The following is a 267,808-nucleotide window of genomic DNA, read 5'->3' as shown; positions in this document are numbered from 1 at the left end:
GCCGCATACTAAAGGCACGCAGTACTGCTCAACCTCCAACACCTGGAATGTTTCAAGTGCCATTGATAGATTTCAATGCTTCTACATATATTGATTTAATAAATTGGCAGGAAAACTTAACCGAACCACCGATTTTAAAAAACTTATCGGACCAGGAAATTCAGAATATCGTGGAATCTGGTGGCGAAAGCGAACTATTGTTTATAAGGCTTCCCTGCCATACTCAAGCTGTTGAAAGAGATGTAAAGAATACGACAGAAGCTTCCATTTCTCAGTGCACAAGAAAGTCGCGACTAGGTGCCATAAATGCCAAGCTGGAATCGCGGAACATAATGCCTAAATTTGAAACTAAAAAGGATTTTAAACCTCAATAATAAATGTATAATTTTTCATGTTTGTTTCAAATTTCAAGAGCTGTAAAGACTACGACAGAAGCTTCCATTTCTCAGTGTACAAGAAAGTCGCGGCTAGGTGATGCCAGGCTGGAATCGCGGAACAAAATACCTAAATTTTAAACTAAAAAAGGTTTTTAAACCTAAATAATAAATGTATAATTATGTTTCATTTTTTTTTTTAGAGCGATGCATTAATAAACATCTTAATATATATTGTTTATCATTTAACACCTACTTACCACTAAATTAATCATAATGTATCGCCTTATAAACTTTTAACTTTTTTACCCTAATTTTCAATTTTTGGGGTCACTGCGGAGGCAGAAGATCTTAATTAAATGAAATGAAAAATCCCACGTATTTTTATTTTAACATAAGGCACAAATCCCCCCCTCTTAGAACTCTGAATCATAAAAAAAAAAAAATTTCATACATCCGTGCTCCAGGCTAATGTACACCCGCAGGGCCTGCTCTTAGCCAAACGGCGCAGCCGGGCCTTAGCATATACCTAAAAAGCCTTGGACTTTTGTATCAATGGCATTGAAGCCAAATCTATGGTGAGGGGAAATTCAATGGACCTGGTTCATGGGAAATTGCCTGGCAGCCATCTTGTGTGACAAACGTCTGAAATGAATTATATGCAAAGTGCGAAAACAATTAGAAGCCGCGGGTGAGGGGCAAGATGTAGATATGGAATATGCCAAATCAGTTTTTTTATATATTTTTATTTCTTGTTAGAGCAACCCAATTAGTTACAAAACTCATTGTAGGACGAGAGGAACTTAGAATACGTAGATGGGAGTTTATATGTACAATTTTACATTGGTATTTTGATATCAAAATTATTTATTAAAGTTTCGCATACGAAACAGTACAAAATTAGAAAAATGGAGGTTAAGTAGAACAAAAAAGAATACACATAAGTATAAGTCAAAGGTAAGAATTTAAAATGTAATTAGTTACTAATTCACTGGTAAAAATAGATTATGCTTGATTAAAAATGCAGGGGATAGTAAAAGAGATATAATTGATCAAGACAAAATACAACACGACGAGAATTAAGTATTTCCTAGTGTTCCAAAGAAATATTCTTTTTAAGCATTACTTTGAATTTTTGAAGTTAGTCATACAAGATGGCTGCCAGGAAATTTCTCTTCACTCTAGATTTGGCTTCAATGCCATTCTTACAAAATTGCACTAATGCTCTGTCCAGGGCTTTTTAGGTCCATGCCACCAACAAACAAAGGTGTTTTTTACTAATATATTTAATTACAGCCATGTTTGAACGCGAAGATTATAAAATAGGGTTTAGTTTCCTCAATGCTTATATTAATAAAGTTCCAAAAATAACTACTTGTAAATAACTACTTTTAAACTTCAAACGAAATAAGACTAACTTACCAGAACTGAGCCAATATGCGCCAGAACATTGATGATATGTATTCATGTTCTGAATCTTTGAATTATTAACGATACATTTTAATTTCTATTATATACAAAAACAATTTTAAGTTTTACTTGACAGTTTTAAGCTCCATTTGACGCCAAAAATTCAGAGAGAAAACCACCGATTACACTTATTATTCAAATTCACAACCACCCATAATAATGCTACGGACATCATTAAATATATTAATTTTCTTAGTGTTTGTTTTAAGTTCAATCATTTTTATCATAAATTCGTCCTGTTTTCCTCTTGGGGTTAAATATAATAGAGAATTTCCACAACCCCTTTACAATAAGGTAAGTAGGTGCTGGCGGTACGGAAAGGCTGTATGTAACTGTTGTGGTAAGCACTTTGTTACCGGTTAACGGTTAGGGTTGTTGTTAGGGGTTGGGAAGGAGATGGGAAAGGAGAAGGGGTAATGGCGATCAGTAACCGGTTAACAGACATTGAGAGATGATTGCCCTGTCCGGACCATCCCTTATTATATCCAGGGGTGGAACATGCAGTTAGCTTATAAACAACTAAATTATCCCGTAGGAATTACATCTTACATAAACAGAAATTCCAAATGTTTTAATTAATTTAGTGATTGATACGTTGGATAATATGTCACTAACGTCCTTGTAATCACTACCCAAAATTCTGTATATGTCGAACGGGAGTTTGCAATTGTGAATCCCTGCAGGAGTTGTCGCAATAATACGGAATAAAATTGTCAGATAATGTCTCGATGTTGGTTTGCGAGGTATTTCGAAAGAAATCAAGTGTAATCGTTCAGGGCCATCAATAATGATTAATTTTATATCTTGTATTATATTATATACAACTGGTTTTATAATTGATAAAATTCGCGCCATACATGCTTCTAGGTAATAAATTTTTCCTTACTAAAACCTGTTTTATCAGACTAAATATTTATACTACCGACTTAGGAGTGATCTTATTCGATTCAGCACGAATGAAAAAAGACAATACCTCAATAAATACAATTTGTAAACATGTATTTTTCAAAATCACCCCCACAAATAATAATAATAATAAAAATGTTGATAGTTTGTTTAGCGCCGTTTTTGTGCAAAATTACCTCAAGGGTTCTGTATATATCAAGGCTGCCCAACCCCAGGCCCGCGGGCCACAATGTGGCCCGCGAATGTATTATAGGTGGCCCGCGTGAACCATTTTCAAAAAACCCGCCAATCCGCCAAAATCTAACCTGTTGAAATTACTTTTTAAACAAAAATACACCGGTTTTTGATATGCGTCCGAAATGGAATCTTGTAGCTACCCCCCCCCCCCCCCATGGAATTCGAAAAATTGTTGTGGGGAATCACATATGATGTTTTTGGGTGCGCGGAATTTTTTCTCAGCGAAGTTCCGTAACAACCCCCCCCCCCCCATGGAGATTTCAAATATTTTGTGGTGAGCACTCATTTTGAATTTTGTGGGGAATTATGTTTTATAGAAATTCTCTAACAACCCCCCCCCCCCATGGAAATAGGAACCGTCAGGTATTCAGTGGCCCGCCAGTGATTCAAAATCGTCAATTTCGCCCAACTGTTAAAAAGGTTGGGCAGCCTTGGTATATATATACAGGTTTTCCAATACAAGGTGTTATTTTAATATTCAATCGTAAAAGATCAATGGTTTCGTTGCTCGCGTGGTACCATCCAATTCCGGCCATAAAAAAATCATTAATCATCTCTCGATAGCGCAATCCATTCACCGTAACTGTTGCTCCAGCCTCATTTTCGAAAAAGTAAGGCCCAATGACTCCGCCGGACCATAAGCCGCACCAAACAGTCACACGTTGAGTATAGAGAGGCTTTTCAACAATAACTCTTGGGTTTTCCGAGCCGCAAATGCGACAATTTTGCTTGTTGACGAAGCCACCGAGGTGGAAATGGGCCTCATCACTCAAGATGATTTGTATTTGATTCACTCAAGTGAATTTTAATAATTTCAATGCGTTGTTGAAGCGTGTATCTTCCATTTTTGCCATTCGCTGCTGCAAATGAAAGCTTCAAAAGTAACATCTACCGAAATAGCCGGCTATTCAAAATAACACCTCTTATTGGAAAACCCTGTATAATACATTTCTACAAATATACATATGTTATTATTCTTTTTTATTTATATTTTGTAGATAATATACAGTACCACACTTACCTGGTAGGTCACATAGATTAAAAATGTTTATTGTTTATTAGAGAAATTTAGATACGGCTCGCGCGCACAGGACATAATTGGAAAATTGGACATAATCCGCTATTCATTGTAATAATATTATCAACTTATGGCTAACAAATTGAATCCACTGGTTCGTCGATCACTAATTTATAACTATATGTATATTGTTCAATGCATTTAACCAACGAACGTGATGTACATTTATTATTATTTATTTATATTTTGTGGAGATAGACAATAAACAGGACCTCACGTACCAGGGAGGTCATTTGTGATTAACACTGTTTTTGTTTATTAGAGAAATTTAGATACATTTTGATCGCAGAGGACATAACTGGAACACATAAATGGAAATGCCATTATTATTTCTGGGATTTATTTTAAGATAACATATTTATGTTGTATTTAATTTTATTTTAGACGGTATAGCAGTACAAGGATTTGATTAGAATTTATCTTTCTATTTATCTTTCCCTCGGTATGAGACAGATTTAGGAGTAAGGCTTCGAATAATGTAAATCCAATAAGAACCAGAGGGGTGTTCGTTCACACCACTTTTTAAGCGGACCTTATACCGCCAAGATCAAAGCAAAATTTAAACAGTGCACGAATTTTGTAATTTATTTTGTGCATTTTGTTATTTTTTACCTGTTGCTGATCCCGTAAATGTGTGGCTTAAGGAATTGGGAAGGGAAGGAGATGGGGAAGAGTAGGGTGGGGGAGAGTACCTGGCTATTAAGATCTGGTCACCAAAAGCCATTTCATTTCTGAATGGTGGTCTTACACCAGGGCGATACTGAGAGTATCTTTAAACCTACGGGTATAATAATAATATATAATTAGATATCTCAACACAGCACGTGTGAGATTCCACCCTGCCAGCCAGGGTAACAGCCAGGGCAGTAGAAGAGGCGAGGAGAGCGGGGAGGTGTGTAATTAGGGAAGTTAATTGCCCCGCGTAACGAAGATTCGCTCCAACGCTGTTCCCTTTTGTTCCTGCAGAATTCCATCAACAGACAGTTAAGATAGCTTTTCGTTTTTTGGCTGCGCATTTTTTACGATAGACTGCCAACTAATTATGTTAAGGTAATGATGTTTTTCGCTTCCCTTGTGCGGAGAATTATGGACAAGATTGAATGATGTTGAAGAATAGTTACGGCAAATCTTAAGAACACTCAAATGTCTTAGTATTTTCTCAAGACCTAAATAATAATAATAATTGGATGACTTGTATAGCGCCGTTTTTGTGCAAAATCACGTCAAGGGCGCTGTACAAACTTATAATACATCTCTACAGTGATCTATGTTATTACTTAACTATTTATGGAGATAATATACAGTACAATACTTACCTGGTAGGTCACTTGAGATTAACACTTAATTAACATTATATAATTGTTTATTAGCGAAATTTAGATACAGGATTTAGGACATAATTGGAAAATTGAATATAACTGGACTTTCTCTTAGGAATGGTATATTTAATTTAAGGATACGACAGCTTAAAAAGGTAAGTTTTTAGTTGAGACCTAAATTCTGTTGGACTTGTTATGGATCTTAGTTCTGGAGGAAGTTTATTCCAAGCCTTCGACCCAAATACACCGAAAGCGCGATCACCAAACTTAGTATTTGGCTTGCGCATAGGTTCTATCAGTCTGCCTACAGCTGATGATGTAGCTGATCTAAGAGTTGACTGCCTCAGACCAGTATTTTCCGGGACGCATAGTTCAGAGATGTAGTGTGGGGCTATTTCATTGATGGATTTAAACACCATCCAGCACAGTTTGTACTGGACTGGATTCTTTCAGGGCACTTGAGCCAGTGAAGGTTACGAAGGTGTTCTGAAATGTGCGAATATTTTGAAACCCCGGTTATGAGCCTTGCTGCTGCATTAAACACTGATTGAAGTTTGTCAATTTGATATTTTGGAAGGCTGGCATAAATGCCGTTGCAGTAATCGAGACGTGAGACTACGTAAGAGTTGATAAGTAGTTTTGTTGATTCTGTAGGAAGATTTCTTCGGACAGACTTGAGTTGTCTTAGGTGAAAAAAAACCGGTGCTTACAATCCTATTTATTTGACTTTTAAACGAAAAGTCTGAATCTAAACTATACACTATATATATATTGCACGTCTTAAGCTGCCGTTGTAGAAATCAGATTGAGACAGTAATTTTCATCTTATTTTGACGATCAAGTGTACTCTAAAGAATTATCAAAACTCTGTTTGAAGGTATGAGAAAAATGGTAGGGGTGGTTTTTATAATCTTATCTAGACAGTAAACTTCCTCCTACTTTAAAGATCAAGTTAAGTTTTTTTTCAGTCACAACGGTAGATTTGTCTAAAAACCAACCGACAAACAAAATATTTTATGGATCCATCATGTTTCAGTTCATAATTTCGATTCTAATGATCAATTCACTATATTGACTATTGTTTGTGTTATTTTTGTCAGTTTTACATTGATTATGTCATTTTGTGAATATAGTTTCAAGCTTGGATTTCAGACATTTCATTTTTAATCGACTGTTACCGCGTGAATTTTATGAGAAATTCATGAAAAAGTGATCATTTAATAATGTATGAGAATAGATTTTTTTTTAAATCTACGTTTATACTGGGCCAAAATGTAAGTGTATTTTTGTTATTCTCTGGGCATTATCATTATAATTTTTAATTGTATCAACGAGATAAAAAGAGAGATGATAATTTTCTTGAAAATATTTAAAATAAGACGATTATAATTTTGGCATATTTAATTGTATAAAATTTTTCGATGCTTTAATTAAATAACGTTTGTGTTAAGCTTTATTTAAATTTTTCATGCTTGAAATTAGAATTTTATATTTTGGAAATATTAATGTATATTTAAAATATAAAAATCTTATATTATTATTTCAAGTTTATACGACAGATAAACAACCTTCTTTGGCTGGATAAGCAATGTATATTATAAAGTGGTTTTCTGAGTTTAGTTTTGGTGCAGCCGTCAATTATCGGATACCAAGAACTACTGAGCTTAGCTCCTTCGTCCCTATTAATATTTACGGGATTTTTATGAATTTCCATTGCCTCCGTAATTAGCCGTGCTCTTTATGTTTGTTGTCTCCCCAGGACTTCAGAAACAAATCCAAAGTAATGTCCGGTTTCAATTAAATGCTCGGCAGTTGCCGATTTGTCAGGGTGGCCGAGTTTACATGTGAGTTCAGATATCCTTTTGGAGATTGTCCGTTCCAAAAACAAATCACTATAATAATTTTGTGTCATAAATAAAAATTTCATTAAATTTTTTAGTAAGGCCGTTTAGTATATTATATTAAAATAACTATGAACGAAAATTTACAAGACTTCCACTTCTTAATTTCTTAAGTAGGATAAAAGGAAAATTGGACATTAAAACAAGGATATTGGTTTACAATACCACTGTAGCATCCCATCTGAATTATTGTACAAGTGTAATATTTCTAAGTAACAAAACCCAAATTAAGAGAATGAAAGTAATCCAGAACAGAGGCATGAGGTCAATACCGTGTTGTAGCAGGTACACCAGAATAAAAACCATGCAACGTCAACTGAATCTTTTAAGTGTGTGGCAACGATTAGTTTATAATACCTTAGTGTTTATTTATAAGTTAAAAAATAAAATGTTACCTGACTACATGCCAAAGAATGTTAGAATTAATAGTACAGTTCATTTATATCCTACGAGAAACTGCAACAATTTTAGGCTTACTAAAACACATTTATCGGGAACACAAAACAATATTTATTATAAAGATTTTAAAATGTTCAATGAACTCCCGGTAATTGTTAAGGAAGCTAAAAGTTTTGCAGTTTTTCGTGGATTATGTCTCAATGTTGTGAAGTCCAAATTTTAGTATGTAAGTAGTAAATGATATTGTAGTAGTCATAGAAAATATTATATTAGGTATAAGATTTAAAATTTTATAACTAAATAAAAAAAAAATTTAAAAATAAAAAAAAATCAGTCTTCCTGAAATTGTTTCAGGAATGTGACTATTGGTTTTACAGCTTTCACAATAATATTTCAGGTGCACTTTTGCAAGTTAAAGAATGCGGAAAGTTCTACCATATAATCTTCCACTCGGTAGCACGCTATCACTCTAATTTATGAAAATAATTTTGGAAATTTTGTATTTCGTGAAGAAGTTTCAAAAAGTTTTTTGATACTAAAGGGACATATTAAGAAAAACAATAAAATTTTGTTTCTTAGAAAGTGTACAATATTAAAAGATTTTTTAGAATACCCAGTAAATTTTTTCGTGTCGGTCTGCATTTCGGAACCAATATTTATCAATCCATTTCTCTGCATGCCTTTTTAAGTGAGCCATCAATAGGTACGTACCTACCTATGATCAAAAAATTACATTTGATTATAATTTTTCTTTCTGTATTTGCGAGGTGTGTATAGGTACCGCGCACCGGTGGTTCAGTAGGTTTGGTGACTTAGCAGGGGTGCTAGGGTTCATGGGCTCAGGATTGTGTAGGATAAGGGAGATCTCCAGCAGGACTCTCTCGACCGATCGCCTTGCACCGCAGCGGGGGGATGAATTAAAGGATCATCACCCCTGGACAAATTGATTCTTACCAACCCCTTAAATTTTTTTCCCAGATCTTTCTCTCCTTCCTCTCCTTAAAACGAATAATTTGACCAGATTTTTAGTAAATTAACAGTATTTCATGTCAGTAAGTTTTCTCCGTGTATTATCAAATATTTTATAAATACTTTCAACTTCAAACACCCTACAATAATTATAATATTCCATAATTTTTCACGGGTCTGCTTTAAAATTATTAATGATTTTACAAAATTTAAGTGTTTTTCACAATTTATTTTATGGCTCCATATGTTTACTCCCCTCGCCTAATATTTTACGAGCGCCTCGCAATGTTACGTAAATACCAAAGACCTAATAATTTAAAAGTTGCCCCGACAACTTTGGGTGCCTGAGTAACTGTTGCAGTGTAAAGTCACAATAATAATAACATACAATAGCACTAGAGCCTGTTGTTCTGTCTGTTACCCAACTCACACACTTACATACTCACTCAAATGTATGTGAGGAAACCATTGTCATTATAAAGGATGATCGTTAAATAATTTACTTTCAGTTTGTGTGTTTGGTCGGCGTAGCTCCGGCTATTCCTAAACATCTTACGGCCGTGTACAACTTTTCAAACAATCAATCTCTGGCTCTGATCAGCCAAGTGATTTGTTCAATAACGTTTCATCGACTGTTTCCAAACATCTTCACCGTTGATTATCTTAAGTGGCCCAGCCCACTTTCATAGACAATAAAATGACATTAAAGTAAAAACTTTCAATGTTAAATTAATATTGACGAATTAGTTATTGTAGTAATTATTAATGCTCATAATTATTTTAAAAAAAACTTTAAAACATAAACAGATATTTTTTAACAAATTTATGTAATATGTTAAAATATATAATAATAAGTGTAAGCTTAACTTTAATGCCACCGTGTCTTGGCGTCGCAAATATTTTTCACTCTGCCGGCATTTTTTATAAATAGTCATTTACTGGGGCAAGCTTAATCCAGTACTTTGACTTTCTTAAATTTGTTGATCGCTATGTTGTCACTTTTGCGTTGAAAAGAGCGTAGTTGCGCGTTTGAGCAGTATTGAGCCAAAATTTCGGCTCAACAGTTGATCAGTAGGATTGGGAACAACGGCCGTTAGACTTCTTCCCACCAATGCTAAATACTGGCGATTTTTCTTCCTCTTCACCCGATACAACTCTAGTAGTAATTGGTGCATTCTTAGCAGAAAGCTACCAGAAACTGAATTTGAGTTTGGGAATTCTAGTGTACCTGAAAACTGGGAGCATTTTTTAAGTGGAAATAATATATGTATAGAGATGAAAAAAGTTAACTTTTTAAACAATTGGTTTCACTTGATCGTGCCGTATCTTCCTCGGACGTCCTCGACTTATTCGACCATTTACTTCTTCGTTATACATTCTCCTTACATCACTTTCTTCATTCATCACATTTGTCACATTTTACCATACCTAAGTATTTGATTAATTTGATCGTGCCATGTCTTCCTCGGGCGTCTTGGACTTCTTTTACTATTCAAACCAAGCTCTAAACACTTTTGGCACAAATAACACACATGTAAAATGAACAACGACACGGAAAAAAGAAGCATTTTCGTCAAGTTCAATATTATTGCAATCTTATATTGATTAATTTATCGAAGTTATCTGAAAGGCAAATAATATTATGTATATATATCTACTTTTATTGTATAAAATTTTTAATTCAAGATTTGACTGCCCTTACCCTATGTGTTTGCTGTCATTTCATGTACCTACGAAGAATACTAGATGAAATATATTATTTCACAAACAATATAGTGTTCGATTCTGTTATGGAGAGGGTATACAGACTTCGCAATGAATTAATAGACGTTGTAGATATTTTCGTTTTAAATTTTGACACTTTCAAAACCAAATTAGTTCAGCACTTTTAAGTAGATGTTGGTGGCGCCAATACGCATTATACACACATCTCATGCATACATATGTACATACATGCAACCACTGTACTGAAAGAATATTATTGTTCTACCTTTGTCCTACCTTCATATTCTATTCCTACACCTTTCTGTGCACATTGCAGTCAGTCTGTTACAATAACCCGCATAGCTCACTATAAAACCGCATCCGCGCGAGATATTACCTCGCTTATTTTATTACATAGTTACATCCGCGCCGATATCGTGCAAAACCGTTACGTGTTCAGTGCCACCGCTATGATCCCTGATGAGGATAAACAGGAAGAAAACGAGTACCCTTTTTCCTCATGGTGAGTCTTTTCTTCCATACAACATATTATTGTCTTATGTGCAGTGGTAATTACACTAACTTTCAAGGTCCTTCGATAAACATTTTTTATACTCCTGTGAATGGTAGCAGAAGTCGGGGACGCCCGAGGAAGACATGGCACGATCAAGTGAATCAGATACTCGAGTCGGGCCATGTCAAGAGTCAGAATAATAGAAGAGTATGTATGAGACGATGTATGAATGTGAATGAGGCAAGGAGTGTGTGCCAAGACCGAGTTGTTTGGCGGTCCGTCCTCTCTGCCTACCCCTGCGGGGAAACGGCGTGATGGTTAGTTAGTTAGTTAAAACGACATAACATAACACCTTTTACATACCAGATGTAAATAACCTTTTTTTAAAAATTTATGCATATGCTTAAGCAGCTTAAGTATTTTCAATATGTTTTTTAAATTTTAAATTTCTATTAGATACTCTATATAAATCTCAAGTTAGTGTGATAATAACTTATCAAGTATAATATTTATGCTTAAATTTTACACCCCTTTTTATATATGTTTTACTCTTGTTTTCAGATTAATTTATAATATTCTGTAAAAGCACAAAAGGGCGATAATAAATAAAATAAATAATGATTATTTAGTGGAAAGCTTAATTTTCTAACGATGAAGTCTAAAAATCTCAAGAAGTTTAGTGAAAGCGAGAAAATATAATGAGAGAAATTCGTTACAATCTGCCCGAAATTCAATTAAACCAAGAAACACCATGCATTTACATAACAGGTTAACACAAATTGGTGGAGGTTGGTTGCTTGGCTCTTAAGGGTGGGAGGTTGTTTGTTGGAAGTGCACGGTATGATATAAATGTGTGTATTTTAATTTTATTAGGAACATTAGCCTTATCAGCGTGGGGTGGCCCTGGGAATAATTTCCAGCGAGCTTTATTCACCCCCGGCGTTCATAAAAACTATCGAGACACTTGTGTAATATCTATAAACAGGGAAATTTTAAATAAATACTACATTTTGTGGTGTGAAAATACTATAAATGTTATACAGTATCTAATATATGGTGTCAAAACTTTGGACATTGTACTTTTAATGTGAATAACTCACAAGAGTCCCGAATGCTCTCTACCGTCTGGAGCCAGTGAGATGATGACATCCTCAATTGGAGAAGGTTATAAGAATGATGTAGTGGGAGGGAAATTAGACGAGGCAGAGGAAGGTGGGGAAGTTCCTGGATATTCAAAACTTGTCACTAAATATGGCTAAAGCTATTTCAAGAAACGTTTCGATTCTGAATGGGGTGGTCTTACAACAGGGCGATACTGAAAGTATCTGCAGCTCTGGAACGTGCCGCAAAAATACGATTTATAATTTTAAATGAATAAATTGTGAAATAACACAAATCAAACGAATACTGTGTACTTTGATTAGAACCAGCGTGCGCAAGGGTCTACTTCAAATTTATGTGTTCCCCGTATTATCTTTTTTTATTTGTGTCAATAGTCTTCGGGCTTAATCATCTGTGGGCAAAAGACGTTTATATTTCCTGGATCTCAATCAATATACTTTATCAGGATGCCGCACAAGAGTCCTAAATCTTTAGGGTCAGTGAGACTATCGGCCGTTGTACCCAACATTTCGAACGATCAATCTCAGGGTCCGATCAGCCAAGTGATTTATTCAGTAACATTCATTCGCCTGTTTCCAAACATCTTTACTGTTGATTATCTTAAGTGGCCATGCCCACTTTCATAGACAATAAAATGACATCAAAGTTAAAACTTACAATGCTAAATTAACATTGAAGAATTAATTATTTTATTTATTATTAATGCATATATATCTTTAAGTATTGTAATACGTAAACCGATATTTAATATTTAAGCGTATGAAATATGTTAAAAATAAAGTATTCGCTTGACTTTAATGCCACCGTGCCTTGGCCTCGCAAATATTTTTCACTATGTTGACACTTTTTATAAGTAGTCATTTACTGAGGCAAGCTTAATCCAGTAGTTTGGCTTCCTTAAATTGGTTGATCACTCAGTTGTCACTTTTTCGTTGGAAAGAGCATAGTTGTGCGTTTGAGCAGTGTTGAGCCAAAATTTCGGCTCAGTAGTTGATCAGTAGGATTGGGAAGAACGGCCGTAAGACACCCAATCTAATTGAGGTATGTTGTGAGACTGAAGGAAGTGGAGAAGGGAAGTATACAGGGAAGAGGAAGGTTTTGGGAAGTAGGTACTACCTACCTGTTATGGGTGGTAATAAAAAAGTGGATATTTGAGGTTTTACTTCTGGACGTTATTTATAATAAATACATAAATATGATAAACTAAATCACAAAAAAATCACCGAATAGTCTGAATTCTTGATACACCAGTTTCTATTTAAAAAAATGACATTAAAATAAGTTTATGTTAAATATATACTGTAAGTATCACTTGTCTGAAATCTTCACACAATCAGTTCCAATTTAGTAGATGACACTTTAATTAAAAACAATTTGACGATCATTGAACCAGAGTTACACTCCAAAGCTGATAAATTTAGTACGTTTTATGACAATACATGGATAAAAATGGGTGTTACTTATTTGTCCTTGAGGTGATTTTTCTTGAAGTAATTATTAGTATTAAGAATCTTTTCAAATTATTCTTAATCCGGTTAAAAACGGGATTGCAGGCAGTTTCCTGATAAACTTTTGGTTAATTAGTAATATATCGGAACACGTGTTCGTGCACCTGCATTTTCCTTGATAATAGATTCGTATTTTACTGAAAGTGTACCAGGAAACCTATCAATTCATTCGTTAAGGGCCTGCAATCCCTTTTCTAACCGGATTACGAATAATTTGAAGCGATTCTTAATAAATTAGCAATTCTCATATTTCTCCGTGTATATTGTAAACACGTATAGTATAATGATTAAATAACAATTACATATTATTATTATTTATTTTTTTTATTATTTAATTAATGTTTACAAGTTACATTTTTAGACATTTTTTTTAACTACCATACTAGGCTAATGCCCGTGTTGTGGTAGTTATACATTAAATAATAACTAGCAGATAAAAACCCGCTCCGCGGGTTTTTTGATGCTAGGCCCTGCGGGCGGCAATTGGTTGGGCTTCGCCCAGTTTAAGTGATACTAACAACAGTTACATTTAATAGGTAGATATTAGGTCATTCACAGAGAGTGGGTGAGTATATATTGTTAAAACACGGAACAGGAAGGAGTTTAGGGATAATAAGAATGACAGTTGTTCGGGTAAAACTTTACCTTTCCCGAATAATTTCCTAAATGGCTAAAGGTAAATTAATAAACGTAAATATTCGGAATCGCTGGACACGGAAAATACGAAATATTTTTAAATAATACCTTCTGATTTACCTTAATTACTATAAAAGGAATCGAACAGCATTTGGGAAATTTTTAATTTTAGCTTTTTAATTTTTAATTACGTAAAATGAATTCGCTTTCGCTGTATGGGATGACAGCCTGAATAATTTCTGTTGATAACATTTTCTTTTGTCGGTATTCCTGAAATGAGCGGCTAGATACAATTGAAAAACGTAAATTAATAAAATATAATGTTATACAATATTTCGGCAAAATAGTGCCTACGTAAAAAGCACAAATGATTTATTTGGCTATTATTATCATTATTATTTTATTTAACCTCACCTATAATAACCTAACCTAACCTATAATAATCCAGCCTAACCTATAATAATCCAACCTAACCTATGTCCTAACCTAACCTATAATAATCCAACCTAACCTATATCCTATCCTAACCAATAATAATCTTACCTGACCTAACCTAACCTCACCTATAATAATCCAACCTAACATATATCCTAACTTAATCCAATAATTAATTCCTATAATAATCCAATCTAACCTAACCTAACCCAACCTAACCTAACCGAACCAATCCTAACCTAACCTATCCTAATCTAACCTAACCTATAAAAATCCAACCTAACCTATAATAACCCAACCTAACCTAACCCATAATAACCCAAACTAACGTTACCTAACCTAACATAACCTGACTTATCCTAACCTATAATAATCCAACTTAATCTAACCTAACCTATAAACTAACTTGAACTATACTAATCCAACCTAACCTAACCTAACCTAGCATAACCCAACCTAACCTATCCTAACCTATAATAACCTTTTTTTATAAATATTTTCTTACTTGTAAAAGAAACCAAAATACCTTTATTTTATTTTTCGAGCTTGGCTAAAATAGTACCACCTACCTAGTATTTGCATAGAGTAAATGGTAAAAATTCTAGCCACTCATATCAGGAATACCAAAAAAAGAAAATTTCATCAATAGAGATTATTCCGGCTGCCATCCAATACAACGAAAGCGAATTTTAATTTTACGTAATTAAAAATTAAAATGCTAAAATTAAAAAATTCCCAAATGCATTCAGATTCCTTTTATAATTAAGTAAGTATAATTAATTAAGATAAATCCGAAGGTTTTATTTCAAAATATTTCGTATTATCCTTGTCCAGCGATTCCGAATAATACCTTAATATATATTATATACCTGGCAAAATGATTGTTTTATTATACATATAAGTTCATGTCAGATTAGAGATTTGTTGGCTAATTTTACAATCAACGAAGCGTTTCTATCTTCCGATTGTCTTTCATGTCATTTTATTGGGTTAGCAGTGCCCATACTTCCTACAAACGCGTATTATGCGTTACTTCATATCGGTGTTCTGTCAAAATAGCGCGAGATTATTATTTACGTAAATAATATTATATATCAATATTTTTCAAAATCGTACATGCAAAGAGTTGTTGTTTATTGTCATAAAGTTGATTCAAATGTTTGTTTTATTTGTAAATGCGTATTGAAACAGTAATTGTACGTATTTGTATATCGCTCTCATCCGCTCTGTCGGCCAGTAAGGAAACTACTCCAGCGGCCGGTAAAGGAGGGATTGACATTTTTAAGGAACCTTGGAATGTTTGATTCTTGACAGACGTCAAATATATAAAACGTAGTTGTGGATAATTTTTACTGTAATGTAATTAATCCAATGGATTGTGAACTTTCTAAAACATATTTTCTTCGATATTATCCAAAAATTATATGATCAGAAATGATGCTTTTGAAGAAATCTGGTGATCCTATTTTAGTATGAAATCGGGTCTTAATTTTCAAGTTAGCGGAATTTAACCGAAACAAACAATTTAAATTTGACCAATCAGAGGGCCTACATCGTCCAGACGCAAGCGTATTAATATTATCAGATAACAATGACATAAAAGAACTAAAAAATACTTATAGTAACATAAGTATGTAAGTATAAATCATAATGAAGTAATAATAAAAATAACTTTACTATTTTATAGAAACATAAGAAAGAATTAGAGAAAAAAAAAAAAAAAACAAATTTAATGATAAATAAAACTAAAAACAAGTATATTAAAATTAACAGTAAACTGAAAAACAAAGAAAAAGTATATGTATATTAAAAAGATACAAATAAAAATTAAAAATATTAAACATTAAGATTAAAATATAAACATAATTAATATAGATTGTTTAATGCATATTATTGTTTGTGTGCAAGTTTATTTATCTTAGGTATTATCTATAAGGGCCCGTTCCCACTTCCGTTTTCAAATCGGAGGCGGGTCCCGTTTTAAAAACGGATTCCCTAGTGGCTGTAGTGGATGTATGGAGCTGTTCACACTTGTCCGACACGATTTGAAAACGGATCCGACATTTTTTGTCGGATGGCTCGCCTACGCAGCGCGTCCGTTTTCAAATCGTGTCGGAACACGCTCGCTCATAGTGTTGTATGGAGCTGTTCACACTTGTCGTCCAGTCGTTCCGGCAGAGTCTCCGCCAAACCCCGACCCCTCCCCGTCCGCTCCCTGTCGAAGGAAGCAGGTACGCTGGGTGCTTGTATTTGGTTATTTTGTTAAGTAAATAAATCAAAACTACAATAATGGATAAGGAAATAAATCCCGAAAATTTAATACCACTGGTCGAAGAAAGAGTATGGTAATATTTCATCTTTAACTAAATAAAAACAAAACACTCGGTGTATACAACTTTTGTACATCAAAATTTTTATTTTTATTTTTTTAAGTTTACTTTTTTAAAATTTAAAATCTTTAATGAGATGCACGGAAGAGCGTATTAGTTTAATAAACACATAATAAAAAATATTTGAGTTGTTATTGTTTTTAATTTTTTTTTTTGTGTTAGGAACTCATATAATCTTTAAAGAAAGGTCGTCCCCTTTCAAATATCCATTGATGTACACGAGCAGTAAATATGGATATAGAATTATTTGACTTTAAGTCGGTACTCAATGCATTGTATATTTTAGGCGCGATGAACCAGAATTGCCGTTGAGCGAAAGAGGTTTTAGTTTGAGGAACCACGCAACCCAGGTTTGATGAAAAGCGGGTGTGAGCTTGGTGTTGTGGAGCCAACAGTAGGTTATTTTTTCGTATGTAACAAATGCTTACCTTAGTAAATAACTGTCGTATATCTAAGACCCTGATTTTAGCAAAGAGTTCATTAGAGGGATGGGTAGGTTGGCATTTAAATATAATTCTCAAAATTAGTTTTTGAACTGTAATAATAGGATTAATAATGGATTCAGCACAACCACCCCATCCCACTATACCATACGTTGCTATAGATTGGAAAAGGGCAAAATATACGCTTCTTAAAGTCTGTAAATCAAGGATGGACCTAAGGGAGCAGAATACATGGAATGTAGTAAATTGGTAGCTACTCTCAGTAACACCCTAGTAAACTACTACTATTCGGAATCGACACATAGACAATAGTGGCCAGATTTGAATAGTCAGTAACTTCTCAATATTCCACTTTTCCATTTATTTCCTATCCTGCTCCCTTCGCCTTACAACTAACCCTAATGTGGGATGCTATAGTATCCAGTGTTGCCAAATTAGCATATTATATGCTAAATTTGGCATAATTACTCCATGTTTAGCATAACTATTATGCTTTTAGCATACAGCATATTTATTTGGCTTATTTTTACGGAAAATAATAATAAAATAATAATAAAAACCAATTTTTTAACTAAAAAAAAATTATATCGATTGAAAAACTGGTGTCTCAATGGAGAAACATAGTTCACATTAAATGGGAATCCTTGACTTCCACTGTAGACTTTTGGAATGAAGTCATGCAATATAAAGATGCAGGTAATAATAACCCCTTCGGTGATTTATGTCAGTTTGCAATGTCTATTTTAACATTGCCGCATTCAAATGCGGACATTGAACGTCTATTTAGCCAAATGAGTCTGGTCAAAAAAAAACTCCGAAATCGTTTGGCGGTGAGAACCTTGAATGCCATTTTGTACGTGAGATTTGGCCTAAAGAGAGCAGGAAAGTGCTGTTATTCTTACACTGTTCCTGATGAAGTACTACGCTGCATCGGGACCAAATAAAGTTACGACTCCGTCTCTCAGCCTTCCACATCAGCTGCTGTTAATGAAGAAGAAGAAGATGAAGATATTGATATTTTATTTCACTGATTTTATTTCTTAGTTAAATTTATGTTAGCTTTTTTTGTCATTTTTTAAAGTAATTTAGCATTTTTCTGGCATATTTTTCCCATCACTCTATTTCTCAACAAATACTAAGTTAAATTTATGTTGGCTTTTTTTTGGCATTTTTTAAAGGAATTAAGCATATTTCTGGCATATTTTTCCCATCACTCTAGCATATTTTGAAGTAGTTGAGTTGGCAACACTGATAGTATCACTGGTTCTGGGCAGTTGAGACTGTTATATATGCCATGCAATGAAATAAAACGTATCGATCTAACACTTACAATAAATAACCTGGAGTGATTCGTTTCTGTTCGCCCTTATATAAAAGCTAACATTTATACGATCTTATCTTTCCATTAAGTATTTTCTGCAGGGGTAGTTGAAATAGGGGTGATTGTGACAAGTATTCATTCAAACTTTTAAACATAACACAATAATTCATAAAATTTTGAACCAAAATCATATTCATTTTATTATGATATTTTTTAATAAATGTTTTATTTATTCTTGCACCTAGTCTACCCATATTTAGGTCTCATCGTTCTATGCCTTAAACGATGGCTACCCATATATAGGTCTCATTGTTCTAGACCTTGAGCGATGACTACCCATACTTAAGTCTCATCGTTCTAGGCCTTGAGCGATTGCTACCCATATATAGTTCTCATCGTTCTAGGCCTAAAGCGATGGCTACTCATATTTAGGTCTTATCGTTCTAGGCCTTGAGCGATGGCTACCCATATTTTGATCTCATAGTTCTAGTCCTTGAGCAATAGTTAATTCAAATATCTAGGTAAACGATCTTTTCAAATTGATTTCCATTTATTTTTAAATTTCCGCTCAATTATAAAACCTATAACTTTGGGATATACACTGAGATATAGGAAAAATCATTATTTTTAAACTACAGTAAGCAGTTTCTATGTGTCTTAAATCCTAAACCGAAAACCCGGTATTCTTCATCGTTCATTTATTTTGTAATATTACTGCTAATTAATACCACTAATTTTTTTTTCTTCTTTTTTTGCCCAGTAGAAGATCTTGTGCTAAGGGGAACTAGGTTTTAGATGGAGGGTTTTCGTGGTTTTCACTTCTATGGTGCAACTCCATGGATTTGGTAAAGTTTTTTCTGTTATTAAATACTATTCAATTAGGGAGACGGGTATGGGTACCGCCGCCCAAGGAACCATTTATTGGAAAACCAAAACCTCTGCCATAGATCACCGCAAGTGATTCGCTACTTTTAGTGACTTAACACGGGTGCCTGGATACATGGGGTGAGGTTTTTTTAGGTCTTGCTGGAGGATAAATCTGCCTACTTACTGCGTGGTGAGCTAGATCATGAGATACTGGTTGAGGGAGACCATTTGACCTCTCTCCAGCCATCGCCTCTCACCGCCGTGGGAGGGATCTTCTCTTTTGGACACCTTGACCCTCACCTTTCATACCTTTTCCCTTAACATAACCACCTTGGCTACCTTTCCTTGAAAAGACCCTCCACACATCATCCCCAAAGAAGACAAAGGCTATGAGAGAAATTACGTCAAAGTCCGTTCATTTTCCGATGATTCACCCAAGATTTGATTAACTTAAGGGAGTTTATTACAACTTTATTACAACGTTACAGTTAAAAATTCAGAGCTTGTTTATCCAAAGAATGAAAATCTTCAATTTGTAAACTTCACCCGCCATAGCAACTAATAACAAAATGTGTACATGTAAATTTTCTTTGAAAAAAATGATATTATGATGATAATATTGAAGACTCCGTTGGTATACAAGAACTAAGAACTTAATCAGAACACGCTACAATGATTAAGGATGCTATTGTGAATATCGTCTATTCTGGCTGAGAGTTGAGATGAGAGAACGATACTAACCAAACACAATTACTCATTTACTATGAACTTTTTTTATCTCACTCTACTACTGCTGGAGTCATGTAAGTCTTTTGTTAATCACACACAAAGCTAATATTAACTCTGGCCTGAACAGCAAATAATCATATCGTTGATCTACGAGAATGTATGAACTATGAATTAATGGATAAAAACCCCTTAGGTTAGCTCTACAAAAAACATACTCGTTAAGGCTTCCACGCAAATTTTCCCCATTTCCTGCTAATAATAATAACATTTCCCACCCCCCTCAAAAGTCGGACACTTAAATGTTACAAGCATTTTCGTGTTCATAAGAATTAATTTAATATTCATTACGCTCACGAATAATTGATGTGGTCGTTTCAAAACGAAGGTTTTTATGCGTCGAAATACCTTAATTCTTTTAACTCCCCGTTTGCCCGTTTCGAAAACTAATCTGTATGGTGTAGTTGCAAACATTATTTTTATAAGCATCCATTATTTATCTACGTAACAAAGTTGTAATTAGCCCTTTGTACTAGAAATTATTTTTTATATGGTATACCAGCTACTCCATGGAGTGTAATGTAAAAATATGAAGAAAAATTACGATATTTTTAGAAAATTAGAAAAAAGTATTTTGTGGTATGGCAGTAAATAAAATGACATAGTTATGTTAAGAAATATATATTTATTATCATATAAGATTGTTAATTAAAGAAAAAAATGCATATTCTAATCTTTACAATTTTTTTAACGTGTGGTATTTTAGAAAGCAGTCGCCCAAATGCATACGTGGCTTGTTAAGACACGTGTCACAGTACTCACTGGTTTCCCGTCTGCCACCTTTTACTGCCCCTTTCGAGCAGACCACACAGTCTCCCTTGGTACCTTTTCTTAAAATATGGAATTTTATTATGAGCCTGGTCGCTGATAAATATTCAAATAAAATGTATGCGTAGTTATTGTTATATATGAAAAACAGATCAAAAAGCACAACCAATCGTAAGTGGGTACTGTATAACAAAATCATGTATATATCTGTAAAAAGACCCTTTTATTTTTAAACAATAAAATTTTTATTTTTATTTTTTATTTATTTATGTCTATTCTTGAATACACATTTTACAAATGATTACAGTGGTTTATGTTCTAGTACAGAGAAAAAAGTACAGAAAAAAGGTATAAAAAATAAAGAACATAGGTTGATATAGGTAAAACTGTGTGTGGGTGATATTGTTATGTTACGTGAACACCTCACTAGGAGAACCTGTGCTGAGGTGTTAACGTGTTTGTGATTAAGTGTGACAGGTATTTATGTGTTGTAAGAAAGTTTTTTTTTTTTTTTTTTTTTTTTCACAGACATATATTGAAACATGAAAACACACATTTATATGTGTGTGTATGTATTTTTGGGTAATTCTTGAAGAACGTGTATAATATTTAATTTTATTTATCATATTTTGGTTATGTTTGGTTTGGAATTATAATCTTTTGAATAAAGTGAATATCTTGATTTTTTATCCAGGCTACGATATGTTTTTTGAGATAGTTTGTAGATGTATTTGTAGTCATTAGTTGTTTCAAAGTAATGGGCATACTGTTAAAAAGTTTGGTTGCGTAGTATTGAAAGTGTCTTTGTCCGTGTGTGGTGTGTGTTATCGGAATGTTCAGTGTTTTATTTGTTGATGACCTGGTTTTTATTATGGCTTTTGGTTGATTTGTAATATGAAGATTATTATGGATGAGATGTAGGAGAGCAGTTTTGGCGTAAAGTTGTCTTATTGACATGACGTCTAGAGTTTTGAAGATTTTGATTGAGTCTGTGTAGAATGGTACTTGCAGTATGAGTTTTATTATTGCCTTTTGAACTTTTTGGATTGGGTCAATTGTTGTGTTTGTAGCGCTTCCCCAAGCTAATATACCATAAGTGGCAATGGATTGACACAGTGCAAAATATATTGATCTGAGTATTTTTAGTGGAAAAATGTTTTTGATGGATTTTATTAGGTGCAAGACTCGTTTTAGTTTATTAGTGATAAAATTAATGTGTTCAGTCCATTGTAAGTGTGAATCAATAATAACTCCTAGGTATTTTATTTGTTTTACCCTTTCGATGTGTTCGCATTGGCAATAGGATGATGTTTGTTTACAGTCATGCAAAAACAAGTTCAAGTTAGAAGGAGGTTGACCTCTTTGTGTAATACTATGTGTGATGTATTTTGTTTTGACTGTGTTAACGGTAAGAGTATTTCTGTTTAGCCATTTTATGACAATTGACAAACTTTTTTCAGCTGTTGTGAATAAATCTTTCCATGTGGCTGCTTGACACAGAAGGACTGTGTCAAGCAGCCAATGTATACCCATTGTTTATGTCGCCGCTGCTGCGCCATCGGAATTGTTCGAATGTTTCCTATGTCGCCGTGGCGGCGACAACGGAGTACAAAGAGTTAAAAGTTTGTTGTGTCTCTTTAATACAAGCAGATCTTTTGCCATAAATTGATGTTCATTCTAAGGACGGGTTGTTTCGGAAAAATTTGAACAATTTATCAAATTTCAACGTTCATTTACAAGTTCTGTGAAAGATTTTTCAAGTTCTGTTTTTATTTCAGTTCTGTCAAGCAACTAGTTTATAATGATTTAATAACAGAACTTGAATAGGACTTTCACAGAACCCGAAAACGAATGTTGAAAATTGATGAATTTTTCAAATTCTAAGAGTAGGAATGTACTTAGCAAGATTATAGTTTAATTTGAATAACTTTTCAACCATCGTCTAAATCTTAAATCTCCAACACAAAGAATTTTATTTTTAAGATGATTAATTTTATTTCTTCACTAATTTCCATAATCCCTAAATACCCTCAGTTCTGAAAAGGTTAACAACACATTGGGGCATTATTTTACGTTTCTGGCCAGAAATTAAGATCAATAATTAAGATAAGCTTGTCAAACTAGGCAGATTTTAATTTCATTACGATTTCTGGTTAAGTACAAGGCGATTAGGGGAAATTTTAACGTACGCCGTTAAATAAATGTATAAATTAAATTTAATATTAAGGAATTTCGAATGTAGGTCGTGTGGGCTGGTTTTTGAAATTTAGAACGAAAATTGTTTTATTATGAAATTAAATTATTATTATTTCTATTGTTTTACTAATTTTTCTTTATTGTTGTGTTTTTTCAAATGTTTATACAATACAAGATAAACTTCCCGGAGCCAGTAGGATTATGCCATACCAAATATTTGGTACTTTTGTGTCTATGTAACGTATTTTAATTATCTTCATTATCATAGGCGCTAAAACTTTTTTAGAAAGACCGAGCATTCCGAAGATAATTTAATATTCATTTTACTATTGAAGATAATTTATATAAATCTGAAGAGATGAAAAAGAATTCCCCGATAGAAAAAAATCGCATAGAATGCTCAGAAAATTATATAAAAACACATCTGGTTGTGTTATTTGACATGTTACAAATATAAAAAATAATCACAGTGTTTATTTAAATGCTACCACCTTTGTTGAGAGATTTTTACATTATTTATTTCGTCGTGTTTAATTGAATATTTCGCCTTAAATTTAATATTAGTGCGCTCTTCTAACATTCGTATTTATATATCTCCCTTTCAAACCATCTTCTTCTTCTATCTGAACGCTTACTACGGAGACTTCTTTTTTTGTCTTCTGCTGACTGCGTCCAGTTCCTAATGTTCTACCTTATGTGGTCGATTTTCCATCATTCTGCCGATTGGAGTCGTACCAGTTTTATGATTTTTATAATAATTGACGATTTCTATATGTATGTGGGTAATCTACAAATATAAAAAAAATATGCATTCAATTTTTATTTGTGTGTTCCAAATGGAAAATAAAAAACAGTGTGTGGCAAGCCTACGCACGACGGAAGTGAAACTTTTAGTATTCTTCTCTCTCTCTCTCTTTTCATTTCATTATTCTTGTGCCACGAATGTTTTTCTCACTTCTATCTCGTCACTACTCATTTTTGACACTAAAACTCTGTTCCAAATCGAATGAACCACAATCAATTACGTATTACACTCACCGCGCAGTACACGAAGCAAGCAGCTGATGCCTGGCGTGGCGTCGTTGGCTAGAGAGAGAGGAAAAGAGAGAAGAGAGAGAGAACGTTCGTCAGTGGCTCCCTCACCTCAGTAAGCGACTACGGTGAGAGAGCGACAGTGAACGGTGAGCGGTGGTGGGGGTCCCGTACCCCCACCAACAAATGATCAGTGTTTTTCGTGACGGTCATGAGTCGGTTTTACTCCGGTCCTCGAAAATGCATGACGCGCGTAAAGAAGTTTCACTTCAATATTTTCATTGGCTTTCAAAAGGGCCCCCAAACTTAGTATGCACATTGCACATGGGCCCTGTTCATAACCCCGAGTGACGCCGGGTGCATGTCAGCTTTTATATAAATATTTCTAGTTTATTCTGACTACTTCCTTGTTCCTTCTCTGTAAGCTCTATAATTTTTTTTCTATAAAGCTGGCGACCTCGACTCCCATGGACCAAGCCACGAAAATATATCGTGGTCTGTCAGGCATAAATACTACACCATTTTACAGCTGAAGTTGATACTAATTAAACATTCCGCATGACTATGGTCGTTCGATATGCGTACGTTCTTCGTTTCATCCGCATTCGATCGGCTGGACCGACATTTGTTCCGCGTATTAACTGCATATATGTTCGCTCACTCCTGTGTTTGTGATTGCTACCAAAAGTTGATAGAATCTATCTGCCGAGTGTCAGCTCGATCGGATTTCAAGATTTACTTATTCATTACCAAAAACAAAAGTAAAATTTATATAGACGTATTTAAAAATGTCGCCAAGATTTTTGAAAATGATAGATTAGAAAAAATCGTAGTAACGTGTTATTGACATTTAATCTTCTCAAATTGGCACACATAAACAAAGCTATATCGCATTGTTATATTCGTCAACAAAACATACAATACTCCGCTAACGAAACGGGTAATTTCTTAGATCCAAAATTGATTAACGCGATTAAAAAAAAAAACAATAACCTAATGAAATGGCCGCTATTATTCTTTCTTAACAAAACATCGCAGTTCGTACACGATTCGGACGTGTGTAATTACGATTAATTCCACAGTAATTCTATTTACACAATTTGATTGTGGATATTATTGGGTCTGCGCACGCGATTTCCACAAACAATTCCACAGTTTCGTTCCACGGAATCGGTTGCAGGAAATATGTAGCCGGTACCACTGTTTTATGGCAAGCCTCAAATTCCATAGTTATTGTAGCAATTTGTAGGGAAGTTAATTTCCAGGCGATCGGACGTGATTGCGTTGAGTTTTATTATCATATAATATTTATTTTATCAGGGCCAGTTTACTAATTAACGTGGAAAGTATGAACGAAAATAAAATAACGTAATCACCACAGACTCTATAAAATACTAGAGTAGAATTTTCTGAAATAAATTGCTCACACTCTGTACCTATCCTTTTGGTAGTCCACTCTGCTTCTAAATATCTCTGTAACCAAACATTAAACTTATGATTGATTATTTTTCAAGCAGGAGTAGGCAGACATGATGGAAAGCCACACAATTCCTCCATCTATATTACAGGTTTTTTGGGATTTTAGTTTGTTCATAATAAAAAAAAATACAACAGATCCGTCTTGGAGTACACTCTTTGTTTCAAGCAAATTTATATTTCTGTTACTATCTATTATTCTGGCTTTTGACATCACCTGATTAAAATATATCATTCACACAACCGTACCATGTCTTCTTAAGGCGAAGCTTAATGCCAAATCACTGTTTTGATTAATCTTTGTAACGAATTGGGGTAAATTATGAATACCAAAAAATATGCTTTAGATAAATTTAAAGTTTTCCTATCGCTTCGCTTGAGTGGAATACAAATAAAAAATAAATTTCTTACTAAAAAATATAAATGCATACTACTAAATTTTTTTTTTCAATAGAAATGTATGAACGCATAAAGGAAACAACTTTTAAAAAGTACAGTATTATAGCTAAGATTATCTGTGACAGTTTCACTTGATTGACTTTTTTGCTTTCTTATAAAATTATTTACAAAATAAATAAAAACCAGTTTTTTGCTTGAAATCGAACGTTTCTAGACTCTGTCAAGCGATATTAATGCCTATTACCTTCGATATAAGGTATACCAAGAATATTCACACTTTTGGCTTGTAGCTACCTCTTAAAGCGTCCCCGACTTCTCCATCAGTTGATGCTTCTTTTTCCATTCTTCGGCTTTACATGTCTAAACCACCACACTGTGCGTTATTGTTTTAATCTTGCTTTTTAAGGCTTACTTTGACCCTGCATTCTTTTCGTATCTCCTCTTTCTGATTACAGTCAAACGTTGCCTTATACACATACGCCCCAGTGATTTCATGTATACTGCATTCAGTTTACATCCTTCCTCCCTTACTTTCAGTTTCATGCCTCGCTAACATATACATCAACCACAAATAACTTCATTCTATTGACTTTTTTAATATCGAATACTTCATCCAGTTCTCCTTAAATAAGTTATATATCCTTAATCAAGTAAATATTTCAATACTTCTCAAGTACACAAAATCATCACCTGCGTCAAGGATTTGCCGGAGTCTGCGTTAACCTTTGACTTTTGAAGCATGTCACAAAATAGTCAAACTTTTCCCATGACCTTCTCATAGTTTGCTCTATTCATCAACCTTTTCTAGTAGTAAATACAACGTAACATAACACAATAACATCACCTCTTGCATATTCACTTGGGTTATATGACACATAAACAAAATTAAAATTCAACATATCGTTAAAAATTTTAACCTGTAAATCTAATTATAACCATATTATTTTCAATCAAAAATTATTAACTCGAAACACCTATAAAAATAAAATAAAATCTTCCGAGAAGAAATACATGCCGCCGACGGGAATTGAACCCACATCCTTCTGATTGCCAGTTAGGTGCTCTACCAATTGCGCTCTGTAGGCTTTTTCAAAACTCGTCAAATTATCCAAAATGTACTGGTATTTTTCATTCAACAATTATTATTGCTTATTAGAGTTTTTTTCACTAGAAAATAACCAACTTTATTAGGAAGGACATTGATAAAGCTAAATATCCTACTAGATGGCGATTATCAAGATACATTATATCTTTATTTATTGGCAAAATATTTTTGTATTTTTTCTATTTACATAGATGATTCAGGATAAAAAATATAGCTCTAAAATAATATGTTATACGCATAAGAACCTTGGTTATCATTAAAAAAAAGTTTAATCTAGTTTTTGTTTCATCATTTTTTAAGGGTCTGTTGAATAAGTAGATACTTGTCTTTAGTTATCCAGTTCCCGTTTATTTGATATTATAAGTATTTTCTTTGGCAAGTCTCATTTACTACTTGTTACTGTATATGTTTTACCATTTCTCGTTTACTGTACCTTTATGTGTTCTGTATTGTAATCTCTGTGGGTCTGTTGGTGTACAACTGTTTTATGGTGTCTATGAAAAATAAATTAATTAATTACGACTAACAGTGGCAACACAACGTAAAATTTCGTTGTATACTCTCGAAAAGTCGTAAATAACTTTTTTTAAATTGTTGATTATTTCGATTTAATCGAATATTAGAGTCATTAGTTTATATACTGGCAGAAGGCAAAATACAGTAGGTATGAGGTAGATGGTACTGTTACTTGATTAAATAATGCAATGGAAATACTCGAAAGTAATCGAGAGTAGAGTGGAGAGATAAAAAGCAATAAAATGCTAATCATTGTTTAACTACCAACACACTTGCAGCTTTCTCTACATCTCCCCTTCCCAAACTGGTTTCCAAACTGTGTAATCCTTTAACTCTATTTGTTTTTTTTTTAAAGTTACTACTTTGCTTTGGAAAAACATGAAAACTGACGTATTATTTATTTGAATAAATAGTTTTTTTCCGTACAAAACTCAATACGTTCAAGACAGGCAAACAAATACAATATTGCATCAGTGATTCAAACCTATATTGAACGTGTATACCTTTATTGAAAGAATTGAGTTTTTATACGTACAAAACTATGTATTCGTATTCAAATTGCTTAGTACGGACGCAAAACTTGGCAATTCTAAAACTCATGGGTTAGGTATATTTCAAATACGCAAATTTATCATATTTTTGAGTTTGATGTAAATTAATTTTAGAAAAATGTTTCACAGTTTTGTTTCATACAAAATTTAAATTGCCGTGACTTCTTTGCCACATTTTGAAAGATTGCGTCTCCTCTCTAAATATATATATGATTTTTTTGGTTTTGAAGGGTGTTGTAATATCCTTGATATAAGTATACGAGCTCACTCTTAGATTGGTTTAGATTAGTTTATTGGGTTAACCATAGATGGCGTTAGCTGTCGATAGTAATCGGACAGTAAATTTGGTGGCAACCTCAAGGTTGGGGTCCAGATTATTCCAACCGCCTGCTAATTAAGATATCAGAGGACATTGTTATTGTAATAAAGTCCAGTGTTTCGTTGAAGCCGGAGTTTTATTGACTAACAGCCTGGTGTGAATATTACGCGGTGCAAGTCGTAACAGCGAATAACTTGACTTATTAGCACAGCGTTTGTTTGGTTAAAACGGTCTTAAATCAGGCTCAAGGTCGGCTTTACCACACTGGCGTGTAAATTTCTAATTAGTAATAGTTGGTGAAAAATCTCGGAGATTCAATAGATATCAGCAACAACCGCATAGAACACTTCTGCAAAAGCTACATGTGTGTTCAGCTAAAATCTATGTTTCAGAGCAGTTTTTTTTTCCTTATGCTTATTATTTTTTTCAGATTTTAGGACTGATTTCGCTTTGTACCATGATTTTAGCCACGAATCCACAATTTCAGCCCGTTTGGTACCATAGAGCCTGAAAAAATGGCTTTTAAAGTCCGAACCCAAGTCTCGCAATAGTGCCAATTAGATTGATGATTTTTCCAGAAATGCAACCTTTTTGCTGATTTTTTACTTATTTTGCTTTGGACCAGAATTCTTGTCACGAACCCAAAATTTCAGCCCGTTTGGTACCATAGAGCCTGAATAAATAGTTTTTAATGTCCTAACCCAAGTTTTGCGTGTTAAAACTCCCTGTCCTCCATTGCAGTAAGATCAAAATAATAACATATAAGACGTAAGTTTTATGATCGTTCGATTAATTGATATCTATGTTACTAAATATAAGCGTCTCTCATCTGTACGCTAAATCAACTCTCCAAACTCTATTAAACACAGTATTGCATTATTTCACCCCTTCTATTGAACAGTACTTCTTCCACCCTCCCTCTATTTCTACACCCCATTCTCCCCCTTCACACGGATCAACGACTTTTTCAATTACCACCAAACTTTGGGAGAAAGAAGAAACAACGTGATTAAGGGTAGAAAGATAATGGTAGAAAGACAGAGAGAAGTGTAACCATGTAACAAGTTAGTAAAATTTATTGGTGGCAATGAGAAAGTGTCCAATGATTATCATTTTTCCTTTATCTCTTGTTATGTTCATGGCAAAATAGGTATTGTGACAACAAACCCAATCCTGTTGCAAATGAATAATTTCTTCATTAAATTGTATCATCACTTTGTGGCATCATTTTAAATTATTATCCTAGTCTAAACCACTGTTATCACATGTTTCAGAACCAGAGGCTCCATCATCAGGATCCAGGATAGAAAGTAAAAATTATGAAATAGTAATATACAAATAAGCATAGACAAAAAACAAATACATTTTTTTTTAAAAAGGGGGCAAAAAAACGAATACAATTATTTTCTTTTAAATAAGTCATTATTACAATGCCGCTTTTGGAACTGACTGATTAGATAAACTACCTCAATGAATCCTTTTTTACGCTTTATTGTATATAGTTATAGGTTGTTCGAAAGTTTTATGTTATTTTCAACCTTTTTTCGTTTTTTTTTAAGTGAAACTTCTTTACGCGCGTTATGCAATTTCGAGGACCGGAGTAAAACCAACTCATGACCGTCATCAAAAACCGTGATCATTTCGCTATAGGAGCCTAGCCAATATTATATACTTAGTTTAGGTCACTCTCCAAATTTAGCTTCGCGGTCTAGAGGCAAAGCGCCTGATTGTCGTCGTGAAGAACCGAGGTTCGATCCCCGCTTTAACTATTTTTTTTCTTTTTGTGATTTTTTTAATAATAATTTTTTTAAAAGTGATAAAATGCTCTCGTGCTGCGAATTTTCTTTTTGTGATTTTTTTAATACGAGGAAAAGTGATAAAATTAATGCTCTCGTGCTGCGACTTTAAGATATTTTGACTATATGATATTTTGGTCGAATACGTAATAACCGTGGTCTAGAGGCAGAGCGTTCGACACTCGTTATGCAGGACCCGGGTTCGAATCCCATAATTTTATAACTTTTAATTTTTTTTTATCACATGCTACTTATAAATATGTCAATAGACAGAAAAAAAGAGAGAATTAAATGAAAAGAGAGAGAGAAGAATACTAAAAGTTTCACTTCCGTCGTGCGAAGGCTTGCCACACACTATATTTTTTTTGTAATCGAATAACATATTTGAAACTTACTGTATACGAGCAATGCATCTGTGTGATTACTTCGTTCGAATCAACACTCACTCCGATCCTTATAATTCTGCCTTTATTACTTCTTCTTTATTTAACTATCTTTCAGTAACTTTTTTTTCTTAAATTTTTTCATCCGCCTCACTAGACAAAGTCTATTTCGAGACGGGTAATTTCCATAATTATATTTAAGATATTCCTAGGCAGAGTGAGTACAGTTGTCAAGGTTAGTTAAGGAAAAATTTTCAATTTATAAGTAGGTAAGTACAGCATAGTAAACATTACGGAAAGGGGGAAATTTATATATTTTTATATTACATGATTGCATTAGAAAATGAATGTACCTACATGAGTAGTGTTGGAAAATATTTTTTCACAGAATTTGAACAATTATAATTTCAAAGTAATTTTTTCAAGTTCTGTGAACGTTCTATTCAAGTTCTGTTATTATTTCGGTGACCTGATAAATCATCACAATGATAATTCATCACATCTTTAAAAAGTTATATAAAGTCATGGATAGTTATGAAACAAAAACTTTATTAACTGGGTTAAGTAGGTGAGGTTAGATTGGGTTAGGTTAGGTTAAAAAAAAATCATCGTTTTTAATGACTTTATATCACTTTTTAAAAGTGTGTTGAATTGTCACTGTGTTGAGTTATCATGGAACCATTATTTCAGTTCTGTGAAGCAACTGGCCTAAAATGATAGATAACATAACTTGAATTGGACTTTCACAGAACATGCAAAATTTAAACAACCCTTCCTTAGTTCTTCAGAATACTTCGAATGTCTATTCCTTTTTCCAGTCAACCACGTTATGAATCTTTTGAACAGTCAATAAAGATACATTTAGTCAATGATTTAAAGACGTAAGAATGTTCTTATATTAAATGGTTTATGTTTTCATGAAGCCATTTTATGCAGCCCTCTACAACAATGTTTTCCCTTTCGTCCAAAGTAAATATATTAGCCTCTTCAAAGATAAACCGAAATTGAATTTTTCGTAAAATTCAATTTGGTTTGAATCACTGCTAAAAATTGGCTTGATGGTATCAATAATCTAATATCGCTATCTGATTCTGTGATTGGTATTTCCTCCGCCCCTGACATCTATCGACGGCCACTCAAAGCACAACTGATTTGTATGTGATCCAATAATGCAGCTTATTTCTGGAGTTTTTAAAACGCGTAGTGAAATTATCTGCCTGAGGCGAAAGTGATTCAGTGAAATTTTGATTAGGTAGTTTGGAGTTACACCATGTATCAAGTGTATATTTTTTTTTAAGTACCTACTTAATATGATATATTAAATTACCTACCGTTTAATGACTACCGTCGAAAATCGAAATTTTGCTATAAATGGCTTTAGCTATGCTGAGATGATATTGGTTCCTACATCTGTCTAATTGAATTGTTCAGATATGGAATGAAATCGAAGAGTGCAAGGCTGATGTAAGCGTAATGAGTAAGATCAATAAAGGGATGCTTAGATGGTTTGGGCATGTAGAGCGAATGAACGAAGAAAGGAGTATAAGGAGAATATATGATACAAATGTGAATGATAGCAGGAGTCGGGGACGCCTGATGAAGACATGGCACGACCAAGTGAATCAGATACATCAGTGGGGCTAAGGATTTCCTAATTGGGGTATGTTGTGACGTACGAGTATATTTCCATGCCTTAAAAGCATTCAACACTAAATGTAAAATGTCAAAAATTAATCTTAGTATCCAACTACTAAACGCTTGGGGGAGATTGGCTCGCGTGATGGTTAGCGTATAACGGCCTAGGGGAAGAAGGGGGCACATGAAAATGCAGCTATATAGCCAATTTGAGTCTCAAATAATCACTTTCACATTAAGTGTCACTCATTTCATTATAAAACTGTCACTTTAAAGGGTGAATGTGATTTAAAGAAAATTCAATTGAATGTTTTTAAGGGTGTCTTAAATTGGACGTGAAATAGGAACGTACAACCTACCGTCAAACGAAGGTTTATGTTTTATTTTATCTTTACGTAAATAAAGAATAATCATATTAAAATATAAAGGTACGTGTCTATATCAGAGGTTCCCGAACTTTTCCAGCAACGGATTGGTAGTCGAAAATAATTCCACGAACACGGTAAAATCAATAATGCTGTTGATTGTTGATTGCGGGCATTTTTTTCTAAGCACCTACAAGGTTGAAAATGGATGACTGCGGTTGATTTTTTCTAAGAACCTACAAGGTTGAATGGATGACTGCGGTTGATTTTTTCTAAGAACCTACAAGGTTGAATGGATGACTGCGGTTGATTTTTTCTAAGAACCTACAAGGTTGAATGGATGACTGCGGTTGATTTTTTCTAAGAACCTACAAGGTTGAATGGATGACTGCGGTTGATTTTTTCTAAGAACCTACAAGGTTGAATGGATGACTGCGGTTGATTTTTTCTAAGAACCTACAAGGTTGAATGGATGACTGCGGTTGATTTTTTCTAAGAACCTACAAGGTTGAATGGATGACTGCGGTTGATTTTTTCTAAGAACCTACAAGGTTGAATGGATGACTGCGGTTGATTTTTTCTAAGAACCTACAAGGTTGAATGGATGACTGCGGTTGATTTTTTCTAAGAACCTACAAGGTTGAATGGATGACTGCGGTTGATTTTTTCTAAGAACCTACAAGGTTGAATGGATGACTGCGGTTGATTTTTTCTAAGAACCTACAAGGTTGAATGGATGACTGCGGTTGATTTTTTCTAAGAACCTACAAGGTTGAATGGATGACTGCGGTTGATTTTTTCTAAGAACCTACAAGGTTGAATGGATGACTGCGGTTGATTTTTTCTAAGAACCTACAAGGTTGAATGGATGACTGCGGTTGATTTTTTCTAAGAACCTACAAGGTTGAATGGATGACTGCGGTTGATTTTTTCTAAGAACCTACAAGGTTGAATGGATGACTGCGGTTGATTTTTTCTAAGAACCTACAAGGTTGAATGGATGACTGCGGTTGATTTTTTCAAGCAACTACAAGGTCGAATTGCCAACTGCTGTTGATGTTTTCATTTCTAGATTTTTTTACATAAGCTCCACGGAGGAGGCCCAGAGGAAAATAATTTCCCTCAGAGCCTATGTCATCTTTGGGGATACTGTGTAAAAGGTTTTTTTAAGGAAAGGAAGGAGAGGATGATCTGGGAATTAAAAAAAAATATACCAAAAACCACAGATACGTTGACGTTTATGTTGCACTAAAATTAAAGTACACGTAAGAAGGTTAATTTTTGTTGGCTGATTGAAAATATTAGACTGACCAAATTTTATCTCGCAACGTTTTCGTATTTAAAAAAATTATTTTAATTAATTTTCATCATGGAAACCAGAGATTATTTTTTTAAGCATTAACTTCATGCAGAAGGCCATGAAAAAAATAATTTTCTTCAGCGCCTATGTCATCATTGAAGTAGGTATGAGGGGTAAGTGGGAATCTGTGAATCAGCGTGTCTACGAGTGACAGCCGTAACTCAAGAGAGTTCAGCTAGAGAGATGAAAGGGTCTCCCTTAACCAGCGTTTTCAAATTTGCCCCGCCACTCATTTAGTGGGCAGAGGCATCCGCCACCAAGGCCTAGACAAACCTCACCCCAAGACCCCGGCACCCCTGTTAAGTCACCAAACGCAGCGAACCACTTGGGGTGACCTGTGACAGGTGTTATCTGATGAATAGTTCCCGAGGTGGCATTACCCATAGCCGCCACCCGAAATGTAAACTTCTGTTACTTGAGTTTCGAACAAATTTGTAAAATAATTTGCTAAGTCAAGAAGGATCTAAATCAGTATTTTTCAAAGTGGGCGATAACGCCCCCTTGTGGACAATGGAAGTATTCAGGGGGACAGTATAAGGCTCGAAGAAAATTGGGGGGCGTTAAGGAAATCTAGAGGGGCGACCGCACACAAATTCTATCGCGTTATACATCTTCTATCTTTGTTTAATGTCATAGCGGTGCTGCCAAGGTCTGGTATCTATGTGAGGATATGGTGTCAGCGCTTTATTAGCAGCAGACACATACCTGGATGGATGACGAACCTCGTGTTGGCACTGTTGGTGGACTATCTTGCTGCAGCAGCTGGTCCAGTTTCTTCACCACATTCTTGCTGCAGAGTCTCCATCTTCTATATTCATGTCACATATCCCTGTTCTTCATTTTACTTAACGTAACTTCACTTTATTTCTGTAATATTTATATTTTTCGTAATACCTGCATCAACTGTAAAGCGCCCCTGAGGTGATAGCTCACAAAAGCGGCGCTATAAAAATTGTACAATATTATTATTATAACTGACAAAAAACAAAGAATTAAAAATTAAATTTAAGAATTGCTACGAAGATTTCGACTGCAGAAGCGAAATATTTCAACTGTACCCTGGGTTATAGTCGGTTGTTCAACGATTTCTTATAGCAATCCCACCGTCATATTTGTGTGAAAGTGGATTTAGTACTGTAGCAAGGTTTCTAACTAAAAAGAAAAATTGGTTGCAAGTTACTGAACGGCTGTTTTTAAGTAAATTCGAGCCTGAAAACAAACAAACTCGTCGAAAGGCGTCAGATTCATCCTTCACATTAGACAAGTTTTAAATTGAAGGCCATCTTTTAATATTAATAAAAATACTTCTAAACATACGTTTTATTTCCTTTCTTTGAAACATTCTTTGATCTCAGAAATAGAATATGGGTCACACCTTATCTATCCTATCCATATAATAATGCAGGTTTTATTAAATTATATTTGCTTTAACTTTTTTTAAGATACGCAACACAGAAAATGCCTTGAAAATGCCAGAAAATGAAAAAACCCAATGCAAGGGTCCTGGGTTCGAGACCTAGATGTGACCGTATCCTTTTCTGATTTTCTGTTTCAGATTTTCGTTCAGAAATCGCTAATATTATCTTTAATAATTAAATATTACAATTTGAGGTTTTACTCAATAAAGTTATTCCGAAAAATAAATATTTTTTTTAATAATTTTTACGTGTATAAAATGTCCCGGACTTATTTATCTGCCAAATTATTTATGCTTTGTTTGAGAGTGATTTGTAGGAATATATACCATTATATACTACTGCCAATATATTTCTTATACTTTTAAGCTATACTTCGTAAAAGCCAAAGGGCGTTAATGACTCAAATAAATACTTACATAAGAGGTAGATCGGTTTCGCTTCGGTTCTTCTACACGAAGGGCAGGCAGCACAGCTTATGTATCCTTTTCAACTACTGAAGCGACGTCTTTAAGTCCAACCCAGAAATCGTTTAGTGACACTTAGTCAAATTTCTGTTTTATACAGATTTTCCTACTGACACTTATTAATCAAAAGTGTTTATGAAGTTTAAGTAAAAAAGGCTTTTCAACGTTTTTTTCTAGTATTGCTAATCAATTTTTATGAAACACGTAATAAATCTGAATGTATGCTTTTCAAAAAAAATAAATTGTAATTTTCAACATCATGATATGTACAGCTATCTCTGTTTATTTAAATTTTATTTCTTATTGTTTATTTAAACATACATCGATTATATCTCTTCTTAACTATCTAACTAACCATCACGCCGTTTCTCCGCAGGGGAAGGCAGAGAGGACGGACCGCCAAACAACTCGGTCTCTTGCACATACTCCTTGCCTCATCCACATTCATACATCGTCTTATAAATAATATTCTATTATTCTGACTCTTGACATGGCCCGACTCAAGTGTATGATTCACTTGATCGTGCCATGTCTTCCTTGGACGTCCCCTACTTTTGCTCCCATTCACATATGCGTAATATATTCTCCTTTCAACCCTTTCTTCGCTCATTCGCTTCACATGCCAAAACCATCTAAGCGTCCCTTTCTTAATCTAACTTATTATTCTTACATCGAATTTGCACTATTTGTGGATCTTCACATTTCTCTCACGATCATACATGGTTTTACTGCACATACGCCTCAGGAATCTCATTTATACAACATTCAGTCTACTTTCATCCTTTCTCTGCCAGTTCCATGCCTCACTTCCATACATCAGGGTAGGTACCAACACTCCAATGTGGACTGCTAACTTCGCTTCTTTGCAGAATTTTTTTTAGCGCCAACTGCGTTCAGTCCTCCATTAATGGAGTTTCCTTCATTTACCCTTCTTTCAATATCTCTGTCAGCCTTCCCATCTCTCGTAAACATACTTCCTAAATACGCAAACTCATCCACCTGCTCCAAGTATTCCTCTTTCGTCTTTCATTTTCATCTCGCCGCCCTGGGAAATTGGCATGCTATAATTTTTTTGGCAGGACAAATATTGGTAATGCTTAAATTGGGGTATCAAAAATGGATCAGTTATCAGATCTCAGAAGTTCAATGGTTATAGTGTTGTCCCCGTAAGACAAAGGTCCTGGGTTCGATCCCCAGTTGCGACCGTTTCCTTTTTATTTTCCATGTCATTTTCTGTTTTATGTTTCGGCTACATTTATAAATATTTGTCTTCTTAGTCAATGACAAAATATTTGTGTGTTAGTCGGATATACAAAATAACAACATATTTTATTCACTTAGTATTTTTTTTATTTTTCAACATTAATTAACATCAGTACGATTTTTATAAATAAGTACCTAAATACAGCATCTAATTATTAATTTACATTGAGGGAATGTTAACCATTACATGTTTCTATCTTAATTTCATATTTACAAAATAATAAATAATAATTTATGATTTGATCTCCACATATATTTACAAGAGTAGTATTTAGTAATATCATTAAGATTTATCCATTAAAAGAATAAATTATTATATAGTTGAAAAAATTATGACTTTTTGGTAATTTTGGATGGAAAAATTCAAATTTACGACGAGAAATTGGATACATTTATTACACTTTTAAATAATTCGACTTGCACCAATCTGGTGTTTATAAAAAAAATATCATATTTACTTAACCACGTATACAAGAATTCTAATCAAGTATGGAATATGTGTGATTGAATTGCATTAAAATTGTATGAAAGATGTTGAAATATAGTGTTTTTTTTTTAAATTACATATTTAGTTTTAAGTCTCTCAACCAATCAATGCTCTCAACAGATGTCATTGGGATATATAGTTTTATCTAGTTTAAAGGTGTCTCCATAGGTGTCGGTAGTAGTACCATACGATATAAACAATTGTCAGACGTTTGGGTTTAATACCCGAACAGTTACGAAGATGGCCGATGTTAGCCGAACTCCAGGCGAGCATCTTCAGCGAGGGATTCCTGTACTTCAACTTAAGAGTATCCTGTAGAACGGATGTCAGTCAAGTAAGAAAATCATTGTAAATACGAGACGATTATAAACAGACCCATAATCTCAGAATGAACCGAAATTCAAGAGTATTGCTAATGAAAAGAAAATAAGAGTACACCACATTGACATAATTTTAGGAAACTTTTTCAACGGTTCTTTGAACAGGAAAAATACATTTTTTTTTTTAAATAGTTGTAATTGTGACGTAAACATAAGTAAACAGATAGATTTTTATTTTTCTTAGATTCCGATTGGCCACTTTCACCAAAGAAACTGAGCAACCCTCATTTAAGCTAGTTTCGAAAACAATATGTTATACGTTTCTCAAGAGCGTTGAGCATAATCTTTGCTTGGCTATAAACGAAATTAAACAAGCAATTGCTATGTAATAAATCAAAATATCTTTATTCTTTATTGAACTCAGTCTCTCAGTCGCTCAAACAAGACAAGTTGGAGAAATAGTTTTGACTAAACCTTCTATCGCGCTCCGCTCAGTTTTAATTGGTGTCAGATGCCATCAACTAATTATTTTGAATTCCAAAAATGTACAATTTTATGTTAATATTTACAAATATTAAAGTTATAATACCTAGTTCTTTCTATTTATACAAACTTGTTTCTCGTGATGTAGAAATAATTGCTTATGATAAAACAACAAATATGGCGTCAGTTTCAATGGCCTCACGATACAGAATTAAATATACCCAAACAAAAAAAATTGTGTTCCACAATCAAAAATCACCAGTGCTTTTAATTATTAAAACAAGCAAGGACCTGTAAAAAATTACGGGATATGGTAATTAAAATTTTGAAAAAGATAATTAAAATCATTTTTTTGGTATTAAGTTATAGGTAGGTACCCATTTTACAGCGCAGACTGAATTCTTGACCAAACAGTTCCATTTTTAAAAACAAAGTGGGTACCTACCTATAACTTAATACTTAAATCATTTTTTTAGTATTAAGTTATAGGTAGGTAATCATTTTACAGCGCATACTGAATTCTTGACAAAACAGTTCCATTTTTTAAAACGCCAATTGAACTTATTTTCTGAACAAATTATATTATCTGTATACATTCTATTGCTATGCTTACAAATTTTAAAATGAAACCTAAATTCAATACAAATTTGGTGTTCGTCGAACCAGATTTCTAACAACCGAAATTAGTATTTTTGATAATACAGATATGTTGTTTATAAAATCTTCTTAACGTGGTTTTTATTCAGAGTTTTTGAGCAGTTTATGCGGATAGGATTTCATGAAAGATAACAGATTTGAATTATTTATTGGTTTTTATATAAAGAGTAAAAACCATGCAATAGACTCTAGGTCAGCGAGTACATAAATTTCTTATCCTGGGAAACTACTTTTGAAAATGATGGAAATGTGGTGGTGACGTAAAAAAAGAAGAAGAAAATGGTTTTATAGTTGGTACCTAGCTGTTATATATGACAAGGCGTCTCAATGAGAGCGTTACTGAACTATTTCAATCACAAATAATGCATTAAACCACAAGTATTTTTTTAAATTATTATTCAAATTAAGATATCACATCACGAGAGTTTTATTTGCACTTTGTTGGGATTTGAGCACGCGACCCCTTGGTCAACTTTAAGCATCATACATGATATCTGCCATGGAGGTCATTTCTAATTACATTAACCTAATTATCATAATATTATAGTCACATGGATTGTATTTACATTGAAATTCATTTTGAAACACAGACAAATGTTTCATGAACGAATTCTCACATTTCAACACGACATTCTTACAACTTACAACATTACAAATTTAATTCTAGACCATTTGCAATCCTTTACTAATACTCTCCACGTGTTCCTTCGCCTTCATCCTCAGCGCTGCTATGGATGAACTCCTCGGATCCTGTCCATCGTTCCTGGCCTGGTGATGACTGAGCTGGTGGTTCAACTGATCTCTCATCTGCTGTTGTTGTGTGTTGGGACTTGGTGGTCTTTCGACAAGGGCTGGCGCCAGGTAGCTAGGATATCCGGTCTGAGGGTGGCTGAGGAAGCCGGGAAGGGCTGAGAGCATTGGAGGGGACAGCCAGGGGTCCACTGGAAGTTGGAGTCCCTGACCTGAACAGGCCATGCGGGATAAAGAGCTGACTGCGTGATATTCGCTCAAACCTAGTCTGGCGGCTTCCATTTTTTCTTGCCGACGCCATTTTGCGCGGCGGTTTTGAAACCACACCTGGAACAATAGAAAATAAAATAAATTAGTATTGCGTTGAAAGTATTGCTGGTCAAGGGATTGACCGGTTGACGGCCGAGCGATCCACGTGTCACGGGTCAAACCTCGTTTAGCAAAGGTCTTCTATATTACAGAATCTATGCCATAGGCCCAAAATACCTCATAAACCTATTAGAATCTGTTCTATAGCCCCAATATACCTCATAAACCTATTAGAATCTGTTCTATAGCCCCAAAATACTTCATAAACCTATTAGAATCTGTGCTATGGCCCCAAAATACCTCATAAACCTATTTGATCCTGTGCAAATGGGGGCGATTCGTCTAATTGACAATCCGTTGTTTACAGATCGATTGCCAACTCTAAATACACAGACGTAATGTGGAAATTGTACGCTATTCTCGACGGACAAGTTCAGAACACTAGTTCACAGTTCATGTTGGCTTCATGAGAACGGGTCGTTTTTTCAACCAGTTTTGGTGTAAATCAGCTCGCTTGTAACGAGCTACCGACATCTGTTTCACTTTCTTAATATCATCGGTCCTCTTCAAAACCTACATTAATAAATCCGATCGTACAGCCCCCAACTTAACCTGCCTCACAACCTTGTTCAACCGAGTGGCGATGTAGTTCCCATGTATTTTAACTGTGCAGACAGAGGCGCATGAGAACACGTAAACATGAAAAATGGCATTTATATAAATATCAAATTAGTTTTACCTTCAATGTAATTTAATATAATATTTAAGCAATAAAATTCAAAGGCGCTTCAAGATTAGAGATTATACGTTCATATTTCACAGAAGTCGTGTCACTCTACAAACAATTCACCACCCTTGTTATTATTTATTGCCCCGTGAGTCTCCCGTGACACCCTGTATTAGCTCTGAAGCGAGGCGCTTTTACTAAGGCGGTCACGAACCTGCGGTACAGGGTAGCCCAACACGAAGGCAAATGATGAATTGTTGTTACTGAAGATTTGATAAAATTAATATATCAAATGGGATTTAACGGTAATATTTCAAATTAACAGTTGAGAAACTGCTTAATTTTAGCTCAATAAATAGAAAATCAACTGGGCCAATCAGTCAGTTGTGCGACGACTTTCGTGAAGTCTGTGTTTCATTAGCAAATTTTTACCCAAGGTACCCCCAAAGAGGAAGCTGGCATTTATAGTCAATGTCACTGGAGTGAGTGTCCAGTAGAATGGTTCTGAACAACTAATTTCATTACGTATTTGTAGTTTTAAGACAGGTACTAAATTACTTATATGACTTTAACTAACTAATCATCATACCGTTTCCCTGCAGGGGTAGGTAGAGAAGACTTGGCACACGCTCCTTGCCTCATTTACATTTATACATACTCTTCTGTAATCCGACTCTTGAATGCCCCCACTAAAATATCTGGTTCATTTAAACGTGCGATGTCTTCCTCGGACGTCTCTGACTTCCTTTTCCCTTTGCTCAGAATTAATCATCTACGCGTCAGAGGTAATATGAACATTTCTATCTTCCTGATGGTTATCTTTATCACCGACAACATAGACTTTTTTATCTTCCTGCCTGCAGGACTAACTTGCCAATGGTCATGCCGGTGGGGAGAGCTATCTTGTTGTTAATTGGATATTGATATATTTAACATCAACGAAGCAGAATTAACACGGCAAGCTTTTTTGCTGCCGGTATAAAATCTGTTTTATCATATTTAACCAATTACTAAATCAGCGTGTTTTGGATTTCGCACGACTAATAAACGACCATTCATAATGCATTAAGGCGATGCACTACGTCGTTTAATATTTTAAATTGAGCCGCTATCAATAACAACCCTTACGTAGATGGCGATAAGGTATAAATTCCCGCTTAACACCATCCGCCTGTTTTGATTTATGCAGGAAAAAAACATGGCCAAAAAGTGCTTTTATTTTATTTTGTGGATGTTCAGGCATAAATATTTAATTTTTAAAATAACTTAATTTTCCCCATTATACAACAAAATCATTACCGTAAATGGGTTTGTAAGTAGAAGATTTTGAACTTTAAAGCAGTTTTCATAGGCCTTTACATTATTTTTTCTGGGCTTATAAAAAGACTAATCTAAAAAATACTCGATTATTTCAAAGGCCAAGATGTATTCTACTCGCTGTATTTAATTAAAGCATCTAAAACATTTCTAGGCGACCAAATTTTCAAACCAAAAACACATGATTTTGCATTACTACGTATGGCATCGCGGTTGTTTGTCAGTTGTCTGGGGTTTGAGAAACGTTTATTAGTAATGCCCTTTAAAAACGAATTGAAATTACATCTTGTAATGTTCTTAAAACGAATAAAGTGATTGAATAGAAAAAAAATAAATATATTTTATGGTAAATTTAGACATAGTTTCTGTCACGTTTTAACCATGTTAAGCCCCTTTTCAGGTGATGCGATACAAAAATTGCACTACATAAATTATCCTTGCATTATTATTATGATAGTATTCAATCCTCTCATTTCACCTCTGCAGAAAATTTTCTCAATTACTTTCATTTGAAGTATCTACTATTTAAGAAAAGCATTATGGTTCTATCTTCATAACATTCGACGGTCGTAATATCGTCGTACCTGAGTACGTTGTAATATTTAACTACTCAGGTGTCTACCCGTGCCTGGTTTCGGACCAATTTATATGGGTTAGTATTTATAGAAGGCACCACCAACACTACGTCTAAGGTTGGCTAACACATTCATGTTGGCGTTCGGGTTATATGGTTAACACGTTCAATCTGACGATGGAAAGCTAACGATATCTTGTAGCTACCGATGGGTTAAAAAAAATACGTTTTTTTTCATTAATATTTAATTATGTTTCATTTTTTTAATCTGTTAAGCAGTGTTCACTTTGGCAAAATAATTATATTTAATTAGGTAGGTGAGTTTTTTTTTAATTTTCAGTAGTTTTTCTCAATGTTTGAATTTGTTCGATTTTTAAGAAGTGCTCAATAAAAGTGAGTTTTAAAAAATTAAATATTTTAGAAGGAAAATATTAATTTGTATCTATTTATAGAAGATTGTCTGTGGCAGGCGGGCGGCGTTTGTTTGATTTTTATACAAATACAGTTTTATTCGCAGATTGATGGAATTGTGCACATTTAAAACATGAAGAAGGTCACTGTCTAAGTCTGATTTCTAAACATATTTGTTGAAAGCCCGGGTAACGCCGGGGCCCTCATCTATACCACAACGTTGCTGCTAAACAACCACATTACATCGTCTTTAATTTGACTCCTTATCTCATTTCGTTCCAGAGATATTTCCCCGACTCCTTCTACCATACAAAACCACTCTCTAAACACTCCTGGCACTAATAAGAACAAACTTTGAAACTTTGAGCGATATCGGTAGACTACTTTTCGAGTTTTGCGAGCACAACCATACGCAAGCTGAATTTTTATATATTAAGATATATTATTTACTAGCTGTACCCCGCCACGCATTGCTGTAGCTCAGTCTGTCTGTGCAAATAGAGAAACAATAGCTTATGTTGCTTTTACGTCCAACAGATGGCGCTGTTTAAAAAAAAAGCAAATTTGTATCTGTCATAGGTAACATCTATATAATATAGGTACATATAATCACACACGAAAACGAATGCAACTTTGTGTCAAAATTTCAAAGCAATCGGTGAAGAAATTTCGGTGATTTAAGATTTAGTCAGAAAAAAAAAAGTTTTATATAATACAATAGATAATCCATACAGAAAATCTGCACAAATTCCGTAACACCAGAGCTCACCGTTCGTGTTTTTTTGATGTGTCTGTCTAAAGTTATTATTAACTGTACCTACTTATAATAAATATTTTTGTTCTGAATGATGATGACATATATTTCATACCCGACTCTATAGTCGCCTAACGTCACTCGTGAAAATATAAAATTCAACACACATCACGTGACTTAACACATTCGTGACAAGCTAATTGAATTAATTATTATTGTAATAGCAAACATGGTTACCTAGTGGAAGTCGGTTAACAAAACTAAGTGTACTTTGGTTCGTTATTTGGAAAAAGTTACCGTTAGTAAAAGTTATGGAATTAATGATAAAAAATTTATAATTTAAGTGTTAATCCGCCAACCAATATTTGATACTACTTTATATTAAAAAAAGTTTTTTTTGTGATAGTTATTATTTTTCATGGATTAAAAATGTTTTTATTTTTTTAATCTTCATAAAACTGAGTTAATACTCAAACTAATTAGCTGAACGATCAAATTTATAACAATATCGGATCGATAGGCCTAACTGCCGACGATTATACATCAATATCCCGAACACGGTTCGCTGTCGATACCCAAACGTATATTGATAAGGAAAAAAAACGTTATACAGTGGCAACACTTTGGTAATGTGAAATTGAAATACCAACTTAAATATGAATTAGCCGCACATTATTCTTTTCGATACTAAAAATGGAGTTAATTAGTTAATGAGGTCTTTATCCACAACTTGATATATTTAAACAACTTTCGTTTCTCTAAGCCCTAACTAATGTACCTAATGCCATTGACTAGAATGGATTCAATCACCGCGTGTATACCTAACCAATGTAATGTCATTGGCCAGAATGGATTCAAATCACCGCGTGTATTCCTAACATAACCTAACCAATGTAATGTCATTGGTCATAACGTATAAAAATCACCGAGTATATACCTAATCTAACCTAACCAATGTAATGATATTGGCCATAACGTATACAAATCACCGCGTGTATACCTAACCTAACCAATGTATTGACAATGTATTTATGTAATGACATTAGCCTTAACGGATTCAAATCATTGCGTGTATACCTAACCTAACTAATGTAATATCATTGGCCAGAGCGGATTCAAATCATTGCGTGTAAACCTAACCTAAGCAATGTAATATCATTGGCCAGAACGGATTCAAATCACCGCGTGTATACGGCTTATATATAACCGAAGCTTATTTATCTGACACTGGGGGCCGCGCTAAAACTTGTCTATCTTATTATCAACTTTATTTCTTAACAATATTATTGACAGTTCTCGCAAATATCGCTAACTGACTATAGATGATGGATTAAGGACAAATTGATATTAGTTTTTATCAATCAACCTTGCTAGATATCCAGGCTAACTTAATCACGCGCAGACTACAACTGAAATAAGTAATAACGAAAAAACCTTATCAACCTGTATTGATATGATTTATTGATTAAAAAAACGTATAAAACTCTTAACATTTAGGTATATGTGAATATATTTATCTAAAAGGTGAATTATCAAAATCCTGTAAAAAAACATAAGCATTTCATATAATAAATTAAAGTTGCTATTAGCAAGCGGCCACTTAAGCCGAAGATTGAGAAGCAACCCCTAACTGGTGGTTTAATTACACCCTTAATTTACTAGTGTGCGGTTTACACAACCAAATGGTTATTTTTTAACGCAGTAATTTTTTAATGCGGTTAAATTCTACGTAACATGCTCATTCTCCATTATGAAATTTGTTGGATTTGTTTATCGTGTTACAAAATCTTGTCACGAGAACGAGCCCTGAGCACATTTATGGGTAATTTTCGGAATTAATAAATATATAATATAAGTGCTCTTAGCTCAGAATTAGCGTGATTAATTTTTAGTGTTTCAGCGGATTAAATTAATCTACAGACGTTGATTAGAAGCCAGTTAGGACAAGGGAAAAATGATTTTAAAATAGGTTAATGAAAATTATATAAGCTCATTTATAAAAGGGAGCACAAATTCATGTCGGGAGACTTTAGACGCGTCATTTGAGTTCTAGAAGATTTTTGCTGTACGCTCTTCACGCATCTTCAGGGTATCAAATGAAACTAATTAATTTTATACCCTAAAGATTTTCGTACTAGCCGTATTTTTGAGTAGGTATATATTGAGGTGATTGTACTGAGAGTATTTTTGAGTAGATGTATCTTGATGTGATTGTACCAAGCGTATTTTTGATTAGGTATCTTGAGGTGATTTTTGTCGGGATTGATGTCGGAAGATATAGACGCGTCATGTGAGTTCTAGAAGATTTTTGCTGTACGCATCTTCAGGGTGTAAAATGAAACTGATTAATTTTATTCCTTGAAGATTCTCGTACTAGCCGTATTTTTGAGTAGGTATATATTGAGATGATTGTACTAAAAGTATTTTTAAGCAGATGTATCTTGAGGTGATTGTACCAAGAGTATTTTTGAGTAGATGTATCTTGAGTTGATTGTACTAAGAGTATTTTTGAGTAGATGTATCTTGAGGTGATTGTACTAAGAGTATTTTTGAGTAGATGTATCTTGATGTGATTGTACTAAGAGTATTCTTGAGTAGATGTATCTTGAGGTGATTGTACTAAGAGTATTTTTGAGTAGATGTATCTTGATGTGATTGTACTAAGAGTATTTTTGAGTAGATGTAGCTTGATGTGATTGTACTAAGCGTGTTTTTGATTAGGTATATCTTGAGGTGATTTTTCACATTAACAAATCTTCGAAATAATTTTATTATTTATTATTATCATATCTCGGTTATATAATACTTTTGCCCATGAAAATCTCAAATTAATTTAAGTTCATTGAAATCAAATTTTGAAGAATTCATACAAGCGATAAAGTACCCATTTGTCAAACCTACCTGTGACTTGTCAAAATACTAATTTTGGTTGTCTGTGCGTCCTGCGTAATTCAGGTTCAATGAACACAAAACGCTTTGAATTTAAGTGTAATTTTCGAAATTTGAACACATTGTGTGAATACTTCAAATAAGCGATAAAGTACTTACCTACCTATTAATATACCTAATATATTTCTAACGTATTTTAATTGTCTTTTTCAAATTTGAAATTGATTTATAAAGAATTCAGTTTTCACGGTTTTGCAATTTTATAAATATTTTTTATTAAAAACGCCTTCATGTAATTTCGTTCATTTTTTTTTCCAACAAACGGCCCTGAAATCAAATTATAATATTAGTACAAGTGCCTACTTGAATAATTTAAATTTTCTATTAGTGGCTTTTTTAGTTTCGTGTTTTCCTAGGGATTAATGTTACCTAATCTAACGTCAGCAATCACTTAGGCCACAGTAATAACAAAACCTAACACAAATCGGCATTATGTCTGGCATTCGTTGTTATTAGGCAAACTAACTTGGCCGCCGAAATATCGTTCTTTTAGATTAATAGCTACATTTTTTTAATTGGAATTACCCAAGTTTCGTAGAAAATGTATTATACATATATTTTCTATGAACCTTGGAAATTTTCTAGATAATTAATAAAGTAGTATTCGTATTTAGTAATTCGATTGCAATTTCTCAAAGTTTTGTCGTGTCAAATGCACAACAAACATATGCGAACAATGCACTATTGATTTATCGATTTATTATTTATTTATTCATTTTTGAGAAATCGACAGTTTACATTCAGTCATCTGTTTGTGCATAAGTATTATATGGTAAAATAAAACCAATTATTATGGATTTCCTCCTTGTGACTTTAACTGAGACAGCATAATATGGAATAAGTTATTTAAATTTGTGAGAAAGGAATATGAATTTAAAAAATGCATACAAAACAAAGGATTATATAAAACGAAAAATTTACAAAACAATACATTTATAGCCATGGAGAGAGGTTGTAGGTATAAATCAAATCATAATAGAAATATAAACAATATAGAGACATAAACATTATTCACAAACCATCAGAGAAAAGTTATTTTATGGACCTCTTGTATTTGGTAAGTTCGCAACTGAAAATATCAACCTTGGATAATATTGTAATTATTGCATAGTCTGTTCAGGCAAGAATTCTGCTTAGAGTTCGTTTTGCTTTGATCAACCCTGAACAGGACACAAGAGAGTGTTGAACGTGCAGGTACATTATTGGAACAAATTTTTATTACTTTTGAAAGTTATTCCCATAAATGTAATATATTATTGAAGAAGAAGATAATACCAATAAATCTAAACGAAACATGAAACAGAACAAAACACAGAAAAATAATGAAGATAACGGTCTCAACTGGGAATTGAAATGAGTTTCATTAGACTCATTGTTTTTATTTTATTTGAATACCGTACGAGATTCCAACCGTCTGGAGCCAGTGAGACTATGGCATTCCCAACTCGGATATGTTGTTATTAGTACCTTGCTATTTTGATCTTGTCACCAAACACGACTGAAGCCATTTCAAGAAACGTTTCAATTCTGAATGGTTGTCTTACACCAGGGCGATACTGAGAGTATCATCCACTCTGGAACGTGCCGCAAGTATACAATATATTATTTATTTTTAAATTAATCAATCAAATAAAAATGAGATTCGAGACCGCAACCTTCGGCTTGCTAGTCGAAAGCCTTACCCCTCTACCATGGAGGAATGTATTTTAAATATTATTGTCATTATTTTGTTATACATTATCCCCTAAGTAAATAAAAAAATGGAGAACTACAAATTAAACTTGATGACAATTAATATCTCTTTTCGTTTGTTTTCTTATTTATTCTTTATTAAATTACATTAATAAGCAAATAAATACTTCGTAGATAGACATCATCGCGTGTTCTCTTTAGCATTATGGCAGAACCGTGCCGCGAGCAATAATATTTTTTATAGTGTATGACAGCTCATTGTTGGGGCAATAAAAGTGTCCAAGTCACATCAATCACGGATACTTTCACACGACATCGTACTTGGCACCTTTTACCAGAGTATCGATTTCGGTCGCTTCACGGCTAGAATGGCGTTTTGTGATACGATTATAAAACCGGAGTCATTTTATATAATACACCTGATATTTTGTTGAATTTCAGAAGAAAATTTTATAGAATTGCACGAGTTACAAGAAACATTGAATCATTTCATTAAACCTTTGATGGTCGTGCTGGGGTCGCGGGTTCAAATCCCGTCGTGCGCAAAGTTTATTTTTATTTTTTTACAAAGAAAAAAACATTCTATGGTTACTAATAACCGGACAATATTTAAAAATCTCCTACTACCACCACAGTAAGCGGAATATGTTGCTTGTGTTGTGATGGAGGACTTAGCCAGCCCAAACGCGATGTCATCTCAACTACTGACCGGTCCAAAGATATTAAAAGAACGAGATATGCTATGTTGGCCGCCGGACCGTAGGCGGAGTACTACCTAATTAGGGTACTTTGAATACTATCGGGACGTGTACGCACAGAAATCTGTTCTGTGTATTAGTGCGGATACCTTAGCGTAAGCGAAGGTGTGCAGTAGTATTGGTGAACAAAACCGGCGACACTGGGCAAAACAATTCCGCACAGTATGAACTGCTCATAGCACATCTCGTTCTTCTAATATCTTTTGACCGGTCAAATATAGTGTTAATTTGTGTTATTTCATAATTTAATCACTTAAAATAAAATACAGTATATTTGCGGCACGTTCCAGAGTGGAAGATACTCTCAGTATCGCCCTGGTGTATGGCCACCATTAAGTATTGAAACGATGCTTGAAATGGCTTTGACCGTGTTTGGTGACCAGAGCTGAAGAGCCACAAACTCCCCCACCTTCCTCTTTTGCATCTCCTTGACGAACCCACAATATTCAGCCTCACAACATATCCAAATTCATAAATCCCAAATTGGGTATGCCGTATACGGATAAAACTTTAGCAATATTTTATATCGGTATATTTATTATATACCTACTATGTTTGTATTTTTATATTTGTATATCTGTATATTTATTAACAACTGAAGGTCTTAAATGCCGAGTGAATTGACAGGTTTCCTAAAAAACTGTCGTTAAAAAACGAATATGTTATGAGGATGAAGGAATACGTGTTCATAAAAATTCTAATATTGTAACATTTTTCAATAAGTGTTCCGATTTTTTTTTTTTTTTTACCTATTAAAAGTTTGATAAGGACCTCAAAAGCCGAAACAGCTGTCACATTAAAAACTGTAGAAATAACAGAAATACTTGCAGAACTTAATACTTATTATAACATTATTAAATTTGATTTATTTTAAATTTATTTCTTCTTCTTTATGTGCCGTATCAGGTCCCCCCGACGTTGGCGATCACTCTTGAAAATGTCTCTTTGTCTTGCGCTGCCCGTAATAGCTCCTCCACACTTCTAATGCCGGTCCACTCTCGTATGTTTCGCAGCCAAGACATTTGTCTCCTACCAGGCCCTCTGCGACCCTCTATCTTGCCTTTCAAAATTAACTGGAGCAAGTGATACTTCTCCCCTCGAAGTACATGACCCAGATATGAAATTTTCCTGATTTTTATTAATCTAAGCAGTTCTCTCTCTGCTCTAGCCCGCCTGAGAATTTCTGTGTTGGTGATCATGTCGGTCCATGGTACTTTGAGTATTCTCCGGTGAAGCCACATTTCAAAAGCCTCTAACCTGTTCATGGTATTTACTTTCAAGGTCCATGTTTCACATCCATACAACAAGACCGACCACACATAACATTTTAGCATTCTCTGCCTTAGTTTTAAGCTGATATTATCATTGCAGAAGAGGGATTTCATTTTAATGAACGCAGTTCTTGCTGCTTCAATTCTGCACCTAACCTCTACATCTGGGTCAAGAGTCTCCGTGAGAATACTGCCGAGGTATCTAAATCTTTCGACCTTTTCGACATTGCAACCATTTAACTGTATTATTTATTGTTTTTGTGTTTAATTCGTAGAACTCCATTTAATTTTTTTATAAATTTAATTTAGATTAAATTTGATAATATTATTATTAAGTTCTGCAAGTGTTTTAGTTTTTTATTATTGTGACAGCTGTTTCGGCTTACAAGGCCATTTTCAAACTGTGGTTAGTCCACATTGAGACGACGTTGAGACACAGTTTGAAAATGGCCTTGTAAGCCGAAACAGCTGTCACAATAATAAAAAACTAAAACACTTGCAGAACTTAATAATAATATTATCAAATTTAATCTAAATTAAATTTATAAAAAAATTTAACTGTATCACTGATTCAGAGTGATCTAGTCGTCCAAAAGTCATCCATTTTGTTTTATTGACGTTGATTGTTAGGCCCAGTTGCTCACCAGCATTATTAACAAGATTTAATAGGTCTTGGAGGTCATCGATACAGTCAGCTAGTAATGACAACTCCGTTGATCTTAAGACCCTTCTCAGTATTACTTAGGGCTCTTTTAAAGACATAGTTGGAATAGAGATTAAACAATAGTAGCGACAGGATACAGCCTTGTCGTACTCCACGCTGAATGGCAATTGCATTAGATCTCTCATTCCCATGTCTTATTTCTGCTGTTTGGAACCAATACAGGTTTTTTATGAAATTCTGGTCTTTGGTGTCAACGTTACAATCCGCAAGCATTTTCATTAGGTCAGCATGTTTTACCCTGTCAAATGCCTTTTCGTAGTCAATAAAACAGGCAAAAACTTCCTTTCTTTGGTCACGACACTTTTGCAATAGTACATCGATAGACAATAATGCCTCACGCGTCCCAAACGCATTTCTGAAGCCAAACTGGGTGTCATCCAAGTCCTGCTCGCACTTATTGCGTATCCTGGCATGTATTATTTTGAGGAATAATTTAAGGACATGACTCATCAGGCTTATTAATCGATAGTCACTGCACTTCTTAGGGTATTGTTTTTTAGGCAATGTCACGAAGGTGGATTTTAGCCAATCTTGGGGTATATTCCCTGTGTCGTATATAGAATTAAATAACCTCAACAGGTAGTCAACACTTTCATCATTAAAGAGCTTCAACACCTCAACTGGAATATCGTCTGGTCCGCACGCTTTTCTATTGTCTGAAGTCTTTATCGCACCAAGAATTTCTGATTTTAAAATCGATGGTCCATGCAATTGATCATTGGGAATATTAATGTCAGGTCTAATATCTTTGAATGTATCATGAATATACTTTTCCCATGTTTGTAAAATATCTTTTTCATCCAATATTAATTTATTGGAATCGTCAACTAAACATGATGGAGTAATTCTTCTAGAAGTGCCTGTAATTTCCTTTAATTTTTTGTGAAGTTTGAATGCATTGTGACTACGACTGTACGATTCTAGTTCTTCACACTGTGACTTCATCCATTTTTCTTTGGCTTTTTTAATTTCACGTCTAATCGTTCTTTGTAAGTTTTTATATTAAAAAAATTAAATGGAGTTCTACGAATTAAACACCAAAACAATAAACAAGTGTTCCGATGTATTCTGAATAGAAGAATATTTTATTAGGAGATTAATTGCGTTTCCTGTTGCGTCCTGTTAAAAACACGTTTTGAACAGAACAATAAATCAGCCACACTCATTTTTCTCCGTGTAGTCTCACTGGCTGTTGAGCAGTTGAGTCTCTTGCGCTGTATGCACATAAAAAAACGGTCAGTCTCTAGGTTGATGTTTATTATGACAAAAATAAAGAAATTCGATTATTACGTATAGCCAACTGATAATAATTATGACAAATGGGTTTTCAAATTAATCACGTTTACGATAATTATTTTCATCTGCATGATATTAAATTGATGTATGTAATAGTTTTTATGAGCTCCGCTTTGTATGGAGTCGTGAATAAAGCACCCTCAGCATAAGTGTATTTAATTAGTGCTTACTAAGGGTGGTTTTTAGGGCAACCATAATCCAAGTATATTATTCTGGATACAAACTAAAGCCTTCGATGTTTTTTTCTAGTACACAAAGAATAAGAATGGGGTAGGCACAATATATTAAATATAGGTATTTGTATGTACACAAATATGTTTAATTATGACGAATACAACGCACCACGCTCAGGGATGAATATAAAATACAGAATAAATTTTAGGTATTTAAAAAAAAATAATTAAGATTAAAGAAATATTTCTACATATTTAATTTTCTTAACTTAGGCACAGATAAAAATATCTATTTTTCTTAACAAAATATTCTTATGTAAGTACATTTCTATAATCTTGAATAACATTTTTTTCTTAAGGCAATGCACTTCGTAGTACCTAATGCAAAATCATATGTTTTTGGTTTTTAAAATTTGGTCGCCTTGAAATGTATCAGATGCTTTAATTAAATACTGCGAGTAGAATACATCTTGGCTTTTGAAATAATCGAGTATTTTTTAGATATGTCTTTTTATAAGCCCAGAAAAAAATAATGTATAAGGCCTATGAAAACTGATTAAAGTTCAAAATTTCCTACTTACGAACCCATTTTCGGTTATGGTTTTATTGTATAATGTGGAAAATTAAGTTATTTAACATCCACAAAATAAAATAAAAGGCACTTTTTGGTCATGTTTTCTTCTTGGATAAATCAAAACAGGTGAATGGTGTTAAGCGGAAATTTAAGCGTTATCGCCATCTACGTAAGGAGTGTTACTGATAGAGACTCGATTCAAAATATTACACGACGTAGTGCATCGCCTTAAATGTGATGTATTATCTGTTTTTTTGAAGGAGATTGTATATGTGTACACCTTCATGGCTTATGTTTCTTTTACGTCTTTCAGTCATTACTGAATATGTGTGCAATTTATTATGGTGTGTAGTGTTCATGTACTTGTGATGTTTTTATGCATGTTGCGGTCTTGTGTATAAAACCGTTTTGAATGTTGTAGACCAATAATGATATGTTTTATTTGGATATTTTTCTGATTTACAGTAAGTTTGTATCTTGGTATACTCTTTTGGTGGTGGTATCTGGCTTAGAGCAAATAAGATTTTTGTTACTTCATTCTGTATTATTTGTAAGTTGATTAATTATATTCCCCATATTTCTCTTGGATAGTTTAGATGTAACTGCATTAAACTAAAGTATAACTCCCTCTTTACTTGTGCTGATAGTAAATGAGCTATTCAAACAATTGAACAATTGGTTAATTGAAAATATATAAGCAATTTATATAGGGTATTCAGCGTAAAGTTAAGAAGCTCCATAGCTCACTATGAAAATAACGTTCGAGAAGAAAAACAAAAAATGCTAATTTAGTGACTCTGGACACTTCTGAGCTGCTGGTGAGTTTTCCAGTTTCCTTAGAACCATTTGTCTAAATTGTTGGAAACTTATCTTTCGCTAATTGAAGGAATTTTGTTTTCATACGTTGCCGTGTAAATTACATGGATAAAAAATACTAAACATAATCTCTAAATACCTCTACCCGTTTCCGAACAAGAATATTAATTTGCATTTGAAAAAGTTACGGTTCGTGTAAAATTGTAATTTTTTATTTCATTATTTATTTAACTTTTAAATCATCCGCATACAATAAAAAAATATAAAAAATTCGTGCCGTAAGATAACTTATGAATACATTAAAGAGTAGTGATCCTAAATGCGATCCTTGTGAAACACCGGATGTAACTTGTTTGGGAGTGGACCCATAACTAATAACTGGTACGTATATTGCTTATATGAAAACGTATTTTATTTAGTTTTTATCAGAAGAAAATGAAATTCATAACAAGGAATGAGTTTCAAAGGTCGTATAATATATAGGTACCGTTAGTCGCCTCATTTGAAGTACAATTTGGTCACCCCACATCATAAAATTGAATTCAACACACGTTAATAGCATACAAATGACTTAGGGCCAACTCATATAGAATAAGTTTATGCTTCGTAAAAAACACAACAGATGTCCAACATTGTTATGAATTCATTCGATTGTGTGTTTTCGACGATTTCCACTTGCAATCAGCACCCTTGGCAGCCCGGTCCGTATTATTATTGTATACAATACAATTGGATGCGAATTGTAACAATTCAATTCGACTTTTGATGACACAATATAAATCGACTTTGATCACACAATTCAAATTGTTACTTGATGGGGCAGTAATTCGATTTGTTGCTTCGTGTTGTTTCGTTATTTGATTTTGTATTTTAAAAGCATGTTAAGTAATAAAATCGTTTGACCATTTTCATTTTATTACGGAAATAGTTTGATTAAATGATAAATACGTAACAACGATGAAGTATTTTAGATTTGTTTTGATTTTATTTTAGTCCCAACTGCTTCTAACCGTCTGGAGCCAGTGAGACTACGGCATCCCCAATTGAACAATTGTCACTCAGATCAAATTGTTTGAAAATAAAAAAAAAACCTTATAATTTATGCATTTATGAGTGGGCATAGCGCTTGGGTCTCACCCGAGCGTCGCGTGTTCGATTCCTCGGCTGGCTAAGTCCTCCATCACAACACAAGCAACATTTTCGGCTTTCTGTGGTGGTAGTAGGAGATTTTCAAACATTGTTGGGTTATTCGTGACCCGGGAATGTTTGTCTTTCTTTTTAAAATTAAAGGAAAAAAAATATATTTGAGTTTTTATTTTGGTTTTGAGATATTACGAGATAGTTAGAGCCATTACGATGTTATTAAAAAAAGTAACTTATCAGGAATAGAAATATTAAAAATGATAACAATCGTGGGACAAGTTCCCTTTTTAAAAAGAAGCGAGATTAAAATATCGAAATCAGTTTATTATTTTGTTTTTTTTTTTGCCTTTTCTCTTTCTGTAGTTTACCAGCTTACGATGCTAAAATATAAATTTTGGTGGTTTTCGTTTAATTTAACTAACTAACCATCACACAGTTTCCCCACAGGGGTAGGCAGAGAGGCCAAACATCTCGGTATTGACACGGTAACCGGATCACAATGAAAATTCATCACATCTTTAAAAATTTATATAAAGTCATGGAAAGTGATGAAACAAAAACCTTTTTAACTGAGTTAAGTAGGTTAAGTTAGGTTAAGTTAGGTTAGGTTAGGTTTAATTTTAAAACGCGACTTGTCCAGGACATGTACCATTATAAAACTAAAGCTAAATTCTACATCCGTGGTTGAAGTAGATGAAATATTCCAACAAAATAGTGGGTAGGGGAAGGAGATGGGAAAGATGAAGGTACATGGGTAGGGAGTACATGCTTATTCAGATCTTTTTATGGCTAAAGCCGCTTCAAGCGACGTTTCAATTCTGAATTGTGGTCTAATACCAGGGTGATACTGAGAGTATCTTTCACTCTGTAACGTGCTGCAAGCTTATGAAATATAATATTTTAAATGAATAAATTGTGAAATAATACAAATTCATAAAATAAAAATAATTTGCGCACGCCAGGATTTGAACCCGCGATTTTATATCAATTCTGGAGCCTTACCTTTCGAAGGCGGAGGCCATTGGCATTTATACAAAAAAAAAACTCTTCAACCGTCTACAATGCGTAGATCAACGCAATTGTTAAATTTGTATCATTGACAATATAATATATCATTAATATTTTCACAACATGTACCTCCGTATACACGGTGCCCGGAAATTCGTAGTACAAGCTGAAAACTCGTGAATTTGCATCACATTATAAGTTTTTGCAACTGTTTATAGTCCTAAAATGCGTCAAAACATAGACCAGCTCCAAATATTTTTTAACCCTTTAGTTGCCAAGAGAATGTAAAAGTTTAAAAAAAATCGAATATCACATATGGGAAAAAAATGTGAGGATTCCGTGGATAATAGGAACTCAATTTAAAACAAAACAAAAATTTGTGAATGGACCAAACTCTTTATAAAATAATGTGAACGAGAGAATTAAAGTAAGTCCCTTACAGAGTGATGTCTGGGTTAATCGGATGACATAAAATCGCATTGGGAATGAAGAGATAGGAGAAGATCTTTTCAAAATCAAAAATAATTGGATTGGTTTGGTCTTATATCCGATCCAATTATTCTGTGTTTCTTCAAAAGTGCTTAGTTTTCTTATACTTTATCAACCGGAACAATTGGTTATTAAATTAATGCAATGTTTTAAACCACTAAAGTGAAAACTAAGTTAGATCGTTTTTTTTATTATCACTGGTCAAATTGTGTGTATATTTTCAAATATCGGAATTCTTTCTTTAACGTATTGTAACCAATTATTTGGCCTGGTTAATTTTGATCTGGATCTTTTCTTGGGATTATCATATTTCTTGGGTTGTCATAAACCGAGGTTGGTACAGTTGATGTGAAAATGGAGTGTGGAAATAATATATTTCAGATATATTTTTTGGTACTGTGATTTGTTATTGTATTATCATGCACCAACTATATGATAAAATATTGTTATTAAAGACATGTGTGCTTAAGAAAGACTTTTACGGTCTTTTGACCAGGCTAGATTAGACTTGTCGTAATCCAATACTCTTTAAAATGGATTTCCAGCGCAGACACTTAACTTAACAAAGTTTTTTTATCCTTTACTATTTACAGAATGATATTATGATTTGAGATTCGATGTGCCCTGATGTGTAGTGTGTAGGGAAAATCTACGATCGATGATGGACAGTGGACACCGTAACGCTGGCCAAATAGTAGAAGTGCAAACACACGAGGCGCAACGGTATGATAACCCAAAAATAATCATGATAAGGAATCTTTTAATTTTATATTTTAGATTATTCAATCCGGAGCGTCGTTCCGGTTAGCTCCGGTGAAATCTAAGCACGAGAAGAAACGTCAGTAAGGAAGATGCTTCATATTCCTGAAATATTATGTTTATGATAAAATCAACTTGAAAGTATGACTTAAATCTGGTAATTTGAAGAAAGCGTACAATTGTTTGGGGAAGAGTAAAATATAATTCCAGGAAAATTGGCTTATGCCAACAAAAACATTTTATTGATTTTATGTGCTTAAAAAAATGTGAATTCTTTCTTTATGTCGTGAATATTTCTAATTAGATCTAGCCATAGAGCTACAATTAGAGTCGCTACTGCATACTAATATCTGGTCGAGACTTATTCCACTATTAGGACGCGATAAGCGGTGCGCATAGACCGGATTTGGTAGTTTTAGTGAGAGCGTTGGTATAGTTGGAGGTCAGTTGGAGGTGAAAAATCGGAACCTATTTTTTTGCTTCACGTCTAATCTGGATCTAGCTTATGAAAAAGGAATCTTTATTTAATGGATGGTAGAAAATACTTGTCAGTGATAGAGTATGTGTATTATAATATGATAAAAACAATTTACTCGTAAATACCCAACTTTAGATTAGGATAGGTTAGATTAGGTTAGGTAAGGATAGGTAAGGTTAATATCGGAAGTGTTTAAGTACTTACCTATTTGTTTTAAATGGATTTATAAAAATGTGCGTTTATAATTTATTTTTGAAATGAATGACTCATTTTTTAAATTTATCTGAATAATCATGTGTCTATTAATGAAAGGTACTTTTATACTTAGTGTATTAAGAAACTTCTTTTCATACAAAATCGGTTTTATAAAAAGACCCATTAGCAAAAATACACAAGTAATCGAATTATTCCATTACGAAAATCTGATAAAAAACACTCGGGAAAAATTTTCAAAGAATTTTCTCAGTTCTTTACAATTTAACATCGGTCTTTTTTTAATGAAAAAATGATGACTTGAGAAATATTGTAATATTATAAAAATACGTTTTCTTCACCGCAGAAAAAAAATCGGTTTACAGCGTAAATTAAATGGTAAAAAATGAAGTGTTATATTTTTTCTTGCAGTTCCTACCTACCCATCTCGCTGCTTAACATAATTTAATTTAAAAACCTTTAAACGAATTATTTATAAATTGATTTGGTGGTTGTAATTTTTTTGTCGGTTTCTTGGCGTGTGTTTGATAAATATTAACCTAACTCAAATTAGGGTTTTGTTATGGAAGAAAATATGAAGATTTAAGATAATTTTAAGATATTTAACACAATACAAAATATATCAAATTTCACATACAAGTTGTGAAAGGGACATCAATGCTTTATAATTTTCTATATACAAACAAAAATAAGTACGTTTTCGACTTTTCGATGACTTAACAAAAAAAGACACAAAACTCTAATCATATGGGTTTGCTCTTGACTCACATTTTAACTAATTCTGACGAATGAAATATTTTTTTCTTAGACAAATAACCACGGATGTAAGTTATGTAAATTTAAGATTTATGAAAACTGTATATAAACATTTGAAAGTTTTTCAACTATATAATTCGAGATGAACACCAGATTTTATTTTTCTATACGACAAATTAGTAATTTATCGAAGTATTCATTTGTAAACATAAGAGATTTGAGTAATAAGTTTATCAGAATTTATTAAAATAAACCCCGCGGAAATATTAATTTTCTAGGCCTGTTAAGGCAAATTCTACTGTAGATCCGTCCAAGACACAAGGGCCGCGCGTCGCATATGTTTGTAAACGTCTTCTTCACTTACGTCGTTAAGATTCCGACATTATTGGGACCAAAGATATTAGAAGAACGAGATGTGCTATGAGCAGTTCATACTGTGGGAAATTGTTTTTCCCAGTGTCGCCGGTTTTGTTCCTCAATACTACTGCACACTTTCGCTTACGCCTTACATAGAACAGATTTCTGTGCGTACACGTCCCGATAGTATTCAAAGTACCCTAATTAGGTAGTACTCCGCCTACGGTCCGGCGGCCAACATAGCATATCTCGTTCTTCTAATATCTTTGATTGGGACTGAAACCTTGTGTTTAGTTTAGTGATTTTATCACTAAACGAGGATTCACGAAAACTGATCATTAAAATATATATTCAGGTCACCTACGTACCGTTTTTATTTTATTTATTTATAAGTATACGTTACATGATTAATACATTTATTTAGAGCACCATACTAGGCAGCTGCCTGTTTCATGGTGCCCAATGGAGGAATGGTTATTTTGAATTTAAGTTTAGTGAAAACATATTTTGATAGAATATTTAAAAAAAATTTGAAACTTGTTAAAAAAATGTTTTCAATAACTCACAAAGTTTTCTATAAAATAAACACAAATATATAAAGTAGTTCACATATGTGCATACATACATGCACACGTATACATATAAATACATATATTTACATCGGTCTTATCACATTGTATCTTATTCCTCACACATGTAAACAATATATACACCTCTATCTGAGTACGAGAAGCAGGTTACCGACACTATCCCACTCACTCATTAAGAAATCCCCAAGCCTCAATATAAACTGTTCTTAAAAAAGCCTTAATGCATCATGTTTCAACTTTGTTTTAAATGCTAAAAAAATTTTGAGAGCATTTGATCCAAACGTTTGAAGTCAGTGAAACTTTGGCATACTGAATAATTGTTGCATGTTTTGAGGCTGGAGGAAGGGAAAGAAGTGGGTAAGAGAAAGGTGGGAAAGTATCTGCCTATTTAAAAATGGGCAGCAAACACGGTTAAAGCAATTTCAAGCGCCGTTTCGATCTGAATGGTGGTCTTTCAAAAAACGCTAGTTAACAATGCTGGTTAACTACTGGTAACTATCTACTCTAGTGTATTTATGAAAGTATTTGTTGCAAAAATAACACACTCTGTCAGAAACTAACTTCAATTACCTAATTTTTTTTATAATATGTTATATGAAAGAGTAATTTATTTTATAATAAACAATAAAATGAAAGAGTTTGAGAACCACCGGCCACAAAGTGAATGGCGCCAAGTCCTTAAGCAATAATTAATTAGCCTTTGAAGACTTTAATTAAAATCATTTTTATAGGCCGAGCTGGAAAATTGCTAATTTGCCATTATTTCTTTCGCTTTTCCCAATTTAGAACTCAACAATTTACTTCGTTTTAACTTCTGATGAAAGAATAATTATTTAAGAGACAGAAATATTAAACGAGAAGAATCAAATGTGATTAATCAAATATAATTTTTTGTGGAAATGAATTAAATATTTCTCAGATATGTTTGGAAATATAATATATTAGGTTTAGCACGTTTTCGTTTTGTTAAATTTGGGTGAGAATATTTAATACATATAGCGATGGAACATGATTCATTTTATTAAGAGCGAGAGTCACAGTGCCAGCTCAATCTTTTTGTATGACTCAAAGAGTAGACTCAATTGAACGACGGCTCAATTGAACGGTAGCCGTGAGCTCCCCACCCCCAGAGTAAGAGTATGAATGATTATACGACTCCTGACACAAGTACGCCGCATTACCAAGAGAAAAATAAGATGTTATGAAGGTAGGTTAGTCCTAATTCATATGTAATAACAAATAATTCTGGGATAATTTTAATGGCGCTATTTGTCTAAAACACCTCCTGAAAAAAAGAGTCATCGTTCAATTGATCCGCGGTACGGTTTACCGGGAGTCGTACAAATTCGGCTAATCAAAAAGAGCTATCTCAATTGTGCGGCTCGTTCATGAATGACTCATCGTTAAATCTATCAATCAATATTGTACTGAACACCTACGCCAGTGAAATCGACTGTAAAATGCCGGTTTCCTCTCGGGGGTACCTTGGGTAAGTATTTGCAATGAAACATAACTTCGCGAATGTCGTCGGACAACTGACTTGTTGGGCCAGTTGTTTGCTTACTTATTGGGTTAAAATACTGTTACTACACGTGTTAATGTGGAGCAATTATTCTTATATCTAAACAGAAATATTATAAGGCGTCATAGCGACGAGAATTAATAACTAAGGTCCCACAGTTTTGTCGTGCGAGTAATTCATCCTTGAACTGGCGATATGACACGTTTACGGTGATTTAAAATCTTATCGTGCGAAATAAGCCTCAAAAGAGTCGGCATCGTAAAATGTGTGATATCAGAATATTCATTTTCTTAATTATTTAGGTACATCCATCTGCTGTCCGGTACAAATATGAATAAAAATGTAATTGTTCGTTTGTTCAAAATCATAAAACTCCAAAAGTTCTCCACCGATTTCTTTGAAAATTTGACAAAAGTTGCAATCAAATAAATACGCTTATGTTTTTATATACCTTTATTATTTAGAAATCACCTGTGTCAGGTAAAAGCATGTTTTTTTAAACAGTGTCATCTGTTGGACGTAAAAGAAACACGCGCTATTTTTTCTCTATCTGCACAGATAGACTGAGTCACAGCAACGGCTGGGTACAGTTAGCAGATAATATACGTTTCTTTGTAATTAATATTGGGTACCTATATGGCGTAGGTTAGATAACAAGGATTTTATTTAAATAGAAATGCCTTTGTATTCTAAAGTACGTCAATTTTCTGTCTTTTATCAAACTTATATTTAATTTAAGATACTTGACAATGTTTTGAGTTTAAATACAATAGGTTGCTTACGTTTTAGTTTGTGTTTCGTGAATCGTGAAAGAAATGCATTTTCATAAAATAAATTACGCAGATTTTCCTTTGATTGATTTTATTTCATCATTTTATGCGTCTTGTATGAGGCTAGCAGGTTCTTCAATAGTAACTAGCTGTTAACTCTATACAAATCTCAAGTTTGACCGATAATTGAATTCGAGAGCCACCTCTGGGCTGGAGCCCCACAATACTAGATAAACCTTCTTGATTTTGTGCAACAGAGTGCGGTAAGACTGATTGACAATCCATTGTTAACAGATAAATTGCCATATCTAATGCACAGAATTGTGGGTATGCTGAGTCTGTTCTACAGGTATTTTAATGGATCCTGCTCTAGGGAGCTAGCAGCATTGATCCCCGGTGCACTAACACACATGCGACCATGTAAACTCGACGAACACAAGCGGAACACTCGTTCATACTTGATATTGGCTTCATGAGAACGGGCCGCTTCTTCAACACGTTTTTGTATAAGACGACTCGTATGTGGAACGAGCTACCGGCATTTGATTTTCCCCCTTCACATAAGTTGGGCCTCTTCAAGACCCGAATTAACAAATCCCTTCATATAGCCACTACCTTAACCCGCCTCGCAACGCTGTACAACCGGGGAGTGACATAGCTCTCTTGCCTTTACACTGAACAGACAAGGGTTCTCTTGTGAGATTTCAAAGAAAAAATAATCAATACGTATTTTATGTTATTCGGTTTTACTAGCTCAAATCAATCAATCGAATTAATACGAAACAATATTAGTAAAACATGTAACAGCAACATAAATATGTATTAACAGTAACATAAAGGTACATATTAACCAAATATGTATTAACAGTAATATAAAGGTATATATTAACCAAATATGTATTAACAGTAACATAAAGGTATATACCAACCAAATATGTATTAACAGTAACATAAAGGTATATATTGACCTAATATGTATTAACAGTAACATAAAGGTATATACTAACCAAATCTGTATTAACAGTAACATAAAAGTTATATATTAAATAAATATGTATTAACAGTAACATAAAGGTTTGTATTAAATAAAATATGTATTAACTGTAACATAAAGGCAAATATTAACTTTGTATAAAATTCTGCGGAGGAGGTTTTAAAGAACTGGTTCATCGTTGTTCCAATACCTCTTCTGTTATACAATCTGAGATTACTATTTTTGTCACTAATGAAGGACGCTTTTTATTTGTTTTCTTTTCTCAGTCAATTTTGCTTTTAATTAAATTTTACCTCTCCTTTGAAACACTTTGCGCTAATTGTTAATATTTATTTCACTAAAGATGGCGCTCGCTCGCTTTTGGAAATGGGTACAACCAATGTAGTTATATCAATAAGGGCCAATGAAGCGTATTATGATTGTGTTCATAATAATAACATTTTAGTTTGTTTACTCTTAATACTTATTTCTAAATATTAAATAATAAATGGACTTGAAAGAGGTATTATAAATTAATGGAGTTCAAAGAAGGTTTCTTAATTTTTGGAAGAAGGTCGGGTAGTACCTGGATATTGAGATCTGGTCACCAAACACGGCTTAAGCCATTTTGAATGGTGGTTTTACACTATTTAAATATCCAAATGTGGAGTATATAATGCTATAGATCTTTTCTGCAGTCATTAAATAGTACCTAACTGTGGAGTAAATAGCGCCGTAGATATTTACTGCAATAATAGTATCTAACTGTGGAGTAAATAGCGCCATAGATATTTACTGCAGTAATTAAATAGTACTTAACTGTGGAGTAAATAGCGCCGTAGATATTTACTGCAATAATAGTCATTAAATAGTATCTAACTGTGGAGTAAATAGCGCCATAGATATTTACTGCAGTAATTAAATAGTACCTAACTGTGGAGTAAATAGCGCCATAGATCTTTACTGCAGTCATTAAATAGTACTTATCAATAGTAATGTAGAGTAAATAGCACCATAGAACTTAATTAAAACCAAATAAAATTGCATTTAAATTGTTAACCTAATTAAATAAACCTTGCAAAACGTATGTTAAAATAGTATGAACAGCTTGATGAATGAATATGAATGCTTAACACGATAAGAATTAAAAATTGAAGAGTGGATGAACATTTACAAACAGGTTGAATGAACTTTCTCAATCTTAAAAAAAAAAACGGAAAACTTCGAGAAAAACGACCCCTCGAGGGGAAGAAAGAGATGACGCAATTCTCTTTACATCCCCCTCTGATACCTGCCAAAACTACCCCCAAAACTAAAGATCAAGCTTCAGAGGGGAGGATCGCGCAGGGCGAACTCTCCCCACCCCTAACTGAGACTCCATCTTGGATTCTGGACCGGTACCAAAAGTTGTACAATAAATAATGCTCACCCCAGGAATTGCGAAGAGAATGTGAGGGATGTCTTAATAGAACAGGGTGACCACCCTTTTTTAAATATGAAGCTTTGACGGAGGCCGCTGAAATTGTGCAGGTCAAGGGTGCCTGTAGGCGCCTTGTCAAGGCGATGGAATACCAACCCAAATAGGACAAGTGGAAGAAGATGAAAATGATGAGAGTGAAGTTTATTGTGTTTTACAGAACAAACACCATGCTTTCATTTAGCATAACTGTTATTATTCTGCTAGTATTTGATGTTATTTCAATTCATCTGCCGTTTTATGTACTTATTATAATTTGAGGTAAAATACGTTAACTTACTTATCGAATATATTTAATTGGTTAAGAATGTGTATAGGTAATGTTAAAATAAAGATCTTGTATTTACGGGTGAATGATTTCCATAATATAATTATATCATAATCTCTCTCTGCATCTCTTTAAAAACTTACGAATTGTGAGTACTGGTTTGATTAAATATGCATAGTTTTTTTTTCTATCTTAAACTTCTAGTTTTCCGCAACTCAATTCAGGTAACAAAATTCCTTTAGTCACGGGATATGAATCTCAATAATGAATTACTATTACCAGAAATAACGCCATGTTCTATAGAGTTATTCAATTGAGTGTTGTGAATCTCACGCAAAGCAACATAAGTATTTTTAACAAAAAACGGGAAGTTCCTAAAAATAATAAATTATGCACACCCTGTTTCGATTAGGCTAACCCTCTTCAAGAATAATAATAATATAACTTGCCCACTTGCCAAACTCAACCCTCCGACAGTTTGCGCAAAATACACTTAAGAAGTGTAAATAATAATGGTACATAGGTACCCGAGGCTCCCCTATTTTTGAGCAGTCCGTCACTTTCACTCTCCAGGCATCTGCCATAAGTGTGTCCCTCTCTAAAGAAAGAAAATAAGAAAGCTTAGCCTGTTAAGGGTGGTGGATAAGAATAGAGGAGAGGTGGAGACAAATAAACATTGAAATTTATACAGTTTTTATGCTGGGTTTATTATATAATTTTGCAGAAGAGATGAAAAATTATTGTATGCATTTAAATTCTTGTGAAAGCAATTACGTATAAAATTCATCAATTTATTGATTAGCATAGTAAACATCTTGAGTTAGGACAGTAATTTTTTATTTTGTTATTGTTGTGTTCCCACAAACAGTTCTCCAATTCGTCGTGGAAGGAGATTTTAGAGAATAAGTTATTTATATTAAATCAGGGATTTATTCAATACTGCGCGTATTACAATAGTGACTTCGATGGTTGACCTAACTAGGAGCTGGCTAAATGAGATCTGCAAACACCAAGTTTATCTGGAAGCAGCCTAACTGGCCCTAGCGACTATTGACTACTAGCTCAATATACATACTATGACGGCCGGCATAGTCCAGTGGAAACGCATTGGACTGCCATTCCGAAGGTCGCGGGTTCGAACCCGGCGTGCGCAAATAAATTTTATTGGATTAATTTGTGTTATTTCACAATTAATTAATTAAAATAATATATAGTATATTTGCGGCACGTTCCAGAGTGGAAGATACTACCAGTATCGCCCTGGTGTAAGACCACCATTCAGAATTGAAACGTTGCTCCAAATGGCTTTAGCCGTGTTTAGTAACTAGATCTGAATAGCCAGGTACTTCCCCACCTTCCTCTTTCCCTTCCCCACTTACCTTCAGCCTCACAACATCCCCCAATTGGGGATGCCATAGTCTCACTGGCTCCAGACGGGAGCAGTTGGGACTCTTGTGAGGTATTCACTATAAAAAAAAAAAAAAAAAAAAGCTGCCATCTTGCGGACATCCAAGCAAGCTCTTTGCACTGCCCTCTATGAGTGCATCTGTGAAGCTCTTAGCTAAAACTTTTTGTGAATTTCAACGTTTTAAAGTAGTTTTTAGGTTAAACAAGGTAAATTGTTTGTATGGAAAATAAATATTCTTCTATGGAAAAATATTTTCGGATCGGAAAAAAAAAGTTGGAATTTCGAAGAAAGTTAGTTGTCTTTTTCACTTCTACCATCTTGTAGAATCACCTCCCGAAGTTATCGCACTTTACCCCCGGACGCCCTGTATTATGCTCCCAGTATCTCTCTCGTAAGAAATCTGCGTGAATTAAATTGATTTCCATCCAAATATATTAATAATTATTACTATCAAAGTATCATCCTAAACACGAAGTTACTATTCTAATCTATGATTTGTTTATTTTTTATGTTGACGTATAAATTCTCTAGCCGATTAAAATTTCACCATTTTATATTTTGGCAAGACGACATGTTCTATTTTATTCTTGAATTCGGCGGCTTTGACATCACACCGGGCGATGTTGGTCGACGGCTGTATTGTAAGATATTAACGGTTTCTACGTCATAATTATGCTGTACCCCGTTGGAATCGTTTTGAATTGTGTGGTTTTAGATCGTTTTTGGAATCGATAGATATGGAAAAAAATGTACAGTAATCATAAAAATAAACTTTAAATCTACAACACATTTGAACGGTATTTCCCTATTCTCAACAAGCATATCCACTTTACCCACATCAATTCGGACAAGAAAATTACACACATTTCAATTATAAAGTGCTTAATCTCCTTTGTAACATTATGCAAGCATAAAGAGCCATTGCAATTCCACATCTTAAAGTCAAAGCTCCTCGTAATAAGGCCAGTTCATAGTGCCTTAACCGTATGTACCCCAAGGTGGTATTGAAGGCTGCTGCAGGGAAAGTAGGTACCCGAATAAAGGCTGTCAGATACAGCCTGAGGGAGGGTTGACAGTTAAGGTTGAGAGGGGGCTTGAAAGAGGGGTTGAGAAGAAAGAAAGAATGCGGGCTGTTTTTACTGTTTATTCTTTGCATCTAAAGGTTAAATGTTACGGAAAATGCGATTTTATACGAATTAAATAAGAATTTAATATCAAGTTTTCCAAAGCAGGTAGGTACAACTACGCCAAGCCAAAATAATGCATTATTCTATTGGGTTTGCATCGTAGGTATATCATTAGCATATTTTAATATTGTAGCTTAAAAACGGAATCACCTTGAAAACTATGAAATTTTTTTAAATATTTGATTAGTGAAATTTGAGTAAATTTCTTCAGTTTTGCCAGTTCTTGGCGACTATCAATACCTGATCGGGATTTGGCCCAGTTGTTAACCCGGATGATTCTAGTCCCTAGGGAGGAAGGGACAATCCTCAGCCAAGCATTTTTTTTTTAATTACATACATTAACAAAAATCGACGTATTATAGCAAAAAAAAATGTTTAATAATGACTGATTTTTTTTAAACTTAACGATTCCTTACAGGTAACATCATATGGGATATATGAGGAATTGCCTTGCAATCGGATTGCAATCTTTAGAGTAAGGCGTCAGGCAGGTATGCTGCCATTGTTCTACCGGTATTACAGTGGAAGATGCTCCGAGCAAATTGCGTTATTGATCCCTTCAGCACCGGTGCATAGTCGAGAAACGCGCGCCCAGCATACGAACACGGTTGACATTTGTCACATGAGAACGGTTCGCTTTCACTTATTCTTATATTCAACAGCTCGGCTGTTGAACGATTTGCCGGCCTTTAAGTTTCCTCACTCCTACAACATGGATCTCCTTCAAAAATCGTGTTAACTCTTTTCTAATTCTGAAAAGACCCTCCCCAAAGAGGACAATAAATTATTTTCTTCCAGGCCTTCTGTGTGTAGTTAATGTAAAAAAATAAAGATATAGATAAAAATTGCGTAGAAAGCACTTAAATTTGTTTGTGTATTTCATTTAGGTGGATCTGTACCCATCACCGCTGCTTGCACTTACGTCGTTTTGACCCACGAGAGTTTATACCAAAATAATTGTTTTCTAATTATACAATTCATAATGCTTTGCTGAAAAGGTTAAGCATTGCGGTTATTTCCAATTAGACCTGGACGTATGCGGTTCTTAACTAACTTTCCCAAAGCTGTACGAGTTGAAACATTTTCTGAACAGGGCGAACACGAAGTGGATGTGTGTTATGTACTAACTACAAGTTGGGAAAGCGGTTAATTGCTGAAGGATGTTTTTAATTCAACGCCGAGGTGAATTTAACCGCATTAATTTCATCAAAACAATTTAACTTTAGAGTTTATACTCACACGATTCGGTTAATTTTTTTGGTTATTTAATTGAATAACGTTATTGTTATAATAACCTACCCACGTTTTACATCACAAAATATGTAGTAGGTACTCAACGACAGCATTCAATAAAAGGTCGAAAATAATAGAATCCAATAATATAGACCTAAAACTGAGAATACTCCTCATCAAGACCTATGTATGGAGTATCTTGATGTACGGCTGCGAAACATGGTGCCTATCCGAAAGAGATAAACGGAGACTAGAGGCTTTTGAGATGTGGTCCTATAGAAGACTGTTAGGAATTTCCTGGAGAGACCATGTTACAAATGAGGAGGTTCTCCAAAGAATCGAAGGAGGAAGGCACCTGCTCAGGACCTTGTCCGAAAGGCGTGCAAGATGGATCGGCCATGTTATACGACAAGAAGGCCTCTTGCATGTCATAATGGAGGGTATGACCGAGGGGACCAACTCTAGGGGACGCCCACGCCGAGAGTACCTGGAGGACCTGCTGGTGGACGTGCGCTGCTCATCATATGCACAAGTCAAAAGAGCCGCACAAGACAGGGAAGAATGGAAGAGGAGATTAGATAAAATTGCTGCAAACCAATCCCAGGATTGAAACCAGAGAGAGAGACTCAACGACAATACCTATATAATATATTTTTTATAATTTTCTTGTAGCGAACAATGTATATTGATAAATCCTTCCAAAGACAAGAAAAAATGACATTTAAAATAATTACACAGCCTACCTTTTATAAGTAACACAAAAAATATTATTTTTTAATATAAAAAACGTATTAATAAAAATACGGTTCGTTGAATAGCATAACTTGGATTTGCTATGAATTCATTTCAAAATTGGAACTGTTTATTCTAATTAATTAATAATTGCACACTTTAAATATGTGTCTCTTTTGTTTGGATTTTTGACAGAATTTTTACTTAAGTTAACTTTCTGATCGTCTCTAAAATTGACAATCTTTGGTTTTGAAAGTAAATGATCCCGAGAATAATATTTTTTAATAAATATTTTCAGCATAAAATAATTTTTTTTCTGTGTTATACATAATAAGAATGTAATGAACTTATTTTTTTTACAAACAAAATTACAAACATCTCAATCCATGAGATCTCTGAGGCGTACGTGTAGTAAAACCGTGTGTGATCGTGTGAGAAATGTGGAGATCCGCGAATAATGCAAGATTGATTTAAACGTAATGAGTAAGATTAAGAAAGGGACGCGCAAATGGTTTGGGCATAATCAACAAAGAAAAGAGTTTAAGAAGAATATATCACGAAATTTGATGTATAAGATGTAGAAGAAGTCAGGGAGAATACATGACACGATCAAGTGAATTAGATACTAGAGTCAGCCCATGTCAAGAGTCAGAATAATAGATAGGACGTGTGAGACGATTAATGAATGTGAATGAGGCAAGGAGTGTGTTCCAAGACAGAGTTGTTTGGCGGTCCGTCCTCTCTGCCTGCAATGAAACGGCCTGATGGTCTGTTAGTTATATATTGATCTCCACAAACAAACGATGATTGCTTGAAATGTGAGTCAGTGCAATTTCCGGGTTCAATTCCCTTCGCAGTATAAGAATGCGTGTACATTGTTTTCGTTTATCACCAAAAGAGACGGGGAGTAATGCTGTTGATGGTTAAGTTTTTTCGACTTTATAAAAATGGCTTAGTAAAGATTTTAAATGAAAGTTTTTTTCTGTATATTGTTGGATAATAGATACCAATAATAATAACTTATTCGGGAATCGCCTGTCGGGCCTTGAGGCCCCAGAGCCTTGGCTCTCGGCAGGAAGGTATATTATAATTTGTTCTAGCCGATACTAAACGAAAGGACATTAATAAGCCCTTTGAAGATCAAAAAACAAAGTTGACAGTAAATAAACCCCGCAGAGTTACAGAAGAGTGAGACTACCCTAAAACGATGCTTCTCAAATATTTTATTTCGGAGTCTGCTTTACCTTGCTTTCTGTCATCAGGAGAGTTCCATGATAACTCAACACAGTGACAATTCAACATACTTTTTGAAAGTGATATAAAGTCATTAGAAAGGATGAAAATTTTATTTTTTAACCTTACCTAACCTAACCTACATAACCCAGTTAATAAAGTTTTTGTTTCATCACTTTTCATGAATTTATATATATTTTTAAAGATGTGATGAATTATCATTGTGATGATTTATCCGGTTACCCATCAGGAGATTTTAATCAATATTTGCAAAATTATTTCAGAACTGTACCATTCTTACGAATGTTATCTATTGTAATGAGAAATTTAATTAACTTGTTGCGATTTTTTAAACAATATTTTTCTGATATTTATGAGTAGGAATCTGGTGGTCAGTGTGTCCAAGGCGTTTAGTCGCGAGAATTTGGCAAGAGTGATGGAAGGGTCTTCCTTAACCGGCCTCTCCCCATCTCCCTTTTGTTGTGAATCATTTGTGTTACGTATGACAGAGATATTTCTAATCCAATGATTGATTCCCGGGACGAAGGTATCCGTACCAGCCTCCCAAATATTATTACATCTAAGACAAGTCGGAGCAAAAACTGTTGGACCGACTTTTTGAGCTTTGGCATTAAGAAAATTAGCTTAGAATTTTTATTGGAGCTCTTACGTCAGCGGCATTTTTTTTATCTAGAACAATTATTTTTATCATGAGCTACGGAGCTTTGAAAGATCAATTTAATAAACTAAACGTAATAAAATACACCGTATTTTTTTAATATATTTTGCAACCAGTGCATCATTTACTCTTTCTACAGGGGAAGAGGAATAATTTCTTTGCAAACTTCCAACAATTTAATTGAAATCTCTTACATGTATCATATGTTTTTCTTAGCACAATATTTTTTATGGTTATTTCGAATCCGTGACTGAAGCCCGATTATGTCACCTTTCTCTAGGAATATACTAGATTTACTAAAATTTCCTCTCCAAAAATACATCACGTTTAAAAGAAAGTATTTTTAGTTCTGTTTTTAACATTTCGAGTACCTAATCATTATTACACATTTTGGGTTTGCGAAACTCTGTATCAAACGCAATAGGGGGCTTAAACGATTTTTAATAAAGTTCCCCAACCAAATACCTAACGGGCCCAGGGTTAATCTGGCGAGGGGTCTTACCCACCCTACTGAGGACTCGAGGGTTGGAACTGGGGGTGAAAACCTCCCCCAACAGTCATTGTATTTCTGCACTATTTGTTTTGTTTTATTTTGACTCGGGGTATAAAAAGCGGCGCATTTAGAAAGTCTCATTTTAATAGATTGGTTCATTTGAGGGTTACGTTTTATTTTTAATGTAAGTATATTATGACAATACCTAATCTCAGATTTTAATGCCGTACGCACAGAAAGCAAGAAATTTGCAAGAATTTGTATGTCTGATATTTCTATCAAGAGCTTTGAAGTATCCGAAGCTGTCGAAAATTCGTTTATGGTTTCTAACATATATTCGATTAGAAAAATAGTATTGATGTTGACTAATACTGAAATCGTATTAATGGCGAAACCGGGTAGCATAGCTTTTAAAAGATTTGAAACCGCACAAGAGTCTGAACTGCTTCCAACCCTCTGGAACCAGTGCAACTATAGCATCTCTAATTGGGGTATGTTTTTAGGCTGTATGTAGTAGGTAGGGGAAAGAGATGGGGAAGAGGTAGGCCCCACCTTGTACCAGTAAGAAATTAGAAACCCGGGATATACACCAGAGCGTTACTGAGATTATCTTCTCTTTAGAAAGTGCCGCAAGTATAATATGTATTTTTTCAATGAGTAAATTGTGAAAAACAAATATTAATCAAATACAATTTAATTGCTCAAGACGGGTTTTGAACCCGCGACCTCCGGCTTGCTAGTCGAGAGTCGTACCTATAATTTAAGTGTTGAAAGTTTAATCAATTTTACTATATTTAAACATTAAAATATTGGATTACTTTATTCATTAGGTTTCGTTTATCGTAAAAAAAATCAGTATAAAACTTATTTTTACACCATAATCAAAGTGCATACAGGAATGAAATGTATTTCAATAATGACTGCAGTTACATTATTAAACACGACATATCTGTCAAATAAACCCACCGTAATTAAATCTCCCCAATTGGCCGAAGGGTTGTAGCCTTCAAATAATAATCACATACGCAGTGACAGGGCGACGGTGACGGCCTGACACTGTGACAGTGTGACAGTGGAAAGCAGTGTTATTTTTTGTTTGCTCTGCACAAAAGAAGACTGCAATTAGCCTTCGGAGCGGGTCCCTAACAAACTGTTACAAGTAGCAGTGGATAAGGATTGGCTGCGATTTATGCGTTTGAAATAGGGGTAGGTTTCTTTTTTTGCACGGTTTTAAGGGATGAACATAAACGGCGCGAATAGTGAAATCCTTATAACGAATTTATTTTTGAAATTATTGTAAAAAATTCTGATAACTCACAATAAAGTAAAAAATCAGAAAGTCAAGAAATTTCTTACGACGCACCTTTTTTCAAGTATTAAGAATGTTTTTATCATGAGCATGCCTTTTATCACCGACCTCTCTGGGGCCGAGTACCCGAAATAAGTTTTGTTCAAAAGGTATTTTTGTACACACTTCTATAGATTTTTTGTACAGTGTGTAACATACGCAAATATACTACTGTCGCAGGGAACCGTGGTGATACATCATTGACTGAGTTTAAAAAAGAAAAAAATTGACGAAATATATTTTTTTTAATTGAGCAGTAAAAAACATTTTTTTTTAAATAATGCATTAATTTTAAAATGTCTTTTAAACATTTTTGTATTACTCAGTGTTGAACCTTCTTACCCAGAACTGCAGTCGACAATGCTACCAAATGCAGATTGGATAGGACCGACATTTATTTCGTATGGTAATTGCTGTAAAGTCATCCGATTTCAGCAAAATTTTGCATTGTCATCGACAGACGAGTCTATCTACAGAGTTCTAGCTCTATCGGATAACGGGAAGTGGGGTAATTTCCACTTTCAAGATTGCATTCATTCATTTATTACCACAAACAAAAGTGAAATTTAAATAGATGTATTTAAAAAGCATGTTTCTGAGATTGATTTAAATCGAGGGATTCTTATTCTAGTTACCACCCCATTATTTACCGGTGCCAGTGATCCGCGCCACCACGCCACGCCACGTGGATGCCACGTGATCGCCACGTGGTCCACGCGTGGCCACGGCTGCCCGGGGCCATTTTACAAGCACGACAAGGCACTGCTTACTACTTAGTAACTTTATAGTTTTACTAATCATTAGTCGGGTAGAGCGTGGCGGAGTGTAGAATGTTGGGGGAGTCAATATTATAAGGGATTTTATGAGAATGGTTGTTGACTTTTAGATAAATTGAAATCGTATCGGAGTTAAGGGTTATTTTTTTAATGGTCAGTGAAAATCGTGCAGGTTCCTAACGTAGGGTCTTAAATTTGAATTTTCTATACTTATATGGTCGCGGCTTCAAGGTCTATCGAAAAACAATTGCAAACCAAAAAATAATATAAAAGCTTTCAACCGTGTAAAACTTGAAATTAAAATTGAGGAAAATAAAAATAAATTCACACACAAAATTACAAAATGGATTAAAGAACGAAAAAGACAATATTACCAAAATGTCATAGCATAAAATAAAAATAAAACCTACACGTAACACACAAAACCAATATAAACACACATCACTCACAAACACACAAGATTATTTTCAATGTGTTATTTTTTAATTTTAAATATATTATTATGTATTATGTATTTTTAATTTTAAATGCATTATTTTCTCTTTACATGTATTATGTAGATTATATTTTCATATTATAAAATGAAGGCCTCAGCACGGGCAAGCCACACAGTGAGGCCAACATTAATGAAAAACTTGAAATTTAAAAAATATTGTTCAAATAAAATAAAATAAATATTGGAATTAAAATAAAGCATATATATTTTTGGTGCCTACCTATCTACGTCAGTATTTGATCAAATGGTTGATATTATAGTAAATTTACATGAAGAAGAGTCTTTGTGGCAGGTGGCATGTATTTCATTTAAAACGAATCCATAGTTTTATTTTGAGATTGATGAAATTTAGCACACTTGGCCTTCAAAAAAAATGAAAGGTCACTGACTGTATTGTTTGTATATATATTTACTATATTGTTTAATTAATATCTTTCCTCAATATTTTAATATCAAAAAAGCCGATTAATCCACCTAGATTTCATCATTTATCACATTCCATAAATTTGGCACATTATGGCAATCGATCGCTCAAAACGTGTTTGCATACATGCCATAATATGCCAAAAATCGCTCGAGTGGATATAAGATTTCAGAAAACAACCCCATCTCTTTTGCCCACCCTTTAAACAAAATTTCGATAATGATGAAATTTTGCACACTTGACGTTCAAAATAAGAGGAAAATTATCATTTACATATGATTTAGAAAAGCTTCTTGATTCTTTGAAAATAAAATAACTAGTGGTTAAGTTGTAATGCATTTTTAATTAAAAATTTGAACAAACAAAAAATAAGGTCTACTGTCTTACTTTTTAACATTTTTATGGTCCATAGCTCACAGTGGAAATGTCTGTACAGATGGAAACGTTAAGTGGAAAAATAATTCCAAATAAAATTTGATTCAACTATGTCGAAAAAGCAGAAAAAACAAAAAGTTATCAATACATTATCTAAGTACGGGTTGTTTCAGAGAATTTGAACAGTTCATCAAATTTCAAAATTAAATTCCAAGTTCTGTTAAAGTACTATTGAAGTTCTGTTATTATATCAACATGGGCCAGTTGCTTCACACAACTATATAATAATAGAACTTTCACAGTCCTTGGAAATTAACTGTGAAATTTGATGAATCGACCAAATTTTCCGAAACAACCCGCCCTGAGTAGTTCACAGCTAAGAAATAACACGATTTTACTTTTAAATCACCCAACAATATAGTAACAGGTAATTTGTTTGATTTCATTTGCGTGACTTATTGCGCAAGTGAATCAAATATGAACTACCGCGAATATTAATCTTTTCAATTTATTCGGAGTGTCAAGTAAAGCAAGTGACTAAATGAAATTGAATGCAATCACGTATACAATTAACTAGGCATGAAGTTTGCAAGACTTTGTTTGCGGGTAGGTAAGTTAATCTTAATATATAGGGATTAACACTGCGTAAGACATTAAAACTTCGGTAAATTTTCTATATAAACGCACGCTAACTACTTAAGGCGAAGCTTAATGCCAAATCACTATTTTGTTTCATCTTTATAACGAATTGGTGTACATTATGAATACAAAAAAATATGTTTTAGATAAATTGAAGGTTTTCCCATCGTTTCGCTTGAGTAGAATAGAAATAAATATATAAATTACTCAGTAAAAAATATAAATGCAAACTACTAAAAAAAAATTTTTTTTCAATTGAAATGTATGAACGCGTAAAGAAAACAACTTTTTTAAAATACAGTATTATAGCTAAGATTATCTGGGATAGTTTTACTTGATTAACTTTTTTGCTTTCTTATAAAATTATTTACGAAATAAATAAAAACCAGTTATTTGCTTGAAATCGAACGTTTCTAGACTCCTTTTGTCAATCGATTTTAATGCCTATTACCTACGATATAAGGTATATCAAGAATATACACATTTTTGGCTTGTAGCTTCCTCTTACCAAAAGATAAACGGAAGTTTTGGCAGTTGTAATTTAGTATTCATCGAGACGCTGAGGCGGTACACAACACACCATTGATGAATTGGTACATAAAGTGTTAAAAAAAAACAAAATGTAATGAAAAACACGGTGTGATGGAGGAGTACCAGTATTGAAACATTCTCGGCACAAAATCTTCGCTAAAGAGACGTGTTGTTGTCATTTGGTCATCTCGAGAGGTTGAGGCGGCAGAGTGCCGGCTGCCGCTGACTCAGCACAATCCCCAAAAGTATTTCTGAAATGTCGTCTAGAGTGTGTGTCCTTACATAAGAAGGTATTTATTTAGCGAATGTGTGATAAAGCCACAAGAATTAATCTAAATCCTGGCGTAAAACACGGCGTGACGGCGGAGTTACCGCACGCCCGACCAATCTCTTTGAAGGCTCCAAATTAGAATTAATACTGAAAATACAGACCTTAATTAAGTTTATATCCAAAACGACGATTTAATTAATTTACTTGTTTGCCGGAGTTAACCCCCTAACAGGGGCGGAGCCGAAAACGAGAAACATTTATATATCGTAAATAGTACGATGGGTTGGCATGTGGAATGAATACAAACATATAAAGAATTATCTAGAGCAAAATGGGGAGGTTTGATGACTGCAAAATAATGGCAAGTGATTGTAGTCGGTGGGGGACATTTTTTAGGAGGCCAAATTCCTATCTAGAATCTGGTTCTGATGATGATAGGTAGGTACCATTTACTTTATTATTTGTTTATTTGTCTTAAGTTGTACCACATCTCTCAAAGCGAATTTGTTTGATGTTTTTCACAAAAAATCATAGCATTGCAACTGAAATTGTTTTTTAAGTCTTGGAGTCGAGAATAGTACAGTAAATTATAATAAGTTTCCTATTCAAAACAAAAAAGTAAAATAAAAATTATAAATATTTGAAAATAATGTTACGCCCTCTCATGTGAATTTGACAGCTACCGTGGTCACACTGTAGTCAGCTGTCAAGGTGACAGATTCCGTAAAAATAAATGATATTCCGTTCTCTCACACTCGTCCCCCCTTAGCACATGCTAGAGGGGGATAGGAAGAGTATGGCTTCCGTGTGACACTACACATATAATCTGTGTAGACCACGCCCAATAAACGCCATGAGAGTATAGCATCGTGTGACACAACCATCAGACATGCGGAAATATTAATTTTAAGCGCCCTTGAGGTGTGAGCTCAAGGGTTAACACAGAGGGAAAAAGTACCCAAGATGCCATTGCAAAAATTTCATCTAGTATTCAGAGTGCCCTGGACAAATCAAATAAATGTATAGGAATTTTTATTGATTTAAAGAAAGCATTTGACAGCATTTCCCATGAAAGACTTATATTAAAATAAAAAGAAAATGGCATTGACCACTTAGCTCTTAAATGGATAGAAAGCTACTTAACAGAGAGACCTCAAATTGTAAAATTAAACCAAACCTTTAGTACACCACTAACAAGTACATTTGGCATTCCTCAAGGCACGGTCCTCGGACCATTACTATTTCTAATGTATGTAAATGACATTTTCCAACAGAAAATCAAAGGTGAATTAATCTCTTATGCTGATGATACTGTCTTATTAATAAAAGGTCAAACATGGGAACTAGTTAACAAACTTGCAAATGAATGTATTAATATCTTAAAATCATGGTTTGATAATAACCTACTCACACTTAATGCCAAAAAAACAACATATGTATTATTTTCACTACAAAAAATACCTAAACACAAAGTAAATATCATAATCCATAATGAAAATTGTGACAATGTCAACTGTAAACTACTTAATCCTATTTGTACTGTAATCAACTCTTCTTCTGAAATTAAATATCTTGGTGTGATCATCGATGAAAATTTGAAATGGAAAAGCCATATTACGGAGTTAGTAAAGAGAATAAGGAAATGTATATATATATTTGTTAGGTTAAGAAATATTTTAAATGTGAAAATACTAAAAAATGTATATTATGCTCTTGTCCACTCCCTGCTTATTTACGGAATCATAGGTTGGGGAGGATCTTATAAAAACAACCTACACTCAGTAAAAGTCTCACAAAAAATTATTATAAAGGTAATACTTAAAAAAAACTCTACTTTCCCAACAAAATTGCTTTTTAAATTGTTTCCAGTACCAAATATTGATGATATATTTAAGCAAACTTCAATTATAAAAATGTGTAAAGAAAAAAATAACACAGAATATCAAGAATTTTACAAACTGATGAGAAATGGAAATCAATTTATTACGCCAATCTTTAAAACAACTCAAATGCAAAACCATTATATTTACCAAGCCATAAAAAACTACAATAATCTCCCTTCCGAATTGCGCTGTATTACGAACCAACAAGAACAAATAAATAAAATCAAACTTTTTTTCCAAAAAAACTTATATTAAAAAAAATATGTATATATATGTATATATATATATAATATTTATATTTTACACATAACATTGAATCTAAGTAAGAATCGTGGCTCCCTTATCAGGCACAAGAGCTCCTCTTTTCTGATAAGGTATACATGACCAACTATGTACCTAAATATGATATATTGCAAAATATGTATGATTTAATGTAACTATGATCTATATTAAAATAATAAAAAAAAAAAAAAAAAAATATTACGCTGACGTTGAAGTTCTGAGAAAATGAAAAAGAAATGATTTCTCTTCTTAAAAACGACTTTCTTTACCATAAGGCAAAACTGACAAGAACAAATTTCATTTTGTTAAGTGTCAAGTGTCAAATTTCATTTGTCAAGTGGACGCGTTCACAGTTGGACAAAGTACGGTACTTAAGATTATTTTTTAACAGAGTACAGAGATTACGTTGCGTGCTTTTCTAGTTGCGAGCTGTGACGTAACAAAAAGATCAAGCTAATACATGAGCTTTTATAGGTACTACCATAACATATCCAACTCGGGATTTCAGACGAAATTTTCATTTTGATTTATTGAATGAGAGATAATTAGATACATTCTTTTTGGATAAAATGTCTTCTCACAGAACTACTACTTAATCAACATAATACTGAATAAAATACGAATTTACTTATTGAACGTCCGTAGGGCTTTTGATAAAACAAAATTTGTACAATATAATATATGAGTAGGTACATACAATAAATATCATAAGGTACATTATTGCTTTGTAGTTAATTTATCATCAGATAAATGGAGTCCGCCCCTGTAGCGGGGTGGGGATAGGTTAAAGCCAGTTTAAACTGTGACGCCATTGGCTGGTTGGAAAAGTTAGCTAAGTGACTTATTCCCTGTTTGCTGTTTGCACAGTGACTGAGCTCGTAATTGGCGAATAAAGTATTGCCAATTAGACGGCTTTGTTTACTATTCAGATTTTAGTAAAGACAGCCTCACTCCTTTTACTTACTTACTTCATCTTTACATTAACATTTCTAGTGGAATATATTTTATTATATCGTTATAGGGTCTTGTTTTCTGACACGCCTAGTTACAAAAATGTTTGGAAGTAAAAGCTTCATAGATGCACGCACAGGTGGCAGTGCATAGAGCTTGCGTGGAAGTCCGCAAGATGGAGCCAATGGTCAGTAGTCGCCAGGGCCAGTGGTAAGGCTCTCAGAGAAACTTACTGTTTCAGATTCCAATTAGCAAGCATTTCGTTAGGTCGACTATCGAGTCACCATTATAATACGTGGAGTATTAATAAATCCCTGATTAATCTTAAATAACCATTTTATTATAAACTCCTTCCAAGACGAGTTGGAGACCTGTTTGTACGAACATAACAGCTGCAGCAGCAAATTCAAAATCAACCTTGTTCTTCATCCCTTCAATAATATTTGCCAAAATTTTAGCATCGGACTCACTGACTTGAAAGAACATCATGTCAGTGATATAATTTATTCATCTCTTTCACTCACACGTTTTTATTTATTTATCAACGCCCTATTGAGCTTTTACATAAAGATTATAAAATAAATTGGAAATATAGTACAACATGAGTAAAAAAGATTTAAAATTCTTGTTAAATTATCATCTCGCTATGTATAAATTATGATGAAATGTCGACAAATTTGGCTTTGAATGTGTAAAAATTGATGAAATCAACGACATTTATTAGTTCATTGCCCAGTCTACGTATTGTCTCCATAACAGAATTAAACACGAAGTTATTGTTGTGAAATAAAAAATTTCATCTAGGCTTCAAACATACATGTGACGACAGCAAAAATATTTAGCATCTGGGCAGTCAAATCTTGAATTTACAATTTTATACACTAAATAGTTTCGGGAAAAGCGAAATTCTTTTTCTGGGCAAAATAAACAATATTTTAAACTAACGTAGTATTGCAGTAATCAGTTTCGATTTTGTAATTGGCAATTAAATACATTTTCGGTTCAAAATATTATTTTGTAATTTTATGTACTTTGATGTTTGTCTTAATTATTCAACAGTCAGTTAACAACGTTAAAAATAAGTCTTAAATTAAAAAAAAATTTGAGTTCATTGAACTAGATTTCACTCGGGAATAACTGAAAACAGTATGTTTAATTCAATGACGCACAATATGGAATGTCTCTTATAGATGCATTTTGAAAACCAGTAAAGGTTTTTTAGAATTTTTGTTATTATTTTTAAGTAATTACTTGTGTAGGTGACTTTAAGTGATCATTCACAAAATACGTATTACGAAATTATATAATATTATTATAATGTCGACGCAAATTATGGAAACAATTCTTGATAACTTTTCATGCCAACACCAGACAAAACATGACTTCTGCGTCGGACAGAGGAAGTTTATTGAAATTAGTTTTCTTAAGACGAGATAATACCCTAAAATAATGCCAGAATCTTAACGACGTAAGTAATGAAGTCGTGAAAAGAAATATTCGGCGCGCGGCCCGGCGCAATGAATGGACCAACGGTCGACTTTGCCTTAGCAGGCCTAGAAAATCGATCTTTCCGTGGGGTTTATTAAAATCATTTCTGATGAAAATATAACTAAAATCTAGAATATTACTAGAGAGATCTCTTGGGAAGTTACTAAATCATCGTCAGAAAAATAAAATCTGGTGCTTACCGCTAATTTTATAGTTAAAAAACGTTTTATAAAATTATCAAACCGTTATAAATGAAATATTTTGATGGTAAGATCCTCACTCTAGTGAATGTCGTAAAGGTAAGAATAATAATGGTCTACCAAGCTAAGTAAGAATAATAAGATAACTAAGTAAGAATACTAATGGTCTACCAAGCTAAGTAAGAATAATAAGATAACTAAGTAAGAATAATAATGGTCTACCAAGCTAAGTAAGAATAATAAGATAACTAAGTAAGAATACTAATGGTCTACCAAGCTAAGTAAGAATAATAAGATAACTAAGTAAGAATACTAATGGTCTACCAAGCTAAGTAAGAATAATAAGATAACTAAGTAAGAATAATAATGGTCTACCAAGCTAAGTAAGTATAATAAGACAACTAAGTAAGAATAATAAGATAACTAAATAAGAATAATAATGGTCTACCAAGCTAAAAATGATCAATTTTAAGATACTAAAATATTTATAAAATTAGGTACTTCATTTCAAATAGTATCTCTCCGAACTTATGCGTTAATTAAATAAACAATATGAAGTTAATTTAATAATTATAACATTTTCATTAAGCACACTTGTTTCAAATTGAGCTGGAAGTTTTCATTTCCTGGGATAAACTCGGCAACTCTAAATTGGAAAATTCAATCGGGAAAATTTGCATCGCTTGGAATTATATTAAAATAAATTAACTCAGCGGAGCTTGGCGCGTATAGCTGCCTTTTAAGGTGATTTTTTTATTATTTTTCATTGAATCAATTTGGCATTAGACTTGAACGTTTTCGTTTCATTAATGTTGTTTAATTAGTAAAATAATAAATAATTTTTTTTAATTTACGTTCATAAGTTTTCTGGCGTCCAATTTTGAATATACATGTCCTTCAAATGTCTAGTTTTATATACTAATTCTTGACGGTTGTCACCCATCCGACAATATATTTATTTTACTAAAAATACTAATTTCAGTTATGACTCTGTCTGTCTGTAACTCCGATCAATGAACTCTACAATATGCTTTGAGTTTACGCGACATCATTTTCAAAATTGTAAGAATTTGCTTGGAGCAATCATTTCCAACAGAAAATTATTTTATATGCCATTTTCAAAATATTAACTAATTACCTTCAGCCTTACAACATACCCCAATTAGGGATGCCATAGTCTCACTGGCTCCGGACGGGATTGGGAGCAATTGGGACTCTTGTGCGGTTTCACACAAAAAAATGGAAATATTTAATTATCCTTTAAAAAACTGGAAGTGGATAATAAATCTGTCGTACAGTAAATAAATCAAAATAATATTAATCTTTTTTCAAAACAATTTACCTAAACATAATTTCAGATTAAATGGGAGCAAGGTGAAGTTTATCTTTACGTGATGAAAGAAAAGTACCTAATTATTAAATTTTGTAATTCTAAGACATAATTTGATTTAAGATGTTTATTTTTTGTAAGCACCCGATCGATGTTAAATAGCTATTAATAGTTTAAGGATCTCCGCCCATCGTCGAATTACGACTATTCTTAAGTTGTTCGTACCTATTCCTAAAGAACCGTCTTTACAAAAACTGGGATAATACAAGGATTAGCGTGAGAGATCCAAATTCGGAATAAGTAATCATACTCTTAGAATATTGCCAAATAAACGCAGAATCTCAAACTGTACTATAATACACGAAATGTTATATTGGTCTTTATTCGGAAGCATGAAACTTATCCGTTTGAGGTTCGGCACAATATGCAATTACTTAAGGCAACAAGTATCCTAAAAAAATATTCTTAAGGCGATGCACTACGTCGTGTAATATTTTAAATCGAGCCGCTATCAATAACACCCCTTACGTAGATGGCAATAAGGTTTAAATTCCCGTTTAACACCATCCGCCTAATTTGATTTATGCAAGAAAAAAACATGACCAAAAAGTGCCTTTTATTTTATTTTGTGGATGTTCAGGCATAAACATGTAATTTTTTTCCAATCATTTTATAAATAACTTAATTTGCAACATTATAAAATAAAATTATAACCGAAAATGGGTTCGTAAGTATGAGATTTTGAACTTTAAAGCAGTTTTCATAGGCCTTATACATTATTTTTGTCTGGGCTTATAAAAAGATTTATCTAAAAAATACTCGATTATTTCAAAGGCCAAAATGTATTCTACTCGCAGTATTTAATTAAAGCATCTGAAACATTTCTAGGCGACCAAATGTTTAAACCAAAAACACATGATTTTGCATTACTATTGCATCGCCTTAATAATTATCTTTCGAAATGTCAAGAATGTAAAAATAATAAATCATGTACCATTTGGATTGATAATCTGTCATACAATGATAAAAATAAAGACATTGTTAAAAAGGGTTTAACTTAGGTTTTTAAATAGGGGTTTAAAATTTGGAGCACTGGGTTAACGAATGGTAAAAAATATTTTAAAGTGTATATTGTTTTTTTTATGTGAATCCGCACAAGATTCCCAACTGCTCGCGATCGTTTGGAAAAAATTGTCATTTTATTTATTTCGTATTTTGTAACTTCTTAGGGTTATTATAATAATGATAATAATTATTGGAATATTTGTATAGCGCCGTTTTTGTGAGAAAATCACCCCAAGGGCGCTTGAGGCGCAACTTAGTTTATACATTTAATGTATTCCTATGACTTAGACTTATAACTTATTACTTTTGGCTTATAACTAAGTTTAATAGCTATTGACTTATAACTAGTGGCTTTTAAGTAAGATTAATGTCTAGTGATTTACAACTATGGCTTTTAACTAGTTACTTAAAACTATACTCGTATACGTAAAGGTACAGTAGGTACGTTGTAATATTTAGTTTTTATTATCACGTAGATATTAGCAGTAATACTAACAGTATTGCCGTGGTGTTTAAGGTTAGTGCGTGGATGCTAGGTATATTGATAGTGTTATTTGTTAACTCCTTACTGGGAATTCCTGTTTCAACGTTGGTAAGTTAATTGATAAGTGATAATTCATAATTTTTAATAATATCTTCATCTTCATAATTGCAAACTTCATTTCATGTTAATTGATTTCCTCATCTTCAGTTTATTGATTTCTTCATCTTCATATTTTTAACTGTGTTTGTTGGTTTCCCATCTTCGTGTTTGTTGGCTGTAGGTTGTTATTTTATATTTTTTAAGATTTCCTCATCTTCATTAATTACCACAATTGCCATACATTGATATTTTTTTTTTTTTATCTTAATGGTATTTAAAATTTAATTTGGAAGGGAATTTATGTCTTTTAATTATTGTTTTATATTTCATGATAAACCACGATTTTATTGACTGGGACACTTTTTGCAATATTAATATTTCGCCTCATATTTTGAGAACCATTCGAGGCGGTCCTTTGATACCATAAAATGTCCTTTGATGCAATTGGCCAGGTAATTCGGGCCCTATCATCTTACACGTCGCACAATAGGGCCCTTATTTGGGACGGCCGCGCGGGCATAAGTGCCCTGATAACTGCACAAAGGGGCAAGCAGAGAAAGGGAAATTGTAGTGACCGATATTTATGTCAAAGCGATTGCGAAAATACCGCTCAGAATGGCATTAAATTTTATGAAAAAAAATAGTTAGGTAATTATTTGTAACTTTTCAAACCTCTTTTAATCCAACAAGCAAAATTATTTTTAACACTTTATATATATGTTAAGTATGTAGGTATCTTTGTATTATATTTTTATTAACAAGGCCACTATTAAACTCCATGTGCTGACTAGGAATACAAGACAAAATATAACATTCTTCTGCAATACATAAACGACCAACTATCAGACACACTCACTGACTTATAGGATGCATGATCTGGGCAACAAGTATGGGGGTGTTATTGATGTATTTATTGAATTCATTTATAGAATTAGGCATAATCTATAGCAACACTTCGTCGAATCCTACAAATTAGAGTAGCGTTGGTAAATTAGTTTTAATGATTTGTCTTATATTATGTAGTGTTGTTGTAATTTCTTTTTTAGTTTATGTTACTCTTACGTTTTAATAATATTGCTTCATATTTAGTTTTTTTTTTTTAATTTAGTTTTCTTTTTTTTTTAATCAATTCTTAATATTTTCTCTTTATACTTGTAATCACAATTTTACAAGTGTGTAATTTTTTTTTTTTTTTTTTATAGTGAATACCTCACAAGAGTCCCAACTGCTCCCGTCTGGAGCCAGTGAGACTATGGCATCCCCAATTGGGGGATGTTGTGAGGCTGAAGGTAAGTGGGGAAGGGAAAGAGGAAGGTGGGGAAGTACCTGGCTATTCAGATCTAGTCACTAAACACGGCTAAAGCCATTTGGAGCAACGTTTCAATTCTGAATGGTGGTCTTACACCAGGGCGATACTGGTAGTATCTTCCACTCTGGAACGTGCCGCAAATATACTATATATTATTTTAATTAATTAATTGTGAAATAACACAAATTAATCAAATAAAATTTATTTGCGCACGCCGGGTTCGAACCCGCGACCTTCGGAATGGCAGTCCAATGCGTTACCACTGGACTATGCCGGCCGTCAAATTTGTACCTACTTTTCAATGGATTACATCTATTTACTGTCAGTATCTCCTGTGTAATACAGATATTTTCCTATGTACACTGCTTCATGAATCACTTTTATTGGATTTATTGCAAGTTGAAAATTTCTTCTAACAACCGAGATTATTAGTGAGGATAATAATATAAGAGATATATCACTTTCGCGTTAATTACAAATATTTAAATATGATTTTGATTATGTTAAATTAAATCAATCTCGATGATGTAATTTAAAAAACTATCCCTAAAGAAACAGTAATTAGGTACCTACGCATGATCTAAAATTGTATATTGAATGTTTTTTATCCTCAGTCTTTAGTTCCAAGAATATTACATAAGTACCTACATTACACAATATACAAATTGTTCATATTTCAGAATAAACGAGAAGCTTGGTATTTTCTAAGTGTTCTTAGATGTCGTTAATTAATTTATTTTATGATTGTATGCTTTTCGCAAAGTATTCCTTTACAGTATTAAGATAAATTATTTGTTGGCACCCGTACACACGCAATATTAACATGAATAAACAGTTTTTTTCGTAAAAGAACTCAATCAAACTTAAATTATATCAAGAAAGGCATACAGATACAATATTGGATTGAATCATCGGTACAATATTCTATTTGTATGCCTTTCTCTAAGAAATTGCGTTTTAAACGAACGAACTTCTTTTTATTGTTTAAATTATAATATTGTTACAGTAATAAACATAATATATGGCAAAAACAAAATAGTGAAATACATTTACAAGGATTCTACACCAATTAAGAGAGCTAGCTCTTGAGCTTGGTGTAGGAGTTTTTTCATAATTTTACTACATTTTAGTGTACAATGATACTATAAAATAGTGTACAGTAAATATAATCACACTAGGATGTTGTAACGTTAAAATTTTAGAATATGACATGAAATGAAGTGATTGGTGATGTTATGGTTGTTAATTTTTTTATATATAATTTGATATTTTTTTTAAATGATACCAAATCTGTTATTTTTTTATTTCTTCGGGAAGACTATTGAAATATTTTATGCCTTTGTAAAAATAATTATTGTGCATTTGTTGTGTTGAAAATAGAAGAATTTGGATGTTATGCTTATGCCTTAATGATGAGTCAAGTTTAAATTTTTTATTACATTTTCTTTGAAAATTTGTAATTTTGAACCTTTTTTATAAAGGTCTTCAATTTTTGGTTCTTTAAAAATATTGAACTATTTCATATTGTTACTTAATCTGTTTAATGTATATATTTTTTTAATATTGTTAAGCAATAATTTGCATTAAGCGTATTTTAATAAAATAAATAAATTAGCGCCATCTATGAATACGTAGAATATAACGAGCGTCGCGTTTAACCTTAACGTATTTTTGTCCAATTGCTCATGCTCAATAGGAATGAGGCAATAAGATGATGCTGTAACAGGATATCGGGAGATGTAACCTGAGCATGCTCACAGATACCTCCGCCGAAACGTCGGAACACTTTGTAAGACGGTCTTTTCCTTTGGTATAATAAGAGTTGGTTTTAAGAAAAAAAATTCTAACATAGTTAAAAAACTATGTTCGAATTAATAATTATTATATTTATATTTACCCGAGACACTATCTAGGTTACAAACCAATTTCATTAGAAACTTCGTAATTAATTATTTTTGATAAGAATTAATAATTCTTATCAAAAAATATTCTCATATCTCGGTCCTAAAATATATAATTGAATCCCCTCTCAGCTAAAACTGTGTGAATTGTCATCCTTCGGTCCAAGAGTAACAAAATGGTTGTTGGATGTAGGCAGGGCTGATTCCGAAATGATACTAAAAAATGTAATTTGAAATCACGAACTCCTCTATGTATCTTTTTTATGTAACTTTTTTGTGTATATCTTTTTATGTATCTTCGTTTTAGCATACTTATTTTAGTTAGTCTTAAATCCTGTATTCGTCTAGGATAACTTGAAACTTGTAAATTTGACTGTCCTGAAACGGGAATCCTTCCTAGTTGGACAGTCAAAATCATAAAATGTAATCAATATTATATTATAAAAAAAAATATAGTATGAACATGAAAATACAATTGAAATATATTTAACGTGATAACAAAATAAATTTAAAGCAAATCCGAGTTCATTGAACCAGAATTACGCACGATAGACACAAGCAAAATAAATATTTTTGATGATTTAAACATATTTATAATGATTAAAGCAGAAGATAATACTAATAAATCTAAACGATTCAAGATAAATAAAAATATAACGGTCACAACTAGGAATTGAACCCAGGATTTCTTCTCTTACCTGGACAGGCGTCGTGCACCACTCGACATCATATTTCAAATTCAGAAGTAACAATATCATCTTCAAATAATTTTTGCTCATATTTTTGGCATCTACCTTTTTAAATGGAAAAGAAGTTTCTAATGAAATTGGTTTGTAACCTTGATAGTGTCTCGGGTAAATATATCCGATTTTTATATATTTATTTTGTATTTATGAAACCTTGTTGTGTACAACCTTATTGAATGACCTTCAAAATAATAAAAAAAGTGAAAATTAATAATTTTCTTTTTTGATCCAACGTGTAAAATTTCTCTATTTATTACTCGTTTTAACAGAATGTGCGAGGAAGGTACCTACCTAACTACATAACTACTTATACAAATATGAGTTTTTTTCATAATTAGATTAATATAACTCGGCCGCCTTGTTTAATTCGATCCAATTCCTTTCATTAGCACGAATTATAAAGCGCATTGAAATGCCCCGAACAATGGCAGTGGCATGAAAACGAAACGTCGAGTTACCTTTGACGAGAATCCGGTATCGCACAATGGGCCCAACCCACTTTGATATGATATCCATCATAACTGAAAAAAATGTTTTACTTTTGTCGAGAAGGGCTGCCAAAAATATGAAAGAAAAAAAACATTTTTTTATAACGAATGGAAATGATGATAATATCTTGTTTCCTTTTTTTTTGATGAAATTGTGTTATGTTTGCAAAAGTTAACATAATTTATTCGGTATTTTCTTGTTTACAAAAATGTTATGCAAAGAAACTACATATTTACCATCTATATTAAGGCGATGCCATACATAGTAATGCAAAATCATGTGTTTTTGGTTTGAAAATTTGGTCGCCTAGAAATGTTTCAGATGCTTTAATTAAATACTGCGAGTAGAATACATCTTGGCCTTTGAAATAATCGAGTATTTTATAGATAAGTCTTTTTATAAGCCCAGAAAAAAATAATGTATAAGGCCTATGAAAACTTCTTTAAAGTTCAAAATCTCTTATTTACGAACCCATTTTCGGTTATGATTTTATTGTATAATGTGGCAAATTAAGTTATTTATAAAATGATTGGAAAAAAATTAATATTTATCCCTGAACATCCACAAAATAATATAAAAGGCACTTTTTGGCCATGTTTTTTTCTTGCATAAATCAAAACGGGCGGATGGTGTTAAGCGGGAATTTAAACCTTATCGCCATCTACGTAAGGGTTGTTATTGATAGCGGCTCAATTTAAAATATTACATGACGTAGTGCATTGCCTTAAGCATTAAAAATAATTGTCTTTGTTTGTTTAAATAAGATTTAGTGTCTAGTTTTTTATTTGCAATAGAAGAAGAGATAAAACTTGATATATATATACTCGTATATAACTTTCAAGGATTATTAAAAAAAACTGAATATTCATTTACACTTTTAGAAAAAGTCAATAGATGTCTAACTAAATAACTATCACGCCATTTCCCCGCAGGGGTAAGCAGAGAGGCGGAACGCCAACCAACTCGGTCTTGGCACACACTTCTTGCATCATTCACAAAATAGGTGTTCAATGTGAATAAAAATCGTATATGTTAATTTGAAATATGAGATCGACAAAAACGACGTCAAATAATTAGGTCCCAATGGCTGAGTAGTTAGAAGCGTTGTCCCGGTAAGACAGAGATCTTAGGTTTGATTCCCCGTTGAAACCGTATTTTTTATGTGTCTTGTTCTGTTTCATGTACAGTTTAGATTTCGTAGTATTATTTTCTTCTTCAATGGTACTATATTAAAGATTTACTTCTAGGAGGTTTTTTTATTTTCGACAATATTTCTTCCTTGTTTACGAAAAAAGATATTTCATATATTAATTTACTATTTAACCCGTTACAATTTTGGCGCAACCCTATTTCAAAACACACTACAATCAAAAAAATTGTTCCGTTCCTCTCTATAATTGAACCAAACAAATCTGATTAAAGCAGTGTTGGGGAATTATAGGTTATTGGATGTCAAGCCGAGGGAACATTGATATATTGAGATAAAAGAGTGAGTAAAAGGAAGTATTGAATAGAATATGTACCGCTTTTAAAACTAATAAGAGAAAAATTTCACCCCTAAATTTTAAATTTTAAGATCCCACTGATTTAGTTAAACACCTAAATTTATACTTTAAATATAATTATTTTTGTTTTTGAAACATACACGATCGAATGCTGAGCGAAGACTTTTCGAGGGTTCTTTTGCTATTCTTGTCAGGTTGGATTTTGGTAACTAGAAAGTAGCTTGAAAATATTTTTCTAAGATAGTCATTTATATAAGTTAATTTTATATGCTGGCGTTTTCACTTTTTTTTCAGTGTATATACAAACCATTTTGGTGTAGATTTCAGTCATTTGAAAAATGATTTTTTTTTTAATATGATGCCAATTCGGAATACCGCTGGCGATAATTCTTCCTACATTATAGGTTAATCTATAATGCTAAGTATACATCCGCGAGCCGAACTGCCGAACTTAACATGGTAAAGAAACGAAGCAACCGCAAATAGCGCGAAACGCCGATTGCAGTTGATTCGTTCCTTTCCCGTAATTCGTGTTACGGTTCGCGTGTTCGTTCGCAATTCGATGTATATCGTTGTATACGTACCCTTAGATGCTGTTTTTTTAAGCCTGAAAATTTCTAAGATCACATAAATTATGGAACATATTTTAAAACAATGCAGTCATTGTTGATTCCTCTGTGTCATTTCAAAACATAAATAAAATTGTTGAATATTTTATTATTTAATCAGAAATTCTACCGATGTCTATTAACTGAGAAACATCCAAAAAACGATGTCTGTTTTAATCGTCAGGAAAGACAGTTTAAAAAAAAACAGTTTTTTTTTAACCGAGTTAATTTAAAATTTTTACCTACGTAAAGAATAAATGCTAAAAACGCGCCGCAGGCGAAATTATTTCGTTCATTTCATGTGAAACTACAATTTTAGAGGCTTAAAAATGTTGGCTAGCCATCTAGCAAGCTACCGAACACAAAAAATACAAATATTAGTTGGCGGCCTTAAAAACCATGAATGACGATAAAGTTACAGAACACTTTTTTCGAGGTACTCGTCGATAGGCAAATGATGATTAAATTCAATATTAGAATTCGATTTCGCCCAAAGACAGATCGCTCAGTTAATTTTGCAAATTGATGTCTGTTTTTCTTTTTACTTTATTTCGCGATCTATCCGCTGCATATCCGGTGTCGTCTGAGACACTTCCGGCCGGATGTCGATGCCTTCAAAGGCGAAATTCGTTCGATACCTTTTTTGGTTGTTTCCAGAAGCTTGGAGGACCAAAAAATGGGTTTGAACACAGCTGAATTCAACCTGCTTACTCGAAAGAGTTAGACACAACTTAACATATTTATCACATCTCTTACAGGTATACATAATTAAAATATCGAACAATATATGTAACTAAGCATAACTTAATGTTAATAATAGCCCTACCCCCTTGCTTAAAAACGCTGTGTAAATATAATGGTACGTATACATTTGCGAACCGAGCCACGAATCACGGGAAAGGAAAGAAGCAACTGCAAGCGGCGTTTAATAAGTTTAGGTTCAGTTGAAAAAAATTGACTTTTTACCATGGCATTTGTTTGATTAAACCGGTCATAAACCAGGCTCAAGGCCGGCTTTACCATATCAACGTTGAACCGTCGTGTAAGAATATAATTAGTTAGATGGCTATTCTTTAAAGTAAACATGTTGTGTTAATCCAAAAAAGCTTTTTCAATAATGTTAATTTTCTTTTTAAACATATATTTTTTAACAACTGAGCTTCTGTTTTACTATAGAGAATCACTAAAATAATAATAGTATTACATTGTGTGTAGAAATTCTTCAATATTTATAACACGTACATTAAGCAAAAATAAATAAACCAATTTATCATAATGTCGTACTCTCAAGTCAGAAGGTTCGCTTTGCCATTCAAATAAATGGAATATTTCTGAACGCATCTGAAAACTATTTTTAAATGTGATGAAATACTCTTTCAAGTTTTATTATTTGAAATATACATTTAATTTTTGAAATATTTAAATTTCTAACGAAAACCAAAAAAAGTTTTACAAACGGCTCACCTTACGTAAAACACAAGTTTTATTAAACAAATAATGTATTATAAACATAACTGTCAAAATAAAATAATAAAACACCATAAAGATAAAATTTTTAACCATTTCAGTTAGGGAGACAATTTATATAAGGAAAACCTGTTCCCAAAAGCGAACAAATTAAAAAAAGAATCAATTGATGATAACTACATTATAATTATATAAATATACAAGAATTTTTTTTTTGTTAAGTATTACAAAATGGAGTTTTGTAAGACTTACTTACATAAAATAAAATACAAAATCCAGATGCAGTGAAGTAACTGTATTTAATGTGTGGGTAGGTATTCCATATATCAACGCATAATAATTTTTTTTTTAACATGTGTTTGCATTCTCTGAATTATTTATGTCACGGGGAAGCCCTGGTAATAATTGATGTAGATATTACATTATTATTGTGCTGAACATTAGATAATACATTATAGCACCCTATATCATTATCCTGTAATCCCGCTAAACCGTTAAATCGTTATTGTAACGATAGCTTTATCGCCGTTTTCATCCCATCATTACACTTCACTTTCTCCCCGCTTTTACCTCCCATTTAGAACGATGAAGAACTATGGAAGATATGTTACAATGATAACATAAAAAATAAAATCAACGAAATGTTGAACGAGTTAAAATGTAAAGTAATTAAATGTATTTATTGAAATTTAAACGAATTATTAAGTACTTGAATACTTTATTTTAATCTAAAATATAATTACTAGCTATACATCTATTGAATATCAGAAGAATTGAAGACATGCATCACAAATACAGAAAAAAGGTTTTTTGGGTTCACTTTTTATATTTTTTAAATAAATAAATTATGTACACTTATTATCATTTCAAATAAAACGATTTCACCACTGTATATAAACAAAACTCCACACTTAGAATACCATCAGTCTAATGGTAGGTTCTTCCCTCCAAAAGAGGGTGCAGGGAGGAAAAGGGGAGGAGAAGGAAATAGTAGAGGAAAGGTTTCTGACACAAAGTATTTCACGGGTCGCTTCACACAGACGGACACTCGGTGGTTCGCACGGTGGATATAATGCCTTCAAACCAACTTACATAGCTTAACACTTTTCCTAAAATAGAATTTTAATATTATTTATACTAATAAAGAGTGATCCGCGTGCAACATTTAAAATTGATTCTTATGTGAATACTGGACAAGAGTCCCAACTAGTTACAATTGTCTAGAGCCAATCGGATTATGGCGTACTCAATTTAAGAGAAAGGCGTGAAGTGTCTGTCTATTCAAATCTGGTTTTTAAACCCGTCTAAAGACATTTGAAGAAATGGGGCCGCGTAATGGAACGCATTGGTAGATATTCAAAAAATCAAGTGTTCGCCATATTAACTCTTGACAGGCCAAGATGCCAAACAAAACGTCTGTAACCAAGTGGATCTTCCGACGACCCCATGCATTGTTCTGTTTTATGGGATTTAAACTATAGAAATCCCAATTATTCAGTCAATTATTAATGGTAACTTATGTATTTGCGCAGTAATACGTAAAATACATAAATGATATGTCAAGTATTTAAGCTAATATAAGGAGTATAGTAATTTTGGTTACTACCTACTCCTCAACTTGGCTGCGGGGTAGTTATTTTTTTATTTTTTTTTATTTATTATAAATTTTTTAAAGATACAAGATTTATGCAGTCCCACAAAGCTGTCACACATGACGGCTTGTCTGTAGGTTCTACAAATAATATATATAAACATTTTTAATACATGTATGACACAAAATTATACAATAAACAATTTCACAAAATAATATATATCAAAGTACCTACCTATATACAAATTATTTAGGCAGGTACGTTGAGATGTTCAGGAATACATCAATAATAAAGTTCAGAGATACATTGATTCGTCGCTTATTAGCCAATGCTTAGTGTTTTTGGGGCAGGGTCTCTCATTATTCTGAGGTTTAAAAGAATTATTAAATTTATTGAAAATCTCTGGTATTAAATATTTAATCGTTCGGCTTCCATACTTATTTGTTACTCTTGGAATAATGAGGCCCTTATTTTCAGTGAATCTTGTCGTGTGATTATGCACCGGTTGCTTTTTATATTTGCTATCTCCCTCATTATCCATTATAATAATGTACCAAAGAAGACCCTTTATTGGAAGTAGTTAAAAAAAGAATACAAGTTTTAGGACGGGTTGTTTTACAGAATTTGAAAAATTCATCAAATTTCAAAGTTGACTGTTCTTTGAAGGTTCTACACAAATTCTGTTTTCATTTCAGTTTCGTGAAACAACTGACCAATAATGATACACTTCCGATTTCGAAAATGAAACGTAAATTCGTAACAAAAGTTATAGATATCATTGAACTGGGGTTACAAACAGAGGCACAACCGGAATCAGATTGTTTTATTTAATAATAATGATAATAATTTCACACCCTCCGTAAAGATCGATTATTCGTTGCAAAAGCATAACCAAGGCAAACTCATCCTTACGTATAACGCATTTAGTATGACGTAATTATTGGTACATAATAATGGATAAACTCAATTTCGCGCGATTTAATTGGTGCAGTAATCGGATTTGCTCCGAGATTGAGGTCTGAGGACTCACCCGGCGTTGCTAGCGAAAGTTAATAATTGTTTTACGACGAACAGAGTGTGTAAAGTAATTAATATTACAAGGAAATTGTTGGAATTAGTTTTGGAAACTGCCATTTTGTATGATGGGGTATTAAATTGAAATGATTTTCAAATTGGATCAATTTACCCTGAAATTATTTTCCACTTCTTTTCAAGCTCTTTTTAAACTAAACGAAACCTTTTGCATAGATTGAAGCAGTTTTTAATGAATTTGAAAAGAAACGGTATAGTATATTTTTTGAACACAATTCAGGAATCCCTACTCTGTAAATATGATGAAACGATCGCGATCGGTTAGATGATAGATGCTCAAGTAGTTAAAAAAAAGTGAAAAATCATAAAACAACGACACACAAAAGTTATATGAGATTATAGCACAAAAGTCCCAACTGCTCCCAACCGTCTGGAGCCAGTGATACTATGATATCCCAAATCGGAGTATATTAGGAATCTGATGGCAGTAGAGACGGGAAAGAGATGGAGAAAACCAAGGTGGGGAATTAACTGGCTATTCAGATTTAGTCACCTAACACGATTAAAGCCATTTCAAGCCACGTTTCGATTCTGAAAAGTGTTCTTTCACAAAGGCGAGAGTGAAAGAATCTAAAACTTTGGAACGTGCCACCATTACAATGAAGGTTATTTTTTAATTATTGAAGACAATATTAGCGATTCCTAATCGAAAATCTGAAACAGAAAAATCAAAATAAGATACGGTCATTCAATAATTAAATATTATAATTTGAGGTTTTACTAAGTTATTCCAAAACATAGGGTTATTTTTAATGAATTAATTCCGTTTGCCGGGAATTCAACTTTGAACCCGCGACCTCCGGAATCGTAGCCAAGGATCGTACCCACACAACCACGGAGTCCGTCAGTGTTAAAATATTGTTAGCTTATTTATAACTTGCGAATGTCTGACTGTAAAAAAAAACTTTAAAACTTAATTATTTTAAAATACCAATTACGAACTGTAATTTCGGTCTCGTTGGGTTATAAATTGATCGCGTTGTAAAATAATTCCATTTTATAACGGAATATTCAAAACATTTGTTTAAAATATTCTCAATAATGAAATGTGCTAATTATTTCATGCTCTCCATAGTTGACAAAATAATCACTCATCGTTGGCCGTTTCTATGAAAATTGTAGTTAAGCTCAATTTATAAGGCCTTATCGGGGTGACGTTGCATGCTGAATTAATCGCTGCAAACTTCACTCCGATCGGTCTAACTGCTTAACCACACGGGGAACTGTTGAAGGTTAACTTGGGTAGACTGAAAAGTTAGTAACTAATCGGCTAGTAGTTTGAACACGGAGAAAATGTGTATTGGTTGTATTGCTAATTTATTAAAAATCTCCTCAAATTATAAATTTAATTGCTGAATTGGAGAGACTGGTTGAGGGAGATATTTTTCTCCGTCTCTCCTGGACACACTGACCCACAGATTCCTATCCATCCCTCATACCTTTTCTTTCCCAGATCTTATTCCTTATTTTATTAAAAAAAAACAACCGACACAGCATCCCCAAAGATAACATAGCCCATTGTTAAGAAAATATTTGGATCAGGGAGATAATGCTTTTTTTTCAAAATATATTATTTTCAAAATGCTTGGAGAAAAATGAGTATTTCCGATTTGTTAAAAATCTCTTCAAACTATGTGTAATCTGGTTAAAACAGGACTGTAGGCCGCTTCATGATAAACTTTTAGTGAATTCGTAAAAGCGCGCTCTACACTCGCGGCGCGAACGGCCGCGAAGGCCGCGAAACGCGTGTGTGGATCTTGTTCACGCCTTCGCAATCTTCGCATTCGCGCTTCGCGCCATTCCCCGATTTTTGTCGGTTTTTTGGCCCGCGACAAAGGGTTTGCGGTTTAAAGTCGCGAACAAGACTGAAGCTTTGCGAGTGTGGATGGACACAGTTCACGCGCGGATCGAGGCGTATATTCATGGCGTGAATTCACGGCGCGACTTCGCGCGCGAGTGTAGAACCAGCTTATCAATATCGGAACGCGTGTGTGACCTGCGTTTGTTTTAATAGTATATAATAACGAAATGCGAAAATGTTAGAATTTTTCTGAACACTTACGACATCGTGATAATATATTCGCAATTTACTAAAAGTTTATCAGGAATCCTGTTAAATCATTCGTAAGGCCTGCAATCCCGTTTAATCGGAGCAACCAATAATTTAAAGATATAACATTTTTCTCCATAGATCATCTTTACATGAACGCGAATATCGTGTGTGTGTATGTGTGGATGTATGTATGTGTCGGGTGAGTAGTTTACGAGTGGTAGTTAAACCCCATGTAGTAAGTCAATACCACTCCCAGTCTAGGCGGTTAATCGAGTTAACTGTAAACTCCAGTTAGTTTAAACTCGATCAGTAGTTAGGAAACTTTGGCAACTCAGTTAACAGTTAACTAAAGGTTGTTGTTTCGCCTCGGCGCATTCCGCAATGGGTTTGTTTCGTTAACGAAGTTGTGCGGTTTATTATTTCAACGTCGGTAAGAGGTTAAGGTAATAACATATTAAAATATACAAATTCGATCTGCTGTAATGACAATGACAAATGACAAAATGCGAAAATATTAGAATTTTTATGAACACGTTCCGACGTGGCTAGAACACATTCGTGTTTTTAGAGGTAGTCAGATTACAGAGTCCAAATAGAGTAAACAGAGTTGTCACAGTAGTTGATGACGATGAACATAGGTATCGATATATTCAGTAGTCGATGTAAATCATTATGGTATGGGATGAGCACTTGAACGAGACTGATTGACTGAGTACTAAAGACTGGCTAGGTACCACGATGTGGAATTTATATGGTAGTCACACGCGCCTAGAAAAGTAGGTAGGCTGGCTTTGCTATTATTCTGGATAGGTAGATGCAGCGTACATTCGCCGTTCTACTCGTAGGTTCCAATGTGATGCGCGTTGCATGTATTAATGCTCTAGAATCTAGTAGCTGCCGCTACACATTCGTTAAAGGCCTTCATTCCCGTTTTAACAGGAAAACAAATAATTTGTTCTTTTTAGTAAATTACCAAAAGTTTATAAGTTTTTTTTGTGTACGCTCAGACTGGCCAATGAAATTGAACTACTGTTTAAAAAATAATTTCTTTGATAAAGTGTGAGGTTTTATCCATTTCATTTAATTGGAATTAAATTTATAAAAAATAAATGATCAATAGAAGTATTTTCTACTCTCAACGTCATTTCAGTTGTGCGCTATGAAGTTTTTAAACAGCATGGTGGCTTACTACCTACACGATTAATTAACATTTTATTTGACAATAATAATTATTTGACAACACAAATTATTTGACAATAATTAAGAATGAACTATTTTAAACAATCGTTTTTGTGTGATATTTATGATTTGGTAAGTAACTATTGTTTTACCCTATAAATATATATATATATGTATTCCCTCACATGCCAAAATGAAAACAATTGTGAAAATTCAAAACATTACCATCCAAAATGGCTGCCGGCCACCAGACGTTTCCCGCCGCTGAAACGTCAGATTTAATGAAAGCTGATTGGTTCGTAATTGCAATCACTAACATAGTCAACCAATGAGCGAAGGCCAGGCGATATGGAAGACACTGCGCTGTTAATAATTATTACTGCCGCTAGAGTTGCTCGTCTATGCATTATGCATCTATTTATAGACAACTTCTATGGTTATTGATTTTGTTTTCAAATATAATGCGGACCTAGGTAGAAATCTATGTTAAAGTTTATGTTCCGTTTTAAATTTTGTGAACTTCCACTTAGTTCTGCTTCAATATTTTTTTTTAATATGGCTAGTAGATAATTATCATTTGTGCAATATGTAATTTGGTTTTACGCCCAGCTGGGATTTTACATGGATTAAAAAAAAAAAAACAAAATATACCTAGTGAGCTATTGAAAACTTACATATTTTTTTGGAATAACATTATATTGATAAACTAAATATGAAACAATATTACTACACATATAAGACAAATCACTAAAACTAAATTATCAACGCCACTGTAATTTGTAGAAGTGCTGGTATAGATTACGCTTATTTCTATAAATGGAGTCAGTAAATATATCAATAGTACCCCCAAACTTGTTGCCCAGATCATGCATCCTATTGGTTAGTGAGTGTGTCTGATAGTTGGTTGTGTACGTATTGCAGAAAAATGTTACATTTTGTCTCATGATCCTAATCGGTAAATGGAATTTAATAGTGGCAACGATGGCAGGGCTGTCAATTAAGTTGTTAATGACTCCGTGTAATACGACCAGGTATGTATACTATGCATGTATTTAAAGGTATCGTTTATGGCTATTTATTTTGAATTCCGTAACATTTTTTTATGCTGCCAATCTCATGTAATTACTCTCCACGGTTATTGATTATTTTTTCAAACTTTTATTGTAAATATTGCAGGAAGTTTGCTTAGGTAGAAATTACTCATTCTTATATTAGTATTAAAAAAGATTTTTTTCAACGGAAATGCATACATGAGAAACAAAGGTTGGTGTGTTACATGTCACCGAGTTACCACTAAAACGCCGACTCTCGGCCCGTTGAGGCTTTTCATCAAATTGTGATCAGCTCTCAACCATAAAGATTACACTGTAAGCATTAAAAATAATGAAATTTATGCAATATTTTAATACCTTTAAGACGTAAAAAAAATTACATTCTTTCGAAAACTTCTTTTAAAATATAAATATTTACCTAATATTTGAAGCCACGTTAAGAAAAGGATCTTATTCAAACTGTAACTAACAAAATATGTTCATTCTTATGACCGAGATATTTTTACTTATTGGAAATAAAATACAAAGCAAACCCATTTTTTGCTCCCCTTTGGAAAAAAGCTTGAACCCTAATAAACTAAATAGCCAAGTGCACAATTCTCACGCGAGTTTTTCTTCCTTTCACAATCCAATGCCTTCAATAGGGGTTAATTTAGCGTGGCGAACATAATCCCGTAACCAATTTAACGGTTAGGGAAATGTTTTCCTTTTTTCGAGTGCTTAATTTAATGGGCGCTTTGTACTCTTCTTATATTCAAATATTTCTGTAAGTAAGAACATATGTATTTTATAATTTATTTCTTTATAATGTAACAAGTTTTTAGTGTAATAAAACCCGCGGGAGATCCGTTGTAAGTCATAGTAAAGGTCTCACAATAATGAGAGTTGAGGCGTCTAAGAAAATCAGGATTGTGATTGTTGTGCTGAATTTAGTAGGGGGGAGGATACGATAAGAGGATGGTTAGAAATTATCTGGCTACCAAACTCAGCTAAAGCCATTTCAAACAACGTGCCGCAAATATACCTAATAGGTATTATTCTAACGATTAAATTGTATTAAAACACAAATAACTTTGTTTAGATCACTTTAATATATTTTATTTTTATAAACCCTCTTTTAAATATGTTTCCACTAAACTGGTCTTCCCGTCTCACTCTTCCCCACTCCTTCCAATGTTCAATTGTAATCTATAATTACTTTTTGACTTTAGTATATACTTACTCCTGATGAGGTGAACTTTGTTCATGAAACATGTAGAGGTTATATACATATTAAAGTGATGTAAACAAAGTTATTCGTGTTTAAATAAAATTTATAATGTCATAACAAAGTGATAAGCTTTCAGAAGAAATTTACTTCAAAAAAAAATTGATTAAATTGTGAAATAGTACAAATAATTCCAAACACAAAATCAGTTAAAAAATGGCAATAGAATAATACAGAGATCATTAACGTGATATGTTTGATATTAATGTAAGAGCTCACCCATATATGGCACTCGTAGTAGTCTATTAGGTTACCCATAGATGATGTTAGCTGCTTATAATAATAGGTTAGTAAATAATATGCGAACCTCAAGGTCAGGGTCCAGATTATTCCAACCGCCTGCTAATTATGTAAGATATCTGTTCCGTCACGCCGATTTGCTTTTGACAGGCCGTGTGCTGACCAATGGTATGGTCAGAGTTTGAACTGTACAGTTTGAATTCACACACGTCAACTATAATCACGGAGTGCCGTGAGCCGTACAATCGCATCGAAACGTTCGTCTTGTCAAAACCAATGTGTGTATTATCGCCAGTTATTCATCGGAATAATCCCTTAAACGTATTTTATCGCAATTATCGCAATCCAATTCAACATAACGAGTGCTGACGTACAACGATCACCGTTCCAGTGCTGACAGATGATTCTCGAGATGCAGATTTTGTTCGCCACCCGGTAAGCTGACTGTGAATTAACCTTACAAATTGTGTTATCGCATTCGCCTGTCATAAGCCATAGGCTTCATCCATGCTTTATCTCTGTGGAGTAGCCCTTTAGAATACGGCTTTCCCAACCCTTGTTCGTTCCTCGAACAATATCAGAGGCATTATCAATCTATCACAATAAAAGTGCAAGTGTTTTGCTGAAGCCGGAGTTTCGTTTGTTAAGATAGTTTGTGAGAAAACCCCTGAGATACGAGCGACTAATGTCTAAAATTAAATAAACAACTTAATAATTATCTCTAAAGTACGTTGTAGTAACTAATTGATGATGTTGTATTAGTGTCCAGGGGGTTAATCCCTTGAGTTTAGCCTTCCTCCGCGCGAGTAAATTATCTCATTACGTCGAGTTAACCCTTCGCTGTCACGCGCTGAGTGATGGCTGGACAGTATTATTTAACCACTTCACGCTGGGCTTAGTGCTAATCGTAGCTTCCATTAGAAACTACTTCATACATGCTTTTATGCGTGCAATTTGAAAGTGGTAATGATGTAGGAACAACAAAAAGTACATAGATCAGAGTATAAATTGTATTGTTATATGGTTTATCTTAAAAATCTTTGTTTTATCATGAAAACTAACAGGGTCGGAATCAGGGTGGGGCCAACTGGGCACCAGCACGGGGCGCTGTTTCTGAGGGGTTCCAAAATCAGTCGCCAAAACGTGATTGTTGGAAAGACGAAATTAAAAGCAAACTTAAATTTTAAGGATAACATGGGTGCGTGGAAAACTTACCAGGTTCCAAAAGTTTATAGAAAAGAAGTGTTACGTTATTTTAAGGTTTTGTAAAGACAAAACAAAATAATAATAAAAATTATACTATTGTTGTTAATACGTTTATTTTGTCACCCCTTCATTCTTCAACATAATATCTGTCCTCAAAAATGAATACGCTATAGTGCCAATGCGAGCAACAGGAACTCTTGAGCGATGTTACTTCAAAAAGATATCGTACACTTTCAGTTATTGCAAACATCAAAAATACACGTGACCCCAAGCCTCCAATTATTACTTTTCTTACATAAAGATAGTTGCTAATAAAAATGAAGACAATGTTGGTAGTTCTTATTGGATTCCATTAGCTCAGTTGGTAGATCGATGCCCCGCCAAGGTAAGGTTCCTGGGTTTGAGTCCTAGATGTGACCGTATCCTTTTATGATTTTGATGTTTCAGATTTTCGTTTAGGAATCGCTAATATTGTCTTCAATAATTAAATATTACAATAAGGTTTTACTTACTAAGTTATTCCAAAAAATAAATACTACTTTTCCGCTGACATTCTATCGTATATTTAATATTACATAAGTGCTAGAAATTTATTCCAGAACAAATCGCAAGTGCGCACCATTTTTTAATAAGGAAGCCACCTCTGGTGTGGGTCCTAAAAAACCCTCCACCGTCTGTTCGAAATATTCACCTGTCTTAAAAATTACATAGTCAGTACATAGTCAAGAAATAAAATAAACGCGCCCAACATTTTGACACATTTGACGACTCACGACTCGTTCGTGAGTTAAATAGTTCGGCTGTAGAAACGATTTTGTGTTTCCTACACTTCAAACCCTTCCTTTCCTCAAAAATAAAAATTCAACACCCAGGATCCCCAAAGATGGTATGGGCTTTTGAGAAAATAATTTTCCTCATTGCCTGCTGTGTGATATATGTGTGATGTAGAAAACAAAAACACCAGCAACCATAAGCTAATGCTTCTCTGGAAGAGTAGTATTAAATAATGTCATTGTAAATTGTAAACCTTATAACTTATATGTACTTTTTCCTTTAATAAATAAAAAAAAATATGTATACATATATATACATATATTCCTAAACATTTGAAAAAGCATTGAACAGAGATTCAAATACTATTACATTGTTGAGAACATACCTGAACTCTGACTTCCGGAAGATTCACCTTCATCGCCAACTCTTCTCTAGAATACACATCAGGATAGTGACTCTTCTCGAAAGCCCTCTCCAACTCGTGTAGCTGATATGTTGTAAAAGTTGTCCGGTTCCTCCTGTGTTTTTTCTTGGAGTCCTGGCTGCTGGTACCGTTATTGGCACCGTTGTTGTTGTTATTGTTGAGGCTGTTGTTGGAGTTGTTAGGGTTGTTGGGGGTGGTTTGGTGGCGCGGAGAGCCGCCGCCGTCGGAACTGTCGTCCAAACGGGCGTCGGTGGCGTCGGCGCTATGGCAGGAACCTTCACCTAGAATTTACAGATTGATATTTAAGAACGTAAAATGGAAGAAAAAAATGGCGAACCGATTTTGAAAGAAAGACAAATAATCTCGGATATAAGCGTTGTCGGTTGTACAACGATAGATGACTAATGCTAGACACTGTTAAAAATATGTAAATTATATTTCTGAAGGTTATTCTAAAAATGTAAAGTTTTATAATTTTATATTATTTTTATTTTATTTTTTATTTTGGAACAATATTTTTTACATTTCAGAGTTATGTTGGCCTCACTGGGTGTCTTTCAATACTCAGATAATATTGATTATAAAAATGATCTAAAATCGTACCTTCATCTATGTAAGTAAGGCTATTAAATTTTATATTTTTACGGTGCCTGTCTCATTAGGAATATCCTGTTTTCAGGACTACTCGCAAACCTTGGCCGGCGTGACGCGACTGGTACTAATGATAGTAACTGAGTAACTGGTGACTTTAAGATTGTTCCAGTTGATTGAAATAGCACATTGATTCTATATTTCTTTCTGGCCCCACGATTTGTAATTATAAATTAATTAAGCAATTCATCAACAAGACATTTTTTCACAACGTATAAATGCTGATGCTATTATATAACAAACGTCTTAAGTGTATTGGAGAAAAATTCAATAATTTGGTCCACACACGAAATAACGTACATTTTGTGCATTGAAAGAGTCCACAACATTTTTATTTTTGCGTCTCTATGGATATTACCCCTTGCTATACCCATCTATTTACATCTCGGGTATGGCAAATTACCACTGACAGAGACATCAAGAGGAATATATTGCCCTAATTAAATATTTTTAACTTGTCATAAATCTAACAATGAGATTCTGGCTCAAATAAATTTCTTTGTACCAGAGTCTCACTCTCGAGGACGACGCCGTAACCTTTTTTATTGTAGAGCGAGCCGCACCAATTTGTTCATGAACTCACCCGTGGGGAGAGAGCTACGAACTTCTTAGTGTAGTTGATCAAAAGATCGATATATTTTTCATATCCTACAACGCACTTACAAGGTTTTTGTCACTGCAAATAAATTGAATAAAAGGTACAATTGTAATGACCTAGACTTTAATCTCTCATGTTTTAAAAAAAATGTACAAATTAAATTGAATTGAATTCAATTTGAGTCGGTATATTGTAAGGTTGAAGGGAATGGCATTAGGTTAGGTTTGGTAAGTGGAGATGAAGATTGGAGAGTACTTGCCGTTTGAAACAAGTTTCTATCCCGTGTGTGATACTTTACCAGGACTCTACTTTAGAGTATCTACGACTCTGGAACGTGCCAAACATACAAGTATACTACCCATTTAACGTCATACTAATTAGATTCTTACACACCCATTGAACGTTGGGCTTGAGCGTGCTTTAAGACCTTTTAAACCAAACAAACGCCACAGTAATAAGTCAAGTTTTTCACTCCTCTCACCTTACGCGCCGCGTAATATTTACACCGTGTTTATAAGTAGCGGGGTCAATATGAAAAAACACACACAAATTAAAGAAACAAGTTGAGGAAAGTTTGTAAATCACAAATCATGTAATATTTGTATGTATTTGAGCTCTGAAACATGGCGTGCAAAGGGGTTATGATACTTATACTTCACAGCCTACCTCTGCGTGTAGATCCCAACAGGTAAGCGGTGGCGTGATGCCGTAATAAGCCATGGCTAATTCTGCCGGTGAAATGGTTAATACAAGTTATTGTTTCAAAAAGTTCTACATTAACTACTGACTAATTAATATACCTACAAGCCGCTGTATTGTTATGGGTGGTGTGCTTGGTTGGTGATATGACTGTGATATAGCGATATTGCCTTACGGTAACGAAGATCAAGAGAGATTTACAAAAGTTGCATTAGTTGCCCCTATAAAAATCTTTTAATCTGATTTATTTATGTTGAATAACAAGATAAAGATTTTTTCTTGAATTGAGTTTGGCAACGGAGTGAGGTGAGTTCTTAGATGATAGCTACATCGGACGTGAGAGATATTATAATATTTTGTATTGATTTTTCAAATACATCTGAACACCACCTATCCCCGAAGTCATGTGTTTGTTTTGCTAAATAATTTCTAAGATTCCTACTATGATCTTTGATAAAATATTTATCACCGTGCGTTTGTGGGACCAATGCAATCAATTTTAATGAATGAACTACGATATCTCATACATTCCTATAACGAGATAAGAATAATCACTCTCTGTTGTAAGAAGTTCCTGCCACCTTTACAAGCTGAACTCTACCTGAAGAACTTTTGGGATCAAGGTGTTAGCCGATGTTAGCCGGTGCCCTGTGAAATATGTGTGTTGTTGCATTAAAACGAGGATAAAAAATTGTAATAAACAAATGAAAGTTTGTGTAGTACCTACTTTGATATAAAGACAGAATTTAAATAAATTAAAGAAAAAACTTAAGCTTGTGTAATCTGCCAATGCAAACCCGTGAGAGACCACTGTTCAGTACGAATGATCCGTTGCGCATCGCTTTAGATGGACATAAAAATGTTTATAGAAACCAAATTTGAGTAGCTAGATATTTCTTGATGACTTATGCCGTTTTCACATCCTTAAAACTTGCCCTAATAATTATATACCTATGTATAATTCCAACAGTTTCAGCCAAGTGGAAATCTTTCATACTATCGATATTACGATAGTAGTCAACAACACGACCTTTCCTACGTATACCATCGTATCTTTAAAATCCCGTTTGCTGAGAGCAGTACAAAGTTTATTTCAATCGCTACAAATTATAAAATAAAATATTAAATATAAAATACAGATTAACGTCAAATTTTCTACAAATATTTTATAATATTTATTAGTTTTATATTTTCCATTGTGAAAAAATCTGAACTTTACCAATTTGTAAGACCATAAATAAATAGTCCAATTGAGGGATTTTCGTCACAAAACGCGTGCTCGGATTTATTTATTAGTAATTTTATTTGGTATAAAAACAAAATTCTTATACATACTTCTGGTAGATAATTTATTGATTGTTTATACTGTATTATTATATCATTTGAAATATTTGTTGTATAATACAAATTCACCTTTTAAAATGCAACAAATCTGCGCATCGTCCAACGGTAACACTTTATTATGATATGAAAATAATATTATTTTTCAAAATTTAACATCTTACTTTACTAGATAAAATAACGATTTTTCGAAATCAATTTGTGTTTTATTTACTCTGGGGTTCATTGGATATGTTTTATTGTGTGTATTAGATATCATAATTTACGTGGGGTTTGCGCAAATATTTTTTTTTATCGTATGTGTCACATATCTTTTGGGAAGTAAAAATAGTTTTTAATCGTAATTTTTTTTATATCAATTAAAAGTATGTAAATACATGAAAAACTCAAAATACAATTTTATGGTTAAGGATAGTTTACCTAGGAGTGGTCAAACTAAATTACCACTGTACCGTTTCTTAGTATGTAATGGTCTGCAAGACATATCCCTCTTTGCACACACATCTTGCCACAATTACATTCTTACATCGTCCAGATAATAATTGGTATAGTCAGAATATTATACAATATATAACGAATGTGAACAGCAAAAGGGTGTCATTTTTCCGTGAAAAGAACGGAAGAAGTTTCGTCTGGTCTATTGAGGTTTTTCCATACAACTTTCGATTAGATACCCACAAACTCCACCCTTATATAAATGTATCTCGCAGGCTTCACGGCAGATTTATGCGTTTTGCCAAAAGGCATTATTACTGGGGTCTAATAACCGGAAACCGAAGCAGTTATGAATCTTGATACTTTCCGCTTCTACAGTTTGAAAGCCTCTTTACGCTAACTTCCTACGTTTCACCATCATTTTGGTTATAATTTATCGAAAAAGCGAAATAAAATAACAATTCTATACCTGGGAGACCAAGTCCTACGTAGGTGTATAATACGTCACCGGATTTACTTTACCTCATTGAATTTCATATGCCTACGGGTGCTACTCGTTCCAAAATCGTGTCTAAATATTACAACACAAAGACTGAGAATTTCAAACACTGGCTTGTACATAAATAACATGAAGTAAATAATAGCCCGTCATCCCACGGATCGGTAAGCAATCGATATAAACCGAATACTGCAAGACCATGTGCAGAAAAGTTCCACACCGAACTGCGCTGTGCTGTCCCCTTATTATAGCAAATTTAATTTTCTACGCAGGGTCTTGCAGCATTCGCTTTGTGTCGATTGCTTACCGACTCGTGGAACGATGGGAATAAATACGCAGATGTAGCGGATCCATTTAACTGCACGGAATGCAGATACAAGAAGGCTATAATATCATATATTATTAATTAATTTTAATTTTACCTCAACCTATTTATAAGTTTTGCATGTACTTGTGTAACTTACATTTCCTTCTAGAGTTTCTGTTCATTTTATACTTTCTGATATCATTGTATATGATTCATTGTTTATTTTATATTAATACCGTTAATATTAAATAAATACATTTTTTCTATTGGTGCCCTTTTTTACTCATTTAAAGTACGCTCTAGCGTGTTTAAAACGCACTTTATGGAACGCGCGTTTTTTAAAGTTACCATGGCAACATCAACAAATCAACAAAATGTGAAGTCTAAATATCAACTTTAACTATAAATCTGACAGGAATATTTTAAACGTCAAATGTTTGTGTTTTTCATTTCCATGACAACAAGATATTGTGATGTCACATCACGAATTCATTAATATTTCTTATTTCCAAATTTTTAATAATAATATCAATATTTATGTTTTCAAAGTGTACCAATAAAAAAAAATAGCGTAAAGTATTCGTGGATAACTGGTCTTTAAAACACTTGCTTTATTTCGAGCACTCGGCTACGCCGTCGTGCTCGAAAAATCGCGCGTGTTTTAAAGACCTGTTTATCCACTTATACTTTAATATACTATTTTTACCCATAAAATGGTTTAAGTCCAATTTCAAATATTAACGAAAAATGATCCGATATAATGTATTGAATTAGTATTGGGAATCTACCAAATTTTAGTAGAATCGAAATGGAGAACTATTAGCTAGGGTATTCCACAAGGAAGCATTATTGGGTCTCTTCTTTTCCATATTTACATTTTTTTCCATGAGTGGTATGTGTCATGAGTGGTAGATACTTTCAGTATCGCCCTGGTGAAAGACCACAATTCAGAATTGAAACGAGGCTTCAAATGGCTTTAGCCCTGTTTGGATATGATATTGATAATATGATACTATCTGTATAGGGACGTGATTCCCCATCTTCCTCTTCTAAATATCCTTTCTCTCCCCACAAACTTCATGCCATAGTCTCACTGTTTCCAGACGGAAGCAGTTGGAACTCTTGTGTGATACTCACGCGAAAAAAATACACAAACTCTTCCTATTTATTGTGTCTCAGGGTTTTCTCACAAACTCTCGTATTAAATAAAAAATCTGGCACAACTAAACACTTATTAATGTGATTGATTGACAACGGGCTGTGATATCTTATTAAGGCGAGCTTAGTGCCAAATCACTATTTTGATTAATCTTTATAACGAATTGGTGTACATTATGAATACCAAAAAATATTCTTTAGATAAGATGAAGGTTTTCCTATCGTTTCGCTTGAGTAGAATACGAATAAAAAAATGAGTTTCTCAAAAAAAAATATAAATGTAAACAACTAAAAAAAAATGTTTTTCATTAGAAATGAATGAATGCATAAAGGAAACAACTTTTAAAAAATACAGTATTATAGCTAAGATTATCTCTGACAGTTTCACTTGATTAACTTTTTTGATTTCTTATAAAATTATTTACAAAATAAATAAAAACCGATTTTGTGCTTGATACCGAACGTTTCTAGACTCCGTTTGTCAAGCGATTTTATTTCCTATTACCTACAATATAAGGTATTCCAAGAATATACACATTTTTGACTTGTAGCTTCCTCTTAAGCAGCCTGTTGGAATAATGTGGACTCCGACCTTGAGGCTCCCATCTTATTTATTGTACCTTCGATCCCTAAGTTAGCTATCGACTAAACGCCATCTATGGGTAACGTAATAGTCTAATATCTAGGGCAATCTATTGGTGAGCGCTTACACTATTGCACTATTATTTCTTTCACAGAATCTTTAATGTTTGTTTCAAGTTTCCCAAAATCACAAAAAACCCAGTTAAAAATTACCCTTGAATAATCATGTTCCTTAGGTACTTTCCAATCCCAAAGAAAGTTCGTTAATAATTTTAAACTTGCAAACTTTTCGCATATACTAATTCATGTCTGTACTTAAAAACTTTGCTTATAACGATCATAATTTCTACCCTTTATTAATTTATAATCGTATTTCAAAAATCACCCTCGGCTACCAAGTACAAACCACCCTCCGATGCGGGGTGTGATAAGGCTAAGTTATGCCGACGTTTTAAAATGTTACCTACTCAAACATATTATTTATGTAAATTGACATAATTTCAGAATTAAGTCAGTATGATGTCCGCGATGCTATCTCACCATAATTAATATGCCAAGTTCTTAGTATTAAGCAAACGACTCTTAAGTGGGTTTCATTGCTTAAGGATGGCAGAAACTTAATAAGGAGTGCTAATTAATCAACTTGTCTACATTTTTGTAATAGAAAGGCTGTTAACAAAATAAATAGAACCAGGGCTGGCCCTATGCGGGCCCAATTGGAGCCGTCAGCTCTGTGCGCCGAAATGAAAAGGCGATATGGCGCAGTTTTTGTTCATGGCCCTTGAGATTATTTTTCACAAAAATGGCTCTAGACAAAAACACAAATCTGCATAATATTATTGAATACACACGGAGAAAACGAGTATTGCTAATTTATTTAAAATCTCTTCAAATAAGGTAGATTTGAGATTTTCACGGTCAAAAGTATTATAGCGATTTGTTTTTGGGGTATTATGCCGTATTGCGTTATCTCCTTCTTTAACCAAAGTTTCGGACAGCATTGCAGTGTCCATCATCATTGGTTAAACATCTTATTGATTACACATCTGCCCGGATGATAGACACTGTAATGCTGTCCGAAACGTTGGCTAAAGAAGGAGGTAGCTCAACACGGCATAATACCCCAATAACAAATCACTATGATCTCTTCAAATTTTTGATAATCCGATTAAAAATGGGATTGCAGGCCTTAACAAATGAATTAATAGGTTTCCCGATAAACTTATGTACATTACGAATATAATAATTACGAAATACGTGTTCGTAAGAATTCGAATATTTTCGCATTTCGTCGTGATATACTATTGAAATGCACGTGCACTTGCCTTGAGAATATATCATGGCGAAATGCGAAAATATTCAGATATTCATCAACACGTGTTCCGAGTTCTGACATCGTATTAATATATTAGTGATTTATTAAAAAATTATCAGGAATCCTGTAAATTCATTCGTTAAGGCCTGCAATCCCATTTTAACCGGATTACTAATTATTTGAAGAGAATCTTTATAAATTATCAATATTATTTTTTTCTGTGCAGTGATCTCCGACTAAGGCATCTACAGATTTAGATAGTGGGCATCAAAATTGTACTCGTGCCAGTCGCCGTTTGAGTAAGGGCCGCCTCGAATAGAACCTAACTAGGTAGTTTTGTTTAAATTTTAACACAATTAGAAAGAAATAATGCTGGTACGAAGCAGAAAAAACTTTTGAACAGTGAGCGTTATGAAACTTGGATGTGTTGTCAAGGATTTCAAAATCAACGTAATTTCAAGTTTTTTAAAAATGATATTTATTTTTTGTTTGTTTTATAATATTAATGTTAATTAAAAACGATATTTATTGTTTGTTTGTTTTATAATATTAATGTTAATTGTATAATGTGAAAAAAAAATGATTTCGTAAATATAGGGTTTTCCAATAAGAGGTGTTATTTTGATATTTAATCGTAAAAGATCAATGTTAGCACGAAGCGCCGTGTGGTTAAAATTAAACGTTGTCGAAATCAATACCATCCAATTCCGATCATAAAAAAATCATTAATCATCTCTCGATAGCGCAATCCATTCACCGTAACTGTTGCTCCATCCTCATTTTCGAAAAAGTAAGGTCCAATGACTCCGCAGGACCATAAACCGCACCAAACAGTCACACGTTGCAAATAGAAAGGCTTTTCAACAATAACTCTTAGGTTTTCCGAGCCCCAAATGCGGCAATTTTGCTTGTTGACGAAGCCACCGAGGTGGAAATGGACCTCATCACTAAAGATGATTTGCATTTGATTCACTCAAGTGAATTTTAATAATTTTAATGCGTTGTTGAAGCGTGTATCGTTCCATTTTTATTAATGGCGTAGTTTCAAGTAAAACTTGGCAAATGTCAAAAAATGATAGCTTTCAAAAGTTACATCTACTGAAATAGCGGGCTATTCAAAATAACACCTCTTATTGGAAAACCCTTTAGGTGTAGTATTGAAATCTTCTCACTTTTAAAGTAAAAGCGTTACAGTAAAATAAGTTACTTAGTTAAGGCAGTTGTTTTGATTCCAAAAACCATAGTCATGGTGACAGTTTGCAACATGAAAACTAATGTATACAATGGCAAAAAATAATTGATTTAAAAATGCACAAAATTGAAGCGGTTACTTTTCCAAGCACCGACTTCAGTATAGGTTAAAAGCGAGTGTTTCATGAGGTTTGTCGTCATGATAGTTATAAGGAAAATAACTATTGTTTTCGATATATTCTGAATGACTAATATTTTATCAGGAAATCGGCATGCTTTTACACTTTGCACTTGTTAAACAAGATCATTTTTCTCCGAGCGACTATTGAAAATACAAACACTAAAACAATAACCCTTAATTTCGATAAATTTCAACCCCTTGGCTCCAAAGTACGGTTAAATATATATAACCTGAAATGATTTAGTACTACTGCTAAGGGTGGTGGCATAGGTAACTAGTTAACTGCCCCCATACAATGAAGCCTTAGCAGTTGATTCAGCTGATAGTGTAGAGGAAAATTAATTTTCCGTGCGAGAGACCCCTAATTACGCGTTTATTAGAAACGTCTTGCTTTACTGAGGGTTCGATAAATCACGTCAAGTTGTTTGTTTTTTGCATCAATTTTTTTACTGTAGGTTATTATTTGTGCTTTATAGATCATTTCAAAGATTTATTAGTATCATTGTGGTTCACTTCTACCCGGCTTTGCCCGAGTCTCAACACTCTTTTATTCTTATTGTTTATTCGTAAAGGTAACCGCATAGCCCAACATGATGACAATTCAACAGACCTTCAAAAGTGATGAAGAGTCAGGAAAAATTATAAAAAAATACTAGGATAAATTGGTTAGATTTTTTCATCGCTCTTAATTACTTTATATCACTTTTTAAATGCGTATTGAAATGTCTTTTGAGTTATCATGGATCTATTCGCAAAACATTGAAACAACCATATTTAATAATTTAAAAAATTAAATGGTTTCACCCTGGTGAAAGCCCATTAAGAATGGAAAAGTTACTTGAAATAGCTTTAGCCATGTTCATTAATCAGATTTACAAACCAAATTCTGCCAAGCCTTAATCTTCCCCATCTTATTCACATCATCTCAGCATAGTTGACACTTATAAAAAAAGATGTTTTCATCTCTTTACAATAAATCTTATATTAGTACTCTATATAAGAACTATTTTGTTTCTTTTTTATTTATTTCAACTAAATATCTTCAGCATTACTTAAAAACGTGGCGTAAATTTGACGCGGCGCGTAAGTTCGGAACAATGTAAAACTTGACGTATGGCGTTTGTTTGGTTAAAACGGTACCAGGCTCAAGGCCGGCTTTACCACACAAACGTTAAGCCTGTGTAAAAATCTAATTAGTAAAACGGTTTATGTATTTTCGAATGTCCTCCAATGGATAAATTTATTAATTTGATAGGAAGACTAAAATTGATATTTTTTTAAGACAGGTAAAAACAATTAAACGAATTCCAAGACAAATAAAATGTATTTTAGTAAATTTGGAGAAACAATTAGAAATATCGGATTTTATTTATTTTTCCCCTTCAAATTAAAATACCAGTTTTACAAATGTCGTTTATTTTGATATTAAGTAAAACTATCCTGAAATTCGTCTTCCATTGTATTGATCTTACAGATTGCTGCATAAACCTTTGCTATTTGATGTAAAGTTTTGTTTGGAAACATTCTTTAAGAATTGATAAAAAATCAATGTAAAATAAAAGATTTATATCAGTCAAGGAATAAAGAGATAAGTGAACCGGGATGAGTAAATGAAATTAGTTCAGGTAAAAAATGTGACGATGAATTGCCTTTTCCGTTAAAAGCTCTCTTCCAAACTCCTATACAATTATAAAAGCACACATACTTCGTATATAAAGGCTCTCAAAATGATGAAGCAGATTATCTTTTCACTGTGTTTCTCAAAGTGTTAATTATTTTTAAATTTTTATTTAAATTACGACATTTGTAGTTTTTATGTATATTTATATACATGACACTCTTACTCCCAGATTGCCATCCAACTTTTACATCTCTTTCTTTCATAGAACTTACTATCTTTCTTTTCCTTAAAAACGCTTCCACACAACATCCTCAAATATGACATAGGCCCCGAGGAGAATTAATTATCTTGGGGCTCAGGTGGGGAGCAAATTTTCAAAAAAAGAAAGTTGATAAAAGTTTAAACAACATTCATTGTTTAAGATGTTTAAGGATGTACATTTTGCATAAGGGACGTAAGCAAAATGTACATCCCTGTTCTTTTACCGAGCAAATGCAAATTTACTGATGATTTTTACAAAATACGCAGAAATGGACGATATTGTAGTTTTTCTATAACGTTTTTCAATCAGCAATGTTATCTGAATTTTTTTTATTTTGACATGAACAATTTGAAGATCTCAAATATCAAAGCACACATATTTTTAAAAAGTATCTAAATACTGAGTTTAACATACAATTAATAAAAATATCTGTTAACTTTTTGATGGAATATGTTGTGTATTAACCGGTTATTAATTAATTATTTTGACCGGTCGGTGGCTGAGTTGATATCGCGTTTGGGTCCCACCCAGGCGTAGTGTGTTCAATTCCTCGGCTGGCTAAGTCCTCCATCACAATACAAGCAACATTTTCAGCTTACTGTGATGGTAGTAGGAGATTTTCAAATATTGTCAGGTTATTCGTAACCCTGGAATGTTTGTCTTTATTAAAAAGGAAAAATTACTAAAAGAAACAAATGTTCGGGAAGATTTTTTGGATATTCAATTACAGGCCTCAGCACGGGCAAGCCACCCAGTGAGGCCAACATTACTGGAAAACTTTGAAATGTAAAAAAATATTGTACCAAATAAAAAAAATAAAAAATAAATCACTTTGTGTAAACCATTCGTAAATCAAAATAATCGTTTTCGAAATAAATGGTTTAAACGTATGATGAAAATTAATAAATAATAATTGACAAACAAGTATAGAAAAACAAGTACCGATAAACAAAAATATCAAAATGATTGGTTTATTAATAAGTTATCATTAAAAAAAACAATCATTTGAAATAGGCAAGTTTTTGTATTTATGTATTCATCAAAGACTTAAAAGAATTAACACAACAAAATTTATTATAAAGTTTGAGAACGGCTGGTCAACTTAATTTTTAAAGTATTATTGTTACCCAATTCAATCTACGGTATCTTCAAGACACTTAAAGACACAAAAACACTAAACACCACCTCCATTGATAAACACATTAGTGAAGTTGTTTTTGTTTTTTTGTTTTCTTCCATCTTTTGTGTTTTTTGTGTAGTATATGTTTTAGGCACTTAGTTCAGGTAAAAACCAAATACTTCCAGTTAAGGCTTCTTTATCGTGAATTGGGCATATTATAATGTTGATTTTTGAATAATTGGCTAATTTTCAGGGTTAATTATCATGTGATGATATATAATCGTATATACGTACATAAAAATGAATGTTTCTTAGTTTGTCCCTTACATATTATCTAGCGATTCCGTTCATTCAATTTTTCTATTGACTTGCCTACCAATGGACAATGGACAATATCAGAGGGAACATAACAAGTCAATCGGTTTAATTGTTGGCAGATGAATCACCTAAATACGTTTAAGATTGACGATTGATTTTATTCATTAATTTCATTCATTTAACATATATATCCAGCTAACAATAAAAACGCCCTAATATAATGGAACTTCCTTCTTCTGGCGTTAGTAAGATTAGATTGTTAATATTAATTTTAGTTGTAAGTTGCTAAATATGTAAATACTCGTATATATGTCGTTAAGATAGTAGTTATAGGCCTTAGTCGTAAGTCACTAGATATAAGTCTTAGAGATAAGTCAGTAGTTCTAGTATTAACTATTTAAGAAATATGTTTGTACAGCGCCCTTGAGGTGATTTCTCACGAAAACGGCGCTATATAAATTAGCCAAATATTATTATTATTATACGCGTTCCTATAGCATTCATCCGATTTTGCTTTGTTCTTATTAGTTCAAGGGATGTTCAAGGATAGAATGGTTTGGATGGTAAAAAAAGTCAGGGAAGCTTGAGAAAGACTCATCGCATTATCTTTGTACTGGAATGAGACAAGGGGTCGAATTATAGTCGATGTAATTTAGTTTTTTTAGCAGTAACAATGTGGGTTTCAATATACTGCCAGGAAGGAGTCTGAAAGGGTCGAGAGGATGCACTAGGTGGCATGAAAGGCTGGGAGGTGACTGGAGAGACTAGGGTAGACTAGGATGAGGTGACTTTGCACAGCGGTGCTGCCAAGGTCTTTTATCTATGTGAGGATGTTGTGTCGGCGCTCTCTATTGGCAGCAGACACATTTCAGCGCTATATTAGCGGCGGACACATGCCTGAACGGATGACGAGCCTCGTGCTGGCACAGTTGGTGGACGGGGTAGTCTCTCTCCCTGCAGCAGCTGGTACAGTTCCTTCGCTACCTAAGACTCTTGCAGCAGAGTCTCCATCTTCTGTCTTTGTCGAGCGTCACAGCGGTGCTGCCAAGGTTTGTTGTCTATGTGAGGATGTTGTGTCGGCGCTCTTTATTGGCAGCAGACACATGTCAGCGCTATATTGGCGGCAGACACATGCCTGAACGGATGACGAACCTCGTGCTGGCACAGTTGGTCTAAATAACAAATTTAATGTAGATCCTAGGAAATAAATTGTACAGCGCCCTTGAGGTGATTTTTCACAAAAACGGCGCTCTACAAATTATCAAATTATTATTATTATACTGAAATGTATGCTTGAGTGTATGAAGACAAGAATCAAATAATTATTTGTGATAAAATTAGGCGTACGTGATGAACGAAAAATGTATGTATGACTCGCAAGTGAATGGTTGTAGAAATCAAGGACGTCCGAGGAAGATATGGTACGATAAAGTTAAAAATACAATATTAATATTATTTCCACCTTAAAAATGCACCCAGTTATCAGATATCTAAACTAGAACGCACAATCCCAAAACCTTACCCTAAACCATACATAAGTCCCCGAGAAACGCCGGGTACATGTCCGCTAAAATCATATAAAAGTTAAGGACGAGTTGTTTCAGAAAGTTTGATTTACTTCAATTAATTTTTAAGTTCTGTGAAAGATTTTTTAAAAGTTTGGTTATTATTTCAGTTCTGACAAGCAACTAGCCTATAATGATATAATAACAGAACTAGAACCCGAAAACGAACGTTTAAATTTGATGAATTATTACTTAGATTCTGTAATACATTTTTTGAATAGTTTTGGAATGATTTTTGTTTTTGTAAGTCTTTGATATTTGTAATTATGATTAAAACTTCCGTGGTCAAGTAAAATAAGTTAATTGTAAAATAATTAGAGGAAGCCTGAAGAAGACATGGCATGATCAAGTGAATGAAATACTTGAGTAGGGTCAAGAATCAGAATAATCAGAGTATGAGAGTACATGTGACGATGTATTTATGAATGACGCAGAGTAGTGTGATGGTTAATTGGTTAGTTTTCATTACATTTATCGACTTTGCACCGAACTAAGTATGTACATACTGGGTTTTCCAATAAGAGGTGTTATTTTGAATAGCCCGCTATTTCGGTAGATGTTACTTTTAAAGCTGTCATTTTTTACATTTTACAAGTAGAAATTACGAAATTAATAAAAATGGAACGATTCACGCTTCAACAATGCATTGAAATTATTAAAATTCACTTGAGTGAATCAAATGCAAATCATCTTGAGTGATGAGGCCCATTTCCACCTCGGTGGCTTCGTCAACAAGCAAAATTGTCGCATTTAGGGCTCGGAAAACCCAAGGGTTTTTGTTGAAAAACCTCTTTATTTTCAACGTGTGACTGTTTGGTGTGGTTGATGGTCCTGTGGAGTCATTGGACCTTACTTTTTCGAAAATGAGGCTGGAGCAACAGTTACGGTGAATGGATTGCGCTATGATTTTTTATGGCCGGAATTGGATTGTGTTGATCTGGACAACGTTTAATTTCAACAAGACGACGCTACGTGCCACACTAGCAACGAAACCATTGATCTTTTTCAATTGAATATCAAAATAACGCCTCTTATTGGAAAACCCTGTAGATATGCTAGAATAAACCAGAAACAAAATAGGAACATCTATATGCGATTATCTATTGATGATTAATATAGCTTATATATGCCCCAAAGCTTCACCACGACTTGTTCAAGACACCACATGGCAGAACAGATGTCTTAGCACTAATACATTAATTTTATTACATACTATTAAAATATCATTATTTTTTTATGTCGGTAGGTCCTATCTTCGCAAATGTTAAGAATTTGGTTAAAACAATAAATCTTGTAGGTGCTGTAAATTAATTATTAATCCATGGTACAATTTTTTTTATTTAAATGCTACGTGATCTGTGGAGATTCTGTAGAGTGTCTTTGATTAAAAGAAGATGAGTGAATCTCGGTGAAAGAGATCCATTCAATTAAAGGAGAAAACACGAAAGCCAGCAATGATCGTTAACCAGTCTCATCTCGTCCTCAATTGGAAAATTCCAATTGTATTTAAGATTTTCATATTCATTTAACTTACAATAGCGTATTAGCGTATTATCCAAGGTTGATATTTTCAGTTGTGAACTTAAACGAAATACAAGAGGTCCATAAAAGAATATTTCTCTGATGGTTTGTGAATAATGTTTATGTCTCTATTGTTTATATCTCTATTATGATTTGATTTATATCTACAACCTCTCTCCATAGCTATAAATGTATTGTTTTGTGAATTTTTCATTTTATATAATCTTTTGTTATGTATAATTTTGTTAATTCATATTCCTTTCCACAAATTTAAATAACTTTTTCCATATTATGCTGTCTCAGTTAGTCACAAGGAGGAAATCCATAATTGGTTTTATTTTACTATTTAATACTTATGTACAAACTGAAATAAATGTAAACTGTCGAAATCCCGAAAATTAATAAATAAATAAGTAACTTTCGATGGTTGTAGTTTATTGTTGGTTTTAATTAAAATTAATAAATGATTGTTATAAAAAGATTTAAAACGGTGGCCAACAACAAATTAACTATTAATGCAATAATAATTGACGAATCAAACCAAATAGAAATGGTTTAAGTGTTACCATTATGAGCAATTATTTTGAATGAGGTTTTTTCTCAATTACATTATTTAAAAGCCTTTTTGATTGTATAATTAGCTTTGGGCAGTATCGACAAAAACGTTAATAACGTACCTATCGGTTATTATCGATAACATTTAAATTGTAATAAAAAATGAATAATTAATTCATTTTGAGATATTTGATTAGCATGCATAATTATTGTAACGTTTTATTAAGTGGTTATGAGCAGGGCCGAATTGGAGCAAATAAATAATATCAATTATATTTATGAATGTAACTATAACTTTGTGGTTATCAATTATAAAAAATGAAAAATATTACTTTGGATATGATTTGAGATTGTCACGGCCAAAAGAATTATAGTTATTTATTTTGGGGATATTATGCCATCTTGCGCTACCTCTTCCTTTAGCCAACGTATCGGTCAGCATTACAGTGTTCATCATCAGAGCAGATGTGTGATCTGTAAAGCTGTCCAAAACGTTGGCTAAAGAATGAGGTAGAAAGAATTCTAATGTCTATACGCAGTTTAAGGCGATGCAGTACGTAGAAATTTAAAATCATGTGTTTTTGGTTTGAAAATTTGGTCGCCTAGAAATCTTTAAAATAATCGAGTATTTTTTAGATAAGTTTTTTTATAAGCCCAGAAAAAAATAATGTACAGGTATGAAAACTGCTTTAAAGTTCAAAATCTCCTACTTACGAACCCATTTTACGAACATTTAAATATTTGTGCCTGAACATAAAAATAAAATAAAAGGCACTTTTTGGCCATGTTTTTTTCTTGCATAAATCAAAACAGGTGGATGGTGTGAAGCGGGAATTTAAGCCTTATCGCTATCTACGTAAGGTGTGTTATTTATAAGGGCTTGATTCAAAATATTACACGACGTAGTGCATCGCCTTAAGATGGAACTGTAAGAAAATATTTTTTGTTTATTGAAAATAGTCTCATTTTTATCAAAATGTTTCTTAATTTATAAGTATTTTCCTTTATTATTGAATAATTATCTCTTTATTTTTGTCAAACTTAAATAATTTACGATTATCGAAAACCTACCATTGTCAAATTCATATCCATATAAATGTTGAATATTTAAAAAAAAACGCATAAAAAATGATTAGTGAAACATTACCAAGTACAGCCCTGTTATTTATGTTGTGATACCCTGTCTAATTCGACACGTTTTGTCCGTGCAACATCCAACATCTTAATTCAGCAGAGTAGGTAACTACCTCCTGCCTAAAGATACCTAGAAGTAGGTACCTACCACACCTACCGATGTATTTCTGGATATAATCGTGATTACTACAACACTAATAAGAACATTAGGACTTGAGTGATTAATTTGAATTTGACAGGTGTTTTCAAGCAAGGAAATAATTTAATAAATTTAATCTCAATACAAATTTAATCCCTGTAAAAATAATTGACTTTAACTCGATAGGTAAGTACCTACCTACTTACTTATGAAAGTACTTAAAAATACTTTGATTAAAACTAACATACATTATACCTACCATGATTAATTTTTCTTATTTTTTACTTCGTTACCTTATTTTAAAATAAAACATTTTTTTTTTTTTAATTTGATTTGTTCTCAAAATACAATAATTATTTTTTAATTTTGTTGTGACATTATATATTCAATGAGAAAACATACTTTGCAATATACCACTTTTTGTATTGAATTAATAAATGACAGACAACCAGATTTCGTTTATCTCATCCAGATATTTTTAAAGTTTTAAGTATCTATTTCTGTCTTCAATAAGATGACTTCTTCTTTAGTCTATTTCTCTCAATGTATTTTCTTATGTATTATAGGTGTTTATATTCACTGAGAATACTCCTCATCAAGACCTATGTATGGAGTATCTTGATGTACGGCTGCGAAACATGGTGCCTATCCGAAAGAGATAAACGGAGACTAGAGGCTTTTGTGATGCGGTCCTATAGAAGACTGTTAGGAATTTCCTGGAAAGACCATGTTACAAATGAGGAGGTTCTCCAAAGAATCGAAGGAGGAAGGCACCTGCTCAGGACCTTGTCCGAAAGGCGTGCAAGATGGATCGGCCATGTTATACGACAAGAAGGCCTCTTGCATGTCATAATGGAGGGTATGACCGAGGGGACCAACTCTAGGGGACGCCCACGCCGAGAGTACCTGGAGGACCTGCTGGTGGACGTGCGCTGCTCATCATATGCAGAAGTCAAAAGAGCCGCACAAGACAGGGAAGAATGGAAGAGGAGATTAGATAAAATTGCTGCAAACCAATCCCAGGATTGAAACCAGAGAGAGAGAGATATGTAATTATAATTAGTTAATATAATAGCCCTGAAGAAGCTTAAGATAAACAAAAAAGGTATGAGGTGTGTCCATCCAATCCATCCCTCCCACTGGGGTACAGTCCCTCCCAGACGATGGGTCGAGATAGAGTCCAGCTGGAGAGGTCAAAAGGTTTTCTTAATCAGTCTCTCCCGATCCCGATGCTACGCAGTAGGTAAACGCATTCGCCGCTAAGCCCTGGACAAACCTCACCCCATGAACCCAGTCACCCCTACTCAGTCACCAAACGCAACGAACCACTTGGGGTTACCTATGGCATAGGTGTTGGATATCCAATAATTGGTTCCCTGGGTGGCGATATCCATAATCGCCTCCCAAATTGAGTAATATCTATCTATCTAGGAATAACTTATTTTAAAAACCTTTCTTTAAATCTTAAAATTATCAAAAATATTCACGAATTTCAGGATAAAATGAAAAATTACCTAAAACTACCATGAGAATCCATATTTATTAATTCTGTTATCGACAAATCTTATGTTTTTCTTATTTAATTACTATAAGATTTTAACATTTGAGCATTTTACCAAAAACAAGAACTTTGTCTCTACGGTGAGAAAAAGCTATAGGTAAATTGTAAAAATAATTTGTTTTATTTATCATAATACATTCAATATTTTATTTAAATATAAAATTTTATTAATATATTTTATTAATAAAATTCTTCTGTAATGAAAATTATTGTTTAATAGTTCCTTTTAGATGAAAGTGAAGCTCCCCTGTCCTAATAAAGACATTAACAACCCATGTTCCGAATCATTAATCTGACATTGATTAGGGTCAGGCTCGTTGTTCCAAGATCTCTACTTAGCCCGATCCTACCCACAACATAAATGCACACGTACACGTAGTTTTTTTCTATTATTTATTTATAATTTATACCACAACACTATGTTGGGCTTCATCGTAGTCGTGATCGCATCTTCAAGACTGCCTGAGAACAAGGAGGCTAATGTGGCTACCGAAAATTCATTGATTTAATCGATGAGTTGCATTTTATTTTGGAAAATATCAAGGCGTTATCTAGTCAGTTTGTGATAGTACTTTGAAAGATACGATTTTGTTGAATGAATTCATCTTTTTGAATTGTTAGAAATAAGTTGCAACTGATACAAGGAACTCTGACCCATGAAAAATCAGGCGATATCATAATATAAAAATTATATAAAATATATATATATTTTTTTGTAAACTTATGTATTAAGACAAGATTTTTTATGCATAGCACAAAGGGTAACAATTATTTTATAAGCAATAATTATTAGCCTGAAACACTCATCTACATTGAAAAATCTCCTGATAAAAGATACATGACGCCAACGGGACTTGAACCCGTGTCCTTTCGATTTCCGGTCGACAACTCTGACCACTGAGCTATGGTGGCTTATCTCTTATCCGCGAAATAATTCAATATATACTACTGTTTCATTCAACAATTACTGCCTGTTACATTTTTTCACCTGAAAACAACCAACTTCATTTTATATGAGAAAGGCATTGTAAGTGCTAACTCTCTCACTAGATGGCGTCGATACAAATTGTCTACATTTTTTGGTGAAGATACTAGAACTTGTCAAATATTAATTATTATTTTTTTGGTAAACTAATGTTTTAAGACAAGATTTTTTATGCATAGCACAAAGGGTAACAATTATTTTGCTTCAGGATAAATGAATTTCTAAACAGAATTTATGGTTATCAGATACGGATAGGGTCCCAAAAGCATTTTACCAACTTTCCTGAACGGCAAGTTTCTGAAAGAAGTAGAAGAAACAAAGTATCTAGGGCACATCATCAACAGTAAGCTGAAGAACGACGATGACATCTACCAGAAAAGGCGAGCGCTCAGCATAAAGTTAAATATGTTCAGTAAAGAGTTTGGGCTTTGCAGCCCACGTGTAAAAAATGGTGACCGGATAAATAATCACAATGATAATTCATCACATCTTTAAAAAGTCATGGAAAGTTATGAAACAAAAACTTTATTAACAGGGTTAATTAGGTTAGATTTGGTTAAATTTTTCTTTTCATCGTTTCTAATGACTTTATATCACTTTTTAAAAGTGTGTTGAATTTTCATTGTGTTGAGTTATCATGGAACCGTAAAAAATATAAAAATGCCTACCACATGATTTTTGTACTTCCCAGAAACTGAAGTGCTTCTACATGTTAACGAAATAGTGAGTAGGTACCAGGTTTTGCAGCCCTCATAATAGTTCGAGTAGCAGGCTCAAGGGAGAGAACAAACAAAGACTATTTATAACGCAAATATGTAAAAGATACAGGGTGTTAAGGGACGTACTTGACTTACTTTAACCAGTGATTCCTGACATTATTTTGAGTAAACAACGTATATTAAATTGTGGTCTCCGGTGACGTTAATGATGTTTTTTAAATTTTTTTTTAAAACAATTTTTAAAAAACACTTTCGTGTGACCACCCAACTCCTCACGTCGACGCTTGCTGTCCAATTCCTATAATTTTTTTGTTAAATAAAATACATTTTTTTATTTTTTTTTATTTATTATATAAGTATATTTTTGTTTATTTGTTACAATAAATGATCAAATATTTCAAGACTCCTCTTCCATAGAAGCATTAGCTTGTGGCTGGAAGAGGAGTGTACATTGTTTTATTATAATAAGTAAGTAATTAAAAATAAAATGATTTTAACTTATTTGAAGTGAGTTATTCTTAAGATTAATTCAATTGGAAACATTTTTATTTTTTGTAAGTTTGTCTTTAAAATATTTTTTCACAGTGTTTATTATTTGGATGTTATCATTAATGTTTCTAATTTCTTCAGGTAGTCGATTGAAAAAAATTTTTGTTCGGTAAGTGTAATGATTTTGTGCAAAGGAAGTTTTTAATTTTGGGCATGGAAAAATATATTTAAGTCAAGTACGGTTTTCAGTTAGAAATTGATACTTGTCTTTTTCTTTTATGATTTGAATTAATGCATTTTTAGTATAAAGATCTTTAAATGAAGGCACTTGAAATTCTTCGAATAATCGATCCGTTGGGTAATCGGAAGGTTTTCGTAATATTATTTTAATTATTAACCTTTGTACCACTTCTATTGGAGTAAGGTTAGTTTTGTATGTGGATCCCCAACTAATGATACCATATTGTAGAGTTGATTGGACCAAGGCATAATATATTAAATATAGGTTTTTTAAAGACAAAAAATTTTTGATTCTTAAAAATACATATATCAGTTTTGATATATGTATTTAAATACATTAAAAATTTCATATCACTGGAGACCAAATTTTCACTAAAAATAATGTCAGGAATCACTGGGTACAGTAAGTCAAGCACGTCATTAAATACCCTGTATTTTTATAGATAAATTATATATATTTATAATAAAGTTTTTCTAATACAATTCCTATATATTTTAAATTAAACTGAAACTTAAGTTATCTTTGAATAATGCTAGGTTAGCGTTAGAGGGATGAAATTCCAAATGTGCATTGAAAATACGAAAAGGACGGGTTGTTTCGGAGAATTTGAACAATTCATCAAATTTCAACGTTCATTTTCGGGTTCTGTGAAAGTCCTATTCAAGTTTTGTTATTATATCATTGTAGGCTAGTTGCTTGACAAAACTGAAATAAAAACAGAACTTGAAAAAATCTTTCACAGAACTTGAAAATGAACGTTGAAATTTGATGAATTGTTCAAATTCTCCGAAACAACCCGTCCTTAATCTACTACAGTCCAATATCTATAATATTACTACGCTAGCGTCTGGACGGTCTAGTATAAGTATTATTTCTCTATTCACAGTATGCCATAATAAATACACGCAAAAAAAAACGCCAACTTAACCCACCCACTATCAGCATAAATAATAAATAAATCAAACTCAACTCAAACATAATTAATCCGAGTTACAATGAGACCCGATGGCGTCACAAAGGTTGTGTTAATTAAGAGGATAATTAACTTACTAAATCGACAGATAGATGGCGGCATGTAACTAATGATGGATTGCTTGGAAATGACGTAATGATTGCTGTCATTTTTTTAAGTGATCGATATTTATATTTTAAAAGATTTATTAACATTTTGTATACCTACCTACATGAATCATGGTACTGTTTCACAAGGATATAATTCTATTAATCTTTAAAACTGGAGTCGACCGTGTTAACAACCGATTGGATAGGACCTACATTTATTTCGTTTATTAACTACTGTAACGTTAGCCACTTTCAGAGATATGCGTATATCGATGGCTTCGAATTAAAATGTTATATTCACAAAACATAATTTGAATTTATGATTGAATTAGTTAGACACAATATAAATAGTTTTAAACAAAAAAGATGCTTAGGCTACAATTCATCAAATTTCCATATTGATTTTTTTGAAGGTTCTATTAAAGTTCTGTCATTATTTTAATTTTGTGAAACAACTGGCCAATAATGATATAATAACAAAACTTAAATAGAACCTTCACAGAACTTGAAAATCAGCTTCGAAATTTGATGAAATTGTTGAAAATTCTCTGAAACAACCCATCCTTAAAGTATCACGAATACGTACTTCAATTTTGACATCTTCAGATACTTACCAACTCTTCCCATTGTGTTGTTACAACATTTTAACTCTAAACCATCTATATTTCCACGTGTGTATGCGTGATTACCACCAAATATTTATGGAATGCATTGTCATCGACAACAAGTTTATCTGCCGAATTTCAGTTCGTTTGGATTTCGGGAAGTGGGTCAATTTCATCTTTCAAGATTTACATTAATTAATTCACGATAACAAATACTGAATTTAAATAGATAAGAAGACCAAATGTTCCACGATATTTCCCAAAAAGAAAATATAAATATCTTATTATTAAAGTACCCACCATTTAAAATATCATAAATATTTACAAAAAAACGGAAAGAGCAACAAAAGAGTCGAAAAATCCATGTTGACTTAGCTATAAAGCAGAAAACTCATTTACGTGAAGCAAAAAAAAATATCTCGAACTATGAGTCCTGGTGTCAAGAAATTTACACAGCTTTATTTGTGGTGAATTTCTATACCTATGAAATTGCTCTCAGCTCCGTATGACATTTCTTTCGTGAGCTATGAAGCTTTAAAATGGATATTATATGCAACGCGCCAGATTGTTTGTACCGTTTTATTCACCATGATAAAAAATGAAAGATTGTTTTGAAATACGGGCGAAGCCGAGTAGTAGTAACAGATAATAAATCATTAATCATTTTTCTTTGTTATTATTAACACCCCAGGAATTAGTTGGGTATCAATAGGTTAACTTAATTATATAATATTGACGTAAATACATTCTTATACAAAAATTAAATTAATGTTAAAAATATTTAAATCTAAAACAGGTAGATCAAAGATAGCAACCGAGCTATAAAATGTGAGTTTACTTTTTTTATCCAATCTAAATGAGATCATTTTTAATCGCTACGGATGTCAACTGTCATCTGCCAATCAATCGAATCACTGTCTAATAACAATATTGCTACCGAACGCTCGACTAGCATTCTGATAAGGTCGCTAATGTGTGGCTGAATGACATCGCAGCAAGAGATGTGGTTTCAATATTGGTCAGAATTGTACTTTGGGTTATAATAACGTATCTTAGAAGATAATCATAGAAACCCATTAAGTGAAATCTGGAGTAAGATTGTACATTGATGATTTTTGGAGGATTATAGTTGTTGCTGTCTATTTAGGTCTCGGAGATGGTAAAAAGGGATACAATTCACCGTGGAGCACAACCTCCGGAGAGTCCTGATAGCATCTGGAAAAGAACTTCACTGGTTAACCAACGGTCCTGCTGTTTCCCAAGAAGTAACTTAGAACAGAATTTGAACAAATCATCAAATTTAAAAGTTGACTTTCAAGTTCAGTTCAAGTTTTGTTATTATTTCAGTTTTGTTTAACAACTGGCCAATAATGATATAATAACAAAACTTTAATAGAACCTTTACAGAACTCGAAAATCAACTTCGATATTTGATGAATTCAAATTCTCTGAAACACCTCGCACTTAGTCAGAAGTCTTCAGAATCCATGTTCACATTACTAAATTACACAGGCGTGAATTTTACGTACCTATATTAGATATAATTAGATAATATGAGTGTTAATCCTTCAGGCCTCTGGCATATTGACCGTTGTATATCTTAAAGATGTAGTCAGAAAGTCGAAGAATTTATATTTATATGTATTTCCACTTCTCAGTAAAATCCAAATCAATGGGATATTTCAGAAAGTATATAAAAACTAAAAACTGAAATACCCTTTCAGGTGTTATTATTACAAAAAACATATAACTTTTTAAATACTAAAATATTGAAATACAAACTAATTTTTTTTTAGAATGGCTTCCCTTTGTTTTGTTTGTCTAAGCTCTGGCCTAAAATTATTCATAAAGAAAAAAACATGTATTTTAAACATTACTGCTCCCTCAATTTTTTGTCGTAACATATAAAAATATTTAATTAAAAATTTTCCCAAATTGCGGTCGGAACCTTTGATTTCATAGAATTCATTATTCTGAATTGTACTTCTATATTTGAAAATAACGCTTGTTATTTTTTCTTTATAACACCGTTTAGTTCATATTTCTTACTATGACAGTAAGGGCGACATAATGATTTCTATAAGACCATTTGAGGTGTTTCGTAATGCAAACAAATTGATTCTACGGGTAATAGTTGTTTGTTCCCAAAATCGAACAAATTAGCCTTAGGAGTTAACAAATAATTTTCTACACCGTTTTAATTTGTATCTACAATTTTTTAACAACTAACTACTAACAAACTAAATTACAATGAAGACTTCTACACGCACCATACAAGTCAGGAAGAAAACATTAGACTAAAAGATTGAATAAAACAAAAACACAGAATTGTTTACTGTATGTAATCCAAATGCAAAGCTTTGTTCCTTCCAAGTGAAATCAAAAATGTACCTAGATTAAGCTTAATAAAAGAATGAATAAAATAAAAATGGTTTGTAATTATTGATTATTATTGATAATTATTAATTATCATTGGCATTCTTAAACAATAATAAAATTACAATTTGTTATTTCGGCTACTGGCATTATACCTAGATCTCTCATTCAAAATTTAGGCATATTTGATCTATCAAAAAAATTATATATAAAATGCAAAAGTCGGTCATTTTAAATACATGGAGGATACGAAAGATTTTTTTAATATTTATGTTTAGGGATCAGTAGGATTTATAGGCCCTGTTAGGAGTTCTACCGAGCCGAACCCTCTGATATGAAAATATCTGGAGTCGGTGAATTATTTTCCCATTTGATCTCTGGTGAGTTGACGTGTTGTTCTTGTATTGTATTTATTTTGCTTATATAATGCACTTACATAATTTTGATTGACTAGATGATCATTTGTGGAAAAGTGTGTGGAAGGGTTTAGTTTTTCCTGTGGGGAAGATTTAACCCGGACATAAAATCGGAAGTTTTAAAAAAGTATAAGAAATAAGCAAAAACTAAATTTAAAAAAATGTCTCTCTTTATGTTAGACCGCAAGAAGCGGATCTTTTTTAAGTTTTATAAATAAAAATATTACACTGCAACCGGAATTACACCGTGACACATTCAGAGAATTACACCTAAAATTACACTCACCGGAATCACACGTGTCGAAATATACTAACCTAACCTAACGAAACTCCTATTTTATTTATTTTTTAAAAATGAAATTTCTTTAGCCAGTCATTTTTAAATTTAAACCAATGAAACAAAAAAAACGTTGTGACGTTTTGTGGTAATTCCAGTTTGTGCGATTTAAGTAAGTGTAATTCTCTCCATGTGTAATTTCATCCATGTGTAATTAGGTGCGTGAGTTATTTTGGTAGTGTAATATTGGTACCTACGTGAAATTCAGCTGCGTGTAATTGCGTCCTGATATCTACTTCTGGCATCAAAAATCTTTGCAACATAATCTGTTCACACTAAAACAAAAACAGCACAATTATTGATCCAAAAAATAAATGCATTGCAAAATTATTTCCAATTACTAATAAATAGTTCCTATACCAACCAGTACCAACAAACATGTTTAACGGTAAAAAAATGCGACGCCAGATCTTTTTTGTTTGCATTGACTGCTGTGACTTTAACCGTTCACTCGATTTTATTAATTATGCTTAATGAAACAAGAAAGAGTGTCTGAATAAGATTAAAACTCTGTACAAAAAATTAAGTGCTTTGTAATTATCAGATACAGGTACATATTATTATGGAACTTATTTCTAACAGTCTCTTTGACTTAATTAGAATTATGGACCTAGTAAATTTAATATCAACGTATAGGCCTTTTAAAAGGTTATATATTATGTTTAACATGAAACTCTGTTGAGAGATAATATGAAACAAATTAAATTAATTGTGAATTCGTTCTGCTCACACAAACACGGTAAAGACATTTCAAAGCATTTTTTTAATTAAAAATGGTGGTCTACCGCCAGGGCGATGCTGATAGTAACTACCACAATGGTACTCCGAGTTTGATCACTCAATATATTGTAAACGAAGTACAGAGATTACGGAAGCGTGTTTACTATTTGCAAGCTGAGGAGTGAAAGAGACACAGAGAGAGAGAGAGAGATGAAACTAATACACGGGCTTTTATACTTTAATATATCTGTGTAGCTCTAATCTGATTGAGTCAAACATCTGAGTTTATTTTCCGATAAACGTATGATAATTAATTTCTTCCTTAGCTAATCGTATTCCACAAATTGTGGAATAAATGTTCAGTTTAACCCGTCGCCATCACGTCGCATCGGGTCAGAAAGTGTCACATCAATAGTCACGTAGTTCCACATGTGTCACCAAGTGATGTACATTAGACAGTTTTAAAACTTTATTAAAAAACAGCAAATCAATTTGAAATTTTTTTGAAGATTTTCTAACAGAGTTTGTAACTAACATGATAAATATGTTGTCTGGACTCAATGGAAGTTAATCATTGAAAATCCTATTTTGCGGACGATGATGTTCAAATGCTTACTTTGTATGAATAATGTAATGTTACATAATAGACAATATTTATGCCAATTTGCTTCACTCACTATGTTTTTCAATATTGTTTGACAAGATATTGAGGCACTAACGATTGCGCCGATGATAAAAAGTTCTTGACGTTATTGACTGCAAACTTTATAAGCTTATAAGTTATAAATCTTATCTCAATTAAGTTCGGATAATGCGTTGAACAATCGGCTCTTAAAGACATGTCGGATACAACCCACGTCAGTGTTGTTTTGCGCCACTTTGGTGAAGTGCAGAGATTCCCAAACATTCCATATTAATTTTTTTATACTGTAAAGCAGAAAATCTGTGTACAGGCTATATTTTCAACATTTCTCTTCTCAATCTCCCTTCTTCACTCTCTTCTGCCTTACAGCGTACCTTAACTAGGAATGCCGTAGTCGCACAAGCTCCGGACAGTCGGGACTTTCTAATATTCACATAACAAAAATACGTTGATACTGCCGAAGGGAAACCTCTTAGCAGGAAGCTTGTTTATTATGATGTAACAGCAAAATTAAAATAAACTATAAATAAAGTAATTGAAGAAAAAGCTAAACGTGAAACAGAACAAGGCACAGATAAATAAAAAGGCAACGGCCCCAACTGGGAATCGAACCCAGCTCTCATCGAATCGAAGCCTAATTATTTTACGTCATTTTCATCGATCTCATATTTCAAATTCATATTTAACAATATTTTCTTTTTAACTAATTTTTCAAATTTAATATTACAAATTTCTAAAGATTTTTTTGTAACCTAGATAGTGTCTCTGATAAGCAAATCCGATTTTTATACATACGGGACACCTATTGGCTTTAAAAATCTAAATGAATATTCAATTTTATTGAAATAACTTTACTCTAACTTTTTAGGTTTACCCATCAATGTAATAAATCATTGAAGAAGAAGATAATAATAATAATAAATCATAACGAAACAGAACAAAACAAAGAAAAATTAAATAATAGTATTGTCAATAAGTTAATTTTTTGATTTTTTTCTTGAGTTATCGTTTTATGTTAGATGAAATTACTTGATTTTAGACGAAGTACATTATTTTTGTAAATAATAATACGAAATTTCCCCATGGTTGTGTGGTTACGATCTTTTTCTACGAATCTGGAGGTAGCGAGTTCTAATCCTGGCGGGCCCAAGTAAAAGTTATTTGATTAATTTTTGTTATTTTACAATGATATTAATTTTAAATAAATGTATATTTTATTTTATTCTGCATTGTTCTGAAGAGAGATTAACATTCACAATCGAAATGTGGCGTGAAATGGTTTTGTGTGACCAGAACTGAATAGCCAGCTACCTACTTCCCCACATCCCCAGCTCTTCCCATATCCTTTCGCTCAAACTACCTTCAAACGGAGAAAAATGAGTATGGCTGTAGCGTGTTCTATAACACTTTGAGTGAACTGTAAAAAAACGATAACTAAAGCTCATTCAATTGGTTTGTAAATAGCACGGGAATAATTGGAAGAAGGAAAACAGCCTACCTGAACTCCCATGAATCCGGGCAAAAATACGGGTTCTCGATGCACTTTGCACTGGTGAATTTTCCTCCACAAACGAGACGAACAACAAACGAATTTATTTCGGTATTTACACATATGATACGACGACGAAATTTTAGGTGGCACCTTCTTGATGTACGACACGAGCTCGACTGGTATTTGCGACAATTAGTGCAACAATGTTCATAAGGTCCAATGTGGGTAGGACTGTTTATAGGGAAGGAGATGGATAGTAGGAAAAATGGTAGGTAATTCAAAAAAGCTGTTTCAATACTAAACAATGGCTAATTTGTTGAAATCTTTTTAAAAATGTGATTTGTAATCCATTCCTAGTAAAATATTAATCTATTCAGAATACATCGGAACCTGCAGTCCCGTATTTTACAAGAATACGTATAATTTTATCAGATTTTAATAAAATAGCAATATTTTATATCAGTAACTTTTCTTCGTGCAGCCTAACAGCTACCCCAGATGGGGATACCATAGCCTCACTGGCACTAGACGGTTGGATAAATTGGGGCTTTTAGGTGGTACTTACATAGAACAATATTTTATCTAAGTATCACCTAAGAGTTCCAAAAATTGGGACTCTTAGGTGATACTTACATAGAACAATATTTTTTTAAAAAACATCCGTTAGTATCCTGATTTAGTTCCAAAGTTCTCTTTATGCCTGAATCCCTTCTATCGCCCATTAACCTCCACATGCAACTGTCACTCTGAATGGTATTTTAGTTTTAATTATCTCCCTCATCCCCAGTTTGGCAGGCCGCCGCCACTGCCAAACGTAAACATGTTTATTTGTATTAAAATTCATTTTGGACGATTTGACAGATCATTATTTCGTATTTTGATGACCGGGCCCCTTGACGGTGGGCTTTCGCTCCCTCTATAGGGTAAATAGACGTACGCAGAAAGGTACCTACCACATAAGACCTGTCTCGAGTCATTGGCGTGGCGCAATTCTGTTTGGTTTTGGGATCATTAATTTTTTTTTCGATATTGCTGTATTTTTTAATGTGAAACACTTTTGGCGAAAGCGTGGCAAGACGGAACGACGCTCTTGCACAAGACAACGCTTCATTCGGCCAGCCTGGAAATTCTTCGGCGCTTTACGCCCGGCCGCCAAAACTCTGTGCGGTATATATGCTAATATTCTGACTAAAATTGGCAATGAATCTATTCTTATAGATTTAGGTAACTACGAGTAATATCTATTCATACATACATACGCAGATCTTCAATCGAGCGATTGGTGTCATATATATACCTATAAACATTTACTATTATTTGATAAATACCATTCTTCAAAATATTAATAATGAAATATATGAAACTGCTTACTGCGTTTTAAAGCCAATGAATTCACCTAAATTTCACCGTTTATCACATATTTTTAAGCTCAATAAATTTGGCCCCTTATGGCAAGCGTTCGCTCAAAACAAAATTGTTCCAAGAAACTGAAATTTTGGACCTTAAGCAGACCTATAGTGCTCAATGTCTTAAATTTATTTATACGCTACCAAACAACTTTATTAAAAATTCAAATCGTGCCAGCCAACAACATGGCGCTTGTGAATATGCTGTGCCTCACTGCAAAACCAGGTTGGCCCAAAAGCATATTAGCTTTATTGCTCCAAAAATGTATAATTCTTTATGTACAACCTTTAAAAGGGACACGTGTGTAAACCTTCAATCTTTTAAAAAGTACATCAAATCTTGGCTAAAAAACACTGAACTAGATATTTTTTCTTATAAGTTTTATCAAAGCTCTCTGTAACATATATCCATGTAGAGATCATTTTTTATTTGTTTCACATACATACAGAACAGCGGATATATTTTATTGTTTGTAATGCTTTGTCTGCTAATTCACTTTTTAAGATGTCTTCTTTAAAAACTAGTATTTACCTTATTTTTTGTGTTATTTTAAAACTTGTACATATTTCATGATTTAGTTTCTTGTATTGCATCTCTACAGTAGCTCTTTTAAAATAACTTAAATTTATATTTGTTATTGTATCCCCACTTAAACCATGGAAATACGATAAAAATACTTATAATACCCACACTCAGGCTTCGCCTTCGTGGGATTTTTTTTTAATTATGAACATTTATTTCAATATTTTTTATACATATTTCAAGATTTTATGTAACTATCCATGTATGTATAAAAAAAAATTCAATAATAAATAAAAAATAAAAAAAAACAAACCTGGAATATTAAGCCAAAAACCGCTCTACTTGATGATATTTCCACTTTTATATAGCTTATTCTTAAAAGTGTTTACTTACTGTGGTATTCTATACATTAGTATGAGGTGTTACACACACGAGAAAAACTTATTTCTAATTTATTAATAATTCTCTTTTATTAATGAGTCTCTGCTATTAACCTAACCTAACCTAACCCAACCATTTGGAGCCAGTGAGACAATGCCGTACATAATTGTGGAATTTATTGGGGAGGAGAAGGCGATGGGGAAGAGTAGGGAGGGGGAATGAACCTAACTTTTTTTTTAAATTTTTTTCCTAATATTTACTCCACACAGGAGGCCCTGAACCTAACCTAACCTAACCTAACATTTCCACAAAAATTGCTTTAATTATTTAGCTGGGTGGGTACTGTTTATTTCATCAAAATATCGTCAAAATATTTCATCGTATCGATACATCATGTGCTCATTAAATCTATTATTTCACTTATCAGAAAATTAAGAAATTATGACCAAAATTTAAAATAAAAGATGGAAATACCCAATCTTTAAGTGTCCCTTAAGAAAATATTATGTTTTGAATTATTATATTTTAATTACGTAGGTTATGTTAACCACATTTATGAATGTCTTAGTCTCACCGGTTCCAGACCGATGGGAGCAGTTGGGACTCTTGTGCGGAACTTACATAAAAATAAAATAAATAAATAAAATGTGTTGGTGATGAAATTACGATATTTTTATTAGTTGATAAAAATTTGAACAGAAGTAGCTAGAAAAAAATAATGCTAAGGTTTTATTGCTTACAGTTAATCGCTGCAAAATCTTAAATGAATATTAATTGACTCACAAGTAATTGAGTGATATGATCTTAAAGCGCTTAGCTTAATCCGGTATGTTCTGATAATTGAAAGCTGCGGCGTAAGTAGCTTTGCAAATAAGCGCACGGCTAAGCGCTTGTTAGAGGCGCCAGTCGATAAGCTCTTTGCTCGAGCGCTTAGCCTTGAGAGGGAGAGGGGGATAGACGGGTCTCCAGAAATTTGCTGAATTTGGTATGTTAGAAAAATACTAAATAAAAAATATATATTAGAACTTATAAGCAGGTCTTAATCCTTTGCAATAAAATATGTTTGCAAAACCTTATTTGGATTGAAAGCAATACTCAGCTGGTAACGACTCGACCCTTGTATACTGGTACTGCCTACTACATGAAGAAAAATGAATATTGCTTACTTGTTAAGAATCTCTTCATAATATTGGTTATTCTGGTTAAAAACGGGATTGCAGGCCTTTAATGAATGACTTAATAGGTTTCCTTATATATGAAGATGGCGATATAATAGATGTATACATCGTGTCCGGGGATAAAGTGCACTAATTTTAGGAGATGATTCTACACATGATGTTAGAATTAAAAAAGGCAATATTTTTTTTCCAAATTCCAACATTATTTTCACATTCCGAAATATTTTTCCAAAGAAAAATATTTATTTTTTCATACAAACAATTTAACTTTTTTACCTAAAATATACCTTAAAACTTTGAATGTTTGAAAAAAGTTGTTTTTTTTCTTCTTCTAAAATCATGTAGAATCACTTCCCGAAGTTAATACAGCGCCCTTGAGGTAATTTCTCACGAAAATGGCGCTATATAAATTAGCCAAATATTATTAAATATTATTATACCTGTATACGCCATTAATTTGAATAGATTTTTTAAAAAAATACTACTTTACCTCTATGGATGCAATAAAATGGTTTATAAACAAAACTATATTTATAAATAAAACTTAATCAACGTGACCACTGTTCATTGACAGTTTTTTTTCTTCTTCTAAATTTTGGATATTTTGGAGTTTGATTACGGGGAAGACTTAAAACATTGCCAAAAGGATAGGTATAATATTTTTTCTTTTACCTTTATATCAAAAAATCAACAATTTATTCGTGTAAATAAAATCAAATCAGTTTAGTTATAGGTACGCTAAATAACACCTAAATAGGTGAGCCGTCGGATTTCAGATACTGATTTAATACCTAACACGGTATATTATTTACATATTTAATATTCATTTGCAATACGGTCTAAACTAAAAACTTAGCGTTTTAAGCTTTCACACCCTTAAATTAAATACACCTGCCTGAGAGTGGCATCCTTGTATTGCCTGTTATACATCCTAATCACACTTTTCTTATTGGATTTACACTATTCGAAGCCTTACTCACATTTGGAACGATAAATTCTAATTAAATTCTTATACTATACCACCCAACAATTGCTTTTTCTCTCTTAAATACTCAAATTAATAGCATTTCCAATTACATATTTTCCAATGATGATCTGTGCCTGGGAACTGCATCTAAATTTCTCTAGTAAACAGAGTAAATATCAAGTGACCTGTCAGGTAAGTATGGTTCTGTGTCCATATTATCTGCCTGTACAGAATATTAATAAAAAAAATATATCTACATTCTAACGCATCATTTCATATGGTTTTGTATTAGTAATCGACGAACCGGTGGATGCACTCTGTAAGTCATATGTTGATCATAGTTTGTCATCTCTATAGTCATTAATAAGATAGATCAATATATAATTTATATTTCTACAGCGCCCTTGAAGGGATTTTTCACTAAAAAATGCGCTATACAAATGAATCATCCAAAATTATTATTATTTTAAGCTTAATGGAAAGAAGTTCAACTCGTAGTTACCTATCTACTTCCAATTCAGATAGAAGGTAGGTACTATACAACTATAATTAAGTGCACATAATATGTAGTATACCTACATTGTGTGGTGATAAAACTACATCCCTGTGTATTATATATATTGTGTACAACTACATCCCTGTCTATATTGTATTGATATGTATTTATATTTATTTATTATATATTTATTTCGGTATGTTTGTAAATTTACGGCATGTCTTATGTTTGGAAAATCGCTACGGGCGGGCGTTCAATAAATAAATTAAATATAAAAAATAAACATAAAATATACAGATGTAGTATCTATGGGTATACATTATTAAACATAGGTAGGTACCAATTTCGTTTGGCGGTGCACTAGTTGTGCGTGATTTTAAATTGCATTCCCGCGTAACACGGAGAAAAATGAGTATTTGCTGATTTATTAAAATTTTCTTCAAATTATTGTCAATCCTGTTCAAAACAGAGTTGCAAGTCGCTTCCTGATAAAGTGTTAGTAAATTCATAATAACATCAGAACACCTGTTCATCCGCCTGCAATTGTGTTAAAACTGTAAGGATTTTTATGAACACATGTTAAGAAATCGTCAAATCGACAAATCACTGATAATTCTTTCCTTGAGGGCAGGCCATCCCGTTTTTAACCGGGTTCCGAATAATTTGAAGAGTTTCATAATAAATTGGCAATATTTTTATCAGGAAATTTTCTCCGTGTTTTACAAAATTATTCAAGCTCAATGAACTTATAATTTTCAATATTAGAACTGATAAGCATAAATCACAAATCAGACAAGAAATAAAATAAGTAGGTATCTACCAAAATTATTTAATTAATTCATGTTTCTTTGTATGATTTACTATTATTTATTCATGTTTCAAAGTATGATTTACAGTTGGAAAATAATTCTCCACTACCATTGACATTATTACATTTCGTAGATTTCGTTAATTGTTTTTTCAAGAGGTGCATTTTTATTTAGAATATCATCTTTGTAAATTTGTAACGTTGCATGATAGAAGTATAAAGTATTTAGTTATAGACTTTAAATACTTTAAATAGGAGTTCTGATGAACATATTATAAGGTTTAAATAGAATTAATTTTAATATTAATTTTTATGCTATGTAAAAGAGTTCTGTGTGTTTTTATAAGTTCCACTCCATCCTATGCCATACTGTATTAGTGATTGGAAGAAATAACAGTTTGTCATTATGGGTAAATCTTTATTTAATATATGTCTTAGACATGTAAAAATGTATGTTAGTTTCCTCACTCTGTCTTTGAGTATGTTTATGTGTGTGAACCATTTTAGGCATTAGTCTACTGAAATACGTAGGTATTTTATTTCGGTTTTGCTTTCTATTACTTACTAATGATGAGGAATGTTTGATTATGTTTCAATAAAACTGGATGTGTTTGGTCCAGCTAATCATGAATGTTAAGATGAAGTTAGATTTTACTTACTCACTCAAACGATTGGTGTCATGTATAATATATGAAACTGCTTACTACAGTTTAAAGCCAATGAATTCACCCAGATTTCACAGTTTATCCCATGTACAGGTTTTCCAATAAGAAATGTTATTTTGATATTCAATCGTAAAAGATCAATGGTTTCGTTGCTTTTGTGGCACGTAGCGCCGTTTTGTTGAAAGTAAACGTTGTCCAAATCAATACCATCCGATTCCGGCCATAAAAAAATATTAATCATCTCTCGATAGCGCAATCCATTCACCGTAACTGTTGCTCCAGCCTCATTTTCGAAAAAGTAAGGTCCAATGACTCCGCCGGACCATAAACCGCACCAAACAGAGACACGTTGAAGATAGAGAGGCTTTTCAACAGTAATTCTTGGGTTTTCCGAGCTCAGGATGCGACATTTTTGCTTGTTGACGAAGCCACCGAGGTGGAAATGGGCCTCATCACTCAAGATGATTTGCATTTGATTCACTCAAGTGAATTTTAATAATTTCACTTCGTTGTTGAAGCGTGTATTGTTCCATTTTTTATTAATAGCGCAGTTTCTACTTGTCAAATGTTAAAAAATGACAGCTTCAATAGTAACATCTACCGAAATAGCGGGCTATTCAAAATAACACCTCTTATTGGAAAACCCTTTATTTATGTTAACCTATAAATTTGGCAGATTATGGCAAGTAATCACTCAAAACGTTTTTGCAAATATGGCATTTTTTGCCAAAAATCACTCTCATGGTTATTCACTTAACACCAAAACTGATGATTAAACTTTTCCGTCTTTGTTATCAAGTAGATGAATTAGAACTGAAACTCAGCCCAATTTGTGGCAACACTATAAGTAAGCTTAACATGTTGATGACAGATGTTACATATAAATTATAGATTTTAATACAGTACTATATATATAGCCCTGAAGAAGCCACGATTACAGCGAAACATGGTCGGCATTAAGTATAAAAAATAAATGTGGTGTTTACTAAGTTATTGTTTTATTTTAAATTATAATTTCACATCACAAAGTATCTGCTTCATGTGAAAAAAACAATATATATTACCTATGATTTGAACAGCATTCGTCAGAAATTTTCGATTGTAAAGAGCTACAGTAATTTTTAGTTTGTACCTACATACATAGATATCAATTTAAGAATAAATTCTGCTAGATAGATATTAGCGCTCAGTAATTAGAGCACTGTTGCATTCTCTTTTATTAAAATTATTTAGGGATAATCTTATTTACGAAGGAAAATATCTAAATCCCACAGCAGAAAAAATCTCGAAGATTACGCAAATATCAAATTAATTTGTTTTGCAAACCGTTTTCAGCTCGCAATTATCCGCTCTGAACTATGGAGCTTGACCTATTTCAAAACAAACATAAAATAATGTGTGCAATAAGAAAAAAAGTGTTGAATCTCAGGCAAAGTCGTATAGTACTTACCTAAATAATACATGTAATCAAAAGTACTGATTTCATTTGTCTGAATTTAAATGACATTTTCAAAATAGGAACTGTGCTTCACACAAGTGAAAAAGTACTTACCTATTCATAACAAATATTTTGATTGTTAATTTCATAATGGAACTGATGTAACAAGAATTCAGAAGATCGGTACCTACTTATAAAATAATATATTTAAAAAAATCTAAATTCTACATTTGAAATATGTATTTATTTCGTTTGATTAAATTTCTTAAAATTAATACTGACAAGTAGAGTCAGATTTCGTGACTTTTCAGGGGTTTGCGCTTTTCCACTTTCAAGAAAAGGTTAACTAATATAATATTGATTGATTTTTCATGGTTCCAGGTTCTGAACTAGTAGAAAATAAATAGCTGGTGTCACAACGGTGGACTCTTCCGTCATATTAAATAAATTTAAGTATGTAATTATTGTGAACAAAGCAATACATAATTCACTCACCAGCACTCTCCCCCGCACCCGGAGTCAAGGATCTACTGACACTAGTATCCCTCGGACTTCCGCACTCAAAGTCTTGCACTTCCGGCCTCCTGGTTCCGTTCAGCCCAAGGATAGCATCAATCGTGTGCCTCGGTCCCTGCATGCCAGAAGTGACAGCTGTTCCGCCCGTGCTCATCCTCTTCATCACATCCAGGCTCATCTGCCCCAAATGGTGCATCTGCTGCTGAAAGAACATCCTGTGGAATGCGTCACTTTGTCTCACTGATAAATTATTCAATTCCGGAGAGTTGAGATGCGTCATCTCTTGATTAATCTCGGCACTTGTTAGATTCATCTCTGATGAAAGGTTTAATGAGGCATTAGAATTAGGGGTGCTAACTTCAGAACGGTTATTCGGGCTTTCGCACCTGCCGAAATTTTCCGTAGGGGCGTCCATAGCGTACGTGTAACCGGGTTGTACTGCCTTACCCGAGAAGGGTAGTTGGGGCCTGAAGGCTCTCGAGGGAGTGGCATAGCCCCCACTCCGCTTTAAAGGCGGAGTTTGGTGGGAAGAATGGTGTGCCAGGGGAGGAGAGGCTGTAAGGGGGGAGGGTGTAAAAAGTTAGGTGGATTATTGCTTAAATAAGTGGCAATGTATGCGCTCCAAGGTGATTGTGAACTTTTGTTCGCTTTCGGCACTGATTTATTCCACGTTTACTCAGTCGATGAGATCGGAGAATAACTGAATAGAAGATAGGTACCTTCAGTCGGCCATGTTTACTTTTAAACAGTTTGTCGCCGAATAATTTTAACCCAAGTTTTACCTACAAAATCATTGAAATTCAAATTATTTTCTTATTAGATTAAGTTACATTAGCTTTCATTTATTTATCAACGGACTTACATCCAATTTACAAAATAATGAACACGAAATGGAAGAAGAATATAAATTATAAGTAAAAGTTGGTGAATGGATCAAGCAATGACAAATAAAACTAAATATAAATTAAAGATTTACCGCAAGACCCTTTGTGATATAAATATTATATATTCTAAATTTTAACGTTTAAAACGGTCGAAGGATAAGGCTTTCGACTAGCAATCCGAGGATCGCGGATTGTAATCCCGTTGTGGGTAAATATATTTTATTTCATTGATTTGTATTATTTATTCATAATTTATTAATGTAAAATAATATAAGGTATATTTAAAAATACTACCTATCAGTATTGACCAGGAGTAAGACCACCATTCGGAATTGAAAAGTTTCTTGAAATGGCTTTAGCCTTGTTTTGTGACCAAATCTGAAGAGCCAGGTACGTCCTAAGATTTATTTTACCTTCTTCTCCCTCGATGCCTTCAGCCTCACAAAATACCCCATTTGGGACTCTTTTGCAGTTTTGCAATAAACAATTAAAAAAAATAAAAAATTAAAAGTTAATTACAGTTCTTTAAACTTTATTATGTCTATTCACTTTTGAAGACTTTCCATTCACCCTGTACAAGAAAACATGTATGCAGATGAAACACATTTTTCCCTGCCCACTTTTGTGAAAAGCTTTTTTCTGTGTGTTATTTGTAATAAAATTAATAAACACATTGCTTGGTCGCGCTCTACCGCACCCTTTATGCGCATTAAATTCTTAGCCAAAACAGCCCTAATGATAAGAGGTGCTGAGTACGAATATCGCTTATGAGGTTGAAGGGTGCTTCAGACCTTTGTTTTGGAATCGGAGTAACGTGTATGAGGATTAAGGGAAGAATACGTTTACCTCAAGTAATTCCATAGCGGGATTTTTATTATTATTCTGTTATGAATGTGGGGTACCTACTTTGGGTGTCTGCCGTTTGTTCAAATTTGGAACTGTTGATAATTTAATTTTATTACTTTTTATTGTTCCAATTATTTCATTTGTTTTTAACTCGGCGGGCATCCTAAAAAGGGTTGGAAAAAACTTTCACAAAAAATACACAAAACGAAAATGATAATATGAATGGTAAACGCATGATTTTTTTAATTTTTTTCTCCTAACAGGAGGCAACAAGGAAAATGATTTCCATTGTCATCTTTGAAGATGCTGTGTGAAAGGTCTTTTTGAGGAAAGAATGGTGTGAACATGGGTCCGGCAAATCGATCCACAGCCGAGCTGTTGATTTCAAGAACGAGTCGTAAAAATGACCCGTTCTCAAGTAACAAATTTCAACCGTGTACAAATGACGCTAGGGATCAATGACGCTAGTTCCTCTGATCAGCTTTGATTGTAATAACGGGAGAACAAGGACAGCATTTTAACCTGATGCCTGTGCTCTGAACATTGCAATCCGTTAAAATGGGGGAATCTTTCAAACCATTTCGTAACAGATTCAAAGTGAATGATAAATGTCTTAAATGGAATGTAATTTTAACATTATAATATTGTTTTAGGAAGGTGCGGTGCTTTAAATCCAAAATTCGTTTTTTTTTTTATTTTTTTATTTATAATTATACACAATAGACAGAGGGTAAGCACAAACATAGATAAATAAATAACACAATAAAAATATCCATCGTCCAACAACGCTGTACAATAATTATTTTTATTATTTTATTTATGGTACAAGTAAGGTACTTTCAAACACATAATAAAACATGTTTTAAAAAAATCAAAACAAAACAATATACAGTGTAAACATACTAATTTGTAATTTACTAAATTATGTGAGAATAAAACAACAAGTATTTAAAACAACATGTATATAAAACAACAAGTATGTAAAATAGCAAGTATTTAAAACAACAAAAACAAAGTAGAATAAATTTTGGGTCAAATGAAAACAATAAATACAAGAAATTTAGGAAAGTTCTAAAAATGTCCTGACTCTCGTCATTACAGTGAACTTCATGTTATAATCGGCAAAGGAATATGGAAAGTTTCGGAGTTTCTTAGCAGATGGTGATTGATATTAATTGGAAATGTTAAAAAGAAGATAAAGATAACCCAATTTTGCATAGTGATTGATTTAGTGATCAATCTTGACAGATATGAATTAGAAAAAATCTCAGTCACATCTTGGAATTGATCCCAGGACCGCTTCCTTGCCGGGGAAGTGCTCTGACCGCTGAGCTAATTAAACTTTATTAACTTACGTCATTTTAAACTGAATCATCAATTTTTTTGGACTGCTATTAATCTTCCAATGATACAGTTAAACACTATGTAAGTTGGAATTAGCTAAGTGGTCAGAGAACTTCCCCGGCAAGGACGAGGTCCTGCGTTTAAGCCTAGATGGGAATTAATGTTTATCTCTATTCATATACAGGGTGTATCGGCACGTACCCGACAAACTTTAACCAGCTATTCCTTGGCACATTTGGAGTAAAAAATGTTATGGGCACTTTGCTGTCTGGTAACATTTTTTTTAATAAAAAATTTACTATTCATATTTTCACCACACCAATGTTTTATCCTTTGTCAAAGTTTGAAAACCCGTCTGGCAATATTTTGTTCGAGTTTCGTTGAATAATGTACGTACGTACCTACGTTGGCGCGCTTTTACAATCACAACGAAATGGCACGGCACCATTCGTCTCATTTTTAACTATTATTATTTAGTGTGTACGAAAGAGCGAGGACACTTTTTGACACACTTGCTAATAACAGCTGTTGAACCATGCAAATGACAGTGACGGAGTGTGGATTTATTTTTTGTTTTTAATGGAAAAAAAATGTTACCGGACAGCAAAGCGCCAATAACATTTTTTACTCCAAATGTGCTAAGGAATAGCTGGTTAAAATTTGTCGGGTACTTGCCGATACATCCTCTATAAATATTTCAATGAAAAATTACGTGCAAAATTCTCATTATTTTCACTGTTTAATAGGTATTTATGTAATATTATTAGAATACAGAAATAAATTAATTTGTAAAATGATAATAATTGATTTACTGACAAAATTATATATTTAATATAATATTTTAAAGGTAATATATAGTGATGTTATCAAGACGTGGTCACCCCACGCCTTGAAGTAACAAATAACGTATGATTTAATGGAACTAATTGGCGGATTACTGCGTTTGTTGAGCTCCCAGGGTGTGCAAACTTCAATTCCCCAGTGGGACCTCCCTATTTAGGTAATAGGGGAAACTTGGTCGGGCTATGTGCTGTGTTGATGGAAGATAGGTACGTATTTTAAATTGTGTTGAATATTTTAATAAGAAATTGAAATATGAATACGTCGCGTAAATTGAAAGCCTTATTATGAAGTTTGAAGAAAATCGTGTCAAAATTTAATGTCAATCTATCTGGTATCATAATCTGAATTTTTTTGTATTATTTTTATGTATTTATTTTATACACCCAAACGGGCTTTTACAAACATTTGATATATATATAAAATAATTTAGTGATACATAAAGAAGTAAAATTTATTACAGAAATTATAAAATAAAACCCATGTAAATGAGTAATAAATGCTAACAGTATGAGGTATGTTATTATAGCCTTCTTGTTTCTAAATTCCGTGCAATTGAACGTGTCGAATATTTCTGAGTAGGTTTTTCTAACCGCATACAATCTAGGTAAAGCGAGTATCTAAATGTCCCAGTCCTGATATTGTTGTTGCAATTAAAAATATTTTTTTATCGTTTTTCAGTAGGTATATTTTTTTAATGTGAATACCGAACAAGAGTCTCAACTGTACCCAACCGTCTGGAGCTAGTGAGACTAAAGAATCTCCATTTGGGGTGTGTTGTGAGGCTGAAGATTGTAGAGAGGGTAAGGAGATGAGAAAGGGGAAGGTAGGACAGTACCGATCTGGTCACCAAACACGGCTAAAGCCATTTCTTGCAACTTATATTCCACTCTGGCACGTGCGGCTAGTACACTATGTATTTTTTCAAATTAATAAATTATGCAATAACATTAAAAAAAATATTACTTGCGCACGCCGGGCTTTGGTATTCCATGGTTGAGAGCTTTACCCCTCGACCATGGAATATACCGGCCGTCTATAAGGAAGGTAAATAGACTAAGTTAATCAGGGCTGTATACCATAAACAATAACAATTAAAATAAAAGTCAAATCGGAAACAAGTCTTCTATCTAAGAGTTTTAATAATGGTAATGATTCCTTCATAAAGTGATTGTAATAAATTATAGGTACTTTATATCGACGACCGGTCGTTGGCCGAGTTGACATCGCGCTTGGATCCCACTCAGGCGTAGTGTGTTCAATTCCTCGGCTGGCTAAGTCCTCCATCACAACACAAGCAACATTTTCAGCTTACTGTGGTGGTAGTAGGAGATTTTCAAATATTGTCAGGTTATTCGTAACCTGGGAATGTTTGTCTTTATTTAAAAAAAAATGTAGGTATAGTTTAAAGTTAATACAACTTATAAATGTATGCTGAATATTGTTAAAGGAATCAGAGAGGATTTTAACGTGAGGGGATCAGATAAAATTATTATATTTGAATTGCCTTCGAACTAAAAACTATTTTTTTATTTTTTTATTTTTATTTAATAATTTAAACAGTTTACAATGTATAATAATATTTGCTAACAATAATGATATATAAAAATTACTTTTCACAATCAGTAATGATCAATGAACATGTCGAACAATATTTGTGAGAGATATTTACAGAACAGGAAGTATTTTTTAAAACTACGAGTATATTAAAACAAGGATATTGGTCTACAATACCACTGTAGCATCCCATCTAAATTATTGTACAAGTGTTTTTGTAAGTAACAAAACCCAAATTAAGAGAATGGAAGTAATCCAGAACAGAGGCATGAGGTCAATACTGTGTTGTAGCAGGTACACCAGAATAAAAACCATGCAACGTCAACTCAATATTTTAAGTGTGTGGCAACGATTAGTTTATAATACCTTAGTGTTTATTTATAAGCTAAAAAATAAAATGTTACCTGACTATATGTCAAAGAATGTTAGAATTAATAGTGCAGTTCATTTATATCCTACGAGAAACTGCAACGATTTTAGGCTTCCTAAAACACACTTATCAGAAACACAAAACAATATTTATTATAAAGGTTTTAAAATGTTCAATGAACTCCCGGTAATTGTTAAGGAAGCTAAAAGTCTTGCAGTTTTTCGTGGATTATGTCTCAATGTTGTGAAATCTAAATTTTAGTAGGTATGTAAAAAGTAAATAATATTGTAGTAGTCATAGAAAATTATATATTAGGTATAAGATGTAAACTCTTATAACTAAATAAAAAATAAAATATACATTCATTAACCCCGCTCAGGAGACCCTGAGGAAAATAATTTCCCTCCGGGCCTATGTTATCTTTTAGGATGCGGTGTGGGGGGTCTTTTTTAAGGAAAGGAAGTAGAGGAAGTTCTGGGAAGGTAAAGGCATGCGGGTTGGGTAGGAATCTAATAATCAGTGTATCCAGGAGTAACGGACATATCCCTCTCACTGTGGCACAAGGCGATGGGTCGAGACCAGTTGGAGAGGTCAAAGGGTTTCCCCAAAACCAGCCTCTCCTGATCTGTCACGCCACGCAGCTGTTGGGCATTAGCATCCTGAACACACCTCACCCGATGAACCCGGAAATCCCTGCTAAATGACCAAACGTAGCGAACAACTTTGGGTGATCCAAATTTGGGATTGGGATAGATTGGGCGGGTGATGGTTCCAGGGTGGCGGTACCCATACCCGCCTCAAATTTGGTATAGCATTTTTTACAAAAATTAATTCTCAACACCTAAAAAATTTGCGTAATGGTCGTTTGGATAAGTACTTAGAAAAGTAATAAAAAATGTAATTATGTTTATAAAACTGCAATCAAATTTTGTTTAAACTGTTTTCACACATAAATATATTCCAATCCCACAGTGAGCACTGAAGTCATGAAATGTGTAATTTTATTTTATTTAAATCTTGTGGGTGGGTAGGCTTAGTTTTAAGACAACGCAAATATTCAGACCGCAATGTCAAATAACGGAAAACTTAATAAGCCCAATTTAGGCAAATTATTATGAAATTAGGTACTGAATTTTCTTTTATGGTAGGTACATATATTTTTAGGTACAAATGTAGATACCTAGTAACTCTATTACTGTCCCGTGAAAAATGAAGGGGTGGTATTAATTCCCGACACATCAGTTCAAATTTTTTAAATTACAATTTCAATAATTTTCGGCATTTTTTTTATCATAGGTAGATAGTTTATAGCTTATCTGAATTCTTGGCGTAATCAGTTCCACTTTTAAAAATGACACTTAAATTCAAAACAAATCCGAGTTCATTGAGTCAGGGTTACAATACTCACAGAGTGAAAGACCCACAACCAAAATTAGAATATTTTATGATACAAGCAAAACGATTATAGATCCTTTGTAACTGTTGACGCAACTATTAATCTTATTTTAACATTTTCCTTGCATTTTCCCATCCCATTTTTACCTACAAGTACCCTATCATTATCTGACTTTACTTACGTGTTTGTGTGACATTTTACAACAGTAAAAATGACTGTCAAACCAGTTTATTGATGGAGCCTGTTTGATGAATTTGTGATCAGTACTGTTATTAATATCAACTCAGGGTAGAAGGCCTGTGCAGTGAACATATTCGGTTCCCTCAGTGTGTTTCGTATCCAACCTGGACGTTATGGAAGCTTGTGCGTGAAATAAATCATATCTTCTGTTAGTGAAACCAACCATCATCATCTTCGAAGAACATCAAAGGGGTGAGTCGGATTCCTTCCTTACTCCATGTTCACCATCTCCAACTATAGTTGTATCAACTTCAAAGTTCACAAATAATATCTTACAGTCTACTCTTGATTCGTCTATTGCGATCACAGTAACTTTGTAACCTTTTAACTTTCTCATGAACCACACATTTTCATGGGACAAAAATAGCGGATATCTCAGTGGCAGTAACATTGGCTGGTTTATGTTATAAAATAGCAGACCCTGGAAAGAAACAATCGGTTTATATCCAACCGATTTTTCAAAGACAAGTGGTTCTGGTTCGTGGTAGGTTATCTACCTACATAACCCCTCTAGGCACGGTTTTCAAATTCGTGGGTAATCTATACTAGTGAAATAGTTGTGATAAATTTTGGATAATTTTTTGGTGAAAAAAATCCTCTGTATCGCAAACAAGCTAGGTATATAGTTACTTACGTTTTGATGTGAAAACGTCTTTTTTTTATTTTTTATTATTTTTTTTTTATGTGACACCTCACAAGAGTGTTCCTGCCTGTGCAGTGTACAGACATGGGAACTATGTCACCACCCGGTTGGGCGGCGTTGTGAGACGGAATAAGGTAGGGGCTGTAGGAAGGGATTTGTTAATGCGGGCCTTGAAGAGGCTCGGATTATAGGAGGGAGGAAAAACAAATGCCGGTAGCTCGTTCCACATACGAGCCGACTTGCACAAAAACGAGTCGTAAAAACGGCCCGTTCTCATGAAGCCAACGTCAACCGTGAACGGGTGTTCAGTTCGTGTCCGTCGAGTTTCGCGCACGTGCACCGGTGCATCAGGAATCAATGCTGCTAGCTCCTTGGAGCAGGCTCCATTGAAATACCTGTAGAACAGACACAGCATGCCTGCATTGCGTCTATGCATTAGAGAAGGCAATCGGTCTGTTAACAACGGATTGTCAATCAGACGGATCGCTCTCCTTTGCACAGATTCAAGCAAGTTTATCAAGTATTTTGGGGCACCAGCCCAAAGGTTGAAATCAATGTCGGGTGTGGGGAGGCAATCGCGCCCAAATTAGCGTCAGTTTCTGTCGGTGTAATTTTAAACATCAGTAACTCCGCTAAAAATAGAGCGTTGCTATCTTAGTCTTGTTTTGAATAATATGGACGAAAGATGGTGCCAGTAACTGCTCAGGTATTTGTGACGTCGGACGTTACGAACTCTTCGATACTCCAGATTTGGACCGTAAATAAATCATATCTCATAGACATAAATAAATAAATGATCCCCAAAAATGCACGATTTCTTAGATTGGAATTTTTTATTATATATCTGTGTGCTCAGACAGGGAAAAAAATTACGAAATTAAAAAAAATAATAAACCAAATCTAATATGTATTTATTTTTTCAAAACTAGTTATAAAACGTTTGTTTTCAAAAAACGTAAAAATTAAGTCTGGCTGGCACACAATTTTTTTATTGTTTTTATTTTTTAAAGTTTTTTTTGCTTTAAATGTTTAATTTGTGATTTTATTTGGCATATCACAGAAACAACATTAAATAATTTTAAAAAATACATCAGAAATATAGTGCATTTCTATCATAAGATGCCTAGGGATTCCATTCAATTCATTCTTAGCATTTATATAAATTCTAGTTGATCTAGTATCTAGTACCCGATGTTGCTGGGGGTTATCCTTAGGAGATACATATATAGCATTCGGAAATTTTCTTTATCTAGGCCTTTTTAAGATATACAATTCCATAGTACCTACATTAGTTCGATCTATCTCATAAGGTTTATCCAGTGTTAGCAATGTAAGCGCCCGAAAATATTTTTAGGACTCGATTGCAAAACATCGACCCCTCTCTACTTTCTATAAATATAATATGCATATATCATATATATAAACGGGAAAAAATCTCTAAATGAAAGTGAAAACCTTATCAAAATCTGTTGAATAGTTCAGAAGAACTAAGCGCACAAACAGACAGACGGAGATAACGACTTTATTTTATACTATTTAGAGATTTATTTATTTATTCTATTCTGGGAATGGAATTAGATATAAACATAAACTGGAAAGAACATGTCTCAAAAATTGTAGCAAAAATCAGTAGTTTTTCTTATGTTCTGGGTACCTTAAGAAAAATATTAAACACCGAATCAGTAATAGCCGCATACTATGGTTATGTATACTCAATAATAAAATACGGTATTATTTTTTGGGGAAACTCGGTAAACAATAAAGATGTTTTCATCATACAAAAGAGATGCATAAGAAAAATTACAAACTCTGATCGTTTAGATTCATGTAGACCTATGTTTAAAAATCTGAAAATTCTGACAGTCACAGACATATATATATTGGAGTTATGCATGTTAGTGCGATCATCTACAGACAAGTTCCCACTAAAAAACTCAACACATAAATACGCTACAAGGCTCACAGAAAACTTACTAATACCAAAAGCAAACAAAACAATATTCCAAAAAGGACCATACTACATGGCCATTAAAGTATATAACAACCTTCCACATAACATTAAAAAAATACAGATACACACAAATTCAAATCGTTACTAAACACTTTCCTTGTTAATAAATGTCACTACACGTTGAGTGAATACCTCACGTAAATGAAACACCTATTTTTATTGGTATATATATTTGTATTTTTTTTATTTTTTCATTGGTATATTGTTATTTTATCTGTATAAACATTGTAATTAAATAAATGTGGTTAGCTGGAAGAAATGGGGTCTACCCATAAGCTATACCTTTTGTAATTTTAATTTTACAATAAATAATTTTTGATTTGATTTGATTTAGGTAAAAATCACTGTGAAGTTTTAATGCCTATCCAGCGTTCCTCCCTAATGCTGACTTTCCTCTGAAATGAATACATATCTTTAAGCCGAATATAAAGAAAAACAAATATCAGTAAGCACCACGTGACATTTATAGAATAATTGGTAATTCGCACTTGGTGTGCGTAAAATTCCCAGCAGTAAACATCATCATCCCCAATCACTGCTCCACAAAGCTCTGCGCTGACAAGGAGCTCGGTAATGGCCAAATACATGCTGAAATTTGAAAATAGGTTAACCAAACAAAACGGGCCGCGATTTATCTCACTCTCGCAGCACGCGCAGATCGATTGGACCAGAGATGCTGCAACTGTAAACCGTGAGATAGCGGTTGTAACGTAATAACAATACTCAGTTACTTTTTTTTATTTTTATATTAACTCCACACAGGAGGCCCTGAAGAAAATAATTTCCCTCAGGGCCTATGTCATCTTTGGGGATGCTGTGTTGAGGGTCTTTTTGTGGAGAGGAAGGAGTGAACATGGGTCTTGAAGAGTCCCATGTTGTAGGAGGGAGGAAACACAGAGGCCGGCAGTTCGTTCCACAGCCGAGCTGTTGAACTTAAGAACGAATAGTAGAAGCGAGGCGTTCTCATGTGACAAATGTCAACCGTGTACAAATGTTGGGCGCGCGAAACTAAACTAAGGTACTGTATCTTTGACGAAATGAAAAGTGGAAAAGAATAAACAAATGTAAGTACCTGGGTACTGCAAAAGAGTTCTTACTGTTCCCTATGTGTGAAAGTATGGAATCCTCAATTGGGGTACATATGAGACTGAAGGTAATGGATAAGGTAAGATAAAGTGTGGATGCATCTAGCTATTCAGATCTGGTCACATAATATTACTAAACCCATTTCAAACAACTTCTCCATTAATTATTTATTTTTATTTAATTAGTCGAGGTATGAGGCTCTCGCCTAGCTAGTTGAAGGTTGCGGGTTCAAATCCTGGCGTGCGTAAGTAAATATAATATGATTTATTTGTGATATTTCATAATGTATTCATTTATAATAATATGTTTTTTACTTGCAGCATCTTCCAGAGTAGAAGAACTCTCAGTATCGCCCTGGTGTAACACCACCATTCAGAATTGAAACGTTGCTTGAAATACCTTTAGCCGTTTTTGGAGACCAGATCTGAAATAGCCGTGTTCTCCTCCACTTTACTCTTCCCCATCTCCTTCCGCTCCCCACTAACTTCAGCCTCGACATACATCAATTGGGGATGCCATAGTCTCACTGGCTACAGACGGTTGAGAGCAGTTGAGCTCACATTAACAAAATAAAAGTTACTTGCGCCTGCTGGTATTTTAATCTGCGACATCCGAATTCGTAACCAAGGATCATAATAAACAAGGTAGCGTTAATTTAAAAAATATGAACAAAAAGCTGGACAACGCATCAGAAAATGAGATTTGTCTTTATTAGAGTTTTGTTTAAAAATCAAATAATAAATGATTGTATTGTAAATTCCTTCCGTCCAAAATGAGTTTTGTAACTTATTGAGGTTGCTATGTAATAATAAATACAATAATAATAATAAATTTTAAAAATTTAGGCGTATTAGATCTATAAAAAAATTTATAAATGTATAAAGATGTAAAAGTTGGTCATTTTGAATTTTGAATACATGAAGGATAACGAAAGATTTTTTAAATATTTATGTTGAGGGATCAGTAGGATTTATAGGCCCTGTTAGGAGTTCTACCGAGCCGAACCCTCTGATATGAAAATATCTGAAGTCGGTGAATTTTTTTCCCATTTGATCTCTGGTGAGTTGACGTGTTGTTGTTCTTGTATTGTTTTGTATTTATTTTACTTATATAATGCACTTGCATAGTTTTGATTGACTAGCTGATCATTTGTGGAAAAGTGAGTTGAAGGGTTTAGTTTTTCCTATGGGGAATATTTAACCCGGACAACAAAATCGGAAGCATACAAAATAATTACCCATATTCGTATTATTCCAAATATGCTGTATTATTATTGTTTTACTTCTTCCACTCTTTAAGAATCTGGCTTCGTTAAAACTAATTTCCATCTGGTAATAATAGAAATGTAAAGAGTTAGACAGTCGTCCCCCAGGTCGGTAAAGAATCGACAAAAACCGAGTGGGGTATACCTACCGAGAGCCCACCGAATCAGATTCTTTAATTGGAGCCTGCAAACAGTTCCAACGGGTCAGGGAACGATGCGATGTGCTTTCTTTATACAGCAAGCGGTAATATTTTACCTTGGCGTCCTCAGCGCCCAGTGAATCTGGTATCTATCACACATCACACATCACACATCACACAACAAACTCGAAATTATCAATTATATCTGTCAAGTTACACGAATAATATCAGACACATTCCACAACCTCGTCCACTTGGTGATTGACTCGACTCACCAGTTTGTTGTTGTTATTATTAAGAGAAAGCTACAAGCCAAAAATGTGTATAATCTTGGTATGCCTTATATTGTAGGTAATACGCATTAAAATCGCTTGACAAATGAAGTTTAGAAACGTTCGATTTCTAGTACAAAACTGGTTTTTATTTATTTTGTAAATATTCTTTTAAGAAAGCAAAAAAGTTAATCAGGTGAAACTGTCACAGATAATCTTAGCTATAATACTGTATTTTTTTTTGTTTATTTTGTAAGTTTTTTAAGTTTTTTCCTTTACGAGTTCATACATTTGTAATGAAAAAACATTTTGTTTAGTTGTTTACATTTATATTTTTTATTGAATCATTAATTTTTTTATTTGTATTCTACTCAAGCCTAACGATAGGAAAACCTTTAATTTATCTAAAGCATATTTTTTTGTTTTCATAATGTACACCAATTTGTTTATTTATTTATTGCATCTCAATATTCATAAAACACTTTTTTTTCACATAAAAATCTGCCTCACTAGGACTGAGCCTGTATCGAGGTTAACAATTTACATTTGAGTGAAGCAAACATAAGAGTAATCACAAACATAAAGTAATTCTACATACAAACACAAAATATTTCATATTCGTTATAAAAATTAATCAAAATAGTGATTTAGTATTAAGTTTCGCCTTAAGGTTTTTTTAATGCGCGACCGCTATTCGGCCTTGTTATCATCTAGGTACCTCTACCAGGTTTTTAAAGACCTGTAAATTGTTTATAGTAAAGTTCAAAATGGCAAAATGGTTCAGTCATGGATGTATTTTTGCACTTTGATTCAATGCAAGAACATTAATGACTAGATGCAAACACTTTACCCTTTACCTAGTATTCTTTAAGTTCCATGGTAAGTTTGAGAATGAAATACGTTTCTACTATAGGGTTTTACAATAAAAGGTGTTATTTTGATATTCAATCGTAAAAGATCAATCGTTTCGTTGCTTATAGCGCCGTCTTGTTGAAATTAAACGTTGTCCAGATCAATTCCATCCAATTCCGGCCATAAAAAAAATCATTAATCATCTCTCAATAGCGCAATCCATTCACCGTAACTGTTGCTACAGCCTCATTTTCGAAAAAGTAAGGTCCAATGACTCCGCCGGACCATAAACTGCACCAAACAGTCACACGTTGAAAATAAAGAGGCTTTTCAACAATAACCCTTGGGTTTTCCGAGCCCCAAATGCGACAATTTTGCTTGTTGACGAAGCCACATGATTGATTCACTCAAGTGAATTTTAATAATTTCAATGCGTTTTTGAAGCGTGTATCGTTCCATTTTTATTAATGGCGTGTATGTTTTACTTGTCAAATGTCAAAAAATGACAGCTTCAAAAGTAACATCTACCGAAATAGGGCTATTCAAAATAACACCTCTTATTGGAAAACCCTGTACTATACAAAATACAACGTCCATAGATTTCATGCGACTTTGGGAGATCCAAAAGTTTACAACTTTGAAAATTCTTTAAACTATTATAACTAACTATAGCAATAAACAATAGTAGTATTTAAATTTGGAGGTCGCTTTACCTAGTAGCTATATATCGACAGCAAAAAATTACTGAGGTTCAAGCTACCACAAGTTACATAGATTATCTCCCGTGTGCTGTGTTCCGTGACCCGTGGGATGACCGCCTTAAATAGAAAAGTAATCACAATCAGTTGCACTCTCACAGTAATAATAAAATAAAATAAATTGTAAATTTGATGCATGAATGCAAATAAATGAAATGGCCCCACCATATATCTCTGAACTATGCTTCCCGGAAAACACTGGTCTGAGGCAGTCAACGCTTAGATCAGCAACATCATCAGCTGTAGGCAGACTGATAGAACCTAAGCGCAAGCCAAATATTAAGTTTTGTGATCGCGCTTTTGGAGTATCTGGGCCGAAGGCTTGGAATAAACTCCCTCCGGAACTAAGATCCATAACAAGTCCAACAGAATTCAAGTCTAAACTAAAAACTTACCTTTTTAATCTGTCGTACCCTTAAATAAAATATACCATTCCTAAGAGAAAGTCCAGTTATATTCAATTTTCCAATTATATCCTATTTCCTGTTTCTAAATTTCACCAATAAACAATTAGATAATGTTAATTAAGTGTTAATCTCAAGTGACCTACCAGGTAAGTATTGTACTGTATATTATTTCCATAAATGGTTAAGTTATAACATAGATCACTGTAGAAATGTATTATAAGTTTGTACAGCGCCCTTGCGGTGTTTTTGCACAAAAACGGCGCTATACAAGTCATCCAAGTATTATTATTATTATTATTATGATGTCAGATATAACACCTTCCCTACAGTTGAACCATCTCTGTGTAAGTCTCCCCCCTCCCTGATCGCGTTCATCTCGACCGTAGCAACGGTCGCTAGGGGCGTGGCAAGCCAGCCTCAGTCTGGTGGCGGACCAATGGGATTCAGACGTGATCTTGGGGCCAGCTAGGATGGACCGCTGGGCTGCTGAATCCTATATTCTGGGTAGGGTTGAGATTTGAAAATTTGTTTTCATAATAATACTTGGATAATTTGTATATCAAATATACGGTGACCGGATAAATCATCAAAATGATAATTCATCACATTTTAAAAAAGTTATATAAAGTCATGGAAAGTGATTAAACAAAAACTTTTTTAACTGGGTTATGTAGATTAGGTTAGGTTAAGTTAGGTTAGGTTAAAAAAAAATTTTTTCGTCGTTTTTAATGACTTTATATCACTTTTTAAATGTGTGTTGAATAATCACTGTGTTGAGTTATCATGGAACCCAAATATACAATACATTTCTACAATGATCTATCTTACAAGTTGAATAACAAGTATTTTAGTTCAATTACAACATTGGTGTAGTATAAACATTATGTTGAAATAATTATTGATGAAATTATATTTTTAAATTCAACCTACCTAATTGAATGGGCGTAGCGAAGTCCTGTTTTAACTCAACCGTTTGGCATTTAAACTGCTTGTAAATTTGTTCCGTTTTCAGTTTAAAAAATCTGCTGCCACTTTTTACAGAAGATTAACACAAACCATTGCAAAACGTAGGTCGATAGCCAGGTGGAAGGACATATATTGATTATCAATCGAATGGGCAAAGGTCTATGAGAAGATACCATCAATAAATTCGTACTCCCTTTTCGCACAGTAAAATTATTTTATTCAAGTACATAAAACAGACAGATGCCCAAAAAATTACATAGGTAGGACGTAGATATTTTAATACATAGTAATGACAAAAATGATAATAGATAATAATAAAAAAAATTTCTAAATATGCAAGGTAAATAAAAAACAAGAATTTGTAACAAGAAGAATACAACTAAATAACTAACTAACTAACCATCACGCCGTTTCTCCTCAGGGGTGGGCAGAGAGGACGGACCGCCAAACAACTCGGTCTTGGCACACACTCCTTGCCTCATTCACATCCATACATCGTCTCATACATACTTTTCTATTGTTCTGACTCTTGACATGGCCCGACTCAAGTATCTGATTCACTTGGTCGTGCCATGTCTTCCTCGGGCGTCCCCGACTTCTGCTACCATTCACATTTGCATCGTATATTTTCCTTACACTCCTTTCTTCGCTCATTCGCTCTACATGCCTAAACCATCTAAGCGTCCCTTTCTTGATCTTACTCATTACGCTTACATCAGCCTTGCACTCTTTGCGGATCTCCACATTCTTCATACGATCATACATGGTTTTACCACACATACGCCTCAGGGATCTCATTTCAACAGCATTCAGTCTACTTTCATCCTTTCTTTGCCAGTTCCATGCCTCACTTCCATACATCAGGGTAGGTACTAGCACTCCATTGTGGACTGCTAGCTTCGCTTCTTTTGACATTTTTTTGTTAGCGCCAACTGCGTTTAGTCCTCCATTAATGGAGTTACCTGCATTTACTCTTCTTTTAATATCTCTGAGAATATTCAATAAGAAGAATACAAATATGTCCATAAACAATTTATTATTGATGATGAATAGAACGGACGAGACACTGACTTGGTAGGCTGACCTATAATATTGCCTATCTGTAAGTTATGCTTAGTGAAAAGTACAGGTACCTACCTACAGTATTTTGTGCTTCTAACTTCTCATTGCAACAATAATATTAATTTTGATTTAATTTTAATTTTACATTTGTTGAAAAGAATGTGACCTTACTGGGGTACCCCGTTCTAAGGTCACATTTTACATGGTAATTTGTGGGAATTATAAATTGTAAATTTGGAAAGTTTTTTTAGTACGATAATTTTTTTAAGTAATTTTTGTAAACGTTCAAAATATATGCAAGAGGTAAATTATAAAGCGAAATAATATAGATGAAAAACATAACACTATAGATACTAGAAAAATGTATAGTGGAAAAACATAACAAAACGTTAATCTTTGTTAGGTTGCCACATTTAATCTATATTCTATTAGGAATGTACCTAACTGAGTAGGTCACATAATATAATGAAAAAAATTACAATTGTTTTTTGCGTTGCATGGTTAAAAGTTAGGTAGAAACTAATTCACACCTGTATAAACTTACCTCTAAGTTTGTTACTTGCCCACACACGAAAGCAAGCTAACATTTTAACATGGCATAAATGAATTATTACTTGTCTTATCCGCAGACGTTATTATTTTGTATCTATTATTTGAGATAAACCAGCTCTCAGACCGAGTCGGTGAAACTGCAAAACCTCGTGTGCAATTTTAATTCAAGAAATTAACCTTTGTGTGAAAGGAAAAGAGAGTTATACAAAATAATCCAGTTTTTCTGAAATGATACTACGAAACGTTCTGAACTTTTATTGAAGCAAAGCCTTCATAGGCATCTACGTAATATTTCAGATTCATTGATTCTGTAAGTAGATTAAATGCTGTAGAAATGAAATCCCTGAGGCGTATGTGTGTTAAAACCATATTTGATCGTGTGAGAAATGTGGAAATTCGCAAAAAGTGCAAAGCGTAAGCGTAGTGAGTAAGATTAAGAAAAGGACGCTTAGATGGTTTGGGCATGTAGAAAAGACGCAAATGTGAATAGTAGCAGTAGTCGGGGACATCCGAGGAAGACAAGTGAATCAGATACTTAAGTCGAGCCATGTACAAAGTCAGAATAATAGAAGAGTATGTATGAGACAATGTATGAATGTGAATGAGGCAAGGAGTGTGTGCCAACACCGAGTTGTTTGGCGGTCCGTTCTCTCTGCCTACCCCTGCGGGGGAATGGTGTAATGGTTAGTTAGTTAGTTAGTTAGTTAGTAATTCTATATTTGAATGTTATTAAAATTTTACGGTAGGCCTTCTTACGTTTAATTCACTAGTTTATTTTTAACTCATTTTTTGTTTTAAAATATCACATTGTTATAGGTAAGTAGGTACTAACTACCTAAAACTGTAAACTGTAAAGAAATTTTATTCGCTGAATTTTAAAACATTTTTGTTGCATAAATAAGACGTAAGTACCTACCTACCTACTTATACCAATGTAGGTAGGTACCTCAAATGTCACATTTTTTAATCTATATCTCACCTATCTACGAAATGTTTAGACTATGTTTGGAAAATTGTATTTTAGGTCAATCTGTTAATTTTATTTTTCACAAAAATATTTAATATTTTAGCATGTATTTTCCAATATTTATGTAGTTATCTAAAAACTATACTTAACACTAAAAACACTTAGGACGTGTTGTTTCATAGAAATTTAACAATTATCAATTTTAGAGTTATTTTTTAAAATCCCGTGAAAGTCCTATTCAAGTTCTTTTACTTTATTAGAAAACTTGAAAAAAACAGAGCTTGAATAGAACTTTCACAGAAGTTCAAAATCAACTTCGTTCTTTGATGAATTATTCAAATTCTTTGAAACAACCCGTCCTTACAGATGTAAATATGGTTGGGAGCATCGCTAGGTATAGTACCTACCTGTACACTTACTCTTATCACTAATGAACTAAATACAATCTTTGACTAATTCTATTTCGTTTTCCTGCATTGATATGTTTGTTAGTCTCTACCTGCCTGATTTCAAAGATATAATCATTAAAAATAAATCTAATAAAACTGTAAGAAAAATGCGTTCTCCTTTTTAGTATATTTGCGGCATGTGAAATTCCACCATTCAAAACAATTTTTTTTCTTATTGAAGACAATATTAGCGATTTCTAAACGAAAATCTGAAACAGAAAAATCAGAAAAGGATACGGTCACATCTAGGTCTTCAATAATTAAATATTACAATTTGAGGTTTTACTCAATAAAGTTATTCCGAAGAATAATTATTCATTCTAGACTTGCAGAAAAGTCAATAGATGTCGCACATTAAAAATAAAAAATAAAATAGGTTTATCTAAAAAGACGCTGTCTAGATTGCATTTAGTTCGGGTTGAATCTTGCGATCATTCATAAAGATAGTTGCCAATAAAAAATGTGCGGTGAAAAAATGATGACAATGTTGGTAGTTCTTATTCGAAGTATGATACAGTTCAAAGTGACCGAGAGAGATAGGGTCCCATTAGCTCAGTGGTAGAGCGGTGTCCCGGCAAGACAAGAGTCCTGGGTTCGAGTCCTAGATGTGACCGTATCCTTTTCTGATTTTTCTGTTTCAGATTTTTGTTTAGAAATCGCTAAAATTGTCTTCAATAATTAAATATTACAATTTGAGGTTTTACTCAGTAAACTTATTCAGAAAAATAAAAATAAAAATTTTCTTTACTCTAGACTCTTGGGAGTTTGGGAGCAGTTGGGACTTTTGTGCTGCAGGTAGGTACCCAGATAAAAAAAATGTTTTAAATTTAGAAAAGTGGAATTTTTTTATTGCACACGTTTTGAATTTAAGAGGTTTTCCATCTCCAGTGTGACTATCTTATTATTATGTGACATCACACGTCACGTGCAGGGACGTCGCCTGAAAAGATCGGATTGGGTCCTTTTGAAGGGAAATATTCCCAACCCAACCAATGTTACACATTTCGAATTCAATTCGCCCTCAGAAAACATCCATATACCCCCTTCCCCCTCCCCCTCTCCCTCCTCTTTACCTGTCGGGAAATTTTCTTGATTTTTCGAGAGCTGTCAAATGCTATTCAACTACGATCAACTAATTTGTTTTTGTAGTTATGTACTTTTACTGCATATATATATGATTCATATAATTCATAATAGGTACCTACAATCTACCTGATATATCAAACTAGGAATTATTGGGTAAAACTCACCAATTTGTAGTTACCTACTGGTACAAGTGAAAAAAAACCCTTGACTCTGTGCAAAAACGGGCGGTCCGTTTGATAGATTCCCCAATCTTAACAAACGGACTGCAATCTTTAGAGCACAGGCGTCAGGTAGGTATGCTGTCCTTGTTCTATCGGTATTACAATGGAAGATGCTCTGAGGAACTAGCGTCATTGATCCCTTCGGCACCGGTGCGTAGTCGGGATACACGCCAAACGCGCGCCCAACATTTGTACACAGTTGACATTTGTCACATGAGAACGGGTCGCTTCTACGATTCGTTCTTAAGTTCAACAGCTCGGCTGTGGAACGAACTGCCGGCCTCTGTGTTTCCTCCCTCCTACAACATGGGACTCTTCAAGACCCATGTTCACTCCTTCCTCTCCACAAAAAGACCCTCCACACAGCATCCCCAAAGATGACATAGGCCCTGAGGGAAATTATTTTCTTCAGGGCCTCCTGTGTGGAGTAAATATAAAAAAAAAAAAAAAAAAAAAATCCCCAAAGATGACATAGGCCCTGAGGGTAATTATCTTCTTCAGGGCCTCCTGTGTGGATATAATATAAAAAAAAGTGAAGTCATAAAAAACATATGAATGAATGAGAAGACACATTTTTAATTTGTTAGAAATTCACCCATTTATGTGAAAAAATTTAACCTTTTTTACATCAAATCCACAAAAAGAGCCCAGAAGAAAATTATTTTCCTCCGGCCTATGTTATCTTTGGGTTTTATGAGTGGAGGATCTTTTTGATTTGAAGGAAGGAACATTAGTCTTGAAGAGGTCTACAAATTGTTCGACAGTCGAGCTGTTGAACTAAAGAATGAGTAGTAGAAACGATCCGATCTCATGTGATAAATGTGAATGGTGTACAAATGTTGGGCGCGTGTTGAGCGTGTTTCCAGACTATGCGCCGGTGCCGAAGGGATCAATTACGCTAGTCCTCGGAGTATCTTACATTTAAATACCGGTAGAGCAACGATAGCATTTCGATCTGAAGTCTGTGCTCTATAGATTGCAATATATTTGTTAAGATGGGGATCTATCAATTGGACGGCCTTTTTTTGCACGGAGTCAAGGGTTTTTTTTAATATTGTTATCTATACAAAGAAGGGTGTATGTGGGTGTATATTTTATAAAAATCTACAGTTTTATTCCGAAATTGATGAAATTTTGCACTCTTAACCTTAAAAAGAATTGTCACTGCCTGTATGAGAAAAACAAACCCTAATCCCTCTTCCCACCCCTTTAAACAGAATAAAGCTTGGCGACGCTGGGTGTTTCAGTTAATAGGTACCTTATAAATTCTTGGTGTAAATGCATATTTATCTTGATTCTTGGTGTAACTACATATTTATCTTAATTCTTGGTGTAACTACATATTTATCTTAATTCATGGTGTAACTACATATTTATCTTAATTCTAATGTGTAAGTTGTTACCTATTTATCTTGAGCACCTTACATTATTTATACTCTACAAAGACAGATAACATAGATACAGGACCATACTAACCTGGGAGATCACTTGAGATAAAGATTATATGAAATAAATCTGTGATCATCCAATTAGGATTTGGCTTAGGTGATAGCGGTGTCAGTTCCTAGGAAGAAAGGTTCAACCCTCAGTCAAACACTTTCTGTTTAAAAGTTTTGAGTTTAAGTTTCATTTTAAAAGTTCACAGCTGTTAAGAGCCAGTCCCTGCGAAGGAAGTTTTAATCCTCAAATTTAATCTGGTCAAAACCAAAAAAAAAAATATATTTTTAACATCTATTAATAACATTAGACGCATTATAGTAAAAAAGCGGTTTTATGGGTTGATTTTTTACTTAATTTACTTACAGACGACTTACACTAACTAACCACTGTGTACCTAATTACTTTTATTACTTAAATAACTAAAAACACATGGGTGACACCAGCCAACTCAAATAATTCATAAATTGAAACAGGCTTACCAGTGATTTATAATGGCTAAATGCTGAAAATTATCACCACAATAATTAAAAATAATTCGTTTATTTTCTGTAGACTATTCGTTGTTTTACACACCTGTTCATTATTCCAAACCACTTAGTGCAATTATGATATCAGGTACCCCGGCACATATCATTATAAAATCTATCAACTTAATGTGTTGGACCGTCACGATTTTAGCAGACTTAATCGATCACGTGATGAAGGCAAAATAATAACACAAATATACAGCGACACACAGCAGGTTTGCATGCGGGAAAGAGTTGACCGAGTGCATGTGCAGAATGCAACACATGCAACAAATTTGAGTTCATTAGTTTTATTGTTCAAATGAACATAGCTACCTAAGTGCTCGGTAGCTACTGTAATGTAGTCGGTACCTACTCACGGCCCACTACTAGTGATGGGTAAAACCACAACGGCGTTTCGAAACAATCGCTCGATTGTATCTCTCTTCCCCTTGCAGATTTGAGAGAAAAAAACTAACCCGGAAAAAACTAATTTTTGATTGACTGAGGATTGAACTCTAGCTCTACCAATCTCTCCAAATGCCAAATTTACTAAATATTATTTCACATATTGACTGCTGTAATATCATCAGTTTTCAGAGAATTGGATTTATTATGTCTGCGCTTGTGTATACGTGATTGCCACCAAAAGTTGATAGAATGAATTGTCATGGAAAACAAATCTATCTGCCAAGTTTCAACTCGATCTGATATCGGGAAGTATGCTAATTTCCTGTTCCAAAATTTAATACATACACTAACACCTCGTAATGCAGGACATCATATGCTGACGTTACTGAAGGCTGTCTCTGTTTCATGTTGAAAAACGGCCGCTTCTTCCTGATTAAGTTTTTTTATGGTTTCCATTAATTAAACAGGCGAATGCGAAGGGATTCCTAAGAATATGCCATAGACGACTCCTTCCTACTCCCAACACATATAAACAAACATGTACGTATTATATGGCCCGATGATGCAAAAACATGAATTTTAGTAGTGTTTTTTAGTAAACATTTTTTTTCCCTAGCGAGAAAACACAAGGCCTTTAAGTCTATAATAGCCAGGTAACATTTTAAACACCCAAATGAGTTAAAAATTGTGAGGCGCATATGACGCCGTTCTACTTGTATAAAGAACAGTTACTTTAAATTCAGTAAATTTAAATGATTCACCACTTCGTTGAAAATAAGAATCTAGAAAATGAAAAAAAAACTTCTACACACGAATTGTTGGTGCTTCCAAAATTATTCTAACCCCCAATAAATTGTCATATCTCCTCTAACCTGAACTATTTGCGTGTTTTTTTAACACTAGTACCTACCTATCTATATAAATCTATCGGAAAATTATTTTCATTAAATGTACGGCTACCAACCTATCTTCCTAATCGATATCTCGGTTATCCACAAACACTGTTTAAACATAGATATTACAACTAGTAGTTTTGTGAACAGTGAGCCTCGAGTCCAAAAAAGTATGTTTCTAATTATTATTTTTTAAATCAAAACTAAAATTTCTTCGGAAGTCACAAGATTTGTTAGTAGGTACTTAATCATAAACCATATATATTTTATTGAACTTTTTTTAAAATTTATATACCTCGATGACTATTTCAAACATTCCTCAAGCAGGTGGGTAACATAATATTGAAAAAAAAAACTAGTAAAAAAGTCCAAATTAACATGAAGATTTCACATCAGAAAAAGTAATCTTTTCTGAACCATTAAAAAGGTCGCCATCTTGAAACAGAAACGTAGTGTTCAAAAAGGTTTACAAACAGAGAAATGCAAAACGGTCGAGTTAAAACATGCTCAGTCAATTATTGAAGGCAACGATTCGTTTTTTAATATTCTGAATTTTTTGTTGGGATATTCCACCAATTCAGATAAGAGGGTCATAGAGTAAAGAGAGTAGAAAAAAAAGCAAATGATGATTCCTCGTTTCGTTTTTGTAACGAGAACAATTTCATGTTTTCCAACTTCAAATCGACTTTTCAATCTGGTACATCAATATGTGTCTTCAACTATCGTAGCAGGCATCATCCTTTTACTATGAAACTCATTTAATATGTTTCTGATGTTTGGTCGTGACTGCCTGCCTCTTTAAGGACATGCCATGATTTTAACATTATAATCTGATTAGCGACTGAGTTGAAAAGGGGTTGAGGCGTTACCCGAGCAGAGCCGGATCTACGATGGGGGCCATGTTCCTAGAACGTGTAACCAGGATACTATAAATAAATTGTCCAAAACCTATGGTCACTATTTTCATCCATCAGCAAAAATGGCCCATTCATCCAGTTCACATACCACTAGCAAAGGTACTCCATCTTACTTCTTATAATGTCATTGAAAATGGCTATCATTGCACCTGGATCATTAAACTCTCTGCTTTTTCTGATGATAAACCCCAGGAGTTTATACCATGCTGGAGTGAACCGTGATATGTGGTCTTAGAAGGTGAGTTTGGGATCAAGGACGATAGTGAGATTTTTAACGCCATTGATTCTTGTACTTGTTTGGCTTTTATACTAAAAAATGTGGTCTTCTGGGAGCGAGTACAGGTCATTGTTAAGCATTGTTTTAATATTAAATTCTAACTTGTTTTTGTTTGACCATTCTGCCACGGCAACAAGGTCAGATTGCATTTGAAGGCAGACTATGTAAAAGATTATATCCATCAGAATTTTGAAGAATCCCCAATTAGAAGACATAGTAGTGAGTTGTTCCAAGCTGCTGTATATATATTTGAAAATACTCTAATGATAGTCAACCAAGGAAAAAAAAGGAAAAAAAAATTGCGATGATGTTAATTTGATTGAAGAAAGGAATGTATGCCAAGATTGAAGAGGTTAATGAACGGGTATCAGTGGACTATTGCTGAATTATGACGAGCTGTACCGAATTTTTCGAACTCAAGAACCCAATGTCCACCGATATGGGTAAGCTGATTTATAGAAATCACTAGGCGACGACCAACGGCTGCATGTTATCGGAACGAACGAACTTCCAAAGACCACTGACGAAGCGGTGGAGTTTAACAGAGGGCGATAGATCTCGTGAGATGAAGGATTTTTACTACATGAGGCGTAACACGCCCTACGTAATCGGCGACGTGTTGAAATTTCTTTACGCTTTTGAAACACTGTTGCATAATACGCAGCCACAACCATAGTCTGACTCCCATAAGATAAAGTTATGTAGCGTTCTGTACTGTCTGTCCATCCTTGCGAAGAAATGGCATAATGGTCATTTTATTAGTTAAAATGGGGCACATTTAAGAGACTCTTAAAAGTGCCGTTGCGCTGAATTGCTGCAGGTTGAAAACTGCTATGATGATAGCTAACTTCCAATAACAGAAGGCATCTTAAGAAGAAGGAAACATTAAATTTATCGGTCCGATCCTGTAGCCAAGTCCACTACCCACAATCTGAACTTATAGCGTGTTACGAAATGATGTAAAATTTTTGATTCATTTCCCCGCTAAATATAATCAGGCCCGATAACATCAGCGGGTTATTATAAATAATTTGGCATGCCCATTTAAATTACCCGGGAGTACCTCAAGGCCCATGCTAGAGCCCTGTGCAATTATTTACGTTAGCAATTTGTCACAGTTGTGTTACACGGCATGTACATATATGTGTTACATGTCACATTTGAGCTACTACTGCATGTCACATATTATTGTGTGACTTACTGGGAAGTGAAATCAGGACTTATCGTAATATTTTTATGCCTAGTCGTGGAAATACAAAATCACGCTAATATCTATTTGAAAGCACGCTACTTGAAGCAATCACTTAGGGGTGGAATGATCATGAGTGTAGCTAATACAAAATCTGTTATTTTAGTTACGACGTAAAACACTATAATATTAGATTGATATTATTTTAAAATATATTTTTAATTTATTTATAAACGAATTGAAGGCTTTAACATGTACACGTTGTTATAGTTAAACTTTTCAGGAGTACAATAAAAGTGTAAATAATAAATAAACTGAGTATGAACGATATAAGCAGGTAAAATACAAGATAGAGAGTTCTGTTGCATAAAGGATTTCAATAATTGTAGTTAATAACAAGAGTAGAAAATAATTACTTAAGGTACCGTGAAAGAGCAATGTGTAGTAGTATTGATATTTATAAAAATAAACATGTTTACAGAACATATATAAATTAATATAACGATAAAAAGTGGACATGAAGAAGTATGAAAGATATAATTAAGTATCGAACGTTGTACAATTGAGTATTATGGTAATATAATTAAGGTAGTTTAAGTAAATTTGTTGATATAATTATGAAAAATAAACAAAAAATATAATAATATTCTATATCCGATTATAATATAAGCATAGATTAAATGTGGATATTGTCAGGTTTCTTCCCTTCTTCATTTCCTTACGCCTAAATTATTTTATTATTTTTTCTTTTATTATATTGATTTAATTGATAAGTAGGTTTTTATAGTTTGTCTGAATTCTTCACACAATAAGTTTCAATTTTGAAAATGACACCCAAATTCAATTCATTAAACATTCAATTCATTAAACATTCAATTCATTAAGCAGAGTTCATTAAACGAGAGTTAAACAGAATGGACACGACCGAAATAAGTGTTTTTGATAATAACGGGATTTCACAAAGCCTAAAACCAATCACGATAAAAAATAAAAACTCTATTGAAAGTCGTTCGAACAATGAACAATCAATAAATAATTGATTGAAAAGTAATGCAATTTCGTGTGGACGATGGAAAAATGTTCACATATTGTGTGCCTGCGTCGGAATACGAAGAATACACACAATGTATAGGTACGTACGTAAGTAGGTAGGGAATATCGAAAAATACCATTTTGAAATTCAAAATTTCGAGTTGATAAAAAGTTGTCTCTATGAACCCACATATACCACAAAAAAGGCCCAATTGAAAAAAATTTAGGTCTCCCGCAAGAAGCCTAAAGTTCATATTTTTTTTCGAAAAAATCATGAACGTTTTCCGTTTTATTTAGTTGAAAAAAAAATGTTTTTTTTTATATATTAACTCCACACAGGAGGCCCTGAAGAAAATAATTTCCCTCAGGGCCTATGTCATCTTTGGGGATGCTGTGTGGAGGGTCTTTTTGTGGAGAGGAAGGAGTGAACATGGGTCTTGAAGAGTCCCATGTTGTAGGAGGGAGGAAACACAGAGGCCGGCAGTTCGTTCCACAGCCGAGCTGTTGAACTTAAGAACGAATCGTAGAAGCGACCCGTTCTCATGTGACAAATGTCAACTGTGTACAAATGTTGGGCGCGCGTTTGGCGTGTATCCCGACTACGCACCGGTGCCGAAGGGATCAATGACGCTAGTTCCTCACTGTAAAACATGTTCAAATTTTTTTTTAATAAAGTTATAAATTTAAGATTTGTTGTGGAATATGCGTGTCTATTAGAGAATTGAAATATTGAATTTCCACAAAAAATGATTTACCCTAATATACATAGGTACCATCAAATATTTCGAAAGACCTTGGTGTATGACGTTTGTAAATTCATTAAAAAGAATTTGTAACGGGACGAAACCGCGCGACCCCAAATACTTTACCGCTCACACCTATCTATGAATGCAGGACATCGTAGATCTTTCGTAGTACTGATTACGAAAATTATTAACCAACTAATCAGAGACCAGTTCACACATAAATACATAAATAATGTGCTTCAATCACTTGGGATATCCCACATTTCGTACATAGAGATTTGCCAATTTCTTTTGCAGCATAAAATTACCACTGGAAGAAGTCCGGTTTTTATTAGTTTCTGAGTTCCGTTTCTGGTTCGATGGTTCCTTTTCGTTCCGCAGAGCTCGCATGAGCGTGAATCCTTTGACGAGCTGTCAAATCAGTATAATACCTGATTTATACTGATACCTACACCTTCCTGCCTGGAGAATGTCAAAAAATGAATTGACCTTGGGGTACTGATGTTTCTTTTGGACAAATTGTAAAATTCCTTTTTTAATTTTTTTAAAGATACTTATAATATATTGATTTGTTGCGTCACACTATACATAAATCATTTTTCTCATAAAAATCAAATTCACTATAATTAAACCTGCATGGAGGTTAACAATTTACATTTGAGTGAACCATAAATAAATTAATACTACATAAAAATACAAAATATTTAAAAAAAAATAACAGATGTATTTGATGAGTTACCAGATGGGTAGTTTGACAGTGTATTGTAACAATATTTAAACCATAACTACTTATTAATCATTGTAACCAAGAAGAAATAAGTCGACAATAAAGACAGCTAGGGTGACATTCAGTTTTTTAGCAAATGGGACGTATAAAATCTTATTACTTAAGAAAGGACAAGGATGAAAAAATATTATGACAATCGTGTGTCAATACAAACATCTTAATTAACTTTTTTAAATTAACTAAGGAATTGGAAGATTTAATATGATTTGGAAGAAGATTAAACATAAGTGGTGCCTGATATAAATAGTTTCTATGACCAAAAGAAGTTTTATTATGTACCGCCAGAAAATTAAATGTAGAGCCAATTCTAGTTGCACGCGTTTGTTGTGTTCTTTCAACAAATTTGATGTTCATAAAAAATCGACAAAGTATTTGAGTGATATAAAGCAGTTTTTTACACTTACTGTTACATTCCTTATAAATTAGGTTGGATATACAACAGAATAGTTTATAATTATTAAGTATTCTGGTATTAAGTTACCTACTTACAAATCTTATGATTTCTGTGGAATTTTGTAGTTTTATTGGACGCGAGGTTTTCTATTCAGAGAACTACTAGTAAAACATTTTTCAATAATATGTTTATTTATATTTAATTACTTACATAATAAAACGATATACATGCCTTAAAGAAATATTGTTTCGAATTTCAAAGTCTGGTACTCGTAAAAACTTGACCCCAGGCGAAATACAAACTTCATTGATCAACACTAATCGAGTCCATCAGAATCTCAATTATAACACTTGACTCCGACATCTTCTGAATCTGACCACCAAATCACCGTCGGACGATTGGACAATTATTACAGCGGATAAAGGGAAGGTCTTATTCGATTACCCCACCGCCATTCCTCCCCCCTCTCCACTCCCGCAGCCCGCTGTCTGGACATTTCCACCCTTCGGTAAAACTACCCTTATTCTGTACAACTCGTAGTTGTGGTGGACATGTTACAAAATGCAACTACTAAGCTGAACTACCTTCTTTTAGACTGTTGTTTTTTTTACGTTAACCCCTCGGGATATTTTGTTCGGTTTCGCGAACAAACAGCTATTACCAACAGAGTCAATTTGTTCGTTTTTCGGAACAGCTCGGAAGATCTCTTTGAAATAATTTTGTCTCCCTAACCTAACCTAACCTAACCTAACCTAACCTAACCTAACCTAACCTAACCTAACCTAACCTAACCTAACCTAACCTAACTAGGAGCTGGCTAAATGAGATCTGAAAACACCAAGTTTGTCTGGAAGCATTCTAACTGGCCCTGGCGACTACTGGCTACTAGCTGCCATCTTGCGGACTTCCATGCAAGCTCTTTGCACTGTCCTCTATGAGTGCATCTGTGAAACTCTTATCTAATTCATTTCCCAACAGAAAGAAAAAAAATCAAGCTTTATATTCAAATCTAGAAGTTAACTTCAGAAGAATTAAAATGTTCAACTCTATGAAACCAAAGTTCTCACCGCAATGAAAAAAAAAATTAATTTTAAGTTAGGTGGAAATAATTTTTATAATATATTTATATGTTAAAAGTTATTTTTTTGTATCCATAATTTTAGTGCAGAGGTTAGACGAAACAACGTACGGTTAGCCATTTTTAAAACGTTTTTATGTTTGCACTCAAAATTTGAATTTTTCAAAAACCATATGTTTATTTCTAACAAAAAAACAAATAAAAAATCAAATTTCAAAATCTTTTTTAAACAGTTTTTAGTTCAAAAATATACAATTTATTTAAATTTTAGTGAGAAGCGCAAATACATACAAATTATCCAATTTTTTATCACTAGGAAATATAACGGTCAATGTGCAAAAGACCTGAGGGCACACTGGAGGCCCTGAGAAAATAATATCCCTGGTAAAGAATTCACAATGACTGTTCCAAACAAGTTTATACCTATGTAAATAATGAGCTGATCCATTTAAATCAAGCCATAGTTTAAGGTGTATCTATCCTGCTATAGTTTACTATAACAACCGTTATTAGCAATTAGTTAACAATTTATAAGCAAGCCTTCGCATTTCCATGGTCCCACCCTCCTCCCCGCAATAAAGCCTTTCCCCCAATAGAACCTTCTCCCCGCTGGTAACTAGTAATCCGCCAGAGCCTACCTCAGTTTGGTGAGCGTCCACCGGCCACCGACCACCTGCCACCCGCCACCCTCCACCCTCCACCCGCCATCCATCATGTCGCATGCGGTCTAATATTCAGCACAATCGACAAACATACTACATGCTTCTACTGGACGATATCAAAAGGTGACTTGTTATTATTATTATGGCTTGCTTGGTAAGGATGCAAGTTGCACAAAGAAGGCCCCGAAAAAAACAACTTTCCTCAGGGCCTATGTCATATTTGGTGATGCTGTGTGGAGATTCTTTTTAGGGAGAGGAAGTTCTGGAAAGGTAGAGGTATGAGGTGTGGATAGAAATCTAGGCATCAGTGTGTACAGTAGGGTGTATCGATTTTTAACTTTTTTTTGTTTTCAAATTCCAAGTCGAAAAAAAGTTGCTACTAGGTACCACTACTTACAACAAAAAGTTTTGGATTTTTAAAAAAATGTTTAGGTCTCCCGCACAAGGCCTAAAGTTTTAATTTTTTTCAAAAAATATCAAAATTTTTTTAAATTTAAAAAAATAAAATCGTAACTTTTGTGTTTATTCTAAGTTTTATTTTTTTAAATATAAAAAATTTTTGATATTTTTTGAAAAAAATTAAAACTTTAGGACTTGTGCGGGAGACCTAAACATTTTTTTAAAAATCCAAAACTTTTTGTGGTAAGTTGTGGTACATAGTAGCAATTTTTTTTCAACTTGGAATTTGAAAACAAAAAAAAGTTAAAAATCGATACACCCTAGTGTACAGGAGTGATGGACATATGAATATATCCCTCCCACTGCGGCGCAAGTCGATTGGTCGAGAAACCAGTTGGAGAGGTCAAAGAGTCTCTCCAAACCATCCTCTCCCGATCCGGCACGCAACGCAATTGGTGGGCAGGCGCATCATGAACTCACTTCACCCGATGAACCCGGGCACCCCTGCTAAATCACCAAACGTAGATAAAGACTCGGGGTACCTATGGTAGGGGTGTTGGTTATTTAATAAATGGTTCGCGGGGCGACGGTACCCAAACGCGCCCCCCCTATTTTATTTCGCGTTCGATCCGCACAACAATATTTCCCTTAAGCTGACAGCTCCGCCAATACAAGTCGGTCCACAGTTCGCTAACTTAAACCAGTTTAACGGTTACTTTAGTTAATTGAACTAGCATAACTTGGCAGTTTGCCGCTAGATGGCGCCAGCTAGCCATACAAGTTTAGCTAAGTTCGTTACCTATTATTATATCGGCTGACGCGGAACTTCGCTTCGTTGCGGGGAAAATCAGTTATTACGCCACGTAACGCGGTTCTATCGGAATATTATGTAGTGTGTAGAAACAAAACAAACTTGTGAACAATCTTAACTATGGAGGTGTCATTTGATTTATTGTCTATCATTTTATAGTTTCAAAATATACGTAATCTAACCAGATAGTTTATAATATGAATCATTTTTAAAGTACCTTATTTAAAATTAACACTACAAACATAAGATACACATACACGGGACGAGAAATGACGAGAAAACCTGTAAAAAAAACTCCCATAACTTTTATGTACCGGGTCGCCAGGTCGTGCAATTTAATACATACATAGATGTCAGTCTTAAATATTTTTATAAATAACGTTTTGTTGAAACGGCATTATTTATATAATTATATATGTTTTTGATTATTACCATAAACAGTATAAAAACAAATACATTGCATGAGAAAAACTATTTAATACCCTCCCTCTTACAATAAAAACCATTTAAAAAACCGACTTCAACAGAAGTACATGGATTATGGATACGGGAAGGAAGAATATAGATAAAATGTTGCAACCTAACAAAGAAGTAGTCAGATGTGAATTATTGACACGGGAACGAAGAATATAGATAAAATGTTGCAACCTAACAAAGAAGTAGTCAGATGTGAATTATTGACACGGGAACGAAGAATATAGATAAAATGTTGCAACCTAACAAAGAAGTAGTCAGATGTGAATTATTGACACGGGAACGAAGAATATAAATAAAATGTTGCAACCTTACAAATAAGTAGTAAGATGTGAATTATTGACACGGGAACGAAGAATATAGATAAAATGTTTAAACCTAACAAAGAAGTAGTAAGATGTGAATTATTGACACGGGAACGAAGAATATAAATAAAATGTTGCAACCTTACAAATAAGTAGTAAGATGTGAATTATTGACACGGGAACGAAGAATATAGATAAAATGTTTAAACCTAACAAAGAAGTAGTAAGATGTGAATTATTGACATGGGAACGAAGAATATAGATAAAATGTTGCAACCTAACAAAGAAGTAGTCAGATGTGAATTATTGACACGGGAACGAAGAATATAGATAAAATGTTGCAACCTAACAAAGAAGTAGTCAGATGTGAATTATTGACACGGGAACGAAGAATATAAATAAAATGTTGCAACCTTACAAATAAGTAGTAAGATGTGAATTATTGACACGGGAACGAAGAATATAGATAAAATGTTTAAACCTAACAAAGAAGTAGTAAGATGTGAATTATTGACACGGGAACGAAGAATATAGATAAAATGTTGCAACCTAACAAAGAAGTAGTCAGATGTGAATTATTGACACGGGAACGAAGAATATAAATAAAATGTTGCAACCTTACAAATAAGTAGTAAGATGTGAATTATTGACACGGGAACGAAGAATATAGATAAAATGTTTAAACCTAACAAAGAAGTAGTAAGATGTGAATTATTGACACGGGAACGAAGAATATAAATAAAATGTTGCAACCTTACAAATAAGTAGTAAGATGTGAATTATTGACACGGGAACGAAGAATATAGATAAAATGTTGCAACCTAACAAAGAAGTATTAAGATATGAATTATGGATACGGGAAGGAAGAATATAGATAAAATGTTGCAACCTAACAAATAATAACGTTATGTTTTTTCTTCTGTATGGTTTTACACCATACATTTTTCTTTTTTAATGTTATGTTTATCTTCTATTATTTTGCTTAATAATTTATCTCTGGCATATTTTGCAGGTTTACAAAAATTACTTAAAAAAACGAACGTTCTAAAAAAACTTCAAACAAATTACCATGTACAATATGACCTTAGAACTGGGTACACCATTAAAGTGAGCTTACACGTGGCACTAAAAAAGTTACAGGTAGGTAAACGTAGTTATATTACATTTTGGCACTTATAAATTGACTTTTTTATCCAAAGAAATGGAAAATATTTAGTAAGGATATGAGCTATTTTATTTATTTGTGTTTTGAATTGTGGTGTATAGAGCATTAAAAAAATCAAATTCACGTGATTTTCGAAGCAATTTTGACAGTTTTTGTGAGTTTATTATAATTATTAAAAAAATTATCTTCCCCTACCTACCGTTCAAATATAGCGTAAAATAGAATAAAAAATTTCAAATTAAAAAAAAAATCATATTTTCGGATATGACAAATTTGTGTTTTAATGTTAATCGGTCTTTTGGAAGTTTTCGCCCATAAAAATGTTATTTTTAATCATGTTAATGTTTTGTTTTATATTTAATCATATTTAATAAAATATTTATCCTCACAAACAAATGCTAAAGTTGCCACTAAAATCATGAAAAATTGGATTTTCTAACGACCCGTATTTTATAATTTAAAACATTAATAAATCAAGTAGCACATATATTTAATAGACATTTGCCATACATTTTAATTAAAATAAATCATTTTTCATTTTGGAAAAGTATTTTGTCCTCGAATCCAAATTAAAGATTTGTATGTTCCTCTTAACACAAGCCACCTTTGATTTATGCAAGAAATTATGTGTTTTTATTTTATTCAATTTTCAAAAACTCTATCGGTAGGTAGTTATTTTCAAGACAGAGAAACATGTCTCTTGTTTAAATTGAATTTACTAACATACAATAACTAATAACGAAATTACCAAATCTATCGGCCAATTTTTCCGAAATTGCCTAACACCGATGTTACGTATAACTAGTTACCTATGTATATTGGATATTCATGCTCATTAACGTTGATACGTTGAAATAGCATGCCATTATTATCTCTCGACAAACATTCTATCCCGATTTGATAGAGTGTACCGGGAAGCTGGGAGGCCTGCAGCCGTATAGTAAGTACAGTAAAACAAGCAGGGTGTGCAATTTTTTTTTTTGAATAGACGTCCACATAGACATACATGGATTTGGCTGATCATTTTTTTGGCAACCCGCGAAGTTCGATAATAATTAACCACTCAGGCTAATTTTTTTTGTGTTTGGGGACAAACACCTAATACCCGTTGAGTCAATATGTTCGCTTTATTATATATTTATTACTAATAAAAAAATTGAGAGCGTTTTTCACTACCTTTAAAACAGTTTTTAGTTTTCGGGTACATTAAAGTTGAAACGTTGCTTGAAATGATTTTGGCCGTGTTTGGTGATCATATCTGAATAGTCAGGTTCTTTCTCACCTTCCTCTTCCCTATCTCCTCCCGGGTACATTAAGCCTCACAACATACCCCTATTGGAGATGCCATAGTCTCACTGGCTCCAGTCGGTTGTGAGCAGTTGGTCGACTTGTACGATTTAAAATAAAAAAGAACAAAAAAAGCCGTATTTGGTGACCAGATCTGAATAGCCAGGTACATATAACGCCTTCCTTTCCAATATCCGTCTCTTCCACTCTACCACCTCCCAATAAATACCTCAATTGAGGATGTCACTGACTCCAAACGGTTGGGGAAAAAAAAAAGTTTTTAATTCTGAATTTTTTGTAAAAACTCTGTAACACGTATTTTTTTCAAATTACTGTTCACATCTTATTTCAAAACAGTACTCTTTTTTATTATTTTTATTTCTTGCTAGAACAATCCCGTTGAGTTACAAAACTCATTGTAGGACGAGAGGAACTTACTAATACATAAATTCATCTGCTGGAAAGCCCTTTCAACGCCGGTGACTTCAGCTATTCCTAAATAATGACGCAGTGTATTATGAAAGACATATGTGACATTTATTAGTCCCTATGTTTTTCTCTTATCTATTTTTTACGGAAAAAAGAATAATAATTTTATCCAAGTTTTTAATTGACCATTTCGGGACGAACGTCAAACACTCAAGGGTTGCAATTCCCGCTCGGCCATCTTGTTTTGTGTTTGACGGGTGGGGTTGGATTGGTGCGGGTGGGGATGTTAGGGGGTGGCATGGGGTGGAGCGGGTGGCTCCCTACCGACCAACAAATGTCCGCAAACCGTGATTAATTCGCTAACTCGGTGGCATTTATGGTCCGATGTTAGGATGATGAAGTTTGCCATTGGAAGGGAGGCAGGACGGGACTGGTCAGTTGGTACTGGGTTTATTTAAGTCATTAAACTACTGGAATACTTAATAAAATAAGTATTTTTACAGGATTTCTGTTCTGCTTACGAACATTAGTCACGGAAAAGGTGACACGGCACGCTATCTCCGACTATGTACGAAAGATATAGAATTCCTCTAGACACTCTTCAACCTCACTGAAAGAGACACTACATCTCGCTATCAGTATCAGGTATTCAGCCTAGGATTTCTTTAAAACCTCAGTGAAAGGGACGACACCTCGATTCAGGATCTCAGCTTGGTTCAAGGCCGTGCCCTCACTTTTATAGGCCGTCAGTGGTACACCATTGGGTAGGTAGCGGGGAGCTGGCCAGCTGGATCTGGATTGGTTGATTTATAATTTGCCTAGGTACGTAATAGGGATGCCGTATTGGTTGTGAGCGAGAAAATAATCGAGTTAGTTTTTATTTATCAAGCCATTTTGCATTTTTTATTAATACATAGAGTACGGGATAACCAAACCTGGACAAACTTCACCCCAGGTACCTTAACACCCCTGTTAAGTCACCAAACGTAGCGAATCACTCGTTCTCGGGGCGGCGCTACCTGTACTGTCCTCTGAATTGTTAATAACAATAACACTTATATGTGTACAAGCTCTAAGGGCGTAAATAAATAAGTAATTAATATTCTCCATTTTGAAACATTAATCAGTTAATACGTTTTTTTTTTGTTTCTGTCTTGTTCAACTGAGAACCAAAATAATTTGTAATTTCTATTAATACTTTTGAAGGACTACTTTATTTCCCCCCACATGTGGAAATACTAACGCGAATTAATCCGCTGCTATACGCAAGCGAGCATGACAAGAGGAATCTTCACTCCCGTTTTAGCGTTCGATTCAACGGCCAGTACTACCTTCTTTCTGCCACCGTCACCGCGCTCTGCATAAATTATAAAATTTGTCATCACGAATAAAATAAATAAATTGTGCAGACACTCGTTTTAATCTCCCATCCCCTGAACACAATTTACAGATTGGGAAGGTGCCGTAAATTACAGCTAATTACAAGCCCTACTCGAGCTCTTGCCACACTTTTATTCCAATCCGCTCCTGTCCACAGTAGTGTATTAGAATTTAGTTAGAAACTAATAATGTTGCAATTCTGTTTGAATTGGAATTGTCTGGTTATGGGATCGGCATTTGGATTATTAATTCGTATTGATAACTAGAAACTCTGTAGCTCTGTATGTATAATTCACATTCATGTTATTTCAAGTAATACGTGTCATTATAATGAGTACACACGAACAACTTTCAATGCATTATAATATAAATTCGCGTATTAAGTCATACATTTAAAATGGACAGTGTTAAAAACTTACCTTAACAAAAAATTTTCGGTCAATGTTAACATTTTTCAATCGTCTTGAAAAATGAAAGTATTTAATAAGGAAACTCAATTTTTCCGCACTTGTAAGATGAGTCAGCGGCAGACTTTCGCAGCAAGCACTCTCTTGTCTCTGCTAATCTAATGTTATCTGACTGTGTAAGTACCTTGCCGTTACCGTTTATATAGGCGCGAAATTTTCGAAAATAATCCAGCTAGTAGGTAGATGGGCAGTACCTACGATATTTCGCTAGTAGGTTCCAATACGATGCGTTCAACACGGATGAACGTTCCCGAACATTCCAGTAGCTTACCGCTACAAATCCATACATTTTCATGGGCCTGTTTGCATATTGCCAGTGAGTTATTGAAACAACCTTGCAGCTATACTAATTTCTCGGTTAGTTTTTAAAGATTCCGCGTTCGAATCCCAGTCTCAAAACTAGTTTTTTATGTGTATACTTATTACGAGGAAGAATTAATTATTTTAATATTTATCATTTCACAGAATACATATTTTCTTCTTCTATATTGATGTCCTTGTCAATTGTCAGAGATTATTCTTTATAAGGTATATTGCAGCTTAGAAAAACTCAGCGTAACTACACTTGAACTAGACAAAAACCAAAACTTCACTTCACAGTGGTGCATAAACTAAATAAAAAATAAAAACAAGACTAAAACTAAACATTTAGAAGATTAATAATAATAATAGATATCGACAACTACACCAAAATTCAACACCGAAAACAAATTAATTTAACTAATCATTTTACTGAAATACCTCCCCTGTAGGTTAAAGTGCACAACAAGGTATATTATACTTCTAAATACATTTCTTAAACACACACTTCGACACAATCTACACATGTACCTTGATAATGGACAGTGTAATGCTGAGAATTTTTTTGGATATAGATGGAGGAAGCGCAACACGGCATTATAACCCAAAAATTAATAACGGTTATTCTTTTGGCCTTTAAGATTTTTTTTTTAAGAAACACAAGCTATCCAGGTTACGAATAACCTGACAATATTTGAAAATCTCTTACTACCATCACAGTAACTGAAAAATATTGCTTGTGTCGTGATGGAGGACTTAGCCACCCGAATAATTGAACACACTACGCCTGGGTGGGACTCAGACGCGACGCCAACTCAGCCACCGACCGGTCTATATTATATCCGGTAGATAGGTATGTAAATCTTTTCATTTAGCGGCGCTTAAGAACAAGAAGATGACTAAGTCCTCTAAATCTGATCTATCAATAAAATAAACAGCAGGGGTAAGCAGAGAGGACAATTCGGTCTTGGCACACATTCCTTGCCTTATTCACATTCATACATCGTCTCATACATACTCTTCCATTATTCTGACTCTTCACATGGCCTGACTCAAGTATCTGATTCACTTGATTGTGCCATGTCTTTCTTCGGGCGTTCCCGATTTCTTTTACCGTTCCCATTTGCGTCATATATTCTCCTTACATTCCTTTCTTCGTTCATTCGCTCTACATGCCCTAACCATTTAAACGTGCTCATTACGCTTACATCAACCTTGCATTCTTTGCGAATATACGAATTTCTCACAGATCATACATGGTTTTACCACACATACGCCTCAGGGCTTATCTCTAATCTCATTTCTACAACATTCAGAGCGTTAATAAAAGTGGAAGCAGTTTGGGGAGATCTTCATTAAACAGATAATGGGCAGTGATTTATGATAATGACCATAAAAGACTGCCCGTTGAACGTTCTACTTTTCAACGAGTTTAATCATGATGATTTTAATTCTATAACAATTTTTTGTTTAATTAACAATTTACACTAATATTTGTGGATTTAATTTAAACTACATTCTGTTTCAATCCACCAGGGGGTGGCTTAAAACAACCCTCCCGCTCTATTAGTACCAGGCTTGGGTGATGTTTGATTTGATTGTTATGTAATTAACGTCTAATTGCTGTTTGATCAACCCCTACCCCTCCCACCGCCCATTCCATCCCAATATGTAGTTCATCCACTACCGTGTACTCAAAACAAGGGAGAAATTGAATATAAGAGAAAAATATATTCAATTGTATGTATATGGAGTAACTTATCGATTTATTCTAAAATTGACATTAGAGTAGGATAGGTTGAATCTGAAATCGAATGTGAAGTCAAAATACAAACATTATTTAGATAATAATTAATAATCAATAAAATCGAATGGATTGTATATCCAAATAGATAGAGTTAAAATTGCTGTCGAAATGGACAAAGTAAAACTGAAAAAAATGTTCAAATGGATAAAATTCAATTGGATCAATTTTCGAATGGACAAAGTTCCAATGTATGATTGTCCGAATGGACAGAGTACCATTGGATGAATGTCTGAAGGGACAAAGAACCATTGGATGAATGTCTGAAGGGACAAAGTACCGTTGGATGAATGTCTGAAGGGACAAAGTTCCAATGTATGAATGTCCGAATGGACAGAGTACCATTGGATGAATGTCTGAAGGGACAAAGTACCATTGGATGAATGTCTGAAGAGACAAAGTACCATTGGATGAATGTCTGAAGGGACAAAGTACCATTGGATGAATGTCTGAAGGGACAAAGTACCATTGGATGAATGTCTGAAGGGACAAAGTACCGTTGGATGAAGGTCTGAATGGACAAAGTTCCAATGTATGAATTTCCGAATGGACAAAGTACCATTGGATGAATGTCTGAATAGACAAAGTTCCAATGGATGAATGTAAGAATTGACAAAGTTCCAATTGGTGAATGTCCAGATATGATGTACATACTTATCACATTTTCCCATAATTTATTAAAATTTTAATATTTTCAGCCCAAACACACAATAAAGAGGTACTTACAAAATCTTTTTGTACTTGATTTTTGAATGAATTAATTTGTTTAAACTTTTTTCACAGCGTGTTAACCCATTGGGTAAACACTGTAATTTAACCGTGTAAATTCAACAGCATATTCTTACTCAACATAAGAGGGGACTGGTATCACCTTCCACCTCAATAAATTGTGTATAGTGTGTATTTTATAAGAACACACGCTCTTTGTCCATCATCACAAGAAATCTTCCTCCATTCTAATTCACAGGCAACAATAATAATTAGTGCTAAACATCGTCATTATTGGATTTAATGACCAATTAGAAGCCGTTTCGGGTCGCGTCTTTTCACTTTGTTACGCTTAATTCTCTTCAAAGTTCTCTCCGCTCCTATTTAATTCCACTTTTCGTTTTCCATTCTTCTCAAAATATCCACTAAACGAATTTATCACGAGAGATTTGCAGGAAAAGCGCGGAAAAGTATGCTCCGTGGAAGATTTAAAATATTTTCTGTCCCTCGAATGATTTTTTTTTGCATATTTATTTTAAAATATTGGTCATTAAGAATATATCTGAACGCGTGTTCACGCAGGTGCCCTTATCCGAATAGATATAATGGACGAGATACGAAAATAATCATAACATATTCGTGCATAACTGATAGATTGTTTTTTATTTATTTGTTCATTTTCGGGAAATCGACAGTTTACATATAATCAGTTTGTACATAAGTATTATATAGTAAAATAAAATAAATTATGGATTTCCTGCTTGTGATTTTACCTCTACTGAGACAGCACAATATGGAATAAGTTATTTAAATTTGTAAGAAAGGAATATGAATTAAAAAATGTATACAAAACAAAACATTTATAGCCATGGAGAGTAGATATAAATCAAATCATAATAGAGATATAAACAATAGAGACATAACATTATTCACAAACCATCAGAGAAATATTATTTTATGAAATCATTCGTTATAGGCCTCTAGTCCCGTTTACAACGGGAAAACGAATTAAATTTAGCCAGATTTTTAATAAAATATCAATATTTCATAACAGTTAGTTAGTTCAAAGGTAGATTCAATTTTCAAATAATTATCTAGGTTATTAAATGATTTATTCATTTTTGTTGTGTTTAATTCGTAGAATTCAATTTCATTATTTTTTTAAATTTAATTGACGTCAAATTTAATTGAATAACTTTTAGGTTCTGCAAGTATTTTTTGTTATTGTTACAGCTGTTTAGGCTTTCAAGGCCATTTTCAAATTTAAAAAAATAAATTAATTATATAATAATATTAATGATTTTCCGAGACTCTATCTAGGTTACAAACCAATTATTTTGAACTTTGCGATCATTGAAAAAGATAGCTGCCTAAAATATTGGGAAAATTAGTTGCAAGACAAAAAAATTAATTCCGAATTTGAAATATGAAATCGACAAATTTGGCGTAGGTATAAAAATGAGGTCAATGGTCGAGTGGTTGACGACGTTGTCCCAATAAGACAGAGATCCTGAGTTTCTTTCCCAGTTGAGACCGTAAACCTTTTATTTTTCTGTGTCTTGTGTAGATATATAAGATTTAATACAATAATATTTTTTAATAATTATTTAAGTTAATTAAAATATAAGTTTTATTTAAAAAATTCAGAAAACCCCCTAGAGAGATTACTGATATAAAATATTGTAAATTTGTTAAGAATCTGGTCAAATTATTCGTTTTCCAGTTAAAAACAGAACCGTAGGCCTTTAACGAACGAATTGGCGGAGTTCCTAACAAAGAATCAGTTAAAAACGAATGTTTTATGAGGACAACGAACCACATGTTCATACAAATATTGGTATTGAAATTGACATATTGATATTTTCGCATTCCGTCATGATTACTAGGAAAAGAAAACGTATTCTAGATATATTCTAAATGACTAATATTTTATCATGAAATTGGCGAGTTTTTTTAGTGAGCGATAAAGTAACTGCCTATAATAAAATACATCGTTTTCCAATAAGAGGTGTTATTTTGATATTCAATCGTAAAAGATCAATGGTTTCGTTGCTTGTGTGGCACTTAGCGCCGTCTTGTTAAAAGCAAACGTTGTCCAAATCAATACCATTTAATTACGGCTATAAAAAATCATTAATCATCTCTCGATAGTGCAATCCATTCACCCTAACTGTTGCTCCAGCCTCATTTTCGAAAAAGTAAGGTCCAATGACTCCGCCGGACCATAAACCCCACCAAACAGTCACACGTTGAAAATGAAAAGGCTTTTCAACAATAATTATTGGGTTTTCCGAGCACCAGATGCGACAATTTTGCTTGTTGACGAAGCCACCGAGGTGGAAATGGGCCTCATCACTCAAGATGATTTGCATTTGATTCACTCAAGTGAATTTTAATAATTATAATGCGTTTTTGAAGCTTGTATCGTTCCATTTTTATTAATAGCGTAGTTTTTACTTGTCAAATGTCAAAAAAAAAAAACAGCTTTGAAAGTAACATCTACCGAAATAGCGGGCTATTCAAAATAACACTTCTTATTGGAAAACCCTGTATATTTAACAGAAAATTTATTTGCTTTTTCAAAATTTGAACTGATGTGTCGGGAATTCGTATTATTCCCATTTAGATAAAACAGGATTCGAAAATATTGGTTCCACTTTTTTACATCAAATAAATCCAATTTTTAACGCCAACACTCTAACGCCGAACGACGGGAAACTACTCAATCGAGTACCCGCTCACACAATATTATATATTATTCGTAGCATAATTTTATTATTAACATGAAAGATTTTCTTACAGGTATATAATGATTTAGTTTTTAAAATTCGTTTTAATTGCGTTCTATGAAAATTAACTGAAATCAAACAACATCAAAAAGTGTCTCAAAAATCCCACTTTTTCATGTTATTTAGTCTTATCGCAATGCATAGTGCGATTTAATAATGTAATTTTCATTTTAATTTAGAAAACGATTGGTTAGATTTTAAAGAGTTGAGAAGTGTCCAGTTCACGGGTACTCTCCCCTATTACTGCCATTCTCTATTTAAATAATGATGTTATTAATTTTCTCCCCTTTTTTCCATTTCCCAGTTACCCCCCTCCTCCTCCACTCCCGCCCGTCCCAACAATATAAGTCTTTAAAAATAATGTGCCCGAATAATCAGCCCATAACGAGAGCATAATAACTCGGAGAGGACAACACAAAAGCGAATAATAACAACAATTTTTCCGAGCAATTTGTTTTCCATTTTGCCCGGGCGTTATCGAGTTATTCTAATTCCCTTTAAAAAACGTTTCAATCACGAGTCTGTTCCATTGTTCATACAGCTTTTTGGGGGGAAGAAATAGGGCTGACAAATGACATTTATTTTTTGTTTAGTTTTTCTTTTTATATGGAACAATCAAGAGTCCTAACTTTTCCCTTGTCTGAGCCAGTGAGACTATTGCTTCCTCACTTGAGATATTATCAGAGGCTGCAGATCGTGGGGAAGTGTTGGAGATGGGGAAGAAAAAGATTCGAAAGTTATTAGCTATTCAGATTTGGTCAACATTACCTATACACAGGGGCCAATTTCAACTTTGGGGATGTTGTTTGAAGGTTTTTTCATTGAAAGTAAGGAGAGGAACAGCGGTGGGTAGGAATCTGGGGGTACTGTATCCAGGAGTGATGCACGTTTGAATTCATCCCTCCCACTGCGGTGCAAGGCGATGGGTCGAGAGAGGCCTGCTGGAGAGGTTAAAATATCTCCCTCGACCAATCTCTCCAAATGCGACTCGTCACACCAAGACCTAGACAATCCTCACCCCATGTACCCGGGCACCCCTGCTAAGTCACCAAACAAAGTGAACCCTTTGGGTTGACCTATGGTTAGCCATACCTTGACGAATGGTTCCCGGGTCGGCGGTACCCATACCCGCCTCCCAGTTAAAATAATGTTTCGATTAAGAACGGTGATCTCTCACAAGGGTGATACTGAGTATACAAATCACTCTGAAACGTGCCGCTAATACATCTTTAAATAATTTTTTGATGATAATAATAATATTAATTTATTAATTTCTTACACAATCACAAATTAGGGTTTAATGCATATAAGAAATTAGGTTAAATAATTTTTTTACAAAAGATTGTTTTCAAGTATTTATACATAAAAAAGAAATTTCAAGTAATTTGGAATTACCAAAAAAAATTTCAGGCAGTGGTGAAAGATCTCGTCAATGTGGAGAGACTCTTTCAAGAATCAGAAGAATTTCCCTTCTGAATCTCTCCTCACTGACGCCAAATATATCAATCTCGGAGGAGATTTGGTTCAGGAGCAATATACTTCTGAACCATTGGCAGGTTAGTTCTGCAGGCAGGAAGATAGAATAATCTATGATGACGTTGTCTAAGATAGTCATCTGGAACATAGAATGATATGACGTATTATGAAATAAATAAACTTGCGACCTCTTTAACCGCATGAGTCCCAACTGCCCTTGACTGTCTGAAGCTAGTGGCATTCTATTAAGGCTACACACCCGTTTAATGTCATTTCAAGCAACGTGACATCTAACACACGGAGGAAGGAAAAGATTCTATAGTACCTTTGGAAACAACAAGGTCCTATTTACCATGTGCATGAAACAGACATTAAGGTTAAAAGTTTGAATCACGAATTAAATGACATTTATTAAAAGGTAAAATTATGAAGAACATTATTGTAATTGAATTTTCTTTACGTTTAAGAAGATTCTAATCAAAAAGCAAGTGGCATTTAGCCCTTTAACAACTAAGGGCGCCTGCAAATTAGAGATTTTAGTTACACGGGAGAGACTTTGGTTGCGGCAACTATTTCTTAGTATAAATTTAAAAAATATCACTTATTTATGGGTAGTAAGTACATGGGGAAAAATGGTATTATGTATTACGTGTAAAATTTGAATTCGAAACAGTCTTCGAAGACTTATAATCAATCGCTCAGCCGCGGAGAAAGTTGCCGTTGCCGGCTGCGGCAACTAAAACGTCTTACTAAAAAGTCTCTCGTGTGCGCACTTTTAAGCAACTCCTTACAGTGTAAAGGAATTTTATGCGCACAACTAAAGTCCCTCGTCTGCGGGGCAGTTATTAAAAAAAGATGAAACCTTCTTCCATTTAAAATCAGCTATACACAGAACAACATGGTTCCATATGATTTAATTATTGAAGAAAGTATTAGCGATTCCTAAACGAAAATCTGACAAAGAAAAACCAAAAAATGATACGGTCACATCTAGGACTCAAACTCAGGACCCTTGCCTTGCCGGGGCACATTCCATATGATTATTTTTTTTGTTTATTCTTAAGCAATAATTTAAAGCAGAAAGCAATCAATCCTGTTAAAAGGTAAAATTATAACAAAGGAAAATAATGATAAGCAGCCCTATGGCCTCTCCAAAAGAATACACTGTTACTTCAATTTGTAATTTTTTAGTTGTTGGTGATTTGTCATGGGGGAATTACAAACAGGTCTGGCCAACCTATGTTCAAAACAACTGCATCAAAATTATCCAGAAAACGGTTTTTTTTATCGCTATTAGGTTTGTAGGAGTCTGGCTTCGTACGAAACAGACGAATTTTGCTGGTGATGAGTTGGCCTGGCTACCACATTAACGATTCCAATGGCTGGAGAAATTAGAAGAACGTCGAATACGCTGAATGTATTTATTGACATTAATGCTAAAAAGTCTTCTGTTTTACCTCCAGAAGCGAGGCTTAGAAAACAATCATTGACTCTGTTGGCATGAATGATATACTGAAATTTTGGATTTTAGAGCAGTTTGACGGTCTGAGGGGGTATTCAATGCAAAAATCCTAATAAAACCATATTTGCACAAAAGCCATCTGCTTTACGGTAAAACGCGAAGCTGGGATTCAGAAAACATTTTTAATTAATTTTTTTAATCGCACCAATTTATTTGTATTTATTTTTTGTTATTACTTTCATGTGCAAAGTTTGTACATACATGATGTATATAAAGTATAATATTGGTTTCAATTTAATTTTTTACGAAGTCCTCCTCATAGGTATGAAAACACTAGGCTTCGTATTAAGAACAACTAAAAACTTTAATTCTTTACAAGCCATTAAACTATTATACGTATCTCTAGTAAGAAGTCTAATTGAATATAACTCAGTAGTTTGGTCTCCATCTTATAAAATTCACATTAACAACATTGAGCGAATACAAAAAAAAATTCATGTTTTATAAATATTAAATTAAATATCCCTGCCGAAGACTTAAAATACAATTTCTTATTAAATACTCTAAAAATACATACATAAGAAGATAGACGTAAAATAAACGATTTAACGTTCTTATTCAAAATACTTAACTCTAAATTCGACTGTTGTAAACTCCTGCAACTTATAAACATACATACACCCACAGTAACAACACGACAAAATACAATATTCTACAGCAGCACACATAAGCGTAACTACATTGCCCACTCTCCGATACAACGACTTCACACCATGGGAAATCATTACTTGGTTGATGTTGACATATTCAATACCAACTTGGCAAGTTTTGTGGATCATTTAAAACATTTATTTCAACAATACTCCTAAACACATCATGTAAACCAACAAATAGCTGTAATTTTCTGTTTTTGTTTCTTGTGTTTGTATGCCTTGTTGCATACCTTTTATCAAGTGTAATTTTATTCTTATTTTTTATGTTTCAAAGTATCTGTCGAATTAAAATTATACTACCAACCATGTAAAAGCCCTCTGGGCGTTAAATAAATAGGGTTTCCTGTTCTGAGGTTTCCTGGCCTGTTGTTTTTAAACTTTTGTATTTAGTTTAAAGCTGTCTTAAAATCGTTTTCATAATGTTTGTAGGTTGATAATCACTTTGTTCTATTTTTACTTTTGTTTTAAATATATTTCCGTTATTTTTTTGTTTTATTTGGTGGAGCGTTGTATAAGTTCGTAGCATATAATTTAATATTTCTATGTCCAAATATGTCTCCAAACTGGAAGTAACCAGTTTAATATTATTTTTATTATTGGATTGATATTTTGGATTTGGGCTCATTTTAAACTCAATAAAAAAAATCAGAAAGAAATATTTTCGACAAATCATTACTAATTCTTATCAATATTATTTATTTTATTTTATTTATTCATTTTCGGGAAATTGACAGTTTTTATTTAATCAATTTGTACATAAGTATTATATAGTAAAATAAAACCAATTATGGATTTCCTCCTTGTGACTTTAACTGAGACAGCATAATATGGAATAAGTTATTTAAATTTGTGAGAAAGGAATATTTATAAAATTTATATAAAACAAAATTATATAAAACGAAAAATTTACGAAACAATACATTTATAGCCATGGAGGTTGTAGATATAAATCAAATCATAATAGAGATATAAACAATAGAGACATAAACATTATTCACAAACCATCAGAGAAATATTCTTTTATGGACCTCTTGTATTTGGTAAGTTCGCAACTGAAAATATCAACCTTAGATAATACGCTATTGTAATTACTGGAGCAAAATAATACTCTTGGGGTCGGGTGCTTTGAAAATTGATGCTTTTTGAGTTTTTAATTAACTGAAAAAATGTAGTGGATTTAAAATAAACCCGAAATCAATAAATTCTACGAGTTTTTAATACGCTTTGGAACCATGACTGCCGACTGGGCAAATTAGCAAAACTTTTGCATTATAGCAAAATAAGTTTATAAGTGGCGGTCGGTGCGATCAACGAGCGACCAAATAAAGTCGGAATCTTAACGACGTAAGTGAAGAAGGCGTCTATAAAGATATGCGACGCGCCGCCCCTGTGTCTTGGACGGACTTATGGCCGATTTTGCCGAAACGCGCCTAGAAATTATATCTTTCCCTGAGGTTTATTTTGATGAATTCTTATAGACGTATTACTAAAATCGCAGATTTTTCTAAATGAATACCTAGAGAAGTTACTAATTCATCATCTAGATAAATAATATCTGGTGCTTACCGCTAATTTTATAGTTGAAAATCGCTTACGTAAAATATTTTAATAGCTAGGTTCTGTTTTATCAATCTTAAATATAAATAAATTACATCCGTGGAGATCGGTCTAAAAAAACGGTATTATCATTACGATTCAATCGGAATTAATTAAAATGCGGGCTTCGAACAAACCCCCGTTATGAGAGTCTTGTGTCTTAAATTTTGTTTGATAATAGAACTACAATTGGAGGCGCTACTGCGTACAATATCTCGTCAAAACTTGTCCCACTATTATGTATACCGGAATCGCAAGTTTGAGGTCAGTTGGAGGTAAAAAAGTGCAGTCTATTTTTCGCTCTGCAATTGCCCAAAGGTTTTTAATAACAAAATACCTTCTTGTAACATTGTTTAGTCACTTTTCAGGATCTTTGTATTCTCTATCGGTGCTTCATTGTCTCTGCAAAAAAGTGCTTTACGGTTATTTATTTTCTAAATCTAATAATGCTGAACGATGACAAAAATCTGATTTGAGAGGGACGATGAGAAAGGTAAAATTTAATAAAAAATGTTGTTGTCATACAAAGGTTTTGCGGAGAAAATGTACTTGGTAATATCACCATAATATTTGTGTCATTTTTACAAGTCAAAAAAATTGTAGGTGATTACTGAGGGAAATGAAATCACTACTTTAACAAGTAGTTGCAAAAATATAATCTTGCTTAGGGTTCGTGATAAAAAAATTTAAAACCATAAAATAAAAAAGAAAGAAGTGCCTTGTCTTTAATTTCTAATGCAAAGCTGTGTGTTATGAAATTTAAATGGGATAGAGATTTACGATGTCGGGCTAGTGTAAGTGAGACGGAGCGAGGGCAGTTAGTCGAAATGTAACATTTTTTTCTGTTCAAATTTGTATGGAAAACACTTTTTCTTCTGCATTCCATGTTTAACATAATGGGCGCTGTTTGGCCTCCCTTGACGATGCAGCGCCTCACAAATTTTCGCAGAGCAAAGGGTGCATGGGTTTGCTGTCTTGATACGACAAAGTAGGCGGGAAGAGTCAGCGCTATCGGAGATCGGAAAACACTTTTGTCCAAGCTGTCTCCCAGTGGCAGGGCTGGTCCCTACATAGAAGCCACCGTAATATAAGTGCCAAATATTTTTTATTTAATTTTATTTTCAAGTTAATATTACGTATATTATTTACATGTAAGCATTTATATGGCAAACAGAGTATTGCACTCACCATTCTGTTCAGCGGATATAAACAAAAATTATTATTATTATAACTTACATTAAAATTCCAAAACTCGGGATGGTTCGCTTGCGTTTTCGGTTTTTTTTATTCGTGTCTTGTAACTAAACATAGCTAAAACCATTTCAAAATACGCTTAAATTCAATCCTGTTATCTCCCTCGTCTGTGCAATATTTCAATCTGTGTTTGAAATAACAAATTTATTATAAAATAAACTAGTATGTTTAGTATGGTTCGGTTAGGACTTCAAAATGGCGGTTTGTTTCACGGAATTTTAATAATTCATAAAATTTCACAGTTAAAATTCAAGGTCGATTATTATTTGCTTCACAGTAGTCCTCCGACTAGAAACCTGAAGGTCGCGGGTTCAAATTCCGGCTTGCGCAAGTAAAATTTGTTTTATTAATTTGTGTTATTTCAAAATTTATTCATTTTAAATAATATATAGGATGCTTGCTGCACGTTCCAGAGTTGAAGATACTCTTAGTATCGCCCCTGTGTAAGACAAACATTCAGAATTAAAACGATGCTTGAAATGGCTTTAGTCGTGTTTGCTGACCAGATCTGAATAGCCGGAGATCGGATAAATTATCACAATGACAATTCATCACATCTTTAAAAAAATACATAAAGTCATGGAAAGTGATGAAACAATAACTTTATTAACTGGTTTAAGTAGGTTAGGTTAGGTTTGGTTTAAAAAAAATTTCATCGTTTCTAATGACTTTATATCACTTTTTAAAGGTGTGTTGAATTGTCACTGTGTTGAGATATCATGGAACCGAATAGCAAGGTACTTCCCACCTTCCTCTCTCTATCTCCTTCCCCTCCCCGCTATCTTCAGCTTCACAACAAACCCCAATTGGGGATGGCATAGTCTTATTGGTTTCAGAGGGTTGGGAGAAGTTGGGACTCTTGAATAGGACTTTGACAGAATTCTAACTTTGAAATTTAATGAATTGTTTAAATTCTGAAACAACCTGTTCTTAGTAGGAAACTTCTTAAAACAAAACATCTTTATTGGGTCTTTAATAATCCTCATTATATATTTCAATTTAAAATGGCAATTATTCATTCTAACTTTTCCATTCCGTTATAAATTGTTGTATCAAATTGATTGTAATAGCTTTTATCAAGATTTTTATTAAGATCTCACTTATTTTTTTTATTGACATTAATACGGGGATGAGGCGCCATCTGGAGACGCCTTTTGCAATTAATTTCATTAGGTGTTCCATTTTTGAAGCCCGGTGGACAAAATTTAATTTTAAAAGTCATTTGTTACTCCATAAATGGAAAGGACTTCTGCGCCGATGGATTTAAAAAAAGTTACAAGTTATTATATATATTTACTCAAAATTAAAACTGATCTTTTTCTCCAAAAAAAATATGTATTTCCATTTTTATAAAACACCGTTTGTTTTGTGTTTTTCAATTACCCAAGGTGAAAAATAATTGAGTTTCATAAAATATGGTTAGTTTTTTTTAAATTACTGAGTAGCTAAGTAAGTTGACTAGTAGCTACCTACCCGAAAATTGAAATGATTTTTTTTATGTGACATTTCAATATTTGAGTGGGTACAAAATAATAATATTATAAAAATAAATGTTTCATTATTTAACTTTTTTTTAACAAATATAGATAATGATATCCTCACTGGGATCTCCCGTGTTGAGGATTTAATATGCATATTTTAAAATTTCGGTAGTATGGATAATTTGAAGTAATTATTAATATGTAAACTATTTAGTGTTTTTTTTAATAATTATAAATGGCATTTTTGGTGCTGTTTCATTGATTTTGGTTTCAACTTGTATTTGGTGTCAGAATATTTTCTATTTCCGATCTCCCTATGTTGTGTATTAATATTAATATTAATAGAAATTTTTTAAAAATTAGATTTTTAAACTCCCATACTAGGCTCATGTCCGTATTATGGTAGTCGTATATGATTTATTTAAGAATAACAAAATAATGTTTTTGTAGAACAAATAGTAAAACATAATGAAAATGACAAGTTACGGTAAAACGAAAATTTTAAAAATTCATATTACTATTTAAACCGTATTTGAAATATAAATAAAGATTAAATTGATTGATAAACAGATATTTTAAAGAAAATAGACTTAAAAATCAAAATACTAAAAGTAAGATTAAAATAAGGCAAAATTTTACCAGGTTAATCATGGTACCTACATACTTATCTAGAATTTGAGATTTAAATGTTATAATATTGTTTTAAGTTTTGCATGAGAGTGGGATTTTATTGTAAAGTTTAGTACCATAGTGTAGAAAGCATTTTTGCCCAAATTTTGTATTGTAGTTGCTTATTGGATATGTTTTTGAGCCTGAGATAGTGTTTCTAATATACTTGTTAACTTTTATATTTTGTGTTTTGTATTGATTAATGTAAAGGAGGATTATTGTAGAATTAAGTTTCAGCACAACGGCTATGATGTGATGCTTGTCTACTGACCACAGTTTAGGAGGAACCTACAAGCTAAAAATGTACATATTCTTGGTATACCTTATATTGTAGGTAATAGGCATTACAATCGCTTGACAAACGGAGTATAGAAACGTTCGATTTCAAGCACAAAACTTGTTTTTATTTATTTTGTAAATAATTTTATAAGAAAGCAAAAAAGTTAATCAAGTGAAACTGTCACAGATAATCTTAGCTACAATTTTTTTAAAGTTGTTTCCTTTATGCGTTCATACATTTCTATTGAAAAAAAATTTTTTTTAGTAGTTTACATTTATATTTTTTATTGAGTAATTTATTTTTTATTTGCATTCTACTCAAGTGAAACGATAGGAAAACCTTCAGTTTATCTAAATCATATTTTTTGGTATTCATAATGTACACTGATTTGTTATAAAGATTAATCAAAATAGTGATTTAGAGAATCATCGGCCATGCAAATGAAAAAAATTGAAAAGAGCATTTCCAATGTAATGGGAATTACTAATGATTTTTCAACACCACTATCTAAAAATTATAGCATTGTATATTTCGGTTGCATCATGTAACGTAAGTTTTTATCTGAAAATATTTCGGCGCACACTTCCGCGAACACCATTACGTGTGATTACGTTTGCTTGGGAAAAATAAAATGGCGTTAGACAGCCCCCACTCCTCTCCAGTAATCTTCTCCCCCCCGTTCCCATTTCGCCTCTCTCTCCCCCACCTGATCCGTTGTTAACAGACAATCTAGAGAGCGAACACTTTAAAAAACTAAAACACGTTTACTCTATTATATTGTGTAATAAAAATATAATAATGCTGTTGGTGCGAGGTGCAGTTAACGCACAATGAAAAGATGATCTATCAAATATTTTTTTCTTTAAATAAGATTTATATGTCCAAAATTTGTATAGGTAATAAGTATTTTTCTTCACCGGAACCATGCCAAGATGTACAATATACCTGAATCATTTTATTTAATTTACTAGCGCACACTCATGAAAAATCATAGTTGATAATTGTATTTGTAGGATTCGAGAAGCTGAAAGTAAACATAAAAAAAAATTACCTTAAGTTAATGCCTTCCAAAATAAGAAATTTACTATTTTTTTTTATTTATTATGTGTTTAATTCTTGCAGAACTTAATAATTATGGAATCGGAATACTTGCAGCACTAACAATTACCTACATTATTAAATTTTAAAAAAATACTTTTCACGTCTTAGTAAACTTGAAAAATTATGACATCTGTCAAACATTTAAACAAAAAGATACACTTTTTGCAACTACATTATCGCTTGTCAGATATGAATTATACTTTTCGGTTCCAATTTAAAAAATTAAAATTTCATTGAACTTGAATAATTTAACGCTAACACCCCAAACATAAGTGAAAAAGTGGAATAAAGTTTTTCACAAATTAACGAAAGCAAAAATGAAATTCAAATACAGGTGTATTTAAATATATATTTTGTAAGGTAATACATGAAAAATACTTAGGTACATTAATATTTAAAAGCATTTTAAAATATTAAAAAAAATTTTGAGTGTCATTGAAATGAACAAAAGATGGTGTCGGCAAAATCACACGAATAATGAACCACATTCAACTAACATGCAAAAGAAAAAATATAGAGCAAAAATGGCGCCAAACATGCTAGGCTTATATATAAAGACTTCGAAGACCGCATTGTTGTCAGAAAGTTTACTTTCCAAATATAGAATAGTACAATATTAACAAGGGGCTTTAAAATAAACATCAGCTAAACCGAGGATTTAGTGCTAAACCTTCTAAAGCAATAATGCCGAACGTACCATTGTATGTACATAAAGATCCTTGAAGCGTCAGAATGAGATGACTCTTTCTGAGTAATAGTTTTTATCCTTTCTCTGCACTTATTGAATAACTTTTCTCTATTTTCTATAAACATATAATGCATGTATTTTGTACACGGAGAAAACTTACTGACATGACACACTGTTAATTTGTTCAAAATCTTTTCAAATTGTTCGCTTTCCTGTGAAAAACGGGACTGCAGGCCTTTAACGAATGAACTTTCAGAGTTCCTAAGAAAGTACCAGTCAAAATACAATATTCTACAGCAGCACACATAAGCGTAACTACATTGCCCACTCTCCGATACAACGACTTCACACCATGGGAAATCATTACTTGGGTGATGTTGACATATTCAATACCAACTTGACAAGTTTTGTGGATCATTTAAAACATTTATTTCAACAATACTCCTAAACACATCATGTAAACCTACAAATAGCTGTAGTTTTCTGTTTTTGTTTCTTGTATTTGTATGACTTGTTGCATAGCTTTTATCAAATGTAATTTTATTCTTATTTTTTATGTTTCAAAGTATCTATCAAATTAAAATTATACTACCAACCATGTAAAGGCCCTCTGGGCGTTAAATAAACAAAAGCTAATGGTTTTATGAGGACGGCGGAAAATGTGTTCATACAAATTTTGATATACTGATATTGTCGCATTCCGTCATGATATTTACTAGCAAAAGAACACGTGTTCTCAACAGATTCTGAACGGTTAATATTTTATCAGGAAATCGGCATGCTATTACTTTTTTAATAGGATCGTAATCGTATATAAACCTTCCGGAAGAAATTCTCTAAATGTCAGTGAATCAGCAAAATCCGTTAGGTAGTTAATAAGAACCAAGCGGAGAAACAGACTTGTTTTAAACTATTTAGATTAGTTATAAGGAGATACAGACGCGGAGAGTGAATTTGTTTTACACTATTTAGATTAATTATAAGTAGATAGTTTTCTAAATAGAATAAAGCAAAGTCGTTGTCCACTAATATCTGTTTGTGTGCTTAGTTCTTCTAAACAACGTAACTGATTTTTAAAGAGTTTTCACTATCATTTATTAATTTTTTTCCGGAAGGTTTATGTATATATAATACATATATAGAAAGTTGAGAAAAATGGAGCAACGCTGGGTAGACGTCAGCTAGTTAAGAAATAAAGCTTCATTGGTTTTGATAATAGAAGCTAATAAACTAGAAACATTTCAGTTACAAAACCAGTTACAGGTCACTCAATGTAAATTCAAGTAAGACTGATGATTATTGGAAAAGAAAATCTGTTTTTTTTTGTCTCAGCAATAACTCTTGAAGTGATATATCTGGATTAGCAATGTAACGAACCCATTTTTGGCATACATGCATGCAATGCCAAAAATATACATTATAATTGGTTTTATCGGTATGTGATGTTAGCAACCAACAAATTTTTATAATAATAACCAAATATAAATTACATTTTTAATTGTTCTTGTCGGCAGGTTTCGTTTCGACGTTTATTGTTATGTGCCTATATTATTTTATTACTTTATTTTGTATAACTGTGACTTTAGCGCAACTGCCGAAATGAACCCAAATTACCTCATGATATTTCTGTGTTAACTTTTATTTTATTTATACTTGTGCAGAACCGTGAACAATCGCGGAATATTATAATTCCAATTTTAAAGGAGACAATTAAAATAATTTTCTGTCAACATGTTATATCCATTAATGTACACAATCAGTTCCAATTTTGAAAATGGCCCTTAAAATCAAAGCAAATACGAGTTCTAGAGTTCATTGAACCAGTGTTAACAAACACAACCGAAATTATTATTTTTGATGACGATATGCAAAGTTATGAATAAAATTATGATTTTGAGCGGATTGAGTGCTAAATTCAATTATTTTTTAGAAGTCCCAACTGCTCCCAACTGTTTGGAGGCAGTGAGAATATAGCATACCCAATTGAGGTATATTGTGAGGCTGAAGGTAGTGGGAAGGGGAAGAAGATGGGGAAGAGCTAGATGGGGAAGTAACTGGCTATTCAGATCTGGTCAATCTTTCAATTCTCAATGGTGATCTTACACCAAGGCGATACTGAAAGTATCTTCTACTCTGGAACGTGCTGCAAGTATATAATATATAATTTAAATTAATAAATTGTGAAATAACAAAATTTTGATTACCTGGGTGACTTTTAGGTGTATTAAAGTGTATTAGAGTACTAATATTAAAAACAGTGGCACTTTTGTTGTAATGCGTGCGGCGCACGGCCAAACTGAAATTTCACGAAAAACCTTCAAACGAAAAATCGAATTTTCGATCGAATCAAAAAAAAAAAATCTTTTTCAGCTACACCAACATCAATAATGCCATTTTTTGTCATAGTAGTACACCCAAAAGTCACAAGCCGCTACTGGATTTGAACCCGCGACCTCCGGCTTGCTAGTCGAGAGCCTTTCCCATCGACCAAGGAGGCCGTCTGAAGAATTCATTTCCATCTAATCTTGTACCATTATTGCCGTCGTGAAAAGATCGGTAATAATTAAACCAAAAATACCATCTACAAAAATGTATGTGAGAAACAAACTCGACGACAAATTCAAGTAACAATACGCGAACAAATCATTGGACTTTTACTGTGTAGGCTTGAAAACACGCCTGATTCTACAAGTGAACCAAACTCTTTACTAAGAAGATTATCTCTTTCAGATGGATACTTCAATATGTTCTATTGAAGGTGTAACACTAGATACAAAATCAGAAATTAAATTTTCTTTTTACACCCAATTTCTGAACATAAATATCTTGTTTCGACAGAATGTAAAAATTTAACCCGTAAAAACAAAGCTTGTCAACTTTTAGACATCTTTTTTATTAAAGTAAATAAATACAAAATCTTTTATCCCTTTGAATTAAACTGGCATGTTTAAAGACACGGCTCGTTTGAGAACCACTCTACTCAAATTCGATATAGATAAACTACCATTGGTGTTATTTAACGACATAATTGAAAACCTAACATAGGCCAAGCCAGTTAATGTAGTTCGGGTTGTTTGAATCGCAAATAATTATCTATAAAACGGTTCTGATCTTAGATAAACCTTTCTATTGTTGGGGAAATAATTGTCATAAAGGACCTATTGTTGATCGCAAATACCCCTTAATAGTTCCCTTTTTAACCGTCAGATTGTTATTTGGCGCATGAACAAATTTAATAAGAACTTAAGTGATAAAAATCGTTTACGGATTGTTAATATGGGAACGGCAATAGTATTAGTAAATACTTTTACATTAAGTATATTTTACCTTTAGTTCTAATCTACCTAAAATGTGTTACCTTCCTTGAAATTTGTTTGTCGTTAGTTAACAATGCTTTAATCAAAGCATGTTTTTTTTATTTACAGATTTATGTATCTACATATTTGTGATTTAAGATTTTCACGGCCAAAAGAATTTTTGTTATTTGTTTTTGGGTTGTTATGCCGTGTTGCGCTAACTCTTTCTTTAGCCAACGTTTCGGACAGCATTGCAGTGTCCATCATCAGATAACACATCTGCCCTGTGTATTAAAATTCATAAAAAATGTGGAAAATAAACATTGCTATGCGTATTTTTTCTACCATCGTTTGATATGTCAATAATTTCAATTGTAATATATTAAAACCACGACTATTATCATTATTATATCAATTATTCACTATTTTTATTTATTATTAGCTGTAAACCGCCACGCATTTCTGTGGCTCAGTTTGTCTGTGTCTACAGAGAAATAACAGCGCGTCTTGTTTTTACGTCCTAGAATTGGTGCTGTTTAAAAAAAAAACAAGTTTTACCTGTCACGGGTAACATGTATATAATGAAGGTATATATAAATACACGCGTATTCGAATGCAACTTTGTTTCTAAATTCAAAATCAATAAATGTAGAACTTTCAGAGATGTAAGATTTTAACAAACGAACATTTACATTATTATTTATACAGATTGTACATATGATATACGCACAATGTAAAATAATATGTAAAAATAACATGTACATTGTACATTGTACAATGATTTATTTATTTGTATATGGAATGTACAAAAACGAAAATTTAAAAAATAGGGACAAGGTGTTTTAAATTTTTAGAGAAAATAATTAATACCGAAGATACAATCAGGCGCTCGTAAAAAAAATTCAGAACGACCGAGCTGACAGTTTCAGTTTCATGATTACAACATCTAAACAGATTTTTGCTTAATGTTAAGATTGAAACTAGTCACTAGCCAATAGAGTTAAAAGCAATGAATAAGGAACTTGAGTGAAAAATGTTAAGACAATAAAAAATATGCACATCTGCCCTGATGATAGACACTGTAATGATGTCTGAAATGTTGGCTAAAGAAGGAGGTAACGCAACACGGCATAATACCTCAAAATAAATCACTAAAATAAAAAAATATAAAACAATTATTTTTATAAGCAATAATTATTAGCCTAAAACACTCATCCACATTGAAAAATCTCCTGATAAAAGATACATGTCCCGTTGGCGTCATGTATCTTTTATTAGGAGATTTTTCAATGTGGATGAGTGTTTCAGGCTATTAATTATTGTTTATAAAAATAATTGTTACCCTTTGTGCTATGCATAAAAAATCTTATCTTAAACATTAGTTTACCAAAAAATAATAAATAAAAAAAAATATGTTCAAATAGATCAACAAACACTGACTCCGAATATATAAGTTTTATTATTAATGTTAATACACGTCGATTTTATAAATGGTCATTTAAAAACGATTAAAACTGTAATATCGACCTAAACGCCCTGTGATTGGTCGATGAGATCTGATGCGTATAAATTTGTAAAAATTATTTCAATTCATGTTTTTTTCGAAAATCTTTTAAAATATTTGAATTAGATTTTTTGATTTCATACTGAACCGAATGGGATTGAACTTTGATTGATTGAACTATTATTAATCAACAAAATTGAGGTTCATACAACGTCACGCATTACACCCCAGATTTCAATTCTTTTAGCGGGCATTGAAAAAGCAAACTTTGAAAATTATTTGATCAATGAAATTGACATTAGTATAAAAAAACTGTTAATTAAGACTGAAATCCATATTCAAAACCAATGTAACTAAGCCTATGTAACTAACCTATGAAACATATAGAGAAAAGTTTAGACAGATTGTAGCCCACACAATTTTAAGAAATACATAATAATACTCATTTATTTTTTACCCTTTAAGAGCCACGTCTAAGTGTTCAAGATCAGATAAGCATTGTAACATCTCAGTGAAGGGTTAAAACGTGCGGTACAGGCCTAACAATAAGAGTACAATGCAGCATCCCCTAATCTGTACGGACTACGGCTTCAAGTGACGGTTGAATGGGTCGCACAATGGAGGGGCACAACGAATAATAGTCAAATGTTGGCAATTAGACAGGATTAGGGATTAGAAAAAACATGTTTGTTTTGTCACAGTATTTCAATGTTTCAGTTATTGAATGTTGCAGTTTGAAGGAGAAATAAATATATTATTAAACGTGTTGTCATTTTAGCCATTAATACTTTGACCGAATTTTCTATCTTTTAAATGCATTTTAACAAAGGTTAATTTTTTTAAATTACTGAACCACAATTTTTGTGAAAACCATTTAAAAGAAAACATATGACCTAATTACCTGAACAGATATTTAAAAATGAATTTATGAATTAAAATTTTTTTTTTCGAAATCACACGATCTTACATATTTTTACTAATATCTATAATTTTATTAAGACTTCCTATACAATTTGAGAGACGGGTTTTGCACCATCGCCTTGTGAGCCACTCATTTGATAACCAACAACTCTGCCATAGGTCACCCCAAGTGGTTCGCTAAGTTTGGTGATTTAGCAGTGATGCTCGTGTTCATTGGTGGAGGTGTATTCAGGATGCGTCTGCCCACCGAGAGGCTGGTTTTGGGAGACCCTTTGGCCTCCACAATGTCACGTCTGAGGAGCATGGACCCTTGTCAATCAGGGCTATGATGGGGCTAAGGCAAGGAGGCAGAATGTGTAAAATCATTGAAGAACTTTGATCATGTTGTCATGTCTGAAGGTGTTTGGAGAGTCCGCCAGCGGTGAGCAGGACGACAGGTCTTCGCGAAATCCGTTTGAGTTAGCTCCGGGTAGAGATTCGTGGGGTGGAGTGCGCGAAGCCATCCTCAATTAATCAGCATGCATTGAACGTTTGACCGGACAGTGATGATTCATCTTTGTGTCACCCCGACAGCATGCTTGGTAATCCAGTGAAGTCTCCAAGGCATTATTACTCTTCAAAACCACTCACAAATAAAACCATTTTTTAATCCAAATAACTGAATGTATATTTTAATCTCACCAAACAACAACACTCGAACAAAGAACAGACCGATCTCTCGCAAGAGTCAAAACGTCTGTTTTATGTTTTGTTAATTTACACGAAAAGTCTCCGAAGGATCGGTTCATGGTATCCGCGTGCTCTTTTCCATTATATTTTTATTGCTCTGGCAATCCAAACTTGCACAATTCTTTAACGTTACAACAACTGTCACTCGACCCATCGAGTTGCGCCGCAGTTGAATATGTTTATATGTCCGTCACTCCTGGACACACTGATCCCTAGATTCCTACCGACCCACATACCTTTAACCTTCCCAGAACTTCCTTTCCTTAAAAACAGACCCTCCACACAGCATCCCAAAAAAGACATTGCCCTCAGTGAAAATATTTTCCTCAGTTTTATCCCGAGATTGGTGAAATTTTGCACACTTGACCCACAAAACAAGTGGAAGGTGACTGTTTCTAAAAATTTCTAAAAACCATCCCATCCCCTTTTCCCGCCCCTTAAAACATAACGTTGAAACTTTTTATGAAATTTTGCACAATTGATGTTCAATTAAGAAGAAAATTACTCTCTACTGATTTAGAAAAACTGTGCGTAGCCCGGACAACGCCGGGGACCTAAGTTAGACTTAGAAATAAATAAAAATAAAAAATTATAATTATGCACGTTTTGACTGCTGAGAAAATAATTGTTCATATTTCTGAGTGCTTGGTAAAACTGTAATTTCTGGTACTAAACAACTTTTTTATTTTAACAATTTATTGAATTATTAACTATTTTAGTCCTTCTTTTTGGCCACGTTTGAACATCATTCATTTGAAGAAATTAGCATTTTTCAATATTCCTACAACAATTACTATAACAATAACCATTTTGTCATGACAGGTGTTCGAAAAAACCTCAAACGCAACGATGCATCTATTCAGCAATAATTGTATTCATTCGAAGCGAAATCAAATAAAATGGAACAAATATCCACCAATCACAGATCGCAAAAACGCAGTGACGTTCAATTATGATTTTTGCAATGACAGATGATGGTTTTAATTGAAACCACCATGGGGTCAACAAAAAAGCAACATTTGTCAAGGGCGTACCAAAAGTTTCACCAGGGGGGTGCTGTATATTCGTATACAAAATATCCATAATCTAGTTTTGGATCTAATGAAGGGTAAAAAACATATTTTGCTAAGCGTACAAAGTTTCTCTATGTTGCTATTTGTCAGTGGTTCTCAAATATTGGAACATTTGGTTTCAAACTGTTAGTTAATATTATTATATACAGTGTGTGACGGTATGTACTCAAAGCATTTTAATCAGCCATTCATGAATATATTTGTAGTAAAAAAAGTAGACGAAGTTTTTTTTGTAATTTAAAGCAAAACATAAACAAATATTCTCACACGTAGCCACTGATCTCACTGCTTCGTCGCAACGGATCACGTGAAAGGCGCTCTGTCTCGTGTTTTACCGTGTTACTGGAACGAGACGGGGTGCTTATCACGTGACCTGCTAGGCAATACCCAACTACCCAGTGTAGTGGCGAGTTGAGATGGAAAAATATATTTTTCTGTTTATAATTGAAAAAATATATTGGTCATCGGTCAGCGAAATGACATCTTGTCCCAAATGTGCTCAGGTATCTCTTGTTAACACCCTTTGGGTACGTGCTGTTACACCCTGTAAATTAACTTGAATCAAGTTCTTGAGATTTTTTATTATATATTTGGGGGTAGGTACTATTGATGTATTTATAGAATTAAGCGTTTTCAATACCAGTGCTTTTTTAAAACCTATAAATTGTTTCGTTGGTAATGTAGTTTTAGTGATTTGTCTTATATGTGTAGTATTGTTATATTTATTATTTTATGGTAATGTTTTACCAACATTATGTCTTATTTAGTTTATCGAATTAACTTTATTTCATACTTATATAATTTTCCATGGCTCAATAGGTATGTTCTGATCGTAAAACCTTGGAAAAACTTGTTCGTAAAACCTTAAAAAATTAAAAGAAAACAACCTTTTTTAACAACAAATCTTGTTTTTTGTTTCACATTTTTAGACTTCATTGTGTTTATACAAATGTGCTCTATAGCTCAAGATGGAAATGAAGTTAACAGCGGATAATAGTTGCATTGCTCTACAAATAAGACGGGAATTGAAAATGCCTTCATCAAAATTAATATGGCGTATTGTCTTAGTGACCAAATAATGGAGTTTCGAGAAAAAATTATTTAAAAAATTACGAATATAACAAAAATGCCAATTTATTCAAATATATTCCTAATCCTGTTAAAAACGGGATTGCAGGCCCTTAACGAACGAATTGATAGATTGTATGTTAAATTTTTAGTAAAAAAAGTAACGTTACGTTACGTGACGTTAGAACACGTGTTCATAAAAATCATTGTATTTTCGCATTTCATCATAATATATTAACAGGTCAAACGCAGGTGCATGAACATTTACTCTGTTATATTTTGAAAATACTAAGATGTTATTAGGAAACCGCCTACTGCCTCGTTTTAACAATATTTTAATAAATCAGTAATACTCATTTTTCTCCGTTTATTGACCTGGAATATTCAGATGAAAGATCCCAAAAATGATACACAGAAAAAGTTTTGTTGTTTATATAGGTTTAAATTACATACAAAATATGTAATTTTTTTCTAAATAAAATAAAATATTTAAAATAAACTTTTTAAAACTCATGACGCCAGAGCTCACATATGTACATAAATTTTTTTTATTAGACTGCGAACCTTCAAATAAAAATAACATTAATCATATTTTTTTATTAAAAATTTTAAAGTTTGAGGATTTCTTAAAATGCTCGTTACAAACATACTATGACATTTGAAATATAGGGAGAGTTGAATGCTATCCAAACTCTTGAATTATCATAATGTAATGTATTTAATGATATTTAGATGAAGTATATTGTAGTCACATCATTTATAGGAACTCAATTACATCTTGATTATGTTTGTCGGTATCTTTTTAGGGGACAACGAAAAGCCTAATAATGACGAATGATTTAATAATTTCTATTTTACTAAATAACCTTCAATTTCCTAGTAGGTGTAGGCAAAGAGGATGCAACGCCACAAATATATCAGTATAATACCTATTAACTACATACTATTTTTTTTTTCATGCGCATCTACACAGTTGACACCGACATGACTTGACACCAGTATTTTCTCATTATTTTCCTGGAACACCCACAACTTCTTCTTGCATATATTTGTGCGTTACACCTTCTCCTGACACTTGTTTCTCCATACATTTACTCTATAAGGCAAAATACTAACTCCAATATTTATGGAATAAAATGTAATCTATACCAGCTTTTTGCTTAATCCGCCAATATTTACAAACGTGCTTTACAACAAACTGTTTAATTTTAAAATAATTATAACAAACTTACTTTAACTTATTATACACTAACTTATCAAGTCTTATAGTCTATATAGTCTTGTATACTAAATAGTATTTATTACATTTGTTCTACTTTCATTTTTATACTTGTTACTTAGTTCGGCTTTTAAATTTGTTACTTCGTCCTGTTTTTTTATATTTTAGTCTACATTCACTAAATACTTAGATGTATATTACCAAATCAACCATTTGTGAAGATGATCTGTTTCTTTTCCTTCCTCCTTTGTGTATTAAATTAATATTAAGACTGTTTATGTTCCTTAAAATAAATAAATCAAACTCTTTTGTACACAACTTTTGATATAACCTTAAGGCTGGCCGCATACATACGTTTTCCGTATTCGATTTACGAATTCGTTTTCCGTATTCGGAATTCCGTGAGACTAGCGCAAACGTTCGTTTTTCTTCATTCGGAATGTATAAACGTCAGAACCAGTGTTGCCAACAAGGGCGATATATCGCCATTTAGGCTACTCAGAGCGAGAATCGGCGCCGAAAAAATCTAAAAGGCGACTGGTCGCCAATTAAGCTACTTCAAAAACATCAATTTTAAACATGTCCCGAAAATCTCTAGCCACCCCCCCCCCCCCCCCCCCCCATGAAATTTATGGACAAATTTTATATTTTCTTGAAATTTTCAATTTTAAACATGTCCCACCTAACAGCAAATTCGGCTACTTTACGTTACCTTATGTATGAGTAACGGCGATATTAGGTCAAGATCCGTTGGCAACACTGAATTACGAATGGAAATTTCCGTACGTTTGCGTCGGCACAAACAAACTGTATGCAATAGCTGCGTTCCACATGACGTCATTAGGTTTTTTCCATTCGTTTTCTCCGAACGCGCCGTTTCGCATTCGGAACGTGCGTAAGGAATTTGTTCCGTTCGGAACTAAAACGAACGTGTGCGGCAGTTAATGTATTTTCTACTGATTCCGTGCATTCGGATGTCCGAATACGGAAAACGAATTCGGAAATCGAATACGAAAAACGTATGTATGCGGCCAGCCTTATATCTTTCATACGTTTTCACATACACCTTTTATCGCTGTATCAATTTTGCTATTGTTGCTAGTTTGTACTATCCGTTAAAATTTATTATTATTTATAAATAGTTTGGTAGGTAACTAGGTAATGAAATGCACTGCTGACTTAAATGCATTTGCTTAAACGTAAATAGATTAGAAAATCATGACGGCGAATATTTTTTAGCTTTCATTTGATAATTAGTATCTTCACTTTTAATTATTTTTTCTCAAAAATAAAAAAATAAATTCACAAAATTACTTATTCAAATCTATCTATATAAATACAAATGGATATATTCATTTGTTCAAAATGTTAAATCTCCGAAAATTTTTCACCGATTGCTTTGAAATTTTGACTCAACGTTGCGTTTGAATAGGCGTGTGTTTTTATATAGATATCATCTGTGACAATCAAAACATGTTTTTAATCTTGAAAAAAATCTTTACTCATTTTTATCCTTGTATTTTCCTTCAAAGCCGCTGCCATGTTAGGTAGATATTACTACAGTGGAAATATAACAACATCAAAACAATGAATGAAAACTCTCTCAAAATTCTTAAATCAATTGAAAACCTACAATTTCTCGTACAAAAGTATGTTATGCATGTTTTATACAATTTGTATCAGTTTTGTATAGGGCCGCCAGGTATCGCTGCCTGTTTCCGGCGCAATATCAAAATTTGCCATTTCCGTTTCCCAATGGGGTAGGATATCCGCCAATTTGAATTCAAGAAAAGAACGGAATTGCCGATAAGGTTGTTAAAAAAAATCAAACAAGTAAAACACAGAACTGTGTTACGGAGATTTCGATCTAAAAAATTGCAAAAGATAATAGCTCTTTTATGTACAAAACAGTTTTACAAATAGATACTGTTATTTCCCTAAATATTAATTCAAAATAATATTATGCAGTATAAGTTTTTAGTATTTTTACCACCATTCTGAAAGTAAACGTTGCTTGCTTTAGCCGTGTTTGGTGACCAGTTCTGAACAGCCAGGTACTTCCCAGCCTTCTTCTTCCACGTCTCACTCCCCTCCTAGCTTACAATTGGAGATGCCATAGTCTCACTGGTTCTGATGGCGCTATACAAATCATCCAAGTAATGTTATCATTAATCAATGAAATATAACAAGACCAAAGCAAAACTGGGAACGAACCCAGGTTCTATGTCTTTCCGGGATAGTCCCGGTAAGATAGGTCATGGATTCGATTCCTAGTTTTGTCCGTTATTTTTCCGTGTCTTGTTCTGTTTCATGTTACGTGTAAATTTATTAGTATTATCATCTTTTTCAATGATTTATATTACATTTATGGGTGTATAACCTTCAAAAAAGTAATAAAAAAATTCCAATAAAATTGAATAATATTATTACGTATTAGATCTATCAAAAAATTTATATATAAAGATGCAAAAGTCGGTCATTTTGAATACATGTAGGATAAAAAAAGATTTTTTAAATATTTATGTTGATGGATCAGAAGGATTTATAGGCCCTGTTAGGAGTTTTACCGAGCCGAACCCTCTGATATGAAAATATCTGGAGTCGGTGAATTATTTTCCCATTTGATCTCTGGTGAGTTGACGTGTTGTTCTTGTATTGTTTTGTATTTATTTTGCTTATATAATGAACTTGCATAATGTTGATTGACTAGATGATCATTTGTGGAAAAGTGTGTGGAAGGGTTTAGTTTTTCCTATGGAGAAGATTTAACCCGGACATAAAATCGGAAGTTTCAATTTGTTTCCTAATTCGATAAAACATTGGTTTTTGGTAATTAAGTATCATACGGAGTCCCAAAAATATGGTATATAATAAGAAAACGTCTCTATATCTGTCGTTACTACAAAACTGATATTAAATACAAAACTGAAGCTGAAATAAACCATCCTACTTAGTATCAATGTATTGAAGTGCCGACACTACAAGAAAGCCGTGAAGAAAGGATGAAGTGGTCTAAATAGAGTAATACCGTGTTAATGCGCCATTGTCGGGTTCAACACACAGTTTCAAACATCTACATTTCCTGACAAAACCAAACAATAAACATCGACACAATGAAACATGTTTCTTGCTAAATAGTAGTCCTTATACTGGTTTGTAGCTTATAATTGAAATGTTCTAAACCAGGGTATTTCAAAATTTTGTTCAACATTCATCAAAGGATTTATTTCAGTGCAGAAATTTTGGGACTGATTCTTCTTTGCCCAGAATGCTAATGGAGGGAAACAATTATACCAAGTCAGTGGACATCTTCAATTTATCTTTAAACAATTATAAAATGTTATTAATGAAGCAATTCAGTTATGTACAATAGAAAATGTGTATTTCTTTACTCACATGTAAAGCCACGAAAAAGGGCGTTAATAAATAAATAAATAAATAAATTATTAGTACAAAACTTAAAAACCAATGGAATTATTTTCTGTAAAAAATCAGTAGGTTGTGTAGGCATCCATAACATGGAATCAATTATGAAACTTCTTGAATTATTTATGTGCAAATATACATGCAAATTATATTTATAGAAAGTACAAACACATGATGTTTATCCTAGAATTCACATCCACAACATTTTACTCCAAAACATTCTCAACCCCGACCAACGCCGGGTACCTACGTGTCAGCTAGTCGTATATAACATACAAATTTTAGTAAAACCTAACTTTTTGTATGATCCACTAATTAGTATTTATCCACAAATTTGTCACTTACCGATTTCGCTTTATAAGTAGGTATGAATGACGCAATTTTGTAATCATGACTATAACCACTAACTACTCTATAATAATATTTTACTAGATTATACATATGAAAAAGTCACTTTTTTATACATATTAATATTCTGTACAAATAAAAATATTCTCTGTTATTATAACATTCTAGGCCTTAATAGAATTTACTTTATATTAATTACTATCCATTATCATAAACCCCTCATACCTCGATTTATGCCTAGTATTCATTCAACTATTTCTACACTAGTAGATATTTCTTTTAATTATTTATTGTTTAACTGCATTCTATTAACAACTGTATCACTTGCAACAAAATTTTTGTTTACACATTACTTGTTCTGTAATCACTCTATTGTATCACTCTATTGTAAAAGCCATTTTATGGCGTTTAAATAAATAAATAGTTACAAATATCATTGTTTCACTTCTTATGTGGTAAAACCTCTAAAAATCTGAGCTCCAGCGTTATTTATGGTGAATAAATAGTGCAGTATTTTCTCTTATGGTGCAAGATTTTTAACGCACAGCGCAATTTTAACGTCATTTCCAAATGACGTTGAAAACAAATCTAGGTATATATCATTTAAGAAGAAGGTAATATAAATAAAGGTAAATAGTAATAAATCTTAACGAAACATGAAACAGAATAAAAAAGTAACGGTCACAACTAGGAATCGAATGCAGGATCTCTTGTCTTTCCGGAACAGGAGTCTTAAACCACTCTACCATTGGGATATATTTATTAAGTTTTAAAATTATTTACCAACTGAAATTAATTTATATTCCGTATGAAAGTTTTAAGAATCATAAATTCACATTGTAATGAGTACCCCTGTCTCCAGTCGCATTTCTTAAGCCTGTGTTTGCCTCGAAAATAGGAATATTGACAATATCTTTGAGGACTGCATTATTTCCAACTCGTGTGTCAAAATATTATCTGCAATGGGATCTTGGAACAATACCTTTGTGGCTTTCAAGTGCGTAGGTAGATACTTTGTACCCACAGCATACATACAAACAGACTGCATTCTATTAGAGTTTATAGTTATTGTCGTGAAAGGAATTGTGTTTTTTAACAGGTTTCAAAGGTAAACATGTTCTTTGTAAGGCCCGGTTATTCAACTGAACAGATCTTTTTAAAGATTTTTTTTATATTTTCATTTATTATACTTTCTTAGTTTAATAGCGTCAAATATTTTTGTATTTTATATAATATTTTCTTGGATTAATATCGTAAAATATTTTTGTATTTTACATGATACTCTCTTGGTTTAATGGCGTCAAATATGATTGTATTTTATATAATACTTTCTTGGTTTGATAGCGTCAAATATGTTTGTATTTTATATATTACTTTCTTGGTTTGATAGCGTCAAATATGTTTGTATTTTATATAATACTTTCTTGGTTTAATAGCGTCAAATATTTTTTATATTTTATATAATACTTTCTTGGATTAATAAGCGTTAAATATTTTTGTATTTTATAAAATTCTTTCATAGATTAAGCCCCGCATACCCAATTTCTACAGATTTATGTTAGGTTAGGTTAATAAAATTTATTTTTTAATTGTATCTTGAAGATTTGTCCATTTAAGCCCCCACATATTCAATTTCTACCGATTTATAAAAAGTTACTCGTTAACTCTTTAAGTTTTTAAATTAAAAAAAAATAAGTGAAATTTTTTAAGATAATATTTGTTCATTTGTTATGCTAAAACGTTAATTTTATGAATCTCTCTCGATAGAAAAAGAAAGCAAAGTAAGCTCCGAAAATTATTAAGAACTTTTTTTTTCTGTTATTTAATATGTTATAGGCAAGATATAGAATGACGGACGTTTGATTCCATGTCTCAAAACTGCTGTGTAGGGCGACGGAGAGTTCAAATGGTCTCTTTCAACCAGTCTCTCACGATCCGACCCGCCACGCATTAAGTGGGAAGATGCATCTGCCGCAAGACCCAGACAAACCTCATCTATGAACCTTGACACCCCTGACAAGTCACCAAACGTAGCGAATCGCATGTGATGACCTATAGAATGCTATCCAATAAATGGATCCCGGGGCGGCTGTACCAATAAAAAAATGGTAAAATTTTCATAATATATACTTATTTTTAACTTTGGTCAGTTTATTTTCCTTTTAATGAAAGAAATTCACCCGTAATCTAAAAGTGCCTAGTTAAAACAATAAATTCACGCAAAACCGTATACCTTGATAAATTAATTTATAGATCAACCTAACTAACCTTAAACGCAATTCAATGTTGTAAAACATAATAGTTAAATTATATCGCAAATTCGTTTTGGCTTTGTATTCCTATGCCACGTGCACACAATGATACAATAAACATATATAAAGGAAAGATCATTATCTGTCTTATTCCAAACGGTGATAAAATCTATACACGTTTGTTGCGCAATTTCAAAAAGCTTTTAGCTGAGGTCCAAAACTGTTCCAATTCATCTACGGGGAAGACTTTTATTAAAGGTTTTTTTTTTTTAAAGAATGCTTCAATAATTCTATACCAAGTGGAGACATCTTGTTTGAATTGTGGAACTTATTACAAAATTAATAATTAAGTATTTTCAAGGTCTTTAATTTATTGAGACTTCATTATATACTGACAGCCTCCGTGGTCCAGGGGAAAGGCTCTCGTCTAGCAAGTGGTCACGGGTTTAAATCCCGACGTGCGCATGTAAATTTTATTTGATTAATTTGTGTTACTACACAATTTAATCATTCTAAAGTGGAAGATGCTCTGAGTATCGCCCTGTTGTAAGATCACCATTCAGAATTGAAACGTTGCTTGAAATGGCTTTAGCTGTGTTTGGCGATCAGATCTGAATAGCCAGGTACTTTCCCACCTTCCTCTTTCTTATCTCGTTCCCTTCCTCACTACCTTCAGCCTTACAAAATACCCCAATTGGGGATGCAATAGTCTTATTGGCTCCAGACTGTTGGGAGCATTGGGACTACTGTGCGGTTTTACATAAATAAATAAAAAAATTAAAGTATTAATTATATAGTATCTTTGAGATCTCCAATTTCATAAGACTTCATAATATATACAAATTTTGAAAAACTTGTGCTGAAAAGGGAGTAGCACTACGTCGTGTAATATTTTAAATGGAGCCGCTATCAAAAACAACCCTTACGTAGATGGCGATAAGGTTTAAATTCCCGCTTAACACCACCCGCCTGTTTTGATTTATGCAAGAAAAAAACATGGCCAAAAAGTGCCTTTTATTTTATTTTGTGATTTTATAAATAACTTAATTTTTCACCTTATAAAAATCTGCTTTAAGGGATGGGAAAAGGAGATGAGGGTAGTTTTACGAAATCTCGTGTAAACAGTAACCTTTCACTCGTTTTTAAGTTTAAGTGTGCAAAATTTCATCAATCTCGTTATAAAACTGTAAGATTAGTATAAAAAATCAAAGTCATGCCTCTTCAGACACTCTTCTTTCTGGATAGATTATTATTTGTATATTTTCGTGCGAAAACTTACTGATATGAAATATTGTTAATTTATTAAAAATCTGGTCAAATTATTATTTTTATTGATAAAAACTGGACTGGATGCCTATAATGAATGAATAGACAAATTTCATAATAAATTGACAGTACAGCATGAATATTTTATGACGAAGTCGTAACACGTGTTCTAAAAATCAATAAAAATTTCGCATCTCGTCCGTATATGTATTCGAACGAGGCCACCTGCGTTGAATTCGTGTTCCGATATATTCGGAATGACTAAAATTTTACTAGAAAATAAAAGTAGTTAAAAAATTCGTACTCATTTTTCTCCGTTTATCATTTAAAGCAAAAAAAGTACCTACCTACATTTTAGGTGAAGCTTAATGCCAAATCACTATTTTGATTAATCTTTATAACGAATTGGTGTACATTATGAATACCAAAAAATATGTTTTTGATAAATTATAAAAAGGTTTTCCTATCGCTTCGCTTGATTAGATTACAAATAAAAAAAATAAATTACTCAATAAAAAATATAAATGCAAACTACTAAAAAAAATATTTTTTCAATAGAAATGTATGAACGCATAAAGGAAACAACTTTAAAAAATACAGTATTATAGCCAAGATTATCTGTGACAGTTTCACTTGATTAAATTTTTTGTTTTCTTATAAAATTATTTACAAAATAAATAAAAACCAGTTTTTTGCTTAAAATCGAACGTTTCTAAACTCCGTTTGTCAAGCGATTTTAATGCCTATTACCTACGATGTAAGGTATACCCAGAATATTCACATGTTTGGCTTGTAGCTTCCTCTTAAAGCAACAAGATAATAATAAAAAATACAGTGTGTGGCAAGCCTACGCACGACGGAAGTGAAACTTTTAGTATTCTTCTCTCTCTCTTTTCATTTCACTCTCTCTTTTTTCTGTCTATTGACATATTTATAAGTAGCATGTGATAAAAAAAAATTAAAAGTTATAAAAATATGGGATTCGAACCCGGGTCCTGCATAACGAGTGTCGAACGCTCTGCCTCTAGACCGCGGTTATTACGTATTCGACCAAAATATCATATAGTCAAAATATCTAAAAGTCGCAGCACGAGAGCATTTTATCACTTTTTAAAAAAATATTATTAAAAAAATCATAAAAAGAAAAAAAAATAGTTAAAGCGGGGATCGAACCTCGGTTCTTCACGACGACAATCGGGCGCTTTGCCTCTAGACCGCGAAGCTGAGTTTGGAGAGCGACCGAAAGTAGGTATATAATATTGGCTAGGCTCCTATAGCGAAATGATCACGGTTTTTCATGACGGTCATGAGTTGGTTTTACTCCGGTCCTCGAAATTGCATAACGCGCGTAAAGAAGTTTCACTTCAAAAACTTCAAAAATTCTCTCATAGACTTTATGAAAAAATCTATTCAACTACGCAAATCTTCCCATTGCGGTCATCTTACGATATCATTCCCATCCACAACAAACTTGTTTGCGATACAAAATATCCCATTCCACCACAAAGCAATTTACTAACAAAAGTATTGTACACTTTTCATCAAACAAAATTCAATTCACTGTCGGAATAGAGTCGGTAAGTTTCGATGTGAAGCCCGATTGTCTGTCAGGTTACCGGTCGGTTTTCTTTATAACCCGACACCTTCTTTACCGACAGTGTTCTCATCCATCATTTTGTCACATGCAAACAGAAACCTTACGCAACATTGTGACAATACTTCTGTATTTCGTACTGTTTGTATCTTTTCCAGTGAATGATTGTATAGCAATGATCTTTCTGAAGAGATTTGGTCACAAGTAATGTAAATTTTGTAGGGTGTTTCAGAAGTTAGAATTTATTTTTACACTGTTTAGGCCCAGTTTGCAGTACTTGTAGAAATTTCACATAAATAGCTACCATTTTATTATTATTAATTCGTACCTAGATATCACACACGTGGCAAAAAATTTTTAAAAAGTAAAAACTTCGTCTGCAAAAATTCATTTTGGCTTAATGTATGATGTTTTTAGAGTCTACTGCACGGAGAAAAATGAGTATTTCTAATTTATTATTAGTTTATCAGGGAACAGCTTGCAATCTCATTTTTAACCGGTTTACCATTAACTTGAAGAAATTCTTAATAAATTAGCAATACTACAGGGTTTTCCAATAAGAGGTGTTATTTTGAATAGCCCACTATTTCGGTGGATGTTATTTTGAAGCTGTCATTTTTTGACATTTGACAAGAAGAAACTAGGCCATTAATAAAAATGGAACGATACACGCTTCAACAACGCATTGAAATTATTAAAATTCACTTGAGTCAATCAAATGCAAATAATCTTGAGTGATGAGGCCCATTTCTGCCTCGGAAAACCCAATAGTTATTGTTGAAAAGCCTCTCTATCCTCAACGTGTGACTGTTTGTTGCGGTTTATGGTCCGGCGGAGTCATTGACCTTACTTTATCGAAAATGAGGCTGGAGCAACAGTTACGGTGAATGGATTGCGCTATCGAGAGATGATTAATGATTTTTTATGGCCGCAATTGGATGGTATTGATCTGGACAACGTTTACTTTCAACAAAACGGCGCTACGTGCCACACAAGCAACGAAACCATTGATTTTTTACGATTGAATATATTCACCTAGCGTATTGTGATAAGCGAGCTCGATCACTTCCTCACTACACCGATAGACTAAATTTCTACAATGTACGCACCCTTGAACAGAGAAGACTAAATATTGATTTAAATTTTCTTTTCAAAATTGTTAATGCTCTAATAAACTGCCTTTTTTTACTCTATCAAATTATGTTCAACGTTCCTAGAATTGGGTCCCGACTCATACATTATATTCCGTTACATATTAAAAAATATAAAACTAAGCTGGGGTATGACTCACCTTTACCAAGAATGTGCCGTTATTTTAATGAGACATATAAAAGTCATCCCATTGATTTTTCAATGTCATCACTGGCCACCTTCAAATCAAACGTAAACACGACTTAAAGATACCTATCGTGTTGATCTATAAAATAATTACTGTTGCTGTTATGAAATGTTTATGTAAGTGTATGTATTTGTGTATACATGTATGCATGTAGGTGCATACATGTACATTATTCTTTACTTATAGTGTTGTGTTCATCAATGTTGTGTTTGTCTGTAATTAGTGATAGTATCAACCAAGTTTAATTAAAGTAATTGAATTTCGAGAGCTTTGATATGAATCACTGTTGACAAACCTAAGAAAAAAAAAAAATAAAAAAAAATAACTCCTCATATTGGAAAACCCGTTATTATTTTCTCGGTGTGTAGGTAGAACCCTACCTGTTTTCTTTAATGGTACCTAGAGGAAGAATATTGTCTTTAGAATATTAGTAATATTTAAATCCGCACATCGATGTTCGAATAAAATAATTTTTTCACTAGCATATTATTGTATAACGCCAGTAAGTTTTCCTAATAACCGTGTAGTACAATTTCGGCCTCTTAGGTAACTAATATTACGATTGTGGTCAAGATTATTGTCCTAAAATACAACACAGTATCGGATATGGCAGAGATTTGCCGATTGTAGGTGGTTTCTAGCATCTGCGGCCAAATGCATTCAATATCAAATAGAGGTATCGATTATAAGAAAAACAACAAGTCTAAAGAAATGTTAGCATATCTTGTTACCAAAGGATATCGGTAGGAAGGAAAAGTGTTTAGTTGACGTTTTCGGGTATGTACCTACATTTAGAGGACTCAATGGACAATGTTTTTAGAAAAGTTTCAGATTTTAAAATAATCATATTATGTGTATGTTCAGTGTAAGCATTTTTTTATTTAGGTAAATAATATAATACCGCACAAGAGTCCCAATTTTCGTAGAGACTATAGCATTCACAATTAGGTGATTGTAGGAATTTGAAGAACTGTAGTGCCACGCGCTACCTACGAGGACCGTCGGTCCAGCCCGACAGCGCTATTCAATTCAATTTAATGCTTTTTTTTCAATAATTCAGAAATGGGTATATCAACTATACTAGTCGTAAAAGAGCATGCATTTTAAAGGCAGCTATTTGAAAGGTTAAGGCGATGCACTACGTCGTGTAGTATTTTAAATTGAGCCGCTATCAATAACAACCGTTATACCAACATAGATGGCGATAAGGTTTAAATTCCCTCTTAACACCATCCGTCTGTTTTGATTTATGCAAGAAAAAAACATGGCCAAAAAGTGTCTTTTATTTTATTTTGTGGATGTTCAGGCCTAAATATTATTTTTTTTTTCGAAGCTCGATTATGTGCCTACATTGCTAATCGAAAAAAGAAGCTCGATTATGTTCCTACATTGCTAATCGAAAAAAGATGCTCGATTATGTTCCTACATTGCTAATCGAAAAAGTAAGCTCGGTTGTTTGCCTGCATTGCTAATCAAAAACTCTCCTAGATAAAAACGTATTTATTACTCGCCTAATCGCTAAAATGAAAATAAATAATCAGTGGATCAAACAACTTCTAAATGGAATGTAAGTTTTGTATTCGGGTCCTATTGTAATAATAATGTAATTCAGTAGAATTGGTTTACCTTTACGTTTCTATCTCGTGGCAAATGTGATTTTTGCACAGGTTTCCTCACCACTTCGCCATACAAAAACTTGTTAGGACTTCATATTTGTGAAGTCAGGAATTCTCAAACGAATCTGGATTATTTTAGCACACGATTTTTTTTTACATTAACTACACACAAGAGGCCCTGAGGAAAATAATTCCCTCAGGCTCTATATCATCTGTGGGGATGCTCTGTGGAGGGTTTCTTTGAGGAGAGGAAGGTGTGAACATATGTCTTTAAGAGACCCATGAAATAGGAAAACACAGAGTCCGGCAAATCGTTCCACAGCCGAGCGAAGAACACACAGAAAACGTGCCCTTCTCATGTGACAAATGTCAATCGTGAACACATGTTGCGCGCTGGTTTGGCGTGTTTCCCGGCACGAAGGGATCAATATCAATCAACGCTAGTTTCTCGCAGCATATTTCATTGTAATACTGATAGAACAGAGACAGCATTCAACGCTTTTTTTATATCATCGTTTATCTGTATTTGTCTTAAATTCAGTTCCAGAATTCAGCCTAAGGCATCCAACCCTAATCACTGGAGAACACACAAGAACACATGCGAATGATATTCATATTATGAAGATGATTTTTCGTTTAGTAAATAAATAATATTATAAGGAAGTTGTACTCTCCTGTTTCCATTGGTAAGTCAGATGAGGTCACTTAGAATTCTTTTGTTGGTGAATTTGGAATTCTTGTGGAACTCTAACTGGTTCGGGGGAGGTTTTGAGGGTAGGAATGAGAAGTGAAGAGAAGGTTCTGGGGGAAGGTTATTCTAAGTTTCTGGCACTTTACCGTGGAGTTGAGTTCGGGAGAAACTTAGGTACAAGGTATTCAAGGTGTGTTGTGGAATTGAGGATTGGAATTCTGCGAAAAATTGAAAAAAACATTGTGAAAATTTAATCTCAATTCTAAAGATGGTATGCCTACATTACGCCATATTTCATAGTGGGTGACTAGAGACCTTCCCGGTATTATGTGATTGTACGTTAAAAACGACATAGAAACACTATCATTTAGAAAATTTCATCAACATTTCGCTTCTGAAAATTCTCCTGTAAATGTGTGTTTTTTTTTAAATTAAACTCGTCAGTTATTCATTTTGCTATGTTTCAGTTATACTTAATGGTAATGACTCTTTCATTGCCACTTGTGATTTCTATTTATTTATTATCTCTGCACTTAACCCTTAAATGCATACTGTTGCAAAACTGCAACATACCGTTCAAACCACCTTTAACTCTTTGGTGTATACTTAATGCATGCCGTTTTAGAATTATCAAGTTCACGGTAATATATTTCATCGAGTGGCATCACCTTTTTTTTCTTTCGCGAATGTCAAATGTCACTTTTTCTTTAACAAAGTGAAGATTCTCGAAAATTGGTTGGAGGTTAGAATTACAGTTTTGTTTTGCTGTTATTATTTTGATTTTCTTAGGTAACTAGATACAATAATACAATACTTATATGTAATAACTCGTATTTTTCCGGTACACTTATTAGTTTTGAGTTTTTTTTAGGTTTTTTATTTTTTTTTCATACATAAATTGTTCATATTAATTTTTATTAAATACATGGTGTTGTAAACTTGCAACATTTTTTTATTAATCAAATATCATTAAAAAATTACAAAAAAATAAAATTCTTTATATATCCTTGCATATGCATGTAAATATCTACAAAATATTTTTTTCCAGAAAAATAAATAAATCATGTATTTAAGGCTTAAATAATATATACGGTTGAATTCATGTAATTTTTCACCAATAACAATATGATATGTTATTAATTTCACCCAGTTTTCTGGTACACTAGTATTCACAAGTTTAAAACTCTACTCCAAACTATTAATAATTTGGAGCAACGCTGGTCACAAGTCAGCTGGTATTATATTAAAAGTGAACCTAAAACTTAGTTATAGGATATAAGAAAAAGAAAAATGGAAAATTTAAATATAAAAACACTTTTTAAGGAATTTATTTTTAAGATAACAAAATTATATCTCTTGGGGATTGCAGCAAGTTACAAATATCGTTTTTGTATTCTTAAATGTCTAGATGTTTTAAAGTTTATGCTCCAAACGTGAATACTTTTAGTATGTACCTAGCATTTGAAATAAGATGTTAAAGCGATGCACTACGTCGTGTAATATTTTAAATTGAGACGCTATCAATAACACCCCTTACGTAGATGGCGATAAGGTTTAAATTCCCGCTTAACACCATCCGCCTGTTTTGATTTATTCAAGAAAAAAACATGGCCAAAAAGTGCCTTTTATTTTATTTTGTGGATGTTCAGACATAAATATTTAATATTTTTCCGATCATTTTATAAATAACTTAATTTGCCACATTAAACAGTAAAATTATAACCGAAAATGGGTTAGTAAGTAGGAGATTTTGAACTTTAAAGCAGTTTTAATAGGCCTCTTACATTTTTTTTCTGGGCTTATATACAGACTTTAAAAAATTCTCGATTTTTTAAAGGCCAAGATGTATTCTACTCGCAGTATTTAATTAAAGCATCTGAAACATTTCTATGCGACTAAATTTATAAACCAAAAACACATGATTTTGTATTACTACGTATGGCATTGCCTTAATAATACGAAGAAAGTGCATATTGTCCTCCACGCTATGGATGGGTTGTTTCATAGAATTTGAACAATTCATGAAATTTCAACGTTCATTTGCGAGTTCTGTGAATGACCTATTCAAGTTCTGTTATGATATCATTATAGGCCAGTTTCTTTACAAAACTGAAATAATAACAGAATATGAAAAGAACTTTAAAATTAACTTTGAAAATTTAAAGGATTGTTCAACTTATCCGAAACAACCCATCCTAAGAGTTCACCTGTGTTATGGGGGACAGTTTTCAACGATATATTATTTAATAACTAGCCGATAAGTACCTTTACATTCTTAGGAGATACCATCGCGGACTTTTCTGTAGGTTTAATGTATATACAATTCCGTGGTATATTATTTTATTGCATCTCATAAGGTTTAGCCATCTTTAGGAATGTAAGCGCCCCAAAATATTTTTTATCATTATTTTTTCAACTTGACTTAGTTTCTTGAGCCAACTTAAAATTAATTAATTTTCCTTAACATTTTATTTCAAATGCGTAGTTAGATACTATCAGTATTCACGTTTGGAGCACAAACAACTCTTCTTGAACATTGTGACAACGCACTACAGAAACCAGGCTATAAAGTAAACAATTATCTTGCAACTAATTCCGCAAGGATCCGTATTAGGGCCACTCCTTTTTCAAATAAATATCTTAAATATCAATTAAATCTAAATGGCAAAATTTCCTTACACGCAAATGATACTGTAATATTTTTCTTTGGCAAAAAATCATAATTGGATCTTAACGAATTAAACAACTGGCTAATTTTTTTTTTTTTTTTTTTTTTTTTTTTTATGTGACACCTCACAAGAGTGTCCCTGCCTGTGCAGTGCACAGACAGGGGAACTATGTCACCACCCGGTTGGGCGGCGTTGTGAGGCGGAGTAAGGTAGGGGCTGTAGGAAGGGATTTGTTAATGCGGGCCTTGAAGAGTCTCGGATTATAGGAGGGAGGAAAAACAGATGCCGGTAGCTCGTTCCACATACGAGCCGACTTACACAAAAACGAGTCGTAAAAACGGCCCGTTCTCATGAAGCCAACGTCAACCGTGAACGGGTGTTCAGTTCGTGTCCGTCGAGTTTCGCGCACGTGCACCGGTGCATCAGGAATCAATGCTGCTAGCTCCTTGGAGCAGGCTCCATTTAAATACCTGTAGAACAGACACAGCATGCCTACATTGCGTCTATGCATCAGAGAAGGCAATCGGTCTGTTAACAACGGATTAAACACTTATTATATTTTTTTAAACTATTTCTTAAGCTCACCATTACAAGTAGAAGAAAAAACATATAAATTTTAGTTTACGGAAAATACCCGGGACTATCATACATAAATTAAAATAAAAAATATCCCAGTAATTAATATATTTGGTAGAATAGGTCATCTTCTAACAACACAAGTAAAGTGGGGATTAAGCTTTAGTTTAATGCAGTCTCAAAAAAATTATCTTTTTTTTATTTTTTTTTTATATTAACTCCACACAGGAGGCCCTGAAGAAAATAATTTCCCACAGGGCCATCTTTGGGGATGCTGTGTGGAGGGTCGTTTTGTGGAGAGGAAGGAGTGAACATGGGTCTTGAAGAGTCCCATGTTGTAGGAGGGAGGAAACACAGAGGCCGGCAGTTCGTTCCACAGCCGAGCTGTTGAACTTAAGAACGAATCGTAGAAGCGACTCGTTCTCATGTGACAAGTGTCAACTGTGTGCAAATGCTGGGCGCGCGTTTGGCGTGTATCCCGACTACGCACCGGTGCCGAAGGGATCAATGACGCTAGTTGCTCAGAGCATCTTCCATTGTAATACCGATAGAACAAGGACAGCATACCTACCTGACGCCTGTGCTCTAAAAATTGCAGTCCGTCCGTTAAGATTGGGGAATCTATCAAACGGACCGCCCGTTTTTGCACAGAGTCTAGGGTTTTTTTCAGGTATTTAGGGGCTCCGGACCAGAGATGGCTGCCAAATTCGACAGTAGGGCGCACTTCTTATCAAAACACGTACATAACGTAGTTAAACGATCTACAAATAATAGAAAAAAGTTATAAAAAATCTTGTTAAATAACCCAGATACCCCCACTAAAAATATAATGAAACAAACATGCTGAAAATCATAAAACTATACTAATATAACATATACCTATTAATCCACAAAATCCAAAATGGATTAAGTGGATTGATGACATATTAATGGACACGATTACAACATTTTTGAAAACATCATAAGTAGATGAACACTACACAAGATAAACTAATAAACTGTACATAAATTCAATAAAGACTAAAGTGGTAAAAGAAACATAGGCCATAGAGTGTGCACACCTACTCGTACAATCTCCTTCCCGATAGCTTGACAACATTAAAAAGAATGATTATATTTAAGAAAAAACTGTATGCTCTTAAGATTAGTGAACAAAATAAAAATAAGGCGATGCCATACGTAGTAATGCAAAATCATGTGTTTTTGGTTTGAATATTTGGTCGCCTAGATCTTTCAGATGCTTTAATTAAATACTGCGAGTAGAATACATCTTGGCCTTTGAAATCATGTAGTTTTTTTAGATAAGTCTTTTTTTAAGCCCAGAAAAAAATAATGTATAAGTCCTATGAAAACTGCTTTTAAAGTTCAAAATCTCCTACTTACGAACTCATTTTCGGTTATGATTTTATTGTATAATGTGGCAAATTAAGTTATTTATAAAATGATCAAAAAACAATTAAATATTTATGCCTGAACATCCACAAAATAAAATAAACAGCACTTTTTGGCCACGTTTTTTTCTTGCATAAATCAAAACAGGCGGATGGTGTTAAGCGGGAATTTAAACCTTATCGCCATCTACATAAGGGTTGTTATTGATAGCAGCTCAATTTAAAATATTACACGACGTAGTGCATCGCATTAAGTTTATTTTTAAATTGAGTAAGTGATATATATGAACATTTCTTTTAACTTGAAATAAATCGAAGTTGGCTTTTTCTCGTTACAAATTTAATGCAGGTAGGCCCTCCACACGTAGACTATAAAATAAATACCGAATTAACTACGTTATCGAAGCAAACATAATTTAATACAACCGAATAAATACCGAAATTCTACCTTCAGTATCTTCCATTCTCAATGCGAAAATCAAATTCAATTTTTACCAATCGGTTTCCATTTCCTGACCGAACGATTTTTATTGGTTTTTCCGTCGTTATTTCGTTACGTCGTTGTTAAGGTTAACGATTCCGTTATCTTCAGCTCTTTCTTCTCTGTCTATTCCGTTACATTTTCTTCTCACTCTACTTCTCCCCTCCTTCTAATCTTTCTCCTGGCCTCATCGGTTTACGTCTGTCTTATCTCTAGGAAATTCCATTACTGAATTTCTTGGTCTATTTGTTTGTTCGTCTTTTTATCTGGTATTTGTTTAGCGAGGAGATTGGTTTGCATGATACACTGATCGAAAGGAAATACAAACAAGAGTTTATTTAATTTTAAAATAAAGAAATCCTGTCATGTTCATACATATTAAATTTTCGATTAGGTACTTTGTTGTCAACTCGATACATGTTTAATAAATTGTAAATTGTAGTACTTGCAAACGGATTCCAAACAATATATATATATATAACCGAAAATGGGTTAGTAAGTAGGAGATTTTGAACTTTAAAGCAGTTTTAATAGGCCTCTTACATTTTTTTTCTGGGCTTATATAAAGACTTATCTAAAAAATACTCGATATATATATATATATATATATATATATATATATATATATATATATATATGTGGGAAGCATAGAATGAGGACAGTTTTTCGAGCGCGCCCATACTTCGGGGACATTTGTATAGTTTGGGGACAGGCCCAAAGTATCTGTCCCCAAACTAACACTTTGCACTATATACGCAACGCATAGATTGAAGCCAATTTTAAAATTATGCAGAAGGCATGCTTTGAGCCATACATTACTAAAATATCCATAGATGCCACTATCGTATCGTTCTCAGATTTTTGAAATTTTCTATTGTGAATTTTCGAATTAGCAAAGGCTCGGTACCTATTTACCTAATTTATGTTTGTATTCTTTTTCGCTTGCTTTTGTCAGAGAATGTCGTATTTTTAAACCCGGTGTCCGCAAATATTTTTTTTATTAAATTGTTTGTATTATTTTTTCTCATTAGATAGTAATAAAATTAACAGGCTTATAATATATGCTCGTACATAATATGATGGTGTATTAAAAACTGATTTTAAAATAATCTAATAAAATAATTACACATATAACGTTTGTGTAAACATTAAAAAAAATACTTTCATAATTTTTAATCATATTACAGATACATGTATTTTCAAAATAAATTTATTTTCATACTTTGACAATGTCGGCTTCACTACCCACACTGAGTTTTATACTTTTTATTTTTATGGTTTTTTTTCTTGTTACCTATTCAAAAGTATAAATGTATGTAAAATAATAATGAGAAGTACATACTTCCTACTCTCATGTAACGTGAATAATGCAATAATAATATAACTATAAAAAAGAATTCAGAAATCGCGGGTTCAAATTACGGCGTGCAATTTGCATAATTTCACAATATTTATTTGTTTAAATAATACGTTAGTGCCTATATGGTATATTTGCGGCAAGTTCAAGATTGGTAGATAGGTACTTTCAGTATCGCCATGTTACGTGAATAATGCAATATTTTAAATAACTACAAAATAGTTGTTCATTGTTTCGCCGTTGAGATTGAGATTACGATCCTCGGCTACGAATTCGGAGGTCGCGGGTTCAAATTAGGGCGTGCGCAAGGAAATTTTATTTGATAAATTTCTATAATTTCACAATATTTATTAGTTTTAAATAATTCGTTAGTACCTACCTATATGGTATATTTGCGGCAAGTTCAAGAATGGTAGATAGGTACTTTCAGTATCGCCATGTTACGTGAAAAATGCAATATTTTAAATAACTTTTTTCGCCGTTGAGATTGAGATTACGATCCTTGACTACGAATTAGGAGGTCGCGGGTTCAAATTAGGGCGTGCGCAAGTAAATTTTATTTGATAAATTTCTATAATTTCACAATATTTATTAGTTTTTATTTATTTATTTATTATTTATTAACGCCCTATTGGGCTTTTACATAATAAGTTGACAGTATATGTATATAAGTGTAACATGTACATGGATAAAATAGCTAAATATAATTTATTCATAAGGTAATTAGAAAATAATATGGTAAAGTAAATGTATGAAGGTATAAAAAAGTATGAAGGCTAGACCTTTTTTTTTTAAAGCTAATAAATACTACAAGTTAATACTTAGCAAAAAGGTCTAAAATTAAATAATAATAAAGGTCTAATTTTAAATAATTCGTTAGTACCTTTATGGTATATTTGCGGCAAGTTCAAGAATGGTAGATAGGTACTTTCAGTATCGCCATGTTACATGAATAATGCAATATTTTAAATAACTACAAAATAGTTGTTAATTTTTTCGCCGTTGAGATTGAGATTACGATCCTTGACTATGAATTAGGAGGTCGCGGGTTCAAATTAGGGCGTGCGCAAGTAAATTTTATTTGATAAATTTCTATAATTTCACAATATTCATTAGTTTTAAATAATTCGTTAGGACCTACCTATATGGTATATTTGCGGCAAGTTCAAGAATGGTAGATAGGTACTTTCAGTATCGCCATGTTACGTGAAAAATGCAATATTTTAAATAACTACAAAATAGTTGTTAATTTTTTCGCCGTTGAGATTGAGATTACGATCCTTGACTACGAATTAGGAGGTCGCGGGTTCAAATTAGGGCGTGCGCAAGTAAATTTTATTTGATAAATTTCTATAATTTCACAATATTTATTAGTTTTAAATAATTCGTTAGTACCTATATGGTATATTTGCGGCAAGTTCAAGAATGGTAGATAGGTACTTTCAGTATCGCCATGTTACGTGAAAAATGTAATATTTTAAGTAACTACAAAATAGTTGTTAATTTTTTCGCCGTTGAGATTGAGATTACGATCCTTGGCTACGAATTCGGAGGTCGCGGGTTCAAATTACTGCGTGCGCAAGTAAACTTTATTTGATACATTTGTATAATTTCACAATACTTATTAATTTTAAATAATTCCTTCGTACCTATATGGTATATTTGCGTCAAGTTCAAGAATGGTAGATAGGTACTTTCAGTATCGCCATGTTACGTGAATAATGCAATATTTTAAAAAACTAAAAAATAATTGTTCATTGTTTCGCCGTTGAGATTGAGATTACGATCGTTGGCTACGAATTCGGAGGTCGTGGGTTCAAATTACGGCGTGCGCAAGAAAAAAATATTTGGTAAATATGTGTAATTAACAGTTTATTAAGTTGACTTAATACGTTGGTACATATACTATAGTATATTTCCGGCACTTTCACTTTGCACAGGCACTTTCGGAACATTTGTAAATGTGTACTTTCAGTGTCACCAGGCGGTTAGGAGCAGACTCTTGAGTGATTTTTTTGAATACCGCCTATCTTTCACAAAAACAGCGCAATATAAATAAAATGATCCATATTTTATTACTATGATGCGCTCCGCTCAGACTTGTTTTTAACATTAATATCACATAGGAGGCCCCGAGGAAAATATTTTCTCTCATGGTATATGACATCTTTGGGGATACTGTATGAAGGGTCTTTTGGATGAGAGGAAGGATTGAACAGGGCACTGGAAGAGACCCATGTTGTAGGAGGGAGGAAACACAGAGGCCGGCAAATCGTCCCACAGCCGAGCTGTTGAACTCAAGAACCAGTCGTAGGTACCGAAGAGATCAATGATGCTGGTTCTTCAGAGCATCTTTCATTTTAATACCGGTAGATCAATAAGAGCATACATACTTCACGGCTGTTCTCTAAAGATAGTTTTCTGCACAGGGAAAAAGGTCTTTTCAATTATTTTAAGGCTCTTGGCTATTTGGCTAGTGATTTGTACAACAGTGGGGCCCACGTAATATTTTTTTAAACAGAGACAAACATACCCAGGTGCCCAATAACCTGACAATCTTTAAATATATCCCACTACTATCACAGTAAGCGGAAAATGTTGCTTGTGTCATGATGGAGGACTTAGCCAGCCGAGGAATTGAATTCACTAAGCCTGGGTGGGACCCAGACCTAAAGGGTAATTATTACATATATAGATAGATCTATTTTAATAAGAAGCAGATACTTTGTGTTTTGACATTATAATTAAAAATATAATAGTGCTAGATCTGAATAGTCAGGTACTTCTTTACCTTCCTCTTTCTCATCTCCTTCCCCTCCTCGTACCAGGTACTAGTAAACTTTCGTAACATAACTACATTCCTACAAATTGTCGTAAAATATATAATCTAAATCATGAAACAATCGGTCCATGAGATATGCACCTATCAATAGGTACCTACTTATGGTAATATAATATTATCATTTCTATAATTAATTTGGTAAAAATTTCCGTTCCCGAATTCGTTTAGCATGAACTTGTAACTACATGTCCCAATGAAATATGTAGGTACATGTAGATAGGTACTTACAGCCAGCCGTAGCGATCACGCGCCGAAGACGTGTTATAGGATGGTTCACATATAAACCTAGCTCACAAATAATAAAAATGTATGCATTTATTTTAGACCGAACCAGAACATGTAGGAGTAGGTACCTACAACAATCATACTACGAGCTGATTTCTTTTGGGAACTTTCAAACATACTTTCAAAAATTCTAATTTTAGCCACATAAAGATCGCGAGGGAATTGAACCCTTTTAATTTCAGGACTTACATTAAAATAAATTTAAAATGTTATCTTTTTTCCTTTCTCACATAACTTGAATGCCATGGTAAAGTTTCGATAAATAAAAAAAAGATCACTATTTCACCAACAATTATTTCTGGATATATTAAACTTTATTGATATGAAACATCATCTGATTCTATTAAAGTATTTAAAAATAATTCATTGCTTCTTATATCCTATCTACTAACTTTACTTCACCTCCCCGCAGTGTTAGAGCGAGGGTTAAGTATTTTTTGCATTCAGATACGATATAGATTGTGTATTTGTTTGTACTTTTTGGTATTTCTCGAAATTCCCCTATCTTTCTGTACTTTGTTTGTATTTATGGAGTTTGTGTAAGTTGGGGGGTAAATGGAAACATTGTAAGTATAGTTATTGTTATTATTATGGTCTAAAACATCAACATAACTGTAGATTAGATCAAATTAGATATTAAATCATGACATAACACCCTTACAACATACTACAATCCGCTTCGGAACAAGAATACCCAGTGAGGAGGTCTTTGAATAAAATTCTTTGCCTTGTGTTCTTAATATAGCTATTACTAAAAATATAAAAAATAAAATAATAATGAAATGGATGCGACCACTTTTGGTAATAGGCCTAGCCCCGAGGTTCGTAAGAAAGAAAAATATTTTAAATCTTGTTTTATTTAAATTTGGAACAAAAAATAAAATTACTGCTAAACCAGTGCATTTCTGAACATTTTAGATGGATACAGAAAGTGTTCTATTTGGCCCATTTGTTATAATGTTTGAATTTTTATTATTTAGCCATGTAAACCTTTTTTACTGTTAACTTTTCGGCTTCGGCCAAATCTGAACTTGACTCGATGCTAGTTTCTTATTAGATTAAAAATATTTATTTTTTATTTTAAAGAAAAGTAAATATTGTGTACTAAAAAATATAAAATGAGGCTTTTATAATAATAATATCATAATAAAGATATCATAATAATTTATTTCATAAAAAATATTATTTGTTTCGGTTATCTCAATATTTCGTGAAAATTTGTAAATGATTAAAACATTTCCTTAGTAAAAAAAGTTTAGTAAACATTTTTAAATACTAATTAAATAATTAATTTTAATATTAAAATAAATACAGAAAAAATCTAATAAAATTACATATTGAAGATCTTTTTGTATGTTTGGAAACACCCAGTGCAACAGTGCCGATGTAGAGAGGATTGCAAACAAATCCTGGGTTGCAAACTCTTGGGTTTCTCAACTCAACTCAAGTTTTTTTCTGAATTGGTTATTTTGCGGGAAGAACTTATATTCTGTGTATAGAATGCGGGGGTCTAGACATTTCTCGATTATCCAACAACATTAAAAATAATATTTACAATAATTGTGAGAATGTACTTTGGTTTGGAATGTAATTTGGTTTTCTTTAGCAGTAAATATTCAACGAAATTTCTACTTTTAAAGCCTGAACGAAAGAAAAAAGCCGAAAATGACTAGATAGTAAAAAAAACTAATTTCGTAGAATTTTGTTTAATTTTGTTTGTAAAATTATTTTATTTAAACATTTGAACTAATATTGTGGGTTTTTAATGCATTTGCATCGGCAACCCTGCACAAAGTATTATGTGCTATTATGCCAACATGGCCTTTTTAGGTTCATGTTGTGCGTGCACAAAGGTCATTGCCCATAAAACCGGCCCTATAGAAATTTTCCAAATATTATTATTAACTTCTTCAAATTTTGCAAATAAAAATAATAATTAATATTTTTCATTATTATTATTAAAATTACATACCAAATGTAACCCGCGCAGTATGCATATGGTATACGCTCGTCGACGGTCGGCACGCTTCCATGCCATACCTCCATTGCTTTTATTGTATAAATACCTATAAAACATTTTTCACTTGTAGCAAACACTTTGTGGGTATACATAATTATAATAATTAAAATAAAATAACTTTGTTTAAATACCACTTTATTGTATATATTTATAACCAACCGGTTTCAGTTCAGCCCGAACCTTCATCAGGGTTAATAAAAACATATTAAATTAATTACAGAGGTGTATGGGTACTTATAGTTAAGCTGGAAGAGGGAGAGAGAACATCAACTTTGGTGGGGGTGGAAGACTTAGGTAGGAGAGAGGGGGTAAACATAGGTGCAGGAAATGGAAATATATTTAAAATGGGGCTGTTTGTTAAATCTAATTGTTTATTTAGTAAATTGATTTTATTGACTTTAAGGGATTTTTTTATCTCGAGTGCTTCTAAATTGTTGAGGCGTAGACCTATCCCGTTTCTATGTAATACTTCTACACCTGAAGGCTTATCAAATGAGTGATCTTTATCTATTAAATGTGTTGCAAATTCCGAAAAACATCCCTTAAAAAAATCCCTTAAAGTCAATAAAATCAATTTACTAAATAAACAATTAGATTTAACAAACAGCCCCATTTTAAATATATTTCCATTTCCTGCACCTATGTTTACCCCCTCTCTCCTACCTAAGTCTTCCACCCCCACCAAAGTTGATGTTCTCTCTCCCTCTTCCAGCTTAACTATAAGTACCCATACACCTCTGTAATTAATTTAATATGTTTTTATTAACCCTGATGAAGGTTCGGGCTGAACTGAAACCGGTTGGTTATAAATATATACAATAAAGTGGTATTTAAACAAAGTTATTTTATTTTAATTATTATACCTATAAAACAGCTAAATTACACATAAATGGAAACAAGAAAGATAGGCCATGAACCGTTGAAAAGTCGATGAATAGTTTGTGGGTCGTGTCTAGTACTGGGCGTTGACGATAATTCCATCCAACGCCAACTTCGTTATCGTTGACGATTTTCAACTGTTGAAAATAACGCCGACGTTAACGCAACTATAATTGATTATTTGTAATGATTTATTAGCTCAGGTCTGTTTTCAGTGCTTAATTCTCCATACTCGATGAAACCTCATTCATCACATATGTTATTATATTTTTTAAGATAATTTAGTAATTACGGTTTTTAAATTATTTTAATTTAGAAACGGTTCCGTGTTGACCACATTCGCTGGATATATGAGCTCCAAGCAAAGAAAATTCAATCGGGTGCTTGTGCTTTAAATGGCATTTTAGATTGGAAATTGTTGATTTGTGTGAGAGTGCACGCTTACAAACATTACATTTTGCAGTTTTTTCTTTTCATCAGATTATAAATACTTCCACAAATCACTCTGATTATTGTTCGCCATTGATATTTGATATCTATTTAGGAAAGCACTTTGACTGTTTAATATTTATCATCAGTTCAAAGTTCAATCACACTACGACACTAGTTTATTATTTATTGTTTATTGTTGTATTTTAAGTAGGTACCTAGTTATCTATGTCCTAAAACAATCCTTATATACATATACATATAATTATAGTAACACATTTAAAATGAATTACATATTTTCTTAATTTAATTTTAAATGTTTTTAAGTTTTCTTCTGATTTTATTTCTTCTGGTAGCTCTCCAAATATCTTCAACGCTCCGTACATCAATGACTTTTGACTCTGTGTTTTTTTCCTGAAGAGGAGTCTCAATTCATTTCTTTTCCCCGTCTCATGTGTGTGTTTGTTCTGTAGTTTATCAATTTTTCTTAGGAATTCACTAGACGTATGGCCATTGATTATCTTGTAGATTAAAAATATGGTATTAAAGTAAATAATTTGTTTAAATGACAAGATATTTAACTCCTTCAACATGTTCTTAATTTTTGTGTATATATTTTTCTTCAATATGGTTCTCATTGCTCTATTTTGTAGAATTGTCATTTGTTTCATTAAACCGTCGTTGGATAAGAATAGGATGCTACTACAGTAATTTATGTGTGGTACAATAATTGCGTTGTACACATTTTTACTGGAAACTGTGTTAAGGAATCTTCTTATTCTTCCCAACAGTGAGATTTTTTAGTTTAGTCATAAAATTTATATCAAACACTTGTATTTTTACTTCCTGAGTAAAAAAAATTAACAAAAACAGATTGAATAGACGCGCGACAAGCCAGTACAATCAAACTAAACGTATAAGAGATCGAAACGATACTAACAAAAAAACAAACAAAAAATAGATCAAAATCGTATTAGAATCCCTATTAACAGGTTGTTCCCCAGATAATTGATGCATTATGATTATTTTTTTATAAATTTAATTTAGATTAAATTTGATAATATTATTATTAAGTTCTGCAAGTGTTTTAGTTTTTTATTATTGTGACAGCTGTTTCGGCTTACAAGGCCATTTTCAAACTGTGGTTAGTCCACATTGAGACGACGTTTTTATACTATTTCAAATGTAAATTTTGAAGGTGCATACATTGATTTATTACTGGTTACACCGATGACATGATCTATTGTTGGTTAAACCAATCTATGTTTTCCCCTCAGTAAATGGTAATGGGTTCTTAATTATTTACTAATGACTTTATTGCTATGAATTATTTGGGTGCATTATACTGCTTGGGTTTTGTGAAAATACTAAGAAGTGGTGAGTAAATTATTTTCCGTACTTTATTAATTAGTGTTAAATTTGGGTTATTCGTTCGTTTATTGATTTCTAATTGTTCAAGTAAATTTAATCTAATGCCCTTTTTTTCTATATGCAATGGTTTAGGACCCTTGTTGTTAAGTGGGTTATGATTATTCACCAAGAGATGTTCTGCGAATTTTGAGGATGTGTTTTTATTATTATAACATCGTATATGTTCTTGGAATCTAGTTGAGAATGCCCTCCCCGTTTGTCCGATGTAAGTGGCGTTACAATCGGCGTGGTCACATTTTAATTCATATATGCCACTGTTATTGAGTATAGGGATTTTACTTTTAGAGTTTTTAAGGCTTGTTCCTAAATTATTGTTTGTTCGAAAAGCTATATTTAAACCACATTTTTTAATTTCTTTTGCAATTTTTTCAGATATTGGGCCGAGGAATTCGAGACATGCAAATTTTTCTATATTTTTGTTATTTACCGGATATATTAAATTGATTTTATTTTTATATTTCTTATTTTTTATTATTTTTTCAATGTTATTTGCCTCATAGCCGTTATTAATCGCGATCGTTTTTATCGTTTCCTTTTCTTTTACATAAGCTTTATTGTCTAAGGGAATGTTAATGAGTCTATGTACCATTGAATGGTACGCTGATAATTTATGAGACCAAGGATGATTTGAATTTGAATTTATTGTTGTATCTGTAAAAGTTGGTTTTCTAAATATTTCAAAGGTATGTTTATTATTACTTTTACCAATTGTCAGATCTAAAAAGTTTATTTTACCTTCAATCTCATGTTCAACTGTGAAGCAGATTTTATTATTAACGGTGTTGGCCCAATTAGTAAAGATATCTAACTGTCGGTTGGTACCATTCCAACATATAAGGATGTCGTCTACGTATCGGACATAATATACTATATGTTTAGCTAAGGGAGATTTAAGAATTATATTTTCAATATAATCCATAAATATCTCCGCTAGAAGTGGACTTAATGGTGACCCCATGGGGAGACCATCATGTTGTTGGTAATATATATCATTGAAAAGGAAATAATTTGTATCTACGCAGATTTTTATGAGCTGGAATAACTCTTTTCTTATTACCGGATTGATATTGCATTTTTCCAAGATATTTTCAATTATTATTAGGCATTCTTTAATGGGGATGTTGGTAAATAGGGATTTTACGTCTAGAGAAATGAATTTACAGTTATGCGGGAGATTAAAATTTTTTATTTTATTAACTAGTTCTATCGAGTTTTTGACACTGTAACGTGGTGAAAAATTTGTTAATTTTTTGAAGATGAAGTTAAGTCTTTTAGCCAGGTTTGATGTAGGGGCGTTAATAAAAGATACTACGGGCCTTATTGGATTATTCGCTTTATGGAGCTTAGGTTGGCCATACAGAGCTGGGGCTCTTGGGTTCATGACCCTTACGTTTTTCTTTGACCATTCGGTGGGAAATATGGCATTGCAATTATTTATAAGGATGTTGACGTTATTGGCAATTTTATTGGTTGGATCCTTAGTTAAAATTTTAAAATCTTCTGGTAACAAGAAGTCTTCCACCTTACTGATGTAATCAATTCTATCTAAAATAACGATTGAGTTACCTTTGTCAGCTTTGGTTATAGTTAGATTATTATTTTTAATTTTATCTCTAATTTCTTTCAATGTTCGGGTTTCTGTACTGACAGCATATTTATTTTTATTGTTTATCGATTTTAGTGTTTTTTCTAAAATCGATAAACAATAAAAATAAATATGCTGTCAGTACAGAAACCCGAACATTGAAAGAAATTAGAGATAAAATTAAAAATAATAATCTAACTATAACCAAAGCTGACAAAGGTAACTCAATCGTTATTTTAGATAGAATTGATTACATCAGTAAGGTGGAAGACTTCTTGTTACCAGAAGATTTTAAAATTTTAACTAAGGATCCAACCAATAAAATTGCCAATAACGTCAACATCCTTATAAATAATTGCAATGCCATATTTCCCACCGAATGGTCAAAGAAAAACGTAAGGGTCATGAACCCAAGAGCCCCAGCTCTGTATGGCCAACCTAAGCTCCATAAAGCGAATAATCCAATAAGGCCCGTAGTATCTTTTATTAACGCCCCTACATCAAACCTGGCTAAAAGACTTAACTTCATCTTCAAAAAATTAACAAATTTTTCACCACGTTACAGTGTCAAAAACTCGATAGAACTAGTTAATAAAATAAAAAATTTTAATCTCCCGCATAACTGTAAATTCATTTCTCTAGACGTAAAATCCCTATTTACCAACATCCCCATTAAAGAATGCCTAATAATAATTGAAAATATCTTGGAAAAATGCAATATCAATCCGGTAATAAGAAAAGAGTTATTCCAGCTCATAAAAATCTGCGTAGATACAAATTATTTCCTTTTCAATGATATATATTACCAACAACATGATGGTCTCCCCATGGGGTCACCATTAAGTCCACTTCTAGCGGAGATATTTATGGATTATATTGAAAATATAATTCTTAAATCTCCCTTAGCTAAACATATAGTATATTATGTCCGATACGTAGACGACATCCTTATATGTTGGAATGGTACCAACCGACAGTTAGATATCTTTACTAATTGGGCCAACACCGTTAATAATAAAATCTGCTTCACAGTTGAACATGAGATTGAAGGTAAAATAAACTTTTTAGATCTGACAATTGGTAAAAGTAATAATAAACATACCTTTGAAATATTTAGAAAACCAACTTTTACAGATACAACAATAAATTCAAATTCAAATCATCCTTGGTCTCATAAATTATCAGCGTACCATTCAATGGTACATAGACTCATTAACATTCCCTTAGACAATAAAGCTTATGTAAAAGAAAAGGAAACGATAAAAACGATCGCGATTAATAACGGCTATGAGGCAAATAACATTGAAAAAATAATAAAAAATAAGAAATATAAAAATAAAATCAATTTAATATATCCGGTAAATAACAAAAATATAGAAAAATTTGCATGTCTCGAATTCCTCGGCCCAATATCTGAAAAAATTGCAAAAGAAATTAAAAAATGTGGTTTAAATATAGCTTTTCGAACAAACAATAATTTAGGAACAAGCCTTAAAAACTCTAAAAGTAAAATCCCTATACTCAATAACAGTGGCATATATGAATTAAAATGTGACCACGCCGATTGTAACGCCACTTACATCGGACAAACGGGGAGGGCATTCTCAACTAGATTCCAAGAACATATACGATGTTATAATAATAAAAACACATCCTCAAAATTCGCAGAACATCTCTTGGTGAATAATCATAACCCACTTAACAACAAGGGTCCTAAACCATTGCATATAGGAAAAAAAGGGCATTAGATTAAATTTACTTGAACAATTAGAAATCAATAAACGAACGAATAACCCAAATTTAACACTAATTAATAAAGTACGGAAAATAATTTACTCACCACTTCTTAGTATTTTCACAAAACCCAAGCAGTATAATGCACCCAAATAATTCATAGCAATAAAGTCATTAGTAAATAATTAAGAACCCATTACCATTTACTGAGGGGAAAACATAGATTGGTTTAACCAACAATAGATCATGTCATCGGTGTAACCAGTAATAAATCAATGTATGCACCTTCAAAATTTACATTTGAAATAGTATAAAAACGTCGTCTCAATGTGGACTAACCACAGTTTGAAAATGGCCTTGTAAGCCGAAACAGCTGTCACAATAATAAAAAACTAAAACACTTGCAGAACTTAATAATAATATTATCAAATTTAATCTAAATTAAATTTATAAAAAAATTAAATGGAGTTCTACGAATTAAACACAAAAACAATAAATAAATACATTATGATTATCTCTATGGCTAGACAATGATTGATTATTATCACACAAGTAATAATAATCCTATAATAAAGTTGAAAGTTGAAACTGTTGGAAGACATTCATTTCGGTGTTGAAAACATTACCCTGTTGAAATATTAAAGACATGGAAGATATATTTTGCTTGTCGTTAATAAATTTGATTGTCCCTTGGCGCTGCGTATCGGCCGTATTGGATGGGAAAATAAAAAAAAGTGCAGTAGGTACGTACATTACCAAAATACCATTTCAAATTACGCATAATATCGTTCACGAAGTGTAATCTCTTGACCCTTTTGATTTAACAAGTCAACACTGTTGAAAACAATAGGTACAAAACGTATTTTAATATTTACGATAATTATCAATAGGTTATTTTTGCTTGTCGTTGATAAATTTGACTGTCCCTTGGCGATGCGTTTCGGCCATATTGGATGGAAAAATAAAAGTAAAACGTCTAGCAGGAGTTACGTAACCAAAAGACTATTTGAAATATCGAGTAATGTTGTTCACGAAGTGCAAACTCTAAATCTTTTTATTTATTAGGCAGTTGAATCGTTGACTGCGTTAAGTAATATTCGCAAGTAGGTATTATATTTCAACTATTGGTGCTAATTATTATCAACAGAGTTGGATGTTGAAACAATAAAACTATTGTTTCCAACGGCTAGTTATATTTTGATACAGTACTAGTCGTGTCGCCAACACAGTTCACCTATACATTTATTTGATGCCAATTGTATCTACGCCCATACATGCCAAACTTAATAACCTGTGCAGTAAGGACCAAGCTCGACGACGGTCGACACACTTCTACGCCATATCTCCATTGCTTCTATGATTAAACCATAAAGGTACATAAAGATATATTTATATATATGTGTGTATATATATGAACGTAAACAAGGAAGATACATGTCATGACCCGTTTTTAGTATGTATGTAGCGACGCCAACATAGTTCACTTATATATTAATTCTATGCAAATCGCATCTTCGCCCCTATATACCAAACTTATAACCTGTGCAGTATAGCCCATACTCGATGACAGTTATTCTAATGTTTCTAATATATATGAATAAAACCATGTAGGTACATATAATAAAGCTAAATTAAACATGGACGGAAATAATGAAGATAGGCCACAAACTGTTTTTTTGTTTGTGTGTAGTGTCGCCAAAATCTAATATGCATTTATAAAAATATTATGTTTATGTTATATTTCTCAGTCAGATATAAAGCATCCTTAGAGTGGTGTACGCAAAATCGGCGCTATAAAAATACTGTTCACAAGAAATGACACAGTAGTTTTCGAAGCGAAATTACAAACGCTATTAGATACTTTCTAATTCAGCCATCGGAAATATGAGAACGTAAAAGATGTTCCAAGCTCATCTATGATAAATTTTTTGTGAAACCAACTGACACGCAAAATACGCGTGATTATTTTTTGCCACAGAATGCGCTCACGGGCGCACAGTGATTTTATTTTGAAAATTACTGGCCTATACTTTCATGACTTCATTTTTATGGTTAGTATTATTATTGTTTACAACGCAAATAAAATAAAATAAAAATGATTTGACAGACAAGAAAATAATTTTTATCGCATTTTAAATAAATAAAAAATATCAAATTTTGTATAAGTAGGTTTACAAAGAGTAATTAATGAAAATATTTGAATAGGAAGCAGATACTTTGTGATGTGACATCATAATTCAAAATATAAAACTACAAACTCATTATTTAGTGGTAAGTATTACAATTCGCCAGTGAATACATAGCCGCTCTGTGATTCAATCACCTCAATGGCACTTACAGTATTATTTATTGGTAGCCTCTTCTAGTACTTTTATTATCTTTTTCAAACCAGATGGCTTCTGAACTTTCCAGAGTGGAAAATACTCTCAGTATCACCCTTGTGTAAGACCACCAGTCTTGAAACGTGGCTTGAAATGGCTTTAACTGTGTTTGGTTACCCTCCCCACTATTATCAGCTTCGCAACATACCCCAATTGGGGATTTCATAGTCTCACTGGCTACAGATGGTTTGGAGCAGTTGGGGCTCTTATGCGGGTTAATATTAACATAAATAAAAAATAGATTAAATGGCAGGTCATTTCAAGAATTTGAAAAACGTTAAAAATTAATGAAAAAATTATTTAAATTACACCAAGAAAAAATGTTTCGATCTGCAGTTTACAGAAGTAAGTGGTACTGCAAAAGATAAATTTAAAAAAATGCTTGGAAGCTAATGCTGCTGCAACAGAAATCAGTTTGTGTGGTAAAACCATGAATGCTCGTGTGAGAAATGTGGAGATCCGCAAATAGTGCAAAGCTGATGTAAGTGTAATGAGTAAAATCAAGAAATGGACGCTTAGATGGTTTGGGCATTAGAGCGAATGAGCGAAGATAGGAGTGTAAGGAGAATATATGATACAAATGTGAATGGTAGCAGAAGTCGGGGACGCCCAAGGAAGATGTGGCACGATCGAGTGAATCAGATACTAGAGTCGGGCCATGTAAAGATTCAGAATAATAGAAGAGTATGTATGAATGTGAATGAGGCAAGAAATGTGTGCCAAGACCGAGTTGTTTTGCGGTCCGTCCTCTCTGCCTACCCCTGCGGTGAAACGGCGAGATGGTTGGTAAGTTAGTTTAGCAATAGAAAAGCAAAACATCAAAATATAAATATTAAACATTTTATACATTGCTTATATGTTTCCAAGTAAGGTGCTTTTCGGTTCTGGAAAGTATAGTTGATTCTTCAAAAAATTGCCTGGAATGGACGCTTAAAATATTTTCGTTCTTACCTCTTCCGTATTTTTTTGATATAGTGACATACGAGCTTCTGTTTCCGTGCGTATGGTTTGTCTAGTCTGCGCGGGGCAAGTCATTTTAAAATAATAAAGTACTCATCTGCAATAAGTAAAAAGCGCCAGGCGGGATCTCCCGTCGAACACTAACTGAAACTAACTCTTTTTAACAGGTGGACTTTTTAACTACCGGTGGTTTTTGACAACTCGCGGTCGAGAACGCGTCTACTTTTAACTGCCGATAATTCTCCAACTTTAAGGATTACTGATTAATATATTTTTTTTATAAAATTAAATTTTCGTAATTTATTTTAATACGGAAAACCAACATTTATTATATTTTACAATGTATAGTAAAAGGGTGCGTATAAACAGGCAAAGTTTTATCGAGTCGAACCACGAATTAGGGAAAGGAACGAAAATACCGCAATTGGCATCAATCTTATAATAGCTCTTTTTTATCTTATCTTCGGATATATATTATGTTTTCTAAATTTTTGAAATAATCTCTTATCTTTTTGAACTATACAACGGTTACAATTTTATTTATTTATGTTTAATTTAAAAGAAAGACGAACACCAAATACTAATAACCTGACAATGTTTGAAATTCTCCCACTACCCCCGTAGTAAGCGGAAAAGGTTGCTTGTGTCACGTTGGAGTCTTGGCCAGCCGAGGAATTGAATTTGCGACGCCTGGATGAAACCCAGCCGCGATGCCAACTATATAATATTATTTCATTATTTAATATTTGTATTTTTTAGAAGAGATATTTTTACATGTTTTATAGTGCCCTTAAGGTGATTTTGCACAAAAAAGGCGCTACAAAATCATCCAAATATTTTATTATTATTATTTACAAAGGAATATAAAATACAGCCTCATATCATTACTTATATTTTTTATATTCTATTTTCATTGTAACTTTTCATAAAAAGATATACTGCGTTGCATGTAAAAGACCTATGGGCGTGTAAAAATTATATAATAATTTATAAATTAAATTGCGCGTTATTTACAAAGGAATATAAAATACAGCCTCATATCATTACTTATAAATGACCTATGGGCGTGTAAAAAAATATATATACATACTATATTAAAATATAACTTATTAATTTAGATACATGTTTAAATTACCCTTGAACACGGTGTCCGTAAAATTTGCAGTACAATCGGGAAATCAGTGTATCTGGAGAACCAAAAAAAATATTTTTCCGATTTGAGCAAAATCTGTTTTGCTGAAATCGATTTCTTTATATGTTGTATAAACTAGTTCCCTATCGTAAAATGCAAGTTATCGACCTTGGCACGTTTGTGCCCACATTGCTATTTAAAAAAAAAACTTGCCAATATCGCCGTACAATCTAGTTTTTCTAAAATACCTTGATTCCAATGCAAATTTCGGCAAACGTAGCATGACAAATTAAGTAGAACATAAAATTTACTAAAAGTTTTTTATGTACAGTTTTTTTTCTATCTCTAATAGATAAAAAAAATAAAGTCGTAAAATGCGAACATGTTTAGAAAAACACTATACGTTATTAGGTTTGGTTTTCGTGAAATCCAGTGCAATTTTAGGGAAAATTTACAGAAACTAATTCAGTAGAACTTAATTTTTTTATGTTATTTTTACCGAGGTTGGACTTATAAACCAAAATCAGGTAAAAAATGAAAACGAAGGTAGGTAGGTATCAAAGATATTAGAAACTCTACCATTAAAACTTATACTTACAAAGATATTAGAAATTCTACTATTTGAAATTATATTTACCAAAGATATTAGAAATTATACTTACCAAATATATTAGAAATTCTTATATCTTTGGTAAGTATAGTGTGGCTTCTGGAAATTAAAAAAAATGCAATTTAATAATTTATTTGCGTAGTGCGGGCGCAACAACAATATTTAAATAAATATAGTCAGCAAACTTTCATCAAATTAAATGAACTAGTTATTAAAAACAAAACAAAACCGAAAATTGGATTACACGCATATAACGCGGGTCTACTATTCCTTCGAATATTTTATCGTTTTCTTTCTTGCTTACATGGATATTTGTTTTTATTTTACTATCTATCTCATAATACTATAAAAACTCATTATTAGACCATAAATGCAAACGTAAGGTACATTTTCTCTAAGAAATAAATCATTAAATAGCTAATAAGCAATAAACCTAACGGTTCCGGTATTTTGAAATAGAAAAATCAACCCGTAAAAAGTTCGTCTACTAAATATATGAAACATCTGTTTTTATCAAAAGATGTATTTGAAAATATTATTTTTGGTTTGATTAAGGATTGAATCTTCCTCTCCAAGGACTGGGATCAACCGCGTTAACTAACTGAACTAAATCCCGATTTGGTATGACCGGCATTTATTTTTTATATTAACTGCTGTAATGTCATTCAATTTCAGAGAAATGCAAATATGTCCGCGTGTATTCACGTGATTGCCGCCCGTTCGTTGTAATCAACAACGAGTCTATCTGCCGAATTTCAGCTTTATTGGATGTTGGAAAATGGGTGAATTTCCACTTCATTCATACATTCATTTAAGAAAACGCATGTGAAATTCAAGAAGGTGTATTTAAAAGTATAAAAAAATAATATTAAAAAAAAAACACACGAACATATCTTCACAGTTTGAGAACTAATAATAATTGTACACAAAAAAATGTCAACAACGAAAAAAACAGTTAAAAAAACATCTGCACATCCGGTCATCGCGCATCGGCAGTGTATATACCGACCAGCCTCATATATATGTACTACCGTATTATTATTCAAAAAGTAATATTATCTCATTTGGGTTTCTTTTGCGGCAATTTTTTAAACAAATAATGTCTATTATTAAACACAAATGAAAGAATATCTTTGTTTCTTTTATTAAAGCCCGAACGAAACAGAAAATACAAAAATGACTTGGCTATGAATTCGGAGGTCGCGGGTTCAAAGTACGGCGTGCAATTGTGAATTTTAATTGATAAATTTGTATAATTTCACAATATTTATTAGTTTAAAATAATACGTTAATAACTATATCGTATATTTGCGGCATGTTGAAGAATGAAAATGGGTACTTTCAGTATCGCCATGTTAAATTAATAATGCAATATTTTAAAAACTACAAAATAGTTGTTAATAGTATGAGGTTGAGATTACGATCCTTGGGTACGCATTTTGAGGTCGCGGATTCGAATTCCGGCGTGCGCAAGTAAATTTGATTTGATAAAATCGTTCCACAGCCGAGCTGTTGAACTCAAGAACCAGTGGTAAAACGAAACGACAAGGTGCCGAAGGGATCAATGATGCTGGTTCCTCGGCGCTTTATAAGAAAGAAAAAAAGTTAATTTTTGTCACAGATAATCTTAGCCATAATTCTGTGTGTTTTTAAGTACCTAGTTACTCATGTGCGTTCTTATGATAAAATACAGTTTTTAGTATTTTACAATTATATTTTAAAATTATACAATGATACAAAGTAATTGAACAAATATATGTTAATTCCACTCAAGCAAAAGGATAGGAAAAACTTTATCAAAAGCATATTTATTGGTGTTCACCTTGTAAACCGAGTCGAATAATAGAGATACTTACATCAATGATTCGTAGTAAAGATACATTTACAGATGGTCGCTATGGTAGAACGATGGTATAATAGTAATTTATGTGAATACATCACAAGAGTCCCGAGTGCTCCCAACCGCCTGGAGCCAGTGAGATTGCAGTGAGGGCATCCACAATAATTGGGGTATGTTTTTATATACATATATGTGACACCTCACAAGAGCGTCCCTGCCTGTGCAGTGTACAGACAGGGGAACTATGTCACCACCCGGTTGGGCGGCGTTGTGAGGCGGATTAAGGTAGGGGCTGTAGGAAGGGATTTGTTAATGCGGGCCTTGAAGAGGCTCGGATTATAGGAAAAACAGATGCCGGTAGCTCGAAATTGCTTGTTGAAAAGCTAAAAGTATTGGAGAGAGGAAGGAGATGTGGAAGAGAAAGGTGGGGAAGTACCTGGTCAACAAACACGGCTAAAGCCATTTCAATCAAATTTTCAATTCTGAATGATGGTATTACACCAAGGCAATACTGAGAGTACCCTCCAATCTGGAACGTATCGCAAATATACCTTATATTATTTTTAAAGATAAGTTGTGAAAAAATACAATGCCTTATCTGCTTTGTTACTTTTATCTATGGGTAAAACCATCTAGGTGCCTACCTAACACAATAGTTAAAATGTGTAACGGAACAAGGAATATAGGCCATTAATCGTTGTTAGTTTGTGTGTAGTGTCGCCAACATCATATAACCTAACAATGCTCTGCATCTACACTCCTACATAGTCACCAAACGTACAACCCGTGCAGTATGGTCTAAGCTCGATGACAGTTGGCAAATTTCCATGCCATATCCGCTTTGTTTCTATTATCTATGGATAAAACCATCTAGGTGCCTACCTAACACAAAAGTCAAAATGTGTTACGGAACAAAGAATATAGGCCATTAATCGTTGTTAGTTTGTGTGTAGTGTCGCCAACATCATATTACATTACATTATATAAAAATCTATAATATTTCATTAATATAGTTTCTTCTTAGTCCTCCTCACTAGGTAGTACTGTGCTGAGGCGGACTGGTAGATTTTTTTGATTTTCTGTTATTTAGTATAACCTAACAATGCCCTGCATCTACACTCCTACATAGTCACCAAACGTACAACCCGTGCAGTATGGTCTAAGCTCGATGACAGTTGGTAAACTTTCATGCCATATCCGCTTTGTTTCTATTATCTATGGATAAAACCATGTAGGTGCCTAAATAACACAAAAGTTAACATGTGTAACGGAACAAGTAATATAGGCCATTAATCGTTGTTAGTTTGTGTGTAGTGTCGCCAACATCATATAACCTAACAATGACCTGCATCTACACTCCTACATAGTCACCGAACGTACAACCCGTGCAGTATGGTCTAAGCTCGATGACAGTTGGCAAACTTAAATGCCATATCCGCTTTGTTTCTATTATCTATGGATAAAACCATCTAGGTGCCTACCTAACACAAAAGTCAAAATGTGTTACGGAACAAAGAATATAGGCCATTAATCGTTGTTAGTTTGTGTGTAGTGTCGCCAACATCATATAACCTAACAATGCCCTGCATCTACACTCCTACATAGTCACCAAACGTACAACCCGTGCAGTATGGTCTAAGCTCGATGACAGTTGGCAAACTTCCATGCCATATCCGCTTTGTTTCTATTATCTATGGATAAAACCATGTAGGTGCCTACCTAACACAAAAGTCAAAATGTGTTACGAAACAAGGAATATAGGCCATTAATCGTTGTTAGTTTGTGTGTAGTGTCGCCAACATCATATAACTTAACAATGCCCTGCATCTACACTCCTACATAGTCACCAAACGTACAACCCGTGCAGTATGGTCTAAGCTCGATGACAGTTGGTAAACTTTCATGCCATATCCGCTTTGTTTCTATTATCTATGGATAAAACCATGTAGGTGCCTAAATAACACAAAAGTTAACATGTGTAACGGAACAAGTAATATAGGCCATTAATCGTTGTTAGTTTGTGTGTAGTGTCGCCAACATCATATAACCTAACAATGACCTGCATCTACACTCCTACATAGTCACCGAACGTACAACCCGTGCAGTATGGTCTAAGCTCGATGACAGTTGGCAAACTTAAATGCCATATCCGCTTTGTTTCTATTATCTATGGATAAAACCATCTAGGTGCCTACCTAACACAAAAGTCAAAATGTGTTACGGAACAAAGAATATAGGCCATTAATCGTTGTTAGTTTGTGTGTAGTGTCGCCAACATCATATAACCTAACAATGCCCTGCATCTACACTCCTACATAGTCACCAAACGTACAACCCGTGCAGTATGGTCTAAGCTCGATGACAGTTGGCAAACTTCCATGCCATATCCGCTTTGTTTCTATTATCTATGGATAAAACCATGTAGGTGCCTACCTAACACAAAAGTCAAAATGTGTTACGAAACAAGGAATATAGGCCATTAATCGTTGTTAGTTTGTGTGTAGTGTCGCCAACATCATATAACTTAACAATGCCCTGCATCTACACTCCTACATAGTCACCAAACGTACAACCCGTGCAGTATGGTCTAAGCTCGATGACAGTTGGCACGCTTCCATGCCATATCCGCTTTGTTTCTATTATCTATGGGTAAAACCATCTAGGTACCTACCTAACACATAAGTTAAAATGTGTAACGGAACAAGGAAGATAGGCCATTAATCGTTGTTAGTTTGTGTGTAGTGTCGCCAACATCATATAACTTAACAATGCCCTGCATCTACACTCCTACATAGTCACCAAACGTACAACCCGTGCAGTATGGTCTAAGCTCGATGACAGTTGGCAAACTTCCATGCCATATCCGCTTTGTTTCTATTATCTATGGGTAAAAGTTTGTTGGTACCTATAAAAAAGCTAAAATTAACAATAAGTATTGAAAATTATTTTTTTCGAGATGGATGAAATTTTTCACTCTTTTATCTTTCGAAAAACTCTTCGAAAAAGTTTCATAAAGGATTGACTTGAAGACGCAACATTACTTTATCGTAAAGTACCAAATTCACAGCGCGTAAATATCTACATATTTGATATTATTATTTGTGCCATCTGGCGTCAAAAATATTAATAATTACACATTATTCCAATGGAAGTTTCCTACTTACCATAGGTCGAAAGTATGCTCTATGTACACGAAACACCTCTCTGTGAAAAGCATTGTTTGAGACCACGACGGGAAATTATATATAACGCATACATTGAGGACTGTCTTCAAACTATCGTCTGTACAGAATAAAAATATGTCTTCAAAGTATGCTCTAGATGTATGTATCGATATATATATTAAACGGTACATCATAGACGTATATAGCTGTGAGGGGGTAGTTTTTAAGGGTTGATTAAACAAAATGGCATTAAAAAAAAAGTGTATATAATGTGGCTCAAAGTATGCTTTATACAAATATATATATATATATATATATATATATATATATATATATATATATATATATATATATATATATATATGTATATATATTTATTTATAAGTATTTTCAAGTTTCAAGAAAGAAGTTTTTGTCACAGCATAAATCTCCTCAAGAAAAAAAAACTCTTACGTACAATATTTTAGTTTTACGTGGTTCCAATCATCGTTGGAACCCAAAAAAGTTAAAATGAACATCCCGACATTTTCTGGTAGATTCATATTATGACGTTATGATGCCAAAATTCTTGAGTTATAAAACGTGTTCTGCCAAAAGAATTATCTATAGATATTATATCTTCTAATATATAAAGTTTAGAGCGGATTTTATTTGTATATAAATATGCAGTTTTATTGCGAGGTTGATAAAAATTTGCACGCATATCCATTAAAATAAGAGGAAGGTCACTGTCTATATTTCGAAAAACCACCCCATTCCCACCCCTTAATTCAGTATTTTGATACTTTTTGGTAAAAGTTTTGCATGGAGAAAAAAGAAAATTTTGAGAGATTTGCATGGAGAAAAATTAATAATTCTTAATTATTAAAAATCTGTTCAAATTATTGGTAATCCTGTTAAAAACGTGAATGCAAGCCGCTTCCGGATAAAGTGTGATAAAGTGTAAATTCATATTTCAATATTAGAAAACGTGTTCAAATTCAAAAATGTTAGGATTTTATGAACACGTGTTCGGACTTGGTGACACAATATTGGTATTTTACTTGAAGCTTATCGGGAAACCTATCAATTCATTCGTAAATGCCCTACAATCCCGTGCTTTAACAGCTATACGAATAATTTTAAGAGATTCCCATTAAATTAGTAATATTTTTCAGGAATTTTTCTGCGTGCACTTGACGTTCAAAATAAGAGGAAAATTACTGTCAATCTTATTTCACAAAACTCCGCATAAAACCCGGGCAACGCCGGAGACATGAACTTTGAACTTTTGGTAATTCAGGTGTGTCGTTCTATATGTAAAAAGTACAAGTGGATTAAGTCAGTTATGAAAATTTAATAAAATCAATTTCATTAATATAATTATTAAGTTCTGCAAGTATTTTTTTGGTTTTTGATATTGTTACAGCTGTTTCGGCTTTCAAAGCAATTTTCACTCTGTGGTTTTAACGGCGTTTAGAAGACTTATTTATATTATTCTTTTTACCCCCTCCCAATTTAAAATGATTTATTACCGGTTAAACCTATTTAATAATATAATAATTGTGACAATAGATTTCATATTCTGTGCCCTCAAATACCCTTATTTTGAAGTCTGTTTTCCCCACATTAATGTTATCTAAATTGTTTAATAATGATGTGGCTGCTATTAAAATAATAGAATCGTGTAAATAAGTCGTCTAAACGTGGTTAAAACCACAGTTTGAAAATGGCCTTGAAAGCCGAAACAGCTGTAACAATAACAAAAACCAAAAAATACTTCCAGAACTTTATAATTATACTATTTTATTTGATTTTAATTAATTAAAAAAATATATATATATGGTCAGTTATGGATATTTTTTGTTGTTTGAGTTATGTCGCTATTGCAGCAAACACCCAAGTTAAACACCCTAAGAAAAAAACCACTTTCCATCCCCAATATCCCAAACACCTCATTGTTCCTGCATAATATACTTGTTCTTATAATAATTTCAATACTCATCCCTTCACACCTCTGCTCCCCTGGTACCACATTATACATTATTGAAATGCCTTAAACCGGAATCGAACCCCGGTCCACACAATGAACTTAGCGACTTAGCGCTGCGCTCAGCGGGTGGCGGATATTTCCAATGCTAATCCGTGTAATTTCATTCCAGATATTTTATATCTTCGCACCTATTTTGTGAAAGGTTTTTTATACGCACACTTAATAAGGACGCCATTGGCGGTTTGTGAGGCGTCATATTAAAGCGGGGCAGATGGTTGTGGTGAAAAAAATTGTGTTTCAAACGCATTATTAAATTTATTCCTTGATTTTTAAAAACCACAATTTTAAATGAGATTTTTCGCCTTGAAAATTATTACACAATTTAAAATCACAAATTTAAGTAATTATTTTACTGAAATACCGGCCCTAAAAAGATTAACACTAACAACAGGGTATCTTTTTTTTTTTTTTTTTTTTTTTATTAACAAAATTTTTGATACATATACAATTCAGGTACATACATAGTAATATAGAATGAAAGAGTAACAAAAAAATCCCACAAAGGCGAAGCCTGAGCGTGGGTATTATAGTGTAAGGATAAAACAGTGGTGTTTAAAATATAGTTTTTTTTAAACTTGTTAAATGTATCTATAGAGATCAATGTGATTGGTTTTTTTTTTTAGAGAAGTTTCTATTTTTTCTTTTTTTTTTTTTTTTAAATTTACAAACATATACACACACACACACACACACACACACACACACACACACACACACACACATACACACACAGATACACGCACAAACAGACACACGCACACACAGACACACGCACACACAGACACACGCACACACACTCACGCACACACACACACACCCACACACACACATAAAACATAGATGCATGTATATATTTCTTTGATTTAAAGAAATTAATCTTTAATTTACAGAAAGACATGTGGTAGTTTAGTTATTTAGAAACAGATGGCTTAAATTATAGAAAAAAGTTACTCGCTTCGAAATTATTTCTTATCCAACTTTTAACATTTTTCTTATATAAGTTCAGGTTTTGAGACATGTTGATGGAATTGGGTAAAGAATTGAACAATTTTGGGGCAATATAGTTGATGTGCCTTTGGCCCAGCCTAGTTTTGCAGTGAGGGACTGTGAACACGCATGTGGTATGTCTCTGGCTCGAGCGATTTGTGTTTTTGGTGAAATTGATAGGACGCGTAAATATAAATTTGAGACATTGAATACAATAGATCCGTCTTAGTTCCATGATTTCTGTTTCTTGAAATAACTGGTTGGTGGGATATGTCTTGGTCCTTTGGTACATTATTTTAATGATGGATTTCTGAGCGATTTCTAAGGGTTTTACGTGATTATTGTAAGTTCCTCCCCAGGCAATTATTCCATAGGAAATAGATGAAAGCACTAACGCGTCATAAACAAGTTTCATGGTTCTTATATTGACAATGTTGCTCATTCGTTTGAAAATGTAACTTAGGTATCTCAGTTTATTGACCGTCTTTTCTATATGGTAAGTCCATTTGAGTTGGCAGTCTATAGTAACTCCTAAATACTTGATATATTGTCCGAATTTCACGTCTTCGCAATTTAAGCATGTCGCAAAGTTACAATTAGGGTTGTGGAACTTCAGATTAAGATTATTTTTAGGGGATGACTTTTGGGAATTGTAAAAGGGAATAAAGATAGTTTTATTCAAATTTAGACTGAGGAGATTTCTATCAAGCCAATCTTTGACTGTTGCAATACATTTGTTGGCTTTACTGGTTGTTTCTTCCCACGTTTTACCTTGTACTGTTATTGCAGTATCATCGGCAAAAGAGAGAATTTTACCTGGTATTGCAATATTGCATAGGTCATTGATGTAGATTAGAAAGAGTAGTGGCCCTAAGACAGTTCCTTGAGGAATACCATGTTTTGTCAAGTCATAGGTACTTAAGCTTGTTCCTATTTTTGTGCGTTGTTGGCGATTCAATATATAGCTTTTTAATAACATGAAACTTTTGTTTTTAATACCGACTTTAGAGATTTTTTTTAATAAAATTCTGTGGTTGACTGTGTCAAACGCTTTCTTTAAATCCAAGAAAATGGTTAGCGTTTTAGTGTTAGAGTCAAGGTTAGAGTATATGCTTTTGGTTAAGCTAAAGATAGCGTCATCGGTGCACAGTTTGGTTCTAAAGCCGTATTGATTAGCTGAGAGGATATCATTAGATTCTAGAAAGTTCATAATTTGTCGTTTTAAACACTTTTCGAAGATTTTGGATAATTGAGAAGTTAAAGTTATAGGTCTGTAGTTGTCTGTTTTGAATTGAGATCCGGATTTATGTATTGGAATGATGTGAGAGAGTTTGAAGTCATTGGGGTAAATGCTATGCCTGATGCAGTTGTTGAAAATATGATGTATTGGAATGATTATATGCTTTTTAATTGATTTAATTGTGGTATTGCTAATGTTATCTGGGCCATTTGCAGACTTCTCTTTAAGGTTGTCAATTTGTTTTGAGATTTCAAGTTCTGTTATTTCGTTGAATGTAGATAGTTCATATGTATTGACATTAGAATCTGAAAGGCCGGGAGGAATTTGATTCGAGTGAATGCTAAGACTGGGATTATCATCTATGAGGGTTGAGGCGATGTTTGTAAAGAAGTGATTGAAATTGTTTGCAATGCTCTCAGCGTCTTCGATGGTTGTGTTATTGTCAGTAATGATTTTTTGAGGAATTTTATGAACTTTTTGGTTCCTGTTTGAGATTTCGTTTATGACGTGCCATGTTTTTTTGGAGTCGTTATGAGCATTATGTAGTTGTGTAGAGTAGTATTGTTGTTTTTGTTTTTTTATGATTGAGTTTAGGTAGTTTCTAAATAAAATGTATTCGTTCCGTTTGGTGTGGTTCTGTGCTTCGTTTTTGGATGTGCAATATTTTTCGTGATTTTTATAGATCTTAAAAAGTTTGTTTCTGTGTTGTATTGAGATTATTAGTCCGCGCGTAATCCACGGTTTTATGTGTTTGTGCTTACTTTTTGGCGGTGCTATTGTTTCTTGACTTTTTTTAATATAATTTTGAAGTATTTCATAGAAGGTATTTAAAGCCAAATTTGGGTTGTCATTAGATAGGACAGCGATCCACGATTCTTCGTTCAGTAAGTTATTTAAAGTTGAATAGTTGATTTTAATCATTGCTTTGTTTTTCGGTTCAACAGAGATGGATAAATTTGGTGTATGATGGCCGTAAAAGGTGGGATAGTGGTCAGTTATGTCGATTTTTAATGTAGCGGATTTATGTTGGAAATTTTTGTGTGTTTTTAGAAATATATGGTCAAGACATGTATCGTTTGGATGATTAGGTCTGGTAGTGTTGTTTATATATGATAGGTATCCTGTGGAGTATAGAACATTTAGATATTCGTTTGCGGTCGGATTTAATACAGCGTTTTGTATATTTATGTTAATATCACCCATAAAAAATGCAAAATCGAATTGATTAGAGCTGTTATTGTTGATAAAAGTTTTGATTTCTTGTGTAAACAAAATTGGGGATAAAGAAGGGGAGCGGTATGCTGTTAAAATTGAGTATTTTTTTCCTTTGGAGGAGAAGGTTGCATGGACGGCATTTGCATATTTGAAATGAGTGTTGTCTATGCTAATGTTGGATATGGTGTGTATATTGTAAAATATGGTTATGCCATCGTGAGAGGTGTGTCTAGACGGAATTGAAAAAGTAGTGTAGTTTGGTAAGTTGAAAGGGGTACATTCACGCATTTGTGTTTCAGTGAGTGCAATAAAATCATTTTGGAAGGTTAACGAATTTAAAAGGATACAGAAATCATCAAAATTTTTTCGAATGCTTCTGATGTTCATGTTTAGTATGTTGAAAGATGTGTCGTAGAAAAGTGTGTTTACATCTTCAAAATTGTCACATTCAAGAGTTTCAGGGATGCTGTTTTCTTCTGAAGGGGCCATTTTTAGTTGAGTCCGGAGGTCATCTTTGAAGGTACAGGAGGGAGTCCAGGTTATTGAAGGGGTATGTCGCTCGCGTCTCTGATGTATATAATTGGAGTATCCTTATTTTTGCGGAGAAGGACGTTCCCGTTCTTCGTCCACGCGTATTGGTAACCCATCGCCTTTGTTGCTCTCGCTAGCCAGAGTAATTGCTTGTTTTGTGGCGTCAGCTTTTCATTTATGTAGATAGGGTTTATCGAGGTGGAGTGATTTATATCTTTGGCGGAGAAATATCCCGCTTTCTTTTTTTGGGAAAGGATCCTGTCTTTCAGTTCTTTTGTAGCCATCTTTATTGTTATACATTTCTTTAGTGAGTTGGTGTAAATGTTTATTATGGAATTATTATTTAGTAAATCTTCACACCCTATTTTTTTAAAGATGCATTCAATAGGTAATTTAGGATTTTCTTCTTTTTTAGTTTCGATTCCGTTGATTTCGAGCGATGTTTCAAGGCAGTTTTGTAGAGATTGATTTACAACAGATTTTAAATTTTTGTTTTCTTTTTCCACTTCCTTAATTTTTTTGTGTAGTTTATTTCTCTCTACTTCATAGTCATCGATTTTTAGTGAAAGAAAGTCAATGGTCTTGGTGAGTTCGCACAGCTGGTTCTTGAGGTTTTTTACATCTTTTAATTCAGCAGAGAATTTTTTTTCTATAATTTCCGACATATCTTTTTTTAAGCTATCGATGTTTTTTTGGTTTTCAATGTTTTGAATAGCTATTTGAGACATTATGTCTTTTTTCATTACGTCCATTTTTTTTTCTAGGAACTGTATGATTTTATCTTCGCTATCCAGAATGGTTGTCTTGCCTCTGGTGCTGCTCATTGTGTATTTTTTAAAATAAGTTTATTGTTTAATTAGATGTTCTATATTTTTTTTGTTTAAAGGGTTTCAAAAATATCACACGTTACAATGCAGATTAAAATTAAATTTAAAAGAACAAAAAAATGCGGTTGAAAAAAAAGCAGCAAAGTTTTTTTTTTTTTTTGGAAACTGTGGGGTTTGAACTGACTTCCCGTATTCCACGGAGAGAATTGGCGAAACGTTTATACCATATTAAAATTAAATTATTTATATTATATATTATATTATATATATATTATTTATTATATTAAAATTAAATTTAAAAGAACAAAAAAATGCGGTTGAAAAAAAAAAGCAGCAAAGTTTTTTTTTTTTTTTGGAAACTGTGGGGTTTGAACTGACTTCCCGTATTCCACGGAGAGAATTGGCGAAACGTTTATACCACCAGGCTACTGACCGCCTGTGACGTATCGATAAATAATTATAATATTAATTGTGAGGGCACAGGTCCGTTTGTATTTGTTGTAATAAAAGGTTTTGATTGAGTTAGCAAGGCGGTCACTGTCACTTCAAATTGTCACTTTAATCACTTAAAATTGTAATGACTAGGCCGTTTAGACTAAACTAAATTGGATGAATCACTTCACTGGTTTTTCAGGTAAACACCAACCGCCGTATCACTTTTACATTTTTTCTGTAGGTCGAAGGGTAAGGCGTTCGACTAGCAAGCTAGAGGTTGCGGGTTCAAATCAAGGCGTGCGCAAGTAAATTGTATTTTTAAAAATTTTGTTACTTAACAAATTGCTTAAATAAAATTTTAAAACAATATATACTGTATTTCTGGCAGGTTCCAGAACGAAAACTGTCAGAATTTCCCTGCTGACCACAATTCAGAATTGAAATGTTACTTAAAATGCCTTTGGCCGTGTTTGGAGACTAAATCTGATTTTTTTTAATTTTTTTATTTATTGAATATACAAACACATTACAATAATTTACAAATGTAGATATTTCGAGGCTGATTGCGAAAAAATTAGTAATTTTTTAACAAAAATTGCCCAACTCAATTGAGAAATTATTTCTCGTGTTTGAGTTGGGGAGTGTTGTGAGTCATTATGGTTTAAAGGTTGTAAAATTTCACTAGTTGATGTAGCTAAAAATTAACAATTAGCTATAAACACTATATAATAAAAAATAAGAAATTTAATTACAAACTAAAAAATATAACTTATTTAATATAATAGTTATTAAACTTAGAAAAAATTAGATATAAAAATATAAATATACTTATTAGGTACGAAATAATAGAAGGTAGGTACAGTATTGGTTGTAAATTGTTCAAAGACCGAGCTGGCAATCTTGTATGAAATGGGTACTTAATAAATTGAATAGCCAGGAACTTTCCCACCTTCCTCTTTCCCATCGCCTCCCCCTCCCCTCTACCTTCGGCCTCACAAGCTACCCCAGTAGGGGATGCCATAGTATCACTGGCACCAGTCGGTTGGGAGCAGTTGGGACTCTTGCCGCACAAGAGTGGGTCAAGGATTCTTGCAGCTCTCTGCAGCCAGTGAGATTATGGCATCCCTAATTGGGATATGTTGTGAGGCTGAATTTAGTGGGGAGGGGAAGGAGATGGGGATAGATGAATGTAAGGAAGAACCTTGCTATTTAGATCTGGTACCAAACACGGTTAAAGCCGGATATAGAAAGGGACTGTGTGTGATTGTGTCATTAATATTGTATGATAATTAGTAACGAATTTATAATGGTTTTGAAAAAAAAAATTGTCCAAGGGCAAGTGGCTTTGATCAAAGCGCCAAACTGTGACTTTTTTTTAAAGAGAGAGCCACTCTCTCTCTATCAAAGCTAGGGGACTGTTTCCATGACTTGGAATAGACCTGGCGGAATAGAGATAAGACAGAATTAAACTAAAGTAGGTTGGTTAGTAAAAAAATATATATTAACACAACATGAATTTATTTATACGAAATAAAATTTTGCAACCAATTTCATTTTTTTATGTAGGTAGGTACGAATAACCATAATGATTTTTATGTCGGTAGATACGAATAACTACAATGATTTTTATGTCGGTAGGTAGGAATAACTACAATTCTTATACATACGATTCTTATATCGGTAGGTAGGAATAACTAAAATTATTTTTATGTCGGTAGGTACGAATAACTACAACGATTCTTATGTGGGTGGGTACGAATAACTACAATGATTTTTATGTCGCTAGGTACGAATAACTACAATGATTTTTATGTCTGTAGGTAGGAATAACTACAATGATTTTTTATAATGTCGAAATGACTAAACGACGCGCAATAATAAAGTGCGGAAACGACGGAGAAGCATATTGCGTGCAAGAAGATACAGTCGTGCAAACACCCCGCAGGTCGGGCAGCCCTTGCGGGGCCGACAATAACCCCTAATGACAGCGATTTTTGCAGGGGTGCCTTCGCGCTGCCACCAACCCCATTGCAATATCGTTAAGGGCAAATAGCCACGCTAGGCTGGTGTTGCGCGACTATGCTGCGAGACATGTTCGGTGAAGTTATAGACCCTACAGCCTTACCGATAAACATGTTTTATTTTAGGTATCGTTTTCTGTAAAATTTAAAACACGTTTATTAAAAGTCTGTGGTATAACGCTGATATTTTACTAAGAAAAATTGCTTGGAGGTAGGGGCTAGAAGGAGCCGATTACTCATACGATTAAGTTGATGTAAAATTAAATCTTTCTTCATTTATTTAAAAGCATACGGCACAACATGTGCCATTAAGGCGATGCACTACGTCGTGTAATACTTTAAATCGAGCCGCTATCAATAACACCCCTTACGTAGATGGCGATAAGGTTTAAATTCCCGCTTTACACCATCCGCCAGTTTTGATTTATGCAAGAAAAAAACATGGCCAAAAAGTGCCTTTTATTTTATTTTGTGGAAGTTCAGGCATACATCTAGACTCCGTTTGTCAAGCGATTTTAATGCCTGTTACCTACGATATAAGGGATACCAAGAATATACACATTTTTGGCTTGTAGCTTCCTCTTAAGGAGATGGTTGAGATAACTGAAATAAAATGTAATTCAAAAGTAAATAAATAAAAAATAAAAATAATTCATTCAAGGAAACAGTGTGGACAACATCCCTCACAGTAAAGTACCTCAAATTAAAGAGCAGAGGGTGACAAAGCGTTTACACGCGTTTTTGGGTCTCAATGGATTCATTGTACCTAATTCTGTATTCGGAACACTCTATTCACTTCTCCCAGCTTCATACGTTGATACTGTTTACTAGAAACACATTGTATGGGGTTATTAACTTCCCGTTAAATGCATTTAGGGTTTGTACGAAGGGCGAACTATTTTTTGAAGTGCTTGAGTACCTATAAAAATGTATGTATTTAGTTTTATAGTAGAGGAATCACGCTTGGATTGGTTGCAGTTAAAGATTTCATGTTTAATCATGAAATTGAGTATTAAAAATACACCCAGTAAAAAGACTATTGCAAATTTATTAAGAATCTCTTCAAATTATTGGTAATTCCATTTGGAAGACGGGGTGGCAAGCCTAACGAATGAATTAATTTCATGATAAAATTTTAATAAATTACGAATATATTATCATGATGTCGACAAACGTGTCCGTGAAAATTCGATTTTTTGTGATTTATAACAATAATTTTTTGTACCGTCATGATATTATTATCAAGGCAAATCGATTAATCATTTTTATATTAATGTTTTATTGATAAGGCCTATTAATTTATCGTGAGGGAAAAAACGGATTTCCTCTCTTTGTAGGAGCATTTTAATACAGCCGATTGTAATTTATTCCAAATCTATTTTTTCTTCATCCTACCTTTCATTTACCCAGAAAAAACATCAATTTCAAAGGGTTAAATTTTTAAATCCTTTTTTTTTCTTTTTTTTTAAGTGGTAGGTACACGATAATTATTTTTGTTTCTATTTTTCATAGAAATATATATTTTTTTATTACTTTGTTTTAAAATATCCATTTATGTAATTTTTTGGGCATCGTGCCTGTTTTGTATAATGAAATAAAAAAAATAAAAAATACCTATTCTCACTATCGGCCTTGCGAACGAAAACCATTTAATATCAAAATGTTGCTTCAAATGATGATGCTTTAAATGTTGCTTCAATGATAAAATATGTTAAAGAGGTAAAATTATGGTTGAATGACGCAGATATTGAAACTTTTTCTATAAATTTATCTATCTTTTCTACAATTCACGCAAGGTAGACAAGAGGGCTATGCTATCAAATCTTTTCAATCAATATTAATTTAATCTAATTCTACCTCATTCGCACTATAGAAACTTATGTACTTGTATCTCTTGTTTACTTACTTACTTACTCTCTAATGTCATTTCACAATCAAATGCCACATATATTTGTAATTCTTTTTTTTTTAATATTTCTATGTTTTTAACTGTGACATGTTATCATTGTTTATGTTATATTTATACCGTTGATATTAAATAAATAAATAAATTCACTCGCTGTAACTTTCCAAACTGTAGTACATTATGTTTTCTCTTTACTTTTTATAATAACTAAAAAAAAAAAAAAATTTCTACTTATGTGTTTTATACTTTAGGTACTTGGAAATATAGTAATCGTTTTTATATTACCCACACTCAGGCAGTGCCTTAGTGGGTTTTCTTTTCTTGTTCATACTATTTGTGATTATTATGTTATTATATACTATTTGTTATTATGTATTATATGTCTAAAGAAATGAGAATAAACAAAGTTTAAAAAATTAATTTATGTAGCTGTATTTGATGACCGGATCTGAATAGTCAGGTAGTTTTCCACCTTCTCTTCCTCACCTCAATTTCCTCCCACCCCCTTCAGCCACACAACATACCATAATAATTTGGGATGCCTTATTTCCTATTCCTCCGGAAAATTGGGACAATTGTGCGGTATTCACATAGTCTCCATTCTATGCTTTACATATAAACAAAAATGAATCGATAAAAAAAATCATGAAATGCATTTCTAACAAATCGCACAATCAACAAAAAAAAATTAAAAGTATTCATATCTTAACTAAACAAAACTACAATAATTCGTCAAAGCACAACTTGCGAAAATCGTGTTAAAAAAATCATTGTTAATCCGAGACACTATCTAGGTCAGGGGTTCCCAACCCCGTGCCCGCCACTATTCGACAGCGAAATAATTTTTCATAAACATTAATTAAAAATGTGAATTATTTGTATTTATTTATTAGAGTTTTAATTTTTTTGAGTGATTAGGTTTATTAAATACGTTCGTATGTTTGCGATATTGTATGTATGAGTGGTTCTTTTGCTGACATTACTTGTCGCAACCTGTCTAGCGGCGAGCCAGACTGCACTCTTCACGCTAGCCTGAAACGGAGAGTTCTATTTGCACATCACTCCTTGTACACGCAGAAAACCCGAAGTGAACGAACGCCACGAACTGAGCCGATGAACGCCGAAGGCGCCAAAATACATGGCACATGACTCTACCAGCTCTGTCTGTCAAGGAGTGATGTGCAAATAGCATTCCCCGCCTGGAACCGCGTAGTTGTCATTTTGATTGCGATTGCTGCCCCGAGTTTGTCGATTAAAAATAGGTTGTGCCCGCCACCCTGCCGATATTTTAGAATGTGCTCAAGAGTACAAAAAGGTTTGGAACCCCTGATCTAGGTTACAAAACAATTTAATTTTAAACTTTGTTTCCACTTAAATAGGTAGATGCCGAAAATATGGGAAAAAATATTTACAAGATAATATTGTTAATTCTGAATTTGAAATATAAAATCGACAAATATTAGTTGAGTGGTTTAACACGCCTGTTCCGGTAAGAAAATAGATGTATTTGAGTATAGTGAGAAAATCTACTAGTATAATTACTACATTTTAAACTGTTGATTTCCCTAAAAATTTTGCTAAGTTATATACATATGAAGGGTTAGAGGGAAATTAAGGTTATTTGAAGGAGGTACCTACCTATTTTTATTTGATTGATTTTTAACTGAAAGACAGGTAATCATTTTAATCGAGTTGGGGCCTCTCATAACTTACAATTTATTCAAATCCTACTTACAGAAAACATCAATGTACGTACAACAAAAACTCAAACCTGACAGTACCCATAAATTAAATAAGAAATAAATTTAATCACACAAACTTAACAATCATCAAATTTAACTTAAAATACCTGAAACACTACTCTGTAAAAATATAGGTCATATTGTACCTTAAAAAAATCTCACCTGAATATTTCCAAGTGAGAAAAACCTCAAACCAACTCGAGTTATTTTAGTACTTGTGGGATTTTATTGGAAATCATCGAAGTAGAGTGTGGAAGTATAAAGTGTGGAAGTGTCTGTAGAACTGTGGAAGTCGCTCATTCCCGCGCCGGAGGTCCCATCAGCCTTTATTGCTCCTTAATGAGGAACTCAGCTCAGCAACTCATTTCGTCAATAATTTTTCAGACATCATTTTCATTACTGCACTTTCCGCCGTTCTGGGGAGAGGGTGTCCAGAAAAAAAATGATAACTTTCCGCTATTCAATGATTATTTAAAAAACAGTCATACTTTTTGTAATCTATCGCTTAGATGATTCACCAATCTTAACTGACGATTTCCCACCCTGAAACTCAGATAAGGATCCTGTGTTTTTTTCTACCAGTATTGCACTGAAAGGTGCTACTAATATCTTATGCAATTGATCTTTGTCGCACCGAAATACTTTCGGGGGTCACACAAAATGCCTACCCACCTGAATGCCCGACTGATGTTTTGATGCTAATTTAAGGATAATTTTTTGCTTAAATGTAATTATCTAATTTTTCGCCAAGTCTTCTATTAAGAGTCATTAACTGATTAATGATTTGGTGAAAACTATAGTTATATAGTAGAAATAAATACCATTAAAGTGGTCACAAAGAGAGCTCGGACGTACGTCATCGACCATCGTCCTCTTCCTTCTCACGCGTCTTGTGTAAAAACGAAAAAGACACACGAAGAAAAATGAGTATTGCTAAATTATTAATAATCTGTTCAAATTATTGGTAATCCGATTAAAAACAGTATTGCAGGCCGTTTCCTGATCAACATTTAATAAATTCCTAAAAAACGTGTTAATGCATCTGCGTTTGCCTTACAATGACTAAATACGGAAATATTATGATTTTTATAAACATTGACCGACTTTTTATAAACCGACATTGTGATAGTAAATACGAATTTTACTAATAGTTTATTAGGAAACCTATCAATTCATTCGTTAAGGGCCTGTTATCTCGTTCTTAACCGGATTACAAATAATTTGAAGAGATTATTAATAATTTAGCAATATTGTATATCAGTAAATTTTTCGTGCAATGCATAATGGAACAATGACTAACTAAGATGCTATGTTAGCATTGTTTGATGGCATACTGAGAAGCAAGCTGGAGTATGCGAGCGATGTTTGGTCACCGTACCACCAGAAGTATATTGATATGATAGAGCAAATCCAGAAGAAATTCCTCAGGTATATGCGGACGCATGGAACTTATCCTAGGTTCATGCAATATATCGACTTACTTGAGGAAACTAATTCTGTGAGTCTGGAAACTAGGCGGAAATCAAGTCTAGCTATTATGTCTTTCAAAATTTGGAACAATTTTATCAATAGTCCATTCCTCTTGGGATGCTATGATTTATATGTACCAAACCACTACAGCCGAAGTCGATACCATGACTTATTCAGAGTACCAAAAGGCAAAACCGACCTCCTGGCAAAGCATAGCATGACGAGGGGAGTGGTGCTGTTGGATGAACTAGCAAAGAATTTGGATGTAATTGACTGTTCTCTAAATGAACTGAAAAAAAATATTGAAGAGTCACTTAGCTAAATGCTGATTTGATTTAAAATGGTACTGTAACAGGAGTGAATGTTTTGTTGTACAGTAAATAAAAATAAATTAAATTATGACATCACGTACGACCTCTCTCTGGGACTGGTATATCATATCTATTTAAAATAGATTTTTTTTATATATTATTACAAAACTTTCGATTTTTTTTGACCCACCCATCACAACATAACGACTTCGCGAAAGCTTTCGTAGGTCGCCATTTTTAAAACGGCGCCCAATTAGCGACGCTGTTAATTCCGCGTCAAGAGTCGCTGCAATTCGATTAGTACAGCCTCTACCTCCTACCGCCGCCACCTACCTTATCTACCCACTGCTACCTGCTAGCAGTACCTGGCTATGTAGATACATTCAGCCGTAGAACCGTAGACGTAGTGGAAGATGAAAGAAGACTAATTTCTCGAAAATAATTATCACCAAGAAAACACAAGCTTACCAATATTTTTTTGCATAATATATTTAGCGTTCCTTAACTTTCTGAATGAAAATGAGTAACACCTGCGCAGAGAAAAACGAGCATTGATAATTTACGAAGAGGAAGATACAAGCTAAAAATATGTATATTCCTGGTATACCTTATATCGTAGGTAATAGGCATTAAAATTGCTTGAAAAACGGAGTCTAGAAACGTTCGATTTCAAGCAAAAAACTGGTTTTTATTTATTTTGTAAATAATTTTATAAGAAAGCAAAAAATTTAATCAAGTGAAACTCTCACAGATCATCTTAGCTATAAAACTGTATTTTTTAAAAGTTGTTTCCTTTATGCGTTCATTCAATTCTATTGAAAAAATATATTTTGTAGTAGTTTGCATTTGTATTTTTTATTGAGTAATTTATTTTTTTATTTGTATTCTACTCAAGCGAAGCGATAGGAAAACCTTCAATTTAACCAAAACATATTTTTTGGTATTGATAATGTACACCAATTCGTTAAAAAGATTAATCAAAATAATGATTTAGCATTAAGCTTCGCCTTAGGAATCTATCATTGAAGAAGATAACTAACTAACTAACCATCACGCCGTTTCCCCGCAGGGGTAGACAGAGAGGACGGACCGCCAAACAACGCGCTCTTGGCACACACTTCTTGCCACATTTATACATCGTCGCATACTTACTATTCTATTATTCTGACTCTTGACATGGCCCGACTCGAGTATCTGATTCACTTGATCGTGCCATGTCTTCCTCGGACGTCCCCAACTTCTGCCACCATTCGCCTTTGCATCATGTATCCTCCTTACACTACTTTCTTCGATTATTCGCTCTATAAGCCCAAACCATCTAAGCGTACATTTCTAAATCTTAATTTTACCACACATACGCCTCAGGGATCTCATTTCAACAGAATTCAATCTAGTTTCATCCTTTCTTTGCCAGTTCCATGCCTCACTTCCATACATCAGGGTAGTAGGTACCAGCACTCCATTGTGGACTATAACTTCGCTTCTTTGGACAATTTTTTGTTAGCGCCAACCTCCATTAATGGAGTTACCTGCATTTATTTAGAAGATAATACTAATAAATCTAAACAAAACATGAAAAAGCACAAAACATGGAAAAATAACAGGATAACGATCACAACTAGGAATTGAACCCAGGATCTCTTGTCTTAGCGCGACAGGCGTCTTAAACCACTCGACTATTGGGACCTATTTATTAAGCGTCATATTTGTCGATCTTATATTTCAAAATCAGAATTAACAATATCATCTTGCAACTAATTTTTCCTTATTTTTGGCATCTAACTTTTTAAATGGTAACAATGTTTCTAATGAACAAGATCTAGTCGTGACCCTTTGTCTTTTTTTCATGGCTTATTCTGTATGAGTATAACCTTCGAAATAAGTTAAAAACAAAAAGTTGTTCCCGAATATTAAGAATTTCTTCAAATTATTATTAATTATTAATCTGGTTAAAAATGGGAATGAAGGCCGTTTCCTGATAAAATTTTTATAAATTCATCATAAATATATGTTGGAACACGTGTTCATGCACCTGCGTTTGTCTTGACAATATATAATAAAGAAATACGAAAATATTAGGATATTTATGAACACGTGTTCCTTCATATAAAACATTGGTATTTTACTAACACCTATAAATTCATTCAATAAGGGCCTGCAATCCCGTTTTTAACTGTATTAGGAATATTTTGAAGAGATTTTTAAAATATTAGGAATACTCATTTTTCTCGGTGTGAACTACTACATAAAAAAAATTGGATGAAGTAGGGGTCATTGAAATTATTCATAAACTGCTCTTTCATAGATGGCGCTAATTCAATTATTTTAGGAAAAAAAATCAAATTATGCTTTACAATATTCAAAATAATTATTTGTTATGAATATTGAATATGAATCAATAGTTTTGTGGGTTAAAAACTCAATTCTTTCTAGAGAGGCATTCAAACACAATATAATATCGATAATTCAATGATTCAATCCAGTTCAATTCAATTCACATATATTATGCTAACCAAACACTAACAAGGCCATTACAAGCAGCGTTTTAATTAAAAACGGTTGCTGTTTACCTATAAGCCCAAAGAGAGAGTGTCTACAATGACAACGAGCCACAAAGATGCCATTGTCTATGTGAATCTATATACGATTTTGTGGTACCTACACGGAGAAAAAATAATGTGGCTGGTTTATTAAAATCCTGTTAAAAACGAGATGGCAATCCATTTTATGATAAAATATTGGTTCGTTCAATATATCATAACGTGTTCAGGCAGGTGCGTTTTTCCTGATAAATATAATGACTAAATGCGACAATATTAGAATTTTATGAACACGTGTTCCACCGTCCTCATAACACATTCGCGTTTTATTGACACTTTTTTTAGGAAATTTGTCATTTTTTTAAATCCTTAAAGGCGTGCAGTCCCGTTTTTAACAGGAATTCGAGTAATTTGACAAGATCACTAAGTGTTCCCCGTGAACAGCTTTTTGATTCTCCGGTCGAAATAGAGTCTAGAATCTAGAATTTTTTATTCTAATTAGAAATAAAATTGGTTTCTGAGGGGTAACTGTCAGCTGTTTACTGTCATTTTAATGCTTCAAAATCTCCTACAAGTGTAAAGGTATAACAAAGTGTACAAAAAAAAATTCTACGTTCTGTATGTGTTGCAAATACTACAGTTTTCCGCTTTTACCCACTAGTTGCCGGATACAGTGTATAAGTGCAAAATAACACATGCTAATTACATTAAATTAAATTAAAATTCATGATCGATGATCTTAATGCTGTGTCCCTCTTCATCGCATCAAAAATTTATATAATCCTCCTTTCCAGCTTGCTCGTTAGTCGTTAGTCGTTGCAGTAACAAGTCAGAAATGTCCGAGTCGACGAAGAAAAGAAAAAAAACCCAGATTCGATATATTTTTCCATTCGCCTGTAAAATTTTTCTCATTCGCCTCATCTCGTAGTCTCGTAGAATGAAGTAATGGGACTTCCCTATGAACACTTAGAAACCTGTAGTAGCATACACTACAGGTGTCTACATATAAGGGACTAATATCAGATGCAATTTGTCTCCAATCGATTTGCAAGTATGTGATCAATTTATACATTCGAACACAAAAAGAAAGAAATTGATGGAATATGTTTTCGATTATTCACATCGTTAAGGGTATGTGTTGGCTGTTTTGAGATAAGTTTAAATCTCTCAGAGCTACGAAATCTCAGAGAACGCTGAGCGTACTGTACCTACAGGACCTTTAAATGATTTAATAGTACCTTGTCGCACAACGGCTGATCCTGTTGAATTTGGCGGCCTCCTCAATACAAGAAAAATCGTTGATTCTGTGCAGAAACGAACGGTTCATTCTGATTCGCATTGATTTATTTCCGGTCTTTGCAACACAGACAGGTGGGAATGCTGTCCTTTTTCTACCAGTATTTCAATGGAAAATGCTCAGAGGAACGTTTGACGCAGAGAAAGGATGACATTTGTCACATACGGGTCGCTGTCACGATTCAATCTTGTACGCAATGTCTCGACCGTAGAATAATTTGCCGGCCTCTGAGTTTCCTCCCTCCTATATCATGCCCACTCCTTTCTTTCCCCAAGGAGTCCCAAATATAGCGTGCTGCATGAATTTAATATAATATTAAAAAACATGCTTTCTTGTCATAAGGACAAATCATTAAAATTAAAAATTAATTTTAATAACCTAACCTCAACAACACACATTTCGTTGTTAAACGTGACTGGGGCAGTACGAGTAATTTAAGTAAGAAAAACAGTACAAAGAAAGAAAAAGAAAAGCAAATTAATTAAATCACTTTTTAAACTGTTTCCAGTATTAAATGGTGAAGACGTATTTAACCTGGCTTCTATCATAAAAATGTGTAAAGAAAAAAATTTTACTTAAATTTTATTTTAATAAATAAAACTACCAACTAATGAAAAATGTGATATATGATATATATATTACATTGTTATATTTGTATATAATAATATAATATATTTCAACGGTAATAAATTGAAATACAGGGTTTTCCAACAAGAGTTGTTATTTTGAATAGCCCGCTATTTCGGTAGATGTTACTTTCGAAGCTGTCATTTTTTGACATTTGACAAGTAGAAACTACGTTATTAATAAAAATGGAACAATATACGCTTCAAGAACGCATTGAAATTATTGAAATTCACTTGAGTGACTGAAATGCAAATCATCTTGAGTGATGAGGCCCATTTCCACCTCGGTGGCTTCGTCAACAAGCAAAATTGTCGCATCTGGGGCTCGGAAAACCCAAGAGTTATTGTTGAAAAGCCACACAAGCAACGAAACCATTGATCTTTTACGATTGAATATCAAAATAACACCTCTTATTGGAAAACCTTGTATATACACAACTGTTATATTTACCAAGCTATAAAAAACTACAAAAAGTCACACGTGAATTACGCTGTATTATCAACCAATTAAACAATATTTTTTTCAAACTCACATTAAAAAAACATGTTTTTTAAATATACTACCAAATTAAGAATCACGCCTCACTCATCAGGCACTAGAGCTCCTATTTATGGGATACACATGATCAATGATGACCTTAAATATAATATCTTGTAATATTTATATATACATATGTATAAATGTTATCCTCTTTTTTATATTACAAAAAAATTATAAAAATGTTTTTATTATTTAAAAAATTAATGCAAGAACTTTAATTTTTCTTTTTATTTAAATAATGATATCCAAGTGTTACGGAATATATTATCGAAATCCTTTATTTAAGTTATGCAGATTTAGTGATGTATTGAACGTGATAAGAATAATTTTTGTTTCTCAATAAGTTTTGAGTGAATTCCGTATTCCCCAAATATCATTGCGAATTATTATTAGTTATGAATGAGTAAAACTTGGAGCAGGTGAATGAGTTTGTGTATTTGGGAAGTATGTTTACGAGAGATGGAAATGCTATTAGTGATAGGTATTGAAAGCAGTGGCGGCCAGCTAATATGTGCTCCCGAGCGCCGAACAACCAACAATATTTCCGACATGGCTAATCACAATACGAAACTCGGTTCGGTTATAATATCTCATTCAAAAGGTACCTACTTAGCGCGCTTAACTTGCAGACCGACTTGTGCCTATGTTCGTAGCAGTTCGTTTTCGATTGCGATCCAAAATTTAACTGCTTTGTCGCATATTCTGTGGAACAGTCGAAAGCGTGGGTACATACCAGTTCATACTATTCTTTGCAAATAATACCATATCATGGACGGCGTTCGGGGTTTTACCACCACATCAGAAGGAACGGTTTATTCAGTAGAAAGTTAAACTAAAACTCGTATGTTTGATGTTATTGTCGATATCGTGGTTTCAATTTACCATCTGCTATTTTCAGCGAATGTTTCGCTTCTTCGATACAAGCATTTAAGATAAAATTTGTCATTAAGAGATGAGTGATGGTCAGATTACTTATTATCAGTTCAGTCAGTCGTCGCCGGGCATTATCTGTTGAATTTAAAACTTTTCTTACTCTGCGAAAGTTTTGAAGTTTAATTCCAGGTTATATCGATCTTGTATATCAATTTTATTAATAAGGCATATCAATTGCAGGTTATACCAATTTATGATTACTTTTGTGTTTGTTCAACGTATAAATTAAGAATGAGTTTGAATGTGGAATATATTAAGAACAATAGGTCGAGTTTTGAAAACAAAGTGATAATAAAAAATGCCGGTCCACCTAAACCTCAACTGATAATAAAACAAGAAAGCAAATCTGGATCGAAGAAGTTTACTCGATCATTTAACAAAGCTTCTAGGCTCTGTGGAGATCAATTGAATAGTTTATTTTGTTTTCCGTGTTTAATTTACGATGTTGATTCAGTTTGGACAATTAGCGGTGTTACTAATTTAACTCACCTCTCTGAAAAAAATCAAAAAACATAATTCTTGTCATTTACATTTGCAAAAAGTTTTAAGCTTAAAGGTTTTAGGAAAAGTTGACATCAGAATGCAATTGGATTCAGGCTACCGTGCCCAAGTTAAACACCATAATGAGCTGGTTAATAAAAATCGATACATCCTGTCCAAACTTATTGATTGCGTAAAATTTTGTGGTGCATGTGAATTAGCTATGCGTGGATATGACGAAAAAAGAGACTCGGTTAATCCCGGAGTGTATCGTGGTTTAATTGATTTTGTGGTCGAACTTGATATGGCAATGAAGCAGCATATGGAATCAGACTCTATATTCAAGGGTACTTCAAAGACAATACAAAATGAAATATTAGATGCAATTTTGGAAGTGTATCACAGCGAAGTAAAATCACAAATTTCAAAGTGTGAATTTGTAGCGATTCAAGCAGATGAAACGACTGATGTATCCACAGTTATGTAAATGGTAATGATCATTCGTTACGAACGGGATGGCGAAATCTGCGAACGGTTTTGGAAGTATTTAACACCAAAATCCCACTGTGCCGTTGGATTATCAGATTCGCTGTTTCAAAAACTTGGCATTTTAAATATATCTCCGAAGCAATTCATTGCTCAGGGCTACGACGGTGCTTCAGTAATGAGTGGGAAAATTGGCGGGGTTAAGGCCAAAATTCAAAATGTGTTTCCGTATGCGCATTATATCCACTGCTACGCCCATCAACTAAATTTAATTGTAGAAAAAAAGGAAAGAAGTGAAAATGTTTTTTTCGAATTTGCACACATTCCCCAAGTTTTTTTCGCGGTCGTCGAAACGAACAGATATTTTAAATGAAATAGTGAAACGCAAAATTCCCTCAGTTTCTCAGACGAGGTGGAATTTTAATATAAGGACAATTAAAACCGTTGGTACTAATCGCGAATCCCTAATTGAGTGCATGGAGACGATTTTGGAATCCGACAATGACAGCAATACCATCAATCAAGCTGATATGCTCTTACGCTACCTCAAAGATGAAACATTTATTTATTGGTTGATTTTTTTCCAAAAAATTATACCGCATTGTGATATTTTATTCCGACAATTGCAGTTAAAAAACTTAGATCCCGATATAATCCGAAATAACTTCAATGAGTTTGAAAAATCTGTTCAAAATGTACGCAATTTTACAGACAATTTTCCTGAGCCACCTACTAAACGACTAAAAACCACCAAATCAATTATTTGTAAAGAGGTCTGCGATACAATTCTGTCCAAAATAAAACAACGCTTTGAAATCACTAAACATCTTTCTGCAGCAACATTACTCGATTGCGAAAAATTCACCGTGTACAGGTCAAATTTCCCAGAACATGATTTCAATGTGACGCTTAAAACATATGACTTCCTAAATAAAGTTCAGTTAAAAGGTGAACTATGTGCAATTTACGCCCGCGACGATTTTTCAAAAGCTGACGGAGCTTTATCAATTTTACAACTTTTTTATAGTACTTGTTTATTAGAAGACTTTTCCGAGACTGTGAAATTACTAAAACTTGTGTGCACCATTCCAATGACTTCGAAAGATGTTTCTCAACGTTAAAAGAATAAAATCCTTTTTAAAAAACACGTTTAGCCAGGACAGACTGAACGCTCTATCAGTGTTAAGCATTGAAAAAAGGTTTATTCAATCTATGCCTGATTTCAACACGAGAGTCATAGAGGTCTTCGCTAAACAAAATGAGCGGAGAATAGAACTTCTTTATAAATAGGTATGTACCTTTATTTAATATATTTTCTGACTTAATGTTGTAATCCGGTGAACCGCCACATATTTTGACCACCGGCCGCCACTGATTGAAAGAAGGGTAATTGATCGTAAATATTGCTAATGTATTATGGGGATCTCAAACACGTGTTCTTAAAAAATCATCCTAATAAATTACATTGCGGCCGCATGAACACATATTCCGAAATATTAT

General features: G+C 33.2%; 1 protein-coding gene across 1 annotated transcript; it reads right to left on the bottom strand.

Moving 5' to 3' along the window:
* Positions 1-40,035: 40,035 nt before the first annotated feature.
* LOC149412157 (uncharacterized) lies at positions 40,036-200,804 on the bottom strand. Its single transcript, XM_089646319.1, has 5 exons — positions 200,676-200,804; positions 185,349-185,475; positions 140,977-141,552; positions 103,743-104,062; positions 40,036-40,449 (listed from the first exon to the last, which is right to left on the bottom strand). Exons 1-5 carry the CDS (start codon positions 200,802-200,804, stop codon positions 40,036-40,038), a joined length of 1,566 nt encoding a protein of 521 aa, XP_089502445.1.
* Positions 200,805-267,808: the final 67,004 nt, after the last annotated feature.

Source organism: Hesperophylax consimilis, chromosome 24, assembly GCF_061612785.1.
Source record: "Hesperophylax consimilis isolate HC1 chromosome 24, BYU_Hcon_1.0, whole genome shotgun sequence".
NCBI classification, from domain to species: domain Eukaryota; kingdom Metazoa; phylum Arthropoda; class Insecta; order Trichoptera; family Limnephilidae; genus Hesperophylax; species Hesperophylax consimilis.
Note: the sequence above shows the minus strand (reverse complement) of the source record. Positions and strands in the feature narration are given on the sequence as shown.

Excerpts from the sequence above, each read along its gene's own strand:
- LOC149412157 (XM_089646319.1), bottom strand. The coding sequence starts at position 200,804 with ATGGCTTCGCGCACTCCACCCCACGAATCTCTACCCGGAGCTAACTCA. Across the intron at positions 141,553-185,348 it reads GATTGATATATTTGGCGTCA|CCTCTCCTCCCCTGGCACAC; the intron begins GTGAGGAGAGAT and ends CCCCCCTTACAG. Across the intron at positions 104,063-140,976 it reads GGGTGCGGGGGAGAGTGCTG|GTGAAGGTTCCTGCCATAGC; the intron begins GTGAGTGAATTA and ends TGTAAATTCTAG.